Genomic DNA, 243793 nt, shown 5'->3' with positions numbered 1-243793 from the left:
AATCCAGCTACCTACACTCTGGCCGTTTTCGGCATGGTCACGGATCGCGATGGATCGCGATCCGGATTGGATACTTAGTGATCCGGATCGCGATCCATGACCATGCCGAAAACGACCCATGTTAACTAGTCAAGAAAACCTCTTCTCTTATCTTATTTTACGAATATCACTGATCTACAAAATTTTGCCGCAGAAGTAAATGATACCCTCTTGGCAATAAAACGTCTTTATTCTAGAAACGTTCCTAAAACGTTTTTAGAACGTTTCATGTCCGCTACATAAAGTCTTAAGAACGTCTAATGTTATAAAAACGTTTTTAAGACGTTATGTGGAGAATATGAAAAGTTCTAAAAACGTTTTAGGGACGTTTCTATAACAATGAAGTTTCCGTGTCCAGAGGGTAGTGATAAATATAAAATTTTTGACTTAGATTACGATTTTGTAAATAAAGTTTTCCCAGCACCTAGTATATTAATTTGAAGATTGCCTTGCCTTGCCTTGCCTTGCAGCGTTTATTAATTATTAAATATTTTCACACACGACCAATTTATTTCTACTTACGATGTTTTCACTTTTATTGTATAGATTTCAATGAAAATTTAATAAATGTATAATTATAAATTACTTATTGGATTTACCTTTATTGTAAAAACATGTGTATCCCTTCTAATTATTTTAATTTCTTTTTAGTACTTATTAGTAGTAATTATTTTTTTAATAGAATCAATGATTAAATCAATTATGTAATAATAATTCCAACAATAATGATTTTAAATGAATCACAAAGGAATTGAATATGTGATTTAATTGTGATAATCAATCAATATTATTAAGGAAGATTTCGACTATATCAGCAATTAGTGACATCTATTAAACGTCGATTGAACTCTTTGGTTTCGAGTCAGGTGTTATTCTTAAGATAATTATTCCGATATGGTTGTCGGTATATAATTATATTTATTGAATTTAATTTTTGATCTGAAAAAATAAGCTGCGAGACTGCGCACTGTGCATCTGTGAGGACTTGAACCCCAGTTAATAGCTGCCTTTCGCGGGACTAACGCCTACCAATGCACCATGTCAATACAGCCTGGACGTTCACGTTTCTTATAATCTCAGATCAAGCCCATACACTAGTCGAAGAGCTGTATAGTTAATGTAGGAAATTATTTGCTGATTAAGAATTTTAATTAAGGAAGATTTCGACTATATCAGCATATAATAATTTCCTACATTAAAGGCGCTTGTATACCTCCCCGTTTTTGAGTATATTCAGAAACGTGAAACAGTTTTCTAAGTTGAAATGAGTTTTCTAACTAGGAGAACGTTATAGAAAATTCATGTATGGCGGGATGGTTTGAAAATCTATTATTGATAATTGCAATTAGTGAAATATATAAAGTTTTAGAGAAGAAATAAATTTGCATTATAAAATAAAATAATGTAATTAAATTTTTTTGTTAATTTGTTTTGTTAAAAAGTGAAAATAGTGCAAGAGAAATGTGATAAAGTGTTTGCAGTTGTGATGAAGGTGATGTTTTCAGGAAAGGTAATGCGTACCACACGTTTTCTCGTCGAGGAGTCTATTACTATTGTATTTATTAATTAGTTTATTTACTAAGTAATTACTATACTAATTACTATTTATTAAGTGTACAATGGAAACGTCAGAAATTGAGGTAATATATTTTTTATTAAATTTATTAATCGTCTCAATATTATTCACAGGATATATTTAACAAATGCGTGCATTATTTGTAGGTTATGATATTGACACTTGTTGATTTTATTTTTTGTAACTTCTTTATATATATATATATGGGGCATTCCACGCCAAGTCGGACACCTGTTGACTTTTGCATCTCCGATTTTTTTCAAATATTTTTTTTCTTTTAGTGCTGGTTGAAAGGAACTTCCATGATTTTTTTCAAATTTTTTCATGAAGTAATTTAAGAGATCTGGGTTTTTGAAAATCACGTTTTTTACATAAATTTTTTTTTTAAATGCTTATAACTCGGACAAAAATTGATCAAATTGGACGTTTGATATATGAAAATTTTTGTTTTTACACGTAGTTTTTGATAAAAATATTAAAAAAAAATTTTTTTTTAATTTACCAAAAAAATTTTAAATTTTAAAAATAAAATTTAATTTTTAAGAATGTATGTATCGATCGATTTTTTTCAAAATTTTTTGTAAGAAACTGGTACTAAATTAAGAATTTTTAATCCTTGTCTGATTGTGGGCAAACGATGGGATCTATTTATTTTGTAATTTTTAATTTTTGTATACGCAGTGAAAACGGTAGGTAGCCAAATGCGTAACTTGACATTTGACCAAATCACGCAAATTTTTCAAACCAAAACTGTTTTCAGACTGAGTCTCTCCGAACTTAACCTTCTTACTGTTTAAAAAAGTGATTTGATCAAATTGCAAGTTAGGCATTTGGCTACCTACCGTTTTACAAAAATTAAAAATTTCAAAATAAATAGATCCCATCGTTTGCCCACAATCAGACAAGGATTAAAAATTCTTAATTTAGTACCAGTTTCTTACAAAAAATTTTGAAAAAAATCGATCGATACATACATTCTTAAAAATTAAATTTTATTTTTAAAATTTAAAATTTTTTTGGTAAATTAGAAAAAAATTTTTTTTTAATATTTTTATCAAAAACTACGTGTAAAAACAAAAATTTTCATATAACGAACGTCCAATTTGATCAATTTTTGTCCGAGTTATAAGCATTTAAAAAAAAAATTTATGTAAAAAACGTGATTTTTCAAAAACCCAGATCTCTTAAATTACTTCATGAAAAAATTTGAAAAAAATCATGGAAGTTCCTTTCAACCAGCACTAAAAGAAAAAAAATATTTGAAAAAAATCGGAGATGCAAAAGTCAAAAGGTGTCCGACTTAGCGTGGAATGCCCCATATATAAATTTATTTGTCACTGAAATTGTGTAGTAAAATTATTAAATATTTTCATTTCAATTTGCAGATACTCTAAAATATTCTTAAAATTATGAGAAAAATTTGGCAAATGGGCATCATTAAACTTTACTTATTTCTTATAGATTCACGCTTTTCACTTTATTGTAACAAAATTTACCATTGTTTAATCAATTTTGTTTATTAATAGTAAGAATTCTTTTTAAATACAATTGAATTACTTTACTTTGTACTGAAACCATTTGTCTAGAAACAAATCTTAATAATAAAAATAAAAATATAACAGTAACAAAAGCATAACAAATTTAATAATACTAATTTATAGGTTGTTAAGAGTAAATTGGCTTTTTTGCTCTTAAGTCGAAAGTTATACCTAGAAAGAAATAAGAGAAATCGACGGTATAGAGTACATCCTCTTTGGCTACAACATCAACATTCTGTGTTTGGTATGTTGATAAAGAAAATACAATTTATATTAATGTATTGTATCTACGAATAAAATATATGATTGTCTTAATGTTTCAGGTGCGCACAATGCGTTAGTAAGAGAAATGGCCATGTATGATCCAGTGATGTTTCGTAACCATCTTCGAATGTCAGTTTCTGCATTCGAAACTTTACTATTGAAAGTCGGATCTCAATTGCAAAAGTGTCCTACTAGAACCGATATAATTAAACCATCCGAGAAATTAATTGTTACTTTGAGGTAATTTTTCTGCGCATAATTCTAATAATTCCTTGCAGACAGTGGGACATGGAATTTCTTTAGGATTCTCTATATCCGTTTGAAAGATATCTTATAACCTAAGGATATAAGATATCTTTAGAACGTCCTTTTGAACGAACAAAAACTTCCTCAGGATATCTTAAGGACATCGTATAGACATAGCATGTCCCTTTGCCCACTGTTTATTATTTAAAAAATATTGCAAAAACGCTCAAATTAGTTTTTCCGTCTTATTTTGATGAAAATTTTCAAAAACAATACTAAAACATAACAAATATGTCTTGTAATAAAAAGTAAACCGACTTTTGATTCTATTATGAGAATGTAAAGTAAATAGAGTTTTTATTCTTCAATATTGTAATCATTAGGCAAATTCATAATATTTTTTATTAATTTCTTATCTTGTTTTAGATATCTTGCTACAGGTTCTGTGGACAACATTGCAACCTGAAGTACTTGTTTTACCAAACGCTACAGGTGATTGGATGGAGACAATTAATGATTTTAAAGAAAAATGGCAGTTCCCTAACTGTTACGGAGCTATGGATGGAAAACATGTTTTAATGCAGGTAATTAAAATAGTGAATAAGCTACAATTGGCTAAATCCCAATCATAATGCATAATTTATTTACTATAATTTAAATATTTTAAATTTTTACAATGCATGATTTTTAAATATTTTGAAATTATTTTTATTGAGTAATTTTAAACTTTTTCAGGGACAACCTGATACTGGATCGGATTACTACAACTACAAACACTTCCACAGCATTGTTCTTCTAGCAATGTGCAATGCCAACTACATGTTCACAATGGTGGATGTTGGAGGTAAAGGTCGTCAAAGTGATGGAGGTGTTTTTAAAAATTCTACATTTTTCCAAGCACTTAGAGAAAATCGGTTGAATATACCACCTCCAATGCCTCTATATGCTGATGGTCCTAATATGCCACTAGTCTTCATTGCTGACGCTGCGTTTGAGATTTACATTGTTTAACACCGTACAAAGGAGCGACGACTGGAAATCTGTCAATCGACAAAAATATTTTTAATTACAGACTAAGTAGAGCTCGTCGAACAATTGAGAATGCATTTGGTATTTTAGTTGCGGTTTGGAGAATCTTCCGTACACCAATCATGGCTAATTTGAGTGTGGTAAAATTGATTGTACTGGCAACAGTGTGTTTGCACAATTTTATAATAAAAGAAGAGAAAAAGTTACCACAAGACATGCGACATTATTGTCCCGTAAATATCGACGAACAAATCAGTAGTGAAATTGACAATAGTGCTTTGCAGCCTTTAGTTATACCTCAATCGGCGGCTGCTAAAAAGAATTTGGCTAAAAATATAAAAAATCATTTTAAAGATTATTTTATGGGTCCAGGGAAAGTGTCATGGCAGGAAAGAGCTGTTTACGAAGAGTAATCAGTTTGTTCTGGTAATGATTTTTTATGTGATAACATGTTATGAAAATACGTTTTTAATGTCTGTCTCTTAGTTTCATGATTGTCGGCTTAAATTGTAACTTTAGGATGTATGAAGGAAATTGATCAATCGTTGAATGATGTAATAATTTGTACTACATTAAAAGTCAATAAGTATAGTAAAAGAGACATAACAAAACTATTCTCATAGAGATGATGGGTATTCTAAAATTGATTTTAAAATGAAAGTCTTGAAAAAATTCTTATAAAGTTTTCATCTTCAAAACATGTAAATAAATAAATATATATACAGTCAACTCTCGATAAGACAAACTCGAAGGGAGACCGAAAAGTTTGAGTTATCAAATGTTAATAATGCTTATAAGGAATAAACGGGACCCAAGAATTACTTTGACTTACCGAAAAATTTTAGTTATCGCGCTTTGTCTTATCGAGAGTTGACTGTATATATACTAATGGCTAGGAGTGATAATTGAAAAAATACGAAGTTAGTCTCTTTTTAATTCGCGATGAAATTTCAAATAATAGTTGAATACAGAAAAAAATTTTACGAAATAAATAAATTTATACAAAAAGTTTTTATTATTATAATTTTACTTGTACTAGTTGTTTGAATTGTTTAAAATAAAGTATTTTAAAATAGATTTAGAGGGTTCACTTTTAAAATAAAATAATTCTTTTTTCTTTCAAATTTTGTATTGAAAACGGGAAACGTCAATATTCCTTCTCATTAAACATACGATATTCTTACCATCTTTTTTATAACATAGAGTATCAAAACAATACTTTTTTATAAACACATATAATTTTTAATGTATTTAACTTTTTAAATAGGACACATAAATATTATCTCTCATTAAACATACAGAAATATTACTATCTATTTTATAACATAGAGTATCAAAATAATACTTTTTTTCTCACAAACACATCCAATTTTTAATGTGTTTTTTAACAACAATTCTGAAGTTTAACAGTCTGTAGAGTTATACGTATGAAATAAATATTTTAAATATTAGATTAAACATTTTTGAGGTGGAGGTATTTAAGATAATCAGTCATGTCTTTTAAGACTTAGATTATGTTAATCACATATTTTTCTTAAAGTATTTTGCTTATGAAAATATTATTCCTCATAATTGCTTGCAGCATTTCGCAGAATTTCTAAAATTTTAATTTGGACACTCATTCTTTGGTAATTAGTTTCTAATTTCTCTATTTCTTTTCCGATTGATAATCCAAACTGCTCGTAACTACTAAAAGTTTGGCCTTGTTTCGATGAAGTTATAGTATCAATGCACTTTAAAATTTCTGCATCGAATGGCGTAGCCCTTTTTCTAGTACCTGCAAAAATACATAATTATTCAAAATTCAATTTTGTCAAAACCATAGTTCCTCATAATTCATCTTTTTCCAAATTCATATTTTATTACAGTAATACTTTCACTAATTTTTAGAAAAAATAATTTTTTTGACAATTTCAATATTCAATCAATTTCTAGAATAATTTTAATTAACAATTTAAAAATTGATCATTTTCCCCCAAATTTTAATAATTAAAAATTTTACTTCAAAAGAATCTTAGTGTAACTATTTTTCGTAGATATTTTTTTTATTGTTTATAACATTTTCCATTAAAATTTTGTAAAAATTTATTTTGAAATTCAAATTCTTCAAAATTTTATTTTTAAACATTTTTAATTTAATACTTCAATATCAATTATATGTAGTAATATATTATTTACAAAGTTTCAATTACGTAACTGAATTTTTTTTAAATTATACATTTAAAGAATTTAATTATCTTAAAGAAATTATTGAAAATTGGTTTTGAATGTTTTATTTAAGTAAAGTTATTTTTCACACTATAAATATCAAAATAAGTTGTATTTTATACCAAAAAATTGGTGTTTTATTAAATTTTTTGGAAGAAAATTAATAAAAGTCCAAAGAGTCATTTAAATAAAATAAAATTTTTGGCAAATGTTTAATATTATAAAATTTATAAAAGTTTCTTATTAATTATGAAAAACTAAAATAGTAATCTGTCATAACTGCTACTTGCAATTTTCCTCTTCCATCGAATCCCAAATCCTTTAATGCGCTTTCCGTGTTATTGTTACTGGCATTATCGGATGTGTTGGGTTGCGAAGCTTGTGGAACGTTGCTGATTGTCCTAAAATGAATAAAATAAATAATATTAAGAAATTAAATATAAATAAGATTAATATGCATTTAACTTTTGAATATGCAATTTTAATACTTGTTAACGTTTTTAGAGATAGTTTTTTTGGAATTATATGACAGCTACCCATTCAAGACTTTATTACGTAGGTCATACATTATTTTTTAGCGTAGCAAATATGTAGTGCTAAATTTACTTAACATGTCATTTCACATGTGAAATGATTTGTTGATGAATCGACAATTGTTTCCTGAAAAATTCTTCGAAAATTCAAAGTGATATAGATTTGAAAATTAGAAATTTTCTTACGATGCAGGTTCAATGATGCCTTTCATAAAGGAAAATGAATCTTCGAAAACCCAATACTTTTGTGCACGTTGGGCAGAACCACTTGGTACATAGGCTTTTCTTTTCATATACACATCTTTTAATGATTGAAATTTTTTAATCATGAAGTCTCTGCTCCATCCTACAAAATATATAAAATTAGCGACAGAAAATTACCTTTGAGTAATTAGTTGCAGCTCAAATATTTTACAATTTAATTGTTTTTAAGATTACATTTTTAAACAATATATAATAAAATTCATATAACTCATCAAAAAAATCTGAATTAAATAAAAAAAATGGTTTAGAAAGATAAAATATAGTAGTTTACTGCAACATTTAAAACAAAACACAAAATAGTATAATAGTATTTTGATGATTTTATAGACATTCAAATATTGACAAAAACATAATTCAAAATTTTGAAGGCCTGTGTAATTTTACCTGGAAAACTTTGTAAAATTTTATTCCACGCCTTAGATTTCGCAAGAGGAGGTCTTTGTTCAATAGGGAGCTTGTGATTCCATATAATTGGAAATTCCTTCACCAGCTCAAGAAGAACTAAGTAATTTTCGGTACTCTTTTTGGCATTTCCAGATTTATCTAAAAATATATAAAATATTAATATTTATATTTGTAAATAAATAATAATTTCTCAGTAAAAAGGAAATTAATAAATTAAATTTATAACTTTTTAGGGTGGCAATTTCTTTTTTAATTTGAAATCCCGGATATTTTATAAAATTTTCCGGTCAATTTTTAAAATCCCGATCATTCAACTAATTGTCAGTTAAAATATTACTATTAGAATTAGTGACTGACTTTTTGCTTCTGAATGAGTTATTTTTAACTGATTCAAATTTAGAAGGTAATAAAATGAAAACATACTGAGTTCAACGTTTTCTATCTCCACTATTTCCAGATCATCATTGTCACGATCAAAAGTAGCATTGTGATTTAATCGCCTTTTTTTATTTTGTTCTGTTCCATTTATAAACTGTAATAGAAATAACAAAATAGATTACATGATAAGAAATTTTTCGTACAAAGTTAGTAACAGAACTAGATAGGGATTTTAAAAAGCATCCACTTTATAAAATTGAAAAATTAAAACTATATACAATTGAGACAGATTTCTACATACGAATGAGAAGAATGTACAAAAAATATGTTCTCAAGGAAAATTTGTGTTTTAAACATATAAATAATAAGAAAAATTTTCGAATTAAGAGATTAAAATGAAAGTAATTTCAAATTTTAATTACCTCATTATTTTCATCTAAATATTTAGGAAACATTTCCTCGATATAGGTGTCTATATCTTCACCAGGACCAACATATTCATTGAACGTGAACAAATTCCTTTCATCTACGCCAGCAAAACAAGCGTGTTCCCTGGTTTCAAATAATGGAAATTGCGTTTTACAAATAATGCAAGTTATCATCTGAAAAATACAACTCTATGAACAATAGTTAAAATTATAAGAAATACTAAATTACGTTTCAAAAAATATATTTATTTTTAATAAAAATTATTTAAACAAAGAAAACTTTTATATAAGTATATATTATATATTTCACATTTTGTTACAATAAAGTGAAAAGCGTGAATCTATAAGAAATAAGTAAAGTTTAATGATGCCCATTTGCCAAATTTTTCTCATAATTTTAAGAATATTTTAGAGTATCTGCAAATTGAAATGAAAATATTTAATAATTTTACTACACAATTTCAGTGACAAATAAATTTATATATATATATATATAAAGAAGTTACAAAAAATAAAATCAACAAGTGTCAATATCATAACCTACAAATAATGCACGCATTTGTTAAATATATCCTGTGAATAATATTGAGACGATTAATAAATTTAATAAAAAATATATTACCTCAATTTCTGACGTTTCCATTGTACACTTAATAAATAGTAATTAGTATAGTAATTACTTAGTAAATAAACTAATTAATAAATACAATAGTAATAGACTCCTCGACGAGAAAACGTGTGGTACGCATTACCTTTCCTGAAAACATCACCTTCATCACAACTGCAAACACTTTATCACATTTCTCTTGCACTATTTTTACTTTTTAACAAAACAAATTAACAAAAAAATTTAATTACATTATTTTATTTTATAATGCAAATTTATTTCTTCTCTAAAACTTTATATATTTCACTAATTGCAATTATCAATAATAGATTTTCAAACCATCCCGCCATACATGAATTTTCTATCACGTTCTCCTAGTTAGAAAACTCATTTCAACTTAGAAAACTGTTTCACGTTTCTGAATATACTCAAAAACGGGGAGGTATACAAGCGCCTTAACTATACAGCTCTTCGACTAGTGTATGGGCTTGATCTGAGATTATAAGAAACGTGAACGTCCAGGCTGAATTGACATGGTGCATTGGTAGGCGTTAGTCCCGCGAAAGGCAGCTATTAACTGGGGTTTGAGTCCTCACAGATGCACAGTGCAGTCGTTCGCGCAGCTTATTTTTTCAGATCAAAAATTAAATTAAAAAAATATAATTATATACCGACAACCATATCGGAATAATTATCTTAAGAATAACACCTGACTCTAAACCAAAGAGTTCAATCGACGTCTAATAGATGTCACTAAATGCTGATATAGTCGAAATCTTCCTTAATTAAAATTCTTAATCAGCAAATAATTTCCTACATTAACTATACAGCTCTTCGACTAGTGTATGGGCTTGATCTGAGATTATAAGAAACGTGAACGTCCAGGCTGTGTTGGCATGGTGCATTGGTAGGCGTTAGTCCCGCGAAAGGCAGCTATTAACTGGGGTTCGAGTCCTCACAGATGCACAGTGCAGTCGTTCGCGCAGCTTATTTTTTCAGATCAAAAATTAAATTCAAAAAATATAATTATATACCAACAACCATATCGGAATAATTATCTTAAGAATAACACCTGACTCTAAACCAAAGAGTTCAATCGACGTCTAATAGATGTCACTAATTGCTGATATAGTCGAAATCTTCCTTAATTAAAATTCTTAATCAGCAAATAATTTCCTACATTAATCAATATTATTCCTGCTCTTGGTCAGATTTATAAATAAAACTTTTTTAGGTAGATATTAATTAACCATTTTGAAGTAAAACTGTTTAATTATTTGCTAAGACTAATGGAATTTAGAATTTTCAGTAGTTAAGGTCAGCTTTAAACGTTTTCTATATATACATTTTTTTTATTTAAAAATCAATGATTCGAATTATGTATGTGTGTACATATATAAGTTTCCGTTTCGATTTTGTTAACAAAGAATTAACATTTTTATTTTTCAAAATTTGCTTTAATAGTAACCCCTTTGATAAAAAGTATAAGAATTTTTTTTAAGAATTTTTTTCGTACCCCCCTCAAACCCAATAGGACAGTAAATAATACTGTTGAGGGGTGTAGAGCCGAATTTTGGGGGCCGAGTGTCGTAGAGACGAGAGCCGAATTTAGTGAGCCGTGCGTGGTAGAGAGGAGAGCCGAGATTTTTGAGCCATGTAGAATAGAGATAAATAGCGAGTATAGAGATAGATTCACGCCCAGTTGTAGTTGGGTAAAAACTGAGAGAGAAGTAGAATTAGAAGTAGAAATGAAAGTTAAGAAAAGTTTAGAGCCAGTCATAGGTAGGGACGACTTGACAGAGGACAACGCGTTCAAATTCGTGCCAGAAATTAGACAAGAGCAGTCGAGTGAGGAGAGCCCACTCTACCGAAACGAAGTAGAGAAAATGGCCGAAGAGTGTGGGACAAAAGGTACGGATGTGATCCCGGTACCTATAGTCCAGGGGAGGGGAGAGGCTGTGAGAGTCACAGCTGACCCGAACCTAAGTAATGAGGAGGACATCGACGGATCTAGGACGGAGAACAGATGCTTCTTCGACATGTCTATCGGCGACCATCATTACGAGGCACTTTTAGATCCTGGTGCTATGATTTCAGTAATTACCACCAGAGTCGCAGAGCCTTTCAAAAGCCGAATTCAGCCGTGTGGTACAGTTGTGAGGAGTGCAACAGGAGGTATCACCGAAACAGCCGGACTTCTGGACCTTAACATTGTAGTCGACGGATTTACTCAGAAATTCGCAGTAAAAGTCATGAAGACTTTGACACAGGACATCATCTTGGGCATCGACTTCTGCAAGGCCTGGGACATGGAAGTGAAGCTGAAAGAAGGATTATGGAGAGTATTCAATGGAGAATGGCACGAGTTTGGGCCAACAGAAACAGACGAGAACGAGAATTTAATATTCGCCCAATGTGCCGGTATTTCTGCGCTTGACGATGAGCAGAAAAGCATAATCCAAGCCATAGTAGACAAATGGGTATTGCCAGAGTCGGAAGAACACGGAATGACAGACTTGACGGAACATCATATACGTGTTACAGACGAAACGCCAGTGCAACATGGCATCAGACGGATGTCGCCAACCATGTTAACTTGGGCCCAAGGTAATGCTGCCGAACTATACAAACTAGGGATCATCGAGCCATCTGCCAGCCGTTGGAGGAGTGCGCCAGTAATTACGAGAAGAGGAGAGAACGATTTTCGACAGTGTAATGACTACAGAGATGTCAACAAAGTTACGATCAAAGATGGGTATCCACTGCCATCCATTGATTATATTTTGGATAAGCTCCGAAAAGCTAGATATTTGTCGAAGGTAGATCTCAAGCTGGCATATCATCAAATACCAATGGCCGAAGAGAGCAAGAAATACACCGCTTTTGCCGTACCTGGGTCAGGACTATGGCAGTTTCGCCGAATGCCATTTGGACTCATGAACGCGCCGATGACGTTCCAACGCCTAATCGACGCATTACTTGGGCCGAAAGTAGAGCCGCATGTCTTCGGGTATCTGGACGACATCATAGTAGTCACAGACACTTTTGAAGAACACGCTAAGTGGTTAGAGTTCGTCCTCAAGGAGTTGAACAAGGCGAAGTTAATAGTGAACCCAGATAAGTGTGAGTTCGGGTGTTCCGAAGTAACTTATCTGGGTTACTTATTGGACAGACAGGGTCTGAGTGCAGATCCGAATAAAACAGAGCCGGTGAGAAACTATCCAGAGCCGAAGAACGTTAGACAACTCAGACGTGTCTTAGGCATGGTCGGGTGGTATTCCCGTTTTATTCCAAACGACAGCGAAATTAAAATACCATTGCTGAAGTTGCTACACAAAGGCCGAACGTGGGAGTGGGAGGAAGAGCAACAAGAAGCTTTTGAACAGCTCAAACAGAAGCTGACATCTGCGCCAGTCTTAGCCCGACCTGACTTCACGAAGAAGTTCACAATTCAGTGTGACGCCAGCAACTATGCCATTGGAGCCGTACTAACGCAAGAGTTCGAAGACGGAGAACATCCAATAGTCTACATCAGCCGAGTCTTGACGGAGCCAGAGAGAAACTATAGTGTGACAGAAAAGGAGTGTCTGTCATTACTGTGGTCGATCAAAAAGTTCAGGCCGTACATCGAGGGGTACAAATTCCATGTGATCACGGATCACAGTGCCCTAAAATGGCTCAGGAACTTGAAAGATCCTACAGGCCGATTAGCCAGATGGGCCCTAGAAATGCAACAGTGGGACTTTGACATAGTTCACAGAAGAGGTGCACAACATCATGTCCCAGATGCATTGTCCAGGTTGCAGGAGGAAGAAGAAGAGTCAATAGCCGCGTTTGAATCCATTGAGGACCAATGGTACCTCAAACGCCGTGAGTTGGTGAACCAGCATCCTCAGAGGTTCCCAGGGTGGATCGCTGAGAACGAGAACCTATATTATTTGGAAAATCGGTAGCCAAATCATTTGAGGAGTTGGTCCTATTTAGATGGGAAACGCCGGAGTACTTACTAACCGACTATGGTAAAGAGTTTGACAACAAATTTCTCAAGTCAACACTTGAGGAATACGGAGTCAAACACATCACGACGCCACCTTACCACCCACAAGCCAATCCAGTCGAGAGGAGCAACAGGACTTTGAAAACTATGATCTCCACTTTCATTGATGCCGACCATAGAAACTGGGACCTTCATGTTCACGAGTTCCGCCATGCTGTGAACACAGCAACACAAGCGGCAACGAAGACGTCTCCTGCGTTCCTAAACTACGGAAGACACCCAAAGCCAGTGAAGAGCCTGCGAAGAGAAATCGAAAGAAAGAGAAAAGTAGTTAGAATCGAGCCGAAAGAGTGGGTAGATAGAATTAAGAGATTAGACGCGTTGAGAGACATGGTAGCCAGACATATTAAAAAAAGAACGAGCGAGGCAAATAAAGTACTATGACAAAGGTAGGAGAGATGTGACTTTTAAAGTAGGTGATTTAGTGTTGCGAAAAAACCATAAGTTGTCTAGTGGAGCAGAAAAATTCGCGGAAAAATTTGCGCCGAAATACGAGGGTCCATACGAGATTGTCGAAGTCCGGTCGCCAACCGTATTCATCCTACGAGATGAACAAAGTCGGCGAGTCCCAAAAGTTCATATCACTGACTTGAAACCTTACTTACCTGTCTCAAATGTGTGAAGTATTATGTCCCTTTGTGCATAAAGCATATCATGTTTTATATATGTTCTAGAATAGTTTTTAGTACAAAAAATTTATTTCAAATTTTTCCAATTTTTTTGTCTAACTTTGACGTCATGCTTATTCCAAGAAAAAAATTACAGGTTAATGCCTATAAGTAATTCTTATTCTGTAGAAAATGACCTTTAAAATAAGCCTAAGCTTATTAAAAAGCGTTCATTATTTTAGAAGTTATTCAAATTTTTGTAAAACATTGAAAATGACGATTTTTTAAGAATATCTTGAAAAAATATTTGCCAAATGACTTCTGTGAGGTCTTATTCTTTTTACAATTTTATCGTCTTTCAAAATATAAACCAAAAAAATTTGAGTTTTCATAAATTTTATGTTAAAAAATTTTTTTCATTCCTTCAAAAATGGGTGGACTGACAATTTTGGCCGGTACTGTAGGAAACATGGGGTCATCTTTAGTGGTTTGAAGGAGATCCCAACAATCGAAGGTTTAGATCCACCCCCCTATTGTTGCTTTAACTGCTGGAGGCGAGGACATAGAGCGGCGGATTGCAAATACCCTATTCTTCACATTTACTGCCGAAACTGTGGACGTCGAAACACCAAAATGAAAGACTGCCCAAGATGCGCGGAAGCATATTGCCGTTTTGCGGGTATTCCCTATTATGTGGAAGAGGATGTGGAGGACATTGGGACCGATGAGCCAGAAGAAGAAGACATCGAGTCAACAAACGAGACAAATATGCCGAACGAGAGTGACCAAATTACGGAAGGAGACACTCAGGAGCCAGCAGTGGGAGAAGGAGAACCGTTAGAGCCGAAAGAAAGCAATGAGCCAGAAACCCAAAAGTCTCAGTCAACGAGTGTGGAAGAAAAAGAGGATGAGGACCTAGTGGAAAGAATTATGGCCATCACAAAAGCCCTAGCCGGTCTTCCAGCGTCAACGGTCGACTTGGCAATTAGACAATTGTTGGAGGAGAGGAAGGCAAAGAAGAAGAAAGAGTAGGAAAGCAAGGAGAGCCGAATAGAGGAATGGAGAGCCGAACGGAGAGTAAGAGAGCCGAATAAAGAATGAGAATAGAGCCGAATGAGAAAGGAGTAGAGCCGAACGAGAAAAGAGGACAGCCGAACGAGAAAGGAGGAGAGCCGATTAAGAGATGAGAAGAGCCGAATGACGAAAGAGGAGAGCTGAACGAGAGAAGAGAAGAGACGAACAGAATAGGAGAGCCGAACAAATTAAGAAAGCCAGTCGTTAAGATCATCATATGATGACGGTCCTATATAAAATAGTACCGGTCATGGGGAGGGGATTGTGACGAAGTCAATTTTCATCTTGTCATTTAATTGCCGAAAATTCTGAATCGTCACGCCATCCGTCGGAAAAGTCCCCGAACTAGCATCAATTATCGATGGTAATTAGGGAAAGTAAGTGCCGCCGGCTGACCTACTAGTAGTAGCGAAAGTGGGTCGCGCGGCTAGCTACCGGAGAAAGTGATAGATGGCGGGGCCAGTACTATTTCTGGAGAACGAGAGGAAGAAGACGGGCCACGTGCGGAGAAAGCCGAGACGCGACAGGTGTCCTGTACTTTCGCCGCCATAACGGAAATTGTTACTTATTGCGCCGGTATAGTAGTCCGTCGTTACAAAATAATTTCCCGTTTTTGTTGATTTTGAGTTCGTTTTGTTGGAGTTTTCGGAGTTGCCGAAGAGTGTAGAGTGTTAAGAGGTGGAGCGTGAAGCTCAAAAATTGTTAAAAACAATAAATTGTGAATTACGAGAATTGTTGTGTGAATTTCTAGTTTTCCCTTTTTCTTCATATTTTGGACTAAGCCGATATTCTCTGAGGAGATAACCTCATTTTGCCGATATTGTGCCAGTCGTGTCTCGCCGTTGGTATTTTCTGCTTTGCCAATCGTTCGAGCAAAATTTCCTCTGAGTGAGAGAGTAAGTTCAGAGGAGTTGAGTTTGTTATTAGTCGAGCCGAGTAAAGTTTTATTAATTTAGCTTCAAAAATTAATTGGCGCCTGACGGCGAGATTTATTTATTTAAATTTCAAATTATTATTGTTGGAAAGCGTCGGATTTTGCCTGACGTAAGCAGAACTTTTAGCCTAAATTAAATATAGTTTAAAATCATACGTCACAACTTATAGTTCGTGATTTTAAGGAAATTTTTCTGAATATAACAATTAATCATATTACTTTTTGCCACTCATCAGCTGATAAATTTTCATTATTGCTGTATTCATCTTCACTGTTGTATCCATTAGAAAATTCATGCTCTTTATTTACTTCAATGCGACTATGGCTGCCTGCTTGTTTATCTTCTCCATGGATATCTGCATGTTATTAAACTATAATTACAAATTTTAACAAACACTTGAAAATTCATTATTTCGATAACAGTTAAAAAATTATCTTCTTCCAAAATGAAGTTCAAACTAAGTAACAATCAAATTTTTAGTTTCATACTTTAATGCGATATTTACAAAAATCACATTTATAATACCTGACAACTTGATTTTTATTTCAAAACTTGTAAAAAATACCATAAATTCATATTTTGCTTCCTCATAGAAGAAGGATTGTACACTGCAAAAAGAAGTATCTTAATTTAAGATGGTTTGGTAGTCATTTCTAAGATGTTTTGGTAGTCACTTTTTAGTTATTTGAAATGTCCTAATTGAAGATGTTAAAAGTATCTTCGTACATATTTTCAGCATATTTTTTGGGAAAAAAGTTTGAAGGTTAACTATGGGCTTATACATATATAAAACATTTGATGCATCTTAGTTTTTAGTAACTTAAATTTTTTTCGCATCTGACGATACATAAGTAACTTTATCGCTAAACATCTTATTGCGCCAAAAACATCTTAATTTAAGATACTATAAAAAGCTTACAGAAGTATCTTACTTTTTTAAGATAGAAGAAATGTCTAAGACTGCTTTTTGCATTATTTTCTACTAACCTATAAGTTAGAAAATATTTAATAACATTTATTTAAAATATTGAATTTGGATAATTTTTAGTAACACTTTATAAATAATAAAATTGTTTTAAGAATAAATTTTACCAATTTTCTAATTTTAATATAATTTAATCACCACTATCACTTTTCGCTTCCTTAGAGTGGTTTTTATTTATAGTATAAACTGTTTAATATAAATTATTAAAACACGTCAAGAATATCACAAGTAAATATAAAACTTATCATTTCTGCACGAAATGATATTTTAATTATTTTTTTCAAGGGTTTATAGAGTTTTGTCACTTATGTAATATTTTACCTGATTGAAGAGCTTTATTTAAAGATAAATCTTCAATAAAAAGTGATTTTCGAAAAAATGAACTAATACGGTTTTTGCACAAAACGCTTCAATTTGAATAGATTATGAAATATTGCTATGTTATTAGGGTAATGTCACCTTGAGTGGACCGCCTAAGCTTTTTTCTAAAAAATTCTTTATAACAGCAAATTAATCGGAGGTTTCTATTCCAAGCTTTAGTTTAGATCCCTACATAAGTGTTTATACCATAATAGCTTTGATTTTTTTTATTTAAGAAAAACAATTGACTTTAAAAAAATAGCTCATTTTTAAGGAATGAGAAAAGTGTAACCTTGAGTGGACCACTCTTAAAAAATTGTAAAAGTTATTCTAAATTCTTTAATGTATTTAATATTTCTGATATATTGAAACAAAATTTATGCTTATGCAGCTTCAGACCATGTTTGTGTCGCTATGTTTACAAGTGAAACCATTTTTAATAATTTGGCACATATCACATCAAAATCACAAAAAAATTAATAAAGAACATAAAGCAGTTTCAAACTAATTTATTGTCAATTTATTTCCATAAAAATGGTAAACTGTCATTAAAAATATAAAAAACAGGCAGTCCACTCATTGTTATAAACAGTGGTCCACTGATGGTGACATGCAACTTTTTATGGCAGACACCAAAATTTTTTTTTTTGAGTCAAAATTATCACTTAATTAAACTAAGACAATCAATTTTAATGTCTAAAGTAGTAGGAAAAAAATAAGTTATCTTTTAAAACTTAAATTTTACACTACTTTTACACTTCCGAATCACTTTACTCATTGTAAGAGCGACTTCTTTTTTGGTTTGTGTTCTTAAAAATGCGTTTCATCAAACGATAACTTATATGATTGTCGCGGAACATACATTCTTCCGGTTTCTAGGTGCGGTGCTGCTATTCGTTTTATTTATTTCACGTTTCCGCTGTCAGATAACTTAAAAATTCAGGTGGTCCACTCAATGTGGCGGTCCACTCAATGTGACATTACCCTAGTAATAATTTAAAAAATTTTTTCTTTCTTGAATTCAATTGATGAAAATTCCAGTGGTCTTATATTTCACATTAAACAATTATAATTTTAAAGCTAAAATTCACAGGGTAATTCCATAAGAAAAATGTTCATCTTGATCTTGAAAATGATTATCTTGTCCTGTCTCAAAAATCTTGAGTCTTACGGCATCACTAACTTTTTTTAATTTCATAAAAATTATACTTTATTGCGTATTTAGTAAACCTCTTTTAACCTTATTTTCCTAACTGATAGCTATATGACAGTTTTAAAAAGTCAGGGAAAAATGTTCCCTCGGTCAGGGAAAGACAGGGAATTTTGTAACGAAGGTATGGTGGGCTCCGTGTGCCATCTCTGTGTCAATTATAGATCAATTATTTTGTTCTGAGATATTTTTAATTTTTTTCTTTAATATTTCTTAAGTATTTAACATTAATATCAAAAATTTGATAAAAAAGTCATTAATAACTTAAGAATACATGATAAAAGTAAACATCAAAATATCATATAAATAAAATATAATTTTTCCTTTCAATGTTCGCTTATATCGAAGCGCGGGTTATGCTCTACTCAATAAAACTTAAAATTAAAAATTATATTAAAAAATAACAATATGACAACAAGAAATCTGAAATTTTCAAATTATTTTAGTTATTCTTAGTTATTCAAAATGTCGAAACTATGAATTCGACTGTAAAGCGGTCGACAAAGCGCTATTATATATAAAAACAAGAAAAAATAATAATTGTACTTACCGATAATTGAAGACAGCCTTCTTAAGATTGTTTGACACTTTTCGTCGCGGATATGGATTAATTAAAAAATTGGACAACGTCAATCCTTCGTCAGCAATAAAGGCATATGGCAGTACAACATTACTTCTCGGCAATGGAGTAGGTTCAGGAATGTTTATTTCGCCTGATTTTAATAGTTTTCCAAAATCCGTGGCTTCAAAAACACACGAATCACTAAATCCACCTTTAAGTAGAAAAAATTTGCAATGTAATATAACTTAATTGTATAATTAAGATAATCCAAATAAGATGAATTTACCACAATCCCCGACATCGATCCAAGTAAGTCGGTATTTGGCATCACATGCCGCCATTAACACGAAACTACAATATTTTTTGTAGTTATAAAATGCAGAGCCAGAGTGTGGCGGTTTTACTATGCGTACGTGTTTTCCATCAATAGCACCAAGACAATTGGGAAAATCCCAAGTATCTTGATACTCCTTTGCAACCTCTTGCCATTCTTCTACACTTTTAATTCCCAAAAATTTGGGGCTTAAAACCTCCCATATAATTTTAGAAACATCTCGGATCATTTCATATGCAGTTGATTTGCCTACAAAAAATATCTTCGCCGTCGTGTCAATGCTGTCTTCATGTGCTAAGTAGCTAATATAAAACAAATAATTGTATATTGATAGGTTTACATGAATAATTTCAGATTCAAACTTTCAAAAAATTTAATTGTTAACTAATTTACTAATTAATTATTCTTGTTTATTAATTTTAAAATTTGTATTAAAATTCTTCGGGCAAGAAATCAATTATTATTTTCAAAAGTGAGTTTCACAAAAGAATCCAATGCCTTTCTTAATTTGTCCTAAAATTTTTCGAAAATTCAATTATTATTTTCTAAAATTTTACGAAAAAATTAATTTTTTTTAATTTTTAAAATAATATATTTCGAAAAAATCTAATTATTTGCTGAAATTTTAATAAATACTTCGAAACAGTTCAATTATATTTATAAATAGTAAAATTCAATTATTTTCATAAATAATAATATTCGTCGAAATAATTCAATTATTTTTATAAATAATAAAATTTTTTGCAAAAATTCCCAATACTTTTCAATAAAATTTCATGAAAGAATTCAATTTTTTTAATTCTTAATAAAATTTTTCCATAAAATCCAATTATTTTAGAAAAACTTTAATTATTTTAAAAACAGGAAAGAAATTGTTCATAAATTTTAATTACTTAAAAAATTTTCAATTAAAATTATTAAGGAAACTTAATTATTAAAAAAAAATTTAAATAATTCTTAAAAAAATATAATTAAGGTTTTCAAAAATTGTTTAATAATTTTTCGCTAAAATTTAATTATTTTCTTAAGTAATAGAATTCTTTCAAGGAATTCAATTGAAGCGTTTTGTGCAGATACAGCATGAGTCCATAATTCGAAATTGTTCAGGTATCAATAAAAACTGTTTTTCTTGGAAATCTTAAGATTTTTTTTATTCTGCTTTTTGCAGTACATTCTACTAACCTTCAAGTTAAAAAATTCAACGTGATTAATTAATTATCTACTTAATATAAAAAATTAAAAAATAAATTAACATTTGGACTTATGCTGTTTCTGCACAAAATGAAATGAAAAACACAGAAAATTTATTGAATCGAGTAAAATATTAAAGATTTATTAAATATTTAATAACATTTATTTAAAATATTGAATTTTGCTAATTTTTAGAAACATTTTATAAATAATAAAATTCTTTTAAGAATAAATTTAACCAATTTTCAATATTTTCTAATTTTTAAAAATTTCAGTCACCACTATCACTTTTTGCTTCATTTGAGTGTTTTTTATTTATAATATGAACTATTTAATATAAATTATTTAAATGCGTCAAGAATATTACAAACAAATAAAAAACTTATCATGGACTTTTGCTGTTTCTGCACGAAATATTTTAATTATTTTTTAAAGGGTTTAAAGTTTAGTCACTTATGTAATATTTTACCAGATTGAAAAGCTTCATTTAAAGAAAAATTTTCAATAAAAAAGTAATTTTCGAAAAAAATGGACTTATGCGGTTTCTGCACAAAACGCTTCAATTATTCTCAAATTTTTTTGCAAGAATTCAATTATAAGATTGAAAATTTTGAAAAGGGAATTATTAAAAAAAGTTAGGAAAGAAAAAAGTAACACAACGATTGTTAATATAGATTTTAAATTAAAATATGGAAAATTAAAGAATAAAAGTTAAAAATCAAGAACATTTCCAGAAATTCCAGGACCAATAGACACCCTACTTTAGAACTATATAAAGAATGCCAAAACTCTAAAAAAAATTTTAAGTAAATGGCTAATTTCTCATGCGAACAAAATAATGAAAAATATCTTACTGTAGTACTATTGCCAGTCTTAATTCTGAAGGTAGTGGTGGCCTTGTTAAAAAAGATTTCTCCAACTTATTTTTCAAAAGGCTGTGAAGAAGTTCAAATTGTTCCACTGTCATCCTCATCATTTTAAAAAATTCCTCTGCATTCCGGCATTTGAAATACAGGAATAAGGTTTGGTATAATCCAAACTTATTTCTCACACCATCACGCAGATGAGGTTTAACCCACCATCTTCTAAACCTCTTTTTTCTCTCAATTAATTGCTTATGCAATCGCACAATTCTGAGAAAGGAAAAAGTGACTACTGACACTATAAACGGATCCATATTTTTATCACAAAAAGACAATCTTTCACTCGTTAAGCCAAAGAAGAACTTAGTTCTCCCTTTACATTTAACTACTTGTCTAAACTTGTTAACTGGATACGCAAAGAAAATACGCGTACGCAAAGAGTATACGCGTACGCAAACAAAATACGCAAATAAAAAACATCAAATACGCAGAATTTAATTAATTCAAATTATTTGAAAAATATTTATTTAATTCAAATAATTATTTATTCAAAAGTTTACCGTCAAAGGATGCTTATCGTTCGGTTAATATATCTTCTTGTATTTTGAATGTGATAAAAGTTCTGTGCTTATATTATTCCCGTTTTATGTTAGTTATTCTTATAACCTACGCAAAAACATTTTTTAATGTATTAATTTTAGCATAACTCCACTTTTCTCATCTTTGATCTAATAATTGAGAAGCCAAAAGTTTATTTTTTTTTAAATTTACTTTGAATTTGTTGTTAAAGATAATTAAATAAGTTTCTAAAAAATCACACATTAAAGAAATGCCCAAAAAATATTTAATTCATTACTTATAATCCATTTTATTTATTAAAAAGACTTCTAAGCACAAGAAAGAATTTTGATGTAAATAATGCAATACATTTTTTCGACTTTGAAATTAAATTCAATGGTTATGTGTTAAATTGCATTTGTTTAAATTTCTTGAAACAATAAAAAATGGACTTTTGGGCGCTTAATTCTCAATTATAAGTCTATATATAACTAAAAAATTAAAACGTGTCTGTATATGCATGCCTTGTAAGTATAGTGGTTAGAACTTAAGTCTAAATTCATAGATCCTAGTCTAAATTCCCTAGTGTACAATTTTGATTATTGTTATAGATTTCTATAACTTCTAGATTCAAGTTATTAATTGTGCTAAAATTTGGAAACTTTATACTAAAAATTATACTAAAGGTTTACATAATAATTATTAAAAGTTTTTACTTAACAATAAGTGTTTTAATTTTGTACATATTTTAATTTTTTCTACAATACAATTAATACATAGATAATATTTGTTGTTTCAGTATCAAATAAATAAGGTAAGTGTCAAGAAAAAATTTAAATTGTTCCTTAATAACAACCACAGAGCTTACAAAAATTATACGGAACAATAGTATAATTGTAACTATGTTTGAAAATAATTTAATATTAAATAATAATTTTAATATTAAAAAAAATTGGACAAGTGCGAGTTGAACTCGCACTGCAATGTCGGGTTCCGTACACAAATATTAAAACAATACTTGCAACATTTATCGGTAATTGGTAGAATTAAAATAAACAATTAAAACAATATATTAATATCATTTGATAAAAAAAATAAATAAAAAAATTAAAGTATTGTATATATCTAATATTGTAAACAATAATAAGTAGAGGAACAAAATTTGTTGCTGTTTTTATTGTTTTATTTTTAAAGTTTTGTAAAAAATTTTTAAAAAATGTAAAAAAAATTTTTTTGTTAAAAAATCTAAAAAAAAAAATTAAAAAAATTTTTTTTTTTTAGATTTTTAAATATATTTTTTGTGATCAGACTGTAAAAATAGACTAATAAACCCATTTTTAGTTAATTAGATCAAATAATGTAGAAATTAGAAAAAAAAAAATTTCAAAATTTTTTTTAGTTTTTCCTTGACAACGCTATGGACATTAATACATAGCAAGTTCTCTATATTTTTCCTGTAATATTCACGATAAAATACACCAGTATGCCAAATTTTAGCCCTCCATGTTGAATAGTTTAGAAGTTAAGGGGGGGGAATGGTCACTTTTTATGCATTTTTGGCCAAAAATCTTGTTATTTCCTTGACAACGCTATGACCATCATCTCCAAACACATTCTCTATATTTTTCCTGTAATCTACGTGTGAAAATACATATCTGTACCAAATTTGAGCTCTCTAGGTCAAATAGTTTAGCCGCTAGGGGAGGGGACACGATTTGGCTACGGACAACAGAGTCTCACCAATAGGGTTCCGCCGATACACCGTAGGTGTACGGAACCCTAAAAAAGGAAAAGAATTACATATAAAGTATCAACATTAATATAATTAATTATTATTATTCTTATTAAACAACTTATTCGTTCTTGTCCTACTTGTTCAGTGACGCTATTAAATCCGTCTTAATTTTCTTAAAATTTGATGTATTCTCATTTTTTAAATTTATTTTCCTTTTAATTTAGTTTGTGTCCATTTATCATGGAATTCTTTGTGTAATGCCGCATGACAATCTGTTACAAATTTTATTATCAAAATTTTATTTTACATATTAATTTATTATCAGAATACTAGAGGTAAATACAATATTTATGAATGGTCCGACTAATTTCTGGTTTACCTATATGTATATATTTAAGTATCTGTTAATAGTTATATTAATTGATTCATTTAGTTGCAGTAATTGTCATAATTTAAGTAGGAACCATAAACGAACTAATTTTCACTAAATTTTGCTATTGGGTTCAGTTAAACAACTGTAAAGAATGGTTAAATTAATTATTAAAATGTTAAAAATTAAATAATTTATTTAACAACTTTAAATATTTTAACATAATAAAAGTCCATTTTTTCTTTTTCTCTCCTACCTAGGTATATATTTGTTTATGAATACTTTAGATTATTTAATTCTTATAATTTTTAAATGCACGAAAACACGCGTTTATCGTTTATAGTTAGACGAAATCGCCACTTCAGCTGCGATTTAAAAAACATGCCAACTCAGAATTGACGTTCATTTTTTTTTATTTTAGGTTGACATTTGGCAGTACAGAAAAATTTGAAGCAAAGATTATAAAGTTGTGCAAAAATTATTATTTTAGTTGCATTTTGCATAATTGTTATTTTTCTTTGAAAAAGGAATATTTTTACTAATTTATTGAATTAATTTGTTGATTATTTATTATTTGATGGACAAATTTTTATTTATATTATTGTTGATTTACCATTGTTTAGTGATTCCTCTTCTACAGGCACTGCTTTAAATAAATTTAAATGTATTACTGATTACATAACTCTTTAACTTTCTATTTAATATTTTACTGTTCTTTTACCTTCATTCATAGTCTTCTCTATAAGATATGCTCTATATCAAATGAATTTAAATTAATTAAACCATCATTTACATTATCCTTTTCCACTGTCTCTGTATAAAACAAATTAAAATAAATTAACAGTTGCATTTAGATATTAGTTTTTATTTACATTATTGTTGATTTACCATTATTTATCGATTCCACTTCTGTAATCTCTAAATTAAATAAATTTAAATAAATTATTGATCTCATAACTCTTAACTTCTTATTTATAATAATATTGTTTCTTTACCTTCATTTGCAGTCTCTTCTTCTATTGGCCTTATTTTAAATGAATTTAAAAAATTTACTAGTTGTATGTATTGTAATAATTATTTATTTCTTATAATAATGTTGCTTTACCATTTCTTTCAATTCCCTCTTTCAATTCCAATTGTAGTTTCTGTATTTAAAGAATTTAAAATATAAAATGATATGAATGTACTTTTTTTAAATTCATTATAATATTATTTTATTACCATCAGTTTCTATCTCTTCTTCTATAGGCACATCATTAAACAGAGTAAGGTGAACATTTACGTATTTTTCATGTAAAAAATTATTTAATCAAAATTTAGTTATGAGTTTAATATAATGTCTACAGTTTGCCTTTTAAATAAATTTTCTTAAGGATCATTTCAATTTCTGTATGTTAAATTAATAATTTACGTTTTAAGCAATGTTTAAAATTGCAATAGAAAGATTTTTATACTTTTGATTAATCATATTACTGTTGCTTTACCATCTGTTGATTCCTCTTCTACAATAATGTCATTAAGCGTCATAACATAAATATATATTTAATTATTATTATTATAATCTTATTTAACATTTATTATTATTATTTTTCATATACTTTTACATACAGCTTTAAGACAGAACTTTATGAGGAAAATAATTTTTATAACAAAAAAATATAGACGACTTTTTAAGAATTTTCAATACAAATATTTGATTTTCTAAATTCAAAATATTAGACTTAAATAAAATTATATATAAATAAAATTAAAACTATACCTGTGCTCTTTCTCAATACGTCAATTTCTTTTAGTGCTACTGACACATTGTGTTGAATTAATTCGATATGCTTTGTTGCTGAAATATTATAGAAAAAATTATGGTATTTTTAAAAAGTGTATATAATACTTATGTACAGTTCCTAGCGTTACAGTTTTGGCTAACCGCAGTCTAGGCCCTGGTAAAAATTTCGGACTAATTCCAGATTAAATACGGACAAATTAGTACAGATTAGTCTGAAAATTGTAAATCTTGAATGTTTACGAATTCAGTCCGTAATTCGTCCGCAACAATCCAAATTTAAGCTAGTTAAAAAACTTAATCCGCAAAATGTCCGGAGCAATCCGAACTCTGTAAGCAAGAAATCCTATAATAGTCCGCAACAATTTTAAATTAAGTGAGGCAAAATCCTATTCCAAAAAAAGTACGAAACAATCCGAAAGGTGTATGGAACGATTGGGATTTACTCCAGTTGATAGAGACATAGTCCGAAGCAATTCGAAATCTGTATGCTAAGAATACGAAAATTGTCTGCAACAATCCGGATATAATCCAATTAAAAGGGATAATCCAAAACAAATACGAAAAAATCCGAAATATGTATGCTAAGAATCTGGAAATAGTCGGCCACCCGAATCATATTATATCCCTGGTAAAAATTTCGGAGTAATCCGGATAATATTAGTGTTGATTAGTCCGATAATTGTATGAAAAATTTCCGAAAATGATCCGCGTTAATCAAAGACTTAATCCGTAATGATTTTGGTATAATATTGAATTTGCATATTAAAAACAATTTGTATTTTTGCAGTCATTATACCTAAAATCTGACACAAGGTTTCTGCAAAGGATTAATGTGCCACCACCTCTGCCCTGCACAGTGGGCCAGGAACCTCGTTTGCGTGGCCAAAATACCATTTTTTAAAAGTTATTTAAATAAAATATACATAATCCTATCTTATTCTATATATGTTTTTACACAAAATATTGTGGTATTGACGATTTATATGTATAAATTTTTTTTAGAGAACGTTTAAAGATTAAAATTTTATTTGAAATACTAAATATCAGAACGAAGTTCTTACTTTTTTTTAAATAAACATTCTAAATAAATAAGTTCTTATACTATATTATTATCTTCAACTGATATTAAAAAATAGAAATTCTTTAAAAATTTAGTTATTTATATCATTTTTGTATTTTTTTTACAAAATCTAATAAGCCAAAACTTTGATTTTGTTAGTTTAGAGTAATTTCCATTACAATGTTCCCCGATGTTCCGCTTTCAAATGAGTCAAATTTTGTGCCAAGTTCTTCGTAATAGTGTAATTTATGAATTGTATATGCGCCATTTTGCGCATTTTCATAAACACGTCTGAAATTTCACATTAACCCCTTGACAGTCCATTTTCCATATATCTGTGGCTATATATGGGTATCTCAAAAAAATACTAAAATTAATTCGATTTGAGTGGCGAAGTATACTAAGTAAGTAAGTAAGTATACTAAGTATACTAAGGTTTTTGGGGTCGCTGAATCCGAATTTGAAGTCAGATTTAAAGAATTCAAAATGGCGGACCTAAAATGGCGACTAAAAAAATTTTAAAAAATTTCAGATTCGCTTGAAACTCGTTACTCAGGGGTTTTCAGGGTCTCTGATTACGAATATAATGTCAGATTTTTAAAATTCAAAATGTCGGATCCAATATGGCGGATAATTTCAAGATTTATGCTATTTGATTTGAAATTTGTTTCTCGGGGATTTTTGGGGTCGTTGATATGACGGATGCAAAATAACGTCCAAAATTATTTAAAAATCAACGAATCTGACTGAAACTGATTACTTAGAGGTTTTACCTACCTACTCTAATATTTTGTTTTAATTCGTGAAAATTGAAATTTTTTTTAATCTCACATATCGAATGTGACATTAATTCCCGGCTGATTATTTTTTACAATTCGTTGGAGTCAAACACCTACTTGTGCGTGGTTTAAGGGAGTTTCACAAAGTGTGCGCTTTAAGGGTTAGTATGTAATTATTTTTTCATAAAGTAATAGTCCATCAAACGAGGCGAGGTATTGCGCTGGCGTTGTACGAATTATTGTGTCTCTACTGTTTATCTTTAATTTTTTTTCTCTGTGTAGAGAGCGTAAAATAGTTCTCCCATATTTTGGTTGTCAGTTTATGTAAAATTTTATAATATTAATATATTAATGCTTATTCCGAGCTACTGATAACAGGTAGGTAGTTGTTTCAAATATTCTTTTTGTATCAGTATGATAATCACGAAGAAAGAAGTAATTGATTTACTTACAAAGTCACCAGAAGTAGATCCAATTAATTACGTATTAATTAAATATGGCAAAACTATAACCGATTTAAGTGAACACGAGTTAGTTCGACTTCAAACAGCATTACGTACTTTAAAATCAAAATATAAGCAAAAATATGAAGAAGCTTTTAGAAAACGGGATAGATTCGAGTCAAAAAATAAAGATTGGCTTGATTCAGAATTTTTCAAATTTAATCAAAGTACAAATACAGAATCAAGTTCTGGTCGAAAACATCTTGATTTCAATGATAAATCTGCTAGATCTAAAAGACGAGAAATTTCATATATTAGTTCTGCTAATTCTCATGATCCACAAAGACTTATATTAGCTGCGCGATATGCAGCTAATAAGGCAAAGCAGCACAATGTCACAGCTGTAATAGATGAAATTAACAGAAGTTCTTCTAGTGCTTCAAAAATAATAAATTTGATAAAGTCTTCTGAAAAGAATGTAATAAAAAAGAAAACTCCACTGGAAGCTTTAGTTTTTTTATTCGACCAGTCTTTGTCAAAAGAAACATATAACAGTATACGTCACGAATCTAAGGTTAGTGGAGCTGATATTTGGCCTGCATATAATGAGCTTAGGGAAACAAGAAGATTATTAAGACCACAAAAAGATGAAGTGACATTAAATGAAAATGTGGCAAAAGTTTCTCTTCAATCTTTACTGCATCATACTGGTAAGAGAATACTGGAAATGCAGGAAGAAATCTTATTACAAATTATGGACACGAACTGCTTAAGGGAAATGGCGCTAGTTTTAACATGCTCTTGGGGGTTTGATGGTAGCACTGGCCATTCTATGTATAAACAATCTTTCCAACAAAGCTCAGAAAACAAATTAAGCGATGGAAGCATTTTTGCTACTACTCTTATACCTTTGCAATTGACAACAGAAAATGGACAGATAGTTTGGTACAATAATGCATCACAATCTCCACGATTCTGTCGACCCATTAAATTGGATTTTGTAAAAGAATCGGATGAAGTAATTTTATCTCAAAAAGTCGAAATTGACAAGGAGATTGACGACCTACTTCCTTTAGAATTTACTATAAATAATGATCACAAAGTAACTGTTCACTTTTCTATGCATTTAACTCTAATTGATGGAAAAGTTCTAAAAACTGTAACAGGTACGAAATCCGCACAGACTTGTCCCATTTGTAAAGCAACGCCAAAAGAGTTTAATAATCTTGCAAATATAAAAAAAGAAACAGGCATATTTATTCCAGATCAAAACGCATTGCAATATGGTATTAGTCCTTTACATGCCTGGATTCGATTATATGAATGCTGCTTACATATAGCGTACAGAATTACTATAAAAAAATGGAGGGTTCAAACACCAAAAGACAAAAAAATTTTAGCAGATCGAAAAGCAGAGATTCAAAAATTGTTACGCGAGAAATTGGGTTTGATTGTTGATAAACCAAAAGCAGGTGGTGCTGGTACAACCAATGATGGTAACTCAGCACGTACTGCTTTTAAAAATGCTGATATTTTTGCAGACTGTTTAGGATTAGATCGTAAATTTGTCAATGATCTAAAAATTATTTTAATTACATTATCCTGTCAGCTACCAATCGATGTTGCAAAATTCGAAACTTTTTGTTCAACCACTGCACACTTGTATGTTTCCCTGTATCCTTGGTATCTAATGCCTGCAACTCTTCATAAGATTTTAATTCATGCTGGAGAAATAATAAGAAACTGCACTCTACCAGTAGGTATGTATGGAGAAGAGGCATCAGAATGCAGAAACAAGGATTACAGAAATTTCAGACTTAAGCACAGCAGAAAAAATAATAGAAAATCAAACTTAAAGGACCTTTTTTATCGATTAATGGATTCCTCTGATCCTATAGTGTCCAGTATGTCTGCAGTGTCTCGAAGAAACAAAAGAAAGCGTTTACCGTTACCAACAGAAGTGAAGCAGTTACTATTCATAAATGATCAGAATGATGGTGCAGAAAGTGACATCGAAAATGAAGACGAAATTGAGGTTGAATTCCAAAGCGACGAAATTATTGGATCTAATTTAGTTCACAATCTGCTAGATGATTTCGAATTATCCGAAGATGAAATTTTGGATGATGATTAGGTCGATTCATTCTTACTTGACATACAGGAAATTTTTAAGTGAATTATAAAAAAAATCTTTAAACAAGTTAAAAAACAAAAAAAATAAAAAATATCAAAAAAACTCAAAAAAAAATTTAAAATTAAAAAAAAAAAAAAATGGGATTATAAATCGGACTAGAAACCTCCACGTGGTATATCCTGGGTGTTTAATTACAGCTAATTCTAGCCGTCAATTGAAATAGAAATTAGAAAAAAATTACTTATTGATGTTTTTACTTTCTAAAAATATTTTAATCTTTAAAAACAGACTTCAAATTCGTAATCAGCGACCCCAAAAACCCTCGAATATCAATTTTCAGGTCAATTGAAACAATTTTTAATTTTATTGTCCGCCATATTGGATCCGCCATTTTGAATTTTTGAAAACTAACTTTAAATTCGTAATCAGCGACCCCAAAAACCCTCGAATATCAATTTTCAGGTCAATTGAAACAATTTTTAATTTTATTGTCCGCCATATTGGATCCGCCATTTTGAATTTTTGAAAACTAACTTTAAATTCGTAATCAGCGACCCCAAAAACCGCCGAATATCAATTTTCAGGTCAATCGAATCAATTTTTAATTTTATTGTCCGCCATATTGGATCCGCCATTTTGAATTTTTGAAAACTAACTTCAAATTCGTAATCAGCGACCCCAAAAAGCCCCGAATATTAATTTTCAGGTCAATCGAATCAATTTCTAATTTTGTTGTCCGCCATATTGGATCCGCCATTTTGAATTTTTGAAAACTGACTTCAGATTCGTAATCAGTGACCCCAAAAACTATAAGAACAGTTATGAGTTATTTTAAATTTCTATTTTTCTAGAAGTTATGAATTTTGGCCACCCAAACGAGGTTCCTGGCCCACTGTGCCCTGGGATCTGTCACATCTAATAGTAATATAATTTTTTACTTCCCAAGAGGGGGTTTCTGGTGTAAGCCAAGATTCAGAAACAGTAATTAAATCTGGAATAATTTGAGAAATCAATGTGTCAAGTTCTATTCTTTTATTACAAATACTACGTGCATTCCATGCTAAGATACGTAATTGTCTTGATGGAATAGGTGAATACATGGATTCATTCAACAAGGAAGACATTTTCCTCCTTCTCCTTTCTTCCTTCCTTTACAATGTACACACGTATATGTTTTATTTAGCACTTATAGTTTGTCAATTTTTTTAAAATTATACAAAATACAGTTTAAATTTAAAATCAATATGAATAAGAATTTTAATATTAATAAAAATTTTAATCAAAGATATTTAGTTTATTAAAATTTTCCCCAAAAATTAAAATTTTACAATTAAATTTATTAATTACATTAAATTGCCCAGCTGACTTTCACATCCATATATTCTTTTTAAAGAGGGAAAAAGGTGAGAACATACCGACAAACAAAGATGCTACTTAAACAGACTATATAACCAAACAATCCGAGCACAAATAAATACATCAAACAAATATCATTTCTTACATGAATTTAAGCCATGATTATTAAGGAATCCACAGGGAACACAGTCGACCTCCCTCCGACCATCCAGACCCCTAGAATCAAATAGTAGATTTAAGGCATGAGGATAGGCCGCAGGGATGCGTCCAAAATGGATTCAGTATAAACAGCCAAATTATGCATAACAAGAACATGCTTCAGCTATTAAAGCAAAATGCATGTTTCTTGCTTCCTGTTCAAAGTTGATGCATTCACCAACTCAGAATCGTCAAGTCTAAATCAGAACATCATTGTTAATATTAACAAACCTCAACTCCCTCTTTCCTATATAATATTAATCGTTATGAGTGTGATTTAATTTTGTAAGTTTCTTTGAAAGGTTGTTTACCAAATTATCTAAAGACTGCCTTTTCGAGTAGAATCTACTGGAATGCTGATAAGGATTATCTGTTAATGGAGTTTGGGTAGCTATTTTTACAGGTAAGTTACTGGGGTTTTTTTGTAGTTGGATTTGTGAGTTTGGTGTTGACTTAGCATCAGACAATCGTGAGTCTAGATTCGAAACGTGTTGAGGAGTCTTCTCCTTATTAATAGGATGTAAATGTTTAGGAGTGTAAATACCCTTGGAATTCAAATAAATTATGGCATCTTGAAAACCAATGTTGTGCACATAACAAATCTTAGAAAGTTGGAACTCGTATTTGTATCTCGAACAGGTATTAGAAGAGGCGAGGTGATTATCTCCACAATTTGAGCATTTTGGAGTTTCAAGTTTCTTAGGACACTGGTCTGCAATATGATGTAAAGAGCAGAATTCACAAACAGGATGGGCAGAACGGCATTGATCCGCTGTATGTCTAAATCTCTGGCAGTAATAGCAACGAGCAGGATTAGGAATAATAGAAGTGACCTGGAAAAGGAAATCATATATATTAACAGTGCGTGGAATTGTTGGCGTATTAAAAATTAATTCAACTATATCAATAGGACTCTTTTCTATATTTGTACGTCTTTTTAACCCTATTATTATTGGTTTGGCAAATTCGTCCATGTGTTGATATAGGTCACTTAAATTAATATCAATTTCAACGTTTTTAATGAATCCTTTTTTATAAAAAAGGGATGATGGAACAGAAGTGTTATAATTTGTGAGATTATCTGTGAAATAGTCAAGAATCAAATTAGCATCCGAATAAGTCTGACAGTTAATTTTTACGCTATTTTGTCCATTAGTGGACATGGTTAGAGGACCTGGTGTTATTTCTCTTATTTTCTTTGCAAAAGCAATAGGACTATAACGACCGATGTTGGCTTGTGTGTCATGGTTTGATTCGAATTGTATTATAACGATAAAAGGTGGTGCCATTTTATTAGAATATCTTAAAAATTTATTTGGTTGAGTATTCTGTGGTTGCCATTCTAAATCTAACAGAGGTTTTGTGTTTTTATTTTTACTGTTATTGTTGTGATTTGTTGGAATTGGTTGTTTAATAGTGTCAGTTTCTACAATTTCGAGTGAATTGTCATTGCGTTTCCTTTTGTTACCTTGAATAGTAGAGTATGTGAAATTATGTGATTTAGAAGGGTTAGTGTTTTCTGACCCTTTTGGCTTCGTGGATCCAAGCTGGTTGTTCGAAGGTTCCTCATCGACGGCCATTTCATAATCAGTAGATTCCTCATTATGAAGGTTAATTGGTGTTGACGAAAATAGAGGTTGCCCAGGAGCTACAAAGGAATTCTCTTTTGACATATTTGCATGATCTATCTTTACTCAAGATTATTATAAATTAATATCTAATTAACCAAAGCTAATGTGCAAGTTATAATTTATTATTCAAAATTAAGTTAATTTATTTAAATTACTTCAGCAATACTAAATTCGTGCAAAATCCAGAAAATTATTTCATTCCAATTTAAAGAGAATTTAGGTATATAATTCAAAACAAAAATTTCTTTCTTTTATCAAGGAAAACACAACTTCAATGAAACAATCTCTATTATACATATACTTGTTGTCGGATAAGGACCGTACATCGTTCAATCATAACAAGGTGAGTCACTCACTATTGTCATGAAAGAAAAGAAAAATAATAAAAATACCCACTCAGAAATTATCACCTCCTCAACTTTCCATTCAAATCTAAGAAAAGATGCTAGTTGCAAGCTAGACAAAATGCAACTAATTATAGTTCAAAATAGTTAAAAGACTTATACCAAATTTAAATTCAGGCGTTAATTTAATCTATGCATGGCATACCTTCAAGCAGCGAAATAAAAGTAAAGTTGCGTAAAAATTTAATCAATAGACAAACCAGGATTCAGATGTTATGTTAATTATAATGTCTCCTTTCAATTTAAAACCCAAGGTAGGAAGATGGTAATTGAAGGAACTGCAAACTTTCTCTGGTGATAGAGTTTCCCTCAGAGCACGTGTTGGGTTTGAATTACGTAACAAATTTATATTTATATATGTGACGCTCCACGAGAAAAGGGACCTTATTTACTCTTGTCATAAGGTCCCTTTTCTCGTGGAGCGTCACATATTGAGGAAGCTAAATGGTCATGAAATGAACAACTTGTTTTATTAACATTTACTAAATTGTTCAGACTAATTCCGGATTCACTAGTTATTCACAAACCGTATGGAGTTCGGATTTATCCGGATTAATTTCGGGTGACAAAAATCTGACTATAAACCGCATTTTTTCGGACAAATTTCAGATTAGTTCGAAATCTGTCTGGTTTTATAACCAAGGCGAGTTTCAGAATAGATATTATAGTAAAAAGTAGACCTACTTATCTAAGTATAGAAGTATTTAATAAACATGTTTGACCATAAGTATCAAAATTCTTACGTTCCAGTGTATAAATAAAGGCCACTAATTCATTATTTAATTTTAGTAATTGTTCATTGACTGATAAGCGGTCCATTTCAGCTATATGACAAATATTTTTTATTTTCATTGTCATTTCATTTACTCTTTTAATTTGCTCTTTTTCATTATTCAATACTTTTAATTTTTCTGTAAAATATAATTATCGATTAAAGATTTTCTAATGTATTGTAAAACTAGTATAAAATTTATTTTATTTACGTAGATAATAATTGAACTAGTTATTTGAAATATTTCAAAACTTAGATTAAAAATGATGATGAAAAAGTGAGAAATTTATAGTTTTATTGACCAAAGGAATATAGAAAAGTAAATGTAGTACATAAGGATTATCGAATACATAATTGTGTAGAACAAGTGCTAAAAATAATGTGCTGTGTGAAGCAAAAAATACTTTTGTGTATGTGTTACGTACCAAGCCCGAAATTGTACAAAGCCCGATCTGTACAACGATTTTTGTACTGAGCGCGGTTGGTACAAGCTGTTTTGTACAAAGCTGTTATTTCCGGACTCTGTACAAAGATATTTGTACTGAGCTAGCTCGGTACAGAGATGTTTGTACAAAACTAGCTCAGTACGATTTCTCCTGTACAATGTTGTCCATAACAGTTGATTTGTTTATTGTTGACACTTTACCAACAATCAAATCAAAAGATTAATGATTAATAATTTAAATTATAAATTGGAAACGATTTCAGTATTATAGCAAATTTATTCGAAGGTACACGTAAATATAATCATGAATACTTTTGACATGAAAAATTATTTTTAAAATAAATTGTACAATGATATAATACAAACAGTGATCGATTCAAAAAATGAAATTAAAAAAATTCTAGTGATTATCGGCGTTTGAGAAGATATGACGTATTAATAATTGAAGATGAAAAAAAATTGATAGTTCCTTTACATAATAATGCCAGCGAAAGTGTGAAATATTTTGTTCATAATAATAAAATTTTTAATATACTCAAATCTGCTCATACTAAAACATTCATTTCTTTAAGGATTGTCACCGCCAATATAAGGAAATGAGAGAAACTTATAAAAATTTGACAGTTTGTTCTGTATATTATTTTAGAAACATATATTTTTTCAGAATTTTTTACCACGTAGTTTTTTCTTAAAAAAATTAATTAAATACTTTTTATAATATTTAAATCTTTAAAAAATTTTATCATTAATTTTTACATCTTTTTTTAATGTTTTTTTTTCTTTCAATAAAATAAATATATAGGTTTTTTGATTAAAATTATGAAACTGAAAATTTTTTTTGAGGTTGCAAACATGCTAAAATCTTTGTCTTCTCAAATAATAACAATAACAAAAAACATTTGAAGATACTAACTAATATACAAAAATTTTATTAGGGTGACCACCTTAGGGCCCTGACCACCTTGGGGCCCTCTCCCCTATGCAATACTGTAAAAAGTATGTCTTATTTTTATTTAAAACAGTTTTAATTACAACCATTTTTGAATTAATTTTAGCTTTGAGAGAATTATTTTAAGTTATAAAATTAACTTAATTCAGTTTTAAGCTTAAAAATATTAGCCTTTTTTAATCATTTTGGTTTAAAGGTGTAAAAGTTTTAAAATTTTTTCTTTTCTGCGAAATAAAAAAAAAGTTTTAGCTATTTCGAATAGCTCTTAGTAGACCATTTACACAGTCAATCTTCAGTAATGCGAACTTTAATTATAAAATTACTTTTTATATCCCACATGCACAAAAATGTCGATTTTCAAGTTGCTGACGATGGGAAGTAAAATCATTCATTTTTTTGACCGTTTGAAATTGAACGCTATCTTCATAAAAGTAGAATAAGTAAATAACTTATTCTCCCTGTCGTCTGTTTCCTTAAATCGACACTTTTGTGCATTAGGAATAAAAAGTATCGTAAATAACACGAGAACAAAGGCAGTTAAATTTGTTTACGCGATGATTTTAGTGACACGACTTATCTGCAGAATTAAAATATAATGTCAGTTTTAAAAATTGTAAATTTTAAATGTAAATAAATCAGACTGATTAATTTTTAAAAATATTTTATCAGCGCAATGAGTACTTATTTTGATTTTTGAAAATTATAATTTTAAAGGCCAGATTATTCAAAATAGAGAATCCAATATGACAAACAATAAAAATTAAAATTCAATCAGATTCATTTTATTTATTTTATTTATTTTATTTATTTTATTTATTTTATTTATTTTATTTTATTTATTTTATTTTTATTAATCATAACATTTTTAAAAATATTCTTTGTTAAAACCAAAACAGAAATTTATTTGAATTAAACACAATTATTCAAACAAATATTATTTTTGAATCAAAGCAGTAGATATTTTCTATATATATTGTTATCTCACGAACCGATTAAGATTTTTAAACTCTTTTGGTCTAAAGTTAAATATGAAACTTTAACCTATGTAAATTTAAAATTTTTTCTACAATTATTAAAAAATATGCCAAAGTTGAAAAAACTTCAAAAAAAAATTTTTTTTTGTAAATTTTTTTGAAAAGTTGACTAAGAAATCAATATTTACAATAAACAGGCATATATTATTAACTATTTTAGAAATCTAATTTAAGTATTAATTAATTTTTAATTTAATTTTAAAAAATGTTGGCCCCTCGTTTATATAGAAAACTGTACTATTTAGGGGCCAAAAAACGGTTTTTTATTTTTCAAAGTATGAAGTACCCTTTCAATCATCTTGCAAAAAATATATGTTACTTTGAAATGCCTATTATTTAAAAAAAAATGTTTTTTAAAAAAAGAATAAAAAAAAATTTTTTTACTGACTTTTTACTGACTTTCTTTGTTAGAATTTGGTCGGAAATTTTTTTTTAATAACTGTTCATATTGTATTGTACAAAAAATTTTTTTTTATAAAAATCGGTTCAACCATTTTGAAGGAAAAAAATTTTTGAATTTTTTTAAATTTTTCAAAAAAATTGTATAACTCAAAAACAAAATTTTTTTCGAGTTAAAACTTGGTGAAAATAAGTCTCATATTAGGTCAAGATTATTCCCAAAATATAGACCCAATACAAGAGGGGGCACTTCTTACATGCTTATACTGCTACGGACTTAATATTCGTTCAAAGTACTAACCTCGTTACTCCGGAAATTTTTTATTAGTATCAAGTACTAACCTCGGAACTCCATAATTAAAAGAATAAACAGTTGTAGAAAGAGGTAAGTTAAAAAAATTTTATATTATTATGTAAAAGAAGTCCCTCAACATCTAACAAAATCCATACTTTTTCCTAAATATCCAATCTAATGTTTATAAACAGTTTTATTGCTCTTCTTTAAAGTTGCATTAAATGGAGTTACAAGGTTTGCAGATTAAGGTGACGAAATGTATGTCTATACATGTTTATATATATTATAATTATATTATACAATATAATACACAAAAAATAATTTTTTTCAGAGTTATTGAAATATTTTTGACACTGTAGATTGCTTGCTCTAACTCTTTTAAATAAATTTCCAATGGACCATTAACCTTTCCCGATGTAAAGCATCAGTTTACAACTTTGTCTATAGCTTTGAAGGCAACATGTAGGGAACAATTTCCAAATATCCAACTTTTTCATAAATTTCAAAATCATTTAGTTTATCTGCCTCACTTAACAATTTTCGACATGTGCTTCCTTCAAAACTGTCGCTATGATAGTTTTTGGAAACAATTTTTAGTTTTTGAGGCCATAGCAAGGCTCTCTCTTTTCCCACAACAGAAACCAACCCGTTTCAAAATAAGTGGTTGACAAAGCCTTCCATTAGGTGCAGTGCCGGCCTTAGCCGTTTTAGCGCCCTTGTGCGGAATTTCAATAGCGCCCCTTGTAAGGGGAGGTCGTCACGTCAAGTTTCTTCACAAATTAATGAAATTCGAAGAAACTGACTGTAAACAAGATGTAAATAGAAATAAGCAGAAGATTCTATTAAAAAACAACTTTAACACACTGAAAAAATATTACGTAATGTTAAACAATAAAAAAAACTCGTAAATATTCAAAAATAAGAATGGCAGATCCTATATAGCGTCAATTTTTTAATATTCACCTAATTCGCCTGAAACTTATTAATTGAAAATGGCGGATTCAATATGGCTGACCAATTTTAAAAAATGAATTTTTTAAAAATTCGTCAGCCACTTTGAATAACTAAGGTGAAATACGTATTCAGCGATCCCAAAAACCCTCGAGTAACAAGTTTCAAGTAAATCTGATAAATTTTTAAATAATTCGACAGCCATATTGTATTCGCTATTTTGAAGATACTTGACGTGATGTCGGAAATCTGAGTTCGGATTCGAATTCAACGACTCAAAAAACATAAAAAAATATAGTCCGGTCAATATTTCCTTTAAGAAAATGTTGTGGTCCTGTGTTATATGGATTACTTATACGTAACATTTAATAAGTAGATTGTACCTCCGAAAGAGTGCAACGTAAGAAAAAATTCTGTATATGAATTTTGTAAGTTCCTTTAAGCTCTACAACTTTTCTATTTACACTAAAACGCAAAAATAGTTTTTTTGATACGAAAAACGGGACAAACTGATTCTTTGCAATTTTGGCGCCCTCTAGCTTTCGCACATTAAGTTGTACAGTAGGGGCCCAATGAGATAAAATGTATAGAAATTTGTTCTCTACAACTTTTATTTAAGAAATTTTTCAGTACGACTTACGGTTTTTGTACAAAATCAAATCCAAAGAAATTTTAAGTTGGTGTAACTTCAAAAAATTGACCTCAAAAAAAAATGTTGAAATTTCATTGAATTCGGTTTAGTAGTTTTCGAGAAAAATGAGTTTTTCGATTTTGCTTTCCCCCTCCATAACTCCCCCAAAAAATCAAATTTTAAGTTCATATTTATAGGAATTGTTACTCATGTTGGTGGTAATATGTGGAATTAATTTGAACCGATTTCAAGCGGGGCAAATTTTACCTACTTACCCCCGTATGCCATTTATGTAAGATTTAAAATTCTTTATCACATTGAAGTTGACACCCAAAGCGAAATAAATCACAAGTTTACTCATTTTTGAAACTTCCTATTTCAACAAAAAACGTCATTAGACTTCCACCAAATTTTTGGTGGAAGTTGACACCCAAAGCAAAATAAATCACAAGTTTACTCTTTTTTGAAACTTCCTATTTCAACAGAAAACGTCATTAGACTTCCACCAAATTTTTTGTTTTGTACGTGAAAGACAGTTTTTTTAGTTTTTCTTTGTAAATAATAAACCTACGTGCCGAAAATTTTTCGACATAGTCTGTTTCGGTAATTCTACCTCATATATTAAATAAGAAAAATTTCAATCAGTCATTTCTCATAAAATTGAAGTGGTTCAATGTATATGTCGTAGGCAAGTAGCTTAATGCCTAGGAATTACGCTAAATTTTGACAAATAGAAGAATGGACATGTGGAAGATGTGTATTCTTCTATTTGCCTGGAGTCAATCAGTAATTAAGCTTATTTCCTCGTTATTAAGCTACTTGCCAAAATGGCCTCTGGCAAATAGAAAATTTGACGTGTATTATATAACGCAGTGTAAGCATCGATTTATAAACAAGTTTTGTAAACATTATTTATTTATTGTCAGCGTTAATTTGAATTTTATTTCATTTGTTCCAACAAGATGTAGATTGGTGACATCGAGAATTGCATTATAATTTAAAACAGATTATTTTGACATTGGTTGGAAGCTGCTGTGCAGTTACACTTTTTGTAACCGAGTCCTCCACACATGGACTGCCGAGATGCTGCCCTTCTCAAAGTTAAAATATCATCTCTGTTAACATAACCAAGTCCAATCTTAACGGTTCCAGATTTTTTAATGTCGGTTCTCGGAAACCAGCCTTTAATAAAAAATTAAATGTAATTGCAAAATTATGTTATAAAATAACTTTGAATAATTTAAAAATTAAATGTTTTATAAAACATTTAATTAATAATAAAATTTTAATTTAAAAAGAATTTAATTAAAGAAAATTTTAATTAATAATAAAAATTAAAATCATTATAATTGAAAATAATGTAATTAAAAAAATAACCTTTAAGTATGACACTCTCCGTTCCAATTTGATGGACACCATTTTTAATGTCCATAATAACTCCAATATATTTGCAAAGTCAAGGGGTCCTCGGTCAACAGAAGAAAACTAATAGCGTGATGCAATCTCCAATTATCAAGGAGGGAAATTTCTCTTGAGAAAACGTTTGCATTTTCTTAGCTACAATTTGTTGTCTTTCTTAGCAATCCTGTTGACTGTCAACAATCGTCATTCCCTTAGCACATGAAGAACACATAAGGCTGTTTTCAGTTGTTAAATCTAAAACGCCACAATTAATATGCATGTGTAGGTTGCACTTGGTGCATAAAGCAGAATTATTAATATTTAATTCCAAGCCACAACTTCCACAGGGTAGAGGATTATTGCAAGTATTTACATTTTTCGAAGGTTGTTCCTCCACGTCAATTTTTTCATCAATAGGAGAGTTTTCCACGTCCACCATAATATTTTCTTTCTCATCAATTCCATTCAATTGTTTTAGAGCTTCTTCCAAATCTTCTTCAGTATCCAATGAATCCGCTACGTTTCTTGGTAAATTAATACTAACTAATCCACATTTTATTGGACTTAGCGTAGCTTCATATGGCGTACGATTTATAACCCTATGTTTCGATATAATTTTCTGACACTGTTTAAATAGCAGATAGAAATTAAATAGCAAGAAACTTATTTTTATTTTCAATATTATACAATTCAAATTAAATGAAATACAATTAATTTTAATTGTTTAATATCAGTTCCCTAGATTAATAGAAAAGTATCTCTCTGTTTTAAAAATTGTGTTTTCGAGAAAAACGCGTTTCATGTTTTTGTAATTTTTTTTTCTTCAAGTATATATACACTACCGTCCAAAAGTATCAGGACGATTACATTCGACTCTATGAAAAAACATGCTATCACTTTTTCAATAATATTTCGGAAATAAAAGGAGGTACAAAAAAAACTTAAATACGGTTAGAAAGCTGATTAAATTCTGCGTAAAATAAGCCGTCTTTGAAGTCATTTCGTTAATTATTTTTTAAGTTGTAGAGTGAGAAAGAAATAAAAAAAATTATCAAATTTTCTCATTTTTGTCTCTTGACTTCAACTTTTTAAAAAATCTATAAAATTTTAGATAAAATTTTTCTAAAAACACAGACATCTTCGTTAGAACTTCAGCTTTAAAATAAGTCTTCGAAAATTAAAAAAGATTAATCTTTCTTCGATATATCATTAAAAATGTGAAGCTGTGTTTCGACCGATTGGTGCATTGAAATTCAACTGTGACGACTCGATTCTGGCTTCGCGCGGCAGCGAATGAGAGAAAACAGGGACGAATTTTTGCTGGAGAATAATAAATAATGATGTTTCACAAGTAATATAAAGAAACTCAAAAGTTAATTGTTTCCCCGCATGAATTCGTTCCTGTTTTCTCTGTCATTCGCTGCCGCGCGTATCCACAATCAAGTCGTCACAGTTGAATTTCAATGATTTCAATGCACCAATCGGTCGAAACACGGCTTCAAAATTTTCAATGATATATTAAAGACGGATTAACCTTTTTTAATTTTCGAAGGCTTATTTTAAAGCTAAAATTCTAACGAAGATTTGTGCGTTTTTAGAAAAATTTTATCTAAATTTTTCTAGATTTTTGAAAAAGTTGAAGTCAAGAGACAAAAATGAGAAAATTTTTTTTATTTCTTTATCTCTCTACAACTCAAAAAATAATTAACGAAATGACTTCAAAGACGGCTTATTTTACGCAGAATTTAATCGGCTTTCTAACCGTATTTAAGTTTTTTTTTGTACCTCCTTTTATTTCCGAGATATTATTGAAAAAGTGATGGCATGTTTTTTCATAGAGTCGAATGTAATCGTCCTGATACTTTTGGACGGTAGTGTAATTGTTTATATTTCTTTTGTTATAAGTAATATGGATTAAAAACAAATAATTTGTTAAGTAATATTGAAAAACTCTTAATTAAAAAAAATTTTAAAAATGTTATTTTCGACAATTTTTTTTTATTTTTAAAATACCAATAATTTCGTAATTTCTAGTCGAATCAAGTTGACAAATAGGTCAATCGAAGCGTTTTTTAATGCTCTACAAGTTGGAAATTATAGATGTGTTTGAAAAAACTCTACAAAACTAAAGAAAAACATTTATAGGTGTCCTAACATTTTTCCAAAGTTATGGTCAAAAAACGTTTTTTGTAAAATTAAAAATGCAAAAAAAAATTAGTTAAACCGGACAATTTTTTTAAATACATTTTTTGGACTTCTGAGCTCAAATTACATAGAAATTTTCATTTATTTATTTAAAACATTTATACGTGAAGTTCCTGTGCATATATAAAGTACTAATATGTCAAAAAATGACAATCCAAAATTTTGCAAATACAAAGCTTCCTTTATAAGGAAGCAAAATGTACCTAATTTTAATTACTTTTTCTAAAATAAATTAATTTTTTAAGTATATAATTAGAAAGTTTTTTAATAATTTAGAGTTTGTAGAACTTTATTGCCAAAAATTAATTTTTTTAAAATTTCATTAAAATTTTTTAAAATTAGAATGTTTAGGGTATTCTTCCTTGACTTTTCCCTGATTTCCAGACCAAATTAAGACTTTTTCCCTGAGCCTAAAAATTATTCTGATTCATTCTAAAAATTATTAGATACTTACTAAAAAAAATGTTCTATTACAATTTATTTACGATTGTCTTTAATTGTCAAATTATTCAAAAACACCAATAACTTCATTTTTAAATAAATATTTTATTATTATTTTTCCGAAGGAGTTAAGATTTTCAAAAATTTAAAATTCAATTCTTTTGAAATTCAATAACTTAGGTATATAAATATTATAATAAAAACATGAAGAATAAATGGACCACTCCGAGTCTTCGACTCGGTGTGATCAATTTCTTCATGTTAATTAATTATTTTAATACAAACATAGATAATTTATTGAATAACTGAATGTTTCTTAAAACTGAATTCTTACACATAATTTAATCAACAAATTTTTAAATAATTAATTTTTTCCGACGAATTTTAATATAATTTTTCAATTTATAAAGATAATTATGAAACGTAGACCAAAATTTTTTAATCAGCTTTCTAACCGTATTTAAGTTGTTTTTGTATCTCCTTTTATTTTCGAGACATGATTAAAAAAGCGACGGCATTTTTTTCATAGAGTCGCGTGTAATCGTCCTGATACTCGTGGACGGTAGTGTAAACGAACGTATATTTGAGTATTGTGCGAACCTGTGATATGGGGTCAACAAAAACTTTTTTGTGGTGTCAAAAGAAGAGAACTAAATGTAGAAGAAATATGCCTAAGACAAAATAAGTTTACAAAAATTGTTCATTAAGATGATAAGTAAAAATGTGTAAAGTAATTTGTTGTTTGTCTCACGCGTTTGTGTTCTGTGCGATATGACGTAAAACGACGCATGAGTCAGGGCTGAGGTTGAGTCCACAATTGATAAATCGGACGACTAACGTGAACGTAACGTTTACATTTCGTTAACGTGACATGCTCACAGCACGTGTTTGACAGATGTGTAAAACAAATCGTTCTGTGTAGAAAATAATTATTTATATTTCAATTTCAAATTTATTTTCAGTATTTAAATTTTAGTGTCTGTCAATTTTGAAGTATTAAATTGCTTCGGTAAAAAAAGGAACAATAAAAATAAAATTATACAGTTTAATATTAATTTATTCGGTATTCATAAACTTCAATCAGCATTTAAATTACACACGGTAAGTAATTTAAGTAATAAATAAATAATATTAAAAAAATGTTTTAAATTACGTGCATAAAAAATTATATAAATTTTCAGCAGATGTAGTTTCTAATATTTTTTATTTAGCATATAACAGTCAAAGGTTATAATACTGTTTTACCTGTTATTAATTTATTATTTACTTTTTATTTCAATCAGGGTTGCTACAATGTCTCGAAACCTGGAAATGTCAGTGAATTTTATTTTGTATTGAAAAGTAAGAAAAAATGAAAAAACACCTGGAAAATCCTTGTTAAGGGAATTGACTGCAAAGAAAAGCCGATTAATAGAAGAGGTTATTCTAATTGATGGACAGTTAAAAGTCATATAAAAACTATTAGTTTTTATATTTTCGAAATTAAATTACTTACTTTTATTTTTTAAATCGTGTTACAAAAACAGACCGCAATAAAGTATCTTAAATACATACGTTTTACATCGATTTCATGTCACAAATGAATAATTTTTAAAATACCAACGAAAAAATGTTGAAAACTGAGATATTTTTCTATAAATGATTAATATAGCAATAAAAAATTCTATGTTTTTATAAATTTTGCTTTTTAATTAATTACTTTTTATATAAATCAAACTTTTAATGTAAATGGGAAAATATTATTTGAGACATGTGAAAACTAGAAAAGTCAGGGAATTTCATTTGAGAAAAATTGTTGTAACAAGTTTAATGTAATAAAAGTTAAAACATAATTTTCTAAATATTTTATTTAAATTCTGGAAAGAGGAAAACGTTCTTCTAATACTTTATAGACTTTTTCATTTAGCTTCATAGCATCCTGACAAAACAGACGTACATTCTCCATTTCATAATCCAATTTCTTTTTTTTATTTACTGCAAATTTGTCCAATTGAGGTACTTTACAAACTGTTTTCGGTTTTGTTGCTAGAGTGGGAAGATTGTGATTTACTTTTGAAGCTGCAGGAACGGACGATCTCTTCATTTTTTTGTTTTGCTTCGTTGTAGAATTCGATGCTGATGATGTAGATTGAGCAGGTCTTTTTTGCGTATATGATAAATTAAAAGCCGCAGTAGGCGAGGAAGAGGATTGTTAAGAAACTTTTGAATGTAAAACAGATAGATTTCGAGTAGAAGATAAATTTTTTGACAAATTTTGAGAATTGAAACCGGTAACAGGCGAGACACTGGGTGAAGGTGTTGGTTCTGACATGGATGGATTTGAAGTCGAAGTGCCCAGCAATGCTATAACGTCTATGTAACTAACGGAGGCGGTTCAGGGTCCATCTTGGCCAGATGGTAGTACCCTGTTTAGGCTCGATCGTTCCCTCGATACGGGGCAAAGAATTAAAAAAAATGATGAAATGGATAAAGAATCAATTAAATTACTCCAAGTGGGTACCTCTGTAGAGGGTAATCCCACCACCGATTCTGATCGGGTTGAAGGCCCGGTAGTCGGTGCAGACGGCTCCAAGGATTTTGGAGGGAGCGAAAGCAAAAATTCTGAGGATGTGGGACTTAGCAGATTCGAAGAAAATGTTTTAGAACAGGTCGATCTGATCCCAAAAATACTTGACAGCATGTGGCGTGCTTGCAGGAAACAAAGAAACATTAGCAAGGATGTTCAGGATGGAATGGTGGAATTGGGGAAGGTGCACGAGGTGCTTCGCTGTAACCTGCGTTTTATACCTAGGCCCTTCATTAGCCCAAGCAAACCAAAGTCGAATCCTGAAATTCCTAGATCGATGTCTCACGCCACATCTGGCGAGAGCAAGCCCATCGACCCAAAGAAGCGCCCTAGAGAGTATGAAGGTCCGGAGACTGATTCTACTGTGACCACTCCCAAGGGTAAGAGGGTTAAGAGCAAGGAGACCAAGGAAAACCCTACTGTTATGGAGACGGAGGTGAGTAAGGCTGCTTCGGCCAGGGTTGCTTCTTATTCGGAGGCAACTGTGGAAAATAAGCCTGAAAACGAAAAAGACTTTGAAACCGTCTCCAATAGGAAACGGGAGGCCCGTAAGAGAAAGGCCTTGAAGAAAGCGGAGGAGAGGGAGCGACTTCAGAAGCGCCCCCCCCCCAAAATTAGAACAACGGAGGCAATAAAAATTTTGGCCCGGAATCCAGAGACCTACTATGATCTTATAAAACTGGCAACAACTTCGGTAAAGCCAGAGGAAACTGGCACAGAGATTGTGAAAATTAGGAGAACTCTTAAAAAGGAGGTTCTCGTTGTGGTAAAAAAGGGGGGCGAAACTTCAAAGTTCGCTCAGAATCTTACCTCCGTTCTTCAGGACAAGGCCGAGGTTACGGCTCTTGTCAGTAAAAAGACCCTCGAAATTCGGGAACTTGACGAAACAACTTCAGAAGAGGACGTTTTAACCGTCTTAAAGCAGAAGTTGCAAAAGCCCGAATTAGATGTGACTTGCCGACTTCTGACACGTTTTGGTGGTACGAAAGTGGGACTAGTACGCTTGAGTGAAACGGACAGCGAGAGTCTGCTTAAGCTAGGCAAAGTGCGTATTGGTTGGATAAACGCATCCATCCGAACGCACTTAGAAGTGACAAGATGTCAAAAGTGCCTAGCCTATGGACACGTGACCCGAATTTGCAAGGGCCCTGACAGAACAAAAAACTGTCGGAGATGCGGCGAAGCGGGACACTTCTCCAAAAAGTGTACTAGTGACAAGCCAAAGTGCATAACGTGTACAGATTTGGGAAAAACGGAAGTCAACCATATCCCTGGAAGAATTTCCTGCCCGGTTTACAAGGAGGAACTGGAGAAACTTAAAAGGGCAAATCCCTAAAGCTCCTTTAAGTCAACCTGCATACAAGTAAGGATGCACAGGTGCTCCTGATGCAAACAGCTAGGGAAAATGAGGTCAATATCCTGTTCTGCAGTGAGCAGTATCAAGGAAGCGACCTCGCACCTTGGTATCAGGATAAGGCGAAGAGAACATGGTATCGCTGATGACCCAGTCAGAAGAGAATTGGCGGCAAGTCGAGAACTTCATAATCTCGGTTATGTCGAGGAAAGATCTCGACGGCCGCCAAAAAAGCGTAATTTAAACAGCTTTTAATTTGTTTGGTTTGTTTTTTGTTAATTTATTTTGTGATTTATTTGTCCTTATACAATTTTAATATATTCCGTTTTATGTTTCTAATATTATATACGCGTTTATTTTTTTTTCTTTTTTTTATATATCCGTTTGCAATTTTATCTTTTGACTGTTTACACTTAATTAAACATTTTTTTTTATTATTGTTGTGCTGTTAATTCCGCTTTTATATTGAAATAGTTTTGAATTTTTAACTATTAACGCAGGATGACCGCAGAGTAAAGCAGAAAGTCGCATTAGCGACAGAGTTGGAGCGCCACCCTCGAAGGCTAAAGTCTTACGACAGTTCCGAGGGAGGGTAAAGGGCTCCAAAAGAAGGGTTACGGGTTTTAGTGGGTCGGGCTGGTAGTAGGTCGCCAGTTTGTTAAATTTATTATAACATTTATTTATTCTTCTTTTTTTTATATTTCCTTTTGTTTTTTTTATCATACCAACCCCACATAACCTTGGAGTGCGGAATCCAAGGTATCTGTAGGCAGATTTCCCAAAAGTCCCTAAGCAAAAAATAATAATAATAATAATAATACAATATACAAGTGATCATTTCATTGTTTTTAGGCGTCTTTCCAATGATCCTATAGGAAAATTATTATTTGTTTGATTTATTTTTTATTTACAGACTTAAAATTAAATTCTTAGCAGTTAAATTTTATTATTTCAAAAATGTATAATGTTTCTAATGTTAACGAACAAATTTTAAAAACTTTAATTTTAATAAAACTTGAATGAAAACTGCATTAAAATTATTTTTAGAATGATAAAGAAATTATTTAAAAATTATTCTTATAGTAAGTTATTTGAAGCTACTATAGCAGATTATTTATTTTAATTTGCTATTAATATTTTATTTTGTTAAAGATTTATAGTTGTACCTATATGTAATATTATTATCTTTAGTACAATAAAAATATACTATTTTGTATTCCAGGTGAAATCAATTATACATTTATAGTTTCAAAATCAATTTCCAAAAAAAATAATTTAGATGATATATCTTAAAAAAATTTTATCCACATATTTTGAGTTCACTCCATAAGTAAATAAATAAAGAATTGAAAAAGAGCTTAATATAGTTTATTTTATTTGAAAGAAAATATACCTTCTGTGTTTAATATGAGGCTTCAAGAAGGATAAATAGTCATATAAGTACCAGTTCCTATTATCTTTTTTATCGTAGCGTGTAAAAGTTTCTCTTAAATTTTTCCAACATTTCCTCGGATCTGCAACAAATTATTTTTATTATTTTTTAAATAAAATTTTACACGCCGAATAAACATGTTTTTAAATTAAGAATTTTTGTTGTATTAAATTTCTTTAACTAATTTAACTAATTTAAATATAATTATTTCATTATAGTGAAATCTTATTAAATTAAATTTAGAAAATAAATAAAACTTACCTTCAATTTGGACTCCCATTGCCCATAGTTGCTCATTAATTATATTCCACTTAGCAGTTTTCTCCTTTTCTTTGTAGGTCTGGTGAAATTCTGATTCGTAAATCCAGGGGTTAGAACGCACTATATCAATTAATTTATGTTCATCAGTGTGTAGGTTCATTTTGTTATTATTTATCTTTGATTCCTATTTATGATCCAAGTGCACACTTCTTCACTAATTGATATTTTTTATTAACCTTTTATCATATTTTGTTTATTCAATGAAACAAAAATAAAAACAAGGGAATATTAATTTAAAACTAACTTCATGTATTAAAATAAAAATAATTAAACGTTTATTAATTTGAACAGCTTTCAATTGATATTCATTTAAAACAATTAAAAATGGCAGAAGCTCAAAGTGTTGATCCAAAGGAAATTTTAATTAATTTAGTTGAACAGTGCCCAATAATTTATGATAGAGAAAGAGAAGATTTTAGAGATGTGACTAAAAAAAGAAAAACATGGAATGAAATAGCGTCAGAGATGTACTTGGTTACACAAAAAGAATATTCAGGTTAACATTTTTTAAATCTTACCAAAAACAAGAAATTATAAATTAATTATTTTTTGTATGATATTATTATTGCTTCTTCATAAAATCATTGTTTTGTGACAATTTTCAAATTCCATTTCTTTATAAATATTTCAATTTTTACAAGAGTATCAAGACGAATCTATTGGTCTATATAAAGTATATTTTGTATGAGTATTTATAGAAGTAATGAGGATTAAAACCGAAAAATTCATTTTTTTTCTAAAACTATGTTGATTTACAATAAAATATTAAAAAATAGAAATTTTCAAAAAATTAATTTTTGTGAGTTTTGATATTTTATTACAATACTTTACGGGAATAATGCAATTTATATTATTTAAAAAATAAAGTTTTAATAGAAAAGCAAAGTGTTCATGAAGTGAACACAAAAATTTCAATTTTAACTTTGCAACGGTTTTAGTAATATTCTTATTTATCAACTATTAGTAACAGAAATCCAGAATATGTGGCATCTCCTAAGGACACAATATTATAATGCAACTCATAAGGAATATATTCCATCAGGATCGGCAACCCCAGAAAATGAGTCAACTTCATCGTTTCCATATGTTACAATCATGGACTTTGTTAAAAAGTGCAATGAACCACCCGTGTATGTATAAATTATAATATTATTATAATCTTTTATCAAATCATATTTTAAAAATTGTTAATTTATATAATTTATTTGCAAAGTCAAGAATCTGAACTCATTTATTATACAAAAAAATAGTTTACCTAAATGTCCGCCTCAATGAATTTTCCTCTGAAATCTCAAGGAAAGGATTTACTGTAGTCTCGAGAAAGCTGTAACCTTTCACTGAAAGCTTTTGAAAAGCTTCGATCTAGTTTTCAATAGGAGTTTAATTTGAAATTCGGGTCTTTCGCATATTTTTTCATTATTTAAAGAAAAATTGTTAGTTTCTTTATGGAAGACATTAATAATTTTTAATGATATAAAAACTTGATCCAAGAGTCCTTACAAAAATGTTATTTTCCATGGACATAATAAATTAGTACCAGATCATCAAAAGTCATAAAACGATATAGATACTGTTAGTAGTTTACTTTATCTCATATTTAAACGAAGGAATTTGAAAAAAATTTTAATTTGGGTTTTGAAAGTGCTTTAAAGTCCGATATAATTTTTTTTTTGGAGTCAGACTTGGAAGATTATGTTTGTGATTTAAATTTCTGGAAAGATTAAAGACTAATTTATCCGTTTTTTATTTAGAACTTTGGCAACTTATCATTTGCCCTGCCAACAAATGGACGATGACTCCGCTGGAGACATTGAATTAATTGATGATAATTTTCAAAATATGGAGGATTGTGAAATTATTGATGATGAGAATTGTCATTCTTGTAGTGGCGAAGATGATAATAATGAACTACGACAAATTGAAGAAGGTAACAATTGATTGTGGTAACAATTTTTTTATTTTTATTATTTAAGATGGAAAATTATTAATTTATTTTGAAAATTAATAGAAAATAATAGCAAGTAATAAATAAATTAATAAATTTAATATTTTTCAGGTCAAAGAAATCAATCTGACACAGAAACAGATCTTAGACGATTTGAAGCTGTCAATGATTATTTTTTCGTCATTAAAGATTATTGGAAAAAAGTTCCTGAAGAAAAAAGAAAGGATTGCTTTTTGAAATTGAAGAAATTGGTAGATGAAAAAATCGCCCAACGCTTGTTTTAATTTTTCTTAATAATTTGATTACATTGTTTGATTCAAATAGTACTATAAATAAATATTAATTGGTATTTGGATAAATTAAATTTAGAATCGTTTAAATTTTCATTAGGGTAAATGTGGGTATTATCGAGGAATTTTGAATACGTCATACATCCAAGTGGTTTAAAAATTATAAATGAATGTATATGGCTTTGTTTTTTATTTTAAATGAATATTTAAGCTTTCTTTTCTTTAAAAAAAAATTGCCAATGTTATAGAAAATAGTTTTAATCGTTAAATAAATGATTAAATAGAAGACTCCTTTGCTTGTAATTTCGCGGGACTTGTAATGGCTTGAGGGTATTTTCGCGTGTCAAATATCGCGGATGTGTGTATTTTCGCGTGTCAAATATCGTGGATGGCTAAAATAAGCTATTGTTTATTTGATTTTAGTAATAGATGCATATTTAAAATATTCTAACTGCAAAAAATGATTTATAAAATATTTAGAAGAAAAATTAATTAAAATCAAGTTTATAAATAAAGCACGAATTCGTATCTATTTAATAATGTTATTTCTTTTAATTAATATCACAAACGGGTACATAATTTTTTATAATAATTTAATAAATATAAAATAATATTTTTTTTTGGTTCTGTCTTTTCCAGTCAATTTTCTTTTAACAGTTCAGCTTCTTTCGCTTGCATGTCCTCTATTTGTTTTCTCAGTTCAACGGCTTCTCGTTTCGTTAATAATAATTCTTCTTTGGAGAGTGCTTTAGCTTCTAAATTTTTAATTTTTTGTTGTTGCTTTAAAAATTTTTCTTTTTCTTTTTGTAAACGTGTTTGCTCTTTTTCATAGTTCCGTTCTTCTCTTTTCACGCGCTTATTTTCTTTGTCAATTTTTGTTTTTTCTTGCTTTTCTCGTCTAATTATTCTTTTTAACTCTAATTCTTCTAACTTTTTAAGTTTTAAATTTTCTTTCTCTCGTGCAATTTCTTGCCATTGAGGACTAGACAGAACTGAAGGTATTTTTAGTCCGCTGTTTGCACGCTTTTTCTTTTGTACTTTCAAATCTAATTCCGGATAATGCAAAAGAGTTTTAAAATTTATTTCAGATTTTGAAATATCAGCTTCAATATTATTTGTGACATCTTTTAGAGAGGTTGAAGGAGTCGAAGAAGAGTTTTCTAACATCTGATCAGATTGAGCTGGGAATTTTAAAATCTCTTCACCCAATACGCTTATTGGTTGTGAAATAATTGTTTCTTTATTTTGGAACTGAATAATTATTTCTAAATTTGAAGAAGACTTCTGTTCAACAGGATGAGTTTCTGAATTAATAATATTCGGCGGAAAATCTGAATGTGTAAAATCTAAAATAATAGACTCGCCGATTTCAATTCGGTTAAGTTCTGAAAGTACTGAATTAGTCTTCGTATCGAAATGTAAAAGGGAACTACAGTCGGTTAGCTGTGTCAACGTTTCAATCTCATCTTCAAACTCAGTTAGTGATTGAGTTTTGGAAAAACTGGTCGTAAATTGCTCCATAGATATTTTTTCTGACTCTTGAATGATTTGAATGTCCTCGAATACCGTATCTGTCTCTTCCACGTCTGAATCAAGCACCATCTTCATTATGATTCGTTCTTGGTCATTTAATATTTCTCGATCTTCGAGTTGAATGTCCATGTTTTGAGCACTTCCATCGTTAAAATCAGCATTACGGGATGAAGTTGAAGCAGAAATCAAATTGTCGGCCTGAAAGGAACTTCGTTCCTGGTCATTTAATATTTCTCGATCTTCGAGTATTAAATCTTGTTGAATGTCCATGTTTTGAACACTTTCATCGTCAAAATCAGCATTACGGGATGAAGTTGAAGCAGAAATCAAATTGTCGGCCTGAAAGGAACAGGAATTTAAAATGAAAGGACAGGAACATTAAATTTATTTAATCATTAATATAAATAGAAAAAACATTTTATTAATAATATACCATTATATCATCATGATTGGAAGTGTGGTCTTGGTCAATGGTTTCTACGTTCAAAACTGAGGAATTTTTTAATTTCAACCAAAATTCAAATAAGCTTGTATCTTCGAGTCTTCCTGTCCAGTTTATGTTTTCATTACTTTTGAATAATTCTAATAAATACGGATCTAGTTTCTGCTCCACAAGTTGAAAAACCTGTTCATCAGGACATACAGTACTTTGAGTTTCAGAATTGTTTTCATTTTGATACGTAGGAGTAAGTATTTTCTTAAAAACTTTTGAAAAGTCTACAGCATCACAGTTTAGAGGATATAAACCACACACTCTAAAGCCATTTGGTAAAATTTGTTTCACATTCATATTGTCTAAAGTTGTTTTAAGTACTGAGGCAAACTGGAATTTTTTTATAGTGATATTGGCAATTCGTTCACAAAAGCCTTTTCATGTTTTTTGCCAATTTACTTTGAAAGTGTTGAAGAATGAAACGTCTAGGGGCTGCAAAATATGCGTAGAATTTGGGTATAAAGCAATTAGAACGATTTGCTTTTCTTGACAAAATTTACTCAAAGGTAACGTTATATGTGAAGAATGACCGTCAATGTACAAAATAACTGGCCTCAATACAAAATTTCTTTCTAGCCATGGTTCAAAAACGTTTGCAATATACTCATAAAAATTCTTTGCTGTCATCCATCCGTTATCTGAGAATCCAAATCCGTACTCAGCAGGTGCAACTTTAGCAATATTTTTGGTAAACACGTTTTTACTGCCTTTTGGAGCAAGGACTGGTGGCGGTTTTGGATTCAAAGGAACTCCTGTCTCATCAGCATTAAAAATTCGATCAGGTCCTATTTCCAATAGATTCTCTTCGCATAAATAATTTTCTATTTCAAGGAACCAATTTCTTATATTTTGTTCAGATACTGCAGCTCGACTAATTGATACATTTTCAGATATTCTTTGAGAAAGAGTCGGATGACGTTTTAAAAATCCTTCAAACCAAGTTCGTCCAGGTTTGTTATTAGTAAATATAGTCGTTATATTCTTCTTATTACAAATCATTTGCACGCTATCAATCAATTGCTGTTTCGTAACCGGAAATCCAACTTTACTACAATGAAATATCCATTTCACGAGCTCTGTTTCTTCTTCTGCGCTCAATACAGTGGGAGGTCCTGGTTTTTTATCTGCACATTTACCTAATTTTCTTGATCTGATTGTAGATTCTGGGACATTATATTTTCTTGATAGTTCCGCAATAGACTTTCCTTCCTGTGCTTCATTTACCGCCATTAAAAGATTTTCTCTTGAATAAATTGATCTCCCCTGCTTTATTTTACTAACTTTTTTATTTCTTGATTTTTTATTCTTACCCATTTGGTACTTTTTATTTTTTTCTTTATACTATCACTTTTAACTATTAACCTTTATTGTAAGGGTTATGATGACAGTTTCGAATAAAAAATAAACCGCGATAATACCCTCTCATTCACAAAAAACTGTATTCATTCTCGTGGACGTAAATATAAAATAAATATAAACTTTTTTTAACAAAACTATTTTTTTTAATGAAAAATAACAATATATTTAACGAAATATAAAAGGAAAATCATCTTTTATAATATTATATAACATAAATAAAACCATTTTTGACACCACTGTAGAGTTGAATCTCAAATGAAAATGGAGAATTTTTAGCCATTTTCAGATAACAATTTTTAAAACTTTTTTTAATACATTAAGTAATAGGAAAATAATCAACATATGATATAAATTATATTCCTTAGGTGTCAGATTCAATGAGTAATTTTTTTAAAGTCAAGAATCCTTATATTATTTGAAATATTAATTAAAATACAAAATACCGCGATAATACCCACTTTTACCCTAGTAACTGAATATGTAAGTCAATGAAAACTATAATTAATTTACTATTAATTCAAAATTCAATTAAAATTTTTTTTTTACTTTTAATTAATTAAATTTATAATTGATAGAAACAATTTAGATGTATTATTCATTATTTTGAGAAATTTAACATTGAGGTTAATGTTGCAATAAATAATAATTAAATTATTAATCAATCTAAATTTTTAAAGATTAAAATTGAGTAAAAATTATAGAGATAAAAAAATTGATAAAATATACTTAACCAATTATCGAAATAGGTAAATCCTTATTTGCTATATTTTTATCCAATTTCATTTCATTTCGCCGAAGATGAGAAGCAAGATTTTCTAAATTAACACGTGAGCCAATAAATTAAGAGTTTTTAAACGCAACTTATCATCGAACTTGGTCAAAATATTCATTGAAGGAACATAAAATTCCACCAGTTCCTTAAGAAAATATTTTTTAAATGCAGTATTAAAACTGATCAATGAAGTGTAACTGCCCTCGAAATTACTGTCTTTTTCAATAAAATATATAGAAAAAATTAGAACAAGCGGCCAGCATCGGAATTCAGATAAGCAACAAAAAAATCAATTTGTTGCCTAACATTTTGAGGGATCTCATGTTGTACATCGATATTGTTGACTTCTTCCACTTCCTCGTTTTCAACTTCCTCTTCATCAGGTTCTAAATAATAAAATGTTTTAAAATTATGTTTTATGTAGAAAGATAATTATATTTTATTGTAGATTTTAGTATTCCCCGCTTAACCTTTTCCGAACCATATTGGAATCTGAAATTCTACGATAGGCCATCTGGTGTTTACACGCTTTCGAAGCTTTCTTGGTTTTTTATCTCTTTTTGGAGCATATGTTAAAAAGAGATAAAAAAACCAAGATGGTTTCCGAAAGCAGGTATAGCGATGGGTCGTTTTTACGTGATTTCAAATCCCAATAGCAAGTAAAAATTCAATTAATAAAAAAAATATTTCATTATTTGTTTACCTTCTCGATTTTCCGGCAAAGGTACCTCTTCTTCTCGTTCCAACTTTCTTGTTATTGTGAAATTATGCAAACAAATTGTTGCCAACACAACCATCATACACGTCTCTAGCTTGAATCTTAGTGGATGCTGGAATATTTGCCACATGGATACCAATAAACCGAAAGCTGCTTCGATTGTTTGCCTTGCCCTCGATAATCTACCATAAATTATAATATATGAAATGAATTTCTTAAAAGTTTTTGTTTAAATGGTATAAGCTGTTTGTATGTATGTACATACCTATAATTATAATATTTCTGTTCATCACTGAGAACACGGCGGCGGGGAATGGGAGACATCAAAAAAGAATAACGCTGTGTAAAAATTTCGTCTCCTATGAAAAAATATGGCATTACAATTGTAGACCTTGGTAAAGTACGTTTTGGAGGCAGAGGAATCAGATCTTGAAGTAGAGCCTTGTAAAAATCAGTATTCCTCCATGCCGATAAATCGCTTACAGAACCTAAAACGCATATAAACATTAATTACTGCTTTTGTTGTCAAGTCGACCAAAATAGCTACGTAATATTACTGTAATGTTACATGTAATGTTAATAGCACTGTAAAAAAGGAGTTAAAATATATCTTCAAACAGGATTCTATAAAATTCACATGCTTTTGAAGTAAAAAGAAAAAGAATGAACTGTTGGGTGTGAAAGTACAACTCTACTGAGAGCTAAAGGGGTCATACAATGTGATGACTTTGTTTTTAAGTGTTTTCAGGGGTTTTTTGAAGAGCCATGAAAAATTATAACTTTAAAATTTTCACCATATATTGAGTAGTATTTTAATAGTAAATTCAAATTTCTTTCAAGTAAAAAAAGGCCGTCTATCGCCGACAAAGATTCTAACAGATTGATTGATATAAAATCAACGAAAATAGAATAGAATAATAATAATAAAATGGAATAACAAACCCTCTAAAAAGAAAGCCTATTCCTTTTTAAATTTTCTCAAAACTAATCATGAAGAATTGGTCTCCATTTCTGCCTTTAAAGTGGTGTTACCCATTAATTTATGAAATTTTCGCTATCGCCGCAGAACTAGGATTATTTAAAAATTATAAATTTCTGTTTTTACGCGGTTTCAATTTTTTTCATAAAAAACCTAGTTTTTTTGTTTCTATTTTGTCGTATAAAAACCTAATTTTTTTACAGTGTAGCATTACATGTGACATTACAGTGAAATGTGAATTGGAATCAATTTGAATCGGAGTCATGCTTTTTTGAATTTTTTATTACTATATTTTTATATCTGTTTACCATAATTTCCTATATCGACCCACGTAAAGCGACAGTAAGCATCGCAAATTGCTAATAGCTTAATACTGAAGAATTTTTTATAGTTGTAGTAAAGACTTCCACTGTGTGGTGGTTTATTTATGGCAAACTCTTTGCCATCCAAAGCTCCTACACAGTGGGGCAAATTCCACTTTACTCGAAAACTTTCAGATATTATTCGCCATTCTTGAGTAGTTCTTTCACGTAAGTACCATGGAGATAATTGACCAAAAATGACTTCACATACTTCATGCACCATTTTGTAAATCGTCGAACGCCCTACCCTGAATAAGTGTTGGGTTGTTCTTACACTGTCTCCATTTGCCAAATAGCTAAAACAAAAAAAAACAAGTTGTTCATTTCATGATCATTAAGCTTCCTCAATATAATATATACCAATTGTTTAATTTTTTATTTTAGAATAATTATTTTAAAGTGTTAAGATAAAATGTCAAAAAATACAAAATTTCAATTTTTTGTGAAAATTTAAAATATTTATTAATTCTATAAATTTTGATAAAATATATACTTTATATACATGAATCGATTCGTTTTTATGTCAGGAATGCAATTTTGACAAGAATTAATAAAAATTTTAATATAGAAAAAAGTTACTTCAAAAAATCCAAAAATTATTTTTTCAAAAATTAAAAAATTGTTGAAAAAAAATTTTTTTTTTAGATATTTTTGAAAATCCTTTTGTCTGATTTTTGGTATTCGTGACCGTAATACACCTACAAAATTTTATCAAAATCCGTCAATACGTGTAAGAGAAAATTTGTCCACAAGAATCGGTGACATTCACACACACACACACACACACACACACACACACACACACATACACACACACACACATACATACACACATACATCCGGACATTTGTTCCTCTCGACGAATTATATATACTACACTTGAAAATTTGTAAAAATAATTGGTTCTAAAAAATTCGGAAATCGACATCACTATAAGGCTTCCTTTATGAGGAAGCAACATTAAAACCTTGTCCGGCTTTTATGGGTGAATAAATTTTGTTTTTGTTATTTCCGTAAAAATAAATAAAAAAGTTATATTATAAATAATATAAAAACACTTTGTATGAATAGATATTAGATTCCAAAAAACCTTTCGTCGATACGATTTTCGAAATTATGAAAAAAATCATTTTTTAAATGATAAAAATATAAATATAAATAAATGATAAAAAGATTAGAAGGGATAAAAAGAGATATAAATATAAGGTTATAGAAAGAGATAAACAATTTGTATCTCTTTTAAGTATCCATTTTGCATCTCCAAACTATTATACCTTCTAATCTTTTTTATCCACTTTTTTTAATCTCTTTGTATCTCTTTACTTCCAGCAGGGTCGTCAGCACCATAAATGTTAAAAAAATTTCTGCATTATTATTCAGTCCAATTGTTATTTACTTTAATTTTTAACAAAAATTTTTTTAAATCAATTTCAAATATCCTGAAACTTTTCAATTTCAAAATTTTTCAAATTGAATACTTTTCAAAATTCTTTAATGCAATTTTTTTTAAATAACTGAATTCTTTTAGAAAATGTTATTAAAATGGTATACATATATATTAAAAGTCAGTTAATTCAGGAAAATTTTTTAAAATTATTGAATTTCTGTAATTATTTGCAATATCTCCAAAATACATTTTTTAGTGTTTTTAACTAAAATCCTTTTATAAATCCATTATTTTTAATAATTAATTAAATATATGCCTATTAAAAATATATTTAATTTCAGAAGAATTTGAATTATTAATATTTTTCACAAATCTAAGTTCATTAAAATTTCTAATTAAATTCATTAAAAATTAAAACCTTTGATGTTCATTTTATTTAAGAAAATTGTAAACGAAACTCTTTTAAAAGACAATTAATTTTGAATATTTAAGTAAAATTATTTATTAAATCATTTACAAGTAATAATTTAAATATTATGTTACTTTTTTCTAGGTAATTGTTTTAAAATTATTGTATTATAAATCTTAAACAACTAAATTACTTACTTTAAAATGAGTGCTAGTCGGAGTCTTGGTGGTAGAGGTTCTCTTCTGCTAACCTTCTTGAGATGTGGACCAACAATATTGAAAAGCACTTCAAAATCATCAGGTGTCATTCGAGTCATACTAAAAAATTCTTCGTGATCTTCGCGCATAAAATATAAAAATAAATTTTCGTATGCACCAAATGCATTTCTCATGTGACTTCTAATATGTGCTTTAACCCACCAACGTCGAAAGGATCTCCTTTGCTTTTTTAAAATAAATAAAAGGCGAAAAACACTTGTCCACTGCATAATTATCAAAATAATAATATTATACAAACTCATTTTTGAATGAAATACAAATATTACACGTTCCGTTAAATAACTGTCAAACACAAAAAACAAATGTATTTACACACCTGTCAAACACGTGTTGCGAGCATGTCACGTTAACAAAACGTAAACGTTACGTTCACGTTAGTCGTCCGATTTATCTATTGTGGACTCAACCTGAGAGCAAAAGCGGGATGACCAAACAGTGTGAGCAAAAGTGAGTTGATTTTTCTTGGGCGTAAGAATGGGTTAGACAAATGCTGCGTGGAAAAGTGGATTTACTTTTATTTGGGAGCAAAAGCAGGTTAAGGGTCTAACCCATTTTTGCTCCCAGTCAAAACTTAAATCTCTTTTGCCCGTAGCTCCCCCACCATGTCATACCATGCGACCACATACACACTCTCGCTGCGAACTGAGATCTCGTCAGTGAGCCACATTTTCTTTTTCTTCTAAAATTTCTCGAGAAAGGCTTTACAGGGCTACCGATGCACTTTAAAATACACGCGTATAAAAGCGTAAATGTCTTTTTAAGCTTTTATAAAATAAATTTAATATTATATTAAAACTTTGCATAAAAATTTAATACCTATTATAATTTTATTCGTTATTTTTGATTTTTAAAACATTAATAATCCCGATGTTTTCAAATAAAATCTTCACAAATAGGTCAATCGTTGAAGTTTTAAGCATTATTTTAGTTAGTTATGGTAATTTTAAAGTTGCATAAAGATTTTTATACAATTAGTGCAAAAAAGTCCGTAATTTAAAAATATTTTAATGTTAATAACTCTAGATAAAAAAACAATGATTAATAATAATTAAAAACAATTATAACAAAACAGTATGTTAAATATTTATTTTAATGTATTTTTATTTGTGCTTATTGCTGGAAAATTGTCTAAGATTTTTCAATTTTTCTATGTAATAATTTTTACTGGAAAACATCTATAATATTTTCTCAAACATTTTCTTGCCTGGCTGTCGTCAGATACTTTGCCTCGATACCTACCGTCCGCAGATAATAAAAATCGGCTCAGCGAGGGCAAATTGAATGCTGTAGGTACTCAGGTACTATGTACGTTTTGCACCTTGTCGAAATTTCATGCTTTTGTGCTTATTATTTTCAGTTGAATATTTTCTGAAGCTTGGAAAAGCCATTTTAGAATTCAGTCTTTTCCCCGCTCTAAACCTGAGCACAGGTGCAGTTTGCAGTTTCAGAATTTTTCAAATTTATCAGAAAGTGGTTCATTTTTATACACTTAAAAAAGTTCTCTAAAATTTGTAAAGACATTCTAATTTTAGTGTATATTGAAATTGTTTTGGGTCAGAATTCGTGAAATTTTCACAGAAAATAAAAAGTATTTTTTTTAAATCGAAGTGTTGAAAAAACATTTCTATTTGGCCTTAAGAATGTGTCCACCAAAAAACAGGAAAAAAAATTATTTTTTATAAAAGTTATTGCAAAATTAATTTTTTAGCAACTTTTTAAACAAAATTTTATTTCTCCTAAATGAATGAACCGATTTAAATGAACCAAGCGGGAATATCAAGGGGATAAAATATACTTTCGTTTAGAATTAGAAAATTTTTAAAAAGTTTATTTTTTAATAATTATTTAATAAATTTTTTATAAACAATTAATTTTTTTTAATGTTCTGCGCCTTTTAAAAATTTGAAAAAAATATTAACATACACTTAAAACTATAAGAAATCAAAATCCGTTGAGAAAATTTTGGAGCGACAATTATTTTAAAAATTATAAACAAATTATATTGAACGGAGATGCGATTTTGATGATTTTCAGAATTAAAACATTATTTTTAACTATGAAATGAACAAAACACTGTCAAATTAACATTTTTATTCAATTATATAACCATAAAAATTGATAAAAATGATCAAAAACTAAGTTCAGCGTTGATGCACAACACCGCGCCAATATAATTTGTTTATAACTTTTAAAATAATTGTCGCTCCAAAATTTTCTCAACGGATTTTGATTTCTTATAGTTTTAAGTGTATGTTAATATTTTTTTCCAATTTTTAAAAGGCGCAGAACATTAAAAAAAATTAATTGTTTATAAAAAATTTATTAAATAATTATTAAAAAATAAACTTTTTAAAAATTTTCTAATTCTAAAGGAAAGTATATTTTATCCCCTTGATATTCCCGCTTGGTTCATTTAAATCGGTTCATTCATTTAGGAGAAATAAAATTTTGTTTAAAAAGTTGCTAAAAAATTAATTTTGCAATAACTTTTATAAAAAATAATTTTTTTTTCTGTTTTTTGGTGGACACATTCTTAAGGCCAAATAGAAATGTTTTTTCAACACTTCGATTTAAAAAAAATACTTTTTATTTTCTGTGAAAATTTCACGAATTCTGACCCTTTGTGTATACGTTTTAATTTTAAAATGAATTCTAAACCAGAAGGTAAGAAAAATAATATTTTAAATAAATGAAAAAAAATTTTATTTCATTAAGTTTTTTGTTAGAAAAATTTTTAATTGTAATGTCTTTTGCAGAAGCCAATGAAGATATATACATATAATATATCAACAGACTCGGATACAAGTAATTTAATCAGTAGTGAAACATCCGAAGAAGGTAAAGAAATCGAAGGTAAGCTGAATATAAATTTTTTCACTCCAAATAGAACAATTATAATCATTTGGGAAAATACCAAGTTATATTGTTTAATGTATTGTTTTATAATTTTACCTTTACAAAATCGATCTTTTAACCTGTCATCTAATTGCTTTTCATTTTTTCAATACGAAAACAATTGATTAATACATGAAAACTGGTACTTTATCAATTTTTTCTAAAAGTTATGATATTCAATAATATTTTTCCAAAATATGATGTGCTTGAATTTCTGATCTGCCATTAAAATAGCTATTTTCTCAAACTTCAAAGCGAAAAAACTTCTTGATGCCTATATTTTATTTAAAAGTTGTCCAAAGCAAATTTGTTTGTTTATTCATCTAGAATTTAAACAAAATAGTAAGAACCTTCGGCAAAAACAAAATTTCCGACTTTTTCCCTAAAAAAAGGTCCAACAACAATAGTATATTTCCTTGTTTTCTTCCCGCTAAATCCGAATTTCAAGTCAGAATTGACAGATGTGAACAAAATTTTGAGCTAAACTCGAAAAATGACTCAAAAAACCGAATTATAATGACGTAAATGAAAAATTTTTCTGTGACGCTACAAAAGTATGTTATGTTGCGTTTAAAAAAAATTTGTGTTTTGAAACAGTTACCGGTAATTTTTCTAAAACCAATTTCCCGAATGTCTAAAATCCTGAATACCTTTTTTCCAAATCTAATTTCCCGAAGGTCTATGTACCCAAAAAAATTTTCGTTTTTTATTAAAAAATGGATATATGTGCGATTCCAAAATTAGTAGTTATTTCTTAATCAAATCACTTAATTCAACATAAAAAACGAAAAAATTGTTTATATTATGTTTGTACAAAATTTTGATAAACAAAACAGGTATTAAATAATAATTGAATAACTTTTGAACGACCAAACGAAATTAAATGAGACCAACACTAAACGAATCTTTGCTGTGGTTTCTTTAAGATTCCAAAAAAATTTAACGGAAACATTTTTTTACAATATTTTAATATTTTTGTTCATTTTTGAGGGTAAACATTAGAAGTTTCTACTACTTGTCGTGTAATTCTACTCTATATGTGTTCATTCTACTCAGTTTAAAATTTTTATTTTTTTGGAAAAATTTCCAAAAATTTAATAAATCTTAAATTTTAAAAATAACATTTAAAAAGTTATATAACAGTTTAAAAACTTATTTATTATTTAATTTACAAAAAAATATTTTTAAATAAAGAAACTGAAAAAAGTTTTCATGGTCCTTAGTTAAAAAAAGCACTATTTTGAAAATTTTGAGCCTATTATGTGATCATTATGCAAAAAGAGTAAAATTATGCAGTAAGTTAAAAATTATGCAATATTATGCGCTCTAGAAACATGTTGTAAAAGGTTTAAAACATGAATTAACTTAATATTATAATGTTTCTACTTGATTTTAAAAAATTATGCAATTATGCAGTCGCATAATCTTCCTTTCTCTATTTATATATGATATTTTTCAAATTTTTTTATTAATATTTTTTTATAGATCTTTCGTCACCACGAAAAAAAAAGTTTGTCGAAAAGGAATGAGGCAACCACATTTACACAAAAGGTTTATATCAAAAGAAAACGTCGAAAGAGGACGAGAGCGAATTGCATTATCAGGAAAAATAATTAAAGCGAAGAAATTCATTAGCCAGACATTGTGTCAATGCAAGTTGGACTGTCCAACAAAAATAGATCCTCTTCGACAAGAAGAAATTTTTAACAGCTATTATCAAGATTCGAATAGGGCTCAAAAAGTTTTACTACTACGTTCATTTGTCGATAAAGTTCTAGCAAAATGCAGAAATGAAACGAATAGGCTTATTATTCCCATAAAGAGGCATGATTTTAACTTTGAATATTACTTAACTGACAGTTTGGGTGTGAGAAATAAAGTGTGTACATCGTTTTTCTATAAATGTATTCAAATTTCAAAATCTGCATTAAATCGAGCAATCAATTCTGCAACATTTAACCCAAGTGGCACTGAAAAACGTGGAAAAAGTTCTTCAGCGAATAGAACTCCTGATTTTGCTAGATCTGCTGTGAGGTCATTTATTAATCGGTTTCCGGCTTACAAGTCGCATTACGGTCGTTCTTCTTCCCAAAAGAAGTACTTAAATCCTAATCTGAACCTAGCTCAAATGTATAGAATGTATAAAGAGTAATGTGATAACGAAAATATCCAACCGGTATCTGAAACCATATTTTGCGAGATTTTTAATGAAGAATTCAATCTCAGCTTTAAAAGACCGCATTCCGACACTTGCAAAACTTGCGATAGTTTTAAAGCTCAATTACAAGATGATACTTTGTCTGACGAAAAAAAGGAGGAAATATTAAAAACAAAGGAAAACTACCAGTTTTTGGATTAAAAAATTAAAGAAGAATTTAAGAATGATGTCCTGGATGCGTCAGAAGATACGGTTGTTTTGACATTCGACCTACAGAAAGTTTTAGAAACACCATAGCTTACAACTGGAATTGCCTTTTATAAACGGCAGTTGTCTACATACAATCTATGTATCTATGATGAAACGGATCAACGAGGTAAATAAATATATTTTAGACACACATTTTTTCTTTAATTAAGTACATAAATACTTTAGGAAAAAAAATTTTAAAAATAATTTTTAATAATATATTTTATATTAACATATAAATTGAATTTGTTTTATTTATATATAAAATAATAAAGACTTTTAATATCAAACATTTATTTTAATTGTAATAAAAAATTAAACATATGGCCATTTATATTTTCTCGAATTTTTTTGTATTGTTGTAGCATATATGTACGTTTGGTCGGAAAATGTAGCTTCCAGAGGTGGACAAGAAGTTGGATTCTGCTTACTAAAACATTCGAAAAATCACATCAAGGAAACGACCAAACATGTAATTCTATATTCGGATTCTTGCGGTGGTCAAAAAAGAAATATTAAAGTTTCATTTATGTTGAAGCATTTTCTTGCTTCGAGCAACATTGAATTGATTGAACATTAGTTTTATATGTCAGGACATAGCTACAACGGTTGTGACCGAAATTTCGGTTACATTGAAAAAGAAAGACGAAATATTGAAGCTGTTAATGACCCCGATCACTAGATTCATATAATAAAAAATACAAGAAAGAACGAGCCAAAGTTCATTGTCACAAAAATGGAAACAAGTGATTTTTTTACTTCACAGGAGTTAGAGGAGCACATTACTAACATAAAAAAAGATGTCAATAAAGACAATATTAACTGGTTAAAAGCAAGATCGTTGAAGCACGACAAAGAACAACCTTTTTATTTGTTTATGACGTGCGACGACGAAACTGTACGTCTGTACAGAGAGTGGACATTGGACGGAAACATGCAACCGAAGAGGATTTTAGGGACATTGAGTTGTCCCTATTATGCCCAAACGGTAGGACAATAACCAAACAAAAATTCAATGATCTCATGGCGTTAATGGAATTTATTCCACAAAGGTATAGGCATTTCTATCAAAATTTAAGGACTAACGATTCCTCTAAAGACTATGATTTCGTCAGTGACGACAGCGATTAAGTCTTAAAGAAATCACTTGCATAACATTTTTGGACAATGAATTCTGACAATAAAAATAATTTTTAAAAATTATTTACTAGCTAAAATAACTAATAATATTTTGGTATTTTAACAAAAATGCATAGTTCCTTTTTACCTTAAAACTCTTTATTTTTCATAATATTCTCATCAGCTTATTAACTTAGAATAAAAGTTACTATTATTTTGAAATATTGTTTAAAATATATTTTTACAATTAAATTAATAAAATTTTTATAATAGATATTATGCAAATAAATATGAATTTTATATTAATAAATGTCTTTATTTATTTGTTTACATTTATTGTAATATAAAAAATTCTAAAAAAATTTTAAATAATGAAAGTATATATTTCATTATTTAAAAGTTTTTGAGTATTTTTATATTACAATAAATAAATAAATATTTATGCAACTTTAAAATAACCATAACTAACTAAAACAATGTTTAAAACTTCATCGATTGACCTATTTGTAAAACTTTTATTCTGAAATATATCGGGATTATTAATGTTTCAAAAATAAAAAATAACGAACAAAATTATAATATATATTTAATTTTTATGCAAAATTTTAATATTACATTAAGAAATTTTATAAAAGTTTAAAAATATCGATTTAAATAAAGAACATCTTCATGAGGAAGCGAGGTGTTAATTAAAATATATAAACACTAAAAATGCATATTTTAACTAGTCAGCGGTTTTTATTAATTAATTATTTATAAATTAATGAGTAAAAAAATTTATTTACTATGCAAAACTCACGCTTTTCGCGTGTACTTTCAAGTGCATCGGTAGCCCTGTAAAGCCTGTCTCGATAAATTTTAGAAGAAAACGAAAATCTGGCTCACTGACGAGATCTCAGCTCGCAGCGAGAGTGTGTAAGTAGACGCATGGTGGGGGAGCAACAACTCATTATATCTTTATCCCGCTTTTGCGCCCACAGAAATCCTATCCCGCTTTTGCTCTAATACTTTCTCAACTCATTTTTGCTCGCAGCGTATAATTCGTTTCGCTTTTCTACGGAAAAGAAAACGTAACTCACTTTTGCTTCCACTGTTTGATCATACCACTTTTGCTCTCAGCCCCTCAAATGTTGTTTAACGTTTCGACAGCGCGGCTGCCCTCTTCAGAAACTATAATTTATTTAACAAAAAAAGAAATAAAATAATTAAATTAAAATACATTCTTAAAAATATGAAGTTCATAATTATAAACTTATTTTTAAACAATTATTTACCGAAAAAATAAACAAAATTAGAAAAGGTTCCAAAAGTTGTTTTATTTTACACACCTGACTCGGAATGATCGTTAAATTCAATGTTTATTAAATATTTATAACAACCGAGTGTTAATATCATATAATAATTTTATAAAAAATGACCATGGATCTGGAACGGTCATGTGATGACAGTGCATCAAACGTATTTGAATTTGCTTCTACTGCTCATCAACAACATATTCATAAGATGTGGATCAACATTAATCAAGACTACACCAAGTTCACATCTCAACTACATTTTCTTTTGAATTGTCGTGCGTATGATTTGACACCAAAACATATTGATTCCATTACCTGTGTCTAATTGTAATCGCCACGACAAAGACGTTCCTTTTGGAACCTTTTCTAATTTTGTTTATTTTTTCGGTAAATAATTGTTCAAAAATAAGTTTATAATTATTAACTTCATATTTTTAAGAATGTATTTTAATTTAATTATTTAATTTCTTTTTTTGTTAAATAAATTATAGTTTCTGAAGAGGGCAGCCGCGCTGTCGAAACCTTAAACAACATTTGTTGTTTTATTTTACACGGCGGACTCGGAATGATCGTTAAATGTAATGTTTATTAAATATTATTTTTATTATTACAGATTATTTGAAAATTCATTCGCAACTTTAAGATTAGGTAATAGGTTATTGTTATGAAAAATATTGCCGACAAAACTTAAAAAAAATAATACCGAAGTCATTTAGAAATGTACTATTTTATTAGATTTAAACAAGCAGTGTCCGGACACTGCCGACAATAAGTGTCCCGCCATTGCCGAAACAGTGATTTACGGTAATAACGAGCTACAATTGTGTCTATCGCACTATTATGCATAATGTTCTAAGAATTTTGAAGATATCTTACATACTAATAACTTAAAATATTTGGCGTTCACCAAATTTTGAAAAGTTTAATTTTATAAACACTCTTTCTTACGAAGAATAAAACTTTAAACCTTGCTTAAAACTATTGACAGCATTGTAGTGACAGATTTTACATCCAGAAAGTGTGTATTATATAAAAAAGCTTCAACAGAATAAAACTTTACTTTTACATAAAAAGAGCAACACTGTCAACTCAGCTGTTTGAAATATCGCAGTGTCTCGCTATACCCGCTGTCCCGCCACTGCCGACAACGCCTTATTAATTATATTTATTACTTTAAGAAACTGTAGGTATTAAAAGATGTAATTGATAGTTTAATATTTATTACTTTCTTTAACCGTTATTAATATTAAGTTACATTAATACAATTATGCAGAGAACGAGTCTATCGTATCTGAAGCCGTAGCTTTAGATACTTGTTTCCAATAAAAGGACAAGACTTATTCTGACTCTAAGGTAACAGCCCTTAGTTAAGAGGTGCAACGTGATATTTTAGGGAGAAACACGTTTTTAGTAATGTTAAATAGGAGTTGGTTCAGAGAGATGGATAGAAAATAGAAACTCCGTTACAAATAATCTTTAAAATATTCTTTCTTTTCTTAAATGAGGCCAATAATCTACAGGTAAATCTGTCAAAGTCATTTGAATCTGTTCTCGTCTTTTAATATTTACTCTTTGTGTAGAGTAAGTTAAATCTAAAAATCTTGGTTCTTCTTCCTCGGGTAACTTCATCCCATGGTTGGAAATAGAGTGTATTAGACTATTTTTCATTATATTGGTTTCACTTGTTTCATTATCAAGAAGTGAAGATTCATACGCTACACAAACATAGATATCTTGATTTTTGACATATCTTTCTAATGATTTTGGAGTGCTTCTGTTTTCTCCTTCTTCTTCGCAGTTAAAAAACATGGATACTTCTGCCCACATAGTTTCACTTTTTTATCTGGTCATAAAGTTTTTTCTGCATGGACTTTACACCAGATGAGATATCTAAACAGTAATCATTTTCAGTTCACACGGAAAAGCCAAAAACGCGAAGAACCATCAATACTGCAACATGACTGGTAGTATTGAATCTTTCTTCTTTTAATACATCAGTCATACATATACTTAGCAGCATTTATTATAAAAACTAAAACATACCTGGTTGGATTGGATTCTCTACTCTTCAGTTTCTTAAGAACACTAGAATCACAAGGAAGAGCTTTTATTCTCCTGCTACCAGATGATGTTTAAATTTGATTGACATCTTCTCCAATATTGATAGATGTAGAAGAAGTAGTAGTTACATTAGTTTTGACGACCTTTAAAAATATACTAAAATTAATAAAAATTAAGCATATCTGAGAAGTATGTTGGAAAATCTTACTATCAGTTGGAGAGTTTGTTACCAGACTTGAAGAAACAGTCTCTTGAATCGGCTTCCTCGGTGAACAGTCGTAAACCACCATTAAAAGAAAAGAAGAGTTTGGATAATGTTCAGACAGACTTTTCAAGATATTAAGATTAAACATATTTGTTTCATCTTCTTCAAGAATAAACTACCAAAAAGTTTTTAAATGTTACAATAGAATATTGCAGCAAGCTACACTGCAATCTTCCTGTGAGTAGGATAGTTCAAGCTTGCAGAAATTTTACTGCAAGATTACTTGATATCTAAGTACATATAAACAATATTTTGTAACAAGGAAACGTAAATAGCAAGATAAGTTGAACTTAATATTCAAATTTGTGCAAGCCTCAGTAATTAATTCTTCCAAAGAATCACTACAGACAAGACTTTAGCTACTTCGGTTTGGGTTGGTAACTTTGTATAAACGCGGAACCGTAATAATTCTAAAAGAATAAGATTTGTTAGTTTTTAGTATGCAAATTAAAATGTTTTTAATATATTTTATTTATCTTGTAAAAATTTTTTTTTTACATTACTATAACTAATTCTTGCGATTAGTTACAGTTTCAATAGTACAGAGAATTATATGGTTAAAAATATTTACTGTCACATAATTTGAAAAACCTTAACAAATTACAGGTTGCAAAACAACAATTTGCAATTATTCTAGAAAATTTAGTTACTCAAACGGAATTCATAAATCAAAATCACTTTATAAATAACATATTTTTATGTATAATTAGATTGAAGGAATATTAAAAAGTATCCGGATAAAATTATTGCATAACTAAATATTAAATCTGCTATTTTGAAATGACGAGTAACAATTGTAAAGCAATTTTAATGAAATTTACAAATATTTTTATAATTTGTTTAAAAATTCCGACAGATTAAACAAAGTGTTATTAAAAATAATTTTTAAATACGATTCAAAATACATTATGTATTTATTTGTTATACTGTCTTCATCCTTACAATCTTGGCTATATAGATGCTTTACATCAAAGTATAATTTTATTTGCAATGTTCTACTCAAAACTTAATACTATAAAATTTGTCTTCCAAACAACTTATATCTGTATAAAGAAATCCCCTTGCCAAAAACCTACACAGAAACATTGCATAAATGTTTATTTATAGTCATTTTTCTTAAAGCTTGTTAAAAAATTTCATGTAAAAATGTATTATATATTCTATTTAAAGAAACTTTTTATCCAATTAATTAATGTAAACAATAAAAATTTTCTATCCTTGAAATTAAACTTATTGTTATTCTTAATAATATCAACTACAGCCCACGTTGAAGTTGTGCTGAAAAAAAGAAATCAAATTATGTTTATAAATCAGCTTTTATGTAATAGGATAAAATGTTTCATATGTCAAACGTCAATTTAATATAATATAATAATTGTATTTATAATTTATAATTGTATTTATCTTATTACAACGGCTCCAATATGAGACACAAAAGTTAAAAATTAAGAGATTTTCATAATATCTGGTATATAGAGATTTTTAGGAATGTTGAATTTGAGCTTGATGTTACAAAATTCGAAAGGGTAATCTAATTTAAGCTTATTCTGACTGCTGGTATTTATTTAATTGATATTAAATTCAGTATATCAGAACAAAACAAAAATTACAAAGTATATATCAGAACCTTTATAATAAGTAATGGCACGGTCACAGCTCGGCTGATTGCCGAGATAAAGGCAGCCGCAACTAGATAAAGGGAGCGAAAGCATATAATTTGAATTGTCTGGCTCTCTTACTCTTATGTGTTACCATGACAACCTGCAGGCAGGCAGCCGAACTGAAACCGTACATTACAGAGGTACTTTACTTTTTCTTTTCGAGGAACACACATTTTAACTTTTTCACCATTTCTGGCTAGTAATATCGAACACCAATTGGAACGCCTAACAACCGAAGTGGTTTCATGTTAATAGGTTTAAACTAGGATTAGAGAATTACAGAAAGGATCGACCTCTTTGTAATACCAGTTATAAAGAAATAATAATTGTTAATGAAATAAATTAATGAAATATACTCTACACCACTTCTTTCTTATGTTCCTAAGGTTGTAAAATATTGTCAAGAAACCTAATTTCAAATTTTACAAGTGACGACTAAAACTACCGGAATATACTTCTGCAGCTATAGTGTACCGTCGTTCGTTCTTTAACATTTGGATGGTTTACGAAGAAACTTTTCCGACACCTTCTGGAGTCATTAATTTAACTTTCCAAATCCCACCTACAAACAATTACGTTCATCAAATATAACACAGATCCACAAAAATTTAAGGTCAGATTTTCAAAATACAAAATGACAAATCCAATATAGCGATCGGATTTATAAAAATTTCCTGCATTTTTATAGAACTTGGTATCTGTGAGTTTTTGGACACTGACAAATCACGGAATAACTCCGTTGCCTGTCGTCACCACGTGGAGGTACCCTGGATACAGGCCCACAAAAGAATTTGTAGTCAGAGCCCTTAAAAACACCTAGATACCAAGTGCTATAAAAATTCAAGAAGTTTTTATAAATCTTACCTTCATATTGGCTTCGTCATTTTGTATTTTAAAAATCTGCCTCTAAATTCGTAATCAGCGACCCCAAAAACCCCTTGATACCAACTTTTGTAAAAATTTAAGCATTTTTAAAAATCCGACCGCCATATTGGATCCGACATTTTATATTTTAAAAATCTGACTCTACATTTCTTAATCAGCAACCCCAGTAGATCCTCGATACCAAGATTGAGGTAAATCCGACATTATTTACAGAATTTTCTTTCACACGTAGAATCTGATGTGTATTTTGAGGTTAGGAAAAATCCTGACGTGATGAAGCAAAACGAACTGCAGATTCATTTTCAACGACCCCAAAAACATATAATTCACCATGTTTGGTCGAATTTCATCGATTTTTTTGTGGACCTGTGTAATTTAACCAATCATGGTTCTGCACTATCCCTACCGGTAAGATTATTCACTGCCCATTAGCCACGCCGTCTCTATCAATCAGCGTCATGAACCATAAACCAACCAATCACAGCTATGAACTATTCATACCTTGTAAGATCTGTGAGTTTATAGTGTAAGCTCCCAATGAGCCTTCGATGGCAGCTTACAGTAATCTGGCATGTAAGTTTACGTTGACCTGACCATGTGGTGTCAGCTTTCGGTAACTTTAAGGTAAGCTTATTATGATAGGGGATATAATTATTATTCAAAGAAAGCTTACAGCAAGATAATGTACTATGTGGATGAGTGATTTAAATGTCGAATGTTTTATTGCAAACTAGGTTAACTCGTAGGTCGAATTTTTGACATTTTTTTTCTGCCTATATTCATTTTTTACTGTTGGATAATAGATTCTCATGCCTATTATTAAGTAAAGTATTTTTTAAAAAAATATCTTATTGGAGCAGAGTACTTAATATTTTAGAGAGTAGGCGAAATATAAAAAGTTTTAATTTAAAAAAAACTGTATCGTACCTGTCCTAAGTGGCATGTCACTGTCTTTCTGGCGCATGTTACAGCATAACTGACTCACTATTTTTACAAATGTTGAATTATTTATCCTTTCTTGGGCATGTGAGTTCACATATTCTGAAATTGAATTATATAACTTTATTTATTATTAAAATGAAATTATAAAGGTTTAATTTCTTTTTTTGAAAGTCTTACCAAAAACAAAATTTTTTACATTTTCAGGTATAGGAATATATTTTGGATAAACACGTTTCTCTCCTTGCATTGACATTTTTTGTAACACATTTTCACCTAAGATTATTTTCATTAAGTTTCTTATCATTGCAGATGGTCTAGCAGTATATTTTTTTGTGATGAGAGTTAAATTTTTGATATTAACATAAATGTTCCATTTATGTAATAGATCAACCTATAATTCAAGAACAAATTAAGCACGAATACTTATAGAAAGTTATTTATGTACACTCAAATGCATTAATGCTTCCCTTCCGGTTTGATGGCGTTTTAAAAAGTTGTCACACATCTATCAAAAGTGTTCTTTTGTGACATATAAGTTCTTCATACAATAGGAACTAACATTTTGAAAGATATTTTACGACTTTTTAAAGGCTGTCAAACCAGAAGTAAACCATTAATGCATCTTTTGGGTAAACCACAAAAAATTGTAAAAAATGTATTATAGTTATTGCAAAAACCCTTTTTGGACATTGTTTAATATTAGAAGAACAGAATTAAAAAATTGTTTTAAGGATTTTTAGTTCATCTTTGCATCTGTAGGTGGCATCATCTTAAAGGTACTTCTTTTTCAGGGAGATAGTTCAGCGTAGGCAGAGAGTTGACTAATAAATAATTAAATATTTGCATAAATGGGGAGCATAACACAGGTTCGACTTTTCATGATATCAATAATCTTGCAGAACTTGCACGGTATGCTTGCCACAAAATTTATGCAAGATTATGTGCTTTCTAGGATCATGTTTTTAAAAATGTCTTTTCTAAGAGCAGACACATTTAATTATACTTGCACAGCTCTTCAAAATTCCATACGAATTTATAAGCGAAATACAATCAAGTGAAAAGATATTTTGTAATGGTTTTATACCAGAAAATGATTCACAACGCAGTTATAATGAAAATAACACAATTATATTATAAAAATATTGGAAATAGAAACCTGCAAAGGAGTTAAAAGAACGTCGTTCGCTGAAACTGTAAAATATTTTAAAAATTTAAGTTTATTATTTGTACTCATTTTCAATAAATTGATTTTTTATAAAATATTTCAATAAAACTTTATGTTTCTTATGTTTATGGTTTTTTAATTTTTATATGAAGGTTTAGATACATAAAAATATTTTTAGGTCTACTGGGAAGTGACCTAAAAATGAAGCATTCAGAGAAAAAGGTAGTGTTATATTTATTTAGAAATACATTAGGAATAAGTTACGAACAATAACACAAAAGTAACAATTAGAATTGTCTACTTCTTTTGTTCTTTTATTATTGAATAATGGATTATCTCATGATTAGTAATAAATAAAGTATTTAGAATAATGGAGCAAAGTTATGTCTTTAACATATTAGTGAGAATAAGGCGCAAAGTTAAAAGGATAAATCTAAAAGAACTGTAGCACACCTTTTAATGATTCCTTTACTCGCTTTACAGAACGCATGTCTGTGCATAACTGACTAACAACTTTTACAAATGTTGAATTACTTATCGTTTCTTGGGCATGTGAGTTCACATATTCTGAAATTGTATATAACTTTATTATGAAAATGAAATTATAAATGTTTAATTTCTTTTTCTGAAAGTCTTACCAAAAACAAATTTTTTTACATTTTCAGGTATAGGATTATACATCGTACAAAAACGTTTTCTTTCTTGTATTGACATATTTTGTAACATATTTTCACCTAAGATTATTTTCATTAAGTTTCTTATCATTGCAGATGGTCTAGCAGTATATTTTTTTGTGATGAGAGTTAGATTTTTGATATTAACATCAATGTTCCATTTATTTAGTAGATAATCCTATAATTCAAGAACAGACTAATAAGTATACTTATGAGAAATTATTTATGTACAGTCAAATTCATTAATGCTTTCCTTCCGGTTTGACAGCGTTTTAAAAGGCGTGACACATCTACCAAAACATTAGTTTATGACATATAAGTTCGTTCATACTTATATGGTTAAAATTCCCGTACATGATCCTCAAAGGAACTCAAACGCATCCTATGCAGTTCTTGTACAGGATCCGCCAGGGATCCTTGACCTGTACGAGATCCCAACCGGATCCCGTGTGGGATCCCGTACAAGATATTGGGACAAGATTCCTGCGTAGGAACCTGCATAAGAACCCGTGTGAGAACCTTGATTGTAGGGGTCCCTCGCCAGTTCCTGTGTGGAAACCTTAACATCAAATTTTTCACAAAAATTTTTCCTCGTAGGAACCAGCATGGGATTCTGCACAGGAAAGATTTTATTGACATTCTTAAAGAAACTTATGTAGGATCCCATGTAGGAACCATTGTATTTTGCTTATTAGAATAATATTTTCTTATTCTTCTCTGGATTATACATAGGTTTCTTCACAGGACGGCAATAAAAGTTCCTGCTTTTATTACATAGGATACAACCCATGTAGGTCCCTACGAAGAAAAATTTTTATGAAAAATCTGATGTTAAGGTTCCAAACAGGAACCGTCGAGGGACACCAACAATCACGGTTCCCACACAGGTTTTTGTACAGGTTCCTATGCAGGAACTTTGTCCCAATATCTTGTACAGGATCCAGTCGGTATCCCGTACAGGACAAGTCAAGAATCCCTGACGGATTTTGTACAAGAACTGTACAGACTCCGTTAGGGTTCCTTTGAAGATCCTTTAGGGAAATTTTAAGCTGGGTACAAACTAACAACATTTTCATAGATATGTCACGACTTTTTAAAGTGTTGTCAAACTGAAAGGAAACCATTAATGCATTTCAGTGAACACTACGAAATGAAATGACTAATTTTTAGATACCGTTTTTCAAAATACGAAACAGGTAAGATGTCTAATTTTTTCAAAGTAATAATAAATGTCTGAATATGAAACATTTTGTATTTTTATGGTTGCAAGCTTGCCATGTAAGCAAATACTTATATTATTTTAGGGAACTTTCTATTGCACAATTGGTAAAAAAGCATATTTTTTCAAACTCTTATTGGAAAAAATGTAATATTACAACAAGAGAATTAAAATTTTATTAAAATTTTTTTGATGTCCCAATAAAATAAAACCTTTGATAATTAAACCCCTTGATGCAAAAACTAGACACAGACGCAAGAAGACTGCATACAGGAGAGCAAACTTCGTGCCAAATGTATAGAGAGCAGTGGGGCTGCAAGCGGGAACAAAGATGGCGTGGAGTGAGTTGTGCCAGAGATGAATTTGGGTTCTGCGCATACTAACAACATGTATATTAGCTGATGTAGCAGACAGTTTGTATGCGCAGAGTCCAAATTCATCTCTGGTGCAACTTATTTCACGCTGTTCCCATCTCTTGCACCTATTCAACTCCTCTTGATACTCTTCCTGTATATGGGTGATTCTCCTGAAAGTGGGCAATTTCATGTCTTTGAATTATATCTTCTAAACAACTTAACATTTAAATATTAACATTGGACAAACATATTATTTAAACATCACTTATTATACCCTTTATAAAAAACGATAATTTTTTAACACAAATTTAGTGGAAAACAACATTTAACAGCTGGAAAACAGCAATTCAATATGTCCTTACCTCTGAGTACCAAACTTTAAAGTACTATTACTTATAAAAAAAGAACTATCTTTAATTATTCAATAAATATTATGAAAGATTAACTCAAAAGCTTCAATTTTTATCGATGAAATTTTTTAATACATCAATATAGTTATTGATAATTATTAAAATATAAGTGTCTTTAAAAATCTCCATGCTAGCACGACAAAGGATAAACGTGTATAAATAAACTATAAGACGTGCACTTTTTATATAAAAATCAATTGGAAATTAAAGAAAAAACATGTCACTTTTCAAATCTCCAAGAGAAATTGGAAAATAAATTATATTTTTCATATTAAAAAAAAAACACTAGAAAAACACTGCGTATTTTTATTCATTCCTTTGTCGTGCGCTGTCATAACTTTAATATTTCAATATAGATATCAATAAAAAACGGATGAAAACTTACAGTTTGGTAGGACAAAAGTGTATACCTAGCCATTTTTTTATTTACTTTTGTTTAAAATATGTATTAATGGATTTCGTACAAATTTCCATTGTCGTGGAGCCCTTTGTCGTGTCAAAACATTTGCACGTGGTAGGTGCGAAACAAGTAAAAAGTGTGTCCGTGCCTAAAACTTTTTTTAAAATAGGTAATAAAGTTGAAATTTTTCTAATCTTTTCATATATTTTTAAATATAATTTTAAAAATGATAAAAATAAATCATTTAATTCAATTAATAATACCTATATAGAAGGAGTTTACACCGTAAGCCTTAAATATAAGCCTCTGCGCGCATAAACGGATATACCTCCAGGAGCATATATTTGCGCCTGCGCGAATACGTGGTCAAGGCAAACTCTTTCACAACACAGCTGCAGGCAAACACTTTGCGCAGACGCAAGTATATCCTCATGGAGGCATATCCGTTTATGCTCGCGGAGGCTTATATTTAAGGCTTACGGTGAAAACTCCTTCATAGAAGAAATATGAATTTCAGTGCCCCTGGATGATACGCCTCTGATAAGGTTAGTTTTCCTGTTTACTTTTCACACCTCATTTCAATTACGCGAAAAGTACTAATTACACGAAAACTAATGTTTATTAATAAATGTCATTTAAAATAAATATAGTTGATATGGATTGTCTAACATAAAAGAATAATTAAACAAACAGAAAAAAGCAAATGTCGAAAAAGAGCGACGTGAAAAAATTCAAAATATGATCCTGGTGTTTAAATAATTTTAATATTTTTAAACTTCAAATAGTTTTGTAGCGTACCTACTTCAAATATAGTTTATTTAAATACCAATGAATAGTAATTAATAAAAGAAAGTTCAATTTTTAAACATTAAAAAAAATTTTTTATTAACTTAAAAGTGACCGGTTTTTGGAGAATCACCCATATAGTCTTTTTGCATAGACCATTGAAATTGAATGGACTGCGTCTGGTTCTTGCATCAAGGGGTTTAATTAAATAATTCAATATTTTTTTACATGAGAAGCTTACCACAGGTGTGACTTTTCAAGGTAGCAGTAATCTCGCAAAACTTGCACGAGATGCTTGCAGCAAGATTAATGCACGATTACGTACTTTCTGGGATCATGTTTCTGCTAATGTCTTACCTAAAAGTAGAGGGACGCATTAATATTGCACAACTGACAAACATAAAAAAAAGTCATTTAACAGAAAAATATTTAACATAATTGACATGCAACAGAATTGAAAATCAACAGAATTGACATGTAACAGAATTAAGATTTAGCAGAATTGTCATTCAACATAATTGACATTTAACAGAATTTTCTTGCAACAGAATTGACATTTAATACAATTGTCATTCAACTAAATTGACACGTAACATAATTGTTGCATGACAATTGTGTTAAATGTCAATTCTGTTGCATTACAATTGTGTTAAATGTCAATTTGATTCGATGACAATTATGTTGTGTAGCAATTATGTTAAATGTCAATTCTGTTAAATGATTTTTTCGTTGTCTGTCAGTTGTGGAATATGCATGCGTCCCTCTTCTCTTAGGTAAGACATTCACAACGCAATCATAATGAAGATAACACAATTATATTCTAAAAATATTAAAAACAGAAACCTGCAATGGAGTTAAAGGAACGTTGTTAGCTGAAGCTGTAAAATATATTGAAAATTTGAATTCATTATTTGTACTTATTTTCAATGAATTGAGATTTCATAAAATATTTCAATAAAATTTTGTTTCTTATGTTCATGGTTTCTTGATTTTCATATGAAGGTTTATGATAAATAAAAACTTTTTTAGGTCTAATGAAAAGTGATCTAAAAATTTCTAAAAATGATGTAATCAAAGTAGGCTTTCTATAATTTAAAGAAAATAGTGTCGTTATCCTTATTGGGAAATACATTAGTAATATGTTACACAGAACAAGAGAAGTATAACAATTTTAGAATTACCTGCTTAGTTTGTTCTTTTACTGTTAAATCATCAATCCTCATGCTTAGTAACAAGTAAAGTATTTATAGACGGAGAGGTAGCGCCACTTTTGGTCAAGGGTTTTTCGTAAGGCTCATAATTGGAGGTTCTTATGTTATTATCAATATTAATATTCAATGCAATTTTTTATAATTGTTTAAAGATTGGAAATATAGAGAAATATAGAGAAAGAAAAAAAAGAAAGACAAACTTTAAAAAACCACTTGGAATTCCCTAAATATTTATTTATAACAAGGCAAAAATAAGTAAAACCGGACACTTTAAAAACTTTTGTCTTCAATTTTCAAGTTATTTATGATTTTTGGTAGATGTATGAGTACACTTTTTTACTCTACAATATTTTTCAATCAAAAATTTTATTATTGAAGTTATCAGGTGTTGAAGTTTTGGGTCATATTATTTTCATTTTATTATTACTTTGAAACAAATAAAGATAATTAAGTAAATTTTTTTAAAATTAAAGCTTAAAGTTTATACTTTAAAGATGAAATAAAGCGATTGCTAAAAAATGAAAATTTATAATTGTTATTAACAATTCTTTAAAACAATTGCAAAATGAAGAATGTTCTCAATGTTTTTAAAAGATTAAATTACCATGTATTGATCCGTCTATTTGTTTTGTTAGAAACTTCACGCTTTCAAGCGGATTTTTAAGATTAAGAGTCAATTTCCGCCTGCATTTTGGCAGAAAAATCTAAACAATTTCTATAATATTGGAGGTTATTGATTTTTCTTTTTTGTAATTAATCATTGGAGTTTTGCACATCAATACATGGTAATTTAATCTTTTAAAAACATCCAGAACATATTTCAATTTGCAATTGTTTAAGAGAATTGTTAATAAGAATTAAAAATTTTTATTTTTTAGCAATCACTTTATTTCATCTTTAATATAGACTTTTAGCTTTAATTAAAAAAAATTCCATTATTTATCTTTATTTGTTTGAAAGTAATAATAAAATAAAAATAAAATGACCCAAAACTTTAACACCTGATAACTTCAATAATAAAATTTCTGTTTGAAAAATATTGTAGGGGGAAAAGTGTACTCATATATCTAAATGTATCTCATGTAGCAGGAATTAGCAGGGTCATTATCAGGGAGGGGTTGACAGATCTGTCAGTTATATTGTAAAAGAAATATTTATTTAAGATAATTTAAGTCCTTTTTTAGTTGTCTTTTTGATTACTCCAAAACATTACGATCATTGTCCCCGAAAGTCCGTGAACAAAAAGGGACGTCTTCAAGACGTCCCTGTAGCATACCTTTCAAAGATTTCATTCCTCTATTTTTCAGACGTATGTATTTGCATAATTCCGACACTACATTTGCAAATGTCAAATTGTCAATGGTCACATGGTTTACATACAAAATAAAATATTTTTTACAAATCGTCATACACAGCATGAGTCGTAGTTTGTGAACAACCCCCTATATGATTTCTTCATGCGAAAAACTTACCTAAAACGAAATTTTGAACATTCTCAGGTATAGAATTATACCTTTTATCAAAACGTAATTTTTTTCTTATTGTCATATTTTGTAACATATTTTCACCTAAGATTAGTGTCATTAATTTTCTTATCATTTTTGATGAACTATTAAAATATTTGTTTGTGATGTGACTTAAATCATTGATATTTACATTAATATCCCATTTTTTTAATAGTTTAACCTACAAATCAAGACATTAAACAAGCAATTATAACACTGTGTGACAAAATAAAAAAAGTTGCCTGCACTTTTATAGAGACCTAGTACAAGTTGTAGGTCTAGTAAAACTATAAACAATGATGTGTGATAAATTTCCCAAACACCCCAAAAATTTAATTTTAGGGGCAAAAAACCATTTTTTGTGTTTTTATGTAGAGAATTGTACGTAACTTCCGTAATTTTTAACCGATTTTCAAAATTGTTCTTTTGTTTGAAAGGGGAAAAGCACACCTTTTCAACCGTGTATTGCTCGTTTAGTCAAAATAAAAATTGACAAAACCGCGGTTGAAAATATTTGCGATTTAACGATTTTCATTACATTTTTTCAACTTTAACGAGCTTTTTAGAATAATATTCGAATTTACAGATTTTTTTCATGATGATTTTTTAAAAGTATACTTAATTCTGCGTAAAATGAGAATTTTTTTAAAAAAATTTAATACAAATTGAGAAAGATACGTGAATTTTAAGATTTTAACATTTTTTCGCTAAAGTTACAAATATTTCAATTTTGTTGTGGAATTTACATCAGGGCACTTTAAATTTTGTATTCACTAAATTTAAATGATTAACTAAAACGGCATGCATGTCAAACTTGTTTTTGATAGATTTAAATAAAGACAGAGTCCGTATTTAGAGGGGGTCCGGTTAAATTTTAACTTTTCTATAATTTATATTGTTTAAGTGTGTCAATGTTTTTCAAACATTATTTAGGATTAAAATCTATTTTATAATCTTTAAATAAAGAATAACAGATAATTATTTGACAATTTATATAAGAATACCTTAAAATTTCGTAAAATATAAATTTGAACTTCTACCACATTTTTTAATTATTTTTTATTGTCGAACTTTTCATATGCTTCTTTCGCAATACTAAACAATTTTATTAATTTTGATAACATAGAATAGATTTGAATCCTAAATAATGTTTGAAAAACATTAACACACTTAAACAATATAAATATATAAAAGTTAAAATTTAACCAGACCCCCTCTATATACGGACTCTGTCTTTATTTAAATCTATCAAAAACAAGTTTGACATGCATGCCATTTTAGTTAATCAATTAAATTTAGTAAATACAAAATTTAAAGTGCCCTGATGTAAATTCCACAACAAAATTGAAATATTTGTAACTTTAGCGAAAAAATGTTAAAATCTTAAAATTCACGTATCTTTCTCAATTTGTATTAAATTTTTTTAAAAAAATTCTCATTTTACGCAGAATTAAGTATACTTTTAAAAAATTATCATAAAAAAAATATGTAAATTCGAACATTATTCTAAAAAGCTCGTTAAAGTTGAAAAAATGTAAAGAAAATCGTTAAATCGCAAATATTTTCAACCGCGGTTTTGTCAATTTTTATTTTGACTAAACCAGCAATACACGGTTGAAAAGGTGTGCTTTTCCCCTTTCAAACAAAAAAACAATTTTGAAAATGGGTTGAAAATTACGGAAGTTACGTATAATTCTCTACATAAAAACACAAAAAACGGTTTTTTGTCCCTAAAATTAAATTTTGGGGGTGTTTGAGAAATTTCAAACATACTACTTTTTTCAGTTTTTCAACACGAACAAGTTAGGATAGGTCCGGTTTAAAGTGCCATTTTACTGTCACACATAATCATAGAAGATTATAATTATTTACAGAAGTTTCCAAAGTGTACTTTCTTTTACAACATCTTTCTTAGAAAAATTGCATATAGAATTGCTATATGTGACCTGGAATGTTAAAAGGGACCTTAGGTCAAAAAAATCTATTTTCTGTTTTTTAGTAATTCTTATAGAAAACGATCTGCTCTTTTCAACGCAATAAAGCCCACACCTCTAGCTTTATTAGTTTTTTTACAATTGCGCTTCAAAGATGGACGCAATTGGCTAAAAAAACGTAGAAAAACATCAGCACAAAAGAAATGTATAAAAAGTGATCAGATTTGCTTGAAACTTGTTACTCAAGGGTTTTTAAGGTCGCTGATTACGAATCTGACATCAGATTTTCAAAACTCAAAATGGCCGATCCAATATGGCGGATAAAAATTTTAAAATTATTTGAATTTGCCTGAAATTCATTTCTTAGGGGTTTTTGGGGTCGCTGATTCAAAATGGTTTTATAACGAAGCGAACAGTAGAAAAACTAACCTTATTATATCATAATAAAAAAAGAATAACGACAGTGATCGCTAATTTTTCGTCAAATTGATTGCAGGAATTAACAAAAGAATAACGATAGTGATAGTCAATTTTTCGTCAAATTGACGATCACTGGAATTAATTTTGACAAATTTTTTATTTTTAAATTTTTATTTGAAGGGGTTTTGTTAATTCTTTTGACAATTTAATATTGATAAAAATTGAAAATTATTAAAAATTTCAGTAAAAAGTTACAAATAAATCCGATTAATTTTTAAATTTTGTCCTACCTATTATATCCGCCATTTTGAATTTTGAAAATCTGATGTCAGATTCGTAATCAGCAACCCCAAAAACCCCTACGTAATGAATTTCAGGCAAATTTAGATAATTTTTAAATTTTTGTTGGCCATATTGGATCCGCCATTTTAAACTTTGAAAATTTGATGCTAGATTCGTAATCAGCGACCCCAAAAACCTCCTAGCAACATGTACCAAGTAAATCTGATAAGTTTGCAAACTGTTTCAAGCGAATCTATTTGCTTCTTACATTTTTTTTGGCGCAATATTGGATCCGCCATTTTGAATTTTGGAATTCTGATAGCAGATTCGTAATTAGCGACCCCAAAAACCCCCGAGTAACGAATTTCAAGCCATTTTAATATGCAGAAGTATGAATATCGGTTTGTTAACTTTAAGAACGTTTTTCTCGAAAACTTGATTTTGGACGTAAGGTCCCTTTTAACATTCCAGGTCACATATAGAATTTCTATATTCCGCTACTTTGTTGGATATAAAATTTAATATGCAATATCTTACAGGCATTCGCAAATTTGAATATAGAAATTTTGATACTCATCAACTTTTGTCGATAGATTTAATCTTTTAAAAAATTTTTTTTTGAAAATTTCAAAATTAATTTTTTTTAAAATTGTCTTGTCTATATTTATAGCATATTTTAATTCAATTCAAATTGGTTAAATACTTTCCGAAAAAATAAATTTTTCTATTTTTCTTCCCCCTCCATAACTCCTAAAGGAAGTTTTAAAAAAATCGGCTCAGTACGCGATTTTAATTTAAATTAAAATCAATTTTGTAGGTGGTTTGAAAAAATTTTATGCAAAAATTAGAAGGGGCATGTGTCAAAAGTATTTGAAATGTTTCAAAACCACTGTGATACATTCATTCTACAATCTCATACTAAATGAATCACCAGTCAAAAGTCAAGTATCGATTTTGACAATTAATTAACACTTTTTTACAGACCAATTAGACTATTATTATACATCACTATTGAAAATAGAAACCTGCAAAGAGGTTAAAGTGCCTTCATTTCTTGACTCTTCAGAATCTACAAAAGTTAAAAAAACAATGAATATATTCCTGTTGTATTAATTGTTTTGATTAATTAAATTTCTATAGACAAAATTATTATTAAATTTAATTGAAATCCGTTAAAGTTTTGAGTCAGTTGTATTAAAATAATTAACATACCAGGAAAGAATTCTTTTAATTTATCTGCAACAAAGAAACATATATGGTTATTAAATCCACAGTGGACTCTGGAATATGCGATTTCTATAAGGAGTGGTTACGATCTCCTTAGGAAAACTATATTTGTTTAATGTTTGTGTTCTGAAACTATTTTACAATAAGAAGACGCGTTTAAAACGTTCATCTAACAAACATGAGTATCCTAAAGATATCTCATATCTTAGTGCCTGATGGGGAATTTTTTAAGTTTAACAGTGATAACTCATTATACCAAAATCTGATTCTTGAAATTCTGAAACATTTTAAAGAATTTAAATTAATTAGTTATTGATAAATCTTTAAAAATTGTGAATAACTGAGACAATTGTTAGAATGAATCATACCAATTCCCAAGTTTTCCAGTTCATCTGTAACAAAAAAGGATTAATAACATTTTATAAATATTGTTTACTATCTTTTTAGTAAATAATTTGCATATATAATAATTTATTCTGTTCATCATCAGAACTTCTGTTATATTTATAGAAAAAAACAATTCGACGTGTATTTATCTGGGTACGTCATATCCAGTCACATACTTAAAAGCGATTAAGGGACACTTTCACCAATACCGATTAAAAGTTAAACAAGGATTTAATCCTCAATCAAACATGAGCCGTTAAACTGGTTTTAATAATTGATTTACTTTTAATTGAGTTTCGTGAAACAAGCCCAAAATCCTAAAACTTACACTCCCTTGTATGCGCACGTCGTGTAATAAATGAGTGTCAAATAAATAAATATTTTATAACATACCCAAGCTGAAATTTGGTAATTTCTCTGAAACAAGTAAATATAACTACTCAAGATTTATGAACATTATTTTAAACGAATAAAAGTTGTAGTAGGGCGTTCTGTGAGTAGAGAAAACCTTGAATCTCAGATTTGCTTTATACTTTGACATTTTGTTGTTTTAGGGGTCATTTATAAATTTTGAAAATAGTTTTACAACATTTTAATTATTTTGCAAGATATTGTTATTTAAACTTTTTTGACAATTTTTCTTTCGAAATCTATAATCTTTAGAAAAAATTGTTTAATATAAAAATTGTAGGGAAATTATTAACTTTTAATATTTTTTTGGAAAATAATTATATTTTTTTATTTGGTTTATACACCTACCTTCAGCTTTACATACTTGGCTATAAAAGTGTTTTTAAATTTCATAATTTTCTCTTACAAATTTTCTCTATCAAACTTAATAGGTACTAATTTTTGCGCCTACAGAATGCCTGAAAATTAGGAGTACTTGCATTTTCCTGGATCACCCATCTAATGGGTTTTCTCGACAAAGAAGAGGGAAACTGTAGAAAACCTCTCCTAAGTACAACCGATTTATCGACAGTCGAGTTCTAATGGTGTGTACCGTAATATATTCGACAATGCACATAATGTGTGTAAACACCGGACTATAGGGAGAATCGAAGCGCGATCACCAAGTACTAACGCAGAGTTAGTAGGTCTGCTTAACCTCGACGATCGCAAGCCACAAAGTCTCACCACCACGATATACCATCAATTTTATTGGAAAATCAAACATTCTTTTTGTTCATTAATTTATTTAAACATTAATTTTTCAATGTTTATTTTCTTGAAAACAAAAAAAAAATTTCTCACAAAAAATATTTATACAAAAGTTTGTAAATGCCCTTAAAATTCCTGGACATTACAAAGAGGTGTTTTTTCATATTCGTAATAAATTAGTTTTTGAATTTTGCGTTGCATGGCCCGATCCATGCAGAGTATGTGTATGTGTCTACCAGTTGCTAAGTGTTACTGTAAAAGATGCTTGAAACATGTAAGATGTCAAATATACTTGGATATTTTAGTATTTGAATTCTTGTTTTGTATTAGTTAAAATTTTTAATCAATTTTGAAATCTAACCAATTTCCTCTTCAGGGAGTCAAAAAAATTAATAAATAAACATTCGTCAGCAAGTAAAGGTTAAGAACAAATTTACCCATCAAACCTCTGAAAAAACATAAAGTATGGAGTCATAGTTAGACGTTTAATGGATAAATTGGTTTTAAACCTTCACTTGCTGACGAATGTTTATTTATTAAACTTAGAAATTTGTACTACAAGGTAGCAAATATGGAACAACAATTTTAAAAGGACTACTCCAACTGTAGGGTAGATCGTACAAACCTTGCTCTAACCTGACGCTGACAAGGGAAACAATTCTCTTCGTATACCTTGGAAAACTACATCCCCGTGGGCACACTTGTTCAGAAGACGTCCTAAGGATGTTTTTTGAAGACGTCTTTTGGACTTTGACAAAATACATCTTTAAAACGTTCTAAAAATGTTCTGTCTCGGCCATCAGATTTTAACTTTTTGCGAAAATAGAAAAATTGGCATAAATATAAAATATTACTTTCTAAGTTTGACTTTGACTTACAAACTGATAAATATAAAAATCATTGGAATTTTTCTTTAATTTAAATTTATTTCATTTAAAAATGAGATAATTTCCTATTTAAAAAAGAACATGAATTTTTAAGAAACTTAAGGAAGCACTTTTTTCAATTTCGAATTCTTATTATTTCTATTTAAAAAAGAACATGAATGTCACATCCCAGTAAGAAGTAAGAAATTAATAAGAATTCGAAATTTTTAATTCTTTTGAATTTCGTTTCTGACCAATTTTTTTCATTTTCATTTGGAGAAGCCAAAAAGAAACTAAGTTTATTCTTTTGAATACCGTTTTAATATTTTAAGCGGGAAAAAAATTAGTCGGTTCGAAGAATTGAACCCTCAAGTTTCATTGTCGGAGACAAACAGCTTGTTCGCTCAGCTATTTAAACTGTACTATGACTACCGAATTTTAGAAGCACTTATCTTAAAATGTTGCAAACTTCAGAGGAATTATAAAATTAAAAAATATTAAAACGGAATAGCCAGGAATTGAACTTATTGAGTATCACACAGTATTTCGGAATTCACAAAAATTCAAAATTTAAAGAAATATTAAAACGGAATTAATTGGAATTCACTTTCAAGAAATCTTTGCCTCAAGAAGGAATACATAGAAATTGGACACAAACGGAATTCAAAAAAATTGATAACTTAACATTTTCTGTAAAAAGTTAAAAATGTTCAGTTTTTCTCAATTCCTTACTTCTTACTGGGATGTCAGGTGCGTCGTACCTGTCGTACGTAAATATATTACATGTCACGTATGATATAGGTAATTTAAATAAATTAAAATATAAATTATTTTTGCCATCCACCACTTGATAGTTAAACTTCAATGAAGAAATGTCTCCTCTTTCCTCCAAAATTTTTATTTTTTTAAATGGAGTCAAAGATTTCAAAAAACCATAATAAAGTAATTTAAATGTGTTGAGTTTCTAAAGTTTGTCCAATTAAGTTAAAATTACTTATTCGGGGGTTATTAGGGTCGCTGATTACGAATTTGATGTCAGAAATTAAAAATTCAAAATGGCGAATTCAACATGGCGATCGAAAAATTTAAAAGTTGGTGGATTTATCTGAAAATGCTTCCTGGGGGTTTTTGAGATCGCTGATTACGAATTTGATGTCAGAAATTAAAAATGGCGGATTCACCATGGCGACCGAAAATTTTAAAAGTCTGCGGATTTTTCTGAAAATGCTTACTCGGCACAGTGGGCCAGGATCGTCGATTTTTAGCTAAAAATCATCATTTAAAAAAAGCCAAGATATTTACAAATATCAAGTATGCTACCTACAGTTTTTGGGGTCGCTGATTACGAATCTGAAGTCAGATTTCAAAAATTCAAAATGGCGGATCCAATATGGCGGAAATAAAATTTTAAAGTCAATAAATTTGAATTAAACATAGGTATCTATGGGTTTTTTGGGTCGTTGATTACGAATCTGATGTCAGATTTCAAAAATTTAAAATAGCGGATCCAAAATGGCGGACATACAATTTTTAAAATTAATCGATTTTTATGAAACTCTGTATCTACGGGTTTTTTAGGTCGCTGATTACGAATCTTTTATAAGAATTCAAGTGGATTTTAGATTGAATGAGATTCGCCTACAATTTGTTGCTTGGGAGTTTTTAAGTTTGCTGATTACAAAACTAGTGTCTATAAAATTCAGAAAATAAAAAAAATTTCTTGTGATTAGCCTACAAAAATAAAACGTAAGCTGTAGTTTCCAGGATCTACCACGAGGAGGTTACAGGTAAAGATCCCATTTTGTATTTTTTTAGATTTTAAAATTTTTTTTAGTTTTTTTGGTTTTTTTACACCTGGTGTTTACTTCTAGGTATATAGTTTTTCGCGTGGGTATATCAGGTGCGCATGTAGTCCTATTGGAGAATCTGCTTTTATTTCAATGGATCAGGTAATCACTTTATTTTATATCTAAATGTGATTTCAGAAACACAGTGCTCAGTTTTACATTTTTAAAATCTGACAACAGATTCGCAATCAGCAACCCGAAAAACCTCTACATACCTATGTTTCATTAAAATTGATTAATTTAAAAAATTTTATGACCGCCATTTTGATTTTTTGAAATCTGACATCAGATTCGTAATCAGAGACCCAAAAAACCCATAGATACCTATGTTTAATACAAATTGATTGATTTTAAAATTTTTATGTCCGCCATATTAGATCCGCCATTTTGAATATTTGAAATCTGACATCAGATTCGTAATCAGCGACACAAAAAACCGTTAAATATCACTGTTTATTATAATTCATTAATTTTGAAAAGTGTCTTTATAGATATTGCATATATTTATATGTTTATTGCAATATTTTTGTTATGTTGAAAAAATATGAAAAGGCGCAAAATGGCACATATTGGCGTCAAAGTAGATATGCTAAGTAATCGTTCCATAACTTGTTTTTCCAAATATTATGCGGCTCGGAGGAGCTCTACTAACTGAAAGTCCGCACTCTATTGAAAAATCCACTATTTGTTAACTTCAATGGAGCTACATTTTAATAAATTTTATTTTTTTAAAGTAACTATAGGCTTTTTACTTCAATATATCTGTTGATGAGAAAAAATAAGTACTTATACAAAAATAAATTATTTATTTCTAGATATATTAAGTATTTTAATTAAAAACATTTCCTTATTTTATCTTAAATGTTAAACTTTAAATAGTTCTAGAAGACAGAATTTTTTATTATTTAACAAATCCTTCATGCAATAAATTCCTTATTTACTATAAAATACTGTGGATAAATTCTTTTTTGCATATTTGAAAGTTGAAAAATTGTATTTTTGGCCAAAATTTGAAGATCCTGGCCCACTGTGCTCTGGGGTTTTTAGGATCGCTGATTACGAATTTGATATCCGAAATTCAAAATTCAAAATGGCGGATTCAACATGTCGACCGAGAATTTTGAAAGAAAGCGAATTTTTTTGAAAATGCTTACTCGGGGGTTTTTGAGGTCGCTGTTTACGAATTTGATATCTGAATTTCAAAATTCAAAATGGCGGATTCAATCGAATCGATTTTCACGAAAGCGAATTTTCCTAATCGCCTGAAACCCGAATTTCCGAACAATATAAATATTGTCAATTTGTGTATGCGCTTTTGTTTATTATTGCATAGCAACGACAAGTGACGACAAGTATCGAAGTCAATTATTTATTGAAACTGTCAAGTCAAAATTTTAGTGTTTTTTAAATCTTTTATTTATCTCCACTCTTTCGGTAATTTAATTAGTTAATAAATTTTAGTGTTTTTTAATTCTTTTATTTATCTCAACTGTTTTGTGTGTTTGTAAATATAAAAATGAATGCATTCGATGAAGCCAACGAACCAATAAATCTGGGAACAAAATTAATTCTTGATGGATTTATATTTTTGAAGTCGAGATCGCTTAAAGGAAAGGTTTACTGGGATTGCAAGAAATTAAGAAAGGGAGAGTGCAAGGTGAGAGCAATTACGTTGGAAACAGAAATAGGAGAAAAGGTTATTGTTACAAAGCGTCCAAATGTAGACGATCATGCAGATGTACCAGATTGGGAGGCATGTGAGGCAGAAGTGCTCACTACAGGGTAATAAATAAAATTAAAATAATAAATAAATAAAATTAAAATAATAAATAAATAAAATCAAAATAATAAATAAAATTTTTAAATAATTAAATAAATAAAATGTTAGGTTAAAAAGGAAAGCTGAAGAAAACCCCGAAATCCCTGCTGCTCAAATTTTACGCACTCAATTACCAAATGTTCGTCAAGAAGTGTTAAGTCAAATGCCGGAAAGAATATATGACTCAAGAAATGGAGGAAATACTGAAGACAGAGTGTTAGTTTTTGGAACGAGACGAAATCTTGAATTTTTGGCTAGAAGTGACATCTGGTTTCTGGATGGTACCTTTAAGGTAAAAACATTAAATAAAAAAAATTAAATACATAATTATATTTTATCATTGTTATTTTACATTATTTTATTAATTTTTTCTACAGACGTCACCCACAATATTTACGCAAATATTCACGATTCTTGGAACCTCAAAAAACCTTAATCCTAATCCCGGAGACAATGATGCACATGCTGATGTGGCTTTCCCGTTTATATATGCTTTATTAACATCAAAATCATCGGTGCAATATACTGCCGTTTTGGAAGCTGTGCGTTCAGCAGCTGATGATTATAGGATTGAAAATTGTAAACCTCGGAAAATTATAACGGACTTTGAGCTTGCAATATTAAATTCAAGTTCAAATGTTTTTCCCGACGTACATATTTCAGCATGTTTTTATCATTTGGGTCAATCCGTCTGCAGGCAAATCCAATTTGAAGGACTACAAAGGGAATACAATGATGCTACTAATAGAAACGTAAAAATGTACACACATATGATGCTGGCTTTAGCGTATGTACCCCCCGACGATGTGAAATTTGCATTTTCTCTGTTGAAAGAATCCATTCCTGAAGCACTGTCACCCATTTTTGACTATTTTGAATTAAATTATGTTCTTGGAAAACCGGGACGAGGAAGAAGAAGAGCTATATTACCTCGATATCCAATATCAATTTGGAATCAGTATGAAGCAACAATCAATGGTTCTCATCGCACAAACAACACCAGTGAAGGTTGGCATAATCGGTTCCGCCTGGTAATAGGAAAATATCTTCCTGATCTCTATTCCCTCTTGCATGAATTTCAAAAAGAACAGGCCGATACGGAAAGTATGCTCTTCGAATTATCTATGGGAAGGACTGTGAAAAATAAGCCGGAAAAGAAATGGATTACTCTCAAAATTCGCCTACAGTCAATAGCCGGAACCTTCCAAGTTTACAAAGATGAACATCGAATTATGGATTACTTACGAGCAGCCGCGTGCATCATTGCATTATAAAAATTTTAAGTCTTCTGGTGCGTGAACAATACTCTTCGGGAAATTCACCTTCGGGAAATTCGCCTTCGGGAAAATATGTCATTCGGGAACTAGGGCTATTCGGGAATTTTGCTGTTCGGGAAATTGTTTTCGGGAAAATGGTCGGATACCACTATTTATTCTTGATCTTTAAAGTATTTAAATTATTTTAGAATACCGTCTTCAGCCACCTATTTCTAATTGATGTTGCCCGATTCTCACCACGGGGAGGTATTTTGAAATATTTTAAAAAATTTTTTGTGTTTTTTGAAATATTTAAAAAAAATTTTGTGTGTTTTATTTTTCGAATTTTTTTGTATTTTTAATTTTTTTAAACTTTTTTATTAAATTATTTTATATACTTCGTACATATTATGCTTTGTTTTTTGTTAATTTTGGTTTACTGGTTTGAGTTTTTAAAGCATTTATCACAGAAGTATTGAGATCAACTCGTACAAACTTTTCTTGTTCTGATTTTACAAGCTGTATTTAATTAATACTTTTATAAATCCTTTTTTTCGAATGGGGGTGCTTTAAATTTAAGTTTTAAATACTCCTTGGAAATGGATATAGCAAAGTTTTTAATGCTGCTTTTTTGTTTGCCCTTATTTGTATCATTCCACAATATTACAGCATTTAAAATTGCGGACTGGATGAGTCGAATAAAAATTACCCATGTCCATTTTTTGACCTCGTCATGATAGGCATTATTCTGCTGCAGTATTCGTCATGAATATCGACACCACCCATGAATTTGTTATAGGCACTAAAAGCATGTGGAAAAGGAACGTCAGTCTTCTTTTTAGGGTTTCGCAGCCAAGGGCTAAAACCCTTAGGGCGAGACTTCGGTGTCCGTCCGTAGTTCTTACGTCTTATGTTTTAAGTCTTATGTATTAAGTCTTATAGCGAGACTTTGGTATAAGAAGTTCTTAAGTCTTAAGTTTTAAGTCTTATGTATTAAGTCTTATGTCTTAATTCTTAAGTTTTAAGTCTTATGTATTAAGTCTTATGTCTTAATTCTTAAGTTTTAAGTCTTATGTATTAAGTATTATGTCTTATGTATTAAGACAACATTTTAGGCCACGAAACCCTATGATGAAGGCGCATTGCGCCTGCTTCTCTGACTGAATTTTTCTTCCTTATTATACCTTTTAACAGAACTAACAATAAGAGGACTTATACCTGCTGCTGTTGACAAAACAGAAACAAGTTTCGAGTCTTTAAGTATGTAACGTGGTTTTCAATATAATCACGTTGCTGCAAATAAAACCAAGAATCTTGCCGAGACTGTTTCCACAAACGTAGTAAATTTCCAATAAATATGGCTTCCACCAGGCTCCAATTTTCTATCAACGACGAGAATTATAATTAACTTTATAATTTATTTTCATAACTTCGTTGACTTGTTATTATCGACGATAAAAATTGAGATGAGTTTTGTTTATATTCATCAATTTGTTTCCTGTAATAATTCATTTTTTTGTATTTTGTTAATAACAAAAAATTACAAATAAAACACAGCACAGTATTTGTAACGACAATGGAGTGGACCATGGAAACTGGGCATTCATCTTACAAGTAAAACTACCCAAGTGTCAGACGCCGAATTTATTGAAACTTTTCATACGTCCAGAGAGATAAAAATAAGATATACGTGTTTTTTTATATCTGCGGTAACTGACTTTAAAGGGTAGAAACTACCCTTTTAATTTTAACCCTTTAACGCCCAAATGAACAAAATTTTGATTAGATTAGATTAGCTTGAAATTTGTTACTCGGGGGTTTTAGGGGTCGCTGATCACGAATCTGGAGTCCAATTTTCAAAATTCGAAATGGTGGATCCAATATGGCGGACAATTTTTCTAAAAAATCATTAGATTCGCTTGAAACTTGTTACTAGAGGGTTTTTGGTGTCGCTGATTACGAATGTAATGTCTAATTTTTAAAATTGAACATGGCCGCTCCTATATGACAGACGAATTTTCAGTTGAAATTCGATAATCACGTTCTTTAGCCATTAAAATACTTAAAATATTTTTAATGTTTTCCAACTTTCACCACGTGGAGGTAAACGTGATCTGGAAAGTCTTTCTTTTTATTTTTAAATTTTATATTTTTTTACTTTTTTATTTTTGGTTATTTTTGTTTTTTCATTTTTTATGTATTTTTCTTCTTTTTATTTGTTATTATAATTTTTGAATTAAAAGGTCAAAAAATGGAAATGTATATGTTTTATATTAATCATTACTTATTTCAAGGTCAAATTGAAAAAAACAATTTTTTTATCTCCAGCTTGCAGCTCTTGTAAAACCTTTAAAAAATCATTATTCACAGTTTTAATTCGATTAATTTTACTTATCAATATATTAATTCTAAAAAAATATATTTTAAAAAAAGACATAATTTATTTTAAAAATAAAAAAAAGACTTTTCAGTTCACGTTTACCTCCACGTGGTGAAAGTTGGAAAACATTATAAATATTTTAAGTATTTTAATGTCTAAAGAACGTGATTATCGAATTTCAACTGAAAATTTGTCTGTCATATTGGAGCGGCCATGATTAATTTAAAAAATTGGACATTATAATCATAATCAGCGACTCCAAAAACCTTCGAGTAACAAGTTTCAAGCGAATCTTATGATTTTTTAGAAAAATTGTCCGCCATATTGGATCCGCTATTTCGAATTTTGAAAATTGGACTCCAGATTCGTGATCAGCGACCCCTAAAACCCCCGAGTAACAAATTTCAAGCTAATCTAATCAGTTTATGAAAATTTGGCGGCTATATTCGATCCGCCATTTTGAATTTTTAAAATTGGATTTCAGATTCATAATCAGCGACCCCAAAAACCCCTGAATAACAAGTTTCAAGCAAATTTAATAAGTTTTTAAAAAAATTGTCCGCCATATTGGATCCGCCATTTTGAATTTTTAAAATCGGACTTCAGATTCGTGATCAGCGACCCCTAAAACCCCCGAGTAACAAATTTCATGCTAATCTAAACACTTTTAACAATTGCGTACTTTCGAATCAAAGTTTGAAAAAAATTTGAACTTCAAACTCCATTTTTAAGCCGCCATTTTAATTTTTAATTTTCTCTTTAGTCCTATCTTCTAGGTTATATATCTATATCACGTTATTTGTTACATTTGGAATTATTTTTCCGCTATTTCATAGTAGAAAAAATTGAAAATTAAACAAAAATTGGAAAAAAGTCGGACTTTTTTTATAAAAAACATTAATAACTTTTTTGTTTATAAATTTTTGACTTTTTTTTTAATTCCATTCGATAGAGCGCATATGAAAACATAAGAAATGATGATTCGTGAATTTTTCTATGGATTTTTAAGTACCGAAATAAGTCCTCAAACTTCATGCCAAAATTTTGTCCATTTGGGCGTTAAGGGATGTAAAATCAATAGTTATCTTAAAATTGCTTAAATTTGATGGAAACTCTCGAGTTTTCAGTTTCCGGCGAATCCTGCAATTTTTAGTAATCTCGTCCACCATAATGGATCCGACATTTTTAATTTTGAAAACTGACATCGAATTTGTAATCAGCGACCCCAAAAACCCCCGAGTGACCAGTTTTCAGCGAATTTAAGCAATTTTTAGAAATCTCGTTCGCCATTTTGGAACCGCCATTTTGAATTTTGAAAAACTGACATCGAATTCGTAATCAGCGACCCCAAAAACCCCCGAGTAACCAGTTTCCATCGAATTTAAGCAATTTTAAGATAACTATTAAATTTTCATCCCTTAAAATTAAAAGGGTAGTTTCTACCCTTTAAAGTCAGTTACCGCCGATATAAAAAAACACGTATATCTTATTTTTTATCCCTCTTGACGTATGAAAAGTTTCAATAAATTCGGCATCTAACACTTGGGTAGTTTTACTTGTTAGTCTCCTGGAGAACAACGACGAGATCTAGGAGGTGTCAAAACAAATCAACAATAGCAGGCGACAGGTTGGAATCGAGCGAAGTGAAGTTGGTATTGACGGAAGATGGTCGCTAATCGATAAAGGGACCATCACACCATTTCTAAGGGCCCGTTTACATGAGAGGGGTGCACACATTGTTAACATGGTGTGTCACCCTCTCTTGAGATCAAAGGTCAGGAACTGAGGCTCAACTGGCATCGTCTTCAGGATGTAGGAGACGTGCACAAGTCACCTGGGGCACGCCCTCCTAGAGAATTTGGAAACGCAAGACGGTAGGCAGGGACTATTAGCGCCGCGGCGGATATTGGTACTATGGAGTTTCCGTCGCGGGCCTGTTGTCCAAGCGAAGTGGGCCGCAGCTTACCAACCTCACCTGTCAACTACATCGAGTTTAACAGTATGGTCGAAGCCGTGTAGAAATAAAGGTTCGGATTTGTTTTTCTAAATCGCAAAAGGTGTGAAATGAATTCCCGAGACGAGGAAAGCCGTCGCCTTGAAGGTTCGTAGTCACACCCCTCCTCAAGCGCCGTAAAGCTATAGAAAAATGGATCCGACTTCGGTTAACGAAAACTTGTAGGATTAAGCTCATATTTTCCTAAATTCCAAACTGTGAAATTGCCCCAGCTCCTATATTCAAATAAAATGAATTTCCGTAACTATCCCAAAATATAATCATAAAAAACCCAACTTTTTAGGTTTGGACGCAAAAAATGTAAGCAAATGTCTATTGCTTGCAAATTTTTCTAGTTTATAAACGCAGATGAAGGTTCTACATACCTTCCAGTTGTAAAAGAGGAAGAACAATTATGGAGAAGAAATATTGTTTGCTGTTTTATTAATTTCGAGGGAAAATTTAGTATTAACATGAAAATAGAAAACAGAATAGAAAACTTTATCCAGAAAATAAAAAATCATTTAAATCGTCAATTTCGAAAACGGCTTAACTCAGATTTTTTCAAACTTCACTTTTTTTAAATTATTACATATCCATTGACGTTTTATTAAAAGGAAAGTTTTATTTGAGGTTCTTTTAGCAGAGAAGTGTATTAAAGTATGCTTTCCTTTGGACTTTTAACCTAAGATTGTTTGTTTTCTAACCTAATGTTGAATGGTTTTTAAGGGTGAAGTCCCATGATGAGTGTAAAGTGCAAAATGCAAAGTGATTCATAAACATAGACGAGGAAACTTATTGCCTTGTGATAGGCGAAGATGGGCTCGTCAGTTTCAGTTTGTATATATAGTAATTTAATTTCAAGTTAATATGATTTTAATAATATATACACATAAATCGTATCTTATAATTGTTTTAACTTCATTAACCAAAAGTAAAAGAGAATGGTTCGAAGAAGTCAGATTAATTAATAAAGTTAGCAAGCGGCCAAAATGATTTGATCGTTCCGAAAGGTATAATGAAACACCAGAAGAAAGAGAAAGAATTTGGAAAGAAATTGCTAATTTATTCCCTGGCAAAGTAATACTTATCTATTTAGTATAATTTTCAAAGAACAATATTTTCTTCTTTTGAAATAAAGTTTGTAAAAAATTTAGTTCTTAAAATTATTTTCAATTGTTAAGATCTTCCGGTCCCGCATTGAAGAGGCGGTGGAAAAATCTACGAGCTCAATATTCCAGAAATGAAACTGTTTAGTTTCGACATTATTATTTAATAAACTTTATTGAAAACGCAAGCGCTGAGTAAGGATATATCTTTACTAAAGCTATTTAAACAAATTTTAATTAAAATATTATAATATTTTAATTATTATAATACTCTCCTTATTAAACAGATAATGACTAAAATTATTTATAAATTCTTTTACAGCGAAATTCTATCTAATACTGAAACTCATAATGAAGTTGTCAACGAAGGATTGACTGTTGAAAATTCTACCCACGTATCAGTGCAAAACTCGAATACCAGATTAGGTACGACATTTTTACAAAAATATCCATAACAACTTACTTGAAAATTAAGCATAATTTATAATTATTTTATTTAGAAAATATAATACAAAAAAATCTGCAAAAAATGCATGCAGAAAAGTGTCAAAATCTCTTTCCAATAATTCAACAAACAAACAAATTCTTTTATCATTTTCTCATACAAAATAGCATGTAGTTACTACGAAAAAAATCTGGAGTCATTAAATCAAAGCTGGAGATTTTAATTATTTATAATTTTTTTTTAAATCAAAGTTAACAAATTAATACACTTTTTAAAAAAAGGAGGTTTATTTTCTTATTTCGTTGATGCACATGATCTAAATCAATTTAAATTCATCCAATATGACCACCAGATAATTAATAAAGCATAAAATAATTTATTTCAATTGTTATAAACAATATATAGCCCAACAACGAGCAGGGGCGGTGGATTGCAGAAGTAAATGTTTATTTTGACCAGTTAAAAGTTCTTGTCCCACGTTTTGACCTATACATTTTTTTTAGAAAAAAACCTCACCTTTATGATAAAAATTTTTTTTAAAAAATAAAAACTGTCCATTTAATGAAAAAATGAAATTTTATTTTTTAATTTAATTTTTCAAGGTCAACCATTTTTTTTCTCTACATTTGTTTACACCATTAGAGAGTGTTGAAAAACAGCAGAAAAACCCAAAATAGAAAACGTATTTTCGTTTTGTTTTAAAGAAACTACAAATTTTTCAAATATTCCATGTTAGACCAAAAATTTAAACTTTGACCCCCTCTAGTTTTAATATTTGTTTAAATAAATTAATAATATTTGGTATTTTTAATTGCATCTAATAGGACCACTGTTTCTGCAAAATTTTAACCCGATCCCAAACATTTAAAATTTTGACCTGGGTCACTTAACGTGGAACCCGTCATATACTATTCCCAAGTTAATGGTATGGGCAATACTTATTTGAATGGACTTTTAACATCATTGAATATTCCACCTTTGAACAGGAATACGTTCAAATCTCATGAAAAGGAAGTCGGAAGAGTTGTTGAGGAAATAGCACAAAAAAGTTGTAAAAATGCGACTATTGAAGAGCGACAAAAAACAATAGATAATTCCGATCGATTAATGCCAATGTTGTAAGTAATAATAATATAGATGATTAAATGAAAAATAACACAGCCCCACAAAAAAAGAAAACTACCCTGCGCGAAAGTCCACAGTACCATACCCCTATGTATTTTGATGCGCTGAATACGAATCCGAAGTCAGATTTGCTCCATCACGTCAGGATTTTGTTCTAACCTCAAAAAACATGTCAGATTTCATGTAATTTATGTAAAATACAAATTTTTTTAAAAATTGATTCGGTTTTTAAATGGGTACTTAGTTTTAAATGGGTACTCAGTGGTTTTTCGGATCGCTGATCACAAATTTCAAATCAGACTTTAAAAATTTCTAACAACTGGTCCAATATGACTTGAAATGCAAGCATTTTGGGAGTCAGTGAATTTAAAAGTTTCGAAAAGTGTGTTGGTAAACATTTATGCAGCAAGAAATGCAGATTTATGGTAACCTGAATGCCTAAATTAAGATGTATTTATCGAGACGACATCTAGAAACATTTCTAGAGAATTAGGCATAATTTCTGTATGCAGTTCAATTTAACAATTGCAGAATATTTTTCTCTTGGACGCAGGCCTGCTAGGACATAATACAGTATTGTATTTCCGTTGTTCTTTGGCACAATATTAATCCTGCTGCTTCGATAGATGTAGTAGGTGATGACAACTGCCCCGAAAGGGGATGTGTAGAATGATTTGCTTCCTGTCTATCGAAGTAACGAAGCCAGCGAAGGCGCGCTGCCTTGCAGGGGGACGTTAGGGTGTGAGGATGATACCGTAGTGTGTCCGACGACGAGTTGACAATGTCCTTTTCAAAGTCGGAAAGATCTCATACTTAGGCCTAGGGAGGTATGAGAGTTATCACCCCTAGGACAGTGGACTCGCCTGCGATCGGACCAGGATCCCTAGCGTGCGGGCATTTTCCTAAATATCATGGCTTTCAAAAATCAAAACAATACAAAAAAATTCAAACGCTTCAAAACTTCTTTTTGGAGTGTCAACCTCACAACATACATGTGACAGCAATGCAGATGTATTTTGTTACGTATGCGGACAATTTGATATCCCGAAAAATCGCAAACTAATTAATAAAAACATTAAACAAATTTACAAAGATTGTTTTGATTTTGAGATAGTCAATCAGAATGAAAAATGGGTTCCACATACAATTTGCAGTTCCTGCTACACAATGTTAACTCGTTGGAATGATACGAAAGAGGATGAACACTTGAATTTTAAATAACCAACATTGTGGAAAAAACCATTGAATCGAGAAGATTGCTACTTTTGCATGACCAATGTAAAGGGCTATAATAAAAATAACAAAAAGCATATAATTTACGCATGTGTAGTATCTGTGACAAAACCCGAAATTTTAAGTCATTTAACTCTTTCTTCTGCAAATATGGAAATCGACAGTTCACCATTAATGTATGTACTTTCTGATATAAGTGATGAGATTAGTAATATTGTAGAAGACGATGATGATATTTATATTCAGATGGTTATCAGGAAGAAAAGGTTAAAGAAGGCTTTACGCAAGAAGAGCTTAGCAACCTCATAAGAGATTTGAAATAACCCAAAGATAGAGCAGAATATCTAGCTTCAGTTTTAAAACAGAAAAATTTGTTATCTAAAGGCACCACAGCTTACTTTTATCGTGACAGAGAAAAGGAATTTCGGAAATATTTTACAAAAGACGATGAGCTTTCATTAGTATATTGTTCTGACATTGAAGGACTCATAAATGAATTAAAACCAAACGTATATGAAGATTAACATTGGAGGTTATTCATTGACTCTTCTAAAAGAAGTCTAAAGGCAGTGCTAATTTATAACACTAATGTTTTTGCTTCAATTTCTGTAGCCCATTCCACTGAACGTAAAGAAGATTATGAAACTGTCAAATTAGTTTTGGAGAAAATTAAATGTGAAGAACACAATTGGCAAATTTGTGGAGATTTTAAAATTATAAGTATCATGTTAGGCCAACAAGCAGGTTTTACGAAAACACCTTGCTTTTTATGTTTGTAGGACAATAGAGATCGAAAAAAACATTACGTACACAAATAATGGACCAAAAGAACATCTTTTACACCATGTTCCAAAAATATTATAAAAAAACCTCTAGTTGAACCCACAAAGGTAATTCCACCACCTTTACATATTAAACTAGGGGTAATAAAACAGTTTGTAAAGTCTCTAGATAAAGAAGGGAAATGTTTCAAGTATTTGGAACAAAATTTTCCAGTGATATCTGATGCTAATTTAAAGAAAGGAATTTTTGTTGGGCCTCAAATTCGCAAACTAGTAAAAAAAGAAAAATTTATCACAGTAATGAGTAAAAAGGAGAAAGCTGCATGGCTTAGTTTTAAGGGAGTTATTGAAAACTTTCTTGGCAACCATAAGAGCGAGAATTTGGAACTAATAGTAAATGGTGTGATCAAAAACTTTCAAAAATTGGGATGCTTGATGAGTTTAAAGCTCCATTTCCTACATTCACATCTAAGTTACTTTCCCAAAAATTTAGGAGACTACAGCGAGGAACAGGGCGAACGGTTTCATCAAGATATTAATGAAATGGAGAGCAGATATCAAGGCAGATTGGACGTAAATATGATGGCTGACTATTGTTGGATGCTAAAAAGGGATATTGTTCCAGGAAGAGTAAACTTAAAAAGAAAATCACTGCACAGGTCATTCAAAGACAAACGAGTCCGTTACCATAATAAATTTTATTTATTTACATAAATAAAAATTACATTATTTTCAAACGCACATATTGATTTTTTAAAATCTAATTGAAGATTTGTTATCAGTGATCCGAAAAATTACTGAGTACCCATTTTAAAGCAAAATAAATCAATTTTCAAAAAAATGACCGCCATATTGGATCCGCCATATTGAATTTTTAAAATCTGACTTCAAATCTGTAATCAGCGACCCCGAAAACCCCTATATACCAAGTATAGTAAAAATCCAAAAAATTTTTAAAAATTTGGCCGACATATTGGATCCGCCATTTTGAATTTTTAAAAACTGACTGAAGATTCGTAATCATCGACCTTAAAACCCCCAAGAAACAAGTTTGAGACAAATCTAATCAATTTTTTAAAAAATTTGTAACTTACATAAATTACATATATAATCTGACATGTTTTTTGAGGTTAGAAAAAAATTCTGATGTGATGGAGCAAATCTGACTTCGGATTCGTGTTCAGCGCATCAAAATATATAGGGGTACTGTAGTGTGGTCTTTCGCGCAGGATACTTTTTTTTGGGGGCTGTGTAATCATTATGCATAAGTGACAGTTTATAAGAAAAATTATGCATCTTTCACAATATTCATAATTTAAGAGATTTTTTATATTATTTTTTATTTTAGTTTTTTATATTACGCAATGATTTATTAAAAAGTTCCTTTTTAGGAAATACGCATTCGATTTCGTTGTCGGTCGTTTTTTTGTATCTTCAGAATTTTGTATTTTTTTATTCTAAACAAAATCTTAAAGTTACAGAAAAATTGACCTAGAGTTTAATGTAATGTATTTTCATTTGTCTTTTAATTTGATTTTTACAAACTCAGTTATTTTTTATTTTTGCTTTTATTTTACTCTGTTATTATATAGTATGTTTATAATTTGCGAAAGGTTTTTTTATTTTGCATCGTCTGATTAAATATTGAGGCTGATTTTTATAAATTAATTGTACATTGTAATTTCGATAATTTTTTAAATATTTCGTATTAAATAATACGTAAGTTTTGAAGACTTTCATATTATAGTTAATAAGTGATTCAAAATTTATTCTCAGATTTATTGATTAACTTTACACTCCTCCATCGTTGAACTTTAAAATACATATTTTGAATGTATTTATATAATCGTATTTATCTATGTAAATTATTGTAAATGTTGCTTTTGATCTTGTAATAAATAAAAATTGATCAGTTATTGTGTTTTATGCTTTAATAGACCTGTCTACTTAAATAAGAATTTCATTTTTCCTGATGCGTTTCGAATTATGTAAGATAAAATCACAGTTGCGTCAGAAAACACATTTCGAATAGCCGCGGCTTTCGATCAGGGTTGGTTTACAAGAGGCACAGGAAGAAGTTATAACAGTCTTTCAAGTACTGGCGCTCTCATAGGTTTTTTTCCAAAAAAGTCTTATATCACTCTGAACAAAATGTGTGACCTTGGTCATTTGCCAGACGATCACGATTGCAGGCTAAATTTTGAGGAAAGCGCAAAGGCTATGGTGCCAAAAGCCGCTGTTTAATTGATAAACAACAACAGTATTTTGGATGAATCTCATGTTCAAGTTTGCATTATGATTGACGATAATGATAGCAGCTCCATAAGTGCTGTACGAAGTACCAGTAATCATGAAATTGTTAAACAAGCGGACAAAAACCATACGAGCAAAGGCGTAGTTAATGAATTGTATAAAATTAAAAAATATTACAAGGAATTAACAGCTAACGCAATAAAATATTTACAAAAGTGCTTTAACTATTGCCTGTCCTAAAACAAAAGAGATAGCGAGAGAATGGCAGATGGAATTAATAATATAACAGATCATTGTTTTGATGATTACAAAAATTGTGGACTTTGGTGCAGTTTCTCGAAGGATCCTGAAAATTACCGACATTCGATCATTGGAGACGGTTTCCAGAATACAAGTTTAAAAGAAGGTTTCAAATCGTTATTTGCAAAATTAGCAGAAAATGCAAGTCGATTTTCAGCAGGTGAGTCAAGCAATGCTAATGAAAGTTTAAATGCAATGATCGTTAGTAAAGCGCCGAAATCTAGGATGTATGGGATGACTTCTTCGGGCGACATACGAGTTGCATGTGCTGTAAATAAAAAAATGAAGAAGAAAAGTACGTGGGTAAATTATGTAATTAAATTTATCTCCCGGAATTGACTTAAAAATTTAAAAGTCGTCGCCTTTTTTTAAAAAAACAAAAAATGGAACTAAGAAATAGAAAAGAACTGTCTGAAAGAACAACTTACGCGACAGACATTGGACTTCTTCAAACGTTGAACGAATTTGCCAATGGCAAATATAAATGGAAATTTAAAATCGATTGTGGTATTTTTTTATTTGGAAACAGGAATATATTTGCAAGTTCGACTATCCAAAGCTTATCCCTTTCGTGCCCCCGGGGAATCCAGCGGTTGGATTTGCTTCCAAATTGGTACTCGGGGGTTTTCGGGGTCGCTGATTACGAATCCGATGAGAGTTTTAAAAAATTAAAATGGCGGATCCAATATGGCGGACAAGATTTTTAAAAAATGCTTGAATTTGCTACAATATTGCTACTCGGGGGTTTTTGGGGTCGCTGATTACGAATCCGATGTCAGTTTTTCAAAATTCACAATGGCGGATCTAATATGGCGGACAAGATTTTAAAAAATTACTTGAATTTGCGTCAATGTTGTTACTTGGCAGTCTTCGGGGTCGCTGATTGCGAATCAGAAGTCAAAATTAAAAAATTTTCAAAAATCAAAATGGCGGATCCAGTATGGCAAACAAGATTTCAAAAAATTGCCTGAATTTGCTTGAATATTGTTAATCGGGGGTTTTCGGGGTCGCTGATTACGAATCCGATGTCAGTTTTTCAAAATCCAAAATGGCGGATCCAATATGGCGGACGAGATTTTCAAAACTTTGTTTGAATTTGCTTTAAAACCGGTACTTGGGGGTTTTAAGGGTCACTGATTACGAATCTAATTTCAGTTTTTTAAAATCAAAATGTCGGATCAAATATAAAAGTTTTTGAGGTCGTTAAGTACGGAGAGAATATTAGGTTCAAATTTTATTAATATTTCAGATCCTAATTTTTATATAAAAAATAAATTATACAAAAAATTTAGAATACAAATATGATCTGAAATTAGTTACAAAATTATACAAATGAATTTCGATACACCAGAATAGTGTACAATGGTACAAATAAAGAGTTTTATTAAAAATTATGAAAATTAATCTTTTCACTTGGCATTTTTTTGTGGATTTAAAAACATATTTTTTACAAAATTGAGCATGGATTATTTTGTTTCTACTATTTTATCAATAAAACTTAAACTGACATCAGATTCGTAATCAGCGACTCCAAAAACCCGCGAGTTGAAGCAAATAGAAGTTGAAGCAAATAGAAGCAATTTTTAGAATCTTGTTCGTCATATTGGATCCGACATTTTCAATTTAAAAATTTTTTTAAATCTAACGTCTGATTCGTAATCAGCGACCCTTAAAACCCCCAAGTAACGATATTGACGCAAATTCAAGCAATTTTTTAAAATCTCATCCGCCATATTGGATCCGCCATTTTGAATTTTGTAAAACTGACATCGGATTCGTAATCAGCGACCCCGAAAACCCCCGATTAACAATATTGAAGCAAATTTACGGAATTTTTTAAAATCTTTTCCGCCATATTGGATCCGCCATTTTTAATTTTTAAAATTTTTTAAATCTGACTTCCGATTTGCAATCAGCGACCCCGAAAAACACCCAAGTAACAATATGGACCCAAATTCAAGCAATTTTTTAAAATCTTGTCCGCCATATTGGATTCGCCATTTTAAATTTTGAAAAACTGACATCGGATTCGTAATCAGTGACCCCGAAAATCCCCGAGTAACAATTTGGAAGCAATTTTGATAAAATTTAAAAATATTTGAAATTTGTTTAAAAATTTGTCAGCCATATTAGATCCACCATTTTGAAATTTTTAAATCTGACTGAAGATTCATAATCAACGACCCCAAAAACATAAAAAACAAAGTGTTGTTAAAAATTATTCACTAAATGTTAATGAAATGTATAGTTTGTTACATCACTGTTTTTTTTAAACAGTCAATGTTTATTCTATTGTTTAAAATAAATATTACAACTTTTTGTAATTTACTATTTTTTTAATTGTAGCCACATCCATTCGGAATAAAAAGCAATTTAGTGCAAATTAATTGGTTAATTTTTTAAAGAATTACATAAAATTTTCTAAGTGGTACATATATGTACCGGAGGCACGAAAGGGTTATGCAAGCAGTTAAAACTGTTAACATGAGACAGCATTTTAAATCGGTTGTTGAGGGATTTTCTGACACTCTTCCTATAATTGCAAAATGCAGTGACAGAAAAGAAAAAGGTCAGACTAAATTAAAAAACTATATCTAATGATCTGCAAATTAATACTGAAGGAGCACATAATACTATTGCGGATGTCGTAATGTTGAAACAGGTGTTAGTTAAATTAAAGATTTCAAATGAAAAAATTGTAGAGTCGACTTTAAACTGGAATGAGATTAAAAAAAGACGTTTTTGCTGAGAAATTATCTAGTGATATGAAAAAATTGAGTGGATTGAATCAATGTACTTCGTATAGTATCAGAAAAAATGGTCGCTTCCAACATTTCATATGACATGATTAAAAACGTGTTTAAAGAAAATAAATTTGCAGGTCTTATGAATCTTTTTGGTAAAGACGAAAATGACAATGTTCGAGTGTCAAAGTGTGATAAAGTTATTTCCAAGATTTATGATTTTATCGAGAAAGTCAAAGTTAATAAAAATTGACTTGTTCAGTTCATTTTTAAGAAATAAACCAAAGATTTTAGATGTTTTTTTAGTAACGTTTAATTTGAATCGTTCGAAAAATTGTTTTCGAGTGTCAAATTATTGTAAAGTTATTTCCAAGATTAATGATTTTTTCGAGCTAGACAAAATTATTAAAAATTGACTTGTTCAGCTTATATTAAAGAAATAAACCAAAGGTTTTAGATGTCTATTTTTATTAATTATCGAGAAGGTCAAAGTTAATAAAAATTGACTTGTTCAGTTTATTTTAAGGAAATAAACCAAAGGTTTTAGATGTCTATTTTTATTAATGTTAAATTTGAATCGTTCGAAATTTTTTTTTCAATTTTCAAAATGTCATAAAGTTATTTCCAAGATTAATGATTTTATTGAGAAGGACAAAGTTAATAAAAATGAACTTGTTTAGTTTATACTATTAAGACAAAACCAAAGGTTTTAATGTCTATTTTTTATTAATGTTAAATTTGAATCGTTCAAAAAATTTTTTTCGAGTGTCAAAAAATATTACAATATTATAGTTAATATTAAATTTTTTTTGAATTTTTTCAATTATAGGTTTTTATAATATATTTATAAATAAATATTATATGGGGCATTCTAGGCCAAATCGGAAATTATTTTGCTTTTGCTTCTTAAATGTTGTTACGTTTACTAAAGTAACAAGTATAGTTACAATTAAGATGTGTAACGATTGTTAATTTGGCCGACAACGTGAATCAGTGTAAGTGTCGAATCACACAGTTTTTTGAAATAATAAAGGACTGAGGTTTAAAGCAAAAGGTACTTCCTAAATGTGATAGACTGTCAGTAAGCATAGTTACTGCAGTAAGCAAGTAATGCTTAAGACTTTTGAACTATAAAACAGTTAATAGTGTTCCTGTGTTAAAGATATTGCAATTATGAAAAGTGTCGTGTTTGATACTCTGTTCCAGTTTCAAACAAACTAAGAATTTCAATTTTGAAATTATTATCAACAAAACCGTTTCAATCAAATACGAAGGAAGCGATTGAGAGAATCGTCAAAAGAAGCTGTGTTCCATAGACTAGTGTTCCAGTACTTGTCTTTAATCTTTGTGGATTCATCGTTGACGGAGTTCCAGTTTCTACGACTTTAAACCTTTCATCTCATCAATCCTTCAATAAGTGCGTTAATTGTATCACCAATTCCTATTACAATATCCATTTATACAGAATTGGGCTGAATTCGATAAAGTTCAAACACGTCTCGAAGAACTTGTACCGGAAAAGATTCTTCTCAGCATCCGAAAATTATACTGTCGCATGTAATTTATTAAAAGACCGCTATGACAATAAACGAGTAATAATTAAAAATCATACGAGAGCAATTATACTAGCTCCTGCAACATCTAAGGAATTTTCTATTCGTGCATTATTGGATCACGTACAAAAACATTTTAGAGCACTTCGCGCATTAGGACAACCGGTCGACAAATGGGACACAATTCTCCTATTGTTAATAAAAGATAAAGTAAATGTTCCCACGCGCGAAAAATTCAATGATATCACTAATGATATAGCACTTTCAACAATGACAGACATAATAAAGGTAAGTAAATAATAAAGGTAATAAAGGACATAATAAAGGTTACCTTTCTCCAGCGCAGAGCACAATTTAAAGACACAAAATCGGTACAAATAACTATCAAATCGGGTAATAAAAATGACTCGCGAAATATTAGCAACGCGCTAAAAAAGAATCCTTAAAACATGCATATGTTGCACCATAGACGAGTAAACCAGCTTGTTTTTACTGTCCAGGTTAGCATCGTATTTTTTCATGTGAAAAGTTTTTAAAATCTTGTATAAAAGAAAGAATAAAGGAAAGTCGAAAACTTTCTCTTTGCACTAATTGTTTGCGACCAAAGCACCAGGCAAAAGATTGTCGATCAGGCCCATGTAAAATCACAAAAGAACCCATTAGAGAAAACTCAAGCAAATTGCACGCTTCGCACTCTTTCTAGAAAGAACTAGTTTAAGAGAATAGTATTCCTAGCAACAACATTTATATTTTTATCTGCAGATAATACAAAAGTTTGTGTTTAAACTTACCAAGATTATTCAATTCATCCATAGCGATTACAACACTATTAGACCATGTCGATAAAATATAGGAAATAACGAAAAAATTTCGTAGTGAACGATTTTTCGTCATTTTGTTAATACTTGCTTGAACAATTACAAAACAAAGAAAACAACAGCAGCGTACTATGGTCAAGTTTTAGAATTCAAATATATTTTGAACTTAATTTTAAAATAGCATTATTTATTGTTAATATTTCTAAAGTTTCACAATAAATTTTTATCTTCTGAACGTGAAGTTTCAATAACTTCTTGCAATCAATATTTGTACTTTACATATATATAAAGATACTTAATAGCTACAAATACTTATTTTTATAGACAAAAACTTTATTTACTCTTACATTTAAAAATTATTTAACGATTTTAAAATTATGAATTTTGCTTTATCAATTTTTTTAAACAAACAGTGATTCAGTATTGTAGACATTTATAAAATTTAAAAAAATTCAACCTTGCAATGTTTCAGGATCAATTAATTTTTACTATTTTATACAATTTATGACGTCTTTATTACATATTTAAATGCATTTATCTTTTTTTAAAGGACAAAGAATTCTGTAAAAAAATTGTGATAAAAAAATACGAATTGTACAAATTATTTCTTCTTTTAAAAAATCTTACAATTTTGATTTCTTAAATAAAATTTTAGTTTAAAAATTTTTTTTTTATTTTTTCATATAGTTAAGGATTTTTAAAATGGCGTACTTTTTATAAATGCTGAAAATATAAATAAAAAGTATAATTTGTTTATACAAATTATATTTAAAATTATATAGCTATTTATAAAATTAATAATGTTCTTAGCCGATTTTGACAATTTTTTTATAGATCTTATTCCATGAGTTTCATATGAAAACGACATATGAGGTCTCATATTTTTCTCATATTATGAAAATTAAGAGTGATTAGGGCCCTAATGAAGTATACCAAGTAACTATAAAAAATAACACATCTCCCGTCGTTGGATTCGAGTTATAAAAAACACAAGATAACCGCTTATAATTTCTAGAAGCAGCTACGACATTTCCTGTTACATGTTATTATTACACTATGAGTTTATTTAGCATCAGTTTTAAAATCAAGTAAAATCTCTTCATGGAAATTGTGAATATTATCTCCTGTTTTTTATTCTGGAAAAATTCTCGATTTCCTAAAATGTTTTTGCAGTCAAAGTAAAAAAACCCCATTTTCTATGAAACATTCTCTGTCTACATGTCTGTAGTAAATGCAAGATGATTTTCAGATAAAACAATTTCTAAAGCATTATTATTATTATTATTATTCATTCTATCATATTGCGCTGGTATTAGAGTTTTTGATGAAGTCCTTTACAGCATATCTCAAAATGTAACACAATTTTGTATTGCAAATAATTGTTTTCACTGTGACATAAGAATCTTCAAATTATGTATCTTCATTGATGTGAGTAACTGTTTCTTTTTCTGTTTGATCTTTTCATTTAATAATTTGTTGATTCTTTTTGCCCAGAGACCAGTTTTCTTTTCTTTTTTAGAATAGAATCCTTTCCTGATTCTTTTAACATGTTTATCGCCTTGATTTTGCTTATTATTTCGAAAACAATTTTAGTCTTTTGCCTGGAAACAAATTTGATCAAGGTGAAACGATTTCCTATATGTACATGATTTTGAAAGCATGTACAATTGCTTCTTCAAATATATTTATATTTGCTTTCGTAAATATATTTTTAATTTCGATGAAACATAATAACACTGATAAATTTTCTTAACATAAATATACTTAAATCTGGTCAAATCGCTCGACTGACAGAACCGACACGATTCGATTAGAAACAAATGCTACACGAACATTATCATCTAAAAAATATTTTGTAAATCAAATGAAAATTTATATCGACAATACATGTAATTTTTCCTGGAAATCACTAAAAGTATTTTCAAGTTTATACAAATTTATTTAAAAGTCTCAAAATTTGTGTTCTTCTAGTACAGGATAAAAGGTACAAATTCCAATTTTTTCAAATTGTTTCGAAAGTTGTTAAAATAAACTACAGAGTGAAAAACAAGTTTTGAAAGTAGGTACTGTTCTTTAATATGCGTCATTTAAAGTGTAATTTACGAGAAAGTAAATCTTTAGTGACAAAAGAAATATTCGTGTTTTGGGAAAAAGCAAAAATACCCGTATAAACGGTGCTAAATGTATTGAAAAAGTTTATAAACTATATTACGATTGTCAATTAATACAAAAAAATACTGGAAGAAAGAAACATGAAGTAAAAGAATCGACTTTCGAAAGTGACATTAATTTGATGTTTGACATTGCTGCTTCTCAAACATGTTTAGAAGAAATTGATGGAGCAACGTTAACGTTTTTGGAGAGACAAAGATATTCAGTGAAAATTGATTTCATTAGCGATGTTCAAACAAAGTATGACGAATATATAACTGATAATTGCTCCTGTGATTTATTGGGATGGAAAATTGCTAAAAAAAGTTTTTGAAGCTAAGAATGTATACCGTCCGGCCAGAATTGTATCTGAAGGTAAAACAAAAAATATTAAAGATACTAGAGTTAAAAGATGGATCTGATTCTACACAGGCAACATTTACAGCAAAAAAATGTTATAAATTGCACAGGTTTTAGAATAATTCAATAGTTTGCTTGTTTTATAGGTTCTTTCTGATTGGGGGCATGTCAATGAAATCAAAGCTGTTTGTTGTGATACAACAAATGCTAATCTTTGGTCAAAGAATGGTAAGCTCCTTCATCGTGAAACTTTTAAAATCACAAGTGCAAATATTACACAGCCACACAAAAAAATAAAAAAGTTCTGATCTGGGGGTTTCACTATGTAGACTTTATGTTTTTTGGGACGCTGAATCCGAATCCGAGGTTCATTTAACTCCATCAGATCAGGATTTTGACATAACCTCAAAAACCAATATGGCAGACATGTTTTTGAAAAGTTCATCGGATTCGCTTGAAATTTGTTATTTGGGGGTTTTTGGGGTCGCTGATTACGAATTTGAAGTCTGATTTCAAAAATTCAAAATGGCGGATCCAATATGGCGGACACGTTTTTGAAAAATTTATCAGATTAGCTTGAAATTCGTTACTCGGGGGTTTTTAGGGTCGCTGATTACGAATTTGAAGTCTGATTTCAAAAATTCAAAATGGCGGATCCAATATGGCGGACTCGTTTTTGAAAAATTCATCAGATTAGCATAAAACTCGTTACTCGGGGTTTTTTTGGGTCGCTGATTACGAATTTAAAGTCAAATTTAAAAATTCACAAAGGTGCATCCAATAAATATGTTCTTTTAAGGAATTAAGAACTTGAGTGATTCAATTCACACGTAATTACTTTATATTTTACGTGTGCCTGCATCCAGGGCACCTCCACGAGGTGACGGTGGGCAACAGAGTTTGTCCGCTATCCGGATAAGTCCCTGGGTAATGGCTTTGATGCCGTCATGGTAGACACACGTAGAAAACGTGTTACGATGCAGGGACTCGGAACCCTAGTATCGGCGGTTTATTAGATGCACTATTTTGAATTTTTGAAATTGACTTTAAATTCGTAATCAGCGACCCAAAAAACCCCCGAGTAACGAGTTTCAAGTGAATCCAATTAATTTTTCAAAAACATGTCCGCCATATCTGACTTCAAATTCGTAATCAGCGATACCAAAAACCCCCGAGTAAAGAATTTTAAGCGAATCCGATGAATTTTTTCAAAATCGTATCCGCCATTTTGAATTTTTGAAATCTGACTTCAAATTCGTAATCAGCGACCCCAAAAACCCCCAAGTAACGAGTTTAAAGCTAATCCGATGAATTTTTCAAAAACGTGTCCGCCATATTAGATCCGCCATTTTGAATTTTTGAAATCAGACTTTAAATTCGTAATCAGCGACCCCAAAAACCCCCGGGTAACGAATTTCAAGGGAATCCGATGAACTTTTCAAAAACATGTCCGCCATATTGGTTTTTTGAGGTTATGTCAAAATCCTGATCTGATTGGAGTTAAATGGACCTCGGATTCTGATTCAGCGACCCAAAAAACATAAAGACTACATAGTGAAACCCCCAGATCAGAACTTTTTATTTTTTTGTGTGCTCTCTAAATTTGAATCAGCGAAAAATTGCTGATTATGCAGCAATAAGTATGCAGCTGATTCAATCAGCGTATATAGGCTGAAATATTAGTGACTATTCGCTGTTTTATTTGTGTATATACGCTGATTGAATCAGCTGCATAATCAGCCACTTTTCGCTGATTCAAATTTAGAGAGTGGCTGTGTTATGATTACCGCCAATTGCTACTTTTCTTTCTGATTTTTTTGGAAAAAATTCCTCGTGATGATATTTAATTTTATAAGTCAGATTCTTTTTCCCATGCTTGCTGGATGGCAAAAGCGATTTATTGTTTCAAAATGTTTTTGTTTCATGAGGAGTTTAGTTCAGTTCAGTAAAATAAAATTGAAAGTTAGCAAAATTGATATAAAAAATTTTTTAAACCATCTTTGGTACTTACCTCTTGAAACCACTGTGCTGGTATTTTTCGATAAAGCTGTTCCTGCTGATATAAAAAGAAAAATGGTAAATAAAATTCGTGAAAAACAATGTGAAGATATGGATGATAAACTACCAAAACGGTATATTTGATCAAATGGATATCGCCGATTTAATTAATAAAGATATTGATTCTTTCGTGCGTTACCAAACGATGAATTTTTTTGATCGATTCCAGATTAATTGCTCCTTTTTTATCTTAATATTTCTGAGTGCCCATCTAATATTAATTATCGACTTAGTTTCGCTAAAGTAAGGAACTTAAAAGTAGTAAAAAACATTTAAAAATTGGAATTTAAACCTCTTATCCTGTACTAAAAGAACCCAAAGTTTGAGGATTTTAAATGAATTTGTATAAGCTTGAGAAAGTTTTGAGTGATTTTAAGGAAAAATTGAACGTATTTTCCATATAAAATTTCAGTCGACTAGAGTCACGTATAAATATTGTTCAATTTGCTTCAGCCTTTCAGGAACATTTTATTGCAACCCAACTTAACCAATTACGTTCAGGAAACATAATCTAACCAATCATAGTTCTGCACTATTCCTACAAGTAGGTACGTTTATCCACTGCCCATTAGCCACATTCTTTCTCTCAATGAAATTCATGATCTATAGTACAACCAATCACAACTATCTTAATGCACATATTTTTGTTAAAAAATTAATATTTCATATTAAGTAAAACATGAAGCTTACACTGTAAGATTACTGTGAGCTTCTATTGTAAGATCTGTTAGGTTATAGTAGTGTGAGCTTCCAATTAGCCTCCGAAGTCCGATGGCAGCTTACAGTAATTATTACGTTAACCTGTGGGTATCAGCTTTCATCAATTCTGCAAGGTAAGCTTACTATGATGGGGACATACAACGATACAGTACCGTCCGCAATTGTCAGTCCACCCATTTTTAAAGGAATGACAAAAATTTTTTAACATAAAATTCATGTAAACTAAAATTTTTTTTGGTTTATATTTTGAAAGACGATAAAATTTTGAAAAGAATAAGACCTTACAGAAGTCATTTGGCCAAAATTTGTAGAAGATATTCCTAAAAATCGTCATTTTCAATGTTTTACAAAAATTTAAATAACTTCTAAAATAATGAACGCTTTTTAATAATCTTAGACTTATTTTAAAGGTCTTTTTCTACGGAATAATAATTACTTATAGGCATTAACCTGTCATTTTTAACTTGGAATAAGCATGACGTCAAAATTAGACAAAAAAATTGGAAAAATTTGAAATCAATTTTTTGTACTAAAAACTATTCTAGAACATATATAAAACATGATATGGTGTAGATTTTTCAAGAAAATTTAATAAAAATATATGTTTGAATTTCAAAAATTATTTTTCTTTTAATAATATTATTTCAAATTTTTTGAATTTTTTTGTCCAACTTTGACGTCATGCTTATTCCAAGAAAAAAATTACAGGTTAATGCCTATAAGTAATTCTTATTCTGTAGAAAATGGTCTTTAAAATAAGCCTAAGATTATTAAAAAGCGTTCATTATTTTAGAAGTTATTCAAATTTTTGTAAAACATTGAAAATGACGATTTTTAAGAATATCTTCTACAAATTTTGGCCAAATGACTTCTGTAAGGTCTTATTCTTTTCAAAATTTTATCGTCTTTCAAAATATAAACCAAAAAAAATTTTACTTTTCATGAATTTGATGTTAAAAAATTTTTGTCATTCCTTTGAAAATGGGTGGACTGACAATTTCGGACGGTACTGTACATTTCAGTTTACTAACGGACTCCAATGGTGCCACTACTCTAGTTGTATTGAAATAATTAACATACCAGGAATGAATTCTTTTAATTTATCTGCAACAAAGAAACAAGGTTATTAAATTTACAGTGGACTCTAAAGTAAGCAATTTTTTTAAGTCTAAGAACGATAATTCAATATACCAAAATCTGACTCTTGATATTCTTTATTTGTTTATTTATTTATTTGGTAAAATAAACGGGTGAAAAGTACCCTTTACATAATATAATACATATGAGTAATATTTAGATTCTACAAATTAAAGATAGGCTAGTAAAGAAAATTGCAATTATAAACTTTTATTTAAATTCTATAAATTAAAAATAGGCCAGTAAAGAAAATTATAATTATCAATTTTCATTTAAGACAATTGCTCATAATGCGGCGACAAATCTCTCTATTTTTACATAAAAAATAATCAAGGTTACTAGGACAAAGATTCGCTTCCCTGCTGAGTCTGGTAATAATAGAATTCTTTCCATAATTAGAAGGCTCTTAAAAGACCAAATTTAAAAAAAAAATTTCTTAGGTCTTTTATTATAAATATTTAAAAAACTTTTTTGCCTATATTAGTACATATTTGGAGAATAAAAATAATGGTTTGTTTTTAATTTTTATTTAATATCATAATCTGCAGACAGCATTTAGATCGAAACTCCAAAAAGTTAGTTGTCCAATTGCGGACAGTTTATCTCAAGATTGACAAATCGGAAACAAAAAATCCAAATTGCTTTTTAAAAAGGAAGGTGTCTTGCATAGAAATCTACCACCATTAATGAAAAAGGGATTAATATAAAAAAATAGCAGATGTTTCAATAATTTTTGTCAAAATACACTATGTTTTTCAGTATTTTTCTAGTCTGCAAAAATTTTTTTTTTAATTTTTTGACCATTTTCTGGTAAATTCTCACACAGGACATGCTAACAAACAAAACGAGTTATTATTTATTAAAATCGGTTTAGTAGATTCAGAGATAAACTGTCCGCAATTTGAGAAAACGTTATTTTGAGAAAAAGGCGTTAAGAGCGTTCGATGGTCTCTAAAATTTGTAGATTATGAGGAGCGACCTACACTTTTCGCCCTACAAAAACGGTACTGTCTGGTTTAAATGACGTGAAATTGGTAAACAATTATTTTCGAACGAGTTTTTCTCTGCACACAAGCACTTTTTGCAAAATCTAAATCCGAACCAATGACACAAATCTTCTTAATTACCTAAATCCAAAATATTTTTTTAATCCATGCAGAAACGCGGTTGCAAAATGGTAAATGCAAAAGCAACAAAAGTAATGTAATGACAGGCGGCAAGACGTTTGTTCCAACCATTTGCCATTAGAGGGCAGAAGCATGCAGGGAGCGTAAAGGCTCAGCTGTCAAAATGATTCGCATTACATTACTCTGGCCTTTCCCATTTTGCAACCGCGTTTCTTCAAAGATTAAAAAAATATTTTGGATTTAGGTAATTAAGAAGATTTGTGTCAATGGTTCGGATTCAGATTTTGCAAAAAGTGCTTGTGTGCAGAGAAAAACTCGTTCGAAAATGATTGTTTACCAATTTCACGTCATTTCAACCAGGCAGTGCCGTATTTGTTGGGTGATAGCGGTTTGTCAAATGTAATCTAGAAATTTCAGAGACCGTCGAACACCGTTAAAACTTATATGTATCGTTAGAGGCCATCCATAAATTACCTAAAATTCTTTTGCAAATTAAAACCCCACCATTTTTTTATGTCAGACACTGTTACATACATTAGCACCAATGTTTTTACTGGTCGTAACAAAAAGCTGAACCCCACCATCCCCTTAAAGACTTACTTAATTTGTCAATGACTTTTTACATTAATTGAATACTTTTTAAAAAATTTACTTTTATTTTTTACAATTGGTTATAAATACTTTAGGAGGTGTTTTCTGAAGTCTTAAGGAGTTAAAAAATACAATAAAAAAAGTAAAAAAATTTTAAATTCTAAAGTGTAGGGGAAGTGCGCCGGTTGTGGGCACCCCTACGTAAACTTCGACGGCAAGCAGACTTTACTGAACTAAGTATTGCAAGTCGTGTTCGTTGACAATACGGACTTTTCGTATTGATAACGAAACAAATATATTATGCATTTGTGTAATAGCTGTGAGCATAATAAAGAAAATTTGCATTAAATAAATAAAAAAGTAATTTTGTATTGTTTTCGAAGAGCAACATATGGATGTAGATTCGTTCAGAAAAAAAGGGTTTAATTTTTTTTTTGCAGTTTTGTCATTATATTTTGTGATTTACCTTCGTGTTTAACCAAAATCCTGCATCACAAAATGTGTTGGTCTTTTTAAAAAATGACTGTCATTCCCGGTTGTGGGCACCTTTATGTTAAGGAGGCTCTACCATCTGACAATGATGAGGACTACTGTCTCATCTATCTAAACTTTCTGCCAAGGAAAGTGACAGCCGCAAACTCCATTAAATGCGATGAATATAGTCGTTCAGTGCATTAGAAGTGCGTTATGGTATGCGTACTAGCTACTTCACATGCAAGCATTATGCTTTTGTTAGCGATGAGCATAGTGTGAAAACGTGTCACCTTAGACCTCTAGCTTTAAATTCGTACACATATATTTGAATAATATGCACATGGACAAATGTTATGAGGCAAAAACAAAAGGGTGCCCACAACCGGAACACTTCCCTTAGTAGTACCTTAATATAAAACAAATGATAACCTCTGACCCTAACTGGGGTATAAAAATTAACTTAAGAGAGAATCCTAGGACAGTACACAATGCCGTTTATAATTTTAAACAAAAAAGCAAGTCATTATATCGAAACGTAGTGTGTATCTTAGGAATTTTTAGTTGTGAACGTAAATCATCATAGTTAAGGGAAATTAAACTTTTAAAATTTGATGCATTTCGTATAATAAAACCCAGTGATCGAACAGCCTTGTTTACAACAACAGTTATATGGTTAGAGAAGGTCAAAGCATCACTTAAGTGGATCCCACTTATCGACATTGCAGATCTAAAATGATTAAAAATCTGCAACGACCGTTTCTTAGAAAATATAAGATATTATTACCTATAAATTTTGAAAACTTATTTTTTATCATAAATACACAGGATGAGTATTATATTTTTTGTTGTAATTATTTGAAAATAATTATTGTTAGAAAGTTAAATATGGCCAGTTTTCCCTGAAACAAATCTTTGACTACTAGCTCAAACTGCAATGACCATTTCTCGAAAACAACGAAACAAAATAATTTTTCCCTTTGGGAAATTTAATTTTGTAGGAAAATACAGAGGATGAGACTCATTTGCCATTCATAAATAAATAAAAATTTTATTTTTCGTAAAGTGTATATATGACAGCTGTTCGTTGGCACTTGATATTTAATTTACTAGCATTAACTTTTCTTTAACAATTTGAACAAAATAAATGTCTCACATTGTGTATCTTTTATCACTAATGAATTTCTACTAGAAAAGAAGACGTTATATTTTATTGTTGTTAATTTAAAGCTAAAAATAATCAAAATTTGGCCAGTTTTGGAACCTTTGGCTAACTTAATTTTAATAAAAAATACACATAATAAGATTCATTGCATATGAAAACAACAATAAAAAACTTTAATTTATGTAAACTGTTTTGTATAGCAATTTACAACAAGAAGAACACATGTGACAGCTTTTCGTAGTTCATAGAACCAAGAGATGGCGCCAAAGGTTCCAAAACTGACAAATTTTGATTATTTTTAGCTTTAAATTAACAACAATAAAATATAATGTCTTCTTTTCAAGTAGAAATTTATTAGTGATAAAAGATACACAATGTGAGACATTTATTTTGTTCAAATTGTTAAAGAAAAGTTAATGCTAGTAAATTAAATATCAAGTGCCACCGAACAGCTGTCATACACTTTACGAAAAATAAAATTTTTATTTATTTATGAATGGCAAATGAGTGTCATCCTCTGTATTTTCCTACAAAATTAAATTTCCCAAATAGAAAAATTATTTTGTTTCGTTGTTTTCGAGAAATGGTCGTTGCAGTTTGAGCTAGTAGTCAGAGAAATTATCGAGCTTATAATCATGATTATAAGTAACGATCTAAGTCAGACTGAAAATTTATAAAATCAACATGAAAATCAATAATAGTCATATATAATTTCAGATCATCAGCAAAAAGTAAAAAAGAACAGAATTTAAATGCGGAATTTATGTCATTAATGAATAAAAGAAATAATAAGGGACCCATGAGAGATCCCTGGGGGACATCAGAAGTTGCCGTAAACATCTTAGAGTAAACACCATCCACTCGGACACATAGGCAATTGTCAATTAAGTAACTACGAAACCAAGAAATAATTTTAGGGCCTATGCCTAGTAATTTTAACTTTTTAAGAAGAATTTCGTGATTAATTTTATCGAAAGCCTTAGAAAAGTCCGCGTAAACGGCGTCAACCTGATGGCCTCGCTCGACCTCAGATACCAAATTCTCATAAAAGATACAGATCGATAAAGTTCATCATAAATAATGCTCTCAAAAATATTCGGAATTGTGCTGAGAAAGGTAACACAGGACCACAAAAAAAATTTGTTGAAAGGTTCCTTCGACCAAACCTGGTGTATTATATGTTTTTGGGGTCGCTGAAAATGATTCTGAAGTTCGTTTTGCTCCATAACGTCAGGATTTTTCCTAACCTCAAAATACATATCAGATTTTACGTGACAGATAACATTCTATAAATATTGTCCGATTTACCTCAATCTTGGTATACAGGCTTTATTGTGGTTGCTGATTACGAACTTAGAGGCAGATTATCAAAATACAAAATAGCGGATCAAATATGTCGGTCGGATTTTAAAAAAATTCTTAAATTTTTACGAGACTTGATATCGAGGGGTTTTTGGGGTCACTGATTACGAATTTAAAGTCAGATTTTTGAAATATAAATGAAGAATCTAATATGGCGGTCGGATTTATAAAAATTTCTTGAATCTTTACAGAACTTGGTATCTAGATGTTTTTAAGGTCACTGACCAGGAATTCTTCTGTGGGCCTGTATCCAGGACAACTCCACGTTGTAACGGCGAGTAACGGAGTTATTCCGTTAAGTTCTTTAAAATTCAAGAAATTATTATAAATCTGATTGTTATATTTAATCCTTAATTTTTATTTCGAGAATCTGAATTTAAATTCGTATAATTAGCGGCCCCGAAAACCCCTTGATACCAAGTATTATTAAAATTCATTAATTTTTTAAAAAACCGACCGCCCTATTTGATCCGCCATTTTTTATTTTGATAATCTGCCTCTAAATTCGTAATCAGCAACCCCAATAAAGCCTTAATACTGAGATTGAAGTAAATCTGTCAATATTTATAGAATTTTATTTGTCACGTAAAATCTGATACGTATTTTGAGGTTAGGAAAAATCCTGACGTGATAGACTAAAACGGACTTCAAATTCATTTTCAGCGACCCCAAAAACATATAATACACCAGGTGTGATCGAAGGAACCTTTTAACGAATTTTTTGTGGACCTGTATAATTGGTCTGTAATTTTTTACATCATTTTTTTATTTATCTTTAAATACAGGAACAACTATTCCTATTTTCCACTGTTTTGGGAAAATCCATTCCCGCACGGACCTAGTAAAAACTATATATATAAGGGTTCGAGTAGAGAAGAATAGCACGACCCAATCAAAGCAAGAGGGATACCATCAGGACCAGCACCAACATTCACATTGCAAGATAATATTTTTTTAGCAATGTTACTTTTATTAATATCAAAACAATTAAGATTAACGGAATCGTGTACTTTAAACGGAGTAGTAACAACAATATTATCATAAGAGATTTGCATTGAGTTCGTAATGTAGAAAATAACTGGTAGTTTGAGAAGCTATTATTTTTCTTATAATTTAAATGAGCAATTTTTTTATCATGTATTAATGTTTTTAATTCACTATTAAACCAAGGTGGAAAATGTGAATTATTTATAGTTTTAATAGGAAGAAAAAGTTTAACAGCAAAATAAATATAATTATAAAAAATGTCAACTGCACTCTCAATATCACAACTTAATAAGCAATTAGACCAATCAATACTGTTTAGATATTCATTAATAGCAAAAACATTAGCATTTAAAAAGTCATATTTCAGAATTCTTTCACGAAATTCGGGAACATCTGTAAGATAAGGGTTATAATAAAATAATTAAGGGGGGGTGAAAGATGTGAACTGGAAGTAGACTATCACTAGTCAAGTTTACTCTAAAATTATTGGAATCAGAAAAATTTATAAAAATAAGATCCAATAGAGATCCGTGAGTATTAGTTTTATTATTAAATCTGCACAAGATTAAGAAAGTCCAACGTATCACTTACTGCGTTAATAATCTGACAATATAATTTAAGAGAACCAGGTTTGGGTGAACAACATAGGTTATCATCAACCCAGTGTGCACGTTCTGGAACCGTTCTGTAACTGTTCTTTATTTCCATTAACTGTTACAGAACAGTTCCAGAACGTGCACACTGGGAAGTGACTGATTCCATATCACATAATATTGAAATTACCCAAAACTATAATTTTTGCTGAAGGATAAATAAATGCCATTTCCTCTAAAACTTGACACATAAAAAATGGTAGATAACTAAGATAACTTGACATTACCAATACGGGCATAAATATGAGCCACAGTAGGGTGGTGTGATTAAAGCAGTAAATACAGCCGAATTTATGCCCGTATTTGCGGTGGTACATATATGAATCCTTTTTTTATTTATATATTAAATATAATATTGCACTAAAATAATATTTTTTATCAGATAAGTATTAAAATATAATTTATTCTTAAATGATTTGAAATTTTTAAGCGTTCAAATAAAAGAAATGCAAAAAAACAATTTAAGGATATGTTAGGAATGAGGATAATATTATTTAACATTTAGTAGAAGATTATGTTTTATTAGTATTATAATTATTATTATTATTTAACATATAAAAAATATAACACAAACAAATTTATATATGTGGCAAAATTCCTTAACTGTCCAGGTCAAAAAATGAATTTTCTCTAAACTTTGCTAAAATGTTACTATTATTAGTAGAAGTGTAAATATAAATTTTTTTTAATTGATAAAACATTTTTTGAGTTATGGAGTTTCAAAATTTTGATTTTTTTAAATATTTTTTTTTCAATTTAATATAATGATAAGTAAAATTAATCAAATTTAAAGTATGAATAGTGCTTTTTAAAGAGGTTTTCGCGGGCTATAAGCTGGTAATGAAAAAAAAGTTGTTTTCTTTCAATTTGATTTTGAAATTCAAGGTCAAATTCTTAATTTCAATATATCTCAAAATCGATGTTTTTTATTTTTCTCTAACCTATCCCAATCGAAAGCTTACCTTTTTTCCTATGAGCCATGTAAAAATCAGAGTAGGACCATGGAAATTTAGAAAAAAACATCGATTTTGAGATATATTGAAATTAAGAATTTGACCTTGAATTTCAAGGTCAAATTGAAAGAAAACAACTTTTTTTTCATTACCAGCTTATAGTCCGTTCAAACCTCTTTAAAAATCACTATTCATACTTTAAATTTGATTAATTTTACTTATCAATGAATTAAATTGAAAAAAAAGATATTTTCAAAAAAATCAAAATTTTGAAACTCCATAACTCAAAAAATATTTTATCAAATTCAAAAAAAATTTATATTTACACTTCTACTAATAATAGTAACATTTTAGCAAAGTTTAGAGAAGATTTATTTTTTGACCTGGACAGTTGAGGAATTTTGCTTCATATATCACTTTATTTTACTCAGAGCCACAAAAATACACATAATACAATTTTTGTAAAAAATAAGAATGTTTACAAGTTTTACATTCATTTCCACAATTTTCAGTTTTTTTATAAAACTCAGTACATATATTTAAATATACTAGATTTTGACAGGTTAATAGCTGTCAAAAAATTCCGTATTTACGAAACAATCGAAGTCTTTGTTAAGAAACAAAGTTAAAAAACATAGTTGATGAACCGTATTGTTTCTGGTTGCGAACAAATCGATCGTTGGAGACCCATATTTATTAACAATTTTTTGGAAGGCGAATTCTGATAATTCCCATTCCGTGTCAAGGTTTGTGATTCTTGATGGTTCATCTGCAAGGTTTCCTTTCGTGGCTACATATTTTGCAAATACCCATATTTTTTATTTATCCACCATTCCCAAATTTCCCTTGTAAGGTTATTGAGATCTTTTTATTTTGTACCCCCATCTTATTTAGGTATACCAAGCCAGTAATATTGTCAATGCGTAGAAGTATTTGTTTGTCATAGAATGAGGAGGCAAATCATTTCAAGGCAAGAAAAGCTGCTTTTATGTCGAGAAAATTTATGTGCTTGTTGCTTTCTTCTTTTTACCAAAAACCCCCTGTTTTCTCATTTTTACAGGATGCCCCCAACCGGTTCTAGAGGCGTCAGAGAATTCCGCATGAATTTCGTCTACTGTTAAGGTTACAAGGGTATTGGAATTGTATTGTGAATTATTTATTGCGAATCTTTTGATTTTCTCTATTTCTTTGTAATACAACTATCCATACGCTATACCTGGACATGCCGCTACAAGAACACCTATAAATTCCTCGAGTTTTGATAATTTAGCTTCCTTAATTGACAGTAATTCATTTGTCATTTCCTTAATTTTTTTGCATTTTTCAAGTGGGAGTTCGATGGTAATATTTTCTTAATCAATTATCATTTCCAAAAACCTGCATTGTTTTTTGGGAATTAAATTACTTTTTTCCCAGTTTATTAGCAAATCCAAATATGATAAGAAAGAAGTAGTAAGTTTTAAGTCCTTGAGACACGTTTCGTATGTGCTTCCAAATATTAGGAAGTCGTCAAAATATATTACTAGGTAGGCATCTTTGAGGTCTATTCAGCACATGTAATCGTCCGGGTTAAGAAAGTTTATTGCGGTCCGAAGGTCCTGTATTTTTAAGTGTTCTTTATTAATAAAAAAGTTAAACTTTTTCAACTTTAGGATAAAACGATCTGACCCATCTAATTTTTTTCGTAACAAATATGACGAGAGGAATTGTTTTTTCGAGTGCCGACATTTTTCAATTCCCCCTATGTCTACTAGTCTATTTATCGCGAAATCTAATTCTTTACACGGTTCTGGGATAGAAGGTGTCCGTGATTGTAACGGTTCTCGAGTAAGGTTAAATTTGTAACTTTGAATGGCTTTTAGCACAAAATTGTCTTGGGTAATTTCTGCCCAGTTTTGTAAAAAATATTTTAACCTTGTTGCTTTAGCACTTATCCGACTTAGTTCTTGTTCCTCTGTGGTTGGGTTTGTAAGTAGAATTTTTTTGAGGGTTTTCTTTGTCTGGAAGGTTGGTTCGGTTGTCTGGAAGTGATTGCTCGAGGTTGATTAAACTGGTAGCTACCCCTCCCTACTTCCTTCTTGATGGTGGTGTTCCTCCAGTTGAAAGCACTTTCGCTGGATCTTGAAGAGAATTGTGGTTTAGACTTGAGTTCTTTCGAAACTTTTTCCATTGTTTTTGCGGTATCAATTAAACCTTCAAGGTTATCCCCAACAAGTAATTCTGTTGGTTCCACTTTTTTAGGGCTTTTTGAATTCTATCTTCATAACGTCCGATTATGAATGTTTTCCTCGCCATGGTTAATTGTGCATATAAGTTTGAAAGTAGTTTTCTAATGCACGAAAGATTTTAAAGGATGTCCTGTCTTTCCAGAGGAACCTCTTCATCGTACTATATGTCACTGAGTAGAATCGTGGCGGCTGACAGGGCTGCTCCTGTGAAATTTTGATACTCATTGAAGTATTCGTCACGTGATAGAACTTTGGGGCGAAGGTCGACGCATATTTCGTCATTTAGTGACGGTGCTGAAAATTTAATTTTCGCTACTTTGGGAGCGAGGGAGAGAAGTTTTTCTTTGTCTTCCTTTTTTCTCGAGCCCCGCTTCATCCATGCTGATACTCTATTTGCCACGTATTTGCCATAAATTTGTCTTTCCTCTTTTTCTTCCAGAGGATTAGACCCCAAATAATGGGAAGCTTCGTCATGAGGGTTTTCGATTTTCTCTTCCTTTATTTTGACGCTAACCTCACCAGCGTCGCTCGTCTCGCCAGCACCATCAGCCTCACCATCTTGCTTTTCTTCTGTCGAACCATTTTGTTTTTCCCATTCAGTAATATCTGGTGGGAAAAGAAAATTTATGTAAACTGAATGTTCAGTTATGTCATTTTTTATAGTTCTTGCCTTCAATTCAGGAGAGAAGATCTGAACTGTGCTTAAGGGGGGAAACCTCATTAGGAGGCTTATTTTTATGGATTTTTAAAGATTTTTTTGGGGGGGGAAAGAATTATTTAAAATTTAATAACATTTGAGCATCTTTTTATTTATGTTTTGAACAATGTTTACAAATTTTTTTGATTTATTTTAATGAGAAATGAAGCAGTTATGCAGTGGTTGCCGCTGATGGTCCAAATATATTTTCTCGGCTTGCGAGCAGTCTAGCAATTTTAATTTCTATCTAAAATCAAATTTTTTTCTTGTCTTACATTTTTAACTCATTTTCTAAGAATATGAACCTCAATCCAGGTAAAAATAATAAAATTTACAAATTTTTGAAGGTGTTTGAATTTTTTTTTAAATTTTCACAAGTTTTTTTCACTAATTGTACCTAAAAAACACCCTTAAAATCGTGATAACACCTCAAATGTTGGTTCATATTCTTCGTAATTTTATAAAGAATGAAACTACCAATTTTCATAATGATTGGTAAATATTTGTTTAAGTTAGAGCGCAGGCAAATATGAAAAATGTCATTTCGAGAAAAACGCGTTTTAATAAAAAGTTACTAAAAGCTAGAAATACATAGAAGTTAACAATAAAATAAGGTGCTTACCGATAAGTCTGCAATTCCAGCACCGTATAGTAAACCTTTTTCTTCTTCATAGGCTTCATTTTGAGCTTGCTGCATTGCTTTTCGTGCTTTTCGACCTTCTTTTGACTCCATTGAATTACGTCGATTTTCCCGGCTCACGCGTTGGTTATCCATTTGTCCTGCGTAATTAAAGCTTTGCAAGCCCACTACAATTTTTGCTTCGTTCATGACCATCAGAAGGGAGGAATTTCCTTCATTGAATAATCCTGCTGCTAAATACAATGCCACTTCAATGACTTTTAGTCCCGAGTGCAAGTGTTTAGGAGCAAAACGCCATACTGTTGAGTTAAAACTTTTGTTGGCGTTTTGGGTGTGGCCACCTAAACATCTTTCCAGTAAGTCATTCTTCGATAAGTCTGTATAGATTGGCAAAATTGCTTTCGCTACGTCGGGATGCAATGGAGTAGGGTGCGGTTCAAGTTCGATTCCAAGCGCTGTTCGTTTCTGATATTCGCACCAGCTGTCTTCTCCCTCTGGGCAATACATATGTTGAGGTTTTTTGTCTGTGGAAATCATATGATAGTATGTCGCCATAATAGCTTTTTCATGTTTTGAACACTATCTACATTTCTTCGAATCGCAAGTCCATAATTCATGATTTTTGGTACATTCTTCGTCGTCATGGTTTTCTTTCCATTCTAAATATTCTAGAGAATTCTTGGATTTATTCTGCCATTGTGCACAAGCATGACAGTAACTACTTCGCACATCCAGATCGACGACTTTGCCACAATGATATGCTATAAAGGTTGTTACTCCAAACAAAGATTTAAATCCTCTTTTTTTCCAGGTACCGTCTCCAGACACTTTAAAATTCGAAATCGGTCTTCCTCTTTTTTCATTTTCTTTTTTCTCTTCCTCAACAGCTTTTTTACGACAAAAATCAAAAACTGTCTTCGCAGCAGCGTGGATGTGACTTAAAATTCTATTATACGTTTCTTCAGCCATGCCACTGCCGATATCCATATAATTGCAAAATACATTTAACCCTTGTCTACCAATGCCAATCGCACTAGCACTTTGATCTTCATTACTATCACTCTGGTTATTATCGTGCTGGTTTCCATGAAATTTTCTTTTCCGTGGTCTACTGCGACGGTCGTAAGTCTTATTTTCACCTTTTGGATAAGAAGACATTTCTCACTCTCAATTAAAAACGCTCTTAAATCTAACTAAAAATCTCAAAACAGCTAAATCAAAACTGATGCCAAGTAAAATAGAGCAACGCTCTAATAAAATATAGCCGAAAATTTTGTTTTAAAACTTTGAGAACGTATTTTTCAATAGCTAAGCTAACGATTTATGCAATAAAAAAAATCGATTTTTTCAACCTCCTAATGTGGTTTCCCCCCTTAACTGTATGTTCCCGATTCTGGATTGGGAATCCGCCACATTCTTTTTGCTCGTTAGAGGCGAGCTTGGCCTCTTTATTTCATTTGTGCACTTACCTGCGAAACAGAGTTCCTCATTTCAATCGAGATTCTCCATCTGCGCAAATATTGTTTGTCTCCTTCTCAATTTCCTTAAGTCTGGCTTGGAAAATTTGTTGCTTTCTTTCTTTGTCGTTGATCTTGATATATGATTAGTGTGTACGTCACCGACGCCAAGAAACGAATGAAGCTCGAAAGCAGAACCTGAACCAAGAAAGTAGGAGAGAGACACCCTCTATCCTCTTTTAATTTAACATCTCTAAAAAGTGGCGTCACCGAGCGACAAGTCGCGGTACTACCTAGTAAAACATATCTTCGAACAGGTTCCATCAAATATAATTAATAATAAATATAACAAACAAAATTTAATAAATTTTTTTTGTTTTGAAAAAAAAGTTTAAACTTGTTGAATACATTTAATTGATAAATATACTATCTTTATATATTTATTATTAATATTTTAAGTAACACGTAACTTCCCTTCTCTGTATACCTAACCTCCTTGACAACAGTGTTTACTTGCGTTGTTGTGATTCGCGTTGGTTGATCAACTTCGTTTGTTAACTTAATTTTTTAACAAAGACTTTGATTGTTTCGTAAAACCTGAACTTTTTGACTGCTATTAACCTGTCAATATCTAGTATATTTCAATATATGTACCGAGTTATATAACAAAACTGAACATTGTGGAAATAAATGTAAAACTTGTAAAAATTCTCATCTTTTACAAAAATTGTATTATGTGTATTTTTGTGGCTCTGAGTAACATAAAGTGATATATATATATATATATATATATATATATATATATATATATATATATATATATATATATATATATTTGTTTGTGTTATATTTTTTATATGTTAAATAATAATTATATTTATAATACTAATAAAACATAATCTTCTACTAAATGTTAAATAATATTTTCCTCATTCCTAACCCGGCAAGAAGGCTGGAATTGATTGGAATTAAAAAATGAATTCAGGTAATTCGGGTAATTCTAATTACGCGAGAGATGCGTGTCATTCTAACCTAACCTAATCTTTTCATCGTTTTTTCCAGTAACCATTTTGATTGGTTAATTTTCTGTTTGCCTAGGAAGTGTTTGTTATTATATTTGTTATTAACCTATTTCTATAATTAATTTTTTATGTATTTTATTTTTTATGTCTTATTTATTTTAAAATTTAAAGAAATTAATTCAATTAAATTAAATAAAAAATTACTAAAATTTGTAATTTCTCATTAATTACACAGCCATACAAAAAAAAGTTCTGATCTGGGGGTCTCACTATGTAGACTTTATGTTTTTTGGGACGCTGAATCCGAATCCGAGGTCCATTGACACCCATTAGATCAAGATTTTGACATAACCTCACAAAACCAATATGGCGGACATGTTTTTGAAAAGTTTATCGGATTCGCTTGAAATTCGGTACTCGGAGGTTTTTGGGGTCGCTGAATACGAATTTGAAGTCTGATTTCAAAAATTCAAAATGGCGGATCCAATATGGCGGACACGTTTTTAAAAAATTCATGGGATTAGCTTAAAACTCGTTACTAAGGGGTTTTTGGGGCGCTGATTACGAATTTGAAATTTGAAATGGTGCATCCAATAAATATGTTCTTTTAACCCTTTAACGCCGGGACGGACACTTTTTTTGAATCATTTTCAACGTTAATTATTTTGGTTATTAGACATGTAGAAAATTTTCGGAATAACATTTTCTGACGTATTTTTTATCGCTCTTTCAGAATCTGTCATCAAAATTGCAAAAAACAAAAATTCCTAAAAGTTATGGCCATTTTTTTGGAAAAAAATCCAAATTTTTGACATTTTTTATTCAAAAATGATTTTTTTTTTCATGTTAACAGTAACCAGAAAAATTCTTTATCAGAAAATATCGCGTACACAATATCCAAGCATCAAAGTTGTGGACCATACAATTAAAAATTTCAAGATGGCGGATCCAAAATGGCGACAAAAGAATTTTTTTTCTCAAAATTGACACCCTGTGGACTTTTTTTAATTCTTCTTTTATCTTCAAGACAAATAATATCTAAATGTTTTTTGGGTCGCTGATTACGAATATGATGTCAGTTTTCAAAAATTCAAAATGGCGGACGAAATTCTAAAAAATTATCAAATTTACTTGAAACTTGTTACTCGGGGGTTTTTGGGGTCGCTGATTACGAATATGAAGTCAGTTTTCAAAAATTCAAAATGGCGGATCCAATATGGCGGACGAAATTCTAAAAAATTATCAAATTCACTTTAAACTTGTTACTCGGGGGTTTTTGGGGTCGCTGATTACGAATATGATGTCAGTTTTCAAAAATTCAAAATGGCGGATCCAATATGGCGGCCGAATTTCTAAAAAATTATCAAATTTACTTAAAACTTGTTACTCGGGGGTTTTTGGGGTCGCTGATTACGAATATGAAGTCAGTTTTCAAAAATTCAAAATGGCGGATCCAATATGGCGGACGAAATTCTAAAAAATTATCAAATTCACTTGAAACTTGTTACTCGGGGGTTTTTGGGGTCGCTGATTACGAATATGATGTCAGTTTTCAAAAATTTAAAATGGCGGATCCAACATGGCGGCTTTTCTTGTAAAATTTATCGGATTTGCGTAAAACCTGTTGTCCTGTAAGACAGAATCGCATTATCACTTGGAGATAAGTCAACTTCACTCTCATCATCACTGCCGTCTTCAGATTCAACATTTGAACTCATTGAATCTGGTAAAAGTACTAGATCAATATGCGTGTCACTTTTAAAGAGCTCAGTTGACTCAGATTGTACAACTTTAGATGATGAGGTTGCATTAGAACGCCTTTTTTTAGATGGCATTTTCAATTACTTGAAATTAATAGTAAAATGATATAGAATAAATAAGGATTCAAATAACAATTAAAAATACTCACCAAAAAAATGGAATACCCGATGTGCTTACCAATGAGAATGGAACTCAATTCAAAAAAACAAGTTATCCAGGAAATGCCAAAGAAAGTATAATTCAATAAAAGAACAAACAATCCAGTTGTGGAAGAACTGATATTTGGTGGATGTTGTAAAAAAGTTAAAAATAAATATAATAAAATGATGCTGAATAATAGTCAATCCAATGCAGCTGTATGAGAAACCATGTCTTTCTGCTGTTGTTAATAAAGTAAGAAACAATATGTGACCGTCTGAGAACAGGGACATTATGAACAAACTCAAATTTTTTTAAGTGAAAATATTTTATTTGTTTAAAAAATTAAATTTTTTTTTACTACATGCATTTTAAGGACATTAAAGTGTAAGACCCCGTCAAAATAAAAGAATCGATTTTTTGGCCATAAGGTCCCTTTTCTCAGAAGGGGTCACATATACTTTCTAAAGGAAATGGAATTCAATGTTATTGTAAAACAACTGACTGCAAAGACTAACTAATAGACAATTCATTCAGCTAAATGAATGAAGTAAGAAATTATCCACCATTTTGAATTTTTAAAATCTGACTTCATATTCATTTTCAGCGACCCCAAAAAACCCCCGAGCAACAGGTTTTACGCAAATCCGATAAATTTTACAAAAATAGCCGCCATATTGGATCCGCCATTTTGAATTTTTGAAAACTGACATCATATTCGTAATCAGCGACCCCAAAAACCCCCGAGTAACAAGTTTCAAGTGAATTTGATAATATTTTAGAATTTCGTCCGCCATATTGGATCCGCCATTTTGAATTTTTAAAAACTGACTTTATATTCGTAATCAGCGACCCCAAAAACCCCCGAGTAACAAGTTTCAAGTGAATTTGATAATTTTTTAGAAATTCGGCCGCCATATTGGATCCGCCATATTGGATCCGCCATTTTGAATTTTTGAAAACTGACATCATATTCGTAATCAGCGACCCCAAAAACCCCCGAGTAACAAGTTTCAAGTGAATTTGATAATTTTTTAGAATTTTGTCCGCCATATTGGATCCGCCATTTTGAATTTTTGAAAACTGACATCATATTCGTAATCAGCGACCCAAAAAACATTCAGATATTATTTGTCTTGAAGATAAAAGAAGAATTAAAAAAAAAGTCCACAGGGTGTCAATTTTGTGAAAAAAAATTCTTTTGTCGCCATTTTGGATCCGCCATTTTGAAATTTTTAATTGTATGGTCCACAACTTTGATGCTAGGATATTGTGGACGCGATATTTTATGATAAAGAATTTTTCTGGTTACTGCTAACATGAAGAAAAAAATCATTTTTGAATCAAAAATGTCAAAAATTTGGATTTTTTTCCAAAAAAATGGCCATAACTTTTAGGAATTTTTGTTTTTTGCAATTTTGATGACAGATTCTGAAAGAGCGATAAAAAATACGTCGGAAAATGTTATTCCGAAAATTTTCTACATGTCTAATAACCAAAATAATTAACGTTGAAAATGATTCAAAAAAAGTGTCCGTCCCGGCGTTAAAGGGTTAAGGAATCAAGAACTTAAGTGATTCAATTCACACGCAATTACTCTATATCTTACGTGTGCCTGCATCCAGGGCACCTCCACGAGGTGACGGTGGGCAACGGAGTTTGTCCGCTATCCGGCTAAGTCCTTGGGTAATGGATGTAATGCCGTCATGGAAGACACACGTAGAAAACGTGCTACTCGAAACCCCAGTATCGGCGGTTCAGGGTTAGAAAGCAGGCTCTCAGGAGTCGTCATCCAACAACTTAGCCGGATAGCAGACAAACTCTGTTGCCCACCGTCACCACGTGGAGGTGCCCTGGATGCAGGCACACGTAAGATATAGAGTAATTCTGGGTAAATTGGATCACTCAAGTTCTTAATTTCTTAAAAGAACATGTTTATTAGATGCACCATTTTAAATTTTTAAAATTGACTTCAAATTTGTAATCAGCGACCCAAAAAACCCCCGAGTAACGAGTTTTAAGCGAATCCGATGAATTTTTTCATAAACGTATCCGCCATATTAGATCCGCCATTTTGAATTTTTGAAATCTGACTTCAAATTCGTAATCAGCGACCCCAAAAACTCCGAGTAACGAATTTCAAGCGAATCCGATGAACTTTTCAAAAACATGTCAGCCATATTGGTTTTTTGAGGCTATGTCAAAATCCTGATCTGATGGGGTTAAATGGACCTCGGATTCGGATTTAGCGACCCAAAAAACATAAAGTCTACATAGTGAGACTCCCAGATCAGAACTTTTTATTTTTTTTATGTGGCTGTGTTATGGGTCAGGCTTAGCCAAATGGATCGGATAAATTAAAAAAAAAATTTAATGAAATATCTTTTATTCTCTTCTTTATGTGATAAAAATAATTTCATAAAAAATTAAAAGCAAAAAAAATGTTTTTGTTATAGTTATTATCAATTAAAGTTTTTAATAATATTAAATGAAAATATTTTTTTCTTGAGTTCTTTTTAACCAAGTTTAAAAACCAAATTGGCGTTTTTTTCGTCTTGAAGCGTAGAATTTAAAAATATATTTTCTCCAACGCTTGCTCTGAAAGAAGTACTTTCCTTTGTAGAAAAGTGTGGCGAAAGTAGAACTTTTCTCAACTGCTCTGAAGACCGAGATATATTTTGTATGTAACTTTTTCCCCACCTAAAACATTCGTTTTTTATTGTATTAAACATAAGCACACGTTAAATTAAAATTATACGAAACTCACGAAGAAACCTTTCCTCGCAAGGCGTTCGAGAAAACGTAGTGCACAACACGTGGTAAAAGAATGATTTTTCTCGGGTGATTGCTGCTCTCGCTACGCTCTGTTACAAACCAGAATAAAAAAAAAATTCTTTCTTTTGTTTGGGCTTTTGAGATGGCCCTTATTATTTCTGAATTTGGGGAGGCACCAAGCTGCCAAATTCCCTTGGGAATTTGTTTGAAATTGTAGGTCCGTTTATCCACTTTTAAAAGTTAAACACCGCTTCAATTGACGATTTTATTGTGTTTTAGTTGAAGTAGGTATGAAAAGTAAGTATAGTTGAGACAGAGTTTAGTTAAGAAAGTTTATTAAGGATAATAATAATTCATTAGAACGATACAAATTCTTTTACTTACAACTACCGACGGTAGCGATGATACCACAGTTGCCGTCGGGCAGAAACAATTTCGTCGTTGCACACACACAACTCTTAATTATCAGGTTTATTATTGCTGTTTATTTAAATTCGAGCACTTTTCTTTATCAGAGGTTAAAATTTGATAATTAGTACATCGAGCTTTGGGTGCAAAGAGCTTTTCTCAAATTCTTTCGTCAGCACTATCAGAATGCGCTCAGCAGAACTATATAGAAAAACTTCGCGGGCCGTTGGTTTTGAACGGTGCAGGTGCCACACGCACGGGCTGACCGGTTACGGGAACAAGTTGGTTTACTTCGGTTTTGCACCTTAATTAACTAACTTTTCAAAAACCATCCTCGCAGGACTCCGTCGGTTAAGAGATTCTATTAAAATTTTTCGTCCGCCTTTCGCGTTACTTTAAAAGTTGTCGCGGGGGTCCGACGCGCAGACAGGCTTAGTCGCGGCGTTCTTGATCTCGTCACACCTTGCCAGGTCAAGACCAGTAGAGGTGTTACTTAGGAGAAACAAGAAGTTGTACTGCTTCGATTAAAAGATTTTGACTAGCCTCTAGTCCTTGCTTCTTTCCAAGGTGGGGTGATTAGGTGATAAGGGGTCCTAAGGTAGGGAGTAGGATTCGCGGCCCATTGGTCATTGCGTTTTGCTGATCTTTTTGATTCTCACGGTAGCTCCGTGAGAACGGAAAAGAGTAAATTTGATCCTTTTCTGGAATAATAATTCCATTATCAAATAATTATTATTTTTTTTTATCCTTTAACTATTGTTAATAACTACATTCACACCACCATAACTAAATAAAGGGTAATTCATTATACCATGGTGGTTGATGTTGTTTTTTTTGTGTTTCTCAATTTGTTTAAATTGAGCAAGAAGCAAGGAGTAGAGGCGAGTATAGGTGTACGTGTGAGTTTGTAACGGAGGGAGACCTGCGAGAGTGTTGGTGTCTATAGCCTAGAGTTACAATGGTGCGAGTTCTTAAAACTGTGAAGGTATTGGTACCTTCGTCCCGCAAGTACCAACCCGTGTGCGTCACCGTCTACACATATGCGCATTTACTCGATGCGTCTTCCATCATGATTTTAAAATTCTTGCAGCGCTGCCGAAAGAGAAAAGAAAGAAGGAGAAGAAACTCTTCCTCCCCACCATTACAACAATGTTGTTTATTTATTATTGCAACAATGTTGTTTATTATTATTATTGCAACAATGTTGTTTGTCGCCGTTTGGCTTCGCAACATTGCTGCAACGTTGCTCATTTTATTACAGCAGCGATGTCGTTTCCAATTCATTGCTTTAAGAGAGTAATTTTGGGAACAAATTAATTGATATATTATTTTAGTTGGCTCTTTCGTGAGCTCGGTAGAGAAATATTTTGCTGACAGAGTCAGGCTTATCAGGGTGTCGGGTGTCCAGCATCAAGGCCCTGCTATGTGGTAGCAAGCCTTGATGCTGGAAATAATTTTGAAATTAATTATTTAAACGGTGTTGCCAGATCAAGCCAGAAAGTATATTACACGCTCGAGTCGCAAACTTCACTCTCGAAAAATCACACTTTCGCCACTAGTTGTACAATGTACTATTGTTTAAATTTTTTTTATTTTTTATTGTTTTTTAAATTATTTATTTATAATATTATAATAAAAAACAGTCTTCTTCACGCTATACGTAACATTAAAAAATACTATCGTATTCTGCATACATTTTTGAGTAAGAAACCATTAAGAAAAAATGGCCCGCTACTAGAAATAACAATATTAAATTATTTTTGTCGTCGTGTAAGCCGTTTTGATAGTGTTCGCTGCTGCTGCGCTGTTTTCGCGTTATACATCAAGTTTAAATTTAAAGTTCTTTTGTTTTTTAATGTTTTGCTTCCTCATGAGGAAGCTTTGCATTCGTGACGATTTTCAATTTTTCAAAAAAAGGTTATATGGACTCATTTTCATCTATAACATATGTATATTCAATTCTGAGCAAGTGTCCAGATGTATGTGTATGTGTGTGTGTGTGTGTGTGTGTGTGTGTCACAAAAATTGTGTCAGTGCAGAAATATGCGAGTTAAAGGAATGAGAAAATAATAATAGTGAGTGTTAAAATGAAACTTTAAGAAAAAAAGGTAAGTTGAACTGTCAAATATGATTCCAATGCGGCGTAGGCTGCTTTCAATGCGGTACACAATCGGTACATAGTGCAAGTCGCCAGTAGAGGGCAGAAGCAAGCAGAGCGAATCGAGCGAACACAGTGGCCCAGCTGACATATGATTGGCATTACATTACTTTCCAATTTTTTATTTTATAACCGCGTTTCTGCATGAATCTAAAAAATATTTTCGATTATTGTAATTTAAAAGATGCTTACCAATTGTACGTTGGCAGATTTAGTGAAAAGTGTCTGTGTACGGAGACAAATGTGTTAGAAAATGTTTGTTTACCTATTTCACATTTTTCTTTATCACAAAAAATTCAAATTTTGTATTTTTTCATAATTTAATTTTATACATATGGGTGATTCTCCTGAAAGTGGGCAATTTCATGTCTTTGAATTATATCTTCTAAACAACTTAACATTTAAATATTAACATTGGACAAACATATTATTTAAACATCACTTATTATACCCTTTATAAAAAACGATAATTTTTTAACACAAATTTAGTGGAAAACAACATTTAACAGCTGTAAAACAGCAATTCAATATGTCTTTACCTCTGAGTACCAAACTTTAAAGTACTATTACTTATAAAAAAGAAGTATCTTTAATTATTCAATAAATATTATGAAAGATTAACTCAAAAGCTTCAATTTTTATCGATGAAATTTTTTAATACATCAATATAGTTATTGATAATTATTAAAATATAAGTGTCTTTAAAAATCTCCATGCTGGCACGACAAAGGATAAACGTGTATAAATAAACTATAAGACGTGCACTTTTTATATAAAAATCAATTGGAAATTAAAGAAAAAACATGTCACTTTTCAAATCTCCAAGAGAAATTGGAAAATAAATTATATTTTTAAGAAAAAACACTAGAAAAACACTGCGTATTTTTATTCATTCCTTTGTCGTGCGCTGTCATAACTTTAATATTTCAATATAAATATCAATAAAAAACGGATGAAAACTTACAGTTTGGTAGGACAAAAGTGTATACCTAGCCATTTTTTTATTTACCTTTGTTTAAAATAAGTATTAATGGATTTTGTACAAATTTCCATTGTCGTGGAGTCCTTTGTCGTGTCAAAACATTTGCACGTGGTAGGTGCGAAACAAGTAAAAAGTGTGCCCGTGCCTAAAACTTTTTTAAAATAGGTAATAAAGTTGAAATTTTTCGAATCTGTTCATATATTTTTAAATATAATTTTAAAAATAATAAAAATAAATCATTTAATTCAATTAATAATACCTATATAGAAGAAATATGAATTTCAGTGCCCCTCGATAATACGCCTCTGATGAGGTTAGTTTTCCTGTTTACTTTTCACATCTCATTTCAATTACGCGAAAAGTGCTAATTACACGAAAACTAATGTTTATTAATAAATGTAATTTAAAATAAATATAGTTGATATGGATTGTCTAACATTAAAGAATAATTAAACAAACAGAAAAAAACAAATGTCGAAAAAGAGCGACGTGAAAAAATTTAAAATGATCCTGGTGAAATTTAAATAATTTTAATATTTTTAAACTTTAAATAGTTTTGTAGCGTACCTACTTCAAATATAGTTTATTTAAATACCAATGAACAGTAATTAATAAAAGAAAGTTCAATTTTTTAACATTAAAAAAAATTTTTTATCAACTTAAAAGTGACCGGTTTTTGGAGAATCACCCATATGTTTAGATGGAGTTTGCTAAAATTTTGTAAGTGAATTACGTCACGAATTTATATTTTATATGTTGAGGAAGCTAAATGGTCATGAAATGAACAACTTGTTTTAACTGGGCACACTGTGCCTAAACAAAAAAAAAGTTTCACAAAAATGGATCCAAAATCTGGTTGTTGGGAATGTTTCTGCATCATATCAAAGGTAAAAATCTGTTTAGATCAAAATCCTAGCTGATCCTTTTTTCGAGATATCAATATATTTACATGCAATTTTTACAAAACATTCAAATTAAAACTTTGTAACTGCATGTAGGCAATCTTATCACGCAAAAAGTATCTTAAATATTTTTGTATGTAAATATATGTAATTACATTTAAACTTAACTTCTAATAAGCTTTAATTAAATTTTCCAGCAGGAAGCAATTAAAAAATTATTTTTTTACTTCATACATCCAAAATATCTGACTAATGTCAGACTAATGAAGCTTTCGTGACTTTTCATTAAAATGCTTACCTATATTTCATTAAATACTCAAGTATTTGTAACAAATTTATATGATTTTTAATCCTGAAAAACTCTTTTAATTGATAATGTGCTTAAACAAGCAGTAATTATTTGTTATTTAAAGAAAAAATGCATAATATAAGAACGTATCCTTAAGTGTCCAACTAGGGGAATGTGGGTCAAGTGGGGACCCTAACGTAATAAAATTTTTTTCGTATATGTCTACATAATATGTCTTATTATTTGTATTTTTTCAATCAAATAAATAAAATTTTGTGCAAATATTATTAAAACATAATTAATACACTTAAAAGAAATATAAAGGTTACGGAAATATTACCTGAAATATCAAAAAAGCTCAAAACCAACTTTTAACTAAACTTTGTGTTGAAAAACCCCGAAATTTTGAAAAATATTAATCAATTTTTTTTATTTAGGTCTTATTTTAAATGTAATTACACATATTCACACAGGGCCGGATTTACAGTTGTGGAGGCCCCAGGGCTAAATTTATGTGGAGGCCCTTTCTAAAATTTTGTTTAATGTAAGGAAATATTAAATTATAATTAGTTGAAAGGAAATGTCATTAAATGACATAAGTGCATTTATTTTTTTAGAAAAAATACGTACATATGAAATTATAAAATAATTGGTGATTTTTTATTTTTTTACTTCTTATATTAATCAAAGATGAACTTTACGTGATTTTTCTTTGGCAAAATCATCTATAATTTGATTAAAACTCAAGTTGCGAAGGATGTCATTTTCCAAACTTAGAAGCGTTAGATTTTCTAAACGATTTTGTCCCATGCTAGTTCGCAATCTGTTTTTTATTATTTTCATCTTAGAAAATGACCTTTCTCCACTGCAATTGGTCACCATTAAGGTCAGGTATATGCGAAGAGCTATTTCTGCATTGCAAAATGATGACTTAAAATTATTTTCTAAAATTAATCTATAAAGGAATACTTCTGTAGATTCTCCCTCCCTTTTTTCATATTGCTTAGAAAAAGCCACAAGGTGAACAAGTTCATTTGTCAGATTCCGTTCGAGATCTTCAGGATAGGCGTCTACAAGATTATTTGCTTTTATTTCTAATTCGCAAGGTTCTATATCATTCAATTCGGCCAAGAACCCGAATCTTTCACAAATAGCCTCATAAGCCATTATTCGTTCAGCCAATGCCAAATTTAATTGGTCAATAACCGGAAGAAAACATTCGGTTCGAAATTTGTCTCTCGCCGATAATTGAACTGCAGGTGCTTGTCCATAATCAAGAGGTCGGAGCTTCACACTTGGTCTTCTCACACGTACAGATTCATACTCTTCAGTATTAGATAATTCCTTACCCGCTATTTCGTACGTTTCGAATGAATCTCTTTTCGATTCTACAAATGTTTTTAAAGACTTGAGTCCGTTAACAGCTGTAGACAGAATCATTGTGGAACTTTGCAGAATTTTATTTGTTGAATTGAACCTTTCAAGTATATCATGCCAAAATTTAATATAAATTGTAGTTTCAAGTTTAGACATTTTTTGCAAAAGACCGAGAGCTTCGTTTCTTACGATACTTTTTTGTTCGACGTCATCATAAATTTGAGCTAATGAATCTTGAATAGGTTTATAACCATAAGCCAGAGCTTTAGTGGCATCGGCCCGACATGACCATCTAGTATCGCTTAATTTCTTTAAAGTATAGAAGTTACCCTTTGTTTTCGAAGAGGATAATTTCTCAATTAGGATTTTATGTCGTGCAGTCGAATTGGTGAAAAATACAAAAAGTTCTTGGACAAAGCTAAAAAAAAGAACTGCAGCAAGGCACGTATTAGCAGCTGATTTTCCTACTAAATTCAATGAATGAGCAAAGCATGGAAGATGTTCAGCTAGAGGATTTTCCACCTTTATTAAAGCCTGCATACCTTTATATTTGCCACTCATATTTGCTGCATTATCAAAAGACTGACTTCGACAGTCCATTATGTTCAAACTTTGTTTACTTAAAAACTCAAGAAGAGCTTGAGCCATATCTTTGCCGGTATGGCCACAATTCGGAATAAAAGTTAAAAAACGTTCTACTGGATTCAAATTTTCCACGTATCGTATAACTACCGTTAATTGATCAATGTGTCCTTCATCAGCCGTAGAATCAACTGATATAGAATAGTATTTTGCTATTTTTATGCGAGCGACTATTTCACGCAATACTTCTTTGCCCATAAGGAAAATGATGTCTTCGACTACTGTTGATGATAAATAACTTGTGTGGCCACTTCCTTTATTTCCATATTCTTTCATATGAGCAGCAAGAAAAGGATCAAACTGAGAAATTAATTCCATAATTCCCAAAAAATTTCCATTATTTGGCGAACCAATAATTTCATCAAGACCTCGGAAAGCTAGTCCACGCTCAGCAATAAATGTAACGGTGCTTACAACTCTTTTAAGGACTTCTCGCCAATATCCAGCTACTTCAGAGGCCTAATAACCCAGTTAATGTAAATTGTTATGTTATTAGTATTGCTCATAATTTATTACACAGAAAAATTAGATTGTTATAGAACCAAAAATGTTTGTTATTGTTACCTACTATTTAAAGTTTTGTTATAGCAAGCTTTTAAAAATTTTATTTAATGAAAATTCGAATTTATAATGAAAGCAACTAAGCAAGCAAATTTTTATCAAAAATTAAACTTTGTGGTTCTATATTTTATTAACACATGGCACTCAACAATTTAGAAGTAAATACTTACTTGTTCTTGAAGTTTACGGTCAATACAATTTACTTCATTTAAACGCGTTGAAAAAACTATAACTGAATTCAAGTGATTCTTCGACAGTTCATGTTGACGTACACGTTCCGATGCATGTTTCCAATCACAGTAGCCTTCTTTACCTAATGCTACATACGTTGAAGTTGACAATAATTTGCATAAGAAACAATATATTTTTCCGGTAGATGGTGAAAAACATAACCAAAACCGATTAACTACTTCTTTGTTTTGATTAGTTCGATAAAAGAGACTTGATGTGCATTTTCTTTTACTCTCATTCACATTTTGTGTTGTCTGAGTAGCAGACAATTTAGAGATAGTTTCCTCGTCGCAGTTTTGTAATTCAGTTGAACCTTTTTTAATCCAAAAGTTAATTATATCGTCTGTGAAAGGTTCTTTCCAAAGACCTATATCAGTCGTAAAATTAAGATTATCCGATATCTTCTCCAAGTGTGCAGTGGTGGCCAATTTTATTTCAACTTCATCAAATTTTGAAATATTTGAACTGGAAGAAGAAGTAGATGGTTGTTCGTTACTTGTGACTTCAGGATTTCTGTTGTTAGTGGCGTCAATTTTTGATTCAGTTTCATCAAATTGAGAAATAGTTGAACTTGAAGTAGTAGTTGGTTTATCGATATTCGCAGGTTCAGGAATTTTGGAATCAATAAAATAATTGCTTATTTTTGGAGTTTTACAAAGTATCTGTTCAAATTTTTGTTCTTTTTCTGCAGCAATTTTCCTTTTTTGCGCACCACTTTGAAAACTTCGCCGAGATTTATGTCGATCTTCACTTCGATTGTACATTTTAATCTGCTCTATAAATAACGATAAAAATTACAATTAAGAACTAAGTGTTTATCTCAATAACCTTTATTAACAGGTAATACTTACTGTATTTTCCATACAAAATATTTGAAATTCGAACACAAACACTACAATCAGGCCTGACTACAATATATTTTATTAGACTTCAAAATGGAAATAATCTTGCATGTAGAACTAAAATAAGATACAGTTCATAATTTCCATCCCTTAGGTAAGGTTATGTGCAAAAAAATACATGATTACACCGTAAAAAATTCTAAAACTATTGCGGTTTGAAAGTGTCACATTTTCCTGAAAAATGAAAAGTCCTACATTTAATGTGACAACATAACCTTAATTAATGCAGCATTTTTACCATTGTCTGTAAAATATGACACTTTTAAACTATGTAATATTTTTAGGACTTTTTACAGTGTAAGTATAATACACAAAACTTAACCCAAAAACGACACTATAAATTTCACACTGCTGTCTGTCCACGTTAAAACAATAGGATATTCAATAAACTACATCTCTTCTCGTATATATACTTTACATTTACAAATTTTATTTAATTCGATCACGATTTTCTTATTAAAGCAAAAGCAAAATGGAGGTCTAACTACAAAGCATCTGGAGATAATAAACAGTGTTGATTGATATATATATATATAGACATATAGTTCTAGGAACTGTGATGTCAGGAGAAGGTTCAGATTTTGAACAAACAGATAGTTCTAAAAAGGACCACCACCTTGAGCACAACGATCGCAAGGTGGCGAATTAAAAGAAAGTAATTTCTTCAAACGTTACTAAGGTCGTAAATTATGACCTGGAGAATATTTTTTTAAACACGAGCAGAGAATTTTTAAACACGAGCAAAAATCATGAAATTTGTATTTGAGTTGGTGGAGGCCTTAAATGGTGGAGGCCCTGGGGCGACGGCCCCACTGGCCCCGCGGTAAATCCGGCCCTGTATTCACATATAAAAAATATTTAAGATACCTTGTGCGTGATTGGATTGCCTACATGTAGTTACAAAGTTTTAATTTGATTGTTTTGTAAACATTTGCATGGAAATAATGATAACTCGAAAAAAGGATCAGCAAGGATTTTGATCTCAACGGATTTTTACTTTTGATATGATGCAGAAACATTCCCAACAACCAGATTGTGGATCCATTTTTGTCAAAATTTTTTTTGGTTCAGGCACAGATTTTAAATAAGAAAATGTCTATTTTAATTCAAATATATTAAATATTCATAAATTATTAAAAAGAATACAAAAATGTTAAATATTATCATTTTGGGTTGAAACGAGCAGTAAGGCTATTCTCAGAGAGTATAAAAGAATGGGAAAATCAGCAGAGGAAGTTAAATTGATTTCCAACGTGGATGGTTTGCCAGTTTTTAAGTCTACAAAGGAGACTTTTTAGCTGATTCTTTGTTCGGATGTAAACGCACCAGGTGTATATGGGTGATTCTCCGCGTAGCGCAGAACTTGGTTTTTTTCATGTTGTAATGGAAAAATAATAAATAATTTTTATATATTTTTACAATTCCAACGTAAAAAGGTTATCTATATGTTTAGAAACAAAAACCAATAATTACTTTTGTATCTAATATTATAATTTTTCATAAATAAGCGGTTTTAAGGCTGAAAACGTCAAATTTTTACCTGTCCCCACAGAAAGTTTAGAAAAAAAGTTAATAGTTTTAGTAAAATACAATAATAAATACAATTACTATTGACATTTTAGTATTGTCTACTTTAGTACAGTTGAATAAAAAATTTTTTTTTTTAAATTTATTTTATATGTTTCTTTCTGTTTATGCTTGACAGCAAATTTGGATGTTATTTATTATTTTATTAACAAACAGTGAATTATTTAAATGAAAATCAAATGTTAACTTAAAATTGCTTTTGTAAACACAAAAAATAACTTCCTTAAGTTAATTCAGGAAAAAGAATCATTGTTCTAATTGATTTATTCATTTTTCACTCATTTTAAGTTGGAAATTTGATAAGGGAATAACAAAATAATCTCCAGCGACCTCCACCGACCCTTAAATATTTTACCACAAATGAAACAACTATTTATAAAAAAGGTTAAATAAAACGTAGGTATATTGTTTTGGTCAATACGAATGAGATCGACTTTAAACCGATTGAAAATTAATAATACTTTTTTTAAAAAATTAAAATATCTAAAGTCGGCTGAAAAAGTTCCCACCGGCCTTAGAATTTCTACCGACCTTCGTATTACGAAAAACCTAGTGCAAATGTAGTGTTATGGTGCCACATATATAAGGAATAAAAAAACCTATAGCTCAGGAAAGTTTACCATAAATTACTTAAATAAATTTCCATAAATTACCACGAAAATTTTTATAAATTACCGATATAAAAATTTTCAATTGTGATTTCTACTTTGCATATTTTTAAAAATTACCGACAAAATTCCTTTAAATTACCTTACAAATTGCCATAAATTACCTTTTAAATTTCCATAAATTACCGCGAAAATTTCCATAAATTACCAAAATCCAAATTTTAATAATAATTCAAATTTTACATATTTTTATGAATTATCGCGAAAATTTCCATAAATTACCAAAATAATGTGTCCAAACAGTGAATTAGTTAATAACTACACTTGTTTACAACAAAAATTATAAATAATTTTTTTTCGCCATACACGGAAAAAAAAAGTTCACGAATCTCTCGTGAACTAGTATATCACTTTTGGATGGGACACAAAATTTCAAAATTTTCATTCACTTTTGATTAGAAATGGCGAACGTCAACGAAAAACTGAAACAAAGTTAATAAATTTTTGATGAACTGTTAAGGAAGAGTAGTTCGTCAAAAGTAGAGGTACAAGTTCACGAAAAAATCGTGAACTCGCGAGTGTCAGTAGTATGCGCAGTTCGTAATGCGCATCAAATATGGCTGATCAAGCATTCATCATTCAGTCGGTGTCATCGGTGTTTACATTCGGGAAATTTCTTTGATGAAAGTTATTATTTAGAATCAGTGTTTTTTATTACTTAGTGAATATTTTTGTTTGCTAATTTCCTTTGTGAAACAAATAATTCATAAAATGAATTAAAAGTTACGATAAGGGACTTTTTCTACTTTGCACGGTCCTGAGTTTTACAGCAGACAAAGCTAATCGTTTCGTTTGTCGAAGGACAGTGTATCTAGATTTAGCCGTGGCGGTTAGTTGTTAGAAATATTATGTTATAGGGTATAGGTACTAGGTTCGAATCCCGTGAAGCGAATTACGAATTTTAATGGCGATAAAATTGTGTATTCTGTGTAGTTGGGTGCGTAATAGGCGTCAAGTTATCAAATAAAGTGAAATACTATAAAAAAGTAGTGTCTGGAAATTATTTTTTCTTGTTTTTAGCATTTTTTAAAAGTTCACGAATTTTTCGTTAACTTTGACGAAAAGTTCGGAAACCGTACTATGTTTCTAGTGAAGGAGTTGATGAAATTTTGACGAACTGTGTTTGTTGATTTTCAAGAATTTTGTGTCCCATCCAAAAGTGATATATTAGTTCACGAGAGATTTGTGAACATTTTTTTTCCGTGCACTGCAAAAAGAAGTATCTTATTTAAGATGTTTTGGTAGTCATTTCTAAGATGTTATTGTAGTCACTTTTTAGTCATTTAAAATATCTTAATTTAAGATACTAAAAGCATCTTCGTACATATTTACAGCATATTTTTCGGGAAAAAAGTTTTGAGGTTAACTATGGGCTTATATGTAAGACATTTTATGCATCTTAGTTTTTAGTAACTTAAATTTTTTTCGCATCTTACAATTCACGAGTATCTTATCGCTAAACATCTTGTTGAGACAGAAACATCTTAATTTAAGATACTTTAAAAAACTTACAGAAGTATCTTACTTTTTTAAGATAGAAGAAATATCTAAGACGTATAAAACATCTTAAAAATCAGTAAGATACTTTAGAAAACATCTTATTTTAAGATGTAAGATACCATTTTTCCATCTTACATCTTAATTTAAGATATCAAATAAGACACTTATTTTTGCAGTGTGTAGACATGAAAAAGTGTCTTTTTGGGACCTGTTTTGGGTAAATAAAGTAGCACTTTTTTAGGCAGTTCTGGACAACTGCCGTAAATAGTATAATAAGCAACAAGGGTATAAAGGCAGCCATTTGTTTACGGTGATTTTTGTGACACGAGTAGAGGTCGAGGGCGCCGTAGGCGCCCCGAGACCTCCACTCGTGTCACAAAAATCACCGTAAACAATAAATTGGCTGCCTTTATTCCCGTGTTACTTACGATATTTTTTATTCCTAATGCACAAAAGTGGCGATTTCAGATAGCAGACGACAGGGAGTAAAAGCCATTCACTTGTTCGACTTATATGAAAATGGCGGCCGTTTTCTCCCATGGGCAAAAATAACGCATGGGATCAGCTGTTATGTTTGCCTCTTGGGAGAAAATGGACGCCATTTTCATATGGTCGAACAAATGAGTGACTTTACTCCCTGTCGTCAGCTTTTTAAAAGCGCCATTTTTGTGCATGTGGGATAAAAAAGACTTTTTACAACAGTAAACTGCCATAAAAAGTCTTTTTACGGCAGTTAGCTGCCATAAAAAGTCTTTTTACAGCAGTTGATTTTTGATTATTTTTTTTGGTTTTTTAACTTCATTTATTAATTTTTATTATAAATAATAATATATTAGTATTATTAATATATTATTATAAATAAATAAATTATATAGTATTTAAAATTTATATTTTATTATACATATCGTTCACGCCAAGTGGAATGTACGTATGTTTAAAGAACATTTTAGAAGTTACGTATCTTCCACGTTCAGTGAAGAAACCACGTATCTTTCTGTTCCGTGCAAAAACTACGTATCTCTGTCAGTCACTTTAGAAGATCTACATTTTAGTATTATTATTATTATTTTGAAGTTAATATTTTGTTATGAAGTAATAATTTTTTCAAAAGTTGATGCAATAAAATGTACATTTTTAATAATAATTAAATTTTTTTTCTTAAAAATATTAGAATATTATTAGAAGTTTCTAAAGCGACTGACAGAGATACGTAGTTTTTGCACGGAACAGAAAGATACGTGGTTTCTTCACTGAACGTGGAAGATACGTAACTTCTAAAATGTTCTTTAAACATATACGTACATTCCACTTGGAGTGAACGATATATTATTTAATTTTATGCGCCTTTTTACAACAGTCAAATATTATGCACATGTGAAACAAGCTTTATGCAGGGATGTGTAGTAACTTACTTTGTATACTTCTAGAGTTATATGAGTATACAACCCATCCCTGGTTGTATGACAGAATATAAATATAACCAACAAAAAAACGCTTTGTAAAAACATTAGATTATTAGATCAATCTTTCCGTTCATTCGCAAATTTATTTGAAATATTTTATATAATGTGAAGTATAATAGTAAAGTTCTTGCATAACTATTAAAATAAGTACACAATCGATAAAAAATGAGTGATACAGACGATTATTTGTCTTTAAATACGCCACCAGAGTTGTGCGCTAAATCCAAACAAGTTGTGGATAATTTTTTTCAGGAAAAGTCGAAATCATCTTATGAACAAAGTCTGGAAAGATTTCAAACTTCGCAAAAAAATCAAAAAACTACTTCTACTTCTCAAAGAGTATTGTTAGCATATTTTTCCACCTTAGCAGAAAAATGGAAATTGCCGACTCTTTGGAGTGAATTTTCAAAGTTGTCAAAAATGTTAAAAATAAAAAATAATGTGGATATGATCAAATATGAGGAATTAAAATCATTTTTGAAGAAACAGTCAGTGGGATATAGACCCAAAAAATCAAAAACACTTTCTTCGAAAAATATCGAGGAATATTTAAATAAAGCCCCTGACCACACATGTTTGACAACAAAGGTAAAATTATAATTTTTAAATTTCTTATTTGTTTTCTTATTGTTAAAAATTATTAGTTTTGTTTTTATAGTATATTTTAATTTTTTGTTGATAATAAAGGTTGGAATGATTTTTGGAGTTTTCGGAGCGTGTCAAAAAGACGAATTAAAGAAAGTAGAATTGTCACATCTAAGTACTTTTTATGATGGTGGAGATAATGAGAAAAAACATCCTATGTTACTTGTCAAAATTCTAGACACAAAAACTCATGAAGAAAGAGAGTTTACAATAAAAGGAAAATTCTACGATATCTATAAACAATATGCCGATTTAAGACCCGAAAAGATGTCTTACAATCGCTTTTTTTTAAACTACCAAAAAGGGAAGTGCACCGTTCAACCGATTGGAGAGAAGAAATTTGCTGCAATGCCCAAGGACGTCCCTGATTTTCTGAAATTACCGAATTCAAAATCTTACACAAGACATTCATTCAGGAGGACTTCTGCAACGTTGCACGCAGAAAGTGGAGCTGATGCTCTAACGCTAAAGAGTCTTGGCGGATGGAAGTCAATTGCAGTTGCCGAGGGATATATATGTCGTAGGCAAATAGAAGAATCCGTCATTTAGCTAAACGCCTAGGCAGTTAGCTAATCGGCGCTGAATAGACGAACGAGCTTCAATATTACTCAAATATAAATATAATAAATATTATATATATAATATTATATAATATATATAATATTATATATAAATATAATATTTCAATATTATTCGTCTATTTGCCTGAAGGGATCAGGCAATTAGCTAACTGGCTAGGCATTTAGCTATTCGACAAACGCAGTTTAGGCCAATAGAAGAAAATTATATATTTAATAAAATTTTCATTTATTGAAATATTGGAACGCTTAATTTATAAGTTTTTCCATTGCTATAAAATTATAGTACATTATGCACCAAGGATCGTAAGTTCATCTTTATAAACGAGCGTGACGTTCGCAGAACGAGTCGGGCACACGCGAAGCGCGAGCCCGACGAGTTCTGTGATCACGCGAGTGTCATGAAGATAAATACGATCCGAGGTGCATACGACTGTTTATGCAATACAGACTGTAATAAAAAAAGCTTAGATCGAAAACACTTTTTACATTCTCATCACATGAGAAAGTATTAGTTTTGGTCGAAAATTGCCTTTCGCTAATTTCATGAAATCTCGACGTTTTGGGGTCCCCTGAGGGGGCGCATGAATTTCCCATAAAAATCATTTGTCCCAATTATTAAAGTTAGGAATTTCTATTTTTCAAATGAACATTTATTAGAAATCAACTATTTCAAATTATATTTTAGACAATATTTTATCATAAAGAATTTGTGTATGCCAAAATGTTTATGTAACCAAATTACCTCATAATTAAATTTTTACTCGTCAGTTATCGTCAGAGAATTTATTTAAAATAACTATAAGGAAATTGCATAGTTTTCTTAGGGTTCCTACAGAACTTGGAAATCATGGAATTTGTATTAAAATTTTAAAAGTCTTCTGGAAATCATGAAAAAAGGCCTTGAATTTTAAAAAATTAAAAAATTTTCAAGTATTCCTTTTTTACAATAACCTATTGTACTAAACAACTAAACAATTGTACTAAAAATAGTACATTGCGTAACAAGTGTGAACTAGCGGCCTTTTTGGAACGAGCGCTAAGTTTTCGTAACGAGTCGTAGGTGAGGGCGCCGAAGGCGCCCTCACCGGAGACGAGTTACGAAAAAGAAGCGCTCGTTCCAAAATGCCGCCACACGTGTTGCGCACGATACTTTTCATAACAAAATCATAAAAAGGCGTTGACACTGAAAAACATATATAACTGAAAAGAATGTTGAGAAACGCATACATAAGATTCGGAACACAGAACCATTGTCAAGCGTACTTACTAGCTGATCGCGCGGGGGGGTTCGGGGGGTCTCCCCCCGACGGAGCCCAGGGGCGGAGCCCCGGTCAGGGGTGGGGGGGCGAAGCCCCCCGACTACAAAAAAACCAACTCAAAAGAATAATAATAATATTCGACATTTCAAAGAATCGCATTTTATAATACCCCAAGCCACCGGACGCGTCGGGGGGCGAGGCCCCCCGAAACCTAGTCGTGTACTTCGACGTATTAACCCTTAAACCGCACACTGCCGAATCCATCCTTATACCGCACACTGGGTGTGCGACACCCGGGGACTTTTAAGTGTGTTCTCGAAGCTGGAATAGGATATTATCTTTTGGAAAAATTATCTTACATAGCTCAGTACATCTATTTTGAAAGAAAATAGGTTTGATAATGATTTATTAAATTTTAATAATTAAAAAAGAGTTTTTTAAAACTACTGAAATTACCTTAAACCAAAAACTGGGTGTCAAACAAGCAGAAATTTTTCGCCGACAACTTCATAAAGTTATCAAATACACAAAGACACTTGGGAGACTAATGTCCCTCACGGAACATAAACTTAAGTACAAAATGTATCGTCCAATAACGACACATGTTCAATTTTTACGAATTTAACAGAAATATTAGAGTAAAAATCTAGAATATGGGTGTCGCACACCCAGGGTGCGGTTTAAGGGTTAATAAAAATAATATCATTAAATAATAAAAACAGAATTTTTCACACGAGTGGTGATCACGAAAAGGAGGTTAGAAACTCTCAGTATTTGACAGATACGGTGTTGCTGCTGTAAGACACGGTAAATGTAGTTAACTGAACGAAAACATAATCACGCCTCTTCCGGACGGAATTGCAACTACTCGAGCGTTACAAACATACTCGAACAAGCACAAACAAAGCTCTTTTTTTGAACTGAACTGTCATTCGCAGTATTTTCGTAACTACGTACTAAAAAGAATAACTTTACATTGGCCTACGGAGAGACAAATAACGCTATTTTTATGATTGCGTTATGAAAAATATTTTTTAATGTCAATTTTATTTTTTAACAAATTTTCTTGTTAAATTTACGATACCGGCTACATTCATTACATTTTTGAAAAAATAAAGAAATATTATATTATGAAAATAAATGAGGCTGAACTTTACAACTTTTTTGAAAACGAAAAATCAAAAAACATATTTTTTCAAGTTATATTTATCCCTGATTTTTACGTGCTCACATTATTTATAAAGGAACTAATCGTCACTTAAATAACATGAATTTGTTCAACCTCATAAAAATATAAATGTTCTTCTTCAAATATAAATTCAAACGTAAATTGAAATGGAAACTTTGAAATCCACGAAACTGATATTAACTATAGCAGAGACCCCATTATCCGGACTAATTGATGCAAACACCTATCCGCATTAATCGACAAATCCGGATAGTCGAAAAAAGTAGAAAGTATAAAAATTTTCCATTTATAATTTTTGGTATTTATTCGCATACGTTTTTTTTAGAAGTTGAAAATATCGGTGTACCCTCCCCTTAAAATCATCATTAGTAAATTTTTAGTTAAAATTTGAAAGGTTTTAAAACACTTGCTTAAATATTTTCTTAGAAACATTAAAATACTTAAAAGGCAACGTTTTCTGTGAAGATGTAAAATTACATGCTTATAAGCATTAAAATTTTTTTAAAAATTAAAATTACTCTAGATCATGGGGTCTCTACTGTATAGAAATGCTTAAAACGTGTTTAGTGTTAATCACACAATCCCAATAAAGAAACATAATTTAAAAAAAGGTTCTTCATTAATGATAAAGTCTAGTTATGACAAAAAAATCTGATCTGCAGATAGGACATTGATGTTGGTTCTGTTGCATAAAAGTTTCTTTACATTGGTCACATATTGAAACGTGACCGCACGGTACGAAACAGTTTGTTGGTCTCCGTTCTCTACAAATGCAGCATGTGCTGCCTGCTGCATTTTCATTTGCATCATCTGATGAATTTTCATCATAGTTTGTTTGGTCGTCTTCATCTCCAACTTCATCATCATTTAACAACTCATTTTGTGGAGCATCGGCTACTTCTTGTCTGGGAATAATCACATCTGTAACAAAATTAATCTTACTTATTATCTATTAAAATCTACTATTCACTACAACTTGACTCCCGAACTTCTCGTTATAGCGAGATTCGAGTGTATTGGGATACTTTTATCTTACATTTGTGACAGTAAAAGCTACTTCTTTATTAAATAATTCTTCAAAATAACTCAATTACTCAACAAATGGTTTTTTTTGTTTATGACCAATATATAATTTGGAAATATTATGTGCGTCTTAATAAGTGGTTAAAAATTATATTATTTAATATATTTATATAATTATATTATTTTCTAAAAAAGTGGATGCTTAAGATAAAACAGTTTAAAATTTTTGTTTTGAATAATTTCATTTAAAAATTTCAATAAAAAGATGATGATTTTCGGAAAAATTACAGCTGTAATTTTTGAAAGTAGTTAAGTTTCAGAATGGCATTACACTTACTTACAACTACGTTTTAAGCCTCAAAGCTACTGTTTTAAAATTAATTATCGAATACGAATATATTTCCTTAGCGTAAGATATGTAAGGAACTTTATGAGTTGTGTTGTAAAATCTTATTTACCGATTTAAGAATAAATGATTACGATCTTGTGATGTTGAAAATTAAGAGCAATTTTCGGAAGCAATGTAAGAAATATTATAAATGTAAAATAAAAATATTAGTTACCTTCAATGGATCCGATGGATAAGCGGATGCGTAATCTTAAAACAAAAAAGGCAAAATAGATTTTTATAACAAAGTAATAGAATTTATAAAAAAAGATTATAACCTTGATTTACTAATTCCAATTGTACATTTTCATTGCGTCTTGGATTTTCAGGGAGATAAACCGCCAAATGGTGAGTACTGGGTTCTGAAGAAAGGTATGAAAATTGTAACAATTTTTCCAACGAGTTTTCATTATCTATAGAAGTCCACGCTCTTCTTAATTGAGTTTTTTTAATTTTATTGATAATCTAGGAACTTTGAATATTACTTCTAGTATTTTCCTGGATTTTGATTTTGTCTTTTAAAGATGTCTTCTGTAGGGAAACGATTCCTTCCGAAATAAGAATACTTTAAAATATATTAGGTAATTATTATTGAATTAATTATTAATTAAATAATTAATTAAAGTAATTGTGTCACGCTCCGAAGAAAGGTACAATTGGAAAAAGAAGCAAAAAATTTGAGATTATGTTTTTAATTTTTTGAGTAAAAGTACTGAATGAGAATTAATTATTAATTAATAACTATTAATCATCAAGTCTTCATTATATCCAAAATATTCCATGAAAATTTATTTCAATTTCAAATAATTAAAAATAAACTTTTAATCAAGGTAAATCTAACATGAACCTAACCTACAATTCGTTTGCTTCTTGGGTACCTTTCTTGAGAGCGCGTCACAATTATTATTCAATTATATTATTATGTCTGTTTGCGAATTTAAAAAAAAGAATCTTATTTTGTTTATTTATTAAATCAAATATTAAAAATAATAATCCTTCAATATCTTAATTTATTGCATGTTTGAAGTTTACAACGTTGGTACAGCAACGAAAAACCTTTTTTAATAATTAACTCAAAAATCGCCTGGAAAAATGTCAAGATCAATTCCTTCTCTTAGCAAATATTTTTTTTTCATTCCACTATGTTATTCTGAACAAATTCCAAGAACCAATCATTTTCGGAAATAAGCCCCTTTTTTAAATAATGCCCTTTTTTAAAAATCTTGAAATTTTTCCAGGCGATTTTCAAGTAAATTTTCAAAAATAGAAAAAATTAAAAAAAATAGCATTATTTAAATAAAAGGGCTTATTTTCGAAAATGTTTGGCACTTCGAATTAGTTTAGAATAACATAGTGGAATGAAAAAAAAAATATTTGCTAAGAAATGGAATTGATTTTGACGTTTTGGAGTCCCCTGAGTCCGAAAAACATGGTCTTGAAAAAGTGTCTGTCTGTATGTCTGTCTTTGTGTCTGTCTGTAGACACAATGGTGTCCCTACGATAACTGTTTAAAAACTTATTGCATCAACTTGCAACTTTGCATGCACAAAGTTAGTGCTAAAATACAGATTGAGTTCGTTAGCCAGCCATTTTCGTCGAAAACTACGCAAACTACAGTAGTTTCAAAATTTTGAAAATTCAATTTTTTCAAATTTCATTATTTTTAACATTATATTACTTTAGATTAGAAAAATACAAACAACTTTTCTCTACAACATTTTTTAATAGAAAGTCAAATTTCGGAGTTATAGGCTCTTAAATAATAAAAAATACTCAAAAATCCTAAAATAACGCTAAAAATCAAAATTTCTCAAAGAGAAAAAAATTATTACATTAATTTTCACATATTCTCACCCCATTGTACTCAAAAAATGCTCACATTAACCAAAAACTACACTGAGAGAAGAAAAGCACAGAATCCGTACTATGACAAACACCGGCCGTGTAAAATGCGTGTCAGTGCCCGTTCTTAATTTTATTCAGTTGGTGTCATTCATAGTTCAGATACTATGCTCAAGCAGCGCGGTGGCGGTACGAACTAATTAGTACAGGATCTGTTTCATAGCGACCGACAGATACTGTACTTCTAAACAGTAGCATTTGAAGTACAACATCTGTACCTCAAGCCAAAGTCAAAATCCGTTTCACATTTTAGCACGACACCTAACACACAGTGGCACTGCTGCTGCGTTCAATTGGAGTACAGATGCTGAACTTTTCCATTTCAGAATCTGTGCTTTTCTTCTCTCAGTGTAGTTATTTCCGGAAAAACCACCGTATATATATATATTTTTTTTTATCATTTTTTTAACAAAAAAACGGAATTTTTAAATTAACAATCATTCAAATATTTTCTTTTAAAAGAGTGAAATATTTTGTGTTATCAGTGTAAGTTTAATTAATTTATTGTAAACGGCTTTTGAGTTAATTTTTTTAAAATGTTTTAAATATTTTGTAAATAAAAAAAATAAAAAAATTTTAAATTTCAAAAAACGGTTGAAAGTGTTTTTTTTGTGAACTACAGATTTTTATAAAAGTTTTAACATTTTAGAAAATCAATGAAATTTTTTTAACCCAGTTGAGCTGGTCTGACCCTATAGCAATGGAAAAACTTGTAAATAAAGCGTTCCAATATTTCAATAAATAAAAATTTTATTAAATATATAATTTTCTTCTATTGGCCTAAACTGCGTTTGTCGAATAGCTAAATGCCTAGCCAGATAGCAAATTGCCTGATCCCTTCAGGCGAATAGACGAATAATAAAATAATATTGAAGTAATATTAAAGTAATATTTAAGTAATATTAAAGTAATATTGAAGCTCGTTAGTCTATTCGGCGCCGATTAGCTAACTGCCCAGGCGTTTAGCTAAATGACGGATTCTTCTATTTCACAGAAAAAAGTGAGTGTCATTTTAACACTGAATTCGGTGTTAAAAGTGTCTGCATCAAACTTTAGCTCGGAAGTGTTATTTTAACACCGAAAATAAGGTAAATTTTCTATTATAGAAAATTTATCCTCACTAAAATTACCCTACCAAAATTTACCCGCATCAAAAACAACACTCGCTTTTCTCTGTGTTGCCTACGACATATAGATAAATCCAAGCTCAGTAAAAATAAAATTTCTGATCAAATGGGTGCAGATATAAATCTAGATTCAGTTTTTGCGGGTCCATCAGAACCAAAAAAAATTTAAATTAATGATTTAAATTTGCCATCAGTATTAAACGAAATTCAACAATCTCTCAGTACCGAAATAACAGAAAGCATCGTGTCAAAAGGACAATCTACTTTTAATTTTGTTAATTGCTCAAATATTACATTTAATATGGGTGAAAAGAATAATTAGTATGAAGATATTTTTAAATTGAACTATTTTAATGTAGTTAATTTTCGACAAAAATTTACTTTTAAATAATTCCTTTCTTCAAATATTAATTATTAATAAAAAATGTTCTTATGTTAAATTTATCCATTAAAAAATTTAATTTAAAATAAATTCTTTCTAAAAATAAATCTTTTATAAATGTTTCCCTTTTTCATATCAATGGCGAAAAAAATAGCGTATGCGTCTCGCACGTAGCAATTCTTAAGTTCGAATGCTTTCACTAAAAAAAATAATTTAAAATAATTTTAGGGAAAATTTCCTTATAATTCTTTAGGGTTCTTTACAAATATAAGTTTAGAAAAAACTACAAAATAATTTTTTTGTACACTTACACGTTAAAACTATAAATTTTTCCTTGTAATTTCTCAGGAAATTTACGGGGAGAACGTCAAGGAAGTTAACACAGGAAAATAACAATCGGAGGACATTTAGAGATTCTGGGAAGTTAACGGGAAGTTAACCGCGTTAAGTTTTGAATTTAACATGGTTAACATCCCGTTAACTTCCTGCAAAACACATTAAATATAACATTAAATATATACTTTATGTCTAGGTGATAATCCGCATAAAAAAATTTAATAGGGGAGCGGTACGCACGTTAAGACACTAAGATATTATAACCTGTATAACTGATAATACCAAAAAGTTTATTAGCATCTTGTCGTATCATTAATACCAAACTTTTTATTCAATAGAAGCGCGATAACTCCTGTTTTTTAGGTAGAACTAGAGCGAACCAATTTTTTAGTTAAAAAAGTGTTTTTCAGGATTTCTGTTTAGTGTATTTTTTAGTAGCAGAAAAAAGTGCGGATAACATTTACATATCAATTTTGGTTCTACTTTAATGTTTCGACGAAAATTTAGACATACGCTAACATCTACAAATAATTTCAAAGCTTTAAAAAAATAACGGCGAGGTCTGCACGTTGAGACACACTGTGGTACGCAGGTTAAAACGCTCACGGTGTGAAAATAGTACAGTCACACTGTAAAAAATTTAGGGAGTTAACGGACTCGGGAGTTGGGAGTGAAATTTTTCGAGTTAAAAATCAACTCCAAAAGAGAGTTAATTTCTAACTCCCTTCATTCAACACCCGCGCGAGTTATTTTTTCCTTGGGGAGTTAGCATTTGGGTGTGAAATTTTAACTCTCTTTATTTAACTCCCCTGGCATTAACTCCCCAATGGGTGCGACTTTTATAGACCCCCCGGGGGAGTTAAAATTTAACTCCCTTTTTTTACAGTGCATTAAAATTGATTTTGAATCCACAATTTTTAAGCGATTTACATGTTCTTCACCTGTAAAAATTGCGAATATAAAGATTTCGATTAATTATTTTTGTGCAAAATAAAATTATATTTTTTTATTTTCTTCTTTAAGTAAATTTTTAATGTATTAATTTTTTTATTTGCGCTAAGACCATCAAAATAAGTAAATAAACAACAAACAATTAGAATCTGACGTAATTATTCATTTTGTTTCAATTTAAAATAAATTACTATGGGTGTCTCAACGTGCGTACCACTTTTTTAAGTCAAAAATAACATGTTTAAAAAATCATCTACAAATTTTTCATTTTTGTCAAAAAAAAACTTTCTTTGGCAATGTTGTAGCCCTGGACAATACTTTTAAGAAAGTATTTCGAATTTTTCGCTAAATTTTATTTGTTAAAAATTATAACTGAAAAACAGAACCCGTCTCAACGTGCGTACCTCTCCCCTATTAATTATTAAAAATTGTAATTATTAATTTTAATTAAATTTCAAATTGATAGTGGAATACTTTTATCTGAAAAGCACCGAGGCAGATGATACATATTATTTATTAGGGTTTTTGTATACATTTCAGTGTAAAAACTGTAAATGAAGGATATTGATTTTTTAATTTTTAAAAAATTTGCCATGAATAGTGACACTATCTATTGGTAGTATTTTAAGGAAAAAATCGATTATGTTGTATTTGCGAGGCCAGAAAACCTAGAAGAAAAAATGATCAATGTATAATATATATAATATAAAAAGCCGATTAATTCATTAAATTATGTTGAAAATATTTTGTTTAATAAAGGTTACTTAACAAACAAAATTTTTGCTTTTTATTTTTCAAATCATGACGTAATATTAACAAATAATAACAAGGAAAATAATTTTTGAACATTTTTTATAAAATTAGATTAAAATTACGATTTAATTACAGTTCTATTTTACGATAAAGCAAAGTTTTAATTTGAGGTTATGCGTAGGATTTAAAAATTCAAATAGTGATTAAAATAAGGGAAGAGGTTTGGTTGTGGACACCCCGGCAGAACTTTTGACAAAAATGAGTTTTGTCAAATCTGATAAATATCACGTGTGTGTTATGACAGTAACATAGTTTTTATGCGAATACAAAAGTTATTGAAAACATGTGCTTTTTATAATATATAAATTACATGTTTATTTTACAAAATAATGTAATTCTTACAAATTTTACCTTTAAAACAATTATTGATCCAAGTATTAAAAGTAGTAAAATAAAAAATGCCAACATTATTATTTTTAAACACCTGAAAATCAACCCTGTTCATGAAGCAAAGGCACAAAAAATACTTTTTGCTCCCTTGAGCCGTGATATTTACAGACATTTTTACTATCTTGTTCTCGATTTCAGATAATGGAAAAGTTTCAATATTGTTCGTTGGCTGTCTATAAACTTCCCACATATTAAACAATTTCGAGTTGCAAGGGTAGCGAAAAATCGGCTCTTTATTTCTAAATAAACGCCCTTGTACAAATATCATCACCGTCACTAGCTTTACTAATATATTAGAAAACTAATAATTTTTGAAAAGAGCCATCGGTTTTTATTTCTATATTATTTTTCTGTCAACAGTAAATAACTGTGTTTCTCAAAGTTGTGTGAAGACAACGTACACACATGTAAATCGTCTTTGATTCAAAAAAGGTGTTAATTTTACAAAACGAAATTTTAAAAGATTTTCACTTATTCTATAATATAATAGAATTAGTATAAGTTTTTACAAAACTTTTTATAAATATTTTTAATAATTCGAGTTTATTTAAAACATAAAATAAAGATAAATAACAAATGTAAGAATTTACTAGAACCAAAAGGGCGCGCGTTGCGCGCCCACTCCTGGTCCTTTGACACACAAAATAAAACCTTAATGTAACCTTACATTAAATCTTAATTTAATAAAAACATATATGTTTATATTTTAATAATTATTTTTCTGTTAATAAGATTGTTTAAAAAATTTTTAATTTTTTTAATCTAAGTTTGACGAATTGAATTTTCTATAAAAAATTACACGTTAATGCCTATAAAAAATTCTCATTCTAGAGAAAATCACCTTTAAAATAAGCCTAAAATCATTAAAAAGCATTCAGTATTTTAGAAGTCATTAAAATTTTTGTAAAACATTGAAAATTATCATTTTTTAAAAATGTCTAAATAAAATATTGATTAAATGACTTGAAAAATTATGTACAAACTCCAAGGATTAATTTAAAAAGAGAAAAATCAGTAACCTTCTATATTACAGAAATTGTGTAGATTTTTCTGCCGAAATACAGGCGAAATTTTTTTTAAATTAATACTTGGAGTTTTGCACATCAATACAGGGTAATTTAATTTTCCCAAAATATTCAGAACATTCTTGAATTTGCAATTGTTTTAAAGAATTGTTAATAACAATTTTAAAATTTCATTATTTAACAATCCCTTTATTTTATCATTAAAGTATAGTTTAATTAATTTTTTTTAAATTAATACTTGGAGTTTTGCACATCAATACAGGGTAATTTAATTTTCCCAAAATATTCAGAACGTTCTTGAATTTGCAATTGTTTTAAAGAATTGTTAATAACAATTTTAAAATTTCATTATTTAACAATCCCTTTATTTTATCATTAAAGTATAGACTTTAAGCTTTAATTAAAAAAATTACTTAATTATTACTTCCTCATAGAGGAAGTATTGTAATACCAAAATTTTTCGAGTTCGATTTTTTGATATATCTTTATGCTATTTGACCTCAGGAGTTGCGGATATAAAGTGAGCGTACTTTGTGATAGATTAATAAAGTTTAACTAAATTTTTTTTGGATTTTTAATTTTCCAAAAACACGTTTTTTGCCCATAACTTTAAAAAAATGTTACGACACCTATAAATGTTTTTCCATAATTTTGTAGAGTTTTTTTAAACGCATCTATTGAGTTCTAATTGAACATTTTTCGTCCATATTACCGGAGATATTAAACTTTTAAAAATCATAAATTTTGGAAAAAAATATTTTTTTGAAAATTTTGTTAAAAAATGTAGAAGTAATCTTAAAATTATCGTTACCAACTTGTAGAGCATTATAAAACGATTCGATTGACTTATTTTTGAACCTAATTCGATAATAAATTTCGAAATTATTGGTATTTTAAAAACCAAAAATTGTGGAAAATGACATTTTCTCAACTTTTTTGTTTGAAAATTTTTGTTTAACTATTAAACTATTATAACTATATTGTAGAGTATTTAAAAATACATTGATTGACCTAAGATTCAATCACTTTTACCATATTTATAAAAAGTTATTCATATATTTTCCTATTATTATTATTATCTCTATGAGGAAGCAAAGTGTTCATGAAATGAGCGCACCAAAATTATAAAAAATATACAACTTGGCAGCGGTTTCTTTATTTGTTTCAAAGTAATAATAGCATGAAAATAAAATGATCTAAAACTTTAACACCAAATTACTTTAACAATGCAATTTTTTTTGAAAAAGTTTCCCTTATTGGGAAAAATTTTTTTTTCCTTATTGGGTCAAAACCCATTATATTAAAACATCAAAGATGTTTTTGTTGGGATTAAATTATTCTCTAATTAATGATTTATTACCATTTATTAAATCAATTTTAATTAATTGTACACTATCTGCAAAAATTATGTAAATGCTACATTTTAGTGCTATAAATAATTTTTTCATTTTGTAAAATGTATTAATTAACATTTTTCCCGTCTAAGACACTAAAACTCAATATAAGTATTCAAAAATTAAACTTAAAAGTAAAATTTAATTAACTTTCCAAAATCATTAAAAAATTTCTTGACTTTGTCTTGTTTAATAAAATTAATATAATTTTGGAAATACTTTACATGTTTTAATGTTCTTTAGATAAAGCTGAAATAAGCATTCAGTTTATTTTAATACAATTAATGTTAATAGTATTAATTTATGCTAATAGTATTTAACATTAAAATCTACAAGTAAATATGTAAATAAAAAAAGCCAAACATGACAGAATTTTATGTATTATCCTAACTTCAATGCTTGGCCATTTCTAGTTAAAAAAAGTATCAAGCTAAAACAAAAATTGTCTGTTTCAAAACATTTACAATATAAAATGTTTTTTGCCGTTTTTCGCGAATTTTTTTTTAAAGTAAGAATTTTTTTGAATTAAATAAAACATTTCTACTATGTTGTTCATATATTTAACTGTAACTCATATTTTTTATAAGCGTTTATATCAAAAATCTTCCAAATTAGGAGCTATTGCATATAGAGCTGCTCCGCCGGAGTTCATGACTGCCGTGCAGTCCTGAGCCCACAAATTTTGTCTGAAAGCAAAAAATGAAGTTTATTCATATTTTATAAAAATTATTTATTATTAAGTGAACTAACTTTTAAGTGAAAATATTAAAAATTGACACTACTTTAAAAAAAAATTCGATTTTTTGCCTACTTTTTTGCAACTTTCTTATTTTAAAAAAGGTACTAAACATTTTTTTTCTTTTCAAGTGTAGTTCACTTAATAATAAATTTAATAACGAACAATTTCCAATTTTTCATTTTAAAATCGTTCAATAACTTTTTGAGCTACACTGCACGGCAATTTTAAAAATCCTGTTTTGAGAAAAACGCATTTAAAAAAATAGTATCAAAAATTGATATTTAGGGGAGAGTCTCCAGTTGTGAGACACCTCCAGTTGTGAGACAGTCAATTTTTTTTAACATGCAATATTAAAAAGCCGATTGGTTTATATAAAAACATTTCTTTTTATATGAGCCAACTTTTTCGTGTACGCCGAAGCGGATATATAAACTGTTTTTGTTAAATACCAACACTGTGTGTGATAATCGACTAAAAAGCGTTTTTTCAATAAATGCAAAGTACTTTTTTTCCAAGTTAATTAATTGGAAAAGGTAAATGTAATGCATTTTCTTTTAGTGTTTTCCTTATATTTCGTGATGCAATATTGCATTGTTCCAATCTACGGTTGAAAATTATTTAATTTTCCTTTTTCAAAATAGCGCCAATTTCTGGGTGTGAGACACAGCATATCACCAGTTGTGAGACGGTATCAACACCCATCTGGGCAGCATAAAAAATACGACTTTGCAGGCATACTATTTAAATGTTGTTTTTATTTTTTTTTCTAGTATTTTTGGGCATGTCAAGTCGAAAAAAGTCAATTGATTCAGAAGAAATCAATTTTAATGCTCTTGTTGAAGCTATTAAATTGTGTTTATACCGACAGATTGGCTGAGTCGGATAGGTGCCTGGCGTTGGTGGTCGTTTAAGGACCAAGGGTATAAGTACCCTTGGTTCGCGCCCACTTGGCTTGGTATTTTTCCGGCACGTGAGACAATCTGAGCGGGAGGTTTGACGTCGAGGTATAATGATGTGCACCGTCGATTATTGTCCGGTACACACCATTAGAACTCGACTGTCGATAAACCGGTTGTACTCAGAGAGGTTTTCTACAGTTTCCCTCTTCTCTGGCGAGAAAACCCATTGACGGGTGGTCCAGGCGTAATGCGAGTACTCCTAATAAAGTCGGCTGTAGACGCAAAATTAGGTTAATATATATTATAGAAAATTTCTAAAGTAGAATGGTTATGCTTAATCCAAAAAAGTATTTCTCGGGGACTCTTGTCGAAGTGCGTAAGGCCAATAGGGCAGGAGTATAAACAATAAAAAAAAAAAAAAATTGTGTTTATTTGATAGTCATATTTTGGCGAATAAATATTATTATTATAATGATTCTAGAACTGGCACCTTATTATTATGGCACCTGTTTATTACCTTCAAGACTCTAATTTTGAACTGAAATAAAAAATATTCTTTTTTTGTTTAAGACAACATAAACTTTTTTATAATAAAAAACTGGGTACTGGTTTAAGATTTATTAAAAAAATATTAAACCATGTAAAGTATTTCTGAAATTATATTAATTTTTTAATAAAACAAGGCAAACTCAAGGACGAGATTAAGCATTTTTAAAATGATTCTAGAAAGTTATTTAAATTTCTTTACAAGTTTAATTGTTGAAAAAGTAGATAATTTTAGTGACTTAGACGGGAAAGTTGTTAATTTATTACTTGCATTTCTTAATTACAAAAAAGAAAAATCATTTTATATCACTAAAAATTAGTATTTTACACAATTTTTAAAAACTTACCTCCTTATCCTTATTTTTAATCACAAAAATTTTTTTCGTCTTTTAATTTTGAAAAGAGAAAAAAAGTGTTCTTCACATTGCACTTTTATTTTTCTGTATTATATAATGCGAAAATCTGTTAATAAACTATAACTACACTGTAAAAAAAGAGAGTTAAATTTTAACTCCCCAGGGGATTCTATAAAAGTCGCACCCATTGGGGAGTTAATGCCAGGGGAGTTAAATAAAGAGAGTTAAAACTTCACACCCAAATGCTAACTCCCCAATGAAAAAATAACTCGCGCGGGTGTTGAATGAAGGGAGTTAGAAATTAACTCTCTTTTGGAGTTGATTTTTAACTCGAAAAATTTCACTCCAAACTCCCGAGTCCGTTAACTCCCTAAATTTTTTACAGTGTATATATGTATACTCAAGTATAAAATAGACTACCAACTCTCTCTCCTCTCTCTCTCTCTCTCTGGTCACTCAATAGACTGCCTACTGGTTGAAAGAAACCCTTCAAACAATAGGCCAGGTACTCGAGCAGGCCTTACGTTTCTCTTTAAATTTTATATATATATATGTATATATATCTTTCAAATATCTTTCTGTCTTCTTCTTTCTAAATAAATAACATAAATCGGTCCCTGTTTATAACGCAGAAAATCTAACGCTATTGCTTTCTTCCTCTTTCCAAATAGAAATAACATAAATCGGTCTCTGTTTATAACGCAGAAAATCTAACGCTAATGCTTTCTTTCTCTTTCGAGGATAAGCAACATTAGACTGTCTCTCTTTACCTAATTTGCATATCTACTCGTTTCATATTAAGGAAATATACAAGTGCTGCCAATTATGAACGAGTTTCTTTATTTCAAGCCTTAAAGTTAGTGGCTGTTTTCGGCGTTCACCCGGTGTTTACACCGAGTTCGCTAAAGCCCAATCATTAATAATATTTATTAACATTCTTTTGGAACCATCCAATGAGAATGAACTCGGTGTTAACCTCAGATGAACGCCGAAAACAGTCAAAAACACTATAGTGACGCCATTTGAGGACCACGCTGCCTCGTGTCTGCTCGTGTCTCTTTCGTCTGTGACAACGTGCGCCGAGTATCGTTGTATGTGCTTCCATGAAAAAAACTCTTTTTATTTGGTTTCATTCATTAAAAAAACAATTACTATTAAGAAAATATATAATAAATAACATGAATTCTTTGCGTGTAAATAGATACATTCCGTTGAACAATATTTGATAATATTAAAAAACTTACAAAGTTTCTAACCTCAAAATGAGTGGTGAATCGGAACCTTCTTTTAAGAGCGAATTTGTAAGTACATATCTCTAAAATTGAAAATTAGTCATACGTTTTCATTTTTTTTTTAAAAAAGCATAATAGTTTAATAATTTTATTCTAGAAATAAGAGTGTATTGTTTAAATTTTTTTTTAAAAATCTTGATAGAATTAAATAAAGAATTAAAATATTTTTTTATTCTAATTATATATTACTTTCAGATACAAAGTATTTCCTGTCTTTCGGATTCAAACAATATTTTATCTCGAACTCTGACTAACATCCTGAAAATGTATCTTTCAAGAAATGTATAGTACATCAATTCAACGCGCTTCGGAAAAATGATGAAAAGGATCTAGTGTTTAAAGAAACGAAGACATGCAAATGCATTCTTGGTAAATTAAAATAATCTACTTTTGATAATTAATCAATTTATTTTTTTATATTTCAAGGTTCATGAAATTAAATTGTCTCCTATTTGATTTTTTGTTAATTTTTACCATTTTGTGGTGGCCAGACTCACCGATGGATTGTCATTCGACGCATTGCCAGTCCTTTCTCCGATCACCGCCGGACGTTTCTGTCGGGGATTGACCCCTAAATGGACGGACCCTGAAATTGACCCACTGAATGGCGTTTGTTTTAATTGTTGGAGTGAGGACCATAAATTGTCCCGTTGTCCAGAGCCAACTGGCCGTTTCTGTGAAAATTGCGGCTGCTTGGGAGTCAAGATTGAGGACTGTCCTCGTTGCTCTAGAGTTTATTTTGCCCGTCTTGGACGATTTTCTCGGGCCCTATCTTATGGAGGCTCTGAAGGATCTATGGCCTCAATAGAAGTGGAAGGAGTTGGTCTGAAGCCAGTAGGAGTCCCTGGACGAGTACATGAGGTTCAAGTGGTAGTAGAAAGGACTATCGTTGTTCCGGATCCGCCTGCTGATTTGCCTCCTAGAGAAGCAGAGTTGACCAAGGATGACCAGGAGGATGGTCTAGAAGAGAGAGTGATGGAACCCGTCTTTAGGCCCCCGGCTGGAGGCGTTATGGAGGATTTACGGCTGTTGGAGCAGTCACTTTCTGGGCTCTCGTTAGATTTGGTTACTGCGGCCCGTACTGCTTTTTGGAGAGAACACCAGCTCCGTGCCCCACAGTGATAATTTTTCTTTGTTTTGTTACAATTGTTTGTTCCTTCTTTTTATTTTCGATAGTATTATTTGCAGTATTATTAACAGTTGTTCAGAGTAGTTATTAATGTTTCATAAAAGAAAAAAAACATGTTTAGTTTAATTTTTTAGAAAGGAAAAAGTTTTGTTTATTTTATTATTATTTTGATTGACAAACTGTTAATCTAGAATTAAGCCTATTTTGAATAAAGCATATTAATTTTTCTAATTTTGGCCTTTATTTAGTGTATTTGGTATTATTTGGGTCAGCAACAAATCTAGGGATATTGTTGGCCTAGGAGAGGGGATTGTAACGAGGCGTTTATCGCTCTCGTTATGATTTTCTTTTCTGATCGGTTCTGACATCTAGGGACAATATGTTATATTATGATTTCGCTTTGGTTCGTACGATTGGCCCCAAGGCCCTCCGTCCCTCCCGACTTTTCGTTACAGGTGTTGAGGCCCGTATGAGAGACAGAGAGGAAGCGAGACCATATAATCGTTAGAGCAACAAGGACGCCGACAGGAAGAAGCCGCCTGGCGCGTTTTAACCAGTATTCGTCGTCGTTGGTAAGTCCAATTTAAATTTGTCAAGGATCTTTTCTGTCTCACTTTCGTGCATCAGCCGGTTGACCGTAGCGGAATCTCATCTAGAGTAATTATTTGGTGATCGAGTAAAGTTGATTTATCTTGTGCAGAAGATACATTTAATTTCTTTTAATTAAAATAATATGTCACAAAACATAGAGAGTCAAACGATTCTATTTTGAAAATTACTAGAATCTAATAAATTGCACTTTCCGCCTTTACGCCGATGCTTTTACGCCCTTTTTAGCCTCAAACAAGACTTCGCGTGAACGAGTATCATCACCTATCCACAGCAAATTCAAAGATTTATCGAAGACGAGACCCCCTTCGAGATATTCGCAAAAACGAGATATTTCGCCATCACCCTCAAGATCTTCACGCAGACGTGAACTTTCGCTAACTCCGACAAGATCCTCACATAGGAGAGACCGATCATTTTCACCACAGAGAGCTTACGTTTCATCAAGAAATACCGTAAAGAGGGATGTCAAGAAAAAAAGACCAGGATGTTGGAATTGTGGTGATCTGAATCACCGCAACTTATGAACGATTTTGCCTAAGAGTAATAATCAGAATTGTTGTTCCAGTTATTTCTAATCAAATTTTGCGTTAATTATTTGTGAAATGGACTTTATAAAGGTTGGTATAAAATTTAATTATATTTCGTATAACAATAATACTGTTGAAATTTTGAACTTTCAGAGAACTATCTCGGTATCAGGTTAGCCCATTTTATCGCTTAACATATAATAGTTCTTGCTTAAGTTATTTATTTGATTATTATTAACTTTTTTGTGTAACGTTTTTGTCGAGTTCATTTTGTTGTGTCCCGGTTTCAGAAGTATTTACACTTTCTTACAAAAAAATCTTTTTTTGATATAAAGGTGATTAAATTTAAAATGTCATTTTCATGTCCTGCCCAAAAATCTGGAATACTAGTTAATATATAAAAGTTTTTGAAGTCAATTAATTTTCTTAATCACTCCTTACACTTAAATTAATAATTCTTAGTCGCTAGAAATTCTCTGAAAAAATGTGGCAGAAGAATTAGAAGCAAAATGTCAGTGGTGTCCCTTGTCCGCACTTAAGAAATCAGAACATTACCTAATAATAAAAATTGTTGATTCTCACATTTTTAGTACCAGAAAAATTATTCTGTACAGCTAAGAGTCTATATTTTTATATAGTAATTGTGCTAGCAGAATAATTTTGATTCAGTGCTAGAAAAAAAATCAAAATCACCTGTCCGTAAGTTTCATATTTTTAAGTAATTATCGCAAATTTCAAATATCATGCCTGATATTTAAATAACTTAGTTCAGATAATTGCCTTATTAAGCATTAATAGTATTGGTGATATGTATAGCTTCTTAAAGAAAAAATATTACAACATTCTATCACATCTATAACTTGTACGGTTAGGGCAAAAAGCAAGTAATACTTTGTCGAGCACACCTTGTCAGTGGTGTCTCCTCAAAACTCTGTTTCTTGCATCTTATTATTTTATTTTTAATAAATTTGTGTTAAATTTGCTCCTTATATGCAGTTAATAAAGATTTGATACTGGATTGTAATTTATAAGCTGATTTTATTCTCACTATTCAAAAAAAATTATCAGTGATATCTTTCAAAAATGTCAGTGGTGTCCCTCAATGTTCATATGTTTTTTTGGTTTTCAAAAGGATATAATTTATGGCAAAACTCATTACAAATATTTTTTAAGTCATGTTGAAACATTCATTATTGTAATTTGAAATATTTTAACTTTTTAAAGTTGTAAGAATTTATTTGAGAAAAGAATAAACGAAAACAGAAAATTTCTTATCATTTCTGCCTATCGTTTTTCACCTGGTGAAAATTAAAATTTGCTTCCACCTGCTCGACCACTATTATTTTTGTCCATCATATATTCTAGTCAACGAAAATAGAGTATCGTTAAGTTCAAAATCCAACATCGAAAAATCAAAGTTAGTAGGATCAAAAATGATATTTTAAATTTAATTACCCATAAATATTTATCAATTAAGGGGCTGAATGCTATAATGTGTTACGCGCCATTCACTTAACATGGCGCGTAACACATTATAGCATCCAGCCCCTCAATTTATTGAATTACGAACTTTTATTTATAATACAAGAAATCACTCATGGAGAAAATTTATCGCGATTGGAGATTTTGTGATTGACTAAATAATGAGAAGGGAAAAGAGAGGTGACTGAACCTTGAATCCCGAGAGAATAAACTGTCACTATTTTGTCAACTATATCCTTATTTTTGACTGATGATAGACAAGGAAAAATAAAGCATTTTTTCTCTTAATAATCTATATTTCACTATCAGAAGCCATTTAAAAAAACTGCAAGAGTATTCAAGGCGAGGAAAGTAGTAATTTTTATTTTTGTGTCACGGATTTTCCAAAAATTCCGGAATTCAGTTTTATCTAATGCTTTCAATTACATCTTGCCATCATAGATAGAAAAGTTTAGCCTAATAATCTGATAATAATGAGCCAATATTGGTCTTTGCTAAACTCCGTTACCAGCACTACAAGACCCATATCCATAAAATAAAAAAAATTAAATTTTCTTTCAAAAAATGGGGTTGAAAACACCAAAAATTTGTGTTTTTGGATTGCTTTAATAGACTTCTTTCAATTTCTTCGATTCGCTTGAAAATGGTTACTTGGGGTTTTTGGGGTCGCTGATTACGAATCCGATATTAGTTTGCAAAAATTAAAAATGGCGGATTCGTAATCAGCGACCCCAAAAACCCTGAAATAACAATTTTCAAGCGAATCCAATCAATTCTTAATTTTTACATCTTCCATCTTGGTTCCGCCGTTTTAAATTTTTGCAAACTAATATCGGATTCGTAATCAGCGACCCCAAAAACCCCAAGTAACCATTTTCAAGCGAATCCAAGCAATTGCAAGAAGTCTATTTAAGCAATCCAAAAACACAAATGTTTGGTTTCTTCATCCCCATTTTTTGAAAAAAAATTTAATTTTTTTTTATTTTATGGATATGGGTCTTGTAGTGCACATTACAAGCTTTAATTTAAGACCTTGTGAAAGTCTCTAGCACGTCAGGTTAAAGAGAAAAAAATGTTGAAAATCCTCAAAAAAGCGTCTTTGGGGTCTTTACCCCCACTTTTCTCAAAATCCTGACGTGATGGGCAAATTTGGAAGTCGGGATCGTGTTAAGTGTCAAAAAATACATAGGAACCCATTCCGATATCTCATAAAAAAGTAAGTATTTTTTTGTTGACCTGTGATATGAATCTAGAAAATGAATAATTGCTTCTTCACCGCAATAGTTGGACATGCCAGTTTATGGGTTCCAGTAGTCGGACATGATAAGGACGAATAGTTAGACATATAATGAAATATGCATAATATTTATTTGCATAAAATGTTTATACTTGCATATTAGTTAATATTGTCAATTATTAAATTTATAAGTTAGTCATTTTATATTAATTAATTCATTATTAATTAGATTAATACCTGTAAAGTTTAGCTTATCTGTTATCTGGGGAGTTTCAAACCATATCAACGTTGAGGAATATCAATATTTAACTTTAGGAGCGTTTTTCTCATAAACTTTATTTCCGACAAAAGGTAAAATTTTTTTTCTTGTATCTTTTAGCATCAAATGACTAATAATTGTATTGTTATCAGTACTATCAGATATAAATAAACGCATTTGCCCTTCAACAAAGTCCAATTAAAAAATAAACGAACTTACAACAAACTTGTGGTTATACTGCAATAACAGAATCGATTCCTCTCTCAAACGAAACAGTCATTTTTTCATTAAAGAGAAAAAAATCATGAAGTTTTTAAGAAAGATTTCTTGTGTCATACTATTCAGTGTAATTATTCTGAGTGTGTTAGGAAGGAGCAATTACACTTTAGGATTAATAAGATACCTAAAAGAAGAATCTAGACTCCACCAGGTAATATTTGTAACTGATGATCAATTTCTTGCAAACGAATCCAATGCTAATGCACAACTTGTTCGCAATGTTTCTCAAAACTTTCCATCATTGAGTATGAGTTTAAACAAAGCACGAGAGCATCTGGAAAAGTACTTTTCACTACATTTGCAACTGCCTAGAAGAACCACATTGTTTATCTTCATTCTCAATGGAGCTGAAAAGAAGTATGTACTTGAATTAAACGCTACATTCAATAAACTGGAATTCTTGTCCAGAAATGGTTCGTACCCCAAGTGTTTAATCAACTTCTTTAAACCAAAACAGGTTCGGTCGTATGAGAGAATGCTAGAATCACTATGGCAGAAAGACATGCTAGATATTTCTGTACTTGAAAATGTTGCAGTAAATCGATCATGGCAAACAGAGGATGTGACCACTATACACCGAATCAGTCTTTTTGCAAAGAAATATACGAAACAAAAAGTTAAGCTACAAACAAAATGGTTTCCGAACAAGTTATTGGATCTCCACGGACAACGTTTAAGATTTGCGACGACTACTTTCAATGAAATAGGTACCGAAAAACACTTCATTTCACTACGAAAATTCAGAGAGTACATTCAGCAGTCAATGCATTGTAAAGCTAGACCTGTGTTTTATAGGAATGAAAAACTTATATCATTTCTTCAAAATAAAAAAAAATTCGAAATGTATTTAAACCCTGTGACATTAGGTAAATCGAATAATGCTGTTAAACTTATTTCAATGCGTATATTGTCGTTTAAAACATCAAGAGCTGTAATTGGAAATGTAAGAAGTAAAACTCAAAGTGTTGAAGTATCTGAGGAATTCATTTACATGATCGTTGCTACAACTACTGTCATTGCTGCTATAAGAATTGCCACTGCGTTACTAAAATTTATCAGAAGCATTTGGAACACGTTCAGCATTATTCAAATGATAATGGGAATGTCTGTAGACAACGAACCAAGAAAGCTATCAGAGAGATTAGTTTTTGGAATTGTAATATTGAGTTGCATGGTCTACTCTGGTTACTTGTTCTCAGTCATTTTGGAAATCAATTTTCGAGAATCTCCTCAAATTTCAACTATCAAAGAACTGGTAAATTCATCGTTGACACCAATGACCAGTTCTTTCATAAATGATTCAATGCAAAAAAGTCATCTGGCTTTCATTAAAAAATTAGCCTCTAAGGCAGTGAGGAGATCTGGTATTTCAGATTATGATTGCTTACAATTCTTGGTCAAAAATCGAAACGTTTCCTGTATAATATTTAATCCTGAAATTTCAATAAAAAGATTTAATCTTAAAAATCAAGAATTTAGTTTTAAAATACCGCAGGGGTATATCGACAATTATCCAATGACGTTCGTTACAAGGAATCGTTCACCATTCATAGATCATTTTAACAAAATAATTGTGAAAGCCTTTGATCACGGTTTGCTGCAAGAATTGCTTTTTGAGAAACTGCCAGAAATGCAAAAAGTTTCATCGCCAGACATAATTGAAAAAGAAAAATTGCTATTGGTTCTCTTCTACGTACTGAAAATTGGATACACTTTGGCTACAATCACTCTTCTAGCAGAAATATTCAACAATTTCATTTGCAGCAAAGTGAAACAATTTAAGGCAAATTGTTTGAACTTTTTTTAAGAAAAAAACTTTTCTTGAAAGTCGTCTTCTTCGAGTTAATTCATGAAACGCCTTCAAATTAACTAGTCCAGAATTCACCATCTAATTAGATACTTGTGTTCTTTGTGACAATCCAGTAACCTACACTCTGGCCGTTTTTGGTATGGTCACGGATTGGATACTTAGTGATCCGGATCGCGATCCATGACCATGCCGAAAACGACCCATGTTAACTAGTCAAGAAAACCTCTTCTCTTATCTTATTTTACGAATATCACTGATCTACAAAATTTTGCTGCAGGAGTAAATGATACCCTCTTGGCATTGAAACGTCTTTATTCTAGAAACGTTCCTAAAATGTTTTTAGAACGTTTCATGTCCGCTACATAAAGTCTTAAGAACGTCTAATGTTATAAAAACGTTTATAGTATATAAAACGTTTTTAAGACGTTATGTGGAGGATATGAAAAGTTCTAAAAACGTTTTAGGAACGTTTCTAGAACAATGAAGTTTTCGTGTCCAGAGGGTAGCGATAAATATAAAATTTTTGACTTAGATTACGATTTTGTAAATAAAGTTTTCCCAGCACCTAGTATATTAATTTGAAGATTGCCTTGCCTTGCCTTGCAGCGTTTATTGATTATTAAATATTTTCACACACGACCAATTTATTTCTACTTACGATGTATTCATTTTTATTGTATAGATTTCAATGAAAATTTAATAAATGTATAATTATAAATTACTTATTGGATTTACCTACCTTTATTGTAAAAACATGTGTATCCCTTCTAATTATTTTAATTTCTTTTTAGTACTTATTAGTAGTAATTATTTTTTTAATAGAATCAATGATTAAATCAATTATGTAATAATAATTCCAGCAATAATGATTTTAAATAAATCACAAAGGAATTGAATATGTGATTTAATTGTGATAATCAATCAATATTATTCCTGCTCTTGGTCAGATTTATAAATAAAACTTTTTTAGGTAGATATTAATTAACCATTTTGAAGTAAAACTGTTTAATTATAAGCTAAGACTAATGGAATTTAGAATTTTCAGTAGTTAAGGTCAGCTTCAATCGTTTTCTATACATAAATTTTCTTTATTTAAAAATCGATGATTAGAATTATGTATGTGTGTACATATAAAAGTTTCCGTTTCGATTTTTTAAACAAAGAATTAACATTTTTATTTTTAAAAACTTGCTTTAATAGTAACCCCTTTGATAAAAAGTATAGGAATTTTTTTAAAGAATTTTTTTCGTTCCTCCAGTTTCTTCTTCGACTCTACCCTACTAAAAATAAAATCAGGAATCGTCATGAATGGTCAGAATTTATTTAATGTATATATTTAATGAATTTATTTAATGTATATTTATAATATATTAATTTAATATATGTATATTTACTTGTAATTATTTAATATAGTTAATTAATAATAAATTTTGTTTCATAATATTAGAAATTTACTATACCAGTCAGTACTTATTAAGAGAAGTATTTGCATTATAATTGAAATACAGTTATATTTAAATTATTATTAATCACACAGGTCAGCAAAAAAAGACTTACTTTTTTTTTATGAGATAGCGGAATGGTTTCCTATGTATTTTTGGACGCTGAACACGATCCCGACTTCCAAAATTGCCCATCACGTCAGGATTTTGAGAAAAGTGGGGGTAAAGACCCCAAAAACGCTTTTTCAGGAATTTCAACATTTATTTTCTCTTTAACCTGACGTGCTAGAGACTTCCACAAGGTCTTAAATTAAAGCTTGTAATGTGCACTAAAAGACCAATATCCATAAAATAAAAAAAAATTAAAATTTTTTTCAAAAAATGGGATTGATGACACCAAAAATTTGTGTTTTTGGATTGCTTTAATAGACTTTTTGCAATTGCTTGGATTCGCATGAAAATGGTTACTTGGGGTTTTTGGGGTCGCTGATTACGAATCCGATATTAGTTTGCAAAAATTAAAAATGGCGGATTCGTAATCAGCGACCCCAAAAACCCTGAAATAACAATTTTCAAGCGAATCCAAGCAATTCTTAATTCTTACATCTGCCATCTTGGTTTCGCCGTTTTAAATTTTTGCAAACAAATATTGGATTCGTAATCAGCGACCCCAAAAACCCCAAGTACCCATTTTCAAGCGAATCCAAGCGATTGCAAGAAGTCTATTAAAGCAATCCAAAAACACAAATTTTTGGTGTCTTCAACCCCATTTTTTGAAAAAAATTTTAATTTTTTTTTATTTTATGGATATTGGTCTTGTAGTGCACATTACAAGCTTTAATTTAAGACCTTGTGGAAGTCTCTAGCACGTCAGGTTAAAGAGAAAAGAAATGTTGAAAATCCTCAAAAAAGCGTTTTTGGGGTCTTTACCCCCACTTTTCTCAAAATCCTGACGTGATGGGCAAATTTGGAAGTCGGGATCGTGTTCAGCGTCCAAAAATACATAGGAAACCATTCCGCTATCTCATAAAAAAAAGTAAGTCTTTTTTTGTTGACCTGTGTTATTTAAAATATATAAAAATTTCAATATTGCATTAATAATTCATTATTATTATAAATTATAATGTTAAATTAAATTAATATTAAATACTAAATTCATTTTAAATGCAGATATAATAATAATTATTATTAATCTGTATTCGTATTATAGTTTATGAAACATTCCAAATTGTAAAGTTAAGACTTAATTTATTATTGATTCAATTAATAATGTTAATTTTTATTAATTCACATAACCTATTATGACTAAATTGAAACATAATTAATTAATAAAAATTATTTAACAGTTTATTCTGATTTCTTGATAATATTGGTAATTGAATTTTACTATTTTACAGTTACTCTTTATATAGACAGTTGAATCCAGAAATATGTAAGTCGGTTCGGTAGTCGCAGTCGTTAGGGCAGTTAGTTTAGGCACTAGGTTAGGTCATGCGTCGGGGTTCGATCCCCGTAGGGTCCAAATTTTAATTTAACTCCGGGAATTAGTTTCAAGTTGTTCCGTATGTAAACAAACTGATATTAATTAATAAAATATATTTTTTAAAATTAATTTGTTGCAACTTTTTGCATATTGTTTAAATAAATAAAACAGAAGTGGCTTAAAAATATGATCAAAAATGAGATACAAATGGTCTCAAATAGTCACCAATTATGGGCGGGGTCAACAAAGACGAGGGGATAGTAGCAAACTTGTGACCACTTTAAACTTCCTCCTGATCAGTTGTGATAGTTTTCTGACGAGATCCATCCAGAATCGTAAGAAAACTGGATTAAAGTGGTCAGGCGGTCTGACCATTTGTCTGACCATTCCTGAATTTATTTTTAGTAGGGTAGTCAAGGAAACCTCTTCAATTAGCAAATGCCTTCTTCGAGTCCCGTCTTAGTTCGTAGTAGAATGTCGCACGAAATGTCAGCAAAAAATATATATTTAAAAAAACGTCGACCAAATTTCCTTACGAATTTCTTACGAAATTCAAGCAAATTACCACCGAATTATTCATAAGAAATTTATAAAAATCTCTGCTCGGAAATTCGTATGGAAATTCCGCCGAAAATTTTTAAGGGAATTTTTAGCTGACATTTCGTGCAGAATTCCATACGAATTTCCGAGCAGAATTTTATAAATTTCCAAAATAAATCCGTTCGTAATTCGCTTGAATTTTGTACGAAATTCAGAAGGAAATTTGGCCAAAATTTTTAAAGAAATTGTCAAAAGAATTTCCGTGCGAATTTCCATACGGATTTCCGAACGAAATTTTTTTTGAAAATCCATTTTAAAAATTCGGGTTTTATTCGCACGAATATTCGTGCGAAAAAACGTTTCAAAACGCCACACGAATTTCACTAGTAATTTCATACGAATTCGATAGGAATTCTGTACAAATCTGGCCGAATTTCTGAGCGAAATTCGTACGAAGATCGTACAAAGTTCATTCGATGATAATTTTTTTAATTGTCTGTAAGAGTTCCTCTAGTTATTGTCTTAAAATAAAACGCAGTGACAGTTATGTTTCGCGTCGTGTGAATTTCATTGTAATTTCAGTGCTAAACTATTAAAATTAAATATTAAAACTAGTGAAAATATGGTTAAGAGACGCAAAGTGTTTACGATAAAATTTAAAATGCTCTTATTGAAAGAAATTTTCAAGTGTTCAATGTTTAAGTCAAGTTTTGAAACCTAACCTCAATTTCTAGTGGAATCTTGAGTGGTAGTGAGTTAATTCAGTGGAATAGAAATTTCTACTGATTTGCTGTACTTTCTCATTCTTTTGAATGCGCGTTTCATATTTTTGTGAAGTCAATTCAGAATAATAGACTTTTCTAAAATGTTGGTGGTTTCCGTGGAATAGAGCTCCGAGGTAAATTAGCTTTTTAATTCTTTTCAATTCTTCGCTTCTTACTTGAGAGTAAAACTAAACCTTGGGCAAAAATATTTTTAAAGAAAGGTGTGTTACCACGATTTTTTAATTGTCAAAAGGATAGGAGAATCAAAATTAAAATTTTAAAATGTATGTTTAACGCTTGAAAAAATTAAACTTGATCTTTCTTTTAATATTTTGGCTGATGAGTATGGAATGAGTTAAAGTAATGCCAATACCATTTATAAAAAAACTGTTCCTGTTCTTGCTCATTTTTTGAAAAAATTTGTTTTTTTGCCTACCAGTAACAATTACAGCATTGTTACCATTGTCAGTTCGTGCTAGATATAATAAAGTACAATCAATCATCGATTGTTTTGAAGTACAAATACAAAAACCAACTAATCCACTGCATCAAGCTCTCACTTGGTCTGATTTTAAAAAATGTAATACATTTAAATATTTGATTTCTTCAACACCAGATGGAACAGTCAATTTTATTTCAAAAGGTTTTAGTAGAAGAGCTTCCGATGTACTTATAGTTGAAGAGAGTAACTATATCGAACAATTACTAACTGATTGTGCTGTGATGGCAGATCGAGGATTCAAACACATTGAATCTTAATTAAAACGAAAGAATTGCACTCTTGTTAAACCTGCAAGTGTTTCAAGTAATAAAAAACCAACTAAGTATGAAGTATTGGAAACAAAACGCATTGCAAGTTTGAGAATCCATATCGAACGAGTAATTAAAAGATATGGAGAATTTTCTTTTTTGAAACCTCATGCAACAGTACCTATTCAATCATTAGATTTAATTGATGACGTTATTATCATTGCTTCTGCTTTAATACATTTATAAACTCCTGTAATTGCTCAACTGTGATGCATTAACATTTTTTATAAATTACAAAAAATCTGTAAATTTAGAAGAAAAATAAAATAAGTTAGTAACACATCGTTTTATTATATTTATTTCCATATTTTGTAAATAAAATTTATTCTTAAAGACTCTATACAACAGCATTGTATGAAATAGAAAAAATATTTTTTTTTCAAAACTCTATACTCAAAGTCATGGTGAGCAACGCAAAAATACGCCGGTTTCCTATCAGTTAGTAACATTTGTAACTGTATTTGACCTAAATATCTTTTCGTAATCTGGTTAGAGGAGTTTAAGTATATATTTTTTCCCAGCTTTCTGAGTTTTTTGACATTTTATTTCTATTACGAAATCTAGCCCTAAGCCGTCAGGAGAGGCTCCATTTATTGGAAAATTTGTATTTGAAAATAATCTGCAATTTTCAATTTTCACACCTGACATCCAATGTTTTAACTCAGTGAGAACTTTTTTTCAAGTTCTCGTCCTCTCATCATTGCTGCAGTATCTTTGATCTTTGAAGCACCTATTATTTGTTCAACCAAAACTCCTTTTTCAGTTTTACACTGTGCAATTTTATATATTTCAGATGCTGTTATACGACCATACAGAAGTTCTTTCCACAACTTTGATTCGGATTGATTTTTTGTTTCTACAGCAATTTTTTCGGAAATTAAAGCAGACACAATTTGTCGAGAGAAATTTAAAAAGTCTTCACAATTGACACTATTATGCCCACAGTATTAGTTAGATTAGATTATTGATATAATTAATAAATAGATTAGGTAAGCAAAACATGAATTCTTTAATTTCAACAAAAGACTTCAAATGTGCAACATGGTACGCGCGAAGTCTACTTTAAAAAAGGCCAACTGCAAAGCACTTCTTTTTCAGCATAATTTAGACGTACTCTTAGTAACTGAGACTTGGTTTTCGGAAAAAACAAAATATTACAATATAAAAAGATTTTCCTGTATCAAATGTGACCATAATCCCCCACACCGGGAGGAGGCACAGCTATCTTTATTAAAAGTTAACATAAATTCGAAAAGATAGATTTGACTGGTCCATGGATGGATATTTTCCAGATAGCCTGTCTTAGGGCCAATACATTCCTAGGTAGACCTTATATAATTTCTGCTTATATTCCCCCTAACGCCAAAGTAACAATTAATGTATTGACCGAATTGACCAATAAGATCCCTACATATGGTAAAATCATTTTAATGGGAGATTTTAACCCATTAAAGACCAGACGGACGAAAAATTTCAATTGACTTTGAGGACCTCGTTTTTTATTAAAATGCATATAAAAAAATTAGTACATACAATTTTTAATGTAAAATTTACTCCTCCTTCAGATTCTGCTGTTAAAATTTGTTTTTGCCAAACTGTTAAAAAGTTATAAACAATTTTTTCCAAAAAACACGATTTTTCGAGAAAAAAATTTCATTTTAGACGTATTTTTAGTGTTTCATTCGAGCGACACGATCTGAGAAACGAACAAAAACGATTTTCTTTTTGTTTTGATAACCAAGCTGTCATGTTCGCTCGTCTTATTGAAGTAACCATCTCGCTAAACCGATCGATTTCTCGGATCAAACGAGAAGTTCGTTATAAATTTTATGTGTCTACATTATATATATTAAAATCATATTAGTATTGCAAATAAATTAATAAAATGCAGGGTGATCATAAGTTTCAGTTTATGAATTTCCCTGACAATTACTGACATAGAAATGACTTTCTCTTAAGAAATTCTTTTTACAAGAAAATATGAATATTTACGGAAAATGAGTAAAATTTATGAATTTTCATAATTTCTAAAAATTACCATTATTACCCTTTTTAAATTCATATACTTTCTACAATTTTTAACTTAACTTTATCTCTAAATCAATTAATTTAAATAATTTTCTAAAAGTCCAAAAGTAAATTTTCAAAAATGTTTATTTACATTATTCGAAGATAATTAAATCTTAAAAAATTATTATAAAAAAATTCTAATAATTAATTTTTAAAAATATTTTAATGTTATTTTTTGAAAATAATTGAATTTCTTAAACTAATTTTTATATCCTAATTTAAAAAACTAATTAATTTTTTGATAAATTTTTATTAAAAATTTTGAACATGATTGGTTTCTTCAAAATGTTAGAAATAATTCTAAAATGTTATCATTTTTGTATGTATTTGAATTTTTGGAAATATGTAATTGAAAATATTGAATTTTAAACATTAGAAGCTAATTTTTATTAATTTTCATTTTTAAATTTACCTTTAAAAAATTTTCTTTTAATTTTTGGTAATTCAATTATTTTCAAAATTTGCAATTAAAATTCTTAAAAAAATTGTAACAAAATACTTGAAATAAATTAATTATTTTCAATTAAATTTTGCAAAATTTCAACTATTCAAAAAGGTTTTTATTGTAGGCATATTTGAAAAATTTAATTATGTTAAAAAATTATTCAAAGCAATCTAAGTATACTTATTTTGAATTATCTATAACTTAATCTATTGAATTTAGAAAAATTACATCAAGAGGACAAAACTTTGTTCCTTCGTCTACTTTTGAATAATGTTTAAAAAACTAAATTTTTATTAATGTTTATTAAAAAATTATTTTATACCTAAAAAACAGACGAATACACGTCGATATTGTCAAATTGTCTAAGCAGTAAGCTAAATGTCCGACACTTAGCTTACTGTCCACCGCCATTTGGACATTTAGAGTAAAATAGCTAAATGAATAAATTCATTTCATCTATACCAAAATAATTTATTTAATGCGGCCAATAATAAAACAAATTTTACATTTCTTATTAGTCAGCTTAATATCCACCGCCATTTCGTCATTTACAGTAAAATATTTCTCAATGAAAAAAAATTATTTATTGTGATAACAAAAAAAATTAACAAATTATTTATTTTTGCACGGATTGGCATGGTCAAATCAAACGATTGCTTACAATCACGTTTAACTTTTCGGCAATTAAAACTTATAATTAAATAATATTATAGAAGTATTACAAATTAATTTACATTAAATATAATAATTATAAAATAATTATTTCGATGCCACCATGCCAATCCGTGCAAAAATAAATAATTTGTTAATTTTTTTTGTTATCACAATAAATAATTTTTTTTTTCATTGAGAAATATTTTACTGTAAATGACGAAATGGCGGTGGATATTAAGCTGACTAATAATAAATGTAAAATTTGTTTTTTTATTGGCTGCATTAAATAAATTATTTTGGTATAGATGAAATTAATTTATTCATTTAGCTATTTTACTCTAAATGTCCAAATGGCGGTGGACAGTAAGCTAAGTGTCGGACATTTAGCTTACTGCTTAGACAAATAGACGATATCGACGTGTATTCGTCTAACTGTCAACAGTTAGCTAACTGTCTGGACACTTAGCTTAATGTCGGATTCGTCTAAGTGGCCACGACATATATATTTCTCTAAATAAAGATGTCTATTGACTTTTTAAAATTGATTTTCTTAAAAATTTCTTTATTAAAGTATTAATATTTAAATTTTATAGTTATTGCTGTTTTAAAAATCAATCCGGGAATATTTTTTTTTGGTCCGGGAATTTGAAAATAGTAATTCACTAGACACCTTGAATTAACTTTTCAATGACTCATCTAGAGTCAATGCTGGCAGTCTATCCTGGCCTTATAAGAGCAATCCTGGAATTGGCTTCCATACTATTCGCCGGTTTTGGGGTTCCAACGCAACTTTTGGAAGCAGGTGAGACGACACTTGAGCATAGAAGGCATTTATTTTTAAATAGGAATGCAGTTAGAATTTCTGGATGTAAGAATAATCCTCTCCACAAAAAGTTAAACCTTATCGCTGAAAAAACTGCCAATAACATATTTTGTCCCAAATACCTATCGGAATTTCCACCAATAAAATTTTTAAATCCAATATCCGAAATAGCTTCTAATCTTATAGGCTTTAAAATACTCAGTAGAGACAAATATTGTAAATCCTCTTATACTTATTGACTCTCTGAGAGCTTTGCAAATTCTGAGAGATAGATTGGTCTCATTCGAATCTCGAACTGTAGTCCACGACATAATATCATTGTTATCCCAATTAACAGGCAATAATCAGGATATAAAAATAGTCTGGTTCGCAGACCACTTAAAGATATCGGGTAACAAAGAGGCTGACAGACTATCTAAACTGGCCCTAAATTTCCAAGTAGGAAAAAGAGCCTTCTTCTCCAAAGATGACTTCAAAACTGTGTTAACTAACGACTATAGAGCGATGGTAAAATTGGACTGGCCCTTTTTCCTAGCAGCCAGAATACGGCAAAAATATTTTAACTACATAACTAGCAAGACATAAAGACCTTGGTTTACAGGTTTTGATATGCCTAGAAGATCGATTAATTTGATCACGAGACTCAGGACAGGCCACGTATGTGTGGGGGAACTTTTCTCAAGGTTGGTTTGGCATATTTTCCCTCGATACAAATGTAAGAACGCAATTAGCTCAGTACATTAAAACCTCGTTAACACGAACTTGAAGGGACCATAATTTTTGTTCGTGTAAACTGAATGTTCAGCCTATCCGTTAACACGAATTAGTTCGAGTTATCTGTTATCATGAATCAGTTTGTGTGAATAAGATATTAAGACGCTAAATAGCATTTAAAAAAACGTTGTTGTTGTTGACATAATTTTGCAGAGTTTCCAAAGCACTTCTAACAATATTCTAAACTAGGTTTTGTATTTTCGTTGTGTTCTTCCTCATCTACATCCTCTTCTTCCTCTTCATCTGTCAATACCGATGAGGCCAACAAACAAAAACGTCATCGTCTATTGTAGTGTATTTTTTGGTATTCCAAAGTCTTTAGCGATATTAGTTTTTGATTTCGCGCCTTTCTCAACTTCTTCTAAAATTTTGAAGTTTATAGACAAATCGATAGAAGTCTGTTTACGCTTCATGTTGACGGCTAACTCACATAACGCTCATCTGCAAACCGGGGAAAATTTTAGCGTGGGGATTTAATAACACAAATTTTCTAAGCGTGGGGACTCGTAAATGTGTTCGAAGTACGTGTTAATGAAAGAATTCGGATAACATGAATTTTCCCTATGGAATCCCATGTTATTTTCAAGGGACCGAAACTTTTGTTCGTGCTACAGCGAAATTCGTGCAATTTATTTTCCGAAAGAAAGAGCAAGTTCTTAGATTTCTTTTATAGAAAATTTAAAACCAGAGTAGTGGAGCTTCCCCAATAGAACCTCTTAATTTACAAACCAACCATGGGCATGGAGTCGGTTTCTGAGATCAGCAACTTCTTACTAGACGAAGACATAATTATTTAAAATTTGAAATTACTCAAAACCTGCCCGCGGTTGACCTTTTTGGCATTCAAATAGTTATTAATCAATTTATATTGAAATTTAAACTATAACAGATTATTCACTATTCTTAAGATTTATGAATAAGTATGAATTAAGTATTTAATAAGAGTATCATTTTTCTTCGATACATATGTATCGTAAGAGAAAAAAATTGATAGTCTGAAAGGCAAAATCTACAAAATAAAGATAATTTTCTTTCTTTTTCTTCTCTCTCTCTCTCTCTCTCTCTCTCTCTCTCTCTCTCTCTCTCTCTCTCTCTCTCTGTTATTTATTTTTGGTTACTGATTTATTTTTTGTTTTTTCTGCTTGTTTTTGGTTCTTTTTGTTTTTTAATTTTTGTTTTTTTCTCTTAAGCAGAAAACACAAAACAGAATTAAAATTGATATATAAGTTAAAGATAACTAATTTAGTAATTAAGTTATTAAAGACTGACCTGCTCTAATTTGATATGTAGATCAATCATATAACATATCATATAATATTACCAATGATAGGTCAGACGTTTGCCGACGTTTTGGGTAAGCTTCGTAAGGAGGTTGATCCAGACGTTAGCCACACAAAGGTCGTGGTTGCAAAGGCTACAAAAAGAGGAGACCTCTTAATTATGATCAGAGGCGACTCTAATAAAGAGGCCTTCACAACGGAGGTTTCTAAAGCGGTGGAAGGCATGGGTAAGGTACAGTCTGAAGAAGCCAGGAAGCAGAAAGGTGACAGTCCTTGGACCAAACCGGCGAGGGATGAAGCTCGCGGTTGTAGTCACCGACCCAGAGGAAGCGAAAAGGCTGCAAGAAATGAGACGCATAAAGATTGGCTTTATGTCGTGCCCAATTAGAAAGAGAGTAATGGTCACTAGGTGTCATAGATGCCTTGATTATGTCCACATAGGGAAAGTATGACGATAAGGCTTCCATAAAGCGTAATTTAAATCAGCTTTTAAAACGTTTGTTCCGTTTATTTTAATTTATTCTGTGATTTATTTGTCCTTTTACAATTTTATCTATTGAACATTATATATATGTTAACTTTTTTTGTTTCTGTTTTTTTACATCCGTTTACAGTTTTATCAATTGACTTTTACACTTTTTTAACATTTGTTTCTTCATTGTTGTGCTGTAAATTTTGCTTTGACATGGAAATGGTTTTAAATTTTAACTATTGATGCAGTAGAACCGCAGAAAAAGAACAAAGTCGCAATAGCGACAGAGTTGGAGCGCCGCCCTAGAAGGCTGAAAGTCTTACGACAGTTCCGAGGGTGGGTAAAGGGCTCCAAAAGAAGTTTTACAGGTTTTAGTGGTTCAGGGCTGGCAGTAGGTCGCCAGCTTATTAAATGCCCTGTCTTTTTTACACCCAAGACCAGTTATTAAAAAAGCAAAAATAAATTTTTAATTCAGTTCAATTTTCAAAAATTAACATTGTATACGTTTTCGGTATACTTTTCTCCTTATGTACAAACATTCACTTTACAACATTCAAACTAGATTCAAAAGTTGCGTATTACCTAATAGTATTGATATTCTAAACAGCTGATAAATCGGCTTAATAGTTTTTAAATAAAACTCAAATGGCTTTTTCACCCCATTCTACCCTATATATTAAAATTTTTGGGAGACCAGGGCGTAATGAATTATTTCAATTTATTCAAAAGTGATATGTCATAGTAATTTCGGTCTCCGCTAAAATGATGTACTTGGTGTACTGTAAGTTTGTACCAACTTTCATTGTTATTCATTTATTATTGTTAAAAATATGGTAGAAAAAGTGATTTTGACGTTTGAAAGTAAAGTTTTAAAGTCTTTATTTTTTTGTTATACCTTTTTCAAAAATATTTGTAAAAAATGTTTTAAAATCAAGTTTTGAGTTTAGAACATTCCTGTCAAGTTTAATTTCTTGTAATTTATATATTAAGTACAAATGATAACATTTTATGGAAAAAAAATTGGAGAATAGATTTTTTAAATAAATGTAGTTTGTATTTCGCTCCAACTTTATAAAATTTGATTATTTCACAAAAATGTTTAACGTTTAAATTAAATATGTTTCATTTTTATTATTGTTTATTATAAATGTACAGTAGAAACCAAAATTATGAATATATTATAATAATATTTCATGTTCTAAATTATAATTTCATTCCTGATTCAATGCGCCACGGGTAGTGATCCATTATGCCCCGGCTCGGGGCGTAATGGCTCACCTTGCATTTCTTCAAAAATATTGTTCAAGAAAAAAAAGTATGAGTGATATTAGGACGTATTTTTTTAATTGAAAGCTAAGATATTGGGGTAAGTTTTCCATGTTATAAAATTTTAATTAATGCAACAATGACGAAGTTAAATGGTGAAAAGTGAACCATTACGTTCCGGTCTCCCTTATATTTATACAAAATTGTCTTATGACTTTAAAAAAATTGCGTGAGGGGGGGGGCGCCTGACAAAAGTTTCGCCCCGGTCGCCAACTTTCCTAGACACGGCTCTGCCGCAATGTTACAGATTTTCTAGGGTTCGTAGAAGTCGAAATAGGTACTAGGAAAATTCTGTGTGACAATACGATCGTGTTCCTAGCAGAAATTAAGCTAAATGTTAATAATTGCATAGGAATTGGGTCAAACGATGGAGCAAATATGACGAGCCAATTGACAATGGTTTCTTCAAATTTTTCAAGAAAGTGGTAAGATATACTTTTGAAAAGTCTCTCTCTGTAAATGTGAATAATTAAAAACACTTATTATTTATTCTAGAACATTTGTTTAATTAAATTTAACGTAAAATTACAATAAAAATTATATAATTAATTAAGAAGATTATGCTATTCTTAATATTATTTTCTACTTGACCAATTAAAAACTAAATTACTAAATAAATTTGATAAATGTTTACTGCATGCAGATTTAGGGAGTACGTCCTGTCTTGAAGCAATTAGACATATTTATATTGTGCCGATATATATCTATAGGTCTGTTCTCGTTGCCTGCACGAGTGTACACTTTTACACTACCTCAAGAGTAGGTGCAGAAAGTGTAACGAAATGTATGGTAAAATTGCGTCACATCCGGCTAAGAGAACATCGTAGTGCAGGTTAGAAGTTGATGTGTAAGAAAGTGTAGGCAACGAGAACAGACCTTATATGAGAGAATTCAACTTTGTATTTAAAATGTAATCGACGAGCCGACAAAAAGATCGTATAATTTCAGAGATAGCGAATGAAGATTTCGGAAAGTAGTAGTATTCAATCGGGGAAGTGGGGAAAATTTTCGTCTTTTGACAAAACGACCGTTTTCGTGACTCTTTGCTTCTATCGTTCGGAAATACTTGAAGTTAAAAGAAAACTCTACGTTGCGCCATATTTTATATCCGACGTCAAGAAAATAAAGTGTGGCGTTTAATCCATTTATGGACGGATTTACAAATTTAAACAATGAGGCGAGGATTTAGGCAGAGGGTCAACGAGGCGTCCTATTAAAATTAAAATAACGGCGTGATCCTGGACAGATTTAGCCCATATTTCAAATAATATAGGACGAGGGAAGAGATGCTCGTATCATAAAAAATCAAAAGACTGACTGCAAAACAACTGCGAACGATGAAGTCTAATTTTATTTCATTTATTTTCATAACCACTTTTCTGAAACAATTTATTTATAAATAAATTATTTCGGAAAAGTGGTTATGAAAATAAAGAAAATTAAAAAAATTAAAAATTATTAAATTAATTAATTAAACTCAAATTTTAGGCGCGAAACTTTAGAAATTTCAAATCTTTAGAGTTGTTGGATTCGTTTCACAGAAGGGTATAAATCGATGAGATCCTCTTGTTTCGAAATCCGGCGGCAACATTTAAATAAAAATTTATCTACGAATTTAATATTAAATTTCGAAGAAAATTGAGAAAAGGAAAATATAGAGGTCAAGAGAAAGAAAATGCAAATAAAATATCGTCCATTGTGTTGCTCATGAATTGAGCACCTTGATCCGTATGGATTGTTTCTGGGCAACCGAATATGCAGATCAGTCCTTTGACTACTGCCACAGCAAGATGAGGGGAGTCTATTTTTGAGAGTGGAACGGCTCCTGAATATTTACTCAGGTTATCTTACCATGTCAGCATGTACATATTCCCGGATTCTGTTGTAGGTAAGGGTCCGACTATATCAATTTGAACCCTTACGAACGCTCTGATAGGGGTGTCAGTTATTTTCATGGGCATTTTTGTTTCTGCACGCGTCAGTTTTCTCTCTTGACATATTTCGCATGTCTTTACGTATAACGTTCCAATAAAAACGCTCTCTTATCCGTTATAAAGTTTTTGTTTCGCCTTTATGACCACCGACAGTTGAATCGTGACACTCTTCAATAATGTCGCTTCGTTTTTCAATTTCCGGAATTTTTACTTCTCCCGTGCAAACCGTGATTTGAAAATTATTTTTATTGAAATAAGATCGAAAAATTGGTTTGATTACTGACCAAGGTAATTTATCGAAACCGTTTCCTGTTCGAGAGACGCTAAAAGATCTTATCTTTGACAAGTCGAGAGCTTCTTTTAGCGTTCTCATAGCAATTTCAAGGTTTTTAAGCATATACTTTAGAGTCGAATTTTTCTTTAATGTATAAATTAAACACTAAACGACCCCCTTGATTATTTGATGTAAAATAACCTGTAATCGCATCTGGAACTTTCAGACTTAAAGGAGTTACGATGGAATGACCTAACAATTCTCGACCCAATGGAGTAGTGAGAATACCGTCACACGATAAAAAATTCAAAATTTTATCGTCTCGCATCCATAATAATTCATCCATGACGATGTCCACAAATAGTCCAGATATGGAAGAACCCATAGGTGTACCATAAGTTTGCCATTTAATTGCCATTAAATTTAAAAAAAAAGTATTGTCAAACAATTGACAATACTTGACAAAGAATCTAATGAGAGCAAACGTTTAATATCCAAAATGATTCAAATTACTTTGCAACAGAATGCAATAAACAAAAAGGATGATACTCTAAATCTTAGTAATTGTTATCTCCATTTCCATAATAAGAGAAAATATTTGTAGCCTTTTCTTTGTTTGGTAATACCTTGACATTTCTCTTATTTATTATTTCGCATTATTGTACTAAGTTCATTGAATTTACTTTCCCTCTCTTCACACTTATTCTAATGAATTTATAATTGATCAGTGTCTATTAGCAATCGTGTTAAACGAGACGTTTTAACAATTGACAAATTGTTTAACAATGTCAAAATTTTTATTCTTATTCATATTCTTTTAATGGTAAATATTTTTTGGTAAAATAATTTTTTTTTGTTAAATAATTTTTTTTGTAAAATAATTTTTAATTGTAAATGAGTTTTATGTACGTATATTTATAAATTATAATAAACTTTCAGTTTCTGAAGAGGACGGCAGTGCCATGCCGTTGAAACGTTAAGAAAAAAAATTTTCTTATTTTTTTCATTATTCTGAATGACTCGGAGTGATCGATAAAGCCACACCCTAAAAAAGTAATCTTGATTTGATACGGAATCCTCTTAACTGAATGCATATTTTTCTTTTATATATAGTATCAAAATTAATATACTTTGCTTTAGAGGATTTTCCTCTCCAATATTATTTGCTAATTTTATGGTTATGAGATAATAAATAAAAGCTTTTTTGATGCACTGAATTAAGCATTTTTAATTAAATAAATATAATTAGTTATTAATTGTTAATTACTTACATTAATTAATATATTTATTTGTTTATTTACTTCATTTAAATTCAATGTATTTGACATTTAAACCTTAATAAATTGTTTTGTTTTATTATTAACCACCAAAGAATAAAAATAATATACATTCAAGTTGAATACTTTTGTTTTAAGAGGAAAATTTGAGAGGATATTAGAAGATGATTGTTCTTCTAATTATGAAATTACTTTTTTTAAGTTGCATCATTATTATTAAAAAAATCAATTGTTTATTAAGAATTAAATTTCTTAAAGCTATTAACTTCGTAAAACTAAAAAATTCGATTGTCTGCTAATTGGCGGATGGAGTATTTTGACTAGGAATTTAGACAAAATTATTTTACAATAGTCAATTCTTGTGAATAAACATCTAATAAACAATAGGCAACAAAAAAATCAATTGTTTATTAAAAATTGAATTTTTAAAGCTCTTAGCTTTGCAAAACTCAAAAATTCGATTGTCTGCTAATTGGCGGGTGGAGAATTTTTACTAGGAATTTTGCCAAAATAATATTACAAAAGTAAATTTTTGTAAATAAACATCTAATGAACAATAGGCAACAAAAAAATCAATTGTTTATTAACAATTGAATTTTTAAAGCTTTTAGCCTCGCAAAACTCGAAAATTCGATTGTCTGCTAATTGGCAGAAGGATTTTTCAGACTAATATTTTTTTCAAAATTATTTTACAAAAGTAAATTTTTGTAAATAAACATCTAATGGACAATAGACAACATGAAAATTAATTATTTATAAACAATTGAAATTTTTTAAGCTATTAACTTTGTAAAACTTGAAAGTCTGATAATTGTTGGATGGAGTTTACTGACTAGTAATTTTGACAAAATTATTTAACTGAAATAAATTCTTATTAATAAACATCTAACGAACATTAGATAACGTAAAAATTAATTGTTTATTAACAATTGCATTTTTCAAAGCTATTAACTTCGTAAAACTCTAAAATTCGATTGTCTGCTGATTGTCGGATGGAGTTTCCTGACTAGTAAATTTGACAAAATTATTTTAAGGGAAGTGTTCCGGTTGTAGGCACCCTTTTGTTTTTGCCTCATAACATTTGTCCATGTGCATATTACACAAATATATGTGTACGAATTTAAAGCTAGAGGTCTAAGGTGACCCTTGAAAATTCCGCTAAAAATGGAAAAATATTAAAGGAAACCAACACAAATAAAGAAGAAATGAAAGTTTCTTTATTTTAAGAGACTTTGCCGGGATAAAGAACAAAAATGATGACACGTTTTCACACTATGCTCATCGCTAACAGAAGCATAATGCTAGCATGTGAAGTAGCTGGCCCGCATATCATAATGCACTTCTAATGCACTGAACGACTATTTTTATCGCATTTAATAGAGTTTGCGTCTGTCTATTTCCTTGGCAGAAAGTTTAGATAGATGAGACAGTAGTCTACATCATTTTCAGATGGTAGAGTCTCCTTAACATAAAGATGCCCACAACCGGGAATGACAGTCATTTTTTAAAAAGACAAACAAATTTTATGAGGCAGGATTTTGGTTAAACACGAAGGTAAATCACAAAATATAATGACAACACTGCAAAAAAAATTAAACCCTTTTTTCCTGAACGAATCTACACCCATATGTTGCTCTTCGAAAACAATACAAAATTACTTTTTTATTTATTTAATGCAAATTTTCTTTATTAAGCTCACAGTTATTACACAAATGCATATATTTGATTTGTTATCAATACGAAAAGTCCGTATTGTCAATTAACACGACTTGCAATACTTAGATCAGTAAAGTCTGCTTGCCGTCGAAGTTTACGTAGGGGTGCCCACAACCGGCTCACTTCCCCCTACTAAAATAAATTCTAGTAAATAATTATATGATAAACAAGCTAAGAGCTTTGGAAAATTCAATTGTTAATAAACAATTAATTTGTATGTTGTCTATTGTTCATTAGATGTTTATTCATAAGAATGTATTTGTGTAAAATAATTTTGGAGAAAATATTAGTCACGAATCTTCATCCACCAATGAGCAGACAATCGAATTTTTTGGTTTTACGAATCTAGTAGCTTTAAAAAATTTAATTTTTAATAAACAATTGATTTTTATTTGAGGTAGTATTTTTACATTCATTCATATTAATATATTATATTTTTTTAATGAGGTCTTCTTTTGAATAAAATATACTTCATTAGATGTTCATAATTTATATAAACAACATGTTTCGACATATTCATGTCCTCGTCAGGTTATTAGTTAAGAAACAATGAGAAAAGCTTAAAACCTGTTGGCTCACATTTCAGATGTTAAAATGCTAAAAAAACTTCAACAAAAATTAAAAACAATGATTAGACCTCATGATTGAAGAAGAGGTTATGTTAATTCAAAAGAAAGATAAATGAAAACGGAAACGGAAAAAATACGAAAAAATTTACGAAACAATTTTAACGCAGCAAACTTTAGATTTTTGAAATTAAGTTTGAATAAGATTGACTTAAATTTGTTATATCAGTATTAAAATTTACTGTAGAATTAGTAATAACATTTTTTTGAATGTAAATCATTTCCATATATCTTCTCTTGAAACAATTAGTCTCATAATCCAAAATTCTCGTTTTATCAAAATCAAACCTATGCTTGTATTTAGTAGCATGATTACATAACCCTGTATTTGTCAAGTTATTGTTCTCAGATCTTCTATGCTCATCAACTCTTTTACAAATATGTTGCAATGTTTGACCTGCATAAGACCTATTACAATTCTTACAGGGAATCTCATAAATACAATTGCTTCTTTTTAAAAAGGGAACTTTATCTTTGTGATTATCCAAAAAAACATTCCTTTTCAAAGTTTTATCTATTGAAAAAACTAAATTAAATCTTTTGCTATCAAACACTCTGTGTAGTGCTGAATCAAAATTCTGGATGTATGGAAACACAACAAAATTCTTCAGTTCATTATTAGAAAAACGTTCAAAAGTATAAGTCGGATTCATTATTCTATGGTTTCTTGTACTAATCTTTCTGTCCAAAAGAGATGGTGGAAAACCATTTCTGATAAATGTATCTTTAATTAGACTCAAATTTTGTAAATGAAAACGTGGGTGTGACAAGAAGGTTGCCCTATCCACAAGTAAAAAAATTATACCAATTTTGTGAGATAAAGGATGGTGTGAAGCAAAATTCATGTACCTTCCTGACCATGTTCCTTTGTGAAACCAGTTGGTTATTAGTGAATTATTTTCTATTATCAAAGAAAGATCAAGAAACGAAATAATATCATTCACTGATAATTCAATAGTAAACTTTAATTTTTGATCAGCTCAGTTAAAGGCATCAAAAATTTCATCAATTTTATTAATATGAGTACAAATAATTATATCATCAATATATCTAAAATAGATCAAAATCCTGAAATTAAATTTCTTTAAAACTCTTTCTTCTAAGTCTTCCATAACCATGTTAGCAGCTGAAGGTGATAAAGGAGAACCCATAGGTAAACCACTAATTTGTTTGTACAAAACACCATTAAAGCAACAATAAGAAGAACATAAGCAAAACTCTAAAATTTTTAGAAAATCATCTTTTTTGAAATTCGTATGTTTTCTAATTGTGGTCTATCTCTTTTTAACAGAAGAAAGAATAGATTCCCAAGAAATGTTGGTATACATAGATTTAACATCCAAAGAAAAGATGGTAAAATTGTCCGGTATAAATCTGATATTATTGATTTTTCTTTTAAAATTTCAAGAATCTTTGACATAATATTGACTATCTTTATTTAAAGATTTATCTAAAACTCCAGCTATATATTTAGAGATATTGTATATTGGATTACTGTAAAATGCTGTAATTGGACGTAATGGAATCCCCGGCTTATGAATTTTTGGTAATCCATAAAAACCCGGAGCCAGACCTTTAGTGTAATTTAAAAAATTATAAGTGTCTGTATTGAAATATTTTTTATCAAAAAATTCTCTTAACATATGCGATAAAGCATATCCTTTGTTGATTTACTCTTTCATTTTTTAATTTTTTATTATTTTTTTATATATAAATATTTATTATTTATGCCAACAGGTTTTAAGCTTTTCTCATTGTTTCTTAACTAATAACCTGATCAGGACATGAATATGTCGAAATATGTTGTTTAAATAAATTATGAACATCTAATGAAGTATAATTTATTCAAAAGAAGACCTCGTTAAAAAAATATAATAAATTGATTTTTATGTTATCTAATGTTTATCAGATGTTTGTTTAACCCTTAAACCGCACACTGCCGAATCCATCCTTAAACCGCACACTGGGTGTGCGACACCCGGGGACTTTTAAGTGTGTTCTCCAAGCTGGAATAGGATATTATCTTTTGGAAAAATTATCTTACATAGCTCAGTACATCTATTTTGAAAGAAAATAGGTTTGATAATGATTTATTAAATTTTAATAATTAAAAAAGAGTTTTTTAAAACTACTAAAATTACCCTAAACCAAAAACTGGGTGTCAAACAAGCACAAATTTTTCGCCGACAACTTCATAAAGTTATCAAATACACAAAGACACTTGGGAGACTAATGTCCCTCACGGAACATAAACTTAAGTACAAAATGTGTCGTCCAATAACGACACATGTTCAATTTTTACGAATTTAACCGAAATATTAGAGTAAAAAGCTAGAATATGGGTGTCGCACACCCAGGGTGCGGTTTAAGGGTTAAATGGATTTACTTTTGTAAAATAATTTTGACAAAATTCCTTGACAAAATACTCCATCCGCCAATTAGTACACAATCGAATTTTCGAGTTTTGCGAGGCTAAACGCTTTAAAAATTCAATTGTTATTAAACAATTTATTTATATTTTTGTTACCTATTGTTCATTAGATGTTTATTTACAAGAATTTCCTATTGTAAAATAATTTTGGCAAAATTTCTAGTCAAAATACTCCATCCGCCAATTAGAAGACAATCGAATTTTTGAGTTTTTCGAAGCTAAGAGCTTTAAAAATTAAATTTTTAATAAACGTGTTTCATTTTTATATGCACATATTAAAAGAGTTGTTGCTTCCTTCTTTTTACACGTTTTTAATTCTCCTATTATTTTTCCTTTCATAATAGTTTTTTTTAAGATAATTCAACATCGAATGTGCAGTATTCGATGATCTTTTCATCGATATCTCACTAGTTAGTCCCAAGTTGAGAGGATCATCTTTCACCGGATCACCCATTTCTTTTTTCTCTATATTCTCTTTGTTTTCTTTTAAAGACGGCGAAACGATATTCATGGATAACGAATTTGCAGTATTCGATGTTGATTCATTCAATCTTGATAGAAGTATTATTGGTTCACGGATTAAATTTGATTTGTTCTCCGAAAGAGTTTCATCAACTTCATTGCATTCGTAATCAACATTTACATCAAAATTATAGTAGAATATCTGCAAATTTTTGTATGTAACATTTTCCAATTTTCTTTCTTGTTGTACTTCCTCTTCTTTAAGTAATTCGGGAATAACGAACATCTCGTTCTCTGGATCAACATTTAAAACCTCAACTAGTGCATTTTGATAAATTTCGTCATGAACGTACATGCTATGTACTTTTCTGATGTTACTCTCGATGTACTCCTCAATTTGATTCGACGCTTTTACATCAATTTTATCTGTCTGTTTCTTCTTCTGAAGTTACCATGATACTTAATAATGAATTTCTTTTCTCTTTATTCGATATATTTCCTGTTTTTTCTTCCGAGATATCCACACCGAAAAAAATAAAATCTCAAAGTGAGAAGAAAATTCCGCTTAACAATTATTTTTAAATTTTATTTTCAATATATAGGAATATTCATCTACAAAAAAGAGGAATTTTTGTTTATATTTAAGAGTTTTTTAACTAAAAGATGAATTTTAACCTTTTTTCTTTGATTGAAATTAATCCTCTCAAATTGAACCAAATTTATACTACAAAGAAGATTTTTAAGCTGTTTTTTGTTTTTCTGAACGCAACTTCAAACTGTTTGAAAAGTGACATTTAATAGAAAATATAAAAAGGAAAATCCTCTCAATTAGAATGGAAAACTTTAGTGTCCACATATAAGAGGAAAAAATGCTGCAAAAGAAGAGGAATCGTCTAAAATTGAGAACTTTTTTTTCGGTGCATTCCTTCTTCTCCAGATGTTACCTTTTCCTTATCTTTTGTTACTGCTTCTGCCTCTCCTTCACTTGATACATTCGAATCCTCGTCTTTCGATAAACTTGACTCTTTATCAATCCCTATATCAATGTTTTCCTCTGTCCGTTTGCGTTTGATAATTTGAATGTCTGTAGTTCTGGGTTTTTTTCTTTTTTTATCACCTTCTTTTTCCATTGCCTTTGGAAACTGTTGCCCGAAAAGCGTGTGCACAGAACCAATTCTATATGGTGTTACGAATGATTCGTCGTAAGTTAACGAGTAATTGCCAAAATTGTTAGAATCCAAATCGTTGAGATAATCAATGTAATCGTCAATATTAATTTGTTGTTTTATTAATTCTAGACATACCAGAAAAATTTCGTTTTGAATTTCCAAATTGAACCCTTTTTCACAAATTCCAAAAATACCCTTTAGTGTGTTTAAATTACTCCTTAAAAAAACACTACCTGCTTCTGGCATGCCGTAATGGCAGCCCTTCCGCTAGGTAGTGTTCTTCCACCCATCTGGAAACACAGCTCTTCTAATAAAACTTTTAGAAAAGAAATGTTTTTTTCTATGCAGCTAATTATTACATTTCTGTACCGATAGCTTGCTCGAATTAGTAGTTTGAACATTACTGCATTCTCCAAGAGGCTTTTTGATCTATGCTGATAAAATTTTCCACTTTCTGATCGATGAATTGTATCTTTTTTACTGCTCAAATATGTATATGGAACTGTAATTAGCGGGTTTAAAATGAATTTATAAGATTCTTTATCAATTGACTGGATTCCAAACTTTTCAAATGTATATTGTAATAAAATGTGCATACTGGATGCATTCAGGGCATGTATGCACAAAAAATGTGCAGTATTTCGGTACTTATTAACTAAACCAGATTCCCATACTAGTTTATACAAATCGGCATTGGAGTTAAAACGAAATGTTATTGATTTTTCTATTATACGAACATATAAAATTGATAGAATTTCTGAACATTCTCTCAGAACATCATCTGAACCATAACAGATTCTGAAGGCAAAACTTTTAACTAATTCAACGTTATCATGCTCGTAATCTTTCAATATGTCCTGGTAATTGGAATACTTCGGTGCCTTCTGACTATTAGTGTTAAGTAACTTTGTTTGCTTTTCATTGTGTATTAAAAATTCACTATTTTCTCTTTTTTTTGTTTTTTGCTTCGACATTGTTCTTTTTATTTTATTTTACGTAAAAAAACAATTAAGAAACGATAAAACTTTGACAACGTTTGTTCGATGATGTACCAGTGGTATATCCTTTAGAAAATTCAATTGTTAATAAACAATTGATTTTTTGTTGCCTATTGTTCATTAGATGTTTATTTACAAGACTTTACTTTTGTAATATCATTTTGGCAAAATTCCTAGTCAAAATACTCCATCCGTTAATTAGCAGACAATCGAATTTTCGAGTTTTGCGAGGCTAAGAGCTTTAAAAATTCAATTGTAAATAAACAATTGATTTTTTTGATAATAGTATTCAGAGGCCTTTTACGGTTAAAGATGTTCGTTTATTACAAAAAATTGTATAAATTGCTACAAGTTTCGACTTTATTAAGTCCTCATCAGGCAATTTTTAATAATAATAAAAAATAAAATTTTAATCTTAAAACGAACATAAGCAAATCAAAAACACATCTTGTATTTGATCACATTAATAATCATATAATAAAAGGTTAAATTTAATTCTTTTTTTGAAAAACATGATGGTAAGAAAGTCTATATTAATAAGAAAGACAAATATAATATGAAATGTCAAATATGATGGGTCCTCTTTGATGATTGAGTTTTGCCTTATCACAAATATTGTAGTATCGTTAACCAAAATCCCGGCTTGTTTATGACTCCCAGTATGCTCCTGTTTTGGTCTGTATTCTCTACTGTTTCAATGCTTACAAAAGCAACCCTGTCTGTTGGATTTCTGGCGTGACGCGGAGCTCTAATGATCACCTCTGAAATGTGACGATCAATGTCATCTGGCTGGTTACCATGCATGACTGCGTATGTAGAGAAGATAGTCACTTTTTCGTGCATGTTAACATCTTTGTTTGGAGCCCCAGAGTAAGCACCACCCAATCGAGAATAAAAGTTTGTCCTTCTGCTAGCATATAATGCAGTGTTATATTCAGAAATTGTTTCGATTAGTTTGCGACATGACTTTCCAGCTAAGTTGCTAAGAGGGTGGCTGCTTATCACCAAATCCTTTAATATGTGTTGTAATGGTTTCTTGGGATAGTTGTGTTTTCTGTTCATTCGACGTAATATCTCATCAAACCAAGTTCCAGGGCTCTTCACCACAAGTGGTTTGGTGACTTCTTGAACTGTTGAGGTACTTGCTTCATCATTTCTGTATGGTTTCATTCCTACACCTAAGAGTTTTGCAAGTGTTGTGTGTGTTTGTTGCTGTAGATAATCAAAAGTGTTTACTTTATTTGACTCCCATATTTCTTTTAGCTCATAAATTAAATCAGGTATCATCAAGTCATTTTTGCTGTAGAATTTAAGATCAGGTGTTACTTGGGTCAAAAATAATGTAACCATTTCTGAGTCTTTGTCCTCATTGGTCAAAATCCCTGTGATTAGTCCATCTAGTAGTAGTTTGCCTCGCCATTTTGTTTCTTCCTGACGCTCTGGTTCGTCTAAATGTGATAAGTGTTTGTACAATTCCTCAGGTGTAGTTGTTTGAAATTACCGGCCCATAGTATGTAAATTTCCTTCAGTTTCTCTTGCATTGGGTATCTCTTCTTCCCAAAATGTGCTTAACCAAGTGGCTAAGTCCGTGTTGAATTTGGGACTTACAAAAATAGCTTTAATCAGGTTTGTTTCAGTTTCTAGGTCACTATCCATCATGTGATTATCCCTCATGAATTGAGTTCTACTTAACAAAAACAGCGTTACCTTTGACTCCCCTTGGGCACCTCCCTCATGATCAACCCATGTAATGATTCCAGTGACAGGATGGACATGACAGAGGGCTGAGTTTGCGTTTAATCCAGGTTGCTTTTCCGAATACAACCTTGTTGCTTCTTCAAGGGACTATATCCCATGTCGAGTTCGGAACAGCACACTCCCATAATGCTGCACAGGTAGACTTGATTTGAACAGCATTGGGCATCCCCTTTATTAACTTGTAGCGATAAACTTCGTCCTCCAAATCTTCTGTCGTTTGCAAAGTGTCTTCTGATGAGGAGCTTGACTCAGTTTGGCTGACTGTGCTTTGGGCTGTTGTTCTGTCTCTCTTGACTGTTTCGTCTTTGCTGGCTTCTTGTAGATGTGGTCGTTTTCCTAAACCTTGGTACTTTAGTGCTATTTCTTCGATGCTTTTACCTTCCAAGTTGCATAGGTATATACACACAATATTATTAAAAAACGGTTCTTAAAAAAATTTATTAATTGATTTTTTTGTTGCCTATTGTTCATTAGATGTTTATCTACAAGAATTTCCTTTAGTAAAATAATGTTGGCTAAATTACTAGTAAAAATATTTCATCAGCCAATTAGCAGACAATCGAATTTTTGAGTTTTGCGAAGCTAAGAGCTATTAAAAAATTTATTTATTAATAAAAAATTGATTCTTATGTTAAATTATGTTCGTCAAATATTTGTATTCAACTCTATAGTGAAAGAAATTATCTCGAAAAGGAAAGAATAAAGAATTGATCATTTCGTATTATTCAGTTGCGACGCCTATCGATTTATCAGGAGTCTGGTTGATGGCGGGTCGCTAGCTTTACGGCACCCGTTTTTTCTTTAAATTTCGCAAAGTCTCTCCAAATATTCTTGACAATTTTGCCATTTCACTTTTACTTATAACATCATCATCAGTCGCGTCATCGACGTCACACAGACTTCCAGAGACCCTACGAGTTCTGTCCCACTAGTAACTCTTGGTTCAAATCACATTCGGTTTTATTTTGCTCTTTAGATTCTCTCTTAGAATCACCGCGTGACCAAACTGTTGGTCCACCGGTTCTCCTTTCGTCTACTATTGACAACCCTTCCGTTTCACTCTGGAGTTCATCACTAACAACGGGAGCCCAATCAATAATGCAAGGTGAGTCACGTGCAAAATTATTGTCACAGGTGATTGAGTGCTCCTCTATTCCTTTGAGGGACCCAACCACAGCTGTAATTAGGCACAATTTTGCACGCGCCTCTAAAAGACATGCATCATTGTTTTCTATGGCCTCGCAGTCTTGATAGCTCTCGTGTCTGGTTAGATTAGGTTTGGGTACTGAGCACGCTACCTCTGGCCTCTTTTTCTCGTCAATTACAGTCTCGGTCTGTTTCTTGTTTTCGCTATTGGAAATACGTGTACTAACATGCATTTCTTTCTCAGACAATTTATTACAAGAAACTCCACTTCTTTTGTGAATTAAATTGTCATTACTGTCCAAGTTAGTCTTGTCTTACTTTTATCCAGTTCTATCAGTTATAGGATTACGTGAAAGTGCGTCCGCGTTCGAATTTACTCTTCCCGGCTTGTATACAATTGTATAGTCACATTCAAGTAGTTTTATTTTTCATCGTGGTAACCTAGAACTAACAGTAGGATCTTTTAATTGATCGAGCCAAACTAAAGAACGGTGATCTGTAGCTAGGGTAAATTTTCGACCGAATATATAGGTCCTAAAGATTTTCACAGCAAAAATAATAGCGAGAAGATTTTTTTCGGTCCTGTTGTAATTCAACTCGGCCTGGCTTATTGTACGAGAGGCATATGCTATAGGCAAATCTTTACCAATCTCTTCTTGGCTGAGAATGTCGCCAAGAGCGAAATCAGATGCATCAGTAGTGACAACAAACAGCTGAGAAAAATTAGGATATTGCAATATGGGCTAAGAGCAAAGAATATTTTTAAGTGTTTGAAAAGAATTTTCTGTTATTTTTGTGCATTCAAAGTTTGAGTCCTTTTTTAATAACATCGTCAATGGTTTCTCGATTTGAGCAAATTTTGAAATGAATCGCCTATAATAATTTGCCAAGCCTAAGAATTGTTTTATATTTTTTCGATTTTTTGGTTGAGGAAAACTTTTTACTGCTTCGAGTTTCTTTGGGTCAGGCCTTACGCCGTCTTCCGAGATAATGTGACCGAGATATATCCTATCTCTTTACATAAAAATCTACATTTATCGGGTTGTAAGGTTAGTCGCGCTGTTTTTAACCAACCTAATAATTTTTCTAATTTTTCGTTATGCTCTTTATAATGGACTTTGCGTAAATTACAATATCGTCCATGTAAACAAACATCTCGACGCCCTGCAAACCGGGAAGAACTCTATCCATTAACCTCTGGAACTTAGCAGGGGCAGTTTTTAACACAAAGGACATTCGGTTAAATTCATACAACCCGAATAAGGTGGAAAAAGCAGTTTTGTGTCTGTCAGCTGGGTCGATTTCGATCTAGTGAAAACCAGAGGCGAGATCTAACACACTAAAATATTTTGCACCACCTAATTGGTTAAGATTATCGGTAGTGTTAGGTAAAGGATAAGCATCTCCAGTGGTTTTTTCATTGAGTGCACGATAATCAATAACCATTCTCCATCCCTTGTTGCCCTGCGAGTCGGGTTTTTTTAGTACCAACCAAACGGGTGAATTGTAAGAAGAATTTGAGGGAGAAATTGCAGCATAACCTTTCAGAACTTCGGTTTCGTTTTCTATTACTTCTTTGTGCATCGGTGGGTATCTGTAATTACCTCTGTTTACAGGGATATTGTCCGTCGTGTTAAATTTAAGTTGTATGACGTTGGTGCAATTTAATTTATCCCCCTTTAAATGAAGTTGATTTGGAAATTTTACTATGGTTTTTAAAAAACTTTCCTTTTCCTCGTCGTTCAAAATTTTTCTAAATGAAGTTTGTTTATTAATTTTTCTAACCGTTTAGAAACAATATTCGACTTTTCTAAAGCGATTTTAACCCTAGGGTTCGGAGTTGAACTAATTATTTCTATTTCTTCCAGGTGCACGGGTGGGATCGAGAGTTCGATATCTCTAGAGGAGGCATTGATGCAATAAACGAGAGCTTTTACGTTTATTACGGATACTATAGATTCGCCTAGAAAAACATCAGGACCTGTCTGTATTAGAGGTACACTCGTGCTCATTAATGCCTTCTCTCAGGGAAGGCACTAATTTGACGCGTTTTGCCCACTTTCTATATTTTTTATAGTTCGTGCCAATAATTCCATAGGAATTTTACTTTTCCATTGGCTGATTTTTTATACAATATAGATGGTAGGCAAAGTTCGTGAAATTAGTGCCTTCCCTGAGGGAAGGCATTAATGAGCACGAGTGTACATATCCTTCCGACAAGCTGGTATTGAAAACAGGTAACGATACTAATTGTTTTGTTCTCGCCTTGAGAGTTAGAACCACGGGAGTGAAACGCCGAGTGGAAGGGGAGCATTTTTCATCACGTCACTGCCGCGCAAAACTGCTGGAGTTCTGAAAATACTATTTTCTAAATTTCAATGGTAGCTTGATGACTCCAGCAGTATTCTAATATGGAGTATCATTCCGAGTAAAAGTAAACAAGACGTTACATCGAGATACTTATGAGATCCTTGAGATACTTATATCTCACCGGTTAAATTCAAATTGTGCTTCTACATAAATTGAAATAGTGGAAAAGTTAATATTAATTGACGGTAAGTATACCCAAGATTATAATTTAAATGTTTACAAAAAATGTAGAAATAATTAATGCATGTTATGTTTTTGTAGGTCAGAATGATAATTTAGTTTGATTGTTTTTAAAAGTAATTAAATAATATATTTACATAAAAGAGTATTTCTTAAATAATATATAAATATTAGGAAATAAATTTGTAATAATTTTTTAATTTCCTGAATCATACTAATTGTTTACTTTTCCTATTATTAGCATTTTCCATACTGAGAATAGCGAATTCGACAATTCTGGATTGACATTTGACGCAGCGTCACAGTATTTGCCGTTTTACAGCGTTTTCAGTAATTATTGTAAGTACTAGCTAAAATAGCGCGCGTGTAGTTTCACGTTTCGCGAACAATATTCTCTTTATAACGATATTTCTAATTTTCGTATTACAATATTTATTAAATGAAAAATGATAATTAAGAATCTTACCAACAAGACAAACTTACTTGTAGATATAATAAGATTTTTAACAACTCTTCATAATTTTTTTAGATGATTATAAATAGTGTAAGTAAACATATAAAATGTGCTCTAAACAAGTTTATTAAATTAATAAAATAAGTAATCGTTCAAATCTAAAAAAAATTTATTTTATTTAGATATAGAAAAGAATAAATTTAAAATAGACAAACACTTTTATACAAAATATCAAATAATTTTCGAAACTCAGGCCAAAATTAAAATTAAATAAACATGTTTTAATAAACAACAACGTGACTAACTGGCAGCTATGCTTTTCCGAATGTTACAGGCAATGCTGCCACACGTTTTTCTTTCAAGAAAACATATTTCTAGTTTTCATAAAGAAATAATTGGAAAATGGTTTTGTTCATTTATATATATAAAAGGAAAAATAATTTTTTTTTCTTTTTTTTTAATTGTTTTATATCTTTATTAAATTATCATAATGTATTTAGTTATTTGTAGCAAGTAAAAAAAAATTAAAAGAACTGCACTCACACGAAGAAGCAAAATTGAACAAAATTATTTATTTGAATATTCAGGAATGTTAGATAATAAATACATTATTATAATTATCATTACTTATATACTAATAAATTTCTGTACTCAAGTGAAATTACCATTTTCTGATTCCAATCTATTTGTCATGTCAGAAGTCATGTCATGTCAAATTAGTTTAATTTTAGTAGAACCTTTAGATAGGAATTAATTTCTAAAAGAATTTCATTTAGAATTTCAGAAAATATTTAAAATTCAGAAAATTGCATAATTTTAATGTTTAGAATTAATTAGATTTCAAAATGTTTTTTTTTTAATTCAAAACTTTTTGAAATTTCAATTCCTTTGCAAGCAATAAATAATAATACTCATTCAAATTTAAAGTTCAAAACTAGGAAAATTTTCCTCCTTTTTTTTATTTCATTCAAATAAATAATTTTGTTTTTTCATGTTTAAAAGTTAATTTTCAAATACAAAATTAGATTTATAAGGAATTCCAATAAAAGCTTTCAAAATACTTGAATATGAGAAGCGTTATGATAAGAATTTTAAGGAATAATTAAGTTTTAACTTTATTAAATATAAAGAAAATGTAGTTGCAATTGTAACGCTAGAAATAGAAATATATATGTTTTTTTTTTTAATATGGGAAATTAATTTTAGAAAGTCTGATTTTGAGAGAAACTTAATTTCCTATTGAAAAGTCACGTCGCCGCCGCTCGTTAACTACACATTAAGTTTAATGGGTCTTTGGCTGTTCAAAGGGGGGGATTGACTGTTGCGGTGAGTACGCCGGCTATCGCCCTAAACGTGCCCAGTCGTACAAACACTTCGTTGTAGCGAGATTAGATTTTTTTTAGACATAACAATTCGTTTTTGGTTCTACGCTTGTTTTTCTTATAGTGCGCCTTGGTTTTCGGGAGAGAAGGAGCAATAATACTCGCGAACAGCAATCATTATTATTTTCTTGTGTTCCTTTTCTTTTAACAATCGTTTTTCTTTTCTTTCGTTCGTGCCACAATTGGAAAACAAGTGAAGGATTTAATTTGGACTAGATCTCATAATCGTAAGGTAAATAAAATGTTGTCTAATATGTTTACTTCGTCAACTTTTAACGTGACTTACTATTAATGTATTTAATTAATTACTTGAGTCATAGAATATTCAACAATCAATGAAAATCCTTTGTCAAAAAAAAAATTTGTTAAATATATATACAGTACGAAAACCTACCACGTCAGTCATATCCCATGAGTGGGAGTGAGACAGACTTATGCGATTCCCATACTTTCCTATGACTGACGGATAGCTTTTCTTACTGTATATATGTATCAAATATCTATTCCGAATATTATAAAGTTAAAATCCAATTAAACAATCAATGTGTAGAATTAAGACTGGGAGGCCAAGAAAAAGAAAAAGTCTAAGTTTACCTGGAATATATATTTACTTTTTTAGATAAAATTGAAGATACCGACAGCTCCGACTTAAAGACTCGGAGCGATCGACTACTTCCCGTTTTATAATAATTAAAGATAGAGTGATAAAACCATTGCCAATTCAATTATTACTTTCAAAATCCTCAATTAGGATTCTTCTCGAAATCGACCATTTCTTATAACCCCCGAAAAGTTCCTTGACAATCTTTAAATCAATTCTTCAATTAAATATGTATCAGAAAATAAAACTTCAATTAAAAATTCGCAATCAAAACTTCTCAAGGATCAATTCCACAGGATTATTACTTAGTAAAAAAAATTTCAAATTTTCAAAGATTCTATCCTGAAATCTCCCAAAATTTAATCGCTTCTAAAGCCTTACACTCTAGTACCTTCAGTGTTCAATTATAATCTAAAATTCCAACCGAAATCCATTTTTAAGTCAATTTTCATGAGATAATTCTACGAGAATTTCACTATTTAAATACGAAATTAAATTTATTGAATAATATTTGAATTCTAATAATCAAATTGTAGCAGAGGTTATTGAAATAATTAAATTTCTTTGACAATTTTTAACAAAACTTTCAAGAACAATTACATTTTTCGGGAATTTGATCAAAATTTGTAATAAAACAATTGAATTTTGCAAATAAATCCACAAAAGAAAAACCTGCAAATAATGAACCTCCAGTTCGAACTAAATAAAATCTCTTCAACGCTGAGGAATAACATTCAGAATTTTCTTATGGATTCTTGAAATTGAAAGTTGTTTCAGCACCTTGACAAAATTCTCTGACCCCTTTTTGAATAAATTTAGAAAATAGTGATTTTGTGTAGGATTCTACTGAACAATTGAATTTTTTTTAATGTTCATGGTATGAAAATAATATTATTTAATTTTGCCTTGAAAACTTATTAAAGACAAAACAACAAATAAGTAGTTAATTGTAATTAAATGTAATTTATATTATTTTTTTTTAATTAGTAAGTCAAAATACTGCAACAAACATATCTTCCATTATCGTCTCATTGGCAATCACTCTCCTCCATGAACAATAGTCGACCCTAAAATGTAACATGCTTAACGGAATAAAATTTAAGTCTTATTCTCATGTGACATGCGACATAAAATTATACTATTACTACGGATGTTAAAAGTGAATTGCCAGTTTATGAAAACAATTGAATTCCTGGTAAAATGCTATTCCTCGCTAAAACAATTGAATCATTGCGAAGAGACTTATAAAATTCATAATCAATAGAACTCCACTGACAATTTTATTACATATTTTTATATATATATTCTATATATTTTTCAATATTATATTTTGAAAATAAATAAAATTGAAAAAAATAAAATTTCTGAGAACAATTGAACTCCGGGGAGCTTAGTTTGATTTAGTCTATACAGTCTACAGTGGTTATCCGACGGGGGTTCTCACGTGGTCGGCGGCGGCTGCCATGCTCGGCGGTAGCCGCCGGCAAGTATCTCGCGCGCTCGAAAATGACAGGATCGAAAAATTCGGTCGTAAATACCACAAAAATAAACCGATTTTTGTTTAGTAAGTTCTATATTATTCCTCGGAACCATAGTTACAATATTTTTCCCTGATTCTCGAGTGTCGCGAATTTTCAACGGAAATGCCTCAAAAATGACTTTAAAGTTGGGGCGCTCCGGAAACGACATTTTTGACAGTGAACGTGTGGGTACATATTTTAACTATAAAGTTAAATAATAATAACTAAAGCAATTATTGTTAGTGATAAAATTTACGTCCTGCGTAAGATTGGTAAAGTCTATAGGTTTACTTTCTCAACCACCGCGCGAAGGCTGTCCGTCAGGCGGCTGCTATGGTCAGCGACGGCGGCGGCTACCTTCGTTGAGCATTCGTGCGCTCGGAGAGTGGTGCTACTGATAAATTGTTAATAAGTCCCCCAAAATAAATGCCATTTTTTCTTAGGACATAGATAATTGTTCTCTAGAGCCACAGCTACAATTTTCTCTGTAAGGTCAATTGTTACGAATTTTTATCGCAAATACCTCAAAATTAGCTCCAAAGTTGGGGCACTCTAAAAGTCGATATTTAAGATACCCTGATAGCAAAATTTTGTTTTAATCATTTAACTAGGGTATATAAAGTATTGTATATATTTTATTTTTAAGGCGGACGTTATTCACGACCTCCCACGGCGGGTAGTCCACCACTGCGTCCATATGCTTGGAGATGTACCAGCTGCTCTTATGTTTTGAGGCTAGCCGACTCTCGGGAACCCGGTTAAAAAAATGTACATTTAGTAAAAAGGCAAAGAGTTTGTGTAAACCCTTTGTGGGTCAAAATTAGATAACTAATTTATATAATTAGGATTCCCTTTTCTATGGGCTTCTAGCAGTGTACATCTTTAAAATGATAAATATAAAAAAATAAATAAAAAAAAACTTACTCGCAGCTAGTGATTATTATTTAGATAACCTATCAAGAAATCTTTCCGATATATGTATTTTATAAAGTGATCAATTTATCTGACATAATTAAAATTTTAATATTTAGATTATATAATGAATAAATCCTTTAAACTATTTTCTTTTATATAAAATAGGAATTTTCTTAGTGAAGTAGTAATGAAATTAAAACCAAATCTTTATATTATTAGAATGAGAAAAACTTTTAATATTGAATTTATATTAGGCATAAAATTTTTTTTTTGAAATATAGAATTCGAATTAGAATTTTTTTTTATATATGTGTAAAACAAAAAAACTCTCTCTATATATATATAGTTTCCTTTCATGATAGACCTGCGAAATCAGGTTATTTCGGGTGGCGATTTTGAACGTCTGTTAGGGTCGTTGTAAGCACTAACCTCTTCAAGTCGAAGATCTTCCGTGTTGTCTTGCGGGGTTATATTTGGCGGAAACTACTGGCGAGAAGGTGATTGGTGATTCTTTTCCAATGTAGTTTCCTCTACTTGGATTCCACGCAGCTTGGAACCTAACCCTTCGGTTAGTCATCTGATCTTCACTGATGGTCTATCTTCGGACGTTGCAAACTTTATCTCCTTTCTTTGGGTAGTTGCTGGTTCAGTTGAGGTTGTTTTTTGTTGTACGGTCACCTCCTTGTTGACAGCGGTTCTACTTGTATAAGGGATATCCTCGTATAATCCAGCAATATCCTTGTGTGTTGGAATTTTAATCAACGGTTTCCTTCGCTGTGGCATTTGGATATTCTCATCTCTTGGCCTTGAGAATATTGATTGAGATAATTTATATGTCCCAGTTTTCAGCGGTGATCGACACAAATACATAATCAGAAATACACGTAGGAGAATAATTCCTCCATATGATCCGTAAATCAAGGTCGAGTGTCTTCCTTGATTATGTTGCTGTAAGGCGAACTCTTGAAGCTGTTGTTCTAGTTCATCTAGGGTTTTGGAATTCAACTCGAATGCTGATAACTTCGGGTTAATTTCGAGGATGGACTTCGTTAAGACTCTGGTATTCTCAAGCAGGTGATTATATTTTAGTTGTGTTGGGGAAAGTTTTGTTAAGTTTAGATGTAGATCTGATTCAAAAATAAATTCTGATTGACCAGCTTGTGAGGTGGTGGCTGGAATTATGGCGTGCTTGGTTTTGAGGGAGCACCCTGGACCCAATTTAAGGATCCCAACTTCGCTCCGCATGATCTTGATTGGACTCATGGAATGGCATGCAATTGTCGCTTTCTCTGGTGCAGCAAAGGAATAGATCCACCCGCCTATGGTGGTCAAGAGCTTCCAGTAAGACTTGGATTCGCTGGTTATTCTGACATCGCAAAACCTTAAGGCTTCCACGTTGGGTTTGATCAATAATAAAGCTTCACAGGACGCTCGTTCACGAAGATCGTAGATTGGGGCGCCTCGAAGGCAGGCGTGAAAAGATGTTGTTGTTTTACACAAATTCCATTCCTGCTCCTTTAACAAGAGGTATGTTCGCTGATCCTCGTCAATAATAAGGTAATCATATTCAGATTTTATGTATGCTCTTCCGGTACCATTCTCGAGCATTTCTTGAGTGGTCGGAAGTGAGTGTAATTTGAAGGCTTGATAATTATATTTTTCTAGGAGTGGTATGTCGATGAGGACCTTAAGTTGATGATTTTCGCACAAGATGGTGATGGTGGAGATTCGCATCAGTTCGTCGATGCTGATCCTAGGTCCGGTCAATGGAAACTGAACATCCTTGAGGTTATCCTGCACTTCTCGCAGAATTGGTTCCAGTTGTTCGGATGTTATGAGGCCGGGGTGTAGATATCCTTTCCTGGCTTCATGAACTGCTTCTAACATAGTGGTGGTGGCCTGCATGTTGTGATCGATGCCCAATCTTAATGCCTTGGCGATGGCATATGTTAGATTTCTTCTCTCCATTTCGGCCTTCGACTTGATTGCCCTACGGCAATCAGGACTTGGAGTTGTTCCTGTAGTTCCTTCAGCAAGGATCCATGTTGTTGTACCTGGGAGTGCAGCGAATCGAGTTGTGATCTCACTACGTGGGTTTGTTTTCCCACCAGGTGTGACAAGTTGGCCTGGGCTTCGTTGAGGTCTTGGATGGCAGCACTATATTTTTCTCCGTCATCATAGGTCAAAACGCCGACGATTGGTCCTGCAATCTTTCCCAGGAATCCCAATAGTGGGACTGAACGCCTTGCTCGTAGTTGGGTGGTCATCTTGGTTGGTAAGGTCTTTTTAGTATTTTCCAATTCTTCGATCTAGACTCGAAACTGTTTTTGAAGTTCTGAGGCCATTTCCCATTTATCTTCCCAGTCATAGTATTCGACTAATTCGTTGCACCATTCCTCATCAGGTTTACACTGCTGTTTTAGTCGCTGCAGCCTGCTCCTTAGGTCGTCAAAAAATCGAGTCTGCTTGCCCACGTCCAGGAATACGGCAATCCTTCAGTTGCTGACGGACCTCCTGACCTCTCCGATATATTCGAAATATATCCCGCTGCTGGACTTGAAAGGAGTAATCTGGTAACGATCACTGGCGGTAGTCATCTCCACATCGTGGGAATAGGTCTGCTTCGTTGTCATCACTAGGATGGAGAATAGGCATAGCATGGTTATGGCAGTAGTCGTCATCTTTCCTTGAGTTAGTCTAAAATGAGAAAATAAGTTAATAACGGATCTAGAGCTAGGGTCTAGGACTTATAATCTGGTGGCTCTGACCTTGTCCCTATGCTTCGCGAATCTTTCACTGTTTTTAGTTTCAAGGATCACATTGTTATTTTCTGAGAATCCTACAAGGGTATACGGTCCTTCTGCTCGCTTATCAAACTTATTTGACCGAACTTCTTTAAAAACATACACCTTGTCGCCTATTTTGGCATTCAAAGGTCGTGCTTTACGATCGTAGATTTCTTTTGATCGTTCTTTTGATCGAACTAGATATTTAGCAGCTAAATTTTGTAGTTCGTTCATCCGTGTAATTAAGTCCTTCAGATAGGATCCATACGTTTCGACTTCGGGTCCTTGAGGTAACGAACTAGGTGCTTTAGCCAAATGTCCAAACACGAGTTCGTATGGGGTAAAATTGGTTGCCTCATGACCGGACGTATTATAATTAAACATCGCGAACGGAAGCAAACGATCCCAATCGTCAAAATCATTCGCATAATGTTTAATATAATCCGTCAGTTCGATGTGACTTCTCTCAAGTGCCCCGTTAGTTTGTGGGCGGTAACCAGATGTCGTAAGTTGTTTAACGCCAAAGATTTTTTCCAACTTACGCATCAGGGTGCTAACAAAACTTGCTCCTCTATCCGTTAGAATGCAACGGGGTGCTCCAAACACTGAGAATAAGTTCGTAGCTACCGCATGGGCAATTGTTTTTGTTTCTATATTCGGAATGGGGACCGCGATACAGTATTTAGAGAAATTATCCTGCATTGTGAGGATGTGCCGATTTCCGTTTGGGGTGGTTCGCAATTTCCCGACGGTGTCTAAAGACACCTTGTCAAAAGGCATTGCCGGAGTATCGGTAATTATCATTGGTTCTCTTGTACGGGCCCTAGCGAGTTTGTTTTCGAAACAACTCTTACATCCTCGAATAAATTGGGTAACGTCGTCACGCGTCCGGGGCCAATAGTATCTTTCCCTTATTCGTCGGTAGGTCTTGCCTATACCTTTGTGTCCACCTATCAAACTAGAATGAAATTCGGAAACGATTTTATCGCGTAATTCAACAGGGGGTACTTCAATTTTTCCGTGGCACAGGGTGATGGTTGCGTCGCCACCGCGGAAAATTCCTGCGACAAGTTCCGACATTTTATTTTGAGGGAGTGTACCTAGCAGGTCTCTGGAATTTGCCATTCGACAAGAATTTTGTTTGTTAGATGCTAAGGCTTTTCTCAAATTTTTTAGTCCGATTATAACATCTTTCCAACAAATTTCATCAAAATGACGTCTTTTAACAATGATCAAAAAGACCTTGTATTTACCGTTAGGGGAAATAAAAATTTGTCCTTTGACGGGTCTACTGTCCCTAATGTCCTGTAAGTCGATATTTTCTGTAGCGACTAATAATTTCGAGATTGGATCGACCGGTTCACAATCTTCAGAAAGGAAGTGGGCATAGTTGTCTCGTCTGTACGTCAAAGGTTCTGTCCATTGATTTGTTACACCACCAAGGGGCTTGCTGTTGTTCGGTTTCAATTCTTGGGGTTCACTATCACAATCACGATCACTTTCACTGGATGTTCCGGAAGATGATGGAGGATCAAAATATGAATTCTTGAAGTTCAGGAACGAAGAGCTAAGAGGCGCGCACTTCTTTGCTGCATTATTGTCTGTATCCTGTATTCGTCTAGGTTTCATGCCCTGGTTCCTCACAGTGATCTCCCGGTTGGAGTTGATCCCTTCATCCTTGAATCCCGTGAACGGGGTGGATTGTGCACGTGGGATAGTTGATGGCCCTGGAGTAGATAGTTCGGTTTCCATCTCGAGCGTTTGATCATCTATAGAATGTTCAAAGACTTCTGGGATATCCTTGAAGCTCACTTGAAAACTCTTCTGATTCAGTTAATTTTTTCGCTCTACTCCGGTTGAAGTCGTCCAGAAATTTCTTTACTCTTTTGGAGAGTTCGTCATCGGTTCCAACGGCAGGATCAAGAGTTTCTAAATAGTCCAGATGTTCTTGATCTTCTTCACCGTCAGAAACATATTGTCTTCGTGGACTATGGTCTAGGCCTTCATAATCCCAAAGTAGAGTGTTGTTTGTTGGATTGGAGAGATTTAATCCAGCGTTCGCAATTGAGCGATCGAATCTATTGACAGATTCTGATACACTCTGGATCAGTTGTTTAGCGTTAGACGGTGATCGTTTTTCTGCTTTCTGATCATCTGATTCGCTGGATTCGTCATCGCTGTTATCAATTTTGCGTCGACCTTCGATAATCATTTCTTCTAGAGGTAACTCCTCAGGTTCCGATTCCGATGATGGCGATGAATCCGGTTCTGGGTTTTTCAGAGCTCCTTCTCTAGCAAGACGACCGCGTTCTCGTTGCCAATGATGCCCTAATGTCCAGGGATGTGCTGCCAAACAACGTCAAGAGGTTCAATAGCCTTAATTAATCGTTCGTAAGGCTTCCTATTCTTCACTGGTTTGTTTTCTGTTGTCCTCCAATCGTTCTGTTTCCATTTCGGTATCCATTCCTCAGCGCTCTGCACCAAGTACCGGGAATCTGTTTTGATCCTTAGTTTTTTGATACCCGCCTTTTTGGCCTGTCGAGCTGCCATAGTGGCTGCTTCGATTTCGGAAGCGTTATTCGTTTGACGTCCGTTATAACGTCGAGAAATGTTTAAAGGATTGTCTGGACAAAACCATACGCCAATTCCTGCATTTGGACTGGATCCTCCATTCTCGCAGCAGGCTCCATCAACGAAAACGTCCATGTACGGATCAGGGCCTTGACTCTGAGGGGCGTTAGTTTTGAGCTTAGGTGATTTAGGTGGAGTAGTATGGACAGGAAGATGAGGAAAGGCACTATAGTCTTCTCGAAACACCGGGGGATCCGAATCTTCATCTGTTCCTTCCTCCGATTCTTCTTTTGCGCTTTCATCACTTGATGATGAACAGGACGGTTCCTTAGTTATATCCTCCTTTGGAGCAGTAGTTCCACGGGGTCGTAGTCTGTTGGCGACGCAGCTTTCGTCCGCTTCACTAACGGGGATATCCTGGGGGGTCGATAGGTTTCGTCACTATCAGCCATTGCAGATTTGGTACTTCCAACAGGTCTCCCTCGACGAGGAGGTTCCTTGGCAGCCGTCTTAGTGGGATTCAAATGGAGTTTAGTAGGACCCTTTGAACTGCTTGGTTGTCCCGAGCTGGTACTTGGTTCCGGATCCTTTGGGCGCTTTAGAATTGTCTTTCTTGGTTCCGTTATCCTTTTTGGAGCCGTGGTAACGGAGGGTCGACGAGGAGGTTCCTTTCCTGAATGTTTTGGATTAAACAACTTCTGCGTAGTCCCAAAATTGGAGGAAGGTCCAGGTCGTGGTTTCGTTTGTTTTGGTTTGAGTTTTTCTTGTAAACTACCAAATCGTTGTCGGGTTGTTGACGTGCTGGCTTTTTCAGTCCCTTCGGACTTTCTTTCCTTATCCTTTGGGTTCACTCGCGCACTTTCCTTCGCTTCGCTGGTTGAGAAACGCGTTATAGGTAACGCCCGACATGTTTTTACCTTTTCGCTTGGCTCGACATCACTGGATTCCGTTTTACGAGTGATTGCACTTTTCCGAGATTTGGGCTTTTCGAGATCCGAGGAGAATGATTCTGACCAACTGGAATCTGAATTCGACCCGTTTTCTTCGTCAACAGGAATTGTTGATAACGCTTCAACAATCCTATTGATTTTTCCGGGCTTATATTCGAACTTATATTGATAATTCTAAAGACGAATTTTCCATCTTTGAATTCGTGGTCCCGGATTATCGATATAGGTCATCCAGTGTACCGGCTCAAAATCACAGGCTAGAACGAACTCGCGGCCATATAGATAGGGTTTGAAGTGTTCGGTCGCGTACAGTATAGCTAAGCACTCCTTTTCAGCCTTGGGGTAAGATTGTTCTGCACTGTTAAGCACTTTTGAGTAATATGCCACAGGCAAATCAATGCCATCCTTTAATTGCGTTAGAATTGCGCCTACAGCGTGTTCTGAAGCGTCGCACGTTAATTTAAAGGTTTCGCTAAAGTTTGGATACTGCAAGATGGGTTCGCGGAACAAATATCGTCTTAAATAATAAAAACTTTTCTTTTGTGGGCTTTTCCATTTCCACTCGGTGTCCTTTTTTAAGAGTTCAGTCAGAGGTTTAGCCCACTTCGCGTAGTTTTCGATAAACCGTCTATAGTATCCAGAAAGACCAAGAAAACTTTTAATGTCCCTAGGGGTTTTTGGGAGAGGGAATTTTCGAATTGCTGTGATTTTATTTGGATTCGGTTTTATTCCTTCTTCACTAATTATATGTCCAAGATACGCGACTTCGGTTTTTAAGAACTCGCATTTATCTGGCTGAAGTTTCAAATTAGCATCCCTAAGTCGATTGAAAAGTCTACGTGCTCGTCTGTCATGTTCTTCAAGAGTGTCAGAGTAAATTATAATGTCATCTAAGTACACAAACGCTTCATCGTCGAGCATAGTACTTAAAACATTATTTAGCAGTCGTTTGAATGCAGGCGGGGAGTTCTTTATGCCCATGGGCATCCGCTTGTACTCATAGTGACCATTGCAAGATGAAAAGGCAGTTTTGTGCCTATCGTCTGGGTGAGTTTCCACCTGATGGAAACCACTGGCAAGGTCGAAAACGGTGAAGTAACGTGCGGTGCCCAACCGGTCGAATATTGAGGTTATGTTGGGCAGTGGAAAAGCGTCTCCTATGATGTTTTCGTTTAGGACTCTGTAGTCTACTACAACACGCCACTTTTTCTCACCCGACGCGTCAAGTTTCTTTGGGACAATCAGCAGTGGCGAGTTGTATGGGGAATTAGAATGTCCTATAATTCCGCTATTAAACTGCTTTAATAACTGAACATTAATTTGTTCAAGGGCCTCGACAGGGGACCTATATTGTTTCTTGTGAATGACATTATCGTCGATGGTCGGAATTCTATGCTGGATAAGGTGAGTGCACGATAGTAGTTCGCCATTTAAATGAAATATGTCCGCATAGTCTTCCGCCCATCCTGAAACGATTTTCCGCGTTTTACCTAACAAACACATTTTTTAAACTTTTCGATGCGGAATGTTGGGGTTCAATAGTTCATTTCTTAGTAGATTTAGAATTTATTTATTAGATTTTACATTTACAGCACATAATAATAATAATAATAATATTTATCATTATTTACATTTTCTATGTGATTCAATGTTTATATAAAAAAATTTAATTTGTTTACTCGACAAATGGTACGCCCTCGACAATTGATGCATTTATCCTACTTTTAAGTTTCTCTATTTCCAAAATGTATTTTAAAAATTTTTTGGTCAAATTAAAATTTTTTTCCTATTAAAAGTTTCACTTCTCAACAGAACACAACTTCATGTTATTGTTATATTGGAAAATTTTAATAATAAATTCCACATTCTACATACAGTTTTTTCAATGAAAATGTAATTTTTCATAATACATTAAAATAATAATAATAATAATTTAATCAATAATAAATAAAATTTATCACATGTGACCATGCATGTGACAAACATAACCATAACCTTAAAATTATGCATAATGTAACTTACCTTGTCGCAAAGGAAATCAAATAAATTTCACAAAATATATATTTATTTTTTTACATATATCACTTATAATGTGTCGAATAGGTTAAAACTATTTAAAATTTTTGTTTGAAAAGTATTGAATATTTATAATTTTAACTTTGTCAAAATTGTCAGTCCACTAACAAAACATGAACAAAGCACAAAGGCAAGTAGGCCTACAGGCCTATATGCGTGTATGCCTCGCTAAAACTGCTTTACCACTAGTTTATGCCTCAGTGCCTCGAGGTAGCGGGTAGGCGCTTCCGTAAATGTCGCATGCGACTCTGAAAGTCTATTCTCAATGACCGTTCGAGATAGGTTGTTCGAAAATTTTCGTGTGCGACATTCATACATTGTTGCCGTCGTTTCCAAATACTTATTTGCCAATCATAATTGAGGAGAAAGAGAACTTGACATATGAAAAAAATACAAATAGTTATCCGTTCATTTAAATATTTCAAAATCAATTCAATTTTGCGTTTACAATTTTTATAAACAAATTAACTTTAAGCGGTTTCAATTTGAAATTTTATAAAATTTTAACTTTGAATGAATTTAATTTAAAATTTCTTTTGAAATTAGTTAAATTTGGCAATATATATTTAATTAATTATTAAAAATTATTAATAACTTTATTATTAATGAATTTATAGAAGAATTTTAGTTGAAAACTCTAAATACATTGAATTTTGTAGACGTACGTTACAAAATGATTACAAAAATTAAATTATTTTTAAAAATAATAAAATAATGGGAAAATAATAACAATCCAATATTTATTTAAATAGAAGTTACTGATATTATTACGAATAGTTTTACAATTAAAGAAATTCGTAAATAAATGTAACAACATTTTTTTGATATTAAAGTTTTTTTTCTTTATTTTTTAAAAACTTTCAAATCCATTTTCAATTAAAATTTGTAATTGACGAATTTATCAACATTTTTTCCCTTATTTTTAAAAAACTTTTAATATTATTAAAGCATTTGTAAATTGAGAATTTTCTAAAAAAATGTTAAGAAACTGGAATATGTATTATTTTTTTTTAAAGAAAAGAATTAGTTTATGAACAATATTGTTATTAAAAAATTAAAATTATGCATAATAAAGGGATATATTTCCTATTTTTGCAAAAAGAAAATTTATTTGTTAATCAAAATTTTTTGTAATTTTATAATTTTAATAATATTATTTTATTTTAAATCTTGAAAAAGTGCATACTTTCAATTTGTGAAACAATATTTTGTAAAGAAAAAAACAAAAGCATACACAAAAACTAACTTTAAAGTGTGAACAGACAGAAAAAATGAAACGAAGATTAAATTGAAAAAATTTATATTGTTTACATGATTCATTCACAAAAATAACACAAACATGTGAAATTTATCCATTATAAATTTTAGATATTATAAATTATTTACATAAACTAATAATAATAATAATAATAATAATAATACTACTTTATATTATATACGTTTATTACAAGGATGGCACGCAACCTTATTTTTTACTAGCATTTCGTATACGAATTTGCATCTCGAATGGCCACTACTTACTCGAGATGAACCATTCGGAAATTATCGCATACGACATGAAATCTCGCATGCGACAAGCGTTCGAGAATAGCTTTTTCCATCTCGAATGGTCTGTCGCATGCGACATCTAGGGTCATCGATTCGAGAATACGGCCCCTGCTGGAGGTAAACTTCCCGGACTTTAGAGAAGGTTCGGAGAACAGCCATGGCATAGGACCAGGTAGGAACCGAGGATATCGGGAACACTGGAAACTAGCAGCCAGGGTTGTAACTCCGGAAGGGATTGATTGGGCAATAAGCACTTTCAAACCATTTAAGGCTTCGGGGAAGACGGTATATATCCGGTTCTTTTGCAAAAGGGATTGGAGTGTATTAGAGTACCCCTGTGTAAAATTATGAGAGCGTGTATAGCTCTTGGTTACACACCGGAGTCTTGGAAAAAGACGAGGGTTGTGTTTATTCCGAAGGCCGGTCGGTCAGGGTATACTGCGGCGAAGGACTTCAGGCCAATCAGCTTAACTTCTTTTATATTAAAGACGTTAGAGAAACTGGTGGATTATTTTATTAGGCAGGAATGTCTTAGAGATCATCCCCTACATCAGGGACAGCATGCATATAGAGCAGGCTTCTCAGTAGAAACAGCCCTCCATTTAGCAGTAGGTAGAATAGAGGGACAAATCAGCAGTGGTGGCTATGCGGTTGGTACCTTTCTTGATATCGAAGGTGCCTTCCCTAACACCTCTAGCAAAGCTATCTGTAGGGCAGCCAGGATGCGAGGTGTGCTCGAGCCGCTAGTTAAGTGGATCGACAGCATGCTTCGCGATGGGCCCTTGAAGCGGAGTATGGTGAGGCTAAGGTAACAGGCCTTGTCTGAAAAGGGTGCCCACAAGGAGGAGTCCTCTCTCCTTTATTGTGGTGCTTAGTGGCAGATAAGTTAATAAGAAAGCTCAATAGCCAGGGATATTATACGCAAAGTTATGCGGATGATTTCCTTATAATTATAAGAGGGCACTCAATTGAGACCCTCTTAGAACTTACGGAACGTGCACTTAAGATTGTCAAGGATTGGTGCAATCTAACTGGACTTTCTGTAAACCCAGAGAAAACGAATATAGTAGTTTTCACACGAAAATATAAGGTACCGAGTTTAAAGAAACCGATACTTTATAGAAAAGAAATTTCTTTTTCTGAATCGGCTAAGTATCTTGGAGTAATCTTAGATAAAAAGTTGATTTGGAACGAACATTTTGAATAACAGTATAGAAGGTTCTGTACTGCTTTTTGGGCGTGTAGAAGGGCGATAGGGTCATCGTGGGGACTAAGGCCTAATATGGTCAACTGGCTCTATCAGATGATCTTAAGGTGATGTCAAAGTCGATGCGATTTTCCCATTGAAGCTTAATGCAAAAATCCAATCGACTTTGACATCCCCTTAAAACCCAGGTTTCTTCACGCGGTGGTTGTTTGGTGGTCTAGGACTCAACTGATAACGGTTAAAAAGAAACTGGACTAACTGCAAGCAATGATTGTCAGGGGATTACGGGGGCTATGAGAACCACGCCAACAGCTGCGTTGGGATTCATGCTGGCCGAAGTACCTCTGCATATTACCGCGGTGAAAAAGGCGGCTCTTACTATGAGCAGGTTAACCGCGCAGGGAAGGTGGAAGTTTGGTACACACACCAAGCTTCCACGCTCAATTCTATCAATACCGGAATTAAGTACACTGGGGTCAAAAAGTTTCAGTACATTTGTACTGATTACTGTTAAGTGCTCGCTTCACTTAAAATTCGAAAATTTCTGTAAAAATAGATGTAAAAGCTATCAAAGTAGGATCATTTTAAAGTTCAATAAATTAAAAAAAAAATTAAAAAAATAATAATAAAAAAAATAAAAATAATAAATAATAATAATAATAAAATAATAATTAAAAAAATAATTCTTTAAAGTTAGAGTTTTTTGTGAAAATTGCGATTTTGAAATATGTAATTCAAGCGTACGCCAATTAAGGAAATTTTTTTTTAAGTTTTGATAGTTGCACAATAGAAATTACAAATTTCGTTCTTTAATTCTAGACCAAAATCATTCACATATATTAAGTATTTTCTTCAAATTCTATAAAAATAATATCTCTTGCTCTAAATTTTTCGAAGAATATAAATTGCAAATTGTCTTTTTTATTCACTTGTTCTATAAAATAATCACACTTTTGAAAAATATAGAACCTTTTCATCTTAGGAAATTTAAGATATTTACATGAAATTTATCACTCCTCTTATAATTTTACAAATATTAACTCTATCATTATTCCTAACTTTCTTTCTAGGTGACTATTTCTTCATTTTACAATAACAAAAAGGTGCATATTTTTCAAAAGTGTGGTTAATTGATAAAACAAGTGAACGGAAACGACGAATTTGCAATTAATATTCTTTGAAAAATTTCGAGTGCAAAGGAAGTTATTTTTATAAAATTTGAAAAAAATACTTAATATATGTGAATTATTTTGGTCTAGAATTAAAGAATGGAATTTGTACTTGATATTGTGCAACTATCAAATATTAAAAAAAAATTCGTCAATTGACGTGCGCTTGAATTCCAAATTTCAAAATCGCAATTTTCACAAAAAATCCCTAACTTTAAACAATTATATTTTTAATATTTACACTATTAAATTCGTTATATCTTAGCCTATTTGACTCTAAATTTATTGAACTTTAAAATGATCCTAGTTTAATATCTCTAACATCTATTTTTACAGAAATATTTGAATTTGAAGTAAAGCGAACATTTAAAAGTAATCAGTACAAATGTACTGAAACCTTTTGACCCCAGTGTATGTTGCAAGATAGAATGATCAAGAGGATGAAATTTAAACCCCGCTTTAAGATCATTACACCTTCCAGAATGGACTTGAAGAAAGGTTTTCCACTTGGGGACAATATGCCACGGTCTGGCAGACAGAGGTCTGTGCGATTTTAACTTGCGCCCAAATATCCATTCGAAATGGAACAAAGGGCAAGAGGATTAGTATTTGTGTGGATAGTCAGGCGGCCTTAGGGGCTCTGAAAAATCCCACAATAGAATCAAAACTCGTCTGGTAATGCCGCAGCGTACAAGATGAGTTGGGTTCAGCAAATAAACTTTCATTGATTTGGGTACCGGGTCACTCGCGGGAATCAAGGGTAATGAAAGAGTAGACGTCTTAACGAAAATCGGTTCCGAGACGGAATTTATAGGTCCTGAACCAGCAGTGGCAATAATGTCGTGCTTGGTTAAAGGAGCCATAGAAAGATGGGATCAAAAGGAACATGAGAAGTATTGGGCGAACGTTGGGGTGGGAAGGCAAGCGAAAACTCTGTTGGGGCTAGCACTCAACAAGAGGCGAGCGAGCGATCTCCTAAAACTCGATAAGATCAGAGTTAGAACCGTAGTTCGTCTACTTACGGGTCATGAACTATTGAATTACCATCAGCATAAAATAGGCAGACAAGTTTCACCTATATGCAAACTGTGTGGGGAGAGTAACAAAACTTCGACTCACATATTATCAGACTGCCCAGCGTTAGCTAGGATCAGGCTATCTAGCTGGGGTCAAGCAATTTTTGACCCTAAGCAGGTGAGCAACCTATCGATAGAAGAGATACTGGACTTCTGGAGAAGAACAGGACTCTAAGGGGTTGCTATAAACGAGCGAGCTGGAGTCTGGTACAATGGGTTTTATAACCTAGGTGCTTACTTTCCCCTCTTGAGGAAAATCCAGCTCGATCTCGGTTGTTAGATTAGATTCCTGAGGTGTGTACCTTCAAAACCTTAAGACCTAATATTTAGAAATATTACACGATTTCCTCAGAATTTCCTTAAGAAAAAATTCGTAAAAGTGGAAAAAAAACTTTTGCTCCCAGCGGTGCACATTCAAAAGTAAAAAAATGTCAAATTGAAAAAATAAAGTATACTACACATGGTTGTTTCAAATTTCTAAATAGCACTTTTGACAATTTCGCCATTTCGGAGATATTGACACCTGGCCGGTTTGCCCCACTCTCCCCTACTTTAAAAGATAGCATGATTATTTTAGGGCACCATTTTGATGAGACTTAAAGACTTCCGTTTCGTATGTTGAGCGGGAGACACGTTTTTCTCTGAGTTCTGTTTAATTGTTAATTACATAGAAATAATTTAATCGAATTGTATTGAATCGTGACTTTTAAAATATACTTTTAGGGTTGTATTGAAGAAATAATAAGTGTTTTTAATGAGGATTTAAATCCTTATCAATTAAATCAAGAAGATTAATTTTTCAGTTTTTTCTTGGAACCAACATAACCTCACTTTACCACGTGGGAACGCCGAAATTGGGACAATTAACTGGATAATTTAACAGTACATTGTTTTATCAAGAAGAATACTACTATCAATAAATATAAGGATTAATTCTACATAACATCAGAATTACAAAAAGGTTAATCTACGACTACCTTTTTTTTCATTCATTACTTATCAACTAAATAGTTTCTGCCTTCAGCTCCTTTAACACTTGTTCCTTTATGATAGAACATACAATTTAATCAATTCGGCTTTTGTCTAAGTTTGTTTAGTTTGTTTGAGATTGCTGCGTTAAAGATGTTTCAATAATCTACATCAGACTGTGGCGGTCGGTCAAGTGTACGTATTGTCTTATTAATTCTTTTCTCTTTTAATTTGTAAAATTTGATTTTTTGGCAGAATTGTGCTTGGTGCTGACTTGTCAGAGAGTTGAAGCTGAGTAAAGTAAATTCTTTTGTTCTTAATTGTGCTTCTTCCTTTTTTTCCATATAGAGGGAAGAAGGAAGGGGAAGGAAGGGAAAGGTGATAAGAAGGGAAGGGAGAAGGGTAAAAGGGAGTAAGGGGAAGAAGGGGTGAAAGGAAGGGGAGTAGAAGCAAAATAAGTGAATCAAAACTACTTATCTTATGGCTTGTATGTACAGTTTGAATCTATCCTGTATATTTAAATTCCTTCTTATTTCTAAAATTATTCATTCTTAACAGGTACTGAAATATCCAAGCAACCTACCTGTTCGGGCGGAGTGCTCACCTTAGACGGAGAAAGCGAATTTCCGGAACAGGATCAACAGGCAGGTACTATGTCTCTCTATACATCTTTAAGTTCTCCTCCTTTTGCTGTTTTCATCGAGTGTACGGTCTCGGGACTTAATCTCGGTAAACTGGATCAAATCAGGGTTATTGATATCCTCTCTCCATACGTTTCTGGGGGCAAACAGGTCTCAAGAACTGGCATTAATCAGATGAGGGTCGAGTGTGAGCGTTACCAGAGTGCCAATGGCCTCGGTTGCCCTAAAAGATAAGGGTTATAGAATGTTTATTCCTGCCACCTTCCTCCATAAACGAGGCTTTTCCGATTGGTTTCCTCCCGAACGTTCAGTCAAGGACATCGTCAGAGTCTGCACTCCTGAATAACTGAAGAATGTAACTTGCATCAAAAGGTTGAAGAGACCTCCTAACATTATTACTGATAAGGTCGAGTTTTCCTTTGACAGCCTCACTGTTCCAAGATTTATCACAATTGGAGGATTTTCAATTCAAATCACCCCAGTGATACAAAGACCCCGTAGGTGTTTCAGGTGCCAGAGGTTCTGCCACACCAGAAACCAGTGCAGATCTACTTACATCTTCTGCGAGCACTGTTCAGGTAGACACCTGACAGATCTATGTCCCTATAAAGACTTGCCACCCTGTTGCAAGAATTGCAAAAGAGAACACGCTGCCTCATCGAATTTATGCCCCATTTTCAAGATAGAATTCGGAATTTTGAAATTCAGATACTTAACAAATTTTAGTCGCTCCGAGGCGAAGGAGATGTTTTTTGTGGAGAACCCTGACCTTGAAAGAGTTATACATTCAAGGAATGACTCTCTCATAGAACCTCCTCCTCCCACTGACGGTCTTGCTGAACCAGAATCCACCCACGTTGTCACTGACAAAAATAATTTTCAAAGGGAAAACATTCTATCTACCTCTCAACAAAAAATACTAAACCTTTCTTCCCTTAAAGTGACTCTACCACCGTATACTTCGGAGCAACTCACTGCATTAGACACACTGATTGCTTTGAATAAATCGAATACTGACTTGATAGGTACTATGCAAGAAAATCTGGCCTCTCCCGTCACTCAATTGAGGTCTCTCGAGGATGAACTAAACGAATTCCTCAATCACTGAGGACTAGAGAGTGATGATGATCAGTCTTGATGGATCTCGAGGAAATTATCCCAGCTATTTCCAAAATAATCTCTACTGCTGTAAATACTTATCCTTGTTATTACATTCTAATTTGTATGATTCTGTATTTAACTGCATGTTCTTATTTTATTTTCTCATCAACACATTTCTAATTTATAAGCTAGTTCTAATTTTGAGAGTGATGATGATCAGTCTTGTTAGATCTCGAGGGAATTGTCCCAACTATTTTCAAAATAATCTCTATTGCTGTAAATACTTATCCTTGTTATTACATTCTAATTTGTATGATTCTGTATTTAACTGCATGTTCATATTTTATTTTCTTATCAACACATTTCTAATTTATAAGTTAGTTCTAATTTTTCCTGGAATATTAGTAATCTCTTTCCTCGCTCACAATTAATGGGGAATGATTCTCTTAGTTTCTTGTTTTCTATCTCTCCTTATTCAACTTTGTTTCTTTATTTTTTTTGTTCTTCCTGTTTTTTGTTGTCTTTTTTCTTCTTTTGTTATTATTGTTTCCAATATCAAATTTTCTTTATTTTTGTTTGTTTTTTAATGAATCAATGAATACATGATTCTATTTTCCGACTGCCACAATAGTCTTCGAGTTGAGTTGTATTATACTCACGTAAAATTCTAAAATTTGTTATTTTTATGGAATTTCTTAGCAAAGGGGTTTTTGAGTCGTGTTATTTTTCTTAAAAGTTTAACTAGTTTTAAGTTACTACAAAATAAGGCTATATTTAAGTTGCTTATTTTAAAAAGAAAAAGGGGAAAGGTAAGGGAAGAGAAAAAGAAAGAAAATTTTGTTTTTTGTTTTTCTGTCTGCTAAGGGTTGGCTTCTGTGTTATCTCTGTTTAAAGTCGAATTTGATTCTAACCTTCATTAAATTTAAAATTAAATTTAGGTTATATCTAACTTTCTATTTCCTTGTCTGTCTATACTATTTGGTCTTTCCCACCCTTAGTCGTTACCTACTACTGAACAGAACACTTTACTCACAAACTATATAAGTTAAACTTTTATACTTGTTCATTACTATTTATTAGATGTCTCCTGTTGCTAATCATAGAGGTCTGCGTTACGGCAACTGGAATGCACACAACGTCCTAAATAAGAAATCAGAAATCGAGTCACTACTCCATATCCACAACTTAGACATACTAATAGTCACAGAAACCTGGCTCTCGAATAAAGTCCCAGTATGGCAAATTAGGGGCTATCTCACTTTCCGACATGATCGAAGGAGCGATCACCCAGGGGGTGGGGTGATTATTTTGGTTAAAAAGGACTTAGTTGTTTCCCCTATCATAATTTCAAACTTAACTTAGAGATATCTTGACTGTGTGGGAATAAATATTATCACAGTACAATTTAAATTTCAAATCCTGGGAATATATGCTCCCCCCAACATTAAAGTTCCTATGAAACAATGGACAGATCTTATTGAGAATTGTTCTTCGCAACACCCGATCACCCTCCTGGGTGAGTTCATTCTTGGGCTTGGGGAAGAACTCTTATTAATCGGCGTCATATTATCCGCAACCTGTCCTGGACATTGAACTCACTTTCCACTAAATTGCTTTGTCTACAAAATAGAATTAACCTAAACAACCAAACTCCTAATCCTTCTCCAAGAATCCGATTATCTCTGTTGGAGACGTTCAGGAACGTATCTCAAATTATGAGCAAATGCGGCAAAATAAAAAAGCCCTCCCTCAAATTTAAGATGTCCTGGAATGATCTCTCCAGAGATATTGATGTTGACCTCCAAACTGGTCTGGAGATCAAGTCACACTCCTATCCGGCACAGGCTTTCTCTGAACTTCTCCTTGCTAAGTACAAAGACTACATTGACATTTACACAGATGGATCACACGATCCAGTTAATTAAACATAAAATTTAGTGTTCGACTGAGTGGCCTCATGCTGATAGACTCATGTGAGCTTTATGCTATTTTCTCTGCCGTTAAGGAGGCTGTTCGACTGAATCTTGACAGTATATTGATTGTTTCCGATTCGCAAAATGCTCTTAATGAAATAATTTATTAATTAATCATCCTCTGCTTAAGAGAATCATAACCGAGATCAACGCCCTGTTGGATAGAGGTAGTAGTTTCGTTTGTCTGGATCCCCTCTCATTCGGGCATCTGGGGCAATGAACTTGCAGATGGTTGGGCTCGGAATGCCCTATCTCTCCCCTTCTGTAATCTTCAGGGTGGTCCTCCGTGTGATCTTCTTCGGTTGATTGGCAAGGATTACGAGCACTGGCTGAATATCTCGGTCAAAACAAAAAGGCCTTGGTTCCGGGGTGTTGAGACAAAAGAAGAAGAAGAAGAAGATGAGACTTAAAATTTTTGAGGCTTTTATTTTCTAAGTTAGTACACGGAAAAAATAGTGTGCTAAAAACACACATAGCGAACTGTTGCGTATATTGCACGCAAACTACCATGCGTGATTTGCTTGGAATCCATCCTATTTTCGCATGGTGCCTTAGCAAAAGCCACATGAGCCATGGCTTTTACTACAACACCATGCGAAAATAGGATGGATTCCAAGCAAATCACGCATGGTAGTCTGCGTGAATATACCCAACGTGCGTGCAATATACACAACAGTTTCGCTCATGTGTTTTTAGCACACTATTTTTTTCCGTGTAGAATTGAGAAAAACAAAATACTTGTGAAAAAAAAATTTATTTTTAAAATATTTTTGTAGTTATTTCTTTTCCCCGTTTTCGCGTCATGGTATAATCACTTTGTAAAATTGCATAATTTACATTAAAAATCAAATCGAAATATTACTTAACACCAGTACTTTAATTTTTTAATGAGAAAAAATTTGTTTATTTTTTTAGCACAGTATTGAAACTCTGTCTACATAAACTTTAAGAAATAAGCTTTCAAAATATGCAAGTGGACAGATAAATTGATTCGTTTTCGTCTTTAAAAAGTTGTAAACTATTTACAATTGCGAATTATTTTTAACGTGCAAGAAAAAAATATTTAACAGGTGTTTGTTTTTTAGAATCGAAAACAGTTGAAAGTAATTAACTAAGGGGTTATAACTTATAATAATAATTATATTATTATATATTATATTACTTTTATATTTATTATATTATTATTAGTCATTAACATTACTTTTCTTTTATTTTTTGTTTGAATTACTAAAAAATTAAAATGGCTTTTATTTTAAAAATAGATTTTAATTAAACTGAATTGTAAAAATATGAAATTATAATGTATAAAGTTTACCTTGCAATTTCTAGATACATTTTATTTAAATTTAACACATAAACTTTCCAATTTCTATTCATTTTTTTCTATTTTTCTTTTTGCTTATATCTTATTTTTTTCAGAATTAATTTTTTTGGATCATTTATTCTGTGTAAAAAAATCAAAATAAACATTGAAACTTAACCTTTAGTTTTATTTATTAACAGTTTCTATAAAAAAGTGAGAATCAACAACTTCATACTTAACAATTTCTTTTCTAAAAACTTTTGGTCGATTACAGCCGACCGTAATTGACAAATGTTTTTACATTATCTTTGCAATAAAGTATTTTTTCTTGAAGCACATTCACGGGATGTTAAATGGCACATGCGAAAATATATGCCCCAGGTTAAAATCCCCGTACAGGATCCTTAAAGGATCCTCTCGGAATCCTGTGCAGGATCCCGACCGGATCCTGTACGGGATTTGGGACTGGGTTCCTGTGCAGGTTCCGATGCAAGAACCTTAGCTATCAAAAGTTCCTGTAAAGGTTCCTGTACAGGAACACTTGCAGGATCATGTACAGGAAACTTTTTAATTTTTTTTAATTTTTATATGTTAAGCAACATTTGACACCCATAGACTTCATATTTCAATATGTTAGGCTCGTATAACAATGTTTGACTGAAAAATGTATTGCGCATTCGAGAAACTCATAGAAAACTACTGCGCAGAAGTTAAAAATATAAATAAATTAATTGAGGAAACTGTGTAGGATCCTTTACGGGTTCCTGTACAGGAACCTTCACAAAGTTTCCTGTACATGATCCTGCAAGTGTTCCTGTACAGGAACCTTTGATAGCTAAGGTTCCTGCATCGGAACCTGCACAGGAACCCTGTTCCAATTTCCTGCACAGGATCCCGAGAGGATCCTCTAAGGATCCTGTACGGGGATTTTAACCTGGGGCAAGTACTTTTCAAATACTTTTATTTTATTTTCATGGAGTATCACTCGAATTACGGTCGTTTTCAAATTTTGTACGCACGTGTTTTCTGTTATTTAAATTACAACAGTTTTTTGAAGACACGAGGCACATCAATTTACTATGTCTTAAAATAATTCGAACAATTTGAACTTTTATTTCCCGTAAGTCATTTTGATGTGCCATTTGTCTTATTAATGAAAAATGATAAATATGTCGATTACGATCAAAAAGGTTAAAAGTGAGGGACAACTTTTAAAAGCTTATAACTTTTTTCACAATTAACAAATTTTTAATTTTCATACGGAAAAGTGTTCACTGTTTAAGGGTGTCTAGCGATTCGTCAATTTAAAATTCCCGGTTTTTTCCCGGGTTCTTGAATAATTTTCCCGGATATTCACAAAGGATTTAAAAACATATTTAAATGTTTATCAATAACATTATTTACGTAATTAAATATTGTTTTTATTAAATAACAATGATTAAAGCTATACAATAATTTCTAAAAACTTGACATAGAATATCAAAATTTCACTTATAAAAATTTCTCAACTTTATAATATAATTGTCAATTCAGGCGAATTTAAGAAATTTATTAAATTTTAGAAAGATGTCAAAAGTTGGAGTGTGGGAAAATTTGAAAAAAAATTCCGTTCGGTACATACATTATACCCTTTGAAATACTTGTAAAATTTAATTAATTTCTCAAACCATGAATTGCTCATTATAATGTTTACATAGAATTAAACTAGAATATTTAAGCTTTATTTTGACATAAGTTTCAAGAAAATCGGATGCGACGTGTTTTGAGATATTCAAAAAGGTTATCTTTCAAACCTAATTTTTTTCATAAATTCTATTATTTTAAAAAAAAATTTCTACCATTATTAAGTTGAGAAATTTTTGTTTTAAAACCACTAATAGTAAATAAAGTTTAGCTTCAATAAATAATTAAATATAAGAAATAATGATTTAAAAATTGCCTTACAATGTCAATTGTTTATAAGGAGAATCGTTTTGAAATGGAATGCCCCATATTTAGTTTTAAAAAATAAAATCTTTGCCTTTCCTACACAGAAAGAAAATTATATTAAATTTTGTAAAAGTGCTTCTCAATTTAGGGAAAAAATGCGACAAAGCGAAATTTTTGTATCAAAAATACTAAACAGTGAAAGGAATAATATGAAATTTAGTATAATAATATCAAATATCAAGAATTTTAATCTAACTTTACTAAATTTCAAATTATTTCTTTCACTTGTTACGTCAAATAAACAAGAAACCTTTTTAAATATTCCTAACGTTCCTCGTTTTAGATTAGTTTCATAAATGAATCTAATTTCGGATGAGGATAAGTCAATGAGCCTACTAAATGTACTGAGAGAATAATTTATTTAAAAACCAACAAGAAAGAAAAGAATTGACAAAATACAATGAGTATAATTGAGTTTAGAAAATCTTACTTTTAAAGAATAACGATTACTGGTGTTGTATGAACTGGTGGTTGTATCTGGTTGTCCGATCTCCAATGGTGTTGAGGGCTAGACGCAATGGGGCCTGTAACAGTTGTCCTTAAGGGGTTAATCTAATTATTATAGTAAAAATAAACATTAATATGAAATTAGCATTTCAAAAATTGTTTAAACAAATAATTGTTGTTATTGACTAACTTTTGATTTTAGCAATTCAAAAATTGAAAAATTGTTTATACAAATAATTATTACTATTAACTAACGGGACGTATTATTATTCCCTAAATGTCATTTTACCGTATTGCACTTTTGCAAATAGTTATTTTTGCGAAAAGTCATTTTTACGAATTGTCAGTTTTGCGAAAATCTATTTTTGCGAAAGGTCATTTTTGATAAATGTCATTTTTTTCCAATTGTCACTTTTGCGAATCGACAATTTTACGAATTGTCAATTTTGCGAATAGTCATTTTTGCGAAAAGTCATTTTTGCTAAAATTACTATAGTAAACTTGTATTCATTTTTAGATTTACTATAGGAATTTTCGCAAAAATGACATTTCGCAAAAGTGACAATTTGTAAAAAGGGCGATTCGCAAAAGTGACAATGCGCAAAAGTGACATTTCTCAAAAATGACCTTTAGCAAAAATTACAATTCGCAAAAATAGCTTTTCGCAAAATTGACAATTCGTAAAAATAACTTTTCGCAAAAATGTCATTTCTCCAAAATGACCTTTCGCAAAAAGGACTTTTTGTAAAAATGTCGATTCGCAAAAGTGCCAATTCGCAAAAATGAGAATTCCTAAAAATGACTTTTCGCAAAAATGACTATCCGCAAAAGTGCAGTTCAGTAAAATGACATTTCGGAAAATTGACATTTGTGGAATAATCATGCGTCCCTTAACTAACTCTTGACACAATGTTCAAAGAGAATCTCTTATTCCGTATAATTTTGCAGGCAACTATATTATTGACTAGTTTTTCATTCTGATATTTTATGAACATAAAAATTTAACAATTGTTTAAACTTATAAATAACAAGTTTTGAATCTAGGTGTCCATTACGTGAACAAGTATATATAATTTTTCACAATTCTATACAATTTAACATTTATAAAATCGAGTTCATTTTTTTGATTGGAAAAAATAAAACATGAATATTATTCTAAGTTAACAAAAAAATTTTTAGTAAAAAAGTAAATTTTTAAATAATAATATATACTTCATATACATCATTTGATTCGTATTCATGCAAAGAATAAGATTTTTGATGATTCATTTTAAAGCAAAGAATTTTATTGTACGGCTACATATTTTTGAAAAAAATTGAATTTTAATAAAAGTGCGAGTTTTGCAGCATTCTATCCATTTCGAGATATTTGTGGACGTCCACATAAAAAGGGCCCATATTCTCGGTTCTAGTTTTCAAGATAATTGCAATTTAATAATTTTTGAACAAAATCTTAATTTTTTTTATTTTTTATTATCAATCTATATGTTTTGACAAGTCAAAAGTAACCGTATTTTAAAAATGGAGGTGTGGAAAAATTTAAAACATTTTGATTTTTCATCTTTAAGGTGTCCTAGACTGTAAACAATTCTTATCTGAATAACTTCCCAGAAGAACCAGAGTTATTGATGTTATTTTTTTTTGTAATTATCGAAATGAAAATTTGGATATTCCGTTAATTTTTTTTACAATAAGTTTAATATCTATTTCTTTTCTTCAAATGACACAATAAAATTGTACCTAAATTAGTCTTGTAAAAAATGGTTTTTTAGTAGAAAAACTGTCCTTTTTAGAAAAGGGACCTAGAAAAGGAACTGGAAACAATTCTTATCTGAATAACTTCCAAGAAGGTTTTTGGCGTCCTAAACTTTGAAATTCCGTAACTCAGCGAATTTAAAATCAAAAAAGTTCTAAGACTACTCAAAATTTTCCAAATTTTGCAAGGAATACGCCCGTATAGATAACTCCAATAGTGCCAAAATGGGCCCTTTTCATGTGGACGTTCACATATGATTATAACAAATATATCTAGTTATTTTTTGGCTAAATTCGTTGAAACCTCTTCGAGTTATCGTATTTGCAAAAACGAGATCCACACAAACATACATATATAAATACATCCGGTCAATTGATCGGTGTTTTATACGGGTGATTTTTCTGAAAGTGCTATTTTTAAACTTTAATTGTTAATTTTTTTTTCGAAATTGAGACACCTTATTTTGGCTTAAAATTTTTAAAATTAGAATAACTATTTGTTAGAATTTTAAAAGTCGGAATGACTTGCTGTTTGAATAGTTAAAAATTTGAATACTTATTATTCGATTTTCCGAAATTCTAATGTCTATTTGTTCGAATTATTAACAGTTTTTGAATTTCTATGTATAACAAAATACTAATTCACTTCTATGACTATGAATAACATGCAGAAAGCACTCATTATTTAAATAAAATTAAAACAATAAGCATTCTAATATTTAGAAATTCTAACAAATAGGCATTCTAACTTTCAGAAATTCAAACAATTGAAAATCCAAACTATTGGAACTTCAAACAAATGAGCATTTAAAATTTTTGGAATTTAAAGAAATAAACATTCGAACTTTTAACAATTCGAACAAATGGACCTTCAAACTTTGAATAATTCTAATAAATGAACGTTTAAACTTTTGCAAATTCTAACAAAAAACATTCGGGGCGCATGATTATTCACCAAAATTCAATTTCATAATATTCAAAACATCGAAATTCTTATTATCAAAACGTCAATTCACATAATTTTCATATTTCGAAATATCATTGATTCTTATTTTTAAATAATCGAATTGTTTTTTAACATAATTTTTATTCTGACTAATGTCTACTGGTTAGAAGTATTAAATGTTCGAATTATCAATTCGTCGAATGCTCAAAACATAGAATTGTTAATTCGTCGAATGCTCAAATCATCGAATTTTCAATTCGTCGAATGTTTAAAACGTCGAATGCTAAAAACATCGAATTGTCAAATCGTCGAATGCTCAGAACATCGAATTGTCAGTTCGTCGAATGCTCAAATAGTCGAAACGCCATCTGTTCGAATTGCCAAATAGTAGAATGGTAAAGTAGTCGAATGGACAAATAGTCGAAACGCCATCTGTTCGATTTGTCAATTAGTAGAATGGTAAAGTAGTCGAATGTTCAAAACATCGAATCGTCAATTCGTCGAATGCTTAAAACATCGAATTGTCAGTTCGTCGAATGCTCAAAATGTCGAAATGTCAATTCGTCGAATCGTCAAAACGTCGAATTGCAAGAATTTCGAAAAAATTGTTTGATTTAATTAAAAATTAACTTAAAACAAACAAATGTAAACTTAAATCAAACAAATTTTTCGAAATTTTGGCAATTCGACGAATTAACAATTCTATGTTTTGAGCATTCGACGAATTGATAATTCGAACATTTAATACTTCTAACAAATAGACATTAGTCAGAATAAAAATTATGTTAAAACAATTCGATTATTTAAAAATTAGAATAAATGATTATTCGACAAAATGAAAATTATGTTGAATGATATTTCGAAATATGAAAATTATGTGAATTGACGTTTCGATAATAAGAATTTCGATGTTTTGAATATTATGAAATTAAATTTTGGGGAATAATCATGCGTCCCAAAACATTCGAATAATTAGCTATTCGAACAGAAAGTCATTCTGATTTGTAAAATTCTAACAAATGGTTATTTTAACTTTTCAAATTTAGGCCAAAATAAGTCGTCTCATTAAATTACATGAGTTTTTCTATTGAAACTTTTTTATTTTATACTCAAAACTGTGAATTTAAGTTGCAAAAAATTAATTTTTTAAAATATTAAAGTAAATCTTTTAAAAAGATTGACTTTGTTGTTACATTTGATTATTTTTATTTGACATGCGAGTTATTATGTTAAAAATACGCACATTATTCACGTAATTTTAAATAAAAAGACACTGTTTAAAAAATATAATTTTCATATTTTACTACATAACAATTCTAATTATTTAAATTAAAAGATATATTGGTTTATTGATTATAAAAATTCATATTTTTTAAAATAATACGGGTAAATATTAAAAGCAAAAAAAAATCCTTTACATTCAAGACAAACGCTTGGGAGATGAAAAATTAAATTTTATCATTTATTCACGTTAAGACACAATTAAAAAATATTCTTGAGTAAAATATAGAAACATTACACCGTAATTATTAAATAAAACAAGGATTCGTAGATGAAATGGAATTTATACTCAGTGAAATATGAAAAATTAGATTATTTATATGATCAATAATTTTTCTTCTTTTTAAAAATAATATATAGGAAAATTAAACATCAGACTTTTAATATCATTTCAATGTGCATTAAAATTTTGTTTAAGATATTTTTTATGTATAAAAATATCATTATTAATCGTAAAATAATTTTAACGTAAAACTAAAGACTGAACTGAAGTGCTTCTTTTTTACTAACCAAGTAGCACGCTGTATCACCTCAGTGTCATAACGATATCTATCGGAGATATTCCTGTGAAGTTGAGTCTCCAATAAGACAAGGTGCGCATCGATGTTCATAGCTATAGATATACTAAAGTATGCTGTGGTATATCTATAGCTATAAACATCGATGCGCACCTTCTCTCACATTGGAGACTCAACTTGATAGTGGAGAAGTGACAAAATGTCAGCCATTTTTGAATATTGGGAACGGTGGTCGTGACGTCACAAACCAATATGGCCGGCGAGATCGGTCTGTTTTAATGACAGATGTAAAGTAAACACGTGTAATTTTGATTGAAAATAAAAAAATGCAGCTTTTTTAAACAGAAATATTGGTTTTCACGAATTCGACACATTTAAGTCGAATTTTATAGAGGGTTAAAGGTTATAAAAAATGCCGGACATGTTACCTTTTGTAGAAAACTGCAAATGGAAAAATCAAAATCAACCAAAAGTTCATTGCATTCTGTTTGCAAACATCGAATATGCGTGATAATCCAATAATGTTTGAATCTTCATTATTCCCAAAATATTCAATAAAAACTGATTTCGATTTTACAGGAACAAAAAGAAACTTTTAATGCTTTTAATCAAGATAAAACTGTCGTCAACATAACCTATAAAATTCTTGAGAGCGCATCACAAATAGTAATTCTGTAACAATTTAAAGCCTTAATTATATTTAAGCAGATTTAATACAATTTTTAATAACTTCCCTGCTTCAGTAAAAAAGAATAATCATCTTTTGTGAAATGCGACTCTTTTATGCCCAATTTATTTTCGAAATTGACCATTAATTCTCCAGCTCTTGGAAATCTTTGACCAAGTTGAACTTTAAAACATTGACCAACGAAAAAAAATATTCGCAAAATAATTTAATTATAGATAAAGCAACAATATTGCCACAAAATATTTAGAAAAAAATTTATGTTTATGTTTTGATGATATTATTTTACAATTTTACGAATACAGCACTTCTATTTTAAACCTAAAATATAAAACGATTTAATATGTTATTTACATCTGTCACGTGTATTTTCCCTTAAACCAGACCGATCTCTCTAGTTCCAATTTTCACCACCAGATGGCGTATCGCAGTTTAGCCGTTCCCAATACCTAGGATATTTCTGGGATATTGCTGTGACATAGAGGAGATACTGCTTCGATTAGTTCAAATTTGAAATTATAGTTAAAATTCTATGAAATATCTCCTCAATATCGTAGCAAAATCCCCTTAATATCACAGCAATATCCCGCCTTTAAATCGAAACAGTTTCTCCTGGATGGCACGGCAATATCTCCAGTATTACAGAAATATCCCCAATAGATATCGTCCTTACATTCTGGTGATACAGCGTGTTACTTGAGTATGAAAATGGTTAATAATTAAAAGACGATAGATTTTATAAAATTAATCGAGACATCAAAGATTTCACTATCAGAAGAATCACTCATATCACACATTCCTATATAGAAGAACATTATTTCAAAGCTTTTTACAAGATTTTATAAATTAAACTACTATTAAGCTTCCTAAAAGAGGAAGGAAAAGAAATTGGGATCTTAACACAAACTACCTGGAGACATGAAGCCTTTTTTGAATTTTGTAATGTATGAAGCTGAGTAATATAACATAAAAATGTTTTAAAAATTTAACAACTTAACAATTATTTAAAAAATTAAGTTTATGAGGATATTGACATCAACATATTGCCATTTTGATGCTTCTTCAGAATTACTGGATACTTGATACATATCTTTACCCTTTGCTGAATACCCGTCGCTGAATACAAAACTAAGGTTACTTTTTGAAAATTTAAAATGTCGGATCCAATATGGCGGACATAAAAATTAAAAATCGACTGAATTTGCTTGAAACTCATTACTCGGTAGTTTTTGAATTCGGTGAATACGAATCTGTGGTTACTTTTTAAAAATTCGAATTGGCGAATTAAATATGGCGGACATAAAAATTTAAAATCGACTTAATTTATTTAAAACTAGTTAATGAGGTATTTTTTAGAGTAGTTGAAAACGAAAATGAAAATAGATTTTGATGATTTAAAACGGTTGAAAAAATGTAAAACGTTTGTATATAAATCATGCTAGAATTATTAGAGTATTAGTGTTAAGGCGCGGCGATCATTTTTTGTTTGATTAAATCAGATACAGTACCATGCGAAATTCCATTTACGTTTTCGCCTTAGTGGATCCGTCCTTTGAAGTTTTGAACGGTGACCTCAGATTCATACTCAGAGACCTTAAAACCCCCGAGTACCGATTTTCAAGCGAATTCAATCGATTTAAAATTTTTATGTCCACCATATTGGATCCGCCATTTTGAATTTCTTAATACTTATACTCAGGGACCGTCTCCACGGAAAAAAATAGTCTAGTATAGTTTAAGCGACTAATCGAAGACTCTAGGATATGAACAAATAATTACGGAGTTGTGTAAATACTCTTTGATTTTCGCAGAAATTCTCGAAAAAAGTCGATGATGTTTTAGAAACCTAGTAGCGGAAAAAAGTTGCTGAATTATTGTAACACCAGTGGAAGAAAGAGGTGCGTAGAAAAGATGCGCAAACTCTAAATCAAGAAACGCCAAGTAACACTGTTTATTGTACATTTATTAATTTACTATTTATGACACTTGATTAACAAAACTTTGAAATATTATAACTATTATTATTAATATTGTTTATTGTGTTGATATTTGCAAATGTATTAAACAATTTTAATTTGAAGTAAAGATAAACAAAATAATGACAGTAGTAATATATTTAATAATCGTTACACATTTTTTTAAATTAATTAATTAAAAATAATTTGTTTAAATTTATTATTATTTTAATGGTGTTCCGCAGTGATCGCCTTTTAAAAATGGCTGCTCAAATGTAAACTTGATTTGAAAATTATTTTTCTCTCAATTCGGGCAGTTATTGCAAAATCGGAGAAAATACAAGATATCCTGAATATTTTATCTTTCATTTGCGCACAAGAAGTAAAAGATTTATTTAGAATTACAACAACAGGAAGTAAAATAGGAAAAAGTTAAACAAATGCGCGATACATAAAGTTACCACCAGAGGGCAGCACCTAATGGGCACATATAATTTTCTCATTTTACTTCCTGACGTCGTGTATTATATAGGATTTTTAATTTCTTGTGCACAAATCCCAGTGTGCACGTTCCGGAACAATTCCGGAACCGTTCTGTAACTGTTCTTTATTTCCATTAACTGTTACAGAACAGTTCCAGAACGTGCACACTGGGATGAAAGAACAAAATTTGAGGATAACTGGTATTTTTCCCTATTTTGCAATAATTGTCTAAATTGGGAGAAAAATCCTTTTGAAATTATGTTTACGTTCAAGCAGACATTTTTAAAAGGCGACCACAGTTTGAAATTGCGCAACACCTTTAATTAACTAATTAGTTTTTCTATACATTTGATAAATTAAATAATAAAGAATGAATAAAGTCAGTAAAATAGTCCTAAGAATTAACATACTAAAATACTATGAAAAATTCTAATACTAGTCGAGAAAACATATTTGAGATTTTTCATTTACAAAATATCGCACCTTTTCTCGCAAGCGGTAAAGGAATGTTCCGTTTAGTATATAAGGACGATGAAAAAGTAGTTTCATAATGTACGAAACAGCAAGAACGCAACGTAATATGACGTGTTAGTGTTAGGTTTGTCGTAGGTTGATTGGTCGAAACAAGTGTGTTCAGTGTGTAGTTGTATGTACATGTAGGAAAAACGAGAAATTGAGAATATTTTTTATTTTTCATTTGTCGGCCGAATTTTTTCTTTCCCGCTACTGTCGATGGAACCTTGGAACACTGTAGAGTAAATTGAAGTTCGCAACAGAGCTGCCAGGTACCCTCACCAAATGCAAGTGCGTATGCCTCGCGTCTCTAATTTTAATTGGTAGAAATTTTGGAATGTTTTAGTTTTACGTGGTTTTCATTATTTACTTTTATTTTTCCTTCTATTTACAGCTTTTTGGATTAAATCTGATTTCTTTTGCTTTTTTGTAAAAAAATCAAAAAAATTTTCATGATTTTTTTGGAAATTAAAAAGATTTTTTTTTAATTTATTTTTGTAACTTTTGACAAAATTAAAATTTCACAAAATCCATGCTCTTAATTAAGAGCATGGAATACTACTTAAATTCCTAAGTAAAATCCCATGTAAATCCCCACGTAGGAAACCACATGGAATCCTACGTGGTATTCCACATGGTTTCCTTAGTAATGTTAAAGATTACTGTCGCTCCTATACTTTCACCGCTAGGTGGCGAAAGTGACTTCTCTTGCTGTTGAGACGATTCTGGAAGTATATAAAAGCTGAGAACCTGTAGCAGAGAGGACGTGTTTCAAATGATCGTTTTTTTACTTTTTTGATGACTTGTAACACTAATACTATTTATTATTTAATTTTTTATTAAATAATTTTTTATCCTTTGAAAATTTCTTCATTGGATCTTTAATAAAATACTATGTGATATCTCATTAAATCCTAGGTGAAATCTTGCATGAAATGCTATGTCAATTCCCATATAAAATCCTATGTGAAATCCCTTGTAAAATCCCACGTGGATTCCCATGTAGGGATATTCAATAAGGCGGATAATGTTTTTCACATGGGATTTGGTTTAGGATTTGACATGGGAAAATCATTATAAATAAATGATACTGTTTTTCACTTGGGGATTGACTTGAGAAAATAATTATAAATAAATGATACTGTTTTTCACATGGGATTCGGTTTAGGATTTGACTGGGAAAAACATGTGGGATTTGATATGGTTTTATGCATAGATGAACTGTTCAAATTCCCCATGTCTATTCCTAACTAAAATCCTGTCTCAATTTCCCATATGGTTTGACATGGGAAACCACATGGTAAACCACGTGGTTTCCTTCATGGAAGTAGGGTTTTACATGGTTTTTGACATAGCATCCTATGTGGTTTCCTATGTGGTTTCCCATGTGGTTTCCCATATGGGGATTTTCAATAGGGAAATATAAAATGGAGTGTAAGAAACTCATTAAAACAAAAACCATGAAAAAATAATAAAATTTGTGAAAGAAGAAGCATTTTTTATAAGTTTATGGTATAACATTTCGATGTTAAACTATAAATTTACAAAAAATTAAAATTTCACAAAATCCATGCCCTTAATTATAAAATAGAGTATAAGAAACTCATTAAAACAAAAACCATGAAAAAATAATAAAATTTGTGAAAGAAGAAGCATTTTTTTGTAAATTTATGGTTTATAATGTTATTCCATAAACTTATAAAAAATGCTTCTTCTTTCACAAATTTTATTATTTTTTCATGGTTTTTGTTTTAATGAGTTTCTTACACTCCATTTTATAATTAAGGGCAAGGATTTTGTGAAATTTCAATTTTGTAAAAAGTTACAAAAAAAATTGAAAAAAATTTTGTTAATTTCCGAAAAAATCATGAAAATTTTTTGAGTTTTTTCACCTTATTTCTAAATCAAAATAAAGTCAGGAAAAAATATAAAAAATCTTCAAATTATATTCTATTATAGTTGAAATTTCGGGTGCGGGTCCCCTTAAACATTTTACAAAAATAAAATCAGGGTGTCCAACAAGGATTGAGAAAAAGATTCCCTGACTTTTTACTTTCCTTATTTCTTCTTCGACTATAATATGATTAATAAAATATAAGAAAAAAGTAAATTCATAGAGTAGAAGGGGGTAATGTAGTGCACTTTTCTTTCGGAGACTCCTGTGGTCGCAATTTTCAACCAATTTTGATCATTAAGAACTCGTTGGAAAGACAATGCTTCTAGCTACATTTATGGTGTACATTATTTTTTTGTAGATGTAGATGGAGCTTTTCTATATCCAAAAAACTGAAAGCACTTTTTTTCGACATTCTAAAATTTGTGGGGCAATGTAGTGCACCACTTTCTTAGTGGAATAAAAAGCAGAGAATATATCATAAACGATTTTATTTTATTACATATAACATTAGGAACATAAGAAACTTAAAAAACTATAAACTAGTAGTGATGCCCACAAGACGAGACTTTGCATGTAAAAACCGAGACGAGATCGAGACTTTGCATGGTATCATCTCATCTCGTGGATAGCACTATAAACTAGAGATTTCTTTGGTCCTGTGTTAGATAAAACTGAAAGAAAACTGCAAAAATTTGCAAAAAGCAAACATGGTTAAATAATACATATTTACGGTACTCTGTATAATTGCACTACATTGTCCCCAACCCCGTGCACTACAATGCCCCCAAGCACTTTTTTCACGTTGACTTCAATATCTCAATAAAAACAAAATTAAACATCAAAACAATACTAAATTTGTGTTCAGAAGTAAATTTTATATGGAAAAATCACTTTCCTGATACTTTTTTAACGAGCCTCACATTTTTTTCAAGTCACTAAAAAAACGGAAATATGGTTTCGAAATCTAGTGTTTTTGAAGTGACGCCACAACTTCTTTTAGAAGAAGCACAATAAAGCCAAAATGATTTACATTACTATTATTTGATACCTTAACCCTATTATACCAACGGCAAGTAATTCAATTCATTTGTTTAGTCAGTAAAGCCAGTGCACTACATTACCCCCTGCACTACATTACCCCCCTCTACTCTACTTAGAGGAAAAATTCTCTTCTAATATCCTGTTAATGTTTTCCTCTCAAAACAAAACTATTCGACTTGAATGTACATTATTTTTATTATTCATTAATTCATTGTTTTATTATTGACATTTGTCAAAAACATTGAATAATTAAATAAAATAAATGAAGGAATAAATGTATTAAATAATGTAAGTAATTAACTTTTAGTTATTGAATATAATTATTTAATTAAAAACATTAAATTTAGTGCATAAAATTAACTTTTCTTCATCAGTTCATAACCACAATTTGCAAATAATATCCGAGAGAAAAATCCTCTACAGTGAAGAATATTAATTTTGATACCATATATGAGGCATTCCATGTCAAGTGATCCAGGTGTCTTACGGTGTAATGCTTATTTCGATAATTTTTTACTCTTAAACTATTAAACATAAAAATTTGGCAAGGTACATTTTGGAAAGGTTTTTTCATGCTCTTTCGATTGAAAATAAGCATTTAAAAAAAAATTTTTTTGACCCAAAAAAATCAAAATTAAAAATAAATTTTAATTTTTTGGAAAAAAGGTCCCATTTTTTTTTTTTTTTTTAAACGAAAGCTGAGGTTTTTTCCTAAAAGGACATATAAATGAAAAAGTGGGACAAGAATGTTTAAACATTGAAAAACAGAGGTTTCTACTCTCTAAACCCGGTTTTTAGCTCTGTTTACGAGAAAATTCATTTTTTCAATGTTTAAACATTCTTGTCCCACTTTTTCATTTATATGTCCTTTTAGGAAAAAACCTCAGCTTTCGTTTAAAAAAAAAAAAAAAAATGGGACCTTTTTTCCAAAAAATTAAAATTTATTTTTAATTTTGATTTTTTTGGGTCAAAAAAATTTTTTTTTTTAAATGCTTATTTTCAATCGAAAGAGCATGAAAAAAATTTTCCAAAATGTACCTTGCCAAATTTTTATGTTTAATAGTTTAAGAGTAAAAAATTATCGAAATAAGCATTGTACTGAAAAACCCAAAAATTTAACCCCCTCCCCCTCGGAAAATATTGGACTAGGTAAAAAAATTTTTTCACGAAAAATTACTATCTATTAGTACTACAAAAGCCCCAAGTTTTGCTACGATTGGAGAAAAATTTTTCTCCACCCGGATCACTTGACATGGAATGCCTCATATATAAGAGGAAAATATGCATTCAATTTAGAGGATTCCGCATTAAATCAAGATTACTTCTTTTAGGGTGAGCGATAAATTAATATGGAATTAGAGTAACAAATAGTAATAAAAACCAATTTAGTTTTGTTAGATTACAAAATTCTTAAATTCACAAAAAATTTTAACTTTCTTATTAAATTTATAAAAAAGTCCCTGACTTTCCTGAACGCTGAACACCCTGTAAAATATTTTAAAAAAATTATTAAATCATAATTTTTACTTTTCAAAAAAAAATTTACTGAAAAAAGAGGGAATAGGGGAGAAAATATTTGAATTAAGAGGATTTAGGGGATTTATTTTTTTTAAGGGGAAAAAATAGGGGATTAGGAGAAAAAAGGGACGAACTGTGATCCCTGTAGCTGACGTAAATTCATTTAATTGCGTAAGTTATTCTAGTTATGTAACTTACGTAAGTTTAATTAATTTGCGTAAGTTAGTCTAGTTACTAAATTTACGTAAGTTACTGTAGGTATGTAATTTACTCTAGTTTCGTAACTTTTTTTTTCGCTTAGGGACTTTTGGGAAATCTGCATACAGATACCTTGGACTCCGCATTCCAAGGTTATGTGAGGTTGGTATAATAAAAAAAAAGAAAAAAGAAAAGGAAAGATAAAATAAGTAAAATAATAAATTTAATAAACTGGCGACCTACTGCCAGCCCCGACCCACTAAAACCCGTAACCCTTCTTTTGGAGCCCTATATCCACCCTCGGAACTGTCGCAAGACTTTAGCCTTCGAGGGTGGCGCTCCGACTCTGTCGCTCATGCGACTTTGTTCTTTCTCTGCGGTTCTTCTGCGTCAATAGTTAAAATTAAAAACTATTTTAATGTCAAAGAATAAAGGAACAAATGTTAAAAAGTAGGGGAACATAGTCTAGGTCGGCAACCTTTTTGACTTTTGTTTATAACTTTTTTTTAAAAATGAATTTGGACAATTGAAGTATATGGTTGGAAAGTCCTGTTTAATAGGAACATTTTTTCTGTACAAAGTAAATTGACAGGTTTAAAAATGAAAAAGTTATAAAGATTTAAAAAAAAATAATTTGTAGTCCAGGTTGGCCATTACAGTCAAGGTCGGCCATGTTTAAAATTCAAAGGGCATTAATCTTTAAAAAATAAAATAACATGTTTGAAGTTACGGAAAATTAATTCTTTATTGTTTACAGTTTGTAACTTAATGAAATAACAAAATAATAAAAATAAACAATATAAAAAAATAAATATAAATAAAAAAAAATTTTGCACTAAAATATTAATAAAATTAAATAAAAATATTAATAAGATGATCAATTATATTATGAGTTATACAGAATTGCAGTTTTTGCAAATGAAGTAGCTCGTCCTCATCTTTGCGCATTTTAAACACATAGTGGCCGACCTTGCAAGTAAGTAACATTACCGAATTGTTGTAATTATAAAGAAATACGTTTCGGGATTCGATTTTTTACTTTGTTTTCCTTTCAACCATGAGTCCCACAAATTTTCTGCATACTTGCCTTGACGATTCAATTTGTTTTTTATCTTTTATTAATGGTTTTTCACATTATGCACAAAACTTTTTTTGAGCTTTTTTTGTACCAACGTCACAGAAAAAACAATTTTCGATTCTCCGAAAATGTAATTGAACAAAAAGTTAGGTTTTACTAAGACAAGCTTCGACAAGCATGCGCGTAGGTGGCGCTAGTGAACTTGACAAAAAAACGCGAGTGGCCTACCTAGACAGTAGACCAACCTTGACTACATTCCCCTATTAAGAAGATTAAAAGGTTAAAAGATACAATTGTAAACGGACATAAAAACAAAAATTAATCTATTAAACACAATTATAAAAAACATAAATATAAAGGTCAGAAAATCAAATTGTAAAAGACGAGTTAAATAAAAACACAAACAAATGAAATAGAAGAATAAATAAACAAATGTACAAAGGTCAGAAGAATAAAAATGTAAAAAGGACAGTATAAAAACTACAAAAAATAATTAAAGTAAATAATATAAATAATTAAAAACTATTCGCTCCTCTTAACACTTCTCATTTACTTTTAGTCCTTGCGACAGTCTTCTTCGCCTCCTCAAGGGCCGACCTGAAGACTCCGCATCCTCCGCTGCCTGCAATATGGGTGGTTGACACCTCATTGCCAAACTTTTCAGTGCACAAAAAGCAGCTTGCGTTCTTTTTGCAGTTGGAAAACCTGTGACCGGCCTCACCGCACTTAAAGCACGCAGACGATCTGTCCTCCTTCTGGCATTTGGCTCCAATATGGCCGTATCCCAGGCATCGATGACACCGGACGACCATTACTCTTCTTTTGATTGGGCAACACATAAAACCAATTTTTACGTGTCCCAATTTCTCCAGCCTGTTCGCCTCTTCCAGATTGTTGACTACAACCGCGAGCTTCATCCCTCGGCGGTTGGGTCCTAAGACCGTCACTCTTCTGTTTCCTGACTTACCCATTGCTTCAGACAACACTTGTTGCACCTCAGCTTCTTCGGTAAGGCAATCCAAATCACGGATCTCGAGTGTAACTCTTCGATCCAATGACTGCACCTTACCCATGCTTCCAACCGCTTTGGTGACCTCGGCGGTGAAAGCGTCCTTGCCGGAGTCTCCTTTGAACTTAATCAGAAGGTCCCACTTGTTTGTAGCTTTTGCTGCTTCTATTCTCGTATGGCTGTCCTCCGGGTTAACCTCTTTGCGAAGCTTACCTAGAACGTCAGCATACGTCAATCCTTGACCGACTCGGATTAGAACTGTGGATCTTTTTGACCCAATTCTTTCCAATTGAGAAATCTTTGGATCTGGTACTTCCGTTTCCATTGGAGGAGCTTCCTCCTTCTTCCTCTTATCGGTTTTGGTTCGAGTCTCTTCTGGACTGTCACCCTCTCTCTTCCGGTTCTGAGCATCTCTTATGACGCTTTTGAGATTACGCCTATTTGAACTCTCTCTCTCTTCCTTACGGTCCTTGCGGTTACACTCAGGACCGCTCTAAACGCATGCCAAATTGACGTCCGACTCAACGGCCGCGGCATGCTTTGCTTTTGCTTCTTTCAGCAGGACTTCGATGACTTTAAGTCCATCTTTTACCGTCCTCTTCACGCTCTTCTGAATGTCGCAAGACTCTATCATCCTTGCGACCTCCAACTCCATTTTGGCGAGACAAGTCGCCTCCTCCTTTCTGAGCCGCAAGCATATCTCGCGACTCTCTTCTATTGCCTCGTCGTCCACTTCAGAGTGGATAGCGCTGCGTGCGGTCTTTCCGCTACTGCCGCTTGACACACTCAGAAGGCTCGATGCGCTTCCCTTTCTTAATCTTCCTCCTTTCACGATGTTCTGTGGATCCAATCTTTCCACGATCACCCATGGCACTGCAAGAAATTGTGCGCCCCCACAATCCGCGCGCACTTGAGCATTAGTCTTGGGACCGATGGTGAGATTTCCCGTTTCCGGCCTGCTCACATGGGGTACTTTCTTTGAATTTTGTGAATCCATTCTTTCTTGCTGTTTGGTTGCCCTTTAGTGAAAAGCCCCGCCACCACGGCAAGGTCTACCGAACATATCCATGATGCCAGTCGTGTCTGGCAGCGGGACCACTTTTCCCAGCACATCAAAGAAATCAATGATGTTTGGCAGTGGACAACCAGCGGCGGAGAGTTTCGTAACTTTTATTGATTACTTACGTTGTTCTATTTACGTAAGTCAGGGAAAAAAATTTTTCAGTGATTGACACTAAATAATTATGTTTTTCAATCTTTTGT

The 243793-nt window shown here is 30.8% G+C and overlaps 9 protein-coding genes and 3 long non-coding RNA genes across 14 annotated transcripts; 5 read left to right on the top strand and 7 right to left on the bottom strand.

Moving 5' to 3' along the window:
* Positions 1–4147: 4147 nt before the first annotated feature.
* LOC122512036 lies at positions 4148–5227 on the top strand. Its single transcript, XM_043627646.1, has 2 exons — positions 4148–4247; positions 4399–5227. The coding sequence occupies exons 1-2, from the start codon at positions 4164–4166 to the stop codon at positions 4672–4674; spliced, it is 360 nt and encodes a 119-aa protein (XP_043483581.1). The 5' UTR covers positions 4148–4163; the 3' UTR covers positions 4675–5227.
* Positions 5228–6170: 943 nt separating this feature from the next.
* Positions 6171–9752, bottom strand: LOC122512035. Its single transcript, XM_043627645.1, has 7 exons — positions 9531–9752; positions 8903–9082; positions 8526–8634; positions 8082–8240; positions 7620–7779; positions 7191–7301; positions 6171–6469 (listed from the first exon to the last, which is right to left on the bottom strand). The coding sequence occupies exons 1-7, from the start codon at positions 9549–9551 to the stop codon at positions 6463–6465; spliced, it is 747 nt and encodes a 248-aa protein (XP_043483580.1). The 5' UTR covers positions 9552–9752; the 3' UTR covers positions 6171–6462.
* A 6094-nt stretch (positions 9753–15846) lies between these two features.
* On the bottom strand, positions 15847–21798 carry LOC122511999 (protein ANTAGONIST OF LIKE HETEROCHROMATIN PROTEIN 1-like). The gene is made up of 4 exons (XM_043627603.1): positions 21686–21798; positions 19593–19942; positions 19295–19517; positions 15847–16138 (listed from the first exon to the last, which is right to left on the bottom strand). The coding sequence occupies exons 1-4, from the start codon at positions 21796–21798 to the stop codon at positions 15847–15849; spliced, it is 978 nt and encodes a 325-aa protein (XP_043483538.1).
* An 18858-nt stretch (positions 21799–40656) lies between these two features.
* LOC122511998 lies at positions 40657–45751 on the bottom strand. Its single transcript, XM_043627602.1, has 3 exons — positions 45605–45751; positions 40999–41647; positions 40657–40803 (listed from the first exon to the last, which is right to left on the bottom strand). Exons 1-2 carry the CDS (start codon positions 45749–45751, stop codon positions 41198–41200), a joined length of 597 nt encoding a protein of 198 aa, XP_043483537.1. The 3' UTR covers positions 40657–40803; positions 40999–41197.
* A 4571-nt stretch (positions 45752–50322) lies between these two features.
* On the top strand, positions 50323–52322 carry LOC122511997. The gene is made up of 2 exons (XM_043627601.1): positions 50323–50471; positions 51093–52322. The coding sequence occupies exons 1-2, from the start codon at positions 50323–50325 to the stop codon at positions 51277–51279; spliced, it is 336 nt and encodes a 111-aa protein (XP_043483536.1). The 3' UTR covers positions 51280–52322.
* A 3618-nt stretch (positions 52323–55940) lies between these two features.
* LOC122512032 lies at positions 55941–60449 on the bottom strand. Its single transcript, XM_043627638.1, has 5 exons — positions 59786–60449; positions 57739–58088; positions 56717–56939; positions 56437–56633; positions 55941–56119 (listed from the first exon to the last, which is right to left on the bottom strand). The coding sequence occupies exons 1-5, from the start codon at positions 60106–60108 to the stop codon at positions 55977–55979; spliced, it is 1236 nt and encodes a 411-aa protein (XP_043483573.1). The 5' UTR covers positions 60109–60449; the 3' UTR covers positions 55941–55976.
* Positions 60450–68718: 8269 nt separating this feature from the next.
* LOC122511974 lies at positions 68719–109260 on the bottom strand. Of its 3 annotated transcripts, XM_043627571.1 has the most exons (16): positions 109030–109248; positions 85766–85789; positions 85354–85377; positions 85242–85262; positions 84971–84994; positions 84784–84827; positions 81090–81303; positions 80894–80950; positions 79250–79284; positions 75200–75413; positions 75015–75128; positions 74553–74587; positions 73574–73787; positions 73382–73495; positions 69626–71186; positions 68719–69472 (listed from the first exon to the last, which is right to left on the bottom strand). In XM_043627571.1, the coding sequence occupies exons 1-15, from the start codon at positions 109130–109132 to the stop codon at positions 71164–71166; spliced, it is 1260 nt and encodes a 419-aa protein (XP_043483506.1). In that variant the 5' UTR covers positions 109133–109248; the 3' UTR covers positions 68719–69472; positions 69626–71163. The 3 variants fall into 3 exon arrangements, with proteins under 3 accessions (XP_043483506.1, XP_043483505.1, XP_043483507.1); XM_043627570.1 differs by lacking the exons at positions 68719–69472; positions 69626–71186 and adding an exon at positions 72572–73267 and having other exon boundaries at positions 109030–109260; XM_043627572.1 differs by lacking the exons at positions 68719–69472; positions 69626–71186; positions 79250–79284; positions 80894–80950; positions 81090–81303 and adding an exon at positions 72575–73267 and having other exon boundaries at positions 109030–109244.
* Positions 77174–87625, top strand: LOC122511976. Its single transcript, XR_006302577.1, has 3 exons — positions 77174–77789; positions 78138–78165; positions 86237–87625. It is a non-coding gene; the product is annotated as an uncharacterized LOC122511976 (long non-coding RNA).
* On the top strand, positions 91229–93966 carry LOC122511975. Its single transcript, XM_043627573.1, has 2 exons — positions 91229–91357; positions 91443–93966. The coding sequence occupies exons 1-2, from the start codon at positions 91229–91231 to the stop codon at positions 92337–92339; spliced, it is 1026 nt and encodes a 341-aa protein (XP_043483508.1). The 3' UTR covers positions 92340–93966.
* Positions 109261–111208: 1948 nt separating the features above from the next.
* On the top strand, positions 111209–121291 carry LOC122511988. The gene is made up of 4 exons (XR_006302580.1): positions 111209–111582; positions 111714–111795; positions 119554–119952; positions 120984–121291. It is a non-coding gene; the product is annotated as an uncharacterized LOC122511988 (long non-coding RNA).
* LOC122511989 lies at positions 114350–117111 on the bottom strand. The gene is made up of 3 exons (XR_006302581.1): positions 117084–117111; positions 115361–115449; positions 114350–114451 (listed from the first exon to the last, which is right to left on the bottom strand). It is a non-coding gene; the product is annotated as an uncharacterized LOC122511989 (long non-coding RNA).
* Positions 121292–132400: 11109 nt separating the features above from the next.
* On the bottom strand, positions 132401–141823 carry LOC122511996. The gene is made up of 3 exons (XM_043627599.1): positions 140999–141823; positions 138950–140726; positions 132401–132654 (listed from the first exon to the last, which is right to left on the bottom strand). Exons 1-3 carry the CDS (start codon positions 141821–141823, stop codon positions 132401–132403), a joined length of 2856 nt encoding a protein of 951 aa, XP_043483534.1.
* Between the last annotated feature and the right edge of the window lie 101970 nt (positions 141824–243793).

This window comes from Leptopilina heterotoma, unplaced genomic scaffold, assembly GCF_015476425.1.
Source record: "Leptopilina heterotoma isolate Lh14 unplaced genomic scaffold, ASM1547642v1 Lhet_92, whole genome shotgun sequence".
Lineage (NCBI taxonomy): Eukaryota > Metazoa > Arthropoda > Insecta > Hymenoptera > Figitidae > Leptopilina > Leptopilina heterotoma.
Note: the sequence above shows the minus strand (reverse complement) of the source record. Positions and strands in the feature narration are given on the sequence as shown.

What these genes read in the sequence shown, in the direction of transcription:
- LOC122512032 (XM_043627638.1), bottom strand. Translation starts at nt 60,108, where the DNA reads ATGAGTTTGTATAATATTATTATTTTGATAATTATGCAGTGGACAAGT. An exon ending in CAGAAATATTATAATTATAG is followed by an intron (nt 56,634 to 56,716) that starts GTATGTACATAC and finishes AATTTATGGTAG; the next exon opens with ATTATCGAGGGCAAGGCAAA. An exon ending in TTTGCCGGAAAATCGAGAAG is followed by an intron (nt 56,120 to 56,436) that starts GTAAACAAATAA and finishes TTTATTATTTAG; the next exon opens with AACCTGATGAAGAGGAAGTT.
- LOC122511975 (XM_043627573.1), top strand. Translation starts at nt 91,229, where the DNA reads ATGCCGGAAAGAATATATGACTCAAGAAATGGAGGAAATACTGAAGAC. An exon ending in TTCTGGATGGTACCTTTAAG is followed by an intron (nt 91,358 to 91,442) that starts GTAAAAACATTA and finishes TTTTTTCTACAG; the next exon opens with ACGTCACCCACAATATTTAC.
- LOC122512036 (XM_043627646.1), top strand. Translation starts at nt 4,164, where the DNA reads ATGGAGACAATTAATGATTTTAAAGAAAAATGGCAGTTCCCTAACTGT. An exon ending in GAAAACATGTTTTAATGCAG is followed by an intron (nt 4,248 to 4,398) that starts GTAATTAAAATA and finishes AAACTTTTTCAG; the next exon opens with GGACAACCTGATACTGGATC.
- LOC122511996 (XM_043627599.1), bottom strand. Translation starts at nt 141,823, where the DNA reads ATGTACAATCGAAGTGAAGATCGACATAAATCTCGGCGAAGTTTTCAA. An exon ending in ACCGTAAACTTCAAGAACAA is followed by an intron (nt 140,727 to 140,998) that starts GTAAGTATTTAC and finishes CTGGGTTATTAG; the next exon opens with GCCTCTGAAGTAGCTGGATA. An exon ending in TTTTGCCAAAGAAAAATCAC is followed by an intron (nt 132,655 to 138,949) that starts GTAAAGTTCATC and finishes TGTTCTTTTAAG; the next exon opens with AAATTAAGAACTTGAGTGAT.
- LOC122511997 (XM_043627601.1), top strand. Translation starts at nt 50,323, where the DNA reads ATGTGGCATCTCCTAAGGACACAATATTATAATGCAACTCATAAGGAA. An exon ending in AAGTGCAATGAACCACCCGT is followed by an intron (nt 50,472 to 51,092) that starts GTATGTATAAAT and finishes TTTTTTATTTAG; the next exon opens with AACTTTGGCAACTTATCATT.
- LOC122511999 (XM_043627603.1), bottom strand. Translation starts at nt 21,798, where the DNA reads ATGACAGTGGAACAATTTGAACTTCTTCACAGCCTTTTGAAAAATAAG. An exon ending in GATCGATGTCGGGGATTGTG is followed by an intron (nt 19,518 to 19,592) that starts GTAAATTCATCT and finishes TTCTACTTAAAG; the next exon opens with GTGGATTTAGTGATTCGTGT. An exon ending in AAGGCTGTCTTCAATTATCG is followed by an intron (nt 16,139 to 19,294) that starts GTAAGTACAATT and finishes TCTCTCACTCAG; the next exon opens with AGGAAATTTTGCTCGAACGA.
- LOC122512035 (XM_043627645.1), bottom strand. Translation starts at nt 9,551, where the DNA reads ATGGAAACGTCAGAAATTGAG. An exon ending in GATAGAAAACGTTGAACTCA is followed by an intron (nt 8,241 to 8,525) that starts GTATGTTTTCAT and finishes ATATATTTTTAG; the next exon opens with ATAAATCTGGAAATGCCAAA. An exon ending in AATTTTACAAAGTTTTCCAG is followed by an intron (nt 7,780 to 8,081) that starts GTAAAATTACAC and finishes TATATTTTGTAG; the next exon opens with GATGGAGCAGAGACTTCATG.
- LOC122511998 (XM_043627602.1), bottom strand. Translation starts at nt 45,751, where the DNA reads ATGAAGAGATCGTCCGTTCCTGCAGCTTCAAAAGTAAATCACAATCTT. An exon ending in TGGATTATGAAATGGAGAAT is followed by an intron (nt 41,648 to 45,604) that starts GTACGTCTGTTT and finishes CTATTTAAACAG; the next exon opens with TGTCAGAAAATTATATCGAA.
- LOC122511974 (XM_043627570.1), bottom strand. Translation starts at nt 109,132, where the DNA reads ATGACGAAAAATCGTTCACTACGAAATTTTTTCGTTATTTCCTATATT. An exon ending in TTCCTTTAACTCCATTGCAG is followed by an intron (nt 75,414 to 79,249) that starts GTTTCTGTTTTT and finishes CTTGAATTATAG; the next exon opens with GATTATCTACTAAATAAATG. An exon ending in AGTAAAGGAATCATTAAAAG is followed by an intron (nt 74,588 to 75,014) that starts GTGTGCTACAGT and finishes AATATTTTACAG; the next exon opens with TTTCAGCGAACGACGTTCTT.